Source organism: Bufo bufo, chromosome 1 (assembly GCF_905171765.1).
Source record: "Bufo bufo chromosome 1, aBufBuf1.1, whole genome shotgun sequence".
NCBI lineage: Eukaryota > Metazoa > Chordata > Amphibia > Anura > Bufonidae > Bufo > Bufo bufo.
In genome coordinates this window covers 58,589,725-58,878,082 of record NC_053389.1, presented here as the reverse complement: position 1 = coordinate 58,878,082, position 288,358 = coordinate 58,589,725, and the positions used below count along the sequence as shown (strand labels likewise).

At 44.4% G+C, this 288,358-nt stretch overlaps 2 protein-coding genes across 5 annotated transcripts; both read left to right on the top strand.

Annotated features, from left to right (window-relative positions):
- Positions 1-30,407: 30,407 nt before the first annotated feature.
- THY1 (Thy-1 cell surface antigen) lies at positions 30,408-60,650 on the top strand. 2 transcript variants are annotated; one of them, XM_040425072.1, is made up of 4 exons: positions 30,408-30,462; positions 51,533-51,588; positions 53,140-53,487; positions 59,232-60,650. In XM_040425072.1, exons 2-4 carry the CDS (start codon positions 51,552-51,554, stop codon positions 59,336-59,338), a joined length of 492 nt encoding a protein of 163 aa, XP_040281006.1. In that variant the 5' UTR covers positions 30,408-30,462; positions 51,533-51,551; the 3' UTR covers positions 59,339-60,650. The 2 variants fall into 2 exon arrangements, with proteins under 2 accessions (XP_040281006.1, XP_040281014.1); XM_040425080.1 differs by having other exon boundaries at positions 30,435-30,561.
- A 51,941-nt stretch (positions 60,651-112,591) lies between these two features.
- Positions 112,592-240,748, top strand: USP2 (ubiquitin specific peptidase 2). Of its 3 annotated transcripts, none has more exons than XM_040425048.1 (13): positions 112,592-112,743; positions 181,332-182,010; positions 204,977-205,027; positions 206,946-207,066; positions 208,954-209,065; positions 214,927-215,037; positions 223,834-223,898; positions 229,208-229,311; positions 232,273-232,353; positions 235,186-235,264; positions 236,809-236,916; positions 238,903-239,023; positions 239,865-240,748. In XM_040425048.1, exons 2-13 carry the CDS (start codon positions 181,375-181,377, stop codon positions 239,950-239,952), a joined length of 1,677 nt encoding a protein of 558 aa, XP_040280982.1. In that variant the 5' UTR covers positions 112,592-112,743; positions 181,332-181,374; the 3' UTR covers positions 239,953-240,748. The 3 variants fall into 3 exon arrangements, with proteins under 3 accessions (XP_040280982.1, XP_040280988.1, XP_040280995.1); XM_040425054.1 differs by lacking the exon at positions 112,592-112,743 and adding an exon at positions 146,334-146,512; XM_040425061.1 differs by lacking the exons at positions 112,592-112,743; positions 181,332-182,010 and adding an exon at positions 194,053-194,287.
- Positions 240,749-288,358: the final 47,610 nt, after the last annotated feature.

The window sequence follows — 288,358 nt, the reverse complement described above, 5'->3', positions numbered from 1 at the left end:
TTTTTTTGTTATGACATTGTGTGTTGTCCCAGGTGGAGTGGAGTACTGTCGGGGTTAGACAGAGAGGTTTTGTAGGTTTTTACAAATCATGCTATGACCGCCACCATTGCTGACCTGGAAAATGACCCCTCAGTGGTTATTAAACCTTCTGATAAGGGTGGGAACACGGTCGTCATGGACAATGACCAATATAGAATCATGTGCGAGTCTCTACTCAGGGATCATGAGACGTATGAAGTACTCACTCAGGACCCTACTAATAGATTCAGGGGGAACTCAAGAGTATCCTTGACGAGGCCAAACAGTCACAGGTTATCACACAGGAGGAATATGATTTTCTATTGCCCACACATCCACGCATGTCAACATTTTACTGTCTCCCTAAATTATATAAGGGAATTTCACCCCTTAAGGGCAGACCGATTGTCTCGGGTGTGGGGAATCTCTGTCAGAATTTGGGTATCTACATTGATCAGGTACTGGCCCTGTTTGTGACCGTGTTACCATCATACACACGGGATACAACAGATTTGCTTAGACGCCTTGAGGGGGCAGTTGGCTTTGTAGAATTGAAGTGGAGGCGCTATATTCTAGCAGAATCCCAGAAGAGGGATTCTGAAGGGACAGTACCTTCGTAGGAATTGTTCCACGAAACGGGAGTTTATCTGTCATGCTTCCGATTTACGAGCAAGATTTTTACAGCGTGGCTATGCGGATAAAGTTCTTAGATTTGCATTTAGGTCAGCCCTACAGGAGGAAAGATTTAACCTCTTCTCCCCTAAACCAGCGGGGAATCAAGATTCAAATTTAATTCGCCTTATCACGACATATGATAAGGCGGCGCAACAGATACGGGAAGTAGTGAATCAACACTGGGAAATTCTTACCATGGACCCTGATCTGAGAACGGTTATTGGCGACTAGGATTGCACAATATGGGAATTTTGTGCGATTGCGATTAGGGCCCTAAAAATTGCGATAACGATACGCGATGCAATATTTTAAGGGAATTGTGCTAGAGGTCTATTTGCTTGGATTTTCCCGTATGAGCCGCTGACGCCGCCACACGAGCCCCTGCCATGACCCATCACCCAGGTACCGTATTTTTTGCTTTAAAAAGACGCACCTGATTATAAGATGCACCTACATTTTTGAGGAGGAAAATAAGAAAAAAAAGATTTTGAACCAGAAGGTTTGCTTTTGGTGGATTTTTAACTAATGGTGGTCTGGGTATGACATTGTTATGGGGGATCTGTGGATGGCACTGTTATGGGGGATCTGTGGATGGCACTGTTATGGGGGATCTGTGGATGGCACTGTTATGGGGGATCTGTGGATGGCACTGTTATGGGGGATCTGTGGATGGCATTGTTATGGGGGATCTGTGGATGAAACTGTTATGGGGGATCTGTGGATGGCACTGTTATGGAGGATCTGTGGATGACACTGTTATGAGGGATTCTTTGGATGGCACTGTTATGGGGGATCTGCGTATGACACTGTTATGGGGGATCTGCGTATGACACTGTTATGGGGATCTGCGGATGGCACTGTTATGAAGGATCTGTGGATGGCACTGTTATGAAGGATCTGTGGATGGCACTGTTATGGGAATCTGTGGATGGCACTGTTATGGGGATCTGTGGATGGCACTGTTATGGGGATCTGTGGATGGCACTGTTATGGGGATCTGTGGATGGCACTGTTATGGGGATCTGTGGTTGGCACTGTTATGGGGATCTGTGGTTGGCACTGTTATGAGGGATTCTTTGGATAACACTGTTATGGGGATCTGTAGATGGCACTGTTATGGGAATCTGTGGTTGGCACTGTTATGGGGATCTGTGGTTGGCACTGTTATGGGGATTTGTGGATGGCACTGTTATGGGGATCTGTGGATGGCACTATTATGGGGGACCTATGGATGACGCACTGTTATGGGGGGGATCTGTGGATGATGCACTGTTATAGGGGGATCTGTGGATGGCACTGTTATGGGGGATCTGTGGATGGCACTGTTATGGGGATCTGTGGTTGACACTGTTATGAGGGATTCTTTGGATGGCACTGTTATGGGGATCTGTGGATGACACTGTTATGGGGATCTGTGGATGGCACTGTTATGGGGATCTGTGGTTGGCACTGTTATGGGGATCTGTGGTTGGCACTGTTATGGGGATCTGTGGATGGCACTGTTATGAGGAATTCTTTGGATGGCACTGTTATGGGGATCTCTGGATGACACTGTTATGGGGATCTGTGGTTGGCACTGTTATGGGGATCTGTGGTTGGCACTGTTATGGGGGATCTGTGGATGACACTGTTATGGGGGATCTGTGGATGACACTGTTATGGGGGATCTGTGGATGACACTGTTATGGGGGATCTGTGGATGGCACTGTTATGAGGGATTCTTTGGATGGCACTGTTATGGGGATCTGCGTATGACACTGTTATGGGGGATCTGCGTATGACACTGTTATGGGGATCTGCGGATGGCACTGTTATGAAGGATCTGTGGATGGCACTGTTATGGGGATCTGTGGATGGCACTGTTATGGGGATCTGTGGATGGCACTGTTATGGGGATCTGTGGATGGCACTGTTATGGGGATCTGTGGATGGCACTGTTATGGGGATCTGTGGTTGCACTGTTATGGGGATCTGTGGTTGGCACTGTTATGAGGGATTCTTTGGATAACACTGTTATGGGGATCTGTGGATGGCACTGTTATGGGGATCTGTGGTTGGCACTGTTATGGGGATCTGTGGTTGGCACTGTTATGGGGATCTGTGGATGGCACTGTTATGGGGATCTGTGGATGGCACTATTATGGGGGACCTATGGATGACGCACTGTTATGGGGGGATCTGTGGATGATGCACTGTTATAGGGGGGATCTGTGGATGGCACTGTTATGGGGATCTGTGGCTGGCACTGTTATGAGGGATTCTTTGGATGGCACTGTTATGGGGATCTGTGGATGACACTGATATGGGGATCTGTGGATGGCACTGTTATGGGGATCTGTGGATGGCACTGTTATGGGGATCTGTGGTTGGCACTGTTATGTGGATCTGTGGTTGGCACTGTTATGTGGATCTGTGGTTGGCACTGTTATGGGGATCTGTGGTTGGCACTGTTATGGGAATCTGTGGTTGACAGTGTTATGAGCAATTCTTTGGATGGCACTGTTATGGGGATCTGTGGATGACACTGTTATGGGGATCTGTGGTTGGCACTGTTATGGGGATCTGTGGATGACACTGTTATGGGGATCTGTGGTTGGCACTGTTATGGGGATCTGTGGTTGGCACTGTTATGGGGATCTGTGGTTGGCACTGTTATGGGGATCTGTGGTTGGCACTCTTATGGGGGACCTATGGATGATGCACTGTTATGGAAGGGGAATCTGTGGAAGATGCACTGTTATGGGGGATGTGTGCTATGACACAAATAGGGCCATGAGGGGCTAGCATAAGATGCTATATGTGTGAATAACACACATATAGCATATTATTCTTGTCCCCCTCATGGCCCTATGTGTCACAGCATTACTTTATTAATGTCCCCTCATGTGTCCTAAACTACGCACTATGCTGAAACAATTGCTCTCCTATTGATATACCCTTATTGATAAAATCACCAGCCTCTGTACTCACTATGAATGCACTGCAGTGAGCGAGCTGGCCGGCTCAATAGCAGAGCGATTGTTTCAGCAGTAAAGAAAGACTTTGCATACAAAGACAGTTATGTGTGCGGGGTCCGCCGTGACTTTCCTCCAGCCCCTTCCCCCTCCCCGCACTGTAACTGATGTATCGCCGGCCGCGCTGTGCAGCATAGCGGCCGGTGATACATCAGTGTCAGCCACATAAAAAGTCAACCATCACTTTATGAGACGCACAGTGTGTCTTATAAAGCGAAAAATAATCGCAGCATTTTTGGGTCGGCCAAATCGCCATATCGCAATCGGCGATTATCGCGATCCGATTGCTTTGGCGATATATCGTGCAGGCCTATTGGCGACTATCCACACATCACGTATAGTCGTGGTCGGAGCCTACAGGACAGATTAGTTGACAGCGAATTTGTACCACCAACCCATTCGAGTTGTTTGTGGTTACACGAACAAACACCCACAAAGGGCTGCTTCAGATGCAGTGGCTGTGCAGCTCGTCAACACATCCAGACTGGTAAAACGTTTATGAGTAACGTCACAGGGAGAGAATACCATTCAGCACTAAATCAACTGTAGAACCAGAGGGGTCATTTATCGCTTCTCCTGTGAATGTGGCAAAGAATACATTAGAAAAACCACCCGTGAACTACGTAGAAGAGTAGGTGAACACTTGAAGGACATTGACAACATGAGGGACACACCGATAGCCCAACATGCTCATTTCCATCATAATGGTAGAGCTCGTGTGTCCTTCATGGGCATTGACAAGGTTTTACCACCTAGAAGGGGTGGCAATTGGGACCGCCTAATTCTCCAGAGAGAGGCTCGTTGGATTTACTATCTTCAAACTATGACCCCAACGGGTTTAAACGAACAGCTGAATTTTAGTTGTTTTATTTGACCTATATCTCCCCTGCTGTTAATATCCCTCATTAATCATCTATGAGTATTAACAATTTTTAATCAACTGGATGCAGGTCCCCTATATTTGTAATTCCCGTTTATCCTTCCCCGCTTATCAGTAAGTTATACACTCATTTTATATTTATTTTTTGTATTTTGTTTTGGTTGATGTTTATTCAGTTATTGGCCTCATCTAGCCCTATGGACAATTGATTGGGGTCAGATTCCTGCCTGAAATGCTCTCTTTTCTATTGTTCTATCATTTATGTAGAATACCAGCAGGCACTATTTATCTGTGCCTTTTCCGCAATGACCAGGCACCTGCTCCGCCTCCTCAATGAACTGGTTCCGCCCCACGTGACCGCCATTGCGCTCCACGGGACGCAGCGCTTCCTTTGGCTGTGTTCCGTTGGATTTCCCTACCTCGTGAGATTTCCCTACCCTCGTCACTTCCGGCCGCACCGGACATGACGTGAGGAGGTGTGCCGCGCCGCGCAGGCGCACAACGACGGGGTAGGGAATTTTCACAGCAGAGTTAGCTGGACACCGTCCGACACTGCACATGCGCCAGAAGCCTCACCAGCGGTTAGGGTAGGGAAAAATTACGGGGCAGGTCGCAGGCGCGGTGATCAGATGGATGTTCTCAGCTGGACACCGGCCGACACTGCACATGCGCCGGGAGCCTCACCAGCGGTTAGGGTAGGGAAAAATTACAGGACAGTGCTTTTTCCTTAACCTAACCGCTGGTGAGGCTCCCGGCGCCTGCGAAGTGTCGGCCGGTGTCCAGCTAACTCTGCTGTGAAATTTCCCTACCCCGTTGTTGTGCACCTGCGCAGCGCGGCACACCTCCAGCACACCTCCTAACGTCATGTCCGATGCGGCCGGAAGTGACGAGAGTAGGGAAATCTCATGAGGTAGGGAAATCTAACGGAACACCTGCACCCCTCAGTGCGAGATGTGATCATCAGATCATATGGGCGGTCCTTAGGTAACGGCGCGCGGCAGGCGACCTTTAAATTTACTGCACCGGACGCCATACCTGGCGCTTAGATTTGCAGCCCCTACCCATTATATATATTTTTTTATCATTCTCCTTAACCTAATCCATCGTCAGATGTCCACCACACCCCATGCACTCAGAAGCACTACAGATATCAGCTGTTGGCTGTCTCATGCAGACTTAGATCTACTCCCCTATTGTGTTTTAAGATGGCTGAACCATTGCACAAATCAAGCACTTGTTTCCATTTGTCTCACCCCTATCTCCTCATAGATTGCAAGCTCTTCAGAGCAGGGCCCTCATTCCTCTTGTTTTAATTGTTGACTTGTTTGTTGCTATGTTATTTATAACTGTACTTGAACCCGCTGATTGTAAAGCGCTGTGGAATATGTTGGCGCTATATAAATAAAGATTAGTAGTAATAGTAGTAAATCATGTCTGAGTGTGTTTAAAAACAGACTGTACCATTGCATGTGTTATACTTTTTCAAATTCCAAAGCTTCCAAAATGTTCCTTATCGGGTGCAGATTTTAACCCCTTAAGGACCTGCACCATACATGTACGGTGCATATGTCTGTGACTTAAGGACCAGCGCCGTACATGTACGGCGCTGTGATCGGGCGGGTGCAGGAGATGCGCCCTCCCGATCCACGGCAGGGGTCGGCAGTCACTGACAGCCGGTCACCTGCTGCATGCGCCGGCATTTGTGCCGGCGCATTTACCCTTGATGTGCCGCGGTCAGCGCTGACCGCGGCACGTGCGATGTCCTTGCGGGGATCGGAGCTTCCATCGGGTCCCCGTGTTGCTGTGACGGGGACCTGATGGCAGGGAAGGCAACCCGGTGCCATCCTTAGGCATCGAGGCTGCCTTCCGTGACAGCCTGTGAGATCCAGCCCACTGGATCTCACAGGCAAACAGGCTGTAGGTGTATTACAGTCTGTAATACACTTATAGCCAATGTATCACAATAAAGCGGATCAGACCCCCAAAATAACTAAAAAACACTAAAACATGATTTTTTTTTTGTTTAAAAAATGATATTATTGTGTAAAACTTATAAATAAATTAAAAAGTATACATATAAGTTATTGTCACGTCCGTAACGACCGGCTCTATAAAAATATCACATGACCTAACCCCTCAGGTGAACACCGTAAAAAAAAAAAAAATTAAAAACTGTGTCGAAAGCCATTTTTGGCACCTTACATCACAAAAAGTGTAATAGCACCTCATATGCACCTCAAAATAGTGCCAATCAAACCGTCATCTCATCCCGCAAAAATAATCAACAATCTTAGAAACAATCTCAGAATGGCCTGGATAAGTAAAAGCGTTTTAAAGTTATCACCACATGAAGTGACACATGTCAGATTGGCAAAAAATGGCCTGGTCCTTAAGGTGAAATATGGTAGGGGCACGGTGTTATGGGGGGGGGAAAACTGTGGCTTGTTGACACCAAGAGTCCAAAAATTATGCCGCAAAAGGAGAATATCCCTGTCCCTGTTTACACATATACACATGTTGATGTCAGAAGGAAGATTGGCTCGTTCTGCTGGAAAGAGGTGACTAAAATTTGGGTGAAACTACAAGAAAATTCCGACTAGCAGATCAGAAGTCACAGATGCACATCCATAAAGCTAGCATGCAGACAGCAAACAAAAAATGCAGCACACCATTACACATGTAAACAACAGAACTAAGCATTAGGGATTATTCTGGATTACAGTGGTACTATACCTACTATACATGAAAAATGGAAGCTCTTTGCGTATATTTTTGATCAAACGTGTTTCGGGCTCATCTACCGGCGTCAGGGTGGCTTCTGCAGATGGGTATCTAACACTAACAAAACTGCCTCTCCTGGGCCTAACCTGTTCAGGGCGCTGTAGGAACCAGCTATATTTATACTCTGCTCAGAAGCCCTGGGAAGATGGGCGGGGAGTGCTAAATCTAAAAGAGGGAGCTACCCTCCAAACATAGAAAAGAACATTTTGACTAGCACATCAGAAGTCACAGGTACACATCCATAAAGCTAGCATGCAAACAGCAAACAAAAAGCTTATGGCTGCACACCATTACACATGCAAACAGAACTAAGGATTAGGGATTATTCTGGATTAAAGTGGTACTATAAAGTGGTATAGCGGAATTTCCACAACTAAGTAATACAGCAGTAACTACAACTTCAGCAACTTGGCCAGATAAGAGTTCAAGCTGGTTGGTAATAGTTTTCTCTGCACGTTCCGCTATGGATGTCTCACGATGGAGAGGAGGACAAGGAGGAGGAGTCTGAGCAGGAGAATAAGCAGCTGAAGACCAGAAGACCACAAAGAAGACCAGAAGGAGAACATACATGTTGTGATTCAGAATGCTGGCCAGCTCATGCCTGCAATAGAGCTTTGGTACCTATCTTTGTGTTTAAATGCCCATGACTTATTTTAATCCTGCAGATCTTGCATGCAGCTATGGTTTTGTGTGCAGGTCTTGTGGAGAAAAAAAACGCCATTCGGCAGTTGCTTGGCAGCTGCGTTTGACATGTTTTGAGTCTGCAGACACAGTATCAGTGGCATCACTAGTTCCAAAGTTGACCACAACAGAAGCAGATCTGACCCTGACAGTTTTTTGGGAAGGTTTTGGCAGTACATTGCCCCTGCTCTTTATTGCCACCTCAGCCACTGCCCTCCTCCTCTGATGTCCCCTCCTTCTAAGCACCCCGATCTGACTTGCAGGTCCTGTCCAACACACAATAATCATCATAGTCCTCACCCTCCTTGCTGTTTTTTGTCAGACTGTAATATGTCACCATGGGCTCCTTGACCCTCCTTCCAATTCCCTGCTCTGTATTTGCCCCAACTGCCACTGTCGCTACCACTGCCCCTACCACCAGCCCAGTGGTAACAAGTGCCACTACTACTACTGGCTGGATGGCTGGTGCCACTACTAACCACATTCTGACTCTCGGATAACGAGGCCTGGGTCTTTTGTTTTACACTCTTCCATTTTCCAGACATTTTATTACGAAGCCTATAAATAAATCGTCACCAGTTTGCTATCAATGAAAAGTCAATTGCTTGGTATACATGAACGGTACTAGCAAAATTGGAGGTGTTTTTTCTGTAATTTAATGACAGAGGTGCAATTAAATGTCCAAATCTCTCCTCTTTCATAAACACACTGCTCTCTGGTATTGAGAATTTACACTCACCTAAAGAATTATTAGGAACACCTGTTCTATTTCTCATTAATGCAATTATCTAGTCAACCAATCACATGGCAGTTGCCTCAATGCATTTAGGGGGGTGGTCCTGGTCAAGACAATCTCCTGAACTCCAAACTGAATGTCAGAATGGGAAAGAAAGGTGATTTAAGCAATTTTGAGCGTGGCATGGTTGTTGGTGCCAGACGGGCCGGTCTGAGTATTTCACAATCTGCTCAGTTACTGGGATTTTCACGCACAACCATTTCTAGGGTTTACAAAGAATGGTGTGAAAAGGGAAAAACATCCAGTATGCGGCAGTCCTGTGGGCAAAAATGCCTTGTGGATGCTAGAGGTCAGAGGAGAATGGGCCGACTGATTTAAGCTGATAGAAGAGCAACGTTGACTGAAATAACCACTCGTTACAACCGAGGTATGCAGCAAAGCATTTGTGAAGCCACAACACGCACAACCTTGAGGCGGATGGGCTACAACAGCAGAAGACCCCACCGGGTACCACTCATCTCCACTACAAATAGGAAAAAGAGGCTACAATTTGCACAAGCTCACCAAAATTGGACTGTTGAAGACTGGAAAAATGTTGGCTGGTCTGATGAGTCTTGATTTCTGTTGAGACATTCAAATGGTAGAGTCCGAATTTGGCATAAACAGAATGAGAACATGTATCCATCCTCTGATGGCTACTTTCAGCAGGATAATGCACCATGTCACAAAGCTCGAATCATTTCAAATTGGTTTCTTGAACATGACAATGAGTTCACTGTACTAAAATGGCCCCCACAGTCACCAGATCTCAACCCAATAGAGCATCTTTGGGATGTGGTGGAACGGGAGCTTCGTGCCCTGGATGTGCATCCCTCAAATCTCCATCAACTGCAAGATGCTATCCTATCAATATGGGCCAACATTTCTAAAGAATGCTATCAGCACCTTGCTGAATCAATGCCACGTAGAATTAAGGCAGTTCTGAAGGCAAAAGGGGGTCCAACACCGTATTAGTATGGTGTTCCTAATAATTCTTTAGGTGAGTGTATAATGGTAATAGTGTAATTTTTGCAGTGAAACATGTTTGAACTAGACTCTTTGATGCAGTAATACTAGCCCTTCACTAAAACTCGGGTGTGACAATGCAATATTTTTGCAGTGAAGATATATGTCTTTTCAACTAGATGCTGTGATGCAGTATGCCTTCATTAACACAGTTATAGTTTGCATTACGGATGTGAAACACCCCACCCGTTATCTGCTGTATACACCCCATCCGTTATCTTGTGGCACTGTGCAACATGTTCAGTAACATGGGTATGATAATAGAGTTGTGACTGCCGTATTATAAAATATTTTTAAAATATTAAATGGTTTTTAATGTTTTTTAAAAAATTTGGTGATTTCTTTTAAATTTTCCATGTCACTTATAAAAAAAAGGGAAAATTCCACAGTTTTCGCACTGACCACTAGGCCTAAAATATGTTAAAACTTCCTGTCTTTCAAGAGTAGCTACATGGTATTTCCTGCCAATTCTCTTGACACTATTTCACGCAAAAAACTTTGGATTCATTTTGCAGATCAATTTTGGCAACGATTTTAACAAGTCCAGTTAATTTAAAACCGATTCGTTCATCCTTAGTATACACAGATCATTAAATGGTGCTAGCAAAATTCCAAGTTTGTTTCCTGTAATTTAATTAAATGTCCCTCCCCTCCTACAAACACACTGCACACTGGTATTGACAATTTACTTTGGGAATAGAATAATGCTGTGTTTGAACTATTGGGGTCATTTATCAAACTCGTGTAAAGTAGAACTGGCTTAGTTGCCCATAGCAACCATATTCCACCTTTCATTTTTCACAGCTCCTTTGGAAAATGAAAGGTGGAATCTGATTGGTTGCGATTTTGGCGGCTCGGATGCAGACCCATACACTTCAATGGGGCCACAAAAAAGATGCGAACAGCACTCCGTGTGCTGTCTGCATCCGTGGCTCCGTTCCGCGGCCCCGTTAAAAAAATATGACATGTCCTATTCTTGTCCGCGCTTTGCGGACAAGAATAGGCATTTATATTGGCGGCGCCCGTTCCGTTCCGGCAACAAGGGTGGCTTCCGTTCTTTGCGGATCCGCGGATTGCGGACCGCAAAAAACGGAACGGTCGTGTGCATGAGGCCTAAAACACATTGTCTTATGCTTCTAATATCAGAAGTTCCACAATTACATTTTTGTAGTAAAATTTCCTTTACCACAGCGTTTTAGACGCCGGCCTCTACATAACTTCGCCGCATCCCCCGCTGGTCTAAATCAGGAAACTGGCGTAGATTTAAGACATTTTCTCGCCTTAAACAGGCATAGAAAATGATAAATAAGACAGGCCTGGCGGTCCGCCCTCTTCCCCGCCCACACCACGCTCCCTTTTTTAGACCTGGTTTGAGCGGGAAAAAGTCATATAACTTTTGTGCCACAATCTGCAATAAATATATGCCAGAAAAATGGCGTACATCGGGTCGTAAATGACCGCCATAGTTCACACAGTTGAGCGCTTCTTCTTAGTTAGCATAATGTTCTCCCTGCCTACTGCTGATGAGGATGATTAGCTGATGAGGCTAGCTAAAGCTTTATCAAGCTAAAGACCGTCTGGTCGAAACGTCGCTGCTTAAGGTGTAATAAAGGAATTTAAAATTTATCCATTGGAGTGCCGTGGCTTCTCTATTTATCGCTGGCAACTACGGGAACCTCTGGACCGGGATCCAACGCTGCAGGCACCACCACAAACTGGAAATACTGAACCAACAGTGAGTAGTGCTGGCCTATTGTTATATCGTGTAGCTGATGAGGCTGTCATTTAGCCTATGAGCCAGCACAAGCTCTTCCCCCCCTACTTCATCCCAGTGTCATGTGATCCTCCATCATCTACGGCTGATGGTTTTCCTTGCCAATATTAACAGAAAAATGGCTCTTGGCAAAAGCTTCATACTCATTTGGCAAACAAACTTTGGTGAAATTCGTAAAAAATTGGATTACCGTATTTTTCGTCCCATGATACGCACTTCATCCGCCTCCACTGAGAATGCATTAGGGCCAGACGGATGCGTTCAGGGCCGCTCGTGAGCCCCTTCAAACGGTGCGCATGAGCGGACACCCGAACGCTAGTGTGAAAGTAGCCTGAGGCTGGGGGCTGATCTGAGGCATGGGGGGCTGATCTGAGGTCTGATTGAGGGTCTTATTAACATTGGGGTCTGATTGGGGCTGTCAGCTGAGGTCTGAATGGTGGTCTGATCTGAGGTCTAATGAAAAACATTTTTTTCCTATTGTCCTCCTTTAAAACCTAGGTGCAGGGGGCGTGGCCAGCGCTTGGAAGAAATGTCCGCTTGAGCTCACAGCTTTCTCCAGCCAAGCGACTAAACCCCAGTAAACGGTGCCTTAATTCACCAATCTGGAAGCTAATCAACTAGCTAAGATGCCTAAGAGAAGGAAGAACATCACAGGTCCAAAGAAAATATCAGACTTTTACCTCTCTCAGCCTCAGGAGTTAGCGCGGACAGGCGCGACCTCACCCGCCTCCTCTCTCTCGTCTGAACCTGCTCCATACACAGAAGAAGATGAGACTCAGATCCCTACCAGAAGACGCAGTGGATCGGAACCCCGAGCCTTTCCTACACAATCGAGTACGCAGAGAAGTCCTCCATCAAACACAGAGGGTGAGTGTGCAGCCCATGGCGGCAGCCATTTTGACGGCGCTAGCAAGCCGCGATCCTCTACCCTGCATACTACCTCATGCCAGAGAGAGTCATCAGAAGAGGACCCCTCTGCTCTCCTAGGAACAAAAGCTGGCTGCATATTTGAAGACCTGCCTGCTTCGGAACAGGCTGTCACAGAAATATCACTCAAAAACATGCTGCAAGCTTTTAAACACTCTCTGCACTCATCGATGAGAGAAGTTGTACAGCCGCTTAAAGCAGCAATATCTGAAGTGGAGAACAGAGTTGAACACATGGAGACTAAAATGGGGGAACTGGTCTCCTCACATAATGAACTTATTGATGCACATTATAATCTAGAGGCGGAGGTCAAAATGATGCAATCAAAAATGGCCGACATGGAGGACAGATCGCGCCGCAATAATGTTAAACTCAGAGGAGTCCCTGAATCAATTTTACCAGCAGATCTACCAACTTATCTGCAAGCCCTTATCAAACTTCTTCTGCCTCAATCACTGCCAGCAGATCTTGTCATAGACAGGATACACAGAATAGATAAACCTGCATTCCTAGCTGAGTCAGTGCCAAGAGACGTGGTTGAACGTGTGCATTTTTTTCATGTAAAAGAACGCTTACTCCAAGCAGCCAGAAAGCAAGTCCCGCTACCTGAGCCATACAGTAAAGTCACACTCTACTCAGAACTTTCGGCAGCAATCCTGCGCCAGCTCAGAGAATTTCTACCGATCACTACTGCTTTGAAAGACAATAATATTCTCTATAGATGGGGCTTCCCCACACGCAAAATTATCAAATACAATAAGGATCTGCATGTGATCAAAAATCTTACAGAGGGTACTAAGCTCCTCCAGGATCTCCGGATCAAAGCATCTACTGAAATAAAGAGAAGACCCTCTCCTCAACACGCCGTACAAGATTGGCGTCGTGCACCGGATTGATGGAGTACATACCATAGTGCTCCCAAGCTCTTCGAGTATTGGTTGGAGGGAACCTGTTTCGAGTTCAATTTGAACTTTCCCCTTACTTTCTTGGATGGAAACTGAGGACTTGGACTCAACCCATCCTTACTACCAGATAAGTTTTACTGAATTACCGTTTCTGCACTACAAGCTCTTATTCCAACTACAACGTCAGAATAGCAGAAACCTTCCTTTTTATGTTTATTCTGTTTGCTTTATTTTTCTTTTTGTTATAACAGTTGATATGAGATCAGTGATAACTAACATGAGATTAAGAGACCTATGGAAATACATTGTTGTGGCTTTGGAACCTCTGGAAATCCTCTGGTATCAACTTACCCTTCTGCATTAAAATGGTTCTGCACATAGCTCTCAATGTGAATGGGCTGAATAGCCCACACAAGCGGAAACAAATGTGGGCTGAAGCAATGACCCAAAAAAGTGATGTCTTTTGTGCAGTAGAAACCCATATTCTTCTTAAAGATGCACATCGCATTAGGAACCGGAGATTCCCAGAGGTGTTCCAGTCTCACTATTCTACTAAATCCAGAGGTGTTTTAATTGCAGTCAGAAATAGTGGCATTTAAGTTGATAGACCAATACAAGGATGATCAGGGTAGATTAATCTTACTATGTTCCCTCAATAACATTGTATACACCATAGCTGCGATATATGCACCAAACAAACATCAGATACGCTTTTATACAAAAGTTATGACCCTTATAAATAAGATGAAACAAGGTAAACTCCTTATACTAGGAGATTTTAATTGTATAATAAACCCACAGCTCGATACGACAACACCCTCTAGATATACATCCACTAACTCACTAAGGACACTGATATGGAAAGAAGGTCTATACGATGCATGGAGAACGTTACATGATTCGGAGAGGGATTACTCTTTTCATTCAGCATCGCATAATAGCTACTCCAGAATTGATATCATACTAGCAGACAAAGACGTGCTTCTCCAAACTACCAAGGCATCTATAGGCACAATATTATGGTCAGATCATGCTCCAATTAACATTATACTGGAGGAAAGCTACAGAAACGCGCCAGCTTCAGTATGGAGGTGCAATTCATATCTCTTAATTAAATCCTATAAAAAGATTATTGAGCAAGATGTTAAAATATATTTTGAGCTCAACCAGAATTCAGTTAACGATCCGTTCTGCCTTTGGAATGCGCACAAGGCGGTTATCAGAGGCTCCATTCTAAAATTAAACTACTCAGTGAAGAAACTAAGAACCCAAAAACTGAAATCTTTAACCCAGGAAATACAAAAACTCGAATCCCAAAACAAAGCCCTCCAAACCAAAACTATTCAGTTACAACTACACACCTTACGGTTAAAACTAAGAGACCACTTACTAGCAGAATATAACAAACAACTATTTTACACCAAAGCACGCTATTACTCACAAAACAACAAAGCTGGAAAACTACTAGCTACTAGACTTAAACAACAAACTCAGAAGTCCCGAATTCCATATCTCAGAGACCAACATACTATGACAAAAATTTCACATCCCACTAAAATTGCAGAGCAATTCAGATGTTATTATGAAGCCCTATATAACTTAAAATCGGATCCACTTACTACTCAACCCTCCTCATCTGACATCCAAACTTTTTTGCAAAATGTAAATCTCCCATCCCTCACAGATAAACAACTGGATACTTAAATGAAGCCATTTCACTAACGGAGATAACCTCAGCTATACACAATCTACCATCAGGTAAATCACCAGGACTAGATGGTCTAACAGGAGAATATTACAAAACGTTTACTCACCTCTTGGCAAAACACCTCCAAGTGATTTACCAACAAGCTATGGTTAATGGCTCATTTTCACAAGAAAATCAAGAAGCTTTAATGGTCACATTACCCAAACAAGGCAAAGATCCTGATAAACCTCAAAATTTCAGGCCAATATCTTTACTTAATGTAGACTTGAAAATCTATGCTAAGATATTATCTATGAGAATAGCCCCCCTACTACTAAACCTCATACATGAAGACCAAGTAGGTTTTGTTAAGACTAGACAAGCATTTGACAACACCAGAAGAGTGCTGAATATACTGCACTATGTTAAGTCTTCTACAATTCCATCCCTATTGGTATCCTTAGACGCAGAGAAGGCGTTTGACCGCATTGGCTGGTCGTACGTCTTCTCGGTATTATCTTGCTTTGGATTTAAAGATGGAATACTGCAAGCTATTAGAGCCCTATATTCAGCACCCTGGCTGAGGGTAACTAATGGAAACCCTGTCAAATAGATTTGATATCACAAACGGTACACACGCCAAGGTTGTCTGTTTTCGCCACTAATATTTGTTCTATGTATGGAACCGTTAGCTACCCTTCTGAGGACTGATCCAGATGTGAAAGGGATATATATACGTGATCGCGAACACACTATCTCCCTCTACGCTGATGACGTTATACTGACCTTAGCAGACTCTGAAATCTCACTGGCCAAATCCTTGAAATGGATCCAACAATTCAGGCGAATATCGTTATACAAACTTAACACCTCGAAATCACAAGCCATGCCAATAGGCCTCGCATCCCCTCTAGTGGAACATTTAAAAACTCAGTTCCCTTTGGACTGGCAAACTGAAAAAATTGGATACCTCCACATTCAGTCAACTATATAAGCACAATTATTTACCCATGTGTCACGAGGGTATCAAGAGCCACGTCTGACTCCGTTATACCCGGGGTCAGGAAGTCGCAGCGGGTGGCTGCGCGCTCTATATCTAAAGATCACGTTGTTTCTTAGTGATTGTTTTCTGTGTTTGCCTTGCTATCCTTTTTGTCTCACTCAGGGATCCGTAGCTTCTCCTCCTCAGCTGTTTCTTGTCTGCCACTCCCAACCTCCTTATATTCTCCCCTCACACTTCTCTAGTTGCCAGTTATAGAGCTTCCTGCCTGGACATCTATACTGACCCACTGGAGTTGTGAATCCTGGTTGTCGTTCCAGAGTGCTACCCTCCGGATCCCTGTTGGGCTTATTGTTGTCTCCTGTTGTCGCCCACCTGGGATTATATGTTGAGTCTGTGTTGTCTGTCCTCCCCTTGGTGTTTTCCCTTAGAGCTAGTGGTGCGGACTAGTGTTCCCACCGCCCTGTTCACTATCTAGGGCTCAGCTCAGGGAAAGCCAGGGCTTTAGGCACGTGATCGGCGTACGGGTGAGGAACCCGTCTAGGGACGTCAGGGCAGCCAGGTGCCAGCCGTCAGGTGAGTCAGGGGTCACCACCTTCCCTCTCACTTGGGCAGGGCCTTCCTCGTTCCCTCCCTCTGTGTCACGTATGTGATAGCCACGCCGACCGTGATACCATGCTGTCCAATTTTAAAGAAGAGATAGCCCGACTATATAAATGTGAAATCTCCTGGACCGGAAGAATAGCGGCTTTAAGATGCTATTGCTACCAAAATTATTGTACTTATTTCGAACAGTACCCATAAAAACACCGATCAAATTTTTCACAGATCTCCAAAAATGCATATCTAGGTTTATATGAGCTGATCGAAAACCTAGAGTTAAATACTCTTTATTAACCAAACACAAACTATATGGAGGGCTAGGAGTTCCCAACATAAAAGCATATTATATCGCAACACAAGTGGAAATGATTGCAAAATGGAAAAGAGAGGAGATCACAAATTGGATACATATAGAAAATAGCCTAATCTTCCCAATAACACTCCATGCCCTTACTTTTGAAAATAAAGACATAACACCCGAATTAACACAAATTTCTCCTCTGACACAAACCACACTGCAGTGCTGGAGAGAATTCCACCGAAGAGTAATTGGAGAAGGTAATATTTCTTGGGACACAGTACCACTACAATACTTAAATATACACATCAGAGACTTAGATCTCTCGAATTGGATAGAGAAGAGTATCTCATGTGTATCTCAGTTATATGACACAGGACTCCTACAAACCTTTGAACAATTGGCAGAGAAATACCTTATCCCTAACACCGACTTTTTTAAATACTTGCGTATAAGACACTTCCTCAACACACATCAAAATTAACATTGGTAGTACACAAGCAATATCTATTCACAAGTTTAAATCTTGGTCAAATTCGTAGCCGCAGTGGAAAAGGAGAGAGGAGGAGAGTAAACGGGCGGGCAGAGGCACGCGGAGGGCGGGGTTATGAGCCGTTGAGAAGGTGCTGCCTGGGGCTCGGATGATTGAGACGCCGCCCTGGGCACTTGAGAGGGCGCATTTACAGAATCTTAAAAGTTCATTTTTGGCTGAAAGAAAACTCCATTAGATACAACAAAGGTACCGTTTATAAGTTCTGGGTGGAACATATAACGCTATTTGATATGCTCAAATGTGGTGACAGACTCCCTTTAATTATTACATTAAGGTGTTATATACATCAGGGATACCATACAAGTCTAATCAATCGAGAAAATGTCAAGCTTTCTATATTGTATAATAAGGTGTTCAACTACTAATAGAGTGTTAACCAGGTCACACCTCAGTGGCCATAAACACTAACATGTCAGAATACCAGGTTGGCTACATCCAAGTGGATGTCCTGGAATTCATCTATAAAGTAAAACGATGTACACCTTTGCTTCATTATCTGTGATTGTGTAACTGGTGTCTTTATTGTTATTCCAGCGGCTGTGTCCGCTTCCTTTGCTTAATATGTGTCTTAAAAAATTTATAAAAAACTATTGGATCTAAAACCTAGGTGCGTCTTATAGGGCGAAAAATACGGTAGTTTAGATTCTCTCTAGGCCATATAATAATCTGTCATTAAAGAGAATGTGTCACCATAAAATAATCTATTGTTTCAATGTTTTTTATGTTAAACATATTTTTATTTATTTTTTTGTGTGAAAAATACAGTATGCTAAGATATTCTGTCTTTTGAGAGCAGCTTCATGGGCCATAGACACAATGGACAGGAGGGGACGACATTAACCACTGCAGAGGTCAGTAGGGAGCTGATAAGCTGTGATATCACCTGTTGGAAGTGTTTTTTTTTTATATAGCTAGTAATGTGGAAAAATTTTAAAATTGCAAAAATTCTAAAAATCTAAAAATAATAAAGTTTAATATAAAATAGTGATTTAAACAATAGATCATTTTCTGATGACACATTTCCTTTAACTAAGGGAATCTGCTGATAACACTCAACGCTAGTACTGTCTGTAAACTGCAGTGATTCTTAAAAGGCATGTCCGGCAGTGGTGGATCCAGAGCCTGGTCTTGGGAGGGTCACTTCCAGTCTGTGCTGCTGCAGAGCATCTTGCCTGGTTGAGGTTCTGCAGCAGCTGAAGCCCTGGAGTGCACTGATAATGCTGCTGCAGAACATCTTGTCAGGCTGAGCTGTCCATCACACTGGCAGATGTTATTTGCAGGTTTAATGGAAGCAAGCAGTCTGCACAGGGAGCTGCTGCAGAACATCTTGTCCTGGCTGAGGTTCTGCAGCAGCACACTCAGTGAGCGGCTGCCGCAGAACCTCTTCCGCCCGTGCAGCACCCTCAGCTCTTCTACATGCGGCAGCGGACATGAGCGGCTGCTCGGAGCACACACGTAGCGCGGGTGTTTATTTTTCGCCTGCGCCTGGTGGGAGTGTGAATCCGGCTGAGCGCTGCCGCTAATGGCAGAGAGAGGGCCGAGCATGTGGCGAGCTTGTTTACAACTAACCCGGCCGGCAGCAGGAGGAGGAGGAAGGGCCGGCTGTAAGTGGAGGAGGCCCACCAGCGGGAGGAGGGGCGCGCGCTGACAGCCAGAAAAACCGGCGCGGCCACAGCACAGGAGGCGCAAAGCCGGCCGACCAGGCGTACACATCCCGCACCACCGGCGCACCATGCACACCACAGCGCAGAGCGGACAAGCCACACGACAGCAGCAGCTGCGCCAAAGCGCAGCGCCAGCCTGCAGCCAAGCCTGAAATCGAGCACGGTTTAAGCGCTTTCCATATTGTAGCTGGAATAGAGAGGAGGAGGGAGAGCGGCGGTGGAGAGAGAGAGCGAGCGAGAGGATGCACAGGGAACGTAGGAAGCCCAGAACCGCACCAGCCCGGTTTCTCCCGGTTTAGACCCGTTTCCTCCCCCCCGATCCGCCAGTGCCATAAGGTAAAAAATATTGGGAAAGGCTGAAGAAGCATTTCTGTTCCCGTCTCAGCTTACAAAATGCCTGCAGATGGTTGCTCAGCCAATCACTGGCCACTGTGGTTGGCTGAGCAAGAATCTCTAGGCATTTCCTGTGTGTTGAAACTGAACTAGGGGGCATTCCAATATGAGATGAGGCAACGCTCCCTCTTAGAGTAGACCATCAAAATACAGCAGCACATCAAATTTTTATCACAAAAACATCACCAGCTTCATATTTACTACACAGTGTGTTTTTTTATTTTATTTTTGCGATATGGATCGATAAAAAAGGGAACTTGATGTCTTTCACCTAAACTTTGGTGTGCTGAACCAGTTCTTGCTATCTTTTAAGGACCAGGAGGCAGAGTAACCATCGAAAAGGAGCAGTGGGGAATCAATGAGGGTGACTTACAATGGGTTCCCATGCACTCCACCAAGGTGACCATCATTCTGATAGGGGGGAAAAAGTACTGCATGCAAAACTCATTTTCAGTTAAAGGGGGTATTCCATGATGGATGTAAAAATGAAAATCAGACATCATACAGTACATGACAATCTCTTTCTAACAAAGCTAGAACCAGCCTCACATGGATCTCCACATTCATTGCTCCATTTGCTCAGCTCAAGTGGAGTGTCCGTTCTCCTGCAGATCTCTTCCTATAACAAGAAGCAGTTGAAGTATGAAACTGAGCATGTGCTATCTCATTGATGTCACGGTGTGGTTCATCGTGATGTGGTTTGCCGTGCAGGCTGGCTGCATGCTGTCACGATCAGTGTGGGGGGTAAACACACTGAACACAGGAGGGAAGGGGAACAGTAAATGGGCCCGGAAACGAGGGAAGAAACAGGTCACCTCCTAGACAACACTAGTCTGGGCCCTGACTACCTATCAATATGAATAGACCTTGAAGGTAGGAATATTCATAAGCAGGATACCTAGGCCCTGATTTCCCTATAAGGCCCTGGAATAAGTATAGGACCAGAGACAACCCATTCCTCCCCAGATGGATGAATGGAAGTCTCTGTCTCAGGCCCAGATACAACAACAGGAAATATAACAAATACAAACAAATGCGACACTTAACTTCTGTAGAGATGGAAGAACAGGAACACCAGAGAGGATCTCACACCAGCTCAGCCAAACCCAAATGAAGCTATATACCGCATAGTCAGAAGGGTGGGGTCAGACTATAAAGGGTAGAAGTTATGACCACTGAGCAACAGCTGAGAAAAGGGAAGAGGTCAGTAACCCTATCAACACTGAATCAAGAGAAATCAAGGAGGCTATTAGATTCCTCCACACTCAGCCATTCTCCTTGATTTCCTGACATCAGTCACCTGAGGGACCGTGACAGTACCCCCCTTCTACAGGTGCCCTCTGGGCAGCCAGGACCGACCTTATCTGGATGGGCTCTATGAAAAGGCTTCACCAGACAATTTGCACTAACATCGGCCACTGGAACCCACATCCTCTCCTCTGGTCAGTAACTCTTCCAGTGGACGAGATACTGGAGGGATCTATGGAGAACTCAGGAGTCCACAATCCTACCGATTTGAAATTCTAAATTACCGTCCACCATGACAGGAGCGGGAGGCAAGGAGGACGGCTCAACAGGTTCGACACATTTCTTCAACAACGACTTATGAAATACATTATGAATTTTCAAAGCCTGAGGAAGTTCAAGACAGAAGGCTACAGGGTTAACAATGGCAGTGATCTTATATGGACCAATAAATCCTGGGCCCAACTTCCAAGAAGGTACCTTAAGCTTAATGTTTCTTGTGGACAGTCACACAGAATCACCCACTCTCAGGTCCGGACCATTCATACGACTCCTGTCAGCCACACGCTTATACCTGTTGCCCATCTTTTTCAGGTTATTTAGAATTTTCCGCCAAATCGAAGACAAAGAAGAGAAAAATCGTTCCTCTTCAGGAATACCGGAAGTTTGAGAACCAGAAAATGTGCCAAACTATGGATGGAATCTATATGCCCCAAAAAACTGCGACTTATCAGTGGACTCCTGTCTAAGGTTATTAAAGGCAAACTCAGCTAACGACAACAATAAAGACCACTCTTCCTGGTTCTCCGAAACAAAACATCTCAAGTAAGTCTCCAGATTCTGATTGGTGTGCTCCGTCTGTCCGTTCGACTGAGGATAAAAGCCGAAGAAAAGGACAATTGTACCCCCAGTCGAGTACAGAACGCTTTCCAGAATCTGGAAACACCACATCAGAGGAAATGCCATGTAGTTTCACATTGTTATCGACAAAGACCTGTGCAAGAGTCTTGGCATTAGGTAGAGCAGGCAATGCTATAAAATGTGCCATTTTGCTAAACCGATCAACTACCACCAGGATCACGTTTTTTCCCGAGGAATTCGGTAAATCCGTGATAAAGTCCATGGATAAATGCGTCCAAGGTCTGGATGGTATGGGTAACAGAAGAAGAGATCCAGAAGGCCGAGTATGTGTCACGTTAGCATGAGCACAGGTACAACAGGCTGACACATAGTCCTCAACACACTTACGCAGCCCCGGCCACCAAAATGGATCTACTCCCAGGGTCTATCCAAGACAGTACAGTGATGTTCCTCAAATACCTTATGACGTAAGACTGAAGGAACAAACAATTTCACTGGAGGACAAGAGTCCGGAGCATCCTCTTGGGTCTTGGGCCTCCAACACCTTAGCCTCAAGATCAGGATATAGGGCAGATATGACTACCCCTTCAGACAAAATAGGACTAGGATCTTTAGAATCACCCCCCAGGAAAGCTGCGTGACAAAGCATCCGCCTTGACATTCTTAACCCCTGGGCGGTAGGTGACAATGAAGTTAAAGCTGGTGAAAAACAGCAACCATCTGGCCTGCCTTGGGTTCAGTCGTTTAGCCGACTCAAGGTAAGACAGATTTTTGTCATCAGTAATTACCGTTATAGGATGAATTGCTCCTTCCAACCAATGGCGCCATTCTTCAAAAGCCAACTTAATGGCCAGCAATTCCCTATTACCCACGTTATAATTTCTTTCAGCAGTCGAAAGTCTTTTAGAGAAAAAAGCACATGGGCGTAATTTACTAGGTGAAGGACCTTGCGACAAAACTGCTCCCACCCCTACCTCGGATGCGTCGACCTCTACAATGAATGACTGAGACACATCCGGTTGCACAAGAATAGGGGCTGAAGCAAAACATTCCTTCACAGCAGAAAAGGCTTTTAATGCCTCCTCAGACCAAACAGAGAAATCGACCCCCTTCCTACTCATGTCTGTTAAAGGTTTAACCACAGTTGAATAGTTCAAGATTAATTTACGGTAGTAGTTGGTGACTCCCAAAAACCGCATAAGCGCTTTCAGATTTTCGGGTCGATCCCAGTCCAACACTGCACAGACTTTCTCAGGATCCATACGAAAACCTGAGGGTTAGAGCAGGTAACCCAGGAATTGCACTTCCTGAACAGCAATAACACATTTTTCCATCTGTAACACCTGTCTCACATGATTCTTATGAGTCTCCATGTCTGGGGAATAAATTAATATGTCATCTAGATATACAACAACAAATCTCCCCACCAAATGATGAAAGATGTCATTGATAAAGTCTTGAAAAACTGCTAGAGCGTTGTTTAACCCAAAGGGCATGACTAGGTTTCAAAATGACCCTCAGGGGTATTAAATGCGGTTCTCCACTCATCCCCCTCCCTGATCCTTACCAGATTATATGCCCCCCCCTCAGATCTAATTTAGAGAACACCTTGGCACCGACAATCTGACTAAACAAATCCAGAATCAAAGGAAGGGGGTAAGGACCACGGACGGAAATACGGTTGAGCTCACGGAAGTCCAGACATGGTCTAAGGGTACCATCTTTTTTTTTTACAAAGAACAACCCAGCAGCCACTGGGGATTTGGATGGTCCGATATGACCCTTCGCAAAGCTCTCAGTGATATACTCTCACATAGCCTTTCTTTCGGGCTCCAAAAGATCATACAACCGAGATTTGGGCAGTTTAGCTCCAGGAATAAGATTGACGGGACAATCATACTCCCGATCAGTGGCGGATTACAATAGGGACGTTCAGGTCGGCAGCCCCGGGCCCAGCGCCGCTGGGGGGCCCAACGCTGACCCGAACGCCCACATACTGCGGCGGTGCACGGGAGCGCATAGCTCCCTGTCCCCTCGCCGATCAGCGCCATAGGCTTCAGGCCTTGTAGGCCTGAGGCCTATGCGGTAGTGAAATCCCGGCGCAGGCGTGCGTGATGACGTCATCGCGTGCCTGTGACGGGACGCAGCACTGTGACGCGCCTGACTCATCCCGCCTTCCTCTGCGAGCAAGCGCCTGGCCCTGGACATAGGTGAGTATTTATCTTTTCATTTTTTGTTCATTTTTTATTTTTTTATTTCATGTGCCTACTTTTGGGGGGGGGGGCAAATGGGGGCAGTGGTGGGGGCAAATTGCTGTGTGGAGGCAAATTATTATGAGAGGGACTACACTATGTGGGGGCAAATTGCTGTGTGGGGGCAAATTATTATTAGAGGGACTACACTATGTGGGGGCAAATTGCTATGTGGGGGCAGTGTGGGGGCAAATTATTATGAGAAGGACTACACTATGTGGGGGCAAATTGCTGTGTGGGGGCAAATTATTATGAGAGGGACTACACTATGTGGGGGAAAATTGCTGTGTGGGGGCAAATTATTATGAGAGGGACTACACTATGTGGGGGAAAATTGCTATGTGGGGGCAGTGTGGGGGCAAATTATTATGAGAGGGACTACACTATGTGGGGGCAAATTGCTGTGTGGGGGCACATTATTATGAGAGGGACTACACTATGTGGGGGCAAATTGCTATGTGGGGGCAGTGTGGGGGCAAATTATTATGAGAGGGACTACACTATGTGGGGGCAAATTGCTGTGTGGGGGCAAATTATTATGAGAGGGACTACACTATGTGGGGGCAAATTGCTGTGTGGGGGCAAATTGCTGTGTGGGGGCAAATTATTATGAGAGGGACTACACTATGTGGGGGCAAATTGCTATGTGGGGGCAGTGTGGGGGCAAATTATTATGAGAGGGACTACACTATGTGGGGGCAAATTGCTGTGTGGGGGCAAATTATTATGAGAGGGACTACACTATGTGGGGGCAAATTGCTATGTGGGGGCAAATTATTATGAGAGGGACTACACTATGTGGGGGCAAATTGCTGTGTGGGGGCAAATTATTATGAGAGGGACTACTATGTGGGGGCAAATTTCTATATGGGGGCAGTGTGGGGGAAACTATTGTGTGGGGGTAATTGCTATGTGGGGACAGTGTGGGGTAATTTCTATGTGAGGACAGTGTGGGGAAATTGCTATGTGGGGACAAATTACTATATGGGGCAGTGTGGGGGCAAATTACTATGTGGGGGCAGTGTGGGGGAAACTATTGTGTGGGGGAAATTGCCATGTGGGGACAGTGAGGGGGCAAATTATTATGAGAAGGACTACACTATGTGGGGGCAAATTGCTGTGTGGGGGCAAATTATTATGAGAGGGACTACACTATGTGGGGGCAAATTGCTGTGTGGGGGCACATTATTATGAGAGGGACTACACTATGTGGGGGCAAATTGCTATGTGGGGGCAGTGTGGGGGCAAATTATTATGAGAGGGACTACACTATGTGGGGGCAAATTGCTGTGTGGGGGCAAATTATTATGAGAGGGACTACACTATGTGGGGGCAAATTGCTGTGTGGGGGCAAATTGCTGTGTGGGGGCAAATTATTATGAGAGGGACTACACTATGTGGGGGCAAATTGCTATGTGGGGGCAGTGTGGGGGCAAATTATTATGAGAGGGACTACACTATGTGGGGGCAAATTGCTGTGTGGGGGCAAATTATTATGAGAGGGACTACACTATGTGGGGGCAAATTGCTATGTGGGGGCAAATTATTATGAGAGGGACTACACTATGTGGGGGCAAATTGCTGTGTGGGGGCAAATTATTATGAGAGGGACTACTATGTGGGGGCAAATTTCTATATGGGGGCAGTGTGGGGGAAACTATTGTGTGGGGGTAATTGCTATGTGGGGACAGTGTGGGGTAATTTCTATGTGAGGACAGTGTGGGGAAATTGCTATGTGGGGACAAATTACTATATGGGGCAGTGTGGGGGCAAATTACTATGTGGGGGCAGTGTGGGGGAAACTATTGTGTGGGGGAAATTGCCATGTGGGGACAGTGAGGGGGCAAATTATTATGAGAAGGACTACACTATGTGGGGGCAAATTGCTGTGTGGGGGCAAATTATTATGAGAGGGACTACACTATGTGGGGGAAAATTGCTGTGTGGGGGCAAATTATTATGAGAGGGACTACACTATGTGGGGGAAAATTGCTATGTGGGGGCAGTGTGGGGGCAAATTATTATGAGAGGGACTACACTATGTGGGGGCAAATTGCTGTGTGGGGGCACATTATTATGAGAGGGACTACACTATGTGGGGGCAAATTGCTATGTGGGGGCAGTGTGGGGGCAAATTATTATGAGAGGGACTACACTATGTGGGGGCAAATTGCTGTGTGGGGGCAAATTATTATGAGAGGGACTACACTATGTGGGGGCAAATTGCTGTGTGGGGGCAAATTGCTGTGTGGGGGCAAATTATTATGAGAGGGACTACACTATGTGGGGGCAAATTGCTATGTGGGGGCAGTGTGGGGGCAAATTATTATGAGAGGGACTACACTATGTGGGGGCAAATTGCTGTGTGGGGGCAAATTATTATGAGAGGGACTACACTATGTGGGGGCAAATTGCTATGTGGGGGCAAATTATTATGAGAGGGACTACACTATGTGGGGGCAAATTGCTGTGTGGGGGCAAATTATTATGAGAGGGACTACTATGTGGGGGCAAATTTCTATATGGGGGCAGTGTGGGGGAAACTATTGTGTGGGGGTAATTGCTATGTGGGGACAGTGTGGGGTAATTTCTATGTGAGGACAGTGTGGGGAAATTGCTATGTGGGGACAAATTACTATATGGGGCAGTGTGGGGGCAAATTACTATGTGGGGGCAGTGTGGGGGAAACTATTGTGTGGGGGAAATTGCCATGTGGGGACAGTGAGGGGTAATTTCTATGTGAGGACAGTGCGGGGAAATTGCTATGTGGGGACAAATTACTATATGGGGCAGTGTGGGGGCAAATTACTATGTGGGGGCAGTGTGGGGGAAACTATTGTGTGGGGGAAATTGCCATGTGGGGACAGTGTGGGGTAATTTCTATGTGAGGACAGTGTGGGGAAATTGCTATGTGGGGACAAATTACTATATGGGGCAGTGTGGGGGCAAATTACTATGTGGGGGCAGTGTGGGGGAAACTATTGTGTGGGGGAAATTGCCATGTGGGGACAGTGTGGGGTAATTTCTGTGTGGGGAAATTACTACGGTATGTGGGGACAGTGTGGGGAAATTGCTATGTGGGAAAATTGCTATGTGGGGGCAAATTACTATGTGGGGGCAGTGTGGGGAAAACTATTTTGTGGGGGAACAGTGTGGGGAAATTGCTATGTGGGGGCAAATTACTATGTGGGGGCAGTGTGGTGGAAATTGCAGTGTGGGGGAAATTACTGTGTGGGGGCAAACTACTATATGGGGGCAGTTTGGGGGAAATTACTGTGTGGGGGCAAATTACTATGGGTGGATTACTATGTGGGGGCAGTGTGGTGGAAATTACTATATGGGGGTGTTGCTATTGGGGAGGCACTGTAGGAGCACTGTAGGGGCAATTCTATTATTTCTGGGGACACTATACAGGGATTATTACCTGGAGCACAATACAGGGTGTTATTATTACTGGGGGCACTCTAGGGGACATTATAGCTGCTGTGGACACTATAGGAACATTTGGGGTAATTTATCAAACTGGTGTAACGCAGAACTGGCTTAGTTGCCCATAGCAGCCAATCAGATCTCACATTTCATATTTGACAGCTCTTTTGGAAATCCAGTTCTACTTTACACCAGTTTGATAAATGACCCCAATTATGTCTATTAGGGTCACTATTTTTTCAGCAGTATAGTTCCTGGGGCATTGGGAAGCACAACGGGCACAGTATTGGGGGTGCAGCAGGATGACACTGTGGGGACACCAGGATGAGGAGGTTGATGGAAAAATTGAGAAATCTAATGTGTCTGTGTTACAAACTGTAGAGACGAGATGCGGCTGAAAGAATTTGCCATGGTGGTCTGGGTCAAATGGAGGAGAAGAGGAAAGAGAAGGTCTACATGACAGGAGATGTCACTGGATGTAAGAGGTATGTGGTGCTGTATTCTCCTCCATGTCTTTTTTTATTACAATTATATGTATTTTAAATTTGGCGACCAAATTTTTCAGTTTAGGACCCAATTTGGGGTATTCTTTTTTAGTCTAAAGATGTCATATGGCCTAAGAAGAGACTGTGGCGCCCATGAAGCACCGCAGCCTCTTCATACAAAAAAAAACTAAACTAAAATGGAGAAGGGGGGGCCCAAGTTGGGTAGACAGCCCCGGGCCTATCATGCACTTAATCTGCCCCTGCTCCCAATGAGGGGGTAACTCCTGGTTACCACTCGGAAAACACATCAGAAAATTCGGAAATGAACGAGGGTACAGTTTTAGTGGTGACCACAGAGAAAGACGCATTAAGTTGTCCATGCAAAAATCACTCCAATCAAGAATCTGTCTCACTTGCCAGTCGATGGTAGGGTTATGTTTGCTTAACTATGGTAAGCCCAAAACCATCAGAGCAGGCAGACCCTCCAACACATAACACGAGACAGATTCCTGATGGAAATCACCCACTCTTAAATGGATGTCATTTACCACCTGCGACAGGCATTTTTGGGTAAGAGGTGCAGAATCAATTGCAAAGACAGAAATGCTTCTCTCTAGTGCACTAGTAGTCAACCCATGAATATGAACAAACTGTCCATCAATCAGGTTAACCCCAGCCCCACTGTCGATAAATACCTCGATTTCCACAGTTTTGGACTCTAGCGCCACCTCGGCAGACAGGAGAAATCGGGTACTACCAGTAAATGACAAAAGTAAGATTTCTTGCTCCCCACCCACACCACCAATAGTAATTTGGGGATTAAGCGTTTCCTTGTTTGTTTACACCTTGACGCTGAATGTACGGACAAATATTCACGAAATGTCCCTTCTTTCCACAACAAAAACAGACTTCCTGTTATTGTCTGTCTGGAAGTCCTTACTGCTTCTGGTATTCCGTTCATGTCTGCCTCTGTTCTTGTCAGTCCATGTCTGCCTTCGGAAGAGGGTTCCTGTGTTCCCCGGAGTGGGAATGCCCATTCTCTGCCTTGCTATGCCTTGTCTGTCTCTATGTCTTGTCCCTGTTCTGTACTTTGCCATGCCTTGCTCATCTACTGTCGGTACCTTGTCTGGTATCTCCTTGCTGCCGGCTCCTGCTGCCACTGACTTGGTTTACGCTCTGGAGTAGCCCCATGGCAACTACCGTGGCTCAAGTCTATCCTCACCACCAGAGGCGCTAGTGAAGGTGTTGCTTAGTTACGCCCCCTCCAGAGTATTGCTAGTCAGTGGCGCAGTGGGTTCTCACCCACAGATCTGGTTCAGTACATTGAGGTCTTTTATTATTCTCATTGTGCGTTTCTTGGTTCCTTTGTATGGTTATGTGTTTTGCCTTGTCCAGCTCGTATGATGTCTCGGAGGTCCCGGCACTTGACAATTTAGTTGGACAAAAAAATAAAAAATAAAAAAACAGCAGGTGGCGCAATACAGATACATTTTATTGAATATCTCAGCGGTTACACAAAATATTTAGTTACATGCAATTGCAAAACTATTCAGATCAAGGTGCTGGTTTGAAAACTGTAGAATATTTTTCATGGGACAACCCCTTTAAATATGATGGAATCTGCAAAAATTAAATAAAAAGGTGGGTGTGGTTGGGGGTTCTGATAAACAGCAGCATTATTCCTCACCAGTACACTCAGCTAATGAATTGCCCGTGATAAATGAGTTGACATGTAATTGTGCTGGAGCGGTAGATGTCCCGTTTCCCACGTGGTGCCTTATGCAATTGTATAACAGTTGTAAGCAATAAATAAGCTGTAATGGGACAGAGGTGTCAATAGGGGGGAGTTAACCCTGTCATATACACACTTCTCCACTGTGTGCTCCCGTGGAGGATATCATGGCAGCCCCCAGTTACGTCAGGCTGGTAGCATTTATATAAAATACCTAAAATTACTTTTTGTGTCACCCCTTTGCCCTCATAGATTGTAAGCTCTTGCGAGCAGGGCCCTCATTCCTCTTGTTCTAATTATTGACTTGTCTGTTGCTATGTTATTTATAACTGCGGAATATGTTGGCGCTATTTAAATATTATATTATTATTATTAAAAGCAAAAAAATTATTTTATGCCATGCTCTAAAGTCATATCAGCCCCGTATGTGTAAGTTTTCCTTTTAAAGGTCAATGGGGAATTCTCCGTAATATTATTCGCAACCCTAACGATAAAATGTCGCACGAAATGTAATCCTCACTTTATTTTAGAATTCCCTGTTATAAAACACATGTTCAATCCACAGGCATTACCTTCCATTATCTCTTAAGATAAATTAGATTTTGCCCGATACCGCTGAGCATAATTCCTAAAACATCCTTTTTGGAAAGTTCCAGTGCACTCATGGCACCCACCTCCTCCCCTGCTGTCTGGATGTGGTCCAACTAACCCTCCCCTTACTGCAGTAAGAAGCTGAACACTGCGGCAGAGGGAGGCAGCTGTCTGACTGCAGCAGAGAACCTGCGAACAGACTCAGGGAAGAAGGTAAAGCATCCTTATAGCCAACCCCAGCACATATGCATGCACTGCATTGTATGGAGTAGGACACACAGAAGGACTATGCACAGACGTTCACATCACAGTGTAAGTTTAGTAGCAGTTCATTTGTGTCTTTATATTTTTATGAGAACTCACATAGAGGGCATCAGACGGGAGGATACATGTTAGAACACTAGGTATAAGTAAATGGGGTAATAGTAGGAGCCAAAAAAGTCCTATACACACCAATGGATTGTCATTGTATCACCATGTCTTATACCTTCAGACGGGACTGCAGGTAAATTTATTGCTACTCAGAAAGCTAGAAGAATTTACAAAGGGTTAAATGACAAAATTCTGTACTCCTATATCCATAGGCACCTATAAGTAACTAGGGAATAACCTATATAATGTATAAGAGGCAGAGCCGTGTATAATGTGACCTTCGGAAATGCTCCTCTCTTGCCTTTAAGGACACTGGATACTTGCAGCCTACGCCCTGCAGACAGTCGAAAAATCATCATCATAATGATTTTCCGATTCTGTGAGATATGCAAAAAAAAATCTATTAAAAAGGTTAATTTAAAAAAAGCATAAAGTTCACAAAGCAAAAATATTATAAATATAATATAATATAATGAAAAGGGAACAATCAAGGGACAAGGCTGGACAAGACTTGTGGACTTTCGGTTCTATTCTACGCAGCATAAGGTACATAGATTACAAACGTAGGCTTTCATATTAGACACATATAAAATGTAGAAAAAGATTACAAAGCTCTGTAAACAGGTGATAAAACAGCAATAAAGCAGGTCATCAGATATAAAAAGTAGAAAAGATTGTTTTTTGTTGTATTAGCTTTTATTGAAGGGAATTCTCTATTTGAACATCAGGTAATTTATATGTACAGGTTAATAGAGTAAAATACATTATATATATATATACATTTTTAATTATCTAAAAAATCTGAATTTCATATAAAACAATGCTATTCCCTACAAACTTACATGGGACGCTCATCAGATAAAATATTACGGTAATTGCTTCACTGCCCTCTAATGGCCACCAGCTTCATTGACCCAAGGACAAATATTATTGATATATGTTTTATTATATTCCAATTAAACACAAAATATATTCAAATAAATTAATTTAATCAAAACCCCCTAAACCTCCTCTGACAATCAGGGGTGTGTCCTGCATGTCTTACACTGGGTGACTTAAACCAGTCATACACATTAACCCCTTTCAGGACCCTGCGATTTTTTTGTTTTTGCATTTTCATTTTTTGCTCCCTACTATCACAGAGCCATAACTTTTTTATTTTTCCGTTCAAATAGCCGTAGGAGGGCTTGTTTTTTTTTACTTTCTAATAGCACCATTTAGTATTGCATATGTTGTAGTGGAAAGCTGGGAAAAATTCCAAATGGGGTGGAATTGGGAAAATACACGATTCTGCCACCGTTTTATGGTTTGTTTGTTTTTACCGCATTCATTATGTAGTAAAACTGACCTGTGTCCTTCATTCTCTGGGTCAGTACGATTACAATGATACCACATTTATATATTTTTTTTCTTGTGTTTTAATACTGAAAAAAACAAGGGCTCATTTGTTGAACAGCAGTTTTATTTAATTTATTTATACCATTTTGGGATGTGTATGACTTTTTGATCACGTTTTATTCAATTATTTTCAGAAAGTTGAAGCAATAAAAAAAATGGCAATTTGGCCATATTGATTTTGTTCTGTAAGGCCTCCTGCACACAAACTTGTTCCCCCCTATGGTCGTGCTGCGGGCCGCAATGCATGAACACCATCTGTGGGGCAGCCGCAGCGTATCCCGGACCCATTCACTTTAATGGGTCTGCGATCCGGCCGTTCCGCAAAAAGATAGGACATGTTCTATCTTTTTGCGGAACGGAAGTACGGGACGAAACCCACGGATGCACTGCGTAGTGCTCCCATAGGGTTTCGTTCCGTGCTTCCGTTTCGCACCATTCCGCATCTCCGGATTTTCAGACCGATTGAAGTGAATGCGTCCACATCCGTGATGTGCAATGCACACAGAACGGTGCCCGTGTATTGAAGATCCGCAAATGCGGTCCGCAATACGGCAACGGGAAGCACACGAGCCCTTAGGCCTCTTTTTACACGGGCGTTGCGGGAAAATGTGCGGGTGCGTTGCGGGAACACCCGCGATTTTTCCGCGCGAGTGCAAAACATTGTAATGCGTTTTGCACTCGCGTGAGAAAAATCGCGCGTGTTTTATAAGGGAAAATAATAGCATTCTGAATACAGAATGCATAGTAAAACATCGCTGGAGGGGTTAAAAAAAAACAAAAACATTTTTAACTCACCTTAGTCAACTTGTTCGCGGCCCGGCATCTCCTTCTGGCTTCATCTGATCTCTGTGCAGCAACAGGACCTGTGGTGACGTCATTCCGGTCATCACATGGTACGTCACATGATCTTTTACCATGGTGATTCACCATGGTAAAAGATCATGTGACGTACCATGTGATGACCGGAGTGACGTCATCAAAGGTCCTTGATCCTATAATTAATGCTCACCACAGGTCCTATTCAGTAAAGGGGACAGAAGGAGATGCCGACATCGCGATCAAGTGGACTAAGGTGAGTTAAATGATTTTTTATTTTTTTAACCCCTCCAGCGCTAGTTTACTATGCATTCTGTATTCAGAATGCTATTATTTTCCCTTATAACCATGTTATAAGGGAAAATAATAATGATCGGGTCTCCATACCGATCGTCTCCTAGCAACCATGCGTGAAAATCGCACCGCATCCGCACTTGCTTGCGGATGCTTGCGATTTTCACGCAACCCCATTCACCCCTATGGGGCTTGCGTTACGTGAAAAACGCACAAAGAGGAGCATGCTGCGATTTTCACGCAACGCACAAGTGATGCGTGAAAATCACCGCTCGTGTGCACAGTCCCATAGAAATGAATGGGTCAGGATTCCGTGCGGATGCAATGCGTTCAACTCACGCAACGCATCCGCGCGGAAAACTCGCTCGTGTGAAAGGGGCCTTAGTGTTCTCCAGGAGTCCACCACACCCAGACTTGGAAACCGAATTTAAGACCGTTCGTGTGCAGGAGGCCTTATGCTGTACACCGTATGGGATATATTTTACGAGTACAAACGTTTTCAGACACGGCAATGCCTTTGATGTTTATGTTTTTTATTGTTCATTTACTTTTATTTTAATTTTGGGGAAAGGGGTGGTGATTTGATCTTTTATATATATATATATATATATATATATATATATATATACAGTTGCAAGAAAAAGTATGTGAACTCTTTGGAATGATATGGATTTCTGCACAAATTGGTCATAAAATGTGATCTGATCTTCATCTAAGTTACAACAATAGACAATCGCAGTCTGCTTAAACTAATAACACACAAAGAATTAAATGTTACCATGTTTTTATTGAACACACCATGTAAACCTTCACAGTGCAGGTGGAAAAGGTATGTGAACCCTTGGATTTAAAGGGAGTCTGTCATTAGCATTTCACTTTTTTAACCCTTCCCATAGCTCCCTAGCATGCTTACATTTAATAAAAACGTTACCTCTGGCATCAATCCTGGACTTATAGAACCATCAAAAACAATCTTTATAACTTATGCAAATGAGGGCTCGCAAGTGCCCAGGGGCGGCGTTACACTCGTAGGTGCCCTGCTTGCTCAGCCTTTTCATTGCGTCCCCCCGCCCCTTCCTACCCTCCGCCCGCCCATGCTTTCCCTCTGACCGCCTTTCTACTAACTTGTTATTCCGCCGAGATCCCGCACCTGCGCAGTCAGTCCGTCGGCCGGCGCATGCGCACTGCGATGCCCATTCCTTGTACGGCATCACAGTAACTATTGCACATGCGCCGGCTAACGGCGCGAAGCCGGCGCGTGCGCATTGATTAATGTGATGCCATACAAGGAATGGGCATCGCAGTGCGCATGCGATGGCCGACGGACTGAGTGCGCAGGCCGCGGGATCTCGGCGGAATAACAAGTTAGTAGAAAGGTGGTCAGAGGGAAAGGATGGGCGGAGGGTAGGAAGGGGCGGGGGGACGCAATGAAAAGGCTGAGCAAGCAGGGCACCTACAAGTGTAACACCGCCCCTGGGCACTTGCGAGCCCTCATTTGCATAAGTTATAAAGATTGTTTTTGATGGTTCTATAAGTACAGGATTGATGCCAGAGGTAACGTTTTTATTAAAAGTAAGCATGCTAGGGAGCTATGGGAAGGGTTAAAAAAGTGAAATGCTGATGACAGACTCCCTTTAATAACTGGTTGAACCTCCTTTGGCAGCAATAACTTCAACCAAACGTTTCCTGTAGTTGCAGATCAGACGTGCACAACAGTCAGGAGTAATTCTTGACCATTCCTCTTTACAGAACTGTTTCAGTTCAGCAATATTCTTGGGATGTCCGGTGTGAATCGCTTTCTTGAGGTCATGCCACAGCATCTCAATTGGGTTGAGGTCAGGACTCTGACTGGGCCACTCCAGAAGGCGTATTTTCTTCTGTTTAAGCCATTCTGTTGTTGATTTACTTCTATGCTTTGGGTAGTTGTCCTGTTGCAACACCCATCTTCTGTTGAGCTTCAGCTGGTGGACAGATGGCCTTAAGTTCTCCTGCAAAATTACTTCATAAACTTGGGAATTAATTTTTCCTTCGATGATAGCAATCCGTCTAGGCCCTGACGCAGCAAAGAAGCCCCAAACCATGATGCCCCCACCACCATACTTCACAGTTGGGATGAGGTTTTGATGTTGGTGTGCTGTCCCTCTTTTTCTCCACACATAGTGTTGTGTGTTTCTTCCAAACAACTCAACTTTGGTTTCATCTGTCCACAGAATATTTTGCCAGTATTGCTGTGGAACATCCAGGTGCTCTTGTGCAAACTGTAAACATGCAGCAATATTTTTTTTGGACAGCAGTGGCTTCCTCTGTGGTATCCTCCCATGAAATCCATTCTTGTTTAGTGTTTTACATATCGTAGATTCGCTAACAGGGATGTTAGCATATGCCAGAGACTTTTGTAAGTCTTTAGCTGACACGCTAGGATTCTTCTTCACCTCATTGAGCAGTCTGCGCTGTGCTCTTGCAGTCATCTTTACAGGACGGCCACTCCTAGGGAGAGTAGCAGCAGTGCTGAACTTTCTCCATTTATAGACAATTTGTCTTACCGTGGACTGATGAACAGCAAGGCTTTTGGAGATACTTTTAGACCCCTTTCCAGCTTTATGCAAGTCAACAATTCTTAATCATAGGTCTTCTGAGAGCTCTTTTGTGTGAGGCATCATTCACATCAGGCAATGCTTCTTGTGAAAAGCAAACCCAGAACTGGTGTGTTTTTTTTATAGGACAGGGCAGCTGTAACCAACACCTCCAATCTCATCTCATTGATTGGACTCCAGTTGGCTGACACCTCACTCCAATTAGCTCTTGGAGATGTCATTAGTCTAGGGGTTCACATACTTTTTCCACCTACACTGTGAATGTTTACATGGTGTGTTCAAAAAAAACATGGTAACATTTAATTCTTTGTGTGTTATTAGTTTAAGCAGACTGTGATTGTCTATTGTTGTGACTTAGATGAAGATCAGATCACATTTTATGACCAATTTGTGCAGAAATCCATATCATTCCAAAGGGTTCACATACTTTTTCTTGCAACTGTACATATATATTTTATATATTTAAAAAATATATATATTTTTTTAGGCCCCCAAATGGTCCCCACCATGCAACCATTACGTTGCCTTTTATATAAAGTAATGCATTTGTATCCATAAGGCCTCATTCATACATACGTGAAAGCCCATCCTGCCATCCAGCTGAGTGCACGAGCGCACGGCGTCATTGGTTGCTATGACGCTGTGCGCTTTGTGCCACCACTTCTGTATAGTAATACGCTCGTATAGATCATATGAGTGTATTACTGTACAGTGGTGGCGGCACGAAGCGCATGGCGTCATAGCAACCAATGACGCCGTGCGCTCGTGCACACAGCAGGACGGGTTTTCACGGACCGTATGTGTAAATGAGGCCTTATAGAATAGAAAAGCTCAGTATATTCCAATGTAGTGTTGCCACCTGCAGGCCTGAATTGAAATATATCAGTAATAGGCCTAAAAGCCTAGTACAGGCTCTGGCTTATTACTTCTATGGAATACCTTCCTCAATCCAAGCCAGGGTAAAGCATTCTTGCCCAGGAAGCATGTGGTTCGGGGATAATTGCTTTTCAGACCATTGCATGTGAGGAGTTAAATGTCCTCGATCAGCATCATCACTGATCGCAGACACAGCAGGAACCTGGCAGCTATGTCCCTCGCTCTGTACATGTACGGCAGATGTCAGGAAGTGGAACCCATCGACTTCAGCAGAACTAGCTGACTATCTAATACTGTATGTACGAGGGCCTCTTTCCCGGCTGCAGATGTTAAATAGAGGCATCAAGCTGATGGATTTCAACATTTCTGATCTTTTTGATCTTGAGGACATAAGCTGCTGTGTTTCTGAGCAGATTCTCATGTGGAAAAACTGCAGCATAATGCAGTACCAGCAAAGTGTATGAGATTGTATGAGATTAAGTTCAATTAAGAAGTAAATTCTTTGCGCAGTTCTTTTGTACAGATTTCACTCTTTTTTAAAGTAAGGGCTTGTTCACACGACCGTATGGCTTTTTCAGTGTTTTGCAGGCCATTTTTAACAGATCCGTTTTTCAGTTTTTTGTTTCAGTAGTGTTTCTGGTTCTGTTCCGTTTTTTCCGTATGGCATATACAGTAATTACATAGAAAAAATTGGGCTGGGCATAAAATTTTCAATAGATGGTTCCGCAAAAACGGAACGGATACGGAAGACATACGGGGTACATTCCGTATGTGTTCTGTTTTTTTTTTCCGGACCCATTGACTTGAATGGAGCCACGGAATGTGATTTGCGGGCAATAATAGGACATATTCTATCTTTGAACGGAACAGAAAAACGGAAATACGGATACGGAATGCATACGGAGTACATTCCGTTTTTTTTGCAGAACCATTGAAATGAATGGTTCCGTATACTGACCTTATACGGAACACAAAAAACGGCCCGTATGAAGAACACAAAAAACGAGCCCTAACACATGTGTTTTTCGGTGGGAAGCACACAGCCGTTGCCCGGCCGTGTCCGTATTGGGGCCCACAAACGACGGGTCTGCAATAGGCAGGCACCGGCTGTGTGCACCCCGCATCATGGATGCGGACCCATTCAGAGGTACGGAACCCCACGGAAGCACTACAGTTTCTCTCCGTGCCTCCGCACTGCAAAAAAAATACATGTTCTATTTTTTTTTTGCAGTGCGGAAGGATCACGGACCCATTCAAGATATTGCCCGTGCATTGGGGACGGCAAATTACGGTCCCCAATGCATGGAACGGCTGACCAATGGCCATGTGCATGAGCCCAAGTCCACATGGAAAATAATGTGGAATTTCTGCAAGACAGCCCGCACCTGAGGGTGAATGTCCACAAAAAGGCTTCGTAAGGGCTCATGCACACAAAGGTTTTTTGCGTTCTGTATACGTGCCGTATTTTGATTTCGTATACGGTCCGTATATGGAACCATTCATTCCAGTGGGTCTGCAAAAGATGCGGACAGCACTATGTGTGCTGTCGGCATCCGTTGCTCTGTTCCATGGCCCCACAAAAATTAGGAGGCATGTCCTATTCTTGTCCGTTTTGCGGACAAGAATAGGGATTTCTATAATGGGCCTCCTGTTCCTTTCCGCAAATTGCGGAAGGCACACAGGCAGCATCCGTTTATTGCGGATCCGCAATTTGCGGACCGCAAAAAAACAGCACGGTCGTGTGCATGAGCCCTAAGGTAGAGTTCACATCTCTGTTTCATTTTCTGTTCTTCTAATCCAGGGATGCCCAACTACAATTCCCAGCATGCCCTAATAGCTGTAGGCTGTCCAGGCATACTGGGAGTTGTAGTTGAAAGCAAGATCAAAAAGATGCATGGCACTCACCATCCATGTTCATGTTCACGCTTCTTTATTAGTGATTGCAGAGTTACATGCAGGGGCAGACTCACATGGAGTATAAGTTAACAGCGACGGCCGTTTCGCGATGTGACCGCTTCCTCCGGCTGTTTGATTCACTCTGTGGATCGTGTGCGCGCTGGCCTATAGCCTCATAAGGGGGAGGGTTCAACCGACCCATCACTCAAAAACCCCTGACGTCACACCAGCAGCGCACACCTGAAACACAGGTGCATCAATCCATTAGTGCAATTTTAAAAACAAAAGTAACAAAAGGTGAAATACAAGTTACAACAATTGCAGAGTATTTTAAGACTTAGAAGTATCAATAGCCAGGATGTAAGTTTCCTGAGACAGGCGAATGAACTGAGGGATAGATTGGTTCAACGCGGATACCCGCCAGAGCAATTGGATGTAGCTTTGGAAAGGGCAAGTGCCCAAATGCAGCGATCATTGATGAAGCGCAGAAAAAGTGGGGTAAAAAATGATGCAGAGAAAAAGGACAGGGTTGTGTTTGTATTTAAGCATAGTTCCATGGCTAATTGTATAAAAAGAACTATGTGCCGGCATACATACATAATTCCTCTGGGTAGCCATTTTGTATGCTTCTGGCCTATGTAAAAGAACAGTGAACTCTCATCTTCCTGAAGCCTGGGTCAAGTATGATATAGATGGACACTTTTATTACCACTACTCTGTGAGGCCGGCTATAAAAGGTCATAAAGGCTATACCAGGCCCAGCTCATCCTGTCCTATAAGATAAAGATCAGCTCGCTGTCAAGCCTGGCTGGAGCGTGACGTCATTAATTTCCAGGTCTGGTTTGAGGAGAGCTAATAGCCCTTAATTAGCTCTGGGCATAAAACCAGTCCACTTTCATATTTCATTTATGAATCAACTTATGCCCTTTCTGACACCAGATCCAGGCTCTAACAGAGTATTGTGATTAATTGGGTATCAAATATGACCAGGGGATGTGATTCTGTAGCTCACCTATGGGTGGTAGAAGAACTACAGGTCCCAGCATTACCGTGTGTGGTCTCATTCTGTATGTAAATAAATAAGGATCGCAAATATGTATTCTGTATAAAAAATATGCCGATGTATCAGGGAGATACGGGCTTAAGTATAATCCTCATTGTAGGAACTGAACTTTGATGGGGGTCATAAAACACTTGGAGGCCAATCCCTAGGCTTCACAGTCACTCTGCTGCCATTGGCTGACAGGAGTAAGTCTCCTGCCCATGGCAGAGTTCATAAAGATCCGTGCACAAGGACAGAGGAGGGAGACCCATGGAACATCACCAGACACTTAATTGGACATTGACGGCTTATCCCTGTATCAGAAGAACTTTGAGGGTCTCCCCTGATACATACTGAACGGGGTTTGCAAGGATTCAAAAAGGACATATGAACGACCATCTGAAACCCTCCAGAGAAACTAAGTATTCTTTCATCTTTTTCCCTTTCATTTGAACTGTCGTGATTATTTATATTGTTATTATTATTCTGTAGATTTATAGTCATTTTCATTAGATTTGTATGCACTGCTTTTTACCTCTTATTAAAGATTATAAAATCTAAGTGGCCAAGTCTTCCATATTCTAAGCTGCTGAACAACGTACCTTGCCTTTGAAGAGACGTTACCAGGTAGTTAGTTAAATTGCACTTAGGAATTGTAGCTGGGGGTGATTGACTGCGGTTGGTCAGTAAGTGATATCCGGTTCATCCACTGATCTGTGTGATAGTGAATGACCCGGATAGTCGGCTCGTGGACCGGGAACCCACGTGGTGGCAGTTACCAAAGTGTAGTGGGGGGTGTTAGCCGGATGGTAATACCCCGGTCACGTGAGGTCTCTGTGTGTGCGCAGACTCCGTCACAGACCACTACGTCAGAGCTGTGGGATCCGGACCGATCGGATCCATAGTTTGTGACATTTTCTGGTGGCAGCTTACGGGATTCTGTATGCTTAGAATATTAGTGCATGAAGTTATGTCCATAACTCTGTACTAAAGGATTGAAAAATTCTGGAAAACGAAGCACAGTGCATTAGTTTTGATAGAATAATAATTCACGACAGTACCCTCCCCTCTCTCTTGTTTTCTGTCCTATCTTTTATTTGGCAATAATGTCCGAATCCGTGAATTATGACGTCCTGAGCGTGTCTGATATCACAGCTCTGTGTGAGCACAAAGGCATCCAAGTATATGGGAAAAATAAGACTGTCCTTATCCAGGAGTTATGTGCACGGAGGAGTCAAGAGTCATCCCTGCAGGATTCAGAGAATGGAGGACACTCAGGGGCCCTTGAGCCAGGTGACCCCTTCCAGAATGAGGATGCTGAACTGGGAGGAGGACAGCCTGCTGGGGCTTGCAGTCCTCTAGCTGGACATAACTCTGTCTCTATGCCATCCCAAAATGGTCTGGACCAACTAATGCTCAGTAACCCGGACTTATATTTTCGGCTGCTGGAGGCACGTCGGGCAGAGCGCCAGGCTGAGCGCGAGGCTGCAGAACGGGAAGCTGTCCGCAGGCATGAACTGGACATGGCCCGAATACAGCTTCAGGGGTCCGACCGGCATGCTACATCCACACGCCCATCCCTGATGGTCAAGCCAAAACTGCCTGTGATGGAGTCTGAAAACTGTGACATTGATCTTTTCCTGCATGCTTTTGAAACCTCATGCCAGCAGTACCAGGTACCAGAGCCACAGTGGGCGGGACATCTAATGTCCGCACTGAAGGGCAAAGCTATGGAGGCCCTGGTCGGACTACCATTAGCAGAGCGTACCAGTTACGCGGTCATCAAAAAGGCTATTCTGGTCAAGTACCAGCTGACTCCAGAGACTTACCGTTTACGGTTCCGGTCCTTGCGGAGAGGGCCCGGAGATACTTTTATGGACCATCTGGGCAAGTTGCAGACCACCTTCCAACAGTGGTCTGATCCCCTCACAGAGGACACCAAGCAGTCCCTGGCGGATCTGATGGTCCGAGAACAGTTTGTCTCCAATTGCCCCACGGATGTGCAAAAATATGTATGTGAGCACAAGCCGAAGAGTGCGCGAGAGGCGGCCGAGCTAGCCAATGAATACGTCGCCATGCCCAGCACTCGGGCATTCAAAGACACTCTGTCCCGCCTGGGAGGAACCTCTTCATCTGCTTCTTCCTCCCGGCCAGCTTTGTCGGTTCCGGTCCAGCGACCCTTTCACAGGCCTGCACAAAGACCCGAAGGAGTCAAGCCAGCACCGACAGACGTACGCAAGTGCTATGCGTGCGGCAAGCCAGGACACCTCAGCCACTCGTGCCCGGAGAAGAAGACAGCACCCCCTGGCAAGCTTGCCCGCAACCCATCATCTGTGCTGTTGGTGAATGGAGCTGCAAGACACACCGCAGACAACCTACAGTCGGTTACTGTGGGCAACCGGTGCACCACAGGCTTCCGCGATACAGGAGCCGAAGTCACACTAGTTCGGCCTGAACTAGTGGATGACGCAGACCTTATTCCCGGCAAAAGCCTCACCATCACGGGAGTTGGGGGGGTGAGCCCTAATGTTCCCCTAGCTCGTGTTTTCCTTGATTGGGGGGCTGGGAGTGGAGTAAGGGAGGTGGGAGTCTCTGCGGAGATCCCCACAAATGTTTTATTAGGCACTGACCTAGGACGATTGGTCTCGTGCTACGTGCCCCCTGGAAGCACACAGGACTCACCCGTCCCTATGGAGGTCCCTGGACATACCGAGGTACTGTGCAAGGATGTTTGCGTAACATCAGAAAACCTTGGGGATGGACCGTGGGAGGTGGGAGGTGGGGTGTGTGGGAGCAGTTCTCCTACGACAGGAGATGTAGAGGGGATGGCGGGTGTATGTACACAGGTAGCGGACATGTGTTTAACTGATTCAAGTTGTGAAAATGTTAAATGTGATGACATTATTGTGCCTGTGTTTCCCGTCACTCGCAGGGCTGCAAAAGCCACAGCGGAACGCTCCATTGGGGAAGAGCAAGTGGAAGTTTCCCCTTCCCTCGGTTCGGACCCCGTGGACTTAACCGCGTCAAAGCCTCAGCCACTGTCCCTGTTCGCCACAGGACAGCTGGCTGGGACTTGTAGTGCCGCCTTTGAGCAGGCCCTGCGAGATGACCCTACCTTGGAGCAGCTAAGAGGGTTAGCTGCCAGCCCTCCCACTGAGGGAGACAAATACCGAGTGTGTTGGGACAATGGGAAACTGTATAAGGAGGACATCTCCCACAGTGACAGTAGGGTGGGGCCACTCAAGAGGCAGCTCATTGTACCTGTGCAGTTCAGGGAACAATTACTGCAAGTGGCTCATGAGATCCCCTTAGCTGGTCACCTGGGAATAACCAAAACAAAGTCCCGGGTGATGCAGAATTTTTCCTGGCCTGGCCTCGGGGCAGAGTCTGGCGACCCCTGTCAGCGAGTTGGCAAAGCAGGAGACCGTCACCGAGCTCCATTGAATCCCTTACCGATAATTGATGAACCCTTCAGGAGGGTGGCCGTGGACATCATTGGTCCGCTGGCCATCCCCAGCAGTTCGGGTAAACGGTTCATATTAACCCTGGTGGATTACGCGACGCGCTACCCAGAAGCAGTGGCGTTATCCTCCATTAGGGCGGACAAGGTTGCGGACGCCATGCTGGGGATCTTCACGAGATTGGGATTCCCAGCTGAGCTTCACAGCGACCAAGGACCTCAGTTTATGTCTGAACTAATGCAGGGGCTCTGTAGGAAAATACAGGTGAACCATATCGTAGCCAGCCCTTACCACCCACAAACAAACGGCCTCTGTGAGCGCTTCAACGGGACGTTGAAGCAGATGCTGAAGACGTTCGTGGAGGCGCAAGGGACGGACTGGGAACGATATCTACCTCACCTGCTATTTGCCTACAGAGAGGTTCCCCAGGAGTCAACCGGGTTTTCGCCCTTTGAACTCCTGTATGGGCGACGAGTAAGAGGTCCCCTAGACCTAATCAGAGAGTCTTGGGAAGGCAAGGTTGCCGGAACGGAAGTCTCTGTTGTAGACTATGTCCTCAGGTTCCGAGACAAAATGGAGTCGCTTGTAGGTCTGGTACAGGAGAACATGGTGCAGGCCCAAAGCAAACAGAAGCAGTGGTATAACCGCACTGCCCGAGAGAGAATCTACCAGGAGGGGCAGAAGGTTTATGTCCTGCTGCAAATGCGGCAAAACAAACTGCAAGCTGCATGGGAAGGGCCGTACCCCATTGTCAAACGTCTGAGTAAGGTAATTTATGTGGTGGGCCTTGGAGAGGGAGGTAGGAGACAGAAGACGTTTCACGTCAACATGCTCAAGGAGCATCACGAGAGAACGCCACATGTTATGCCGGTTTGCAGCCTGCCCGAAAGGGAGGAGGCCGACCCCCTACTAGATCTGCTAGCTGACACTCGAGAGTTGGAGGTGGACTTAACCCTCAACCCTCAACTCTCGTCCCAGCAGAGATCTCAGCTCTTAGAAGTGTTGACGGCTCACCGTGACACTTTTACAGGGAAACCCGGGAGAACACACCTTGCAGTCCATCATGTGGACACAGGTACACATGCTCCCACAAAGCAGTCCGCCTACCGTGTCTCAATGGAGGTCCAGGCAGACCTCAGGAGGGAGATCGAGGAGATGAAGCAGCTCGGGGTCATTCAGAAATCCCACAGCGCTTGGGCCTCACCGGTGGTTCTGGTCCCGAAGAAAGATCAGACAACCAGCTTCTGTGTGGATTATCGGAAACTGAATGCCATCACAACCTCGGATGCTTACCCCATGCCCAGGATTGATGAACTGTTAGATAAGTTGGCAGGAGCCAGCTACCTGACAATCATGGACCTGAGCAGGGGGTATTGGCAGATTCCCCTGACCTCTGAGGCTCAGGAGAAGTCGGCCTTCATCACCCCTTTTGGCTTATACGAATTTACTGTAATGCCGTTTGGGATGAAGAATGCGCCAGCCACCTTTCAAAGGCTTGTGAATGACTTGCTGGAAGGACTAGAAGAATGTGCTGTCGCCTATTTAGACGACATTGCCGTGTATAGCCCCACGTGGAAGGAGCACCTGGTGCACCTGTCGCAAGTACTGGACAAACTTGCTGCGGCTGGACTAACTGTTAAGCCTAGCAAGTGCCAGCTGGGCATGAATGAGGTCACTTACTTAGGCCACAGAGTAGGAGGAGGCACACTGAGGCCTGAAATAGAGACGGTGGAAGCCATTACGAGATGGCCAACACCCCTCACCAAGAAACAGGTCATGTCTTTCTTGGGAACGGTCGGGTACTATAGGAAGTTCATCCCGAACTATAGCACCCTGGCCAAGCCTCTGACAGACTTGACCAAGAAGAAGCTGTCCAGGATGGTGTCATGGACGCCGGAATGCGAGCAAGGCTTCCAGGCCCTGAAGGATGCACTAGCCAGTTCTCCTGTGCTTCAGGCCCCAGATTTCACTCGGAAGTTTGTGGTCCACACGGATGCTTCCGCCTTTGGTCTGGGTGCAGTCCTGAGTCAGGTGAACCAGGCCGGGGAGGAGCATCCTGTACTATACCTGAGCCGTAAGTTACTGGCCAGGGAGACCAGCTACTCCACAATAGAGAAGGAGTGTTTAGCTATTGTGTGGTCCCTGCAAAAGCTACAACACTACCTGTATGGACGCAATTTCACAGTGATCACCGATCACAATCCCCTCAGCTGGTTGGCACGTCTCGCAGGAGACAATGCGAAACTGCTGAGATGGAGCCTGATTTTGCAGCAGTACAACTGCACCGTGCAGCACATAAAAGGTAGTTTACATGGAAATGCCGACGGGTTGTCGCGGCAGGGAGAATCGGCCGGAGACGGCTGGGTTGCTGTAGAATAGGCTTGTGGCCATTTCCCCAGGCAACCTTTTAAAAGAGGGAGGTGTGCCGGCATACATACATAATTCCTCTGGGTAGCCATTTTGTATGCTTCTGGCCTATGTAAAAGAACAGTGAACTCTCATCTTCCTGAAGCCTGGGTCAAGTATGATATAGATGGACACTTTTATTACCACTACTCTGTGAGGCCGGCTATAAAAGGTCATAAAGGCTATACCAGGCCCAGCTCATCCTGTCCTATAAGATAAAGATCAGCTCGCTGTCAAGCCTGGCTGGAGCGTGACGTCATTAATTTCCAGGTCTGGTTTGAGGAGAGCTAATAGCCCTTAATTAGCTCTGGGCATAAAACCAGTCCACTTTCATATTTCATTTATGAATCAACTTATGCCCTTTCTGACACCAGATCCAGGCTCTACAGAGTATTGTGATTAATTGGGTATCAAATATGACCAGGGGATGTGATTCTGTAGCTCACCTATGGGTGGTAGAAGAACTACAGGTCCCAGCATTACCGTGTGTGGTCTCATTCTGTATGTAAATAAATAAGGATCGCAAATATGTATTCTGTATAAAAAATATGCCGATGTATCAGGGAGATACGGGCTTAAGTATAATCCTCATTGTAGGAACTGAACTTTGATGGGGGTCATAAAACACTTGGAGGCCAATCCCTAGGCTTCACAGTCACTCTGCTGCCATTGGCTGACAGGAGTAAGTCTCCTGCCCATGGCAGAGTTCATAAAGATCCGTGCACAAGGACAGAGGAGGGAGACCCATGGAACATCACCAGACACTTAATTGGACATTGACGGCATATCCCTGTATCAGAAGAACTTTGAGGGTCTCCCCTGATACATACTGAACGGGGTTTGCAAGGATTCAAAAAGGACATATGAACGACCATCTGAAACCCTCCAGAGAAACTAAGTATTCTTTCATCTTTTTCCCTTTCATTTGAACTGTCGTGATTATTTATATTGTTATTATTATTCTGTAGATTTATAGTCATTTTCATTAGATTTGTATGCACTGCTTTTTACCTCTTATTAAAGATTATAAAATCTAAGTGGCCAAGTCTTCCATATTCTAAGCTGCTGAACAACGTACCTTGCCTTTGAAGAGACGTTACCAGGTAGTTAGTTAAATTGCATTTAGGAATTGTAGCTGGGGGTGATTGACTGCGGTTGGTCAGTAAGTGATATCCGGTTCATCCACTGATCTGTGTGATAGTGAATGACCCGGATAGTCGGCTCGTGGACCGGGAACCCACGTGGTGGCAGTTACCAAAGTGTAGTGGGGGGGTGTTAGCCGGATGGTAATACCCCGGTCACGTGAGGTCTCTGTGTGTGCGCAGACTCCGTCACAGACCACTACGTCAGAGCTGTGGGATCCGGACCGATCGGATCCATAGTTTGTGACAAACTATATTAAAAAATTGGGAGATTTTGAAGGCAGAAGGAGACTTAGGCCTCCTGCACACGACCGTTGTGTGCACCCGTGGCCGTTGTGCCGTTTTCCCATTTTTTTCACGGACCCATTGACTTTCAATGGGTCCGTGGAAAAATCTGAAAATGCACCGTTTTGCAGCCGCATCCGTGATCCGTGTTTCCTGTCCGTCAAAAAAATAAGACCTGTCCTATTTTTTTGACGGACAATGGTTCACGGACCCATTCAAGTCAATGGGTCCGTGAAAGAACACGGATGCACACAAGATTGGCATCCGCGTCCGTGATCCGTGGCCGTAGGTTACTTTCATACAGACGGATCCGAAGATCCGTCTGCATAAAAGCTTTTTCAGAGATGAGTTTTCACTTCGTGAAAACTCATATCCGACAGTATATTCTAACACAGAGGCGGTCCTATAGTGATGGGGACGCTTCTAGTTAGAATATACTACGAACTGTGTACATGACTGCACCCTGCTGCCTGGCAGCACCCGATCTCTTACAGGGGGCTGTGATCCGCACATTTAACCCCTCAGGTGCTGCACCTGAGGGGTTAATTGTGCATATCATAGCCCCCTATAAGAGATCAGTGGCTGCCAGGCAGCAGGGGGCAGACCCCCCTCCCTCCCCAGTTTTAATTTCATTGGTGGCCAGTGCGGCCCCCCCTCCCTCTATTGTAATATCATTGGTGGCCAGTGCACGGCCTCCCCCGGCCCCCCCTCCCTCCCTTTATTGTATTATCATTGGTGGACAGTGTGCGGAATCCCCCGGCCCAGGTCTGTGCGGCGCATTGCTTAATGATCTGTCACTTACCAGTAGGAGGAGCTCCCGGCCGGTCACAGACAGCACAGCAGGTAAGTATGATGCTTCTAATATTGTAATATTGCTAAGTAACCATGGCAACCAGGCCTGCAGTAGCGTCCTGGTTGCCATGGTTACCGATCGGAGCCCCAGAGCGATTAAACTGGGACTCTGATCGGAATCTCCGCTGCCACCAATGATCGAGGGGAGGGGAGTCCGCACACTGGCCACCAATGATATTAATACAATAGAGGGGGGGGCGGAGGGGGGCCGCACACTGGCCACCAATGATAATACAATAGAGGGAGGGGGGCCGCACACTGGCCACCAATGATAATACAATAAAGGGAGGGAGGGGGGGGTCGGGAGAGGCCGCACACTGGCCACCAATGATATTACAATAGAGGGAGGGGGGGCCGGGGGGGGCCGCACTAGCCACCAATGATATTACAATAGAGTGAGGGGGGCCGGGGGGGGCGCACTGGCCACCAATGAAATTAAAACTGGGGAGGGAGGGGGGTCTGCCCCCTGCTGCCTGGCAGCCCCTGATCTCTTATAGGGGGCTATGATATCCACAATTAACCCCTCAGGTGCAGCACCTGAGGGGTTAATTGTGCGGATCCCAGCCCCCTGTAAGAGATCGGGTGCTGCCAGGCAGCAGGGGGCAGTCATGTACACAGTTCGTAGTATATTCTAACTAGAAGCGTCCCCATCACTATGGGAACGCCTCTGTGTTAGAATATACTGTCGGATATGAGTTTCACGATCTAACTCATATCCGACAGTATATTCTAACATAGAGGCGTTCCCATGGTGATGGGGACGCTTCAAGTTAAAATATACCTTCGGATTGGAGAAACTCCGATCCGATGGTATAATAGGGACTCCTGACTTTACATTGAAAGTCAATGGGGGACGGATCCGTTTGAAATTGCACCATATTGTGTCAACGTCAAACAGATCCGTTCCCATTGACTTGCATTGTAATTCAGGACGGATCCGTTTGGCTCATGTCCGTGGATCTTCCAAAAATCAAGGAAGACCCACGGACGAAAAAACGGTCACGGATCACGGACCAACGGAACCCCGTTTTGGGGACCGTGAAAAAATACTGTTGTGTGCCTTAGGTGAATTTTTAGACCAGAAACCTATACTAGCTTTTAAAAGATGTCGCACATTTAGGGACATTTTGGTGCGAAGCCGCTACAGCGAGCGGAAACAGCGCGATTGGTTGTCACTCGGTAAGCCTGTGCTCCCTGTGCGGCTTTATGTTTCAGGGCCGCCATTTCTTTCTTGGAGGTTTTGAGCATTGTGTGCACCAATTTATCAATTGTAGAACTACGTATGTAGTTTATGCATTAATCTGCGTGTGCGGATCCTTTTACATAGGAAAAACCAAAAGATCCTTAATGGAGCGGATACGAGAACACCGTAACTCAATAAAAACAGGCAAGGGACGTACTCGCCTTATTGAGCATATACGGTGCCAACATGGAGCAAATGCAAGTGCCCTGCGATTTGCGGGTTTGGAGCATGTTCCCCCATTGCCTCAGGGAGGCGACAGACACCGTATTCTGCTCCAGAAGGAAGCCCGGTTTATTATAAAAACGGATGCGACTTGGTGTTTGGGGCTTAATGAACGCAATGATTTGTCAGTGTTCATTGAATAGGATGCGTTAAACATGCGTCTTTGTTCATTTGTATCACTGACTATAGGGTTATAGCAACCATATACATATGTATATATATATATATACAGTACAGACCAAAAGTTTGGACACACCTTCTCATTCAAAGAGTTTTCTTTATTTCATGACTATGAAGGAATCAAAACTATGAATTAACACATGTGGAATTATATACATAACAAACAAGTGTGAAACAAGTGAAAATATGTCATATTCTAGGTTCTTCAAAGTAGCCACATTTTGCTTTGATTACTGCTTTGCACACTCTTGGCATTCTCTTGATGAGCTTCAAGAGGTAGTCCCCTGAAATGGTCTTCCAACAGTTTTGAAGGAGTTCCCAGAGATGCTTAGCACTTGTTGGCCCTTTTGCCTTCACTCTGCGGTCCAGCTCACCCCAAACCATCTTGATTGGGTTCAGGTCCGGTGACTGTGGAGGCCAGGTCATCTGGCGCAGCACCCCCTCACTCTCCTTCATGTTCAAATAGCCCTTACTTTCAAAGTTTTCCCAATTTTTCGGCTGACTGACTGACCTTCATTTCTTAAAGTAATGATGGCCACTCGTTTTTCTTTACTTAGCTGCTTTTTTCTTGCCATAATACAAATTCTATTCAGTCTATTCAGTAGGACTATCAGCTGTGTATCCACCTGACTTCTCCTCAACGCCACTGATGGTCCAAACCCCATTTATAAGGCAAGAAATCCCACTTATTAAACCTGACAGGGCACACCTGTGAAGTGAAACCATTTCAGGGGACTACCTCTTGAAGCTCATCAAGAGAATGCCAAGAGTGTGCAAAGCAGTAATCAAAGCAAAAGGTGGCTACTTTGAAGAACCTAGAATATGACATATTTTCAGTTGTTTCACACTTGTTTGTTATGTATATAATTCCACATGTGTCAATTCATAGTTTTGATGCCATCAGTGTGAATCTACAATTTTCATAGTCATGAAAATAGAGAAAACTCTTTGAATGAGAAGGTGTGTCCAAACTTTTGGTCTGTACTGTATATATATATATATATATATATATATATACACTTTTTGTATTTTTGTATCTTTTTATATTGGTATTTTCCTATTTAGCTCATCTTCAGAGGATTTAAATGTCATTTCTGCTATTCATATTAACTTTGTGTCACCTTTTGGAAATACTCTGCAATTGTAACTTGTATTTCACCTTTTGTTACTTTTGTTTTTAAAATTGCACTAATGGATTGATGCACCTGTGTTTCAGGTGTGCGCTGCTGGTGTGACGTCAGGGGTTTTTGAGTGATGGGTCGGTTGAACCCTCCCCCTTATGAGGCTATAGGCCAGCGCGCACACGATCCACAGAGTGAATCAAACAGCCGGAGGAAGTGGTCACACCGCGAAACGGCCATCGCTGTTAACTTATACTCCATGTGAGTCTGCCCCTGCATGTAACTCTGCAATCACTAATAAAGAAGCGTGAACATGAACATGGATGGTGAGTGCCATGCATCTTTTTGATCTTGCTTTCAATTATATTCTGCTTAATCTTCGCACCCCGTTTTCCTGGATGGTCAGAGGAGGCCAGGGCTGTGTTCCTTGATATCTCAGGTGCAGGACGGTGCCCTCAATACCTCTCGTTATATATATATATATATTATACTGGGAGTTGTAGTTTTGCAACAGCTGGAGGGAGACAGGTTGGGCATCCCTGCTCTAATCCATCAGAAGAACAGAAGAAGAAAATCTGGATCCTGTAAAAAAAACGGATCCTGTTGCCCATTTAGTGTCCGTTTGAGCCTTTTCCGTCTCAGATTCGCTATTTATTTAGACAGGAAAAAAGTACTGCAAAAAAAACGGATCCCAGACGGAAATGACTCAAGCAGATGCCAAATGTGCAACAGAATCCGTTTTTTTTACTGGATCCATTTTTTTCTGTTCTTCTGATGGATCAGAAAATGAAACGGAGATGAGAACTCTTCCTTAAGCCTCATGCACACGACCATGTGCCGTCCATGCGCAGACCTTGACTTGCGCTCTTGGCGGACACTTGGCAGCCTAGGTGGAAGGTGGAGTGCGATTTGGCTCTTCCTCAGGTTCTGCAAAGGTTGACCACCTTTCCCTGACCCTTGCAGGGCCTTCTGGCTCAGACGTGGGACCTCCTCTTTGGTGAGGGCTTACGATGGACAACATCTCTGTGCAGATAAAAAGCAGATAAACCTACATGTGTTTTATGTTTATATTTTTTTGGACAGGTGCCAATAAAGAAGAGACATGAATTATCTACTGCTAATGGTGACAACAGTTGCTAGTAAGTATTCCTGAATTGTCTTTATGAGTAATAGATGTCTACACGCTTGCACAGCTTAAGATTTACATCCCTTCAGGATCCTTGGAAGTGGATAATGTGCACGTTTTTTATTGAATTTCAATGATCAGGTTGGCCTCGGCAGTCTGGAGGCAGTTATCTGGCAAAATATAGCTCTCACTCAGGCTACAGTTGGAAGAGGACGGGCATGGCAGGCAGTTCATACATATTGCTCCACTACAGGTGACGTTTGGTAATACTGTAATGAGAGCAAAATGAAAGTTTTTTTTTTTCTGAGAGTTTATTTTACTGACAATCTGTCTTCTGGATAGGTCATCAGCATCTGATTGTGGGGGTCTGACACTCGGGACCCCTGCCGATCATCTGTTTGAGAAAGCACCGATGCTCGCAGTAGTGTCGCAACCTTCTCCAGCTTTTCCAAGATTATATGACATCATCTGTCACATGACCTAGGTGCAGCTCAGCCCCACTAAAGTGAATGGGGCTGAGTTGCAATACCAAGCACAACCACTATATAATATACGGCACTGTGCTTGGCGAGCTGAGAGAAGGCTATGGTGCTACTGTGAGAGTCAGTGCCTTCTCAAACAGCTAATCGGCGTCGGACCCTTACTGATCGGACACTGATAACCTATCTATAGAATAGGTCATCACAAAAAAAAAACTCTCAGAAAACCCCTTTAGGCCTCTTTCACACTACCGTATGGCTATTTCAGTGTTTTGCAGTCCGTTTTTCACGGAACCGTTGTTCCGTTTTTTGGTTTCCGTTGTGTTTCCGTTTCTTTTTTTCCGTATGGCATATACAGTATACAGTAATTACAAAGTTAAAATTGGGCTGGGCATAACATTTTCAATAAATGGTTCCGCAAAAACGGAAACGGATACGGAAGACATACGGATGCATTTCCGTATGTGTTCCGTTTTTTTTTTGCGGACCCATTGACTTGAATGGAGCCACGGAACGTGATTTGAGGGAAATAATAGGACATGTTTTATCTTTCAACGGAACGGAAAAACGGAAATACGGAAATGGAATGCATACAGAGTACATTCTGTTTTTTTTTTGCGGAACCATTGAAATGAATGGTTCCGTATACGGAACGCAAAAAACGGCCCGCAAAACGAAAAAAAAACCCGGTAGTGTGAAAGAGGCCTAAATTTCACTGTCTACTATAGAAAGTGGATCCATTGTGTATTTTGATAATACTTTTGATATAAGCAACATCATGAAGAAACTTATATTGCATCTTTTTATGTCTATTACGATGCATTCACAAGACGACATTTTTGGCCTGTGTCCGTTCTGCCTATTCATTTTCTACGGGGCCGCAATTATGTGTCTGTATTGTGGACAAGAAAAGGGATTTTTTTCAATGAGGCCTGCTAAAAAAAGTGTGGGATGCACACGGAACCGCAATTTGTGGACAGAGTCATGTGCATGTCCCCTAAAATTCAGAAATCCTTTGTTGCATTTTATTTTTTATTTTTTCAATCTAATCTACATCCATTTCTTCTTCACTTTTATTTTTGCAGTACTGCAGACATGCAGTGCACAGAAAATCACAAGGTTCACAGCCTGCTTGATGGGTCGTGGTCCAACGCTACGGTTAGACTGCCGATATGTGAACATTACCAACAATCCTATGCGCTATGAATTCAGGGTGACACGTAGAAAAGATCCTGAGATCATCCTCAGCACCATCAATCTTAACCATTTCAACGAAAAATATCACAACCGTGCTAGTGTGTATACAGAACGAGGCCTGGTTCAGCTGCACATTCAGCGGTACAACTCCTCCGACTTAGGCCAGTATACATGCACTCTAAACATTCCTGAAGACCTCACCATCAACCAAACAGTGTCCATCAATGTCAGCAAAGGTGAGATGAGAGGAGGGGTACATGCAACCAGCTGAATACACATTTGCTATGCTCTCAAATGTATAAAATCACAGGACAAGTATCAGATAGGTGCATCCAAACAGATGCTTCCATTCTGCTCTATATTTGACTGTACAATCAACTACTGCGATTAAACACTACAGAACATAATTCTATTCAGGTTGTTTTAGGAGAATTTGGGAAAACCAGGAAAGAATATGAGTTATCGAGTTCTCCTATGGAGATCCAGCTGGTTTACAAAGTTTTACAGGCAATGATCCCTTGGGAGAAAATTTGCAAAAAAAAATGGTTCTCTGGTGACACCTATAGGTGGCTACACTGTAAGTCCATGTCAACCCATTTAAAGAGGACCTGTCACCACAAAATGTAAAGTAATGAGCAGGCAGCGTGTTATAGAGCAGGAGTTGCTAAGCAGATATACTGTAGTTATATGGGAAAAGATTTAGTAAATCTTGTAATTTATACATTTATATCCCTGCTATTTCGGATCTCAATTGTACACAGGGCTGTCTTATCAGTGACGAAAGCTGTAAATGGGAAGGTACCTCTGTGTATACAGAGATAGCTGTCAGTCACTGATAGCTGTATACGAGGAGGTGTTATCAGTGATTGATAGCATTCTCTGTGTAAGTGTGTATACAGAGATAGATGTCAGTCACTGATAGCTGTACACAGAGGAGGTGTTATCAGTGATTGATAGCATTCTCTGTGTAAGTGTGTATACATGGATAGCTGTCAGTCACTGATAGCTGCACACAAGGAGGTGTTATCAGTGATTGATAGCATTCTCTGTGCAAGTGTGTATACAGAGATAGATGTCAGTCACTGATAGCTGTACACAGAGGAGGTGTTATCAGTGATTGATAGCATTCTCTGTGCAAGTGTGTATACAGAGATAGCTGTCAGTCGCTAATAGCTGTACACAGGGAGGTGTTATCAGGGATTGATAGCATTCTCTGTGTAAGTGTGTAAACAGAGATAGCTGTCAGTCACTGATAGCTGTACACAAGGGAGGTGTTATCAGGGATTGATAGCATTCTCTGTGTAAGAGCTCATTCAGACGGCCGTATGCTGTCCGCAAAAATGCGGATCCGTTTTGCTGAACTGTCCGCAAAAAAACGGATTGCGTTCCGTTTTTTTGCTGATCCATAGACTTCAATAGGGCCATGTCCTGATTTTCACTGACAAGTATAGGACATGTTTAATTTTTTTGCTGAGCCGTGCAATGGAAGAAAAGGGCCCCATTGAAATGAATAGGACAGCATCTAATCCGCAAAAAAACAGATCTGCATTTTTGCGGACAGCATACGGCCGTCTGAATTAGTGTGTATACAGAGATAGCTGCCAGTCACTGATAGCTATACAACGGGGAGGTGTTATCAGTAATTGATAGCAATCTCTGTGTATGTGTGTATACACAGATATATAAGGGTAGCACATCACAAAATATATTTCATATTTGTGTAAGGGGTTATCTGTGGTTAATTGTGAGTTTTATGTCTATTTATATCAAACTCTAATGTGAATGCAGCTCAGGTCTTTATTATATACAGAGCAGGAGGATCACAAGGTTTGTATCCATTTACAAATAGCCAGCCCACGTTTTTTACTGTAACATTCCCACTATATATAGAGCTGCAAGACCATTAAAGAAGTCTGGCCACTGAGGGGGGAGCTTAGGAAGTTCCAAAAGGGGTCTAGCAGAAGAGCAGTACTGCAGTTGCATAAAGTCCTTGCATATCTAGTTAATACTTAAAGGGGTTCTACAGTTTGTTTTAACTGATGATCTATCCTCTGGATAGATCATCAGCATCTGACCGGCTGGGGTCCGACACCCGGGACCCCCGCCGATCAGCTGTTTGAGAAGGCAGCGGCGCTCCAGCAGCGCCGCGGCCTTCTCACAGTTTACCGCTGGCCCTGTGACGTCACGACTAGTATCAACTAGCGTGGGCGGGGCTAAACTCCATTCAAGCTCTATTACATTTGCAGCTTAGCACTCAACATAATATTCAAAAGAGGCTGCGCACAACCCGCCACTACCAGGTCGAACCATGCATGCGCACTTCCAATACAGAGAGATGCTGGCAGACTGAAAGGAAGGATGCCGTAGTCATCGAGTATAGTCTCGTCGCTAATACGATCTACGGAGTGGTGAGAAGCGCAGCAGCGCTGTCAGTTGAATTAATAAGTGTATGTTCGATGACTAGACTGGAACTTTTTGACAACAAAGATCAATTGAAATAAGAAAGCACGGCCGCGCTATAAACTTGTCAACAATTCTAAGTCAGTCTATCTATAATACACTAGGCAGTTCACCCCCACAAAGACACTCCTTATATTTAAAGGGCATCTGTCAGCGGATTTGTACCTATGAAACTGACTGACCTGTTACATGTGCGCTTGGCAGCTGTAGGCATTTGTTCATATGTGCCCGAATTGCTTAGATGAGCCTCTAGGATAAACGGGGGCGCTACCTTTACACCTAGAAGCTCTGCTCTCTCTGCAAGTGCAGCCCCCTCTGCACTTTGACAGGGACAAGCAAGCCAGGTCTAATATTGTAAGCGTGCGTGGGCGGGGAAGGGGACGAGCCGGCAGGCCCATCTCATTCATCATTTTCTACACCTGTTTTAGGCGTAGAAAATGGTCTAAAAGTAAGACAGCGAGGAAGCTGTCTTACATTTAGAACTGGCGGTGGATGCGCTGAAGTTATGAGAGGCCTGCGTCTCTTCCTAACTTCTGCGATCCGCTGCCAGCTATGGGACTTTATTAAGTCCAGCGTCTAAAACGCTGGTCTTAAGAAATGTGCCCCATCATTTTTCTCAGTTATGCGGACACATATGAACATGGGACCAACACAGATGCCTTCAGCTGCCAAGCGCACATGTAATCTATTGTTGTATGTTAATCTATTGTTGTATGTTGCCAAGAAATATGGAAGTACAGCGATATAACTAATGGTTTCAGAGGAGTGTCTCTGGGATGTGACTGAGAGTTGAAGAATTCAAAAATATATCTAACAAGCACACTGTTGTGTACCTACTGAACTTATTGACTCTTTGTGTTATTGAAACTGGTCATTATACCAGTGACCGGTCTTCTATGTACACTATTATTGCACTGATACACTATTAGGATGGGTTATACAGTACAGACCAAAAGTTTGGACACACCTTCTCATTCAAAGAGTTTTCTTTATTTTCATGACTATGAAAATTGTAGATTCACACGGAAGGCATCAAAACTATGAATTAACACATGTGGAATTATATACATAACAAACAAGCGTGAAACAACTAAAAAAATATGTCATATTCTAGGTTCTTCAAAGTAGCCACCTTTTGCTTTGCACACTCTTGGCATTCTCTTGATGAGCATCAAGAGGTAGTCCCCTGAAATGGTTTTCACTTCAAAGGTGTGCCCTGTCAGGTTTAATAAGTGGGATTTCTTGCCTTATAAATGGGGTAGGGACCATCAGTTGCGTTGAGGAGAAGTCAGGTGGATACACAGCTGATAGTCCTACTGAATAGACTGTTAGAATTTGTATTATGGCAAGAAAAAAGCAGCTAAATAAAGAAAAACAAGTGGCCATCATTACTTTAAGAAATTAAGGTCAGTCAGTCAGCCGAAAAATTGGGAAAACTTTGAAAGTAAGGGCTATTTGACCATGAAGGAGAGTGATGGGGTGCTGCGCCAGATGACCTGGCCTCTACAGTCACCGGACCTGAACCCAATCAAGATGTTTAGGGTGAGCTGGACCGCAGAGTGAAGGCAAAAGGGCCAACAAGTGCTAAGCATCTCTGGGAACTCCTTCAAGACTGTTGGAAGACCATTTCAGGGGACTACCTCTTGAAGCTCATGAAGAGAATGCCAAGAGTGTGCAAAGCAGTAATCAAAGCAAAAGGTGGCTACTTTGAAGAACCTAGAATATGACATATTTTCAGTTGTTTCACACTTGTTTGTTATGTATATAATTCCACATGTGTTAATTCATAGTTTTGATGCCTTCATAGTCATGAAAATAAAGAAAACTCTTTGAATGAGAAGGTGTGTCCAAACTTTTGGTCTGTACTGTATACTGATACATATTATATACTATTAGAATTGGCTATATACTATACACTATTAGGATTGGTTATCTATTACTGTTTCTAAACGTGAATTCAAAAGATTTGAGAATGAATAAGCTTACGCAGGCTAAGTGAATAAATATATTTACTACGTTTGATTAAATATAAGATAACATAGACAAATCACATACAGAATAATAAAAAATAAATAATCATCACTGGCCTGGGGGGGGACAGGACTCCGAGTCGGCCATGTTAGCAAAAAAGATGGCCAACACCCCAGGGTGTACAAGACATATGACAAATCAATACTTACATCCTACTTATAATGAAGTCTTTAAGGAAGTGCCCCCTAATATATGTGTGTAACAGAGTTTATACCTTTTAGCCCCTCCTGCAGTTTGCAGCACGGATGTCTCTGAGATAACAACTTTTCAGGAATGTGGCCTCAGCACAATAGGGGATGGGTAGGATCTAACTATTCCTAACCCACTACATGATAAGGAAGACTTTATTACACAGAATATTAAAGATAATAAAAATGTGACAGAACTGAAGAGGACAGAACCAATCAGTTTTTCAAAATCCCCTTACAATACAACTATACACTATTAGGATTGTATATATATTATACACTATTAGGATTGTATATATATTATACACTATTAGGATTGATTATATAGTATCAATTAACTACATATATTGATATTTCATCAGGTGTAAATATGTATACTTTTTTCCTTGTGTTTAAATAAATTAACTTTTAATTATACAACATTTATATGTATGATTACTAGAGATCCAGTAATTTATCAATTTATACAGAGATAGCTGTCAGTCACTAATAGCTGTACTTGGGGGAGGTGTTATCAGTGATTGATAGCATTCTCTGTGTAAGTGTGTTAACAGAGATAGCTGTCAGTCACTGATAGCTGTACACAGTGGAGGTGTTATCAGTGATTGATAGCATTCTCTGTGTAAGTGTGTATACATAGATAGCTGTCAGTCACTGATAGCTGTAATGGAGAGGTGTTATCAGTGATTGATAGCATTCTCTGTGTAAGTGTGTATACAGAGATAGCTGTCAGTCACTGATAAATGTACACAGGGAGGTGTTATCAATGATTGATAGCATTCTCTGTGTAAGTGTGTATACAAAGATAGCTGTCAGTCACTGATGTATACGGGGGGTGGGGGGGGGGAGTTATTCCTTCTAGGAACTTATTAATAAGTTCCTAGAAGGAATAACAATGGAATGGCACAACACAGAGTTATAAGAAAAGAATTATCAGAATTATTTTATTGGAAGTATGAATATTTACTAAAACAGACACGCTGGGAGAGGAGACAGGTCCTCTTTAAAGAGCCTTGAAACACGACTAGTGATTTCAGGTCAATCAAATACAACCATTTGTAGCTATTGTTGGGTCATTGACCCATCTCAGTACAGAAAAAGAATGTAAATCAGCTCTCCTTGAGAAGGAAGAAGTCTATGTCTCTAGTGCCACCTATAGGTTGATACCTTGTAAGTCAACGTCCTACTATTTAAAGTAGCTACGTATCAATTATTAGGACCTCATACAGTGATTCAGGGTATGCTTTCAGCTAGACGTTAGCAGAGGATTAACCCATTTCCTTCTTTTTGTCCTCATACAGAGAGGCTGTTGAGATGTGGTGCAGTCAGTATCCTCGCCCTGAATACATCATGGTCTCTCGTCTTGTTTCTCTTCCTGCCTTTACTTCAAGCTGGTAGCTTCTTCTAAATACTGGCCAATATTTAAAGAAATCATCATCATTAAGCCTCACTATAATCTTGGACAAGATAAGAACTGGTCCAGTGTCCTTGTTGCATTTCGTTTGTGTTTTCTGTCTTAAGATCAATGCATAGTTAAAAAATGAGGTAAACGTCCACTTCTAAGTAATATTTCACGTGAACATCTGTAAGTTACAGAACTGGTCTCATGTATCAACAAAAATTAAAGGGGTCGCCAGTTTTAAAACAATTTTCACCAGCACATCCCACTACCCACTGGACCAGTGGAGTACAGGATACTTACCTGCTCCCCACCGTGACCCACCAGACCTTTCCTTCACCAGTCCGGTGGGGAAGTGGGTGCTGGCAAGTGGGTGCTTTAAGCCTGGAAAACCCCTTGAAGCCTTGTTTCCCAAAGTAACCAGAGATTAATATTTCAGTGCAATTTGGAAGAAGAAGGCTGAATTCAGATAGGTTACTATGGTCTCTGAGGTACTTTAATACATGAGGCTCAACAGGTCTTATGCAGTCTTATTGCTATGGACAATACTGATGCTTTTTCATACACTAGTTTGTTAAAGGGGTTTTCCAGGACCCAGTTGACCCAGTAATGCACCTTAATTAATCATACCTTTCCTGCAAAAGAAAATTGACAACATACTTACTTTCTCGAAGTCGTGTGGATCAGCTGTTCTGGAACCTAGTTTTTGGAAAATCTTACATTCACTGACATCACATTCTTCTCCAGGTTTCTGGTCTGGTCTATGGACGGGGTAATGGGGACGGGGGCTGCTGTGGACAGGGCCATTTGTCTTGGAGAGGTGTAGTTGTGGCTCCATCCACAGCTCCTTCCCTGTCCTGGGCAGCGGAAATGTTGGTGGATGTAGGATTTTCCAAAGAGGACCATCACATGACTAAGTTCCAGAGTAGTGAATGAAGGGGTGGCCGTGCATGCTTTGCGTCCTCTCCATTCAGTACTATGGAATTCCTGAAAATAGCCAAGCAAGTGTGCTCAGTTATTTTCTTAAGTCCCCATAGCAGTGAACAGAGAGGATGCCGGAGTGCTACACATTCACATCAGGGCCCATTCTTGACACAGAAGAGGGTCCCAGAGGTGGAAACTGCACCTATTGGACATTTGTGGCATATACTATTATAAATGTCCAGATGGGAGTACCCCTTTACATTTTTGTCTTCAGACTTTACAATCCCTTTACCATCTTGAAAATTGACCGGTCCCGGGAGCTATATTGACTTGTTAATGACGAGGAATACTTCTGCTTTTTGTACATAAGGATTTGAAAACTATCACCGTTTTCTCGTTAGATTAAAGCTGTTTTTCAGGATTTTACCCAGGATCCCCGCTGATCAGCTGTTTGAGAAGGCATTGCAGTGCTGCAGCCGTCTCTGTGCTTACCACCTACATTGTATAGCAGCTGTGCTTGATATCGCGCTCAACCCCATAGATGTGAATGGGTCTGAGCGCGAGAGCGAGCTGCATAGCACAGCTGCTATGTAAGGTACGGCTCTGTGCTTAGTAAGCACAAAGAAGGCAGTGGCGCTCACAGGAGCACTGCTGCCTTCTCAATCAATTGATCAGCAAGGGTCTCAAATGTCGGACCCCCACCGATCAGATACTGATGACCTATCCTGAGGTTAGGTCATCAGTAGTAAAATCCCTGAAAACCCCTTTAATCAATTTTATTTTTTTCATGGTACATGGGGCTTTATTTGTAAGTCATTTTTATGATATTTTTTATTTTCTGAAATAATAAAAAAAAAAAACGTGAAAAGCAAATAAGTGATTTTCACATATGTTCTAGTTTTTTTTTTTTTTTTTACTTATGTACGTCACAGTTTCTGTTAGTATAATATAATTTAGTGTCCTCAGGGGTGGTGCTATAGCTGTAGTTTCTAATAGTGGTGGCACTCTTTGTTTTTTCTTTGTATTTACTTATTTTATATTTGTATAGTTATTTGTTATATACATTGTGCCCCTGTAAGATCATGAAACATTTTGACATGAAATTTTTCTCCTATAACTTGAGCTAACACATTAGGCCGGGTTACAGGGGGACACAGCCTCTTAACCTGCACTTTTGGAGCTAATCTCGGTCTGCTACAACCCAGCAGCTCCTACAGCTACCCGTTGATCACATGATTGTTAAGACAGTAACAGTAAGAGGCTTTGCCTCTACATTAAGCGCTGTGTATGCAGCAGTCAGGAAGGCAGAGATGGTAATAAACCATCCTTGCCTTCTCTATGGGTAGTCCAACTATTTCCAGCATGTGCACAGACTCTGCTGAGTTAAATGCAGAACAGACAGATGTCTTAAGATGTTCTGCAGTTCACAAGTGGTTATTAAATTGTAAAAGGTAATTTCTCTTTTGGTGATCAGATTTTCGCTACAATGTGCTGTAGTTTTTTTTTTACAACTGGAAAAAATCTGCACAAATCGAAGGTGTGCTGCATATTTTTTCCATATCTTTCTATTGGATTTTACCCTGAAATCTGCAACGAATCTGCTGCAAAATCCACTGCAGAAACAATGCAGAGTCACAGGCATCTGAAAAAATGAACATAAAAAAGATAAGAAACTTTACAATAAATATAAGAAAATATGCAAGTTTTCGTTCAACAGATTCTTAAAAAGACCATCAGTTTCTGTCAAAATATGTTTTTATGGTCTTTACATGAGTTACATACAATACTGAGGACCATTTAAGATTTTATGCCCTAATGATACAACCATAAACCCGCTATTTCACCTTTCTGTTAATCTACAATGCAAGTCTTTTGAATGGCATGATTTCTTTGATTATTTAGGGTGCAGCCACACAGTTCAGGTTTCCTGATCCAGTTTTGGAAGCCAAAACCAGGAGTGAATTCAAAAAACAGGGAAAAGTCATATCTGTCCTTTATAGTTTCTCACCTTTTATGATCCACTCCTGATTTTGGCTTCCAAAACTGCATCAGAAAACCTGACCGAGTGGCCTTACCCATACTATAAATACACAGTATAGTAACCAAAATTTGAAGAACTGAGTATATGCAACTTTCACACAAGATCACTCACAAATGAATTTGTCTGTTTTTCATACAAGTGACCTTTGTATGAGTTTTCTATTATTAAAACCTACAATATGTGTACAGGGAGTGCAGAATTATTAGGCAAGTTGTATTTTTGAGGATTAATTTTATTATTGAACAACAACCATGTTCTCAATGAACCCAAAAAACTCATTAATATCAAAGCTGAATATTTTTGGAAGTAGTTTTTAGTTTGTTTTTAGTTTTAGCTATTTTAGGGGGATATCTGTGTGTGCAGGTGACTATTACTGTGCATAATTATTAGGCAACTTAACAAAAAACAAATATATACCCATTTCAATTATTTATTTTTACCAGTGAAACCAATATAACATCTCAACATTCACAAATATACATTTCTGACATTCAAAAACAAAACAAAAACAAATCAGTGACCAATATAGCCACCTTTCTTTGCAAGGACACTCAAAAGCCTGCCATCCATGGATTCTGTCAGTGTTTTGATCTGTTCACCATCAACATTGCGTGCAGCAGCAACCACAGCCTCCCAGACACTGTTCAGAGAGGTGTACTGTTTTCCCTCCTTGTAAATCTCACATTTGATGATGGACCACAGGTTCTCAATGGGGTTCAGATCAGGTGAACAAGGAAGCCATGTCATTAGATTTTCTTCTTTTATACCCTTTCTTGCCAGCCACGCTGTGGAGTACTTGGACGCGTGTGATGGAGCATTGTCCTGCATGAAAATCATGTTTTTCTTGAAGGATGCAGACTTCTTCCTGTACCACTGCTTGAAGAAGGTGTCTTCCAGAAACTGGCAGTAGGACTGGGAGTTGAGCTTGACTCCATCCTCAACCCGAAAAGGCCCCACAAGCTCATCTTTGATGATACCAGCCCAAACCAGTACTCCACCTCCACCTTGCTGGCGTCTGAGTCGGACTGGAGCTCTCTGCCCTTTACCAATCCAGCCACGGGCCCATCCATCTGGCCCATCAAGACTCACTCTCATTTCATCAGTCCATAAAACCTTAGAAAAATCAGTCTTGAGATATTTCTTGGCCCAGTCTTGACGTTTCAGCTTGTGTGTCTTGTTCAGTGGTGGTCGTCTTTCAGCCTTTCTTACCTTGGCCATGTCTCTGAGTATTGCACACCTTGTGCTTTTGGGCACTCCAGTGATGTTGCAGCTCTGAAATATGGCCAAACTGGTGGCAAGTGGCATCTTGGCAGCTGCACGCTTGACTTTTCTCAGTTCATGGGCAGTTATTTTGCGCCTTGGTTTTTCCACACGCTTCTTGCGACCCTGTTGACTATTTTGAATGAAACGCTTGATTGTTCGATGATCACGCTTCAGAAGCTTTGCAATTTTAAGAGTGCTGCATCCCTCTGCAAGATATCTCACTATTTTTGACTTTTCTGAGCCTGTCAAGTCCTTCTTTTGACCCATTTTGCCAAAGGAAAGGAAGTTGCCTAATAATTATGCACACCTAATATAGGGTGTTGATGTCATTAGACCACACCCCTTCTCATTACAGAGATGCACATCACCTAATATGCTTAATTGGTAGTATGCTTTCGAGCCTATACAGCTTGGAGTAAGACAACATGCATAAAGAGGATGATGTGGTCAAAATACTCATTTGCCTAATAATTCTGCATGCAGTGTATATATAGTCAGTGCTTTAATCCTTTTTTGTACAACATTAACATGTGGGAGATATGTTAAAAATGATTCTTTAGTTTTTATATAAAAATAAACCACTTGTACTCTGGTCTGAAATCCAGAGATTGGGGAGATGTATATGTCCACTTGTGTGGTTTTCTGTCATTTTGTACATAGAAATGCAATAAAGCTCTTAATATTCCACCTGTGAACACACCCTAAGGGAGCATGCGTGATCATGGCATGCTCTGTCATATGCCATCTTATGGAGGTATTTTTCCTGGAAGCCTATGGCAGTATATGGCAGCATACCTTTAATTACAAAGAGGACACAAAGTATAAAGACTGGAGCTGGTAAATTATAGAGAAAAGGAATAAAAATAATTAAGTATATGCAAACAAGTTTTAAAAAAAAGTGGGACATAGTCTAGTATAAAGAATATGTTTAAAAGCTGTGTACACCTTTGGGGGCATTTTTTATTATTATTATTATTATTATTATTATTATTATTATTATTACTATATTGTACTCACTGAGCTAAAAATAATTTTTTCAATTGGTCTTTATTAAAAAAAAATATGGCATCCTCTTTTCTGTACATAGCTAAGTTGCTCTAGTAGCACCCTTTGGATTTTCTGTCTTTTCTGTCAGACCAAATGCAGAAGGACTCCTTAGCTCTGCTCTCTGACGGCCTAAACTTTCATTATAATTCAGTTCTTATCTGACGGATAAGAATGTGGCTTAAATAAGTGTTTGTGACCTCTCAGTAGTCTAGAGATAAGGTTTAATAGATGACTGCCACAAAGTGAAAGTTAAAGTAGCAGTCACACAATTAGAAAAACAGTTAACCCTTTGTGACAGAACAGCTCAAAATTTTTAATAAAGGCAAATTGAAAAAAAGATTTTAGCCAAAAATGAGTAAGATGCAATCATAAAAAATTATCGCCTCTGAAAGGCTACATGGCCTTTAATTGTTCTATTTTGCTTGGATAGTCAAAAGCAAGAGCATGGAAACAACCTGAACACCACAGTATTGTATTATGTACACAGTATATACTGTCTTTCAAATGTGCTTTGCAAATTTAGCATGTAGTCTATGTTTACATGTCCCAGACAGTAAGAGTGTCCATGTCTATCTCTACCTCTCCATGAATATGGCCCTGAACTATATTTAGATGGTTATATACACATACATTCCACTGGACCGTCCCTTTGACATAAAGGCTATAGATGCCTTTGCATCATTTTTTTTAAATATTCAATTGCATATATTATGTGATAAAAATCGTTTTTGTACTTGGTTTCAACCCCTTAAGGAATCGGGCCAAATTTTGGTGTTTGTGTTTTTTCCTTTCTACCTTTCAAAAGCAGCAGCTTTTTAATGTTTTTCATTCACACAGCCATATGAGGGCTTATTATTTGTGGGCTAAGTTGTATTTTGTAATGACACCATTTAATTTACCATATCTTGTAAAATATTTGTGGGGGAAATTGACATTACAACTTTATTCTACGTGACAGTACGATTACAGAAATACCAAATTTGTATAGTTTTTATTAGGTTTTACTACTTTAAATAGAAAAAATCTGAAAAAAAATATTTAATCACTATTTTACAGTAGTTTTAAGGTTAGTTAGTTGGTTAGTTAGTTAGTTGTACCATAAGACTGCAATAGAATACTATTGCGGTCTATGGGATTCTGACAGGCTGCCTGCTGGGCTGTGCCACAGGCACAGCTTCACAGACAGCTCACGACAACAGCACTGGGAACCTTCACAAAGCCCTAAGCTGTCATAGTAACCAATTGGATACAATCAAAGGCAGAGCCCCCTCTCTCTGCCCAACTCCGTAAATGCTGTGATCGCTATTGACAGCGGCATCTGAGGGGTTAAACTACCAGCATAGGTGTCATTATTGATCCTACTCACTGTTGGCAGGTGTCAGTTCCATTATACAGCCCTCTCCATACAACCCCTTAATACTTATGGCGTACATGTATGCAGGGGTGCAACACCAATGAGGCCAGGTGAGGCGATCGCCTCAGGCAGCACCAGGTAGGGGCATAAGGGGGGGCAGCCGAAGGGCCATGAGCTGAAGAGAAGGGGTTAGGTTAAGAAATAGGCATTAGGAAGGGGGGGACCGTATTAGTTTTCGCCTCAGGCAGCAGAAAGTCTAGCACTCCTGCATGTATGTGATATAGCGTTAAGGGTTTATTGAAACATTTCTGCAGCCTGCATATTTTCTCATACATTGCAGGCTGCCCAGTCCCATTCAGAGTGAAATTCATCAGATGAGCACCCCGACGGCTCTTTCTATAGCCCTTGTCTATATCTCCTTAACATTTTTAAAATATGAAAAACAAGTAAAATAAACTTAAATAAAAACATGTTAACTCAAAGAGGACCTGCCACCTCTCCTGATATATCTATTTTAGTAACTACTTGCATTCACCATGTAATAACAATTCTGGAGTACCCTTTCATGCAACTCTATGTTGTGCCATTCTTTTTTTATTCCTACTAGACGTTTATAAATAAACATACAACTGGGTGTTACCAGTTGGGAATGTTTCCCTGCTCAGTCGGACACTCACAGCACTGATTGTATAGTGTCAGACTGTGCAGGGACAAACCCCCATCTGGTAACACCCAGTTGTATATTTATGCATAATCTTCTAGTAGTAATTGTAGGTGAATGGCTCAACATAGATTCATAAGAATAAATTATCCAAAATTATCCTTTCATGTGGAATACAATTATTTACTAAAAACAGACATGTCAGGAGAGCAATGGGTTCTGTCTAAAAGATGGCTCAGTAGACCAGAGATAGAGTGCTACTGGGTGCACCATCCGATAGCTGGTAGATTTATGTTTGAGAAAACATGCAGGCCGTGAGAATTTTAAATTAATACCAATTACAAAAATGATAATTTTTTTTATCACATACTAGATGCAATACAATAAAACACAGGCAAAGGTGCCCATAACCTTTAAAAAGGAGAGGTGTACATCATTATAGGTTTAAATGGTGTTGGAAAACACCTGCATGCTTTCAGTAAATTGTCATTTGTTTTCTAGTGCAATTTGTGACAAATAAACATGTTACCTGAAGCGCGTGTGTCATTGATGTGTCGTGTGTGAAGGATAACATGAATGCCGACTTCTTGGATCATCTGCAATATTTTAAAGGCACTTTTTGGTACATAGATATTGATTTCCTCTTATTAGGATAGGTCGTCAATATCAGATCATGGTGGTCAGACCCAAGAGAATTGGTTGTTAAGCTGCAGTACCCCAGCCCGGCCACTACATTGTGGACGGAACCTTGTTCTTCCGTCTCCATCCATTTCATAGTTTCCACCACAGTTGGTTACCTGAGACTGCTGTTTGATGGGGTGCCAGGTGTTAGATCCTCACCGATCTGATATTGATGACCTATCCTGAGTCCCAGTCCCAGAAAACCCGAAAAACACAAGTAACACAGTCAATAGCACAACTTAAAGAAGTTGTACAGGATTAGAAAAATATGGCTGATCTCCTTCAAAAACAGCAGCATGTATGTCCATGGGTTGTGTCTGGTATTGCATTTCACCTCCACTGAAGCTGTGCTGCAATACTGCACATGATCTGTGGACATAAGTGGTGCTGCTGCTGGAAAAAAACAGCCATCGTTTTCGAATCCTGTAAAGCATCTTTGAAGCCTGAAAATTCACACGTGACATCAATAAAAGCGGTGTCGCCACAATACTCTTTTAAGGCCTCTTGCACACGAACATTTTTTCTTTCCGTTTCGTTGTTTGCGTTCCGTATACGGAACCATTCATTTCAATGGATCTGCAAAAAAAAATGGAATGTACTCCGTATGCCTTCCGTTTCCGTATTTCCGTTCCATTCAAAGATAGAACATGTCCTATTAAGGATAGGACTGTTCTATCAAGGGCCAGATGTTCTGTTCCGCAAAAAAAACCAGAATGCACACGGACGTCATCTGTATTTTTTGCGGATCCGTTTTTTGCGGACCTCAAAATACTGAAAAAGCCATACAGTCGTGTGCAAGAGGACAAGTCACAGGATTTCATACCCACGTGGCTGTGCTGATTTCAAGTGTACAATTTATTCAAGTCTAAATTAAAGGGACACTAAACCGGGAAAATTTGTTCTGGATGAAATTATTTATGTTGGCTAGGGTAATAATCGCTAGGAACTGGGGCTCAAATAATCCCCTGGTGGTATCAGAATGGTACCAACTTGCTGATAAAGTGAGGAAATATGAAAAACTTGCTATATGTAATGAGGCTCAGAAAACTAGATGGGATAGAACATGGTCATAAGGTCCTGCTCGCCGCGGATGTGCCCCCAGACAACGACAATGAGGGTGGGGGGTAACAAGGGAGAAACGGGGTTAGAGAGGTTTTTGCTTTTTGTTTTTTTATACGAGTCTGGCATTCATGAAAGAAAAGTTTACCAAATTTATGTGTATTTATTATACTTGTGTAATATCATGTATGTCAAATCTTTTATGCCATAGATATAAAATAAAAATGAATTAATTTAAAAAAGGGATACTAAACCCAGAATCCAAACAAAAAAACATCCAACAAAATTTAACATAATCTCCTTATTTGTCTTTGTTATTCGCTTTTGTTTCATCAGATATCACAATTGCAGACCATGATAAATACACTAGAAAAGCAGTGCATTGTTCTCTCAGGCTGTAGCCAGGTCTTCTCCCTCTGCTGCTCTGATGATAGTGCACATGAGCCAGGATGTGAAGGCTGCATTCACACGTCCGTGGTGTGTTGCGGACCCGCAACACACCAGCCCGGCACCCCCATAGAAATGCCTATTCTTGTCCGCAAGCTGCGGACAGAACACTGTGTGCTGTCTGCATCCATTCCGTCCCCATAGAGAATGAATGAGTCCGCACCCGTTCCGCAAAATTGCGGAACGGATGCTGACCCATTTTGCGGACGTGTGAATGGAGCCTTAGGCTGCATAATTTTTGTCAAAACGGTAAGGGTGCTTTCACATGTGGCAGATTTTGTTGCAGAAAATTTCAATTTAAATTTCTCAAACACCGTGTTTGTGACTATTTCACAAGTGGAATTTCTGCAGGACCAATAGGAAGACACATATTTCTTCATTTGCTCCTGTTTCTGGTCCATGGCCTGAGAAGAATAAGGGCTTAAGTGATGGAGGGACAAACTGCATGTATGACAAAAACTGCTGTACATTTTTAACAAATACCAATTGAAAAAATTATTTTTAGTCCAAAATGGGTAAAATGTAATCATACAAAAAATGCCCCAAAGGTGTACATAGCCTTTAATCCTGAGTTGTATTTCTACAAAAATTAAAATGAACTTGTAGGAGCCACAATGCAGTATTCAGAGTTCAGACAGAATGAACGAAATGTAATGGCACAGATAATGGAATTCATGTTGTGTAGTTCCCCTTGTGCCACCAAAGGATCAAGGCATGGACTGCACAAGACCACTGATGATGTACTGTGGTATCTGACGTTAGCAGTGAGATCCTTTAAAGAGGTTGGACACTTTATATTTACTTTTACAAATGAGCTGGAAACAGCACTGTAATCAACTTAGGGCTCTTTCACACTTGCGTTGTTGTGTTCCGGCATAGAGTTCCGTCGCCGGGGCTCTATGCCGGAAGAATCCTGATCAGGATTATCCCTATGCATTCTGAATGGAGAGAAATCCGTTCAGGATGCATCAGGATGTCTTCAGTTCCGGAACGGAACGTTTTTTGGCCGGCGAAAATACTGCAGCATGCTGCGCTTTTTGCTCCGGCCAAAAATCCTGAACACTTGCCGCAAGGCCGGATCCGGAATTAATGCCAATTGAAAGACATTAATCCGGATCCGGCCTTAAGCTAAACGTCGTTTCGGCGCATTACCGGATCCGACGTTTAGCTTTTTCTGAATGGTTACCATGGCTGCCAGGACACTAAAGTCCTGTTTGCCATGGTAAAGTGTAGTGGGGAGCGGGGAAGCAGTATACTTACAGTCCGTGCGGCTCCCGAGGCGCTTCAGAGTGACGTCAGGGCGCTCCACGCGCATGGATGACGTGATCGCATGGATCATGTCATCCATGCGCATGGGGCGCTCTGACGTCATTCTGGAGCACCCCGGGAGCCACACAGACTGTAAGTATACTGCTCCCCCGCTCCCCACTACTACTATGGCAGCCAGGACTTTAATAGCGTCCTGGCTGCCATAGTAACACTGAACGCATTTTGAAGACGGATCCGTCTTCAAATGCTTTCAGTTCACTTGCGGTATTACGGATCCGGCGGGCACTTCCGGCAAATAGAGTGCACAACGGATCCGGACAACGCAAGTGTGAAAGAGGCCTTAATAAAGTGCTTGTGAAGTACACCTGTCTCCTGTTTAGACATAGTTATCCTGTCTCAACATGGATGCTTATGGAAGGGCATGTGGCTAGTCCCATCCAGCAGAAGGCTACATTGAGTAACACCACACATGGCATCGATAACCAGGTCATATGCATAACAGTATTCATCCATGGACAGGGATGAATCACCACCTTCATCTTATTACTGACTTACATGAGTTATTAACACAGTTATGGGTTATTCCTAAACATTTTAACAAACTGGCCAACCCCTTTTATATAAAGTCCTTTAAATTGTGAAGTGCGGCCTCCATGGATCAAATTTGTTCTTCCAGCGCATCCCACAGATGATCAATAGGACTGCGATTGGAGAAATTTGGAGATCAAGTCATCACTTTCAAATCTTTTAAATTAGGATATACTGCTGCCATGAAGGGAGGGGGGTACGTGGTCTGTAGAATGATTAGGTAGGTAGTACATGTTACAGTAACATTCATATGAATGCCAAGACCCAAGGTTTCCCAGCAGATCATTGCCCAGGGCATTACTCTGCCTCCACCACCTTGTCTTCTTCCCATCGTGCATCCTGGTGCCATTTCTTCTCCAGGTAAGTGATGTCGTCTATATGATGTAAACGTGATTCCTCACACCAGGATGTCTTCTTCCAGAGCTCAAAAGATCCAGTTCTGATGTTCATGTGCCCACTGCTTTCAGCAGCAGACAGGAGTTAACATGGGCACTCTGCCCGGTCTTTATCTACACATCAAGCTGTGATGTCCTGTGTGTCCTGACACCTCTCTGTCATAATTACAAAAAAGAAGATGGCTGCACACCATTATACATACAAACAATAGAGCTAAGAAATGGGGGTGATTCTAGATAAAAGTGGTACAATACCGACTATAAATGAGTTAATGGAAGCTCTTAGCGCACATACTTGCTCAAACATGTGTCGGGCCCATCTACTAGGCGTCAAGGTGGCTTCCTCTCTGTCATAGCCAGCATTCACATTCTCAGCAACTTGTGCTACATTAGCTCTTCTATGGGATCGGATCAGACCAGACGGACTAGATTTCACTCCCTTTGTGCGTCAATGAGCCTAGGGCACCCATGATCCTGTTATCAGTTTACCGTTTGCCTTTTTTTTTCAACCAGTTTGGGTAGGTACTAACCACTGCGTACTGGGAACACCTGACAAGACCTGTCATTCTGGAGAGATGTCAGAGTCATTCAGACTTCCACATGCCTCTTGAAACTACATTATCAATGTTCATTTCCCCTGTCAGGCTAGGTTTCCATGAATCAGTCAGGATGTGGTACAGTAGCTGCATGCAATCAAATCCTTGCCCCCCGTGGCAGCCTATGGCTACATGATTTTGAGGGCTACACCTTCTTTAACCCAAAAATTCACCCACCTGTTTACTGCCACCTCGTGCCAGCATGCGACGTCCAAACTAAATGTTATGTACATGATGTATAAAGGTGATCTATAAAGATGACTCGTGATGATGAAAAATGAACATTTTCTCTTTCAATTTATTAGATAAGTGGACCATGACAAGATGGATATTCCCTGTACCTATAGGAGATGGGTACTAGCCCTAACTAACAATTAGAGCTAGTTTGACTTTTTCATCCAATTGATTCCAGTAGATAGTGTCAAAAAGACCTCTTATTAGTGACTTCCCACCATGACACAGCATCCATCATTACGCCATTTTTAAAAGGGTTCTTTAGGATTTTTGTATTGATAGCTTATCTCCAGGATCGGTCATCAATATGAGATCGGCGGGGATCTGACCAGCTGTTTGAGGAAGCCTCGGAGCTCACCAGAGCTCTGGTGAACACCACAGGCTCCTCACAGCTTACCAAGCACAGCATCGTCCATTGGATAGCAGCTGTGATTAGTACTGAAGCTCAGTCCAATTCACTTGATGCCGCGTGGCCTAGGAAGAGGCCTAAGCATTCATGGAGCACCACAGCCTCTTCATACAGCTGATCAGCAGGGGTTCCAGGAGTTGAACACCCGCCGATCTGTAATCAATGACCTATCCGGAGGACAGGGCATGAATATCCAAATCTTGGAGAACCTTTTTAACAACCAGAGCACAGGAGACTGTCGGCCCCTCGTAAAGCCAACTTATGCATTTGCAACAATAGAAAACAAGCATTTGACAAATATGGGAGCAGACGTCCATGGATGTAGAAAACCCCAATACACTGGTTATTTTTTTTTCTACATAAGCATTCATTCAGTATCCAGTAAGTGCAGTAACATTTTGTCTTCTCTGTGTGGTGCTAGTAAGGAAAAAAAGCAGAAACCAAGAAAGGTTTGAAGATGACCCACTAGCCCAAGCTACTTGAGAAACCTTGGCGCGGTGCTCGGGCTCAGACATGTCCTCCAAGCAGGATATGTTGGCTAATTCTCAATTTTACACCAGTACGAGGGTTAGTAAGACCGCAGAGTGCACCTGTATTTGTTTTTGTTATGTTAGGCTACTTTCACACTAGCGTTCGGGTGTCCGCTCGTGCGCTCCGTTTGAAGGGGCTCACGAGCGGCCCCGAACGCATCCGTCTGGCCCCAATGCATTCTCAGTGGAGGCGGATCCGCTGAGAATGCATCCGCCTGCCAGCGCTCAGCCTCCGCTCCGCTCAGTGAGCGGACACCTGAACGCTGCTTGCAGCGTTCGGGTGTCCGCCTGGCCGTGCGGAGGCGAGCGGATCCGTCCAGACTTACAATGTAAGTCAATGGGGACGGATCCGCTTGAAGATGACACCATATGGCTCAATCTTCAAGCGGATCCGTTCCCCATTGACTTTCAATGTAAAGTCTGAACGGATCCGCTCAGGCTACTTTCATACTTAGAAAATTTTCTAAGTTTTAATGCAGACGGATCCGTTCTGAACGCTAGTGTGAAAGTAGCCTTATTTTGACTGTTTATCACATCCACACAATTGCTATCCTGTGTAGGATTTCCATTGTGGTACTTGTGGTCCGCTGCAGGCATCCTCCATTGTATGCATTTTTGCTGGGGATTGCCATTAGCAACAGGCCACAAGTGCAGGATCTGCCCCCCCGGTATAGATGCACCACTGCATATGGGGTTGAGCACTTCCTGCTTTTTAATACCACGCCAATTTGTAGTTTGTATTTTGAATTTTTGGAGGTGTAAAATCTCCTAGTCTGAATGTGCCTTCATTTCCATCCACAGGCAGCATTCTGGTGCACATGTGAGGCCCGGGCTATATCAGCCAGTCTTGGGTGGGGCTCAGAGCTCTCTGCCTCCTCCCATTGTATGCATGGTCACATGCTGGAGGTTACTGGGAGATTGCTTTGAGTCGGACCTTGCACACCTGTAATTCGCCCACTGGCTCCTGGTATTGCCCATACGGCCCAGGTAGGTTTAGCGTTAGGTCCCGAGCTACTTGAGAAACCTTGGCACGGTGCTCGGGCTCAGACATGTCTTCCACAGTAGGATATGTTGGCTAATTCTCAATTTTACACCAGTACGAGGGTTAGTAAGACCGCAGAGTGCACCTGTATTTGTTTTTGTTATAGTTATCCTCAGAGGCGTAACTAGAACTGACTGGGCCCCACAGCAAATTTTTGTACGGGGCCCCCCACACACACTTACACACTTCTTCACAAACCGCCTCCTCCTGTGCAAACCCCTCTTATATGGCTATTTTGTGACTTTTTATTTACTGTATTTACTGTCATTTTTAGCACGACTTTGTTTTTTCACATTTCCAGTTGCTGACGGAGTTTATATTCAACTCAACCCCTTTAAAACCTGCGCTGCAATTGTAATAGACCCGTCTGATTAACCTCTACATATCCACAAGTATTTTAGTCTCTGTACCTTTCATACTGCAGCCATGGACGCCGTCATACACACACTCTCCACATACATGGACGCAGTCATACACGCACTCTCCACATACATGGACACACTCATACACGCACTCTCCACATACATGGACGCAGTCATACACGCACTCTCCACATACATGGACGCAGTCATACACGCACTCTCCACATACATGGACGCAGTCATACACGCACTCTCCACATACATGGACGCAGTCATACACGCACTCGCCACATACATGGACGCAGTCATACACGCACTCGCCACATACATGGACGCAGTCATACACGCACTCTCCACATACATGGACGCAGTCATACACGCACTCTCCACATACATGGACGCAGTCATACACGCACTCTCCACATACATGGACGCAGTCATACACGCACTCTCCACATACATGGACGCAGTCATACACGCACTCTCCACATACATGGACGCAGTCATACACACATTCTCCACATACATGGACGCAGTCATACACGCACTCTCCACATACATGGACGCAGTCATACACACACTCTCCACATACATGGACACAGTCATACACGCACTCTCCACATACATGGACACAGTCATACACACACTCTCCACATACATGGACACAGTCATACACACACTCTCCACATACATGGACGCAGTCATACACGCACTCTCCACATACATGGACGCAGTCATACACGCACTCTCCACATACATGGACGCAATCATACACGCACTCTCCACATACATGGACGCAGTCATACACGCACTCTCCACATACATGGACGCAGTCATACACGCACTCTCCACATACATGGACGCAGTCATACACGCACTCTCCACATACATGGACGCAGTCATACACGTACTCTCCACATACATGGACGCAGTCATACACGCACTCTCCACATACATGGACGCAGTCATACACGCACTCTCCACATACATGGACGCAATCATACACGCACTCTCCACATACATGGACGCAGTCATACACGCACTCTCCACATACATGGACGCAATCATACACGCACTCTCCACATACATGGACGCAGTCATACACGCACTCTCCACATACATGGACGCAGTCATACACGCACTCTCCACATACATGGACACAATCATACACACACTATCCACATACATGGACGCAGTCATACACGCACTCTCCACATACATGGACACAATCATACACGCACTCTCCACATACATGGATGCAGTCGTACACGCAACGCACTCTCCACATACATGGACGCAGTCATACACGCACTCTCCACATACATGGACGCAGTCATACACGCACTCTCCACATACATGGACGCATTGATAGACACACTCTCCACATACATGGACGCAGTCATACACACACTCTCCACATACATGGACGCAGTCATACACACACTCTCCACATACATGGATGCACTCTCCACATACATGGATGCAGTCATACACGCACTCTCCACATACATGGACGCAGTCATACACTCACTCTCCACATACATGGACGCAGTCATACACGCACTCTCCACATACATGGACGCAGTCATACACTCACTCTCCACATACATGGATGCAGTCATACACGCACTCTCCACATACATGGATGCACTCTCCACATACATCGATGCAGTTATACACGCACTCTCCACATACATGGACGCACTCTCCACATACATGGACGCAGTCATACACGCACTCTCCACATACATGGACGCAGTGATAGACACACTCTCCACATACATGAACGCAGTCATACACACACTCTCCACATACATGGATGCACTCTCTACATACATGGACGCAGTCATACACACACTCTCCACATACATGGACGCAGTCATACACGCATTCTCCACATATATGGACGCACTCTCCACATACATAGATGCACTCATACACACACTCAACATATACATAGATGCATTCATACACACACTCTCAACATACATGGACACACTCATACACACACTCAACATATACATGGACATACTCATACACGCACTCAACATATACATAGAGGCATTCATACATGCGCTCACCATATACATAGATGCATTCATACACACACTCTCCACATACAGGGGCGCACTCATACACACACTCTCCACATACATGGACGCACTCATACACACACTCTCCACATACATGGACGCACACATATACAATACACATATATAGACACCCAGCTTTCCTGCTGTGCCTCTCCCCCATACTCTAATGCCTCTGCACTTGTGCCATGCAGGATAGCAGGGAAGCTGGATGACATTTTATGATATAATTCACCCAGCTTTACTACTGTACTGCAGGTCACATGTGCACAGTCTGGGAAAGCTGAATATAACCCCAGTTCCCCTGCCACTCACATCACTGGTGCAGTTGTGGCAATGCAACTGATGTTCAGCATGGTGGGCATGGAAGGTTCAAGCTGCAGGAATCGCAGGTAGAAAAGGGGGCGGGGCTATTATAGCTCCGCCTGTCTTAACATGGATGCTTATGGAAGTCCCATCCAGCAGAAGCCTACATTGAGTAACACCACACATGGCATCGATAACCAGGTCATATGCATAACAGTATTCATCCATGGACAGGGATGAATCACCACCTTCATCTTATTATTGACTTACATGAGTTATTAACACAGTTATGGGTTATTCCTAAACATTTTAACAAACTGGCCAACCCCTTTTATATAAAGTCCTTTAAATTGTGAAGTGCGGCCTCCATGGATCAAATTTGTTCTTCCAGCGCATCCCACAGATGACCAATAGGACTGCGATTGGAGAAATTTGGAGATCATGTCATCACTTTCAAATCTTTTAAATTAGGATATACCGCTGCCATGAAGGGAGGGGGGTACGTGGTCTGTAGAATGATTAGGTAGGTAGTACATGTTACAGTAACATTCATATGAATGCCAAGACCCAAGGTTTCCCAGCAGAACATTGCCCAGGGCATCACTCTGCCTCCACCAGCTTGTCTTCTACCCATCGTGCATCCTGGTGCCATTTCTTCTCCAGGTAAGTGATGTCGTCTATATGATGTAAACGTGATTCCTCACTCCAGGATGTCTTCTTCCAGAGCTCAAAAGATCCAGTTCTGATGTTCATGTGCGACGTCCAAACTAAATGTTATGTACATGATGTATAAAGGTGATCTATAAAGATGACTCGTGATGATGAAAAATGACTCAGTGGTAAATGTATTTATGATGCAATCGATATCTGTCATATAAAAAAAGAAATTCTTATGGTAATGTTTCAAAGGAACATTTTCTCTTTCAATTTATTAGATAAATGGACCATGACAAGATGGATATTCCCTGTACCTATAGGAGATGGGTACTAGCCCTAACTAACAATTAGAGCTAGTTTGACTTTTTCATCCAATTGATTCCAGTAGATAGTGTCAAAAAGACCTCTTATTAGTGACTTCCCACCATGACACAGCATCTATCATTACGTCATTTTTAAAAGGGTTCTTCAGGATTTTTATATTGACAGCTTATCTCCAGGATCGGTCATCAATATGAGATCGGCGGGGATCTGACCAGCTGTTTGAGGAAGCCTCGGAGCTCACCAGAGCTCTGGTGAACACCACAGGCTCCTCACAGCTTACCAAGCACAGCATCGTCCATTGGATAGCAGCTGTGATTAGTACTGAAGCTCAGTCCAATTCACTTGATGCCGCGTGGCCTAGGAAGAGGTCTAAGCATTCATGGAGCACCACAGCCTCTTCATACAGCTGATCAGCAGGGGTTCCAGGAGTTGAACACCCGCCGATCTGTAATCAATGACCTATCCGGAGGACAGGGCATGAATATCCAAATCTTGGAGAACCTTTTTAACAACCAGAGCACAGGAGACTGTCGGCACCTCGTAAAGCCAACTTATGCATTTGCAACAATAGAAAACAAGCATTTGACAAATATGGGAGCAGACGTCCATGGATGTAGAAAACCCCAATACACTGGTTATTTTTTTTTCTACATAAGCATTCATTCAGTATCCAGTAAGTGCAGTAACATTTTGTCTTCTCTGTGTGGTGCTAGTAAGGAAAAAAAGCAGAAACCAAGAAAGGTTTGAAGATGACCCACTAGCCCCGGCGGCAGATTTTGTTAACTCCAGCCATCTGAATGAGACTGTTTTGACGACATGCACATGGATCTCTGAAAGCCCCATTCAAATAAACGGAACTGATTTTCAGTCGCAGAAAAGTTTCTTCAACAAAATCCGCAGCATGTGAAGGCACCCTGACAAGTTAGACAAGTTTACAATGCTTTACAATGGCACATGTGCATTAGAAATTATGCAATATCACTGACACGGATGATGGCAGATTGGAAATCATTATACAATGCATTTAGAAATTCCTCAGACACTTTCATTTTTTTTCACATTTTGTTATGTTGTGGTGGCCTTGTGCAAAAATACACTGCTCAAAAAAATAAAGGGAACACAAAAATAACACATCCTAGATCTGAATTAATTAAATATTCTTCTGAAATACTTTGTTCTTTACATAGTTAAATGTGCTGACAACAAAATCACACAAAAAAAAAAAATGGAAATCAAATTTTTTAACCCATGGAGGTCTGGATTTGGAGTCACCCTCAAAATTGAAGTGGAAAAACAGACTACAGGCTGATCCAACTTTGATGTAATGTCCTTAAAACAAGTCAAAATGAGGCTCAGTAGTGTGCGTGGCCTCCACGTGCCTGTATGACCTCCCTACAATGCCTGTGCATGCTCCTGATGAAGTGGCGGACGGTCTCCTGAGGGATCTCCTCCCAGACCTGGACTAAAGCATCTGCCAACTCCTGGACAGTCTGTGGTGCAACGTGACGTTGGTGGATAGAGCGAGACATGATGTCCCAGATGTGCTCAATTGGATTCAGGTCTGGGGAACGGGCGGGCCAGTCCATAGCATCAATGCCTTCGTCTTGCAGGAACTGATGACACACTCCAGCCACATGAGGTCTAGCATTGTCTTGCATTAGGAGGAACCCAGGGCCAACCGCACCAGCATATGGTCTCACAAGGGGTCTGAGGATCTCATCTCGGTACCTAATGGCAGTCAGGCTATCTCTGGCGAGCACATGGAGGGCTGTGCGGCCCTCCAAAGAAATGCCACCCCACACCATTACTGACCCAATGCAAAATCGGTCATGCTGGAGGATGTTGCAGGCAGCAGAACATTCTCCACGGCGTCTCCAGACTCTGTCACGTCTGTCACATGTGCTCAGTGTGAACCTGCTTTCATCTGTGAAGAGCACAGGGCGCCAGTGGCGAATTTGCCAATCTTGGTGTTTTCTGGCAAATGCCAAACGTCCTGCACGGTGTTGGGCTGTAAGCCCAACCCCCACCTGTGGACGTCGGGCCCTCATATCACCCTCATGGAGTCTGTTTCTGACCGTTTGAGCAGACACATGCACATTTGTGGCCTGCTGGAGGTCATTTTGCAGGGCTCTGGCAGTGCTCCTCCTGTTCCTCCTTGCACAAAGGCGGAGGTAGCGGTCCTGCTGCTGGGTTGTTGCCCTCCTACGGCCTCCTCCACATCTCCTAATGTACTGGCCTGTCTCCTGGTAGCGCCTCCATGCTCTGGACACTACGCTGACAGACATAGCAAACCTTCTTGCCACAGCTCACATTGATGTGCTATCCTGGATAAGCTGCACTACCTGAGCCACTTGTGTGGGTTGTAGACTCCGTCTCATGCTACCACTAGAGTGAAAGCACCGGCAGCATTCAAAAGTGACCAAAACATCAGCCAGGAAGCATAGGAACTGAGAAGTGGTCAGGTCACCACCTGCAGAACCACTCTTTTATTGGGGGTGTCTTGCTAATTGCCTATAATTTCCACCTGTTGTCTATCCCATTTGCACAACAGAATGTGAAATTGATTGTCACTCAGTGTTGCTTCCTAAGTGGACAGTTTGATTTCACAGAAGTGTGATTGACTTGGAGTTACATTGTGTTGTTTAAGTGTTCCCTTTATTTTTTTGAGCAGTGTAGTTTTCTCCCATCATGGCAAAGTGAAAACAGATCTTTTGAAGTTTTTGCAAATTTAGTAAATAGGAAAAACCCTTTGCTATGACACTTGAAATTTAGATCTGGGGGCCTCTCATTTCTCTTGATCATCTTTTAGATGTTTCTACACCTTGATTGAGGTCCACCTGTGGTAAGTTCAGTGGATTAGACATGATTTACAAAGACACAGCCCTATCTACAGTCGTGGCCAAAAGTTTTGAGAATGACACAAATATTAGTAGTAGCGTGCAGATGCGCTCACACCTGCCTGCTGCCATTCCTGAGCAAGCTCTGCACTGGTGGCACTCCGATCCCGCAGCTGACTCCTCTTTAGGAGACGATCCTGGCGCTTGCTGGACTTTCTTAGACGCCCTAAGACCTTCTTAACAAGAATTGAACCTCTTTCCTTGAAGTTCTTGATGATCCTATAAATTGTTGATTGAGGTGCAATCTTAGTAGCCACAATATCCTTGCCTGTGAAGCCATTTTTATGCAACGCAATGATGGCTGCACGCGTTTCTTTGCAGGTCACCATGGTTAACAATGGAAGAACAATTATTTCAAGCATCACCCTCCTTTTAACATGTCAAGTCTGCCATTTTAACCCAATCAGCCTGACATAATGATCTCCAGCCTTGTGCTCGTCAACATTCTCACCTGAGTTAACAAGACGATTACTGAAATGATCTCAGCAGGTCCTTTAACCACCTCCGGACCGCTGTACGCAGATTCGCGTTCCGGAGGTGGCAGCGCTGCGCACAATCACGCATATACGCGTCATCTCGCGAGACGAGAGATTTCGCTCCAAGCCGGCCCGCGCATGCGCATCGCGGGCCGGCAAAATTCAAAGAAGTTCGTCACCAGCCTGCCAGCAACGATCATTGGCTGGCAGGCTGGCGATTTTAAAAAAATACAATCACAAGCCATATAACAGATCATATTAGTAAATATGATCTGTTATATGGCTTCTCTGCTCCTCTGCTGGTCCTTTTCGTCGGTTGGATCCAGCAGAGAAGCAGACTGAACTGTAAGTACACCAAACACTTCACTGTAGCCCCTGATCACCCCCCTGCACCCCAATTAACCCTTTGATCACCCCTTTGATCGCCCCTGTCAATCACCAGTGAAAGGAAAAAAAAAGTGATCAACTGTCACTTTTTTTTTTCCACTAGTATTGGCTGTTTTTAGGGATAGTTTAGGCCCCTTGGTTAGGTAGTTAGCGTCAGTTAGCGCCCACCCCACCGCACCGCAGTCACTTTTATTCGCTGAATAGCGTATCGCTAATCAGCATTTGTACTTTTATAGTATCTGTAAGTGATCAAAACTGATCACGGTCAGATCTATAATAGTATTAGTGTCACTTTAGTTCGCCCTCCACCCAAAACGCAGTGTTTGCCCGATCAGGCCTGATCGGTCGCCCACACGTGCGTTCACCCACGCCCGCCCCACCGCAGTGACAAAAAATATATATTTTTTGATCACTGCACATTCATTTTACACACACTGCGGCGATAAAAAAATCAGTTTTGATATTTTTTATCAACCGCAGCGGCCTCCGGTACTTCGCTAGCCTCCCCTTTGTAAGACAGGCTTGCTTTTTTTCTTGGGTAGTCTCAGGGAATACCCCTAAATTTAGTAGTCCAAAATGTCAAACAGGGGGTATTCTTCTGAAGAGGCCTACAGGATTCTGACCCAGTCGGATGAGGAGTGGGAACCCTCATCTGATGAATCTAGCGGGTCAGAATATGAACCTGTGGAAAGCAGTGGCTCTCTGACCCAAAGTTCGGACGAGGAGGTGGAGGTCCCTGGCAGCACCAGGCGTACCCGGCCCCGTGTCGCTAGACCACAGGTTATGCAGGATCCGCTTCAAGAGCAGCAGAGTGGGGCTGTCGCTGCCGGATCACGTGGTGAGGCATACACCAGCAGCGCAGCCCTCCCTGGACCTAGTACCAGCACTGCCGTACAACATGGTGACGTGGCAAGCACCAGAAGGGCAGTTGAAGCTGGTACGGTGGCACGTGCACTAGTTACCCCGTCGCAGCCACCGCACAGACAGGCCCGTAGAGCCCCTAGAATCCCTGAGGTGCTGGCAAACCCTGATTGGCAGTCACCAACTTCAGCCGCACCTGTAGTTCCCCCTTTCACCGCCCAGTCTGGAGTTCGGGTTGAGACGGCTCAAATCGGTTCGGCCCTGGGATTTTTTGAGCTGTTCTTGACTGCGGAGCTCTTGGACTTAGTCGTGGCAGAGACCAACCAGTATGCCACACAATTTATATCCGCCAACCCGGGAAGCTTTTATGCCTAGCCTTTCCGGTGGAAACCAGTCCAAGTTTCCGAGCTTAAATTTTTTTTGGGCCTTCTCCTCAACATGGGCCTGACAAAAAAGCATGAATTGCGGTCATATTGGTCAACGCACCCGATTCATCACATGCCCATGTTCTCTGCTGCTATGTCCAGGGCACGATTTGAGGCCATCCTCCGTTTCCTGCATTTTAGCGACAACACCACCTCCCGTCCCAGAGGCCACCCAGCTTTTGACCGGCTCCACAAAATTCGGCCCCTCATAGACCATTTCAACCAGAAATTTGCAGATTTGTATACCCCTGAGCAAAACATCTGCGTAGACGAGTCCCTAATACATTTTACCGGGCGCCTTGGCTTCAAACAGTACATCCCAAGCAAGCGTGCCCGGTATGGGGTCAAATTGTATAAGCTCTGTGAAAGGGCCACAGGCTATACCCACAAATTTCGGATCTATGAGGGAAAAGATCAGACCCTGGAGCCGGTCGGTTGCCCTGACTACCTGGGGAGCAGTGGGAAGACAGTCTGGGACTTGGTGTCACCCTTATTCGGCAAGGGGTACCATCTTTATGTGGACAATTTTTACACAAGTGTGGCCCTCTTTAGGCATTTGTTTCTAGAACGGATTTGCGCCTGTGGCACCGCGCGAACTAGTCGCGTGGGCTTCCCCCAACGGCTTGTAACCACCCGTCTTGCAAGGGGGGAGAGGGCTGCCTTGTGTAACGAAGAACTGCTCGCGGTGAAATGGAGAGACAAGCGTGACGTTTACATGCTCTCCTCCATTCACGCAGACACGACAATCCAAATTGAGCGAGCAACCCGTGTCATTGAAAAGCCCCTCTGTGTCCACGACTATAATGCGCTCATGGGAGGGGTGGACTTCAATGACCAGATGTTGTCTCCGTATTTAGTTTCCCGCAGAACCAGACGCTGGTATAAGAAGGTGTCTGTATATTTAATTCAATTGGCGCTGTACAATAGTTTTGTTCTCTACAGTAAGGCTGGGAGAACACGATCTTTCCTCAAATTCCAGGAAGAGATCATCGAGAACCTCCTTTACCCAGGAGGTTCCGTGGCCCCATCCACCAGTGTAGTTAGCCGTCTACACGAGCGACATTTCCCCAGTGTCGTTCCTGGTACCTCAACCCAACCGTCACCCCGAAAAAGATGTCGTGTCTGTAGCAGGAGTGGAATAAGGCGTGATACCCGCTATTTCTGTCCTGACTGTCCTGACCACCCTGCCCTATGCTTTGGTGAGTGTTTCCGGAAGTACCACACACAGGTACACCTAGCATAGGGATTGCATCTCACAGGACAGGCACACAGGGCTATTAGGGCCCTTTTACTCTCAGCTGCTGCAAACCTCTACTTTCACCTGGGATAAAGTGCATAACGTACTTCGCCACATCTTTGGGCGATTTGCGCTTTGCACATTGTCCCATGGGGAAGGAGAGGTTTGTTCTATAAAGGTAAAAAAAAAAAAAAAAATTACCGGTAAGTAAAAAAGTTAAAAAAGTTAAAAAAAGTTAATATGTTCTGTTCTAAAGTTAATAAAGTTATTGCTTTGCGGCCTGGTTTTTTCTTTTTTGTTTTGTTTTTTTTACCTTCCAGGTGGACCAACCGATCGACCAGCTGCAGCACTGATGTGCATTCGGACAGAAGCATTGCGCTGCTGTCAGATTACACGCAAGTCGGTGTATGCGGCGCTGCAAGACGAGATTTCTCCTCTGCAGTAAAAGATATGTTTGCCGAGGCATATGAGCTGAGGAGGTGGCGGTGTTCATATACTTTGGCAAACACTTTGTATATATAAAAAAAAAATCCCGGCAATGATTTATTCATCCACATCGATTGATGTGAATGGAGAAATCTGGTTTGCCAGGGCATACGAGCTGAAGTGGGTATGGATGTTGGGCGGAGCTCCTATGTCCTGGCAGACGCCTTTCCCCTCCTTTTTCTTTTTTTGGCAGAGATTTTTTCATCCACATTGATCGATGCGAATGAAGAAATCTGTGCCGTTCATTTTTTTCTTTCAGCCCAGAGGCTGAACGGAAAAAAAAAATCTCATTACCCGTATGCTCAATATAAGGAGAATAGCAGAAACTCCTAATGCTGGGCATACATGTAATGATTGCGGAGACCCTCAAATGCCAGGGCAGTACAAACACCCCACAAATAACACCATTTTGGAAAGAAGACACCCCAAGGTATTCGCTGAGGGGAATATTGAGTCCATGAAAGATTGAAATTTTTGTCCCAAGTTAGCGGAAAGGGAGACTTTGTGAGAAAAAAATCAAAAAAATCAATTTCCGCTAACTTGTGCCAAAAAATTTTTTTTTCAATGAACTCGCCATGCCCCTCATTGAATACCTTGGGGTGTCTTCTTTCCAAAATGGGGTCACATGTGGGGTAGTTATACTGCCCTGGCATTTTAGGGGCCCCAAAGCGTGAGAAGAAGTCTGGTATCCAAATGTCTAAAAATGCCCTCCTAAAAGGAATTTGGGCCCCTTTGCCCACCTAGGCTGCAAAAAAGTGTCACACATCTGGTATCTCTGTATTCAGGAGAAGTTGAGGAATGTGTTTTGGGGTGTCTTTTTACATATACCCATGCTGGGTGAGATAAATATCTTGGTCAAATGCCAACTTTGTATAAAAAAATGGGAAAAGTTGTCTTTTGCCAAGATATTTCTCTCACCCAGCATGGGTATATGTAAAATGACACCACAAAACACATTCCCCACCTTCTCCTGAGTACGGAGATACCAGATGTGTGACACTTTTTTGCAGCCTAGGTGGGCAAAGGGGCCCACATTCCAAAGAGCACCTTTCGGATTTCACAGGTCATTTACCTACTTACCACACATTAGGGCCCCTGGAAAATGCCAGGGCAGTATAACTACCCCACAAGTGACCCCATTTTGGAAAGAAGACACCCCAAGGTATTCCGTGAGGGGCATGGCAAGTTCCTGGAATTTTTTATTTTTTGTCACAAGTTAGTGGAACATGATGATTTATTTTATTTTTTTTTTTTCCATACAAAGTCTCATATTCCACTAACTTGTGACAAAAAATAAAAACTTCCATGAACTCACTATGCCCATCAGCGAATACCTTGGGGTCTCTTCTTTCCAAAATGGGGTCACTTGTGGGGTAGTTATACTGCCCTGGCATTCTAGGGGCCCAAATGTGTGGTAAGGAGTTTGAAATCAAATTCTGTAAAAAATGACCTGTGAAATCCGAAAGGTGCTCTTTGGAATATGGGCCCCTTTGCCCACCTAGGCTGCAAAAAAGTGTCACACATCTGGTATCTCCGTACTCAGGAGAAGTTGAGGAATGTGTTTTGGGGTGTCTTTTTACATATACCCATGCTGGGTGAGATAAATATCTTGGTCAAATGCCAACTTTGTATAAAAAAATGGGAAAAGTTGTCTTTTGCCAAGATATTTCTCTCACCCAGCATGGGTATATGTAAAATGACACCCCAAAACACATTCCCCACCTTCTCCTGAGTACGGAGATACCAGATGTGTGACACTTTTTTGCAGCCTAGGTGGGCAAAGGGGCCTATATTTCAAAGAGCTCCTTTCAGATTTCACAGGTCATTTTTTACAGAATTTGATTTCAAACTCCTTACCACACATTTGGGCCCCTAGAATGCCAGGGCAGTATAACTACCCCACAAGTGACCCCATTTTGGAAAGAAGACACCCCAAGGTATTCCGTGAGGGGCATGGCGAGTTCCTAGAATTTTTTATTTTTTGTCACAAGTTAGTGGAAAATGATGATTTTTTTAATTTATTTTTTTCCCATACAAAGTCTCATATTCCACTAACTTGTGACAAAAAATAAAAACTTCCATGAACTCGCCATGCCCATCAGCGAATACCTTGGGGTCTCTTCTTTCCAAAATGGGGTCACTTGTGGGGTAGTTATACTGCCCTGGCATTCTAGGGGCCCAAATGTGTGGTAAGGAGTTTGAAATCAAATTCTGTAAAAAATGACCTGTGAAATCCGAAAGGTGCTCTTTGGAATATGGGCCCCTTTCCTTTGCCCACCTAGGCTGCAAAAAAGGGTCACACATCTGGTATCTCCGTACTCAGGAGAAGGTGGGGAATGTGTTTTGGGGTGTCATTTTACATATACCCATGCTGGGTGAGAGAAATATCTTGGCAAAAGACAACTTTTCCCATTTTTTTTATACAAAGTTGGCATTTGACCAAGATATTTATCTCACCCAGCATGGGTATATGTAAAAAGACACCCCAAAACACATTCCTCAACTTCTCCTGAGTACGGAGATACCAGATGTGTGACACTTTTTTGCAGCCTAGATGGGCAAAGGGGCCCACATTCCAAAGAGCACCTTTCGGATTTCACAGGTCATTTTTTACAGAATTTGATTTCAAACTCCTTACCACACATTTGGGCCCCTAGAATGCCAGGGCAGTATAACTACCCCACAAGTGACCCCATTTTGGAAAGAAGAGACCCCAAGGTATTCGCTGATGGGCATAGTGAGTTCATGGAAGTTTTTATTTTTTGTCACAAGTTAGTGGAATATGAGACTTTGTATGGGAAAAAAAAATAAAAAAAAAATCATCATTTTCCACTAACTTGTGACAAAAAATAAAAAATTCTAGGAACTCGCCATGCCCCTCACGGAATACCTTGGGGTGTCTTCTTTCCAAAATGGGGTCACTTGTGGGGTAGTTATACTGCCCTGGCATTCTAGGGGCCCAAATGTGTGGTAAGGAGTTTGAAATCAAATTCTGTAAAAAATGACCTGTGAAATCCGAAAGGTGCTCTTTGGAATGTGGGCCCCTTTGCCCACCTAGGCTGCAAAAAAGTGTCACACATCTGGTATCTCTGTATTCAGGAGAAGTTGAGGAATGTGTTTTGGGGTGTCTTTTTACATATACCCATGCTGGGTGAGATAAATATCTTGGTCAAATGCCAACTTTGTATAAAAAAATGGGAAAAGTTGTCTTTTGCCAAGATATTTCTCTCACCCAGCATGGGTATATATAAAATGACACCCCAAAACACATTCCCCACCTTCTCCTGAGTACGGAGATACCAGATGTGTGACACTTTTTTGCAGCCTAGGTGGGCAAAGGGGCCCATATTCCAAAGAGCACCTTTCGGATTTCACAGGTCATTTTTTACAGAATTTGATTTCAAACTCCTTACCACACATTTGGGCCCCTAGAATGCCAGGGCAGTATAACTACCCCACAAGTGACCCCACTTTGGAAAGAAGAGACCCCAAGGTATTCGCTGATGGGCATAGTGAGTTCATAGAACTTTTTATTTTTTGTCACAAGTTAGTGGAATATGAGACTTTGTAAGAAAAAATAAAATAAAATAAAAAATCATCATTTTCCGCTAACTTGTGACAAAAAATAAAAAGTTCTATGAACTCACTATGCCCATCAGCGAATACCTTAGGGTGTGTACTTTCCGAAATGGGGTCATTTGTGGGGTGTTTGTACTGTCTGGGCATTGTAGAACCTCAGGAAACATGACAGGTGCTCAGAAAGTCAGAGCTGCTTTAAAAAGCGGAAATTCACATTTTTGTACCATAGTTTGTAAACGCTATAACTTTTACCCAAACCATTTTTTTTTTACCCAAACATTTTTTTTTTATCAAAGACATGTAGAACAATAAATTTAGAGCAAAATTTATATATGGATCTCGTTTTTTTTGCAAAATTTTACAACTGAAAGTGAAAAATGTCATTTTTTTGCAAAAAAATCGTTAAATTTCGATTAATAACAAAAAAAGTAAAAATGTCAGCAGCAATGAAATACCACCAAATGAAAGCTCTATTAGTGAGAAGAAAAGGAGGTAAAATTCATTTGGGTGGTAAGTTGCATGACCGAGCAATAAACGGTGAAAGTAGTGTAGGTCAGAAGTGTAAAAAGTGGCCTGGTCTTTCAGGGTGTTTAAGCACTGGGGGCTGAGGTGGTTAATGACAGCAATGAAATGCAGTGGAAAGGTTTTTTTGTGATTAAGTTAATTTTCATGGCAAAGAAGGACTATGCAATTCATCTGATCACTCTTCATAACATTCTGGAGTATATGTAATTTGCTATTATAAAAACTTAAGCAGCAACTTTTCCAATTTCCAATATTTATGTAATTCTCAAAACTTTTGGCCACGACTGTATATGAGGTCTCACTGCTAACAACGCCTATCAGAGCAAAAGCCAAGCCATGAGGGGAAAAGAACTGCCTGTAGAGCCCAGAGACAAGATTGTGTGGAGCAGTGGCGTAACTACAACTGACTGGGCCCCACAGCAAGTTTTTGAATGGCAACCCCCACTCCTGTGGATAGTCAAGATTGAGCTCTCAGACAAGGTCCGGCAGCCGCCCCATCCGTTTCCTACAGTGTCACTGTATATAATGTCATTGTATAATACTGTTGAGGGGGCCCTGACAATAAAATCTTTTAGTCTTCCTCCTGAGGGGACCAGTTATAGATCTGGGCCCCAAAACAGCCGCTTCCCCGATAGCTACGGCCCTGGTATGGAAGCACAGAGCTGGAGAATGGACGCAAAAATATTTCTTCTGCACTGAAACTTTCCAAGAGCACAGTGACCTCCACAATTCTTAAATGGAAGAGGATTGGAATAAGGACTCTTCCGAGAGCTGGTGCCCAACAAAACTACAGTAAGTAATCAGGGGAGAAAAGCCTTGGTAAGAGAGGTGACCGAGGACCCAATGGTCACTCTGGCTGAGCTCCAAAGAACCTGAGTGCTGATGGGAGAAACGCCCAGAAGGTCAACCATCAGTGCAGCACTCCACCAATCTGGGCTTTATGGCAGAGTGGCCAGAAAGAATCCTCTGCTCAGTAAAAGAGACATGAAAGCCATCTGGAGTTTGTAAAAAAAAAAGCACCTGAAGGACTCTCAGTGAGTGAGAAACAATATTCTCGGATCTGAACTTTTTGGCCTCAATTCTAAGCATCATGTCTGGAGGAAACCAGGCACAGCTCATCACCTGCCGAATATCATCCCTACAGTGAAGCACGGTGGTGGCAGCATTATGCCACCACCGTGTTTTTCAGTGGCTGTGGCAGGGAGACTGAGGGTGCAGAGGAAGATGAATGAAGCAAAGTACAAAGATATTTTTGAAGGGGTTCTCTCACTTCAGTAAATGGCGTTTGTCATGTAGATAAAGTTACTACAAGGCACTAACTAATGTATTGTGATTGTCCATATTCCCTCCCTTGTTGGCTTGATTCATTTTTCCATCAGATTATACACTGCTCGTTTCCAGCGGTTATTTTAGCACAAGACGGCAACTTAACAAAATGTGAAGGGTATTGTCTGGGAAAACAGGTATTTTCCTCCCAGTGTGTGCTGCTGGACTGATTGGCGGCCAGGTGGGGTCAAACACCGGACTGGATCTCAGGTGCCGGTCCGGGGTTTTGGCAACACCTAGCTGCCTTTAAAAGACAGCTGGGATCAGCAGAGGGGATCTCTGTATTGGGATCTGAGGCTTGTGACGGGGTGGAGGGCTGAGATCCATGTGAGAGGAAACAGGCCGACTAAAGCCTGCTGATGGACTTGACGAGGCAGAACTGCCAGCAGGGTGTGAACTGACATCCAGGAGATAAGGTGGCTTTCTTGCTTTATGAACTTTTCGTGTGTGTGAACAAACACCAAGACTGCAAAGTGACTTGCGTTTTGTGCTATACCTTATGTGTGAATAAACACTGAAGTTTTGCTTAAGGCCTCATGCACACGACCGTTAAGTTTGTTTGCGGTCCGCATACTGCGGATCCGCAAAAAACGAAACCCGCCTGTGTGCCTTCCGCAGATAACGGAACGGGCGGCCCATTGTAGAAATGCCTATTCTTGTTCGCAAAACGGACAAGAATAGGACATGCAATATTTTTTTTTTGCGGGGCTATGGAATGGAGCAACGGATGCGGACAGCACACGGAGTGCTGTCCGCATATTTTGCGGCCCCATTGAAGTGAATGGGTCCGCACCCGAGCCTCAAAAAATGCGGCTCGGATGCGGACCACGACAACGGTCGTGTGCATGAGGCCTTACAAACTGGTTTTTGCCTCTGTACTGCGTCCGCTTACCCTGCCTACCAGAGCAAATCCCCACAACTGTAAATATTTTGCCCTATGACATAAGTGTAGCAGCAGCGAAGGTGAGCAGGGCTCCTGCATTACTCGGCTGCACTGTACTACGTGTTCTTCCAGTTTAGTATTTTGGATCATTTATTGTCTGACTCAGAGCTGAAGTTCAGCCTTACATAATGATTTGTTACACAGGTGTTATATAGCGATTACTGTACAAACATTTTGCGTTGACATTAATGCTTATAACATATGAACATTTTGTCTTATACATGCTGTTCCTTAGTGCTAGTTCATGAGTTTTATTTATTTCTTAAAGTTACAATCGAAAGAAATGCGGTGACTGTTGTCCAAAGTAGTAAAATTGCTAATATTTCAAGAGAATGGGTTTACACGTTGAGCTCATGGTCACGTCTGCAGTGCATTTTAAACACGGTTTGCCATAATCGTACCAAAATGCTGTGGGAGCAACATATAATGCCTGTCTGACACTGCTTGCAGACTCCTTAATCTTCATGACGCCCTCTACTTTGAAACAGGATGCCTCTTAATTAGCTCCGGGACACTTTATTGGTCTGATGTATAAGGGCACGACCAAATGGTGCAGCCATGCTGTGGTTGGCACTGCCAATTAGGCGATGTGAGGCGATCACCTCAGGCATCGCGGTCCTGGAGAAGAGTGGGGGGCAGCGGGGCCGAGGGGAAATGAGCACTTCCATTGTGGAAGCGTTCATCTCTCTATGTTCAACTGTATCATTGTCCTCAGGACAGCGATGCAGTTGGATGCTGCAGCGGGTCACAGGAGCTTAACCTCTCCCTGCCCCGCTGTTCACTCTGACAGGCTACAGGCAGTAGGTCTGAAGCCCATCAGAGGCCGGCACAGGTAGCGTGATGATGTCATCATCATAGCGGGACCGCATCACTGACAACCGCATGGAGGTAAGTATATGTTTTTTTGTTTTCATGTGACACCATGCTGTTGGCCAATATGAGGAAGGGTGGAGAGGAGCACTATAGAGGCATCTACTGGGGGCATTATATACTGGCACACATTATGGGGGGCACTATGGGGGAGAGAAGCACTATGGGAGCTTCTACTGGAGGCACTATATAGGGGTATTATAAACTGGCACACATTATGGGGGGGGCACTATGGGGACCTTCATCTAACATCCAGAGCTGTCATTTTTACTGCAAAAAATGCTGCAAAGAACACAGGGGCAAGAATAGTGCAAAAGTGCACGAAAAATGCCACTAAAAAACTATGTATGAAACCAGCCTAAGGGTACAATGAAATGGAGTGGTCTTGTGGTGCTTGTGATGCAGCTGTGCTGCAATCGAGTACCACGTGGCCATATGGGCCACAGTGGGCTCAAATTAAATTAATGAGACTGCACTGTTTAGTCGGTCAGTATTGTGAACGGCTAGGCACCTTCTATACTCACGAGTTTTACACTTGCGAACAATGGTTTGCAATTACCTGCTGTAAGACTTTCGTCAAAACTGTATGTCCATGGCAAGATCAGCCGAAATTGGCCAATCATTTACCATTGTGCTGAAGGACTAGGGAGTCAATAAAAAAAAAAAAAAAACTGATTCCTTGGTCGTCCAATTTAGGCTACTTTCACATGTTGTAGTTTTATTCCGGCCGCCTCTCAGCATGTTTGCCGTGCTGCCTCCAGCCCCGATTTATAGTCAATGGGGCCGGAGCGGACCCATTGACCTCTGGCGGCACGCGTGCAATAGCGGCAGCACGGACCCGGCAGGTGAACAGCCTGCCGGAGAAGGCTGGCACTAATGTGAAAGTAGCCTTTCTGCCCCTTTCACACGGGCGAGCATTCCGCGCGGATGCGATGCGTGAGTTGAACGCATTGCACCCGCACTGAATCCCGACCCATTCATTTCTATGGGGCTGTTCACATGATCGGTGATTTTCACGCATCACTTGTGCGTTGCGTGAAAATCGCAGCATGCTCCTCTTTGTGCGTTTTTCACGTAACGCAGGCCCCATAGAAGGGAATGGGGTTGCGTAAAAATCGCAAGTGCGGATGCGGTGCGATTTTAACGCACGGTTGCTAGGAGACGATCGGGATGGAGACCCGATCATTATTATTTTCCCTTATAACATGGTTATAAGGGAAAATAATAGCATTCTGAATACAGAATGCATAGTACAATAGGGCTGGAGGGGTTAAAAAATAAATAAATTTAACTCACCTTAATCCACTTGCTGGCGCTGCCGGCATCTCGTCTGTCTCCTTCTTTGCTGAACAGGACCTGTGGTGACGTCACTCCGGTCATCACATGATCCATCACATGATCTTTTACCATGGTGATGGGTCATGTGATGGATCATGTGATGACCGGAGTGACGTCACCACAGGTCCTGTTCAGCAAAGAAGGAGACAGACGAGATGCCGGCAGCGCCAGCAAGTGGATTAAGGTGAGTTAAATTTTTTTTTTTTTTTTTTTTTAACCCCTCCAGCGCTATTTTACTATGCATTCTGTATTCAGAATGCTATTATTTTCCCTTATAACCATGTTATAAGGGAAAATAATACAATCTACAGAACACCGATCCCAAGCCCGAACTTCTGTGAAGAAGTTCGGGTTTGGGTACCAAACATGTGCGATTTTTCTCACGCCAGTGCAAAACGCATTACAATGTTTTGCACTCGCGTGGAAAAATCGCAGGTGTTCCCGTAACGCACCCACACATTTTCCTGCAACGCCCGTGTGAAAGAGGCCTTACTCTAGCATGTTGATATGCTGCTGATCGTTGAGCTAGTTCAAACCAGAAGTACCCCATCCCATCCCTTCACAGGACACAATTTGGTACTGTACCTTCAGAACCATTGTAACTAATTATGTAAAGTTCTACTTTTGTGTCATTGCGACAGTAGGCATTTACATAATTTGTATGTGTGTGCATGTGAAGTTTTTTTTTTTTTTGTTTTTAGAGAAGCATAATAGGGTTTCAATAGTGGGGTGGTGGAATAGATTCTCTGCTTAGGTAGGGATATACCAGATTGGTACAATAGAATGCATTGTGGATCTATTTTTTTTATGTTTTGTGTTTTAATTTTTGTTACCCTTTCTGTTCGCTCACATCCTTTCCCATACTTTGGTTAAAGAAGCAAAAAAACAATACCAATGAACAATAACATAATTGAAGACAGACCCAGCTCTAAGTAATGGCTCTAGAAATAGGAGAAAAAACACAATAGGAAATGGATGGAATAGGGGACCATCTCTTTTTGTCGAAAAAAATATATATTTGCATGAGCCTCACAGCCGGGCCAGTATCGGAGCCAACACAGATATACTGTATAGTGCACAGAGTTGTGACAAGGATAGCTAGCTGTGGATACAGTGAAAGTATGTGTGACCAGGTCCAGTTGTGTATAGGCCATATACTATGGGAATGTGACATGGGCCTCCTCGAATAAATTTGTTTTCATAGTAGACTTTGTACTGGAACTGATAAGAGCAAGTGGTCTGAGGTGGGCTGTAAATGGAGAGGCGTGAGGAGGGGATGATAGGAGTGGTGGCTTTCGCAATGAGGGTAGTTGTATTCCTCAGTGACTAACCATGCTCCAGCGCTCCCCAAGGCTGGGCCTGCAATGAGTGAAAGGTATGCAGCCCTTCTTCCCCTCAGGGCACACCCTGGACTCTCAGGGCCTACTGCCTGGTAGCAGCTGGGGTGCCCTTGATGTCAAATGAGCTATGGGGTGCAAAGCTGGAGAACAGGAAGCAGATGATTATCAGATTGGGTAAAGAGACCAATAAATAAGGGGTGCAAGGCTGGAGAACAGGAGGTGGATGATGATCAGATTGGGTATAAAGACCAATAACTCAGTCAAAGCATAGCCTCCATGGTCCTCAACCTTCTGCAGTAATTCAATGCATCTGTCCCTCAGAAGTTAATTGTTAGCAACATTGCTTTTTTTGGCAGCTGTCACTTTCAGGAAGTGATAAGCAGGATTCTGTTAGCTTACCTGAAATGAAGGCTAGAGGGGTCAACTTACCTAACCTAATGTCACCCCACATCATAATCCCTGGAGTAGGACCAGTGTGATGTTCTCTTCATAGTGTTGCCCATGTGGTCTCCAGACCAATCTCAGGCTACTTTTGCATCCAAGACAAAAGCAACCCTCATCGCTGAAGAGGATAGACCTCCATTCCAGCTTCCATTGCCCTCTTACGGTGCACCATGATAGCCTTTGAAGGTGGTGGTATGAGGTCAATGGAACACCTGTAGATGGACGTCTGGCTCGTAGTCCAATGTTGTACAAACACTTTCTGATGGTTTGTGTAGCGCAGGGACGCGCAACCTATTGTTGTCCAAGGGCTGCATTGTCAGATCACTCTATTTCATGGGCCGCAAAAAAAGTCGATTGGCACTTGACTGCATCTACCTATTAAAGGGGTAATCCCATCTGAGACAACGGAGGCATATTGCTGCCCCATTGTCTGATAGGTATGGGTCTCACCTTTGAAACCCGCACCTACACCGAGAACTGAGCAGGAAAGGTGGTGGCCAGAGGACCCCAAGTTCCCCAAGTCCGGCCAACCTCAAGCGGTCTCCCCGAAAGTTGTGGCGGGCACACTGAGCATGCGCGGCCACCGCTGCCATTCATTTCTATGGGGCCGACAAAAATAGTCAAGCCAGCACTCGGCTATTTTCAGTGGCCCCATAGAAATTAATAGAGGGTGGCTGCGCATGCGCAGTGCACCCTCCACAACTTTCAGGGCTCCGTTCTCAGTGTAGGTGCGGGTCCCATTGTCTGAGATGGAAAAACCCTTTAAACAGGCCAATGCAAAGTGAATGGGGAGGAATGATCACTACCACAGTCATTCCATCCTCATTCAGTTCAACTGATTATCGGTCGCACATCCCTGATTACACAGATATGCTGCTGAGACATCCTAAAAAGACATCCTAAAAAAGTATGCAAATCAGCCGACAAACGAGTGATTGCTCCTTTATCGGATGATCAGCAGAACGATTATACAGGCCAGTTATCAGGAATGAGCGTACTGCTCCAAGCAGTGATGTGGCGACAAGCAGGTTTTATCATTAAAGCCAGTCATTGTCTGGACCAGTGTATGTGACCATGGCCAGAGCCAGTCAGATGTAAACAGCACGGGTACCAGAAGACAGAGTCAGCAGGGGCGGCATGGAGCAAGCAAGTGTGAATCTTCTGCTTCAGGGGCCATGCTGCAGGAACTTGCTAAATTTTTTTACCAGAAAACCCCTTTAAGTGGCAACATTTTCTTCCCTGCCTCCTAGTTATAAATGAGGGCTTTCCTTCACTGTGGAGGACAGCACCTACTGTACTTGCAGTACAGAATGGATCACTGTCCATCATTCTTCTAATCAGACGAACCATCCCTGCAGCGGTTCTCCTCTGTGCACCTCTTGCTGTCATTCCAGTTCGTAGTTTTTCTCTCAACCACCGGGAGACACAACTTTGAAAAGTGTTGACATCTTGGCCTAGGCGTAGTGATCGGCTGGAGTGATAAGCCAAGATCTCTCAGTTCAAGGATTCTCTCCCTCTCAGTATGTGACATGTGGTGATTACTGGCATATTAATGAACAGGAGGCATCACACAATCATCCCACACCACTTAATCCAATGTTTGAGGTTTTATGTGCCTAAAAAACTTTGCTTTCAATCTGGCTTTTATGCCCCTCCCTCATGCCATAGATTGGAGCTAGGTGCTTGAAAATTTGATCACCTGCAGATCTTAGCGAAATCTGCTAATTCCTCAATTTGCATAACCTTACAGCTCATCCTTCTTGGTGTTGCAGTTTCAATGTTGAGGTGTGTATTTTTTAATTATTGTATGATAAAATTTGTCTGCTCCTGCCTATGTTTACTGGCTATAGCTCATCATTAGTTATATGTAACTGAGGAAGTTAATGAACTGGAAATGTGTGCCAAAAGGATGAATACAAATAAGTCAAATACGTCATAATCAGTGAAATAAAACCAATATTTGGAGACAATATTGCTTATTGTGGAGAGTATAATGGTTAATAAAAATAGATTTAGCAGGTCTTATGGAATGCAGAGAATTATTTAAAATGTTGCAAAACTCATGACTAGGGATGAGCGAAGCAAGCTTCAGATCCTAGATCCAAAGTCGTTTCGCTCCAAACTTTGATTTAATGCTGTACGGACATCCATCTCTGTACAGAAATAAAATGTATGGCCTTCGACGAAGTGAAGCCAGTTATTCCCGAAGTCTCACCAGGCTTCTATGAATAACTTTGGTGTCCAAGTAGTACCTCAGAACCAAAGTTGAGTTCGGATCAAAGTTTTAAAATGGTTTTTCAGTTTAAAAATCAAATACCGAAGTTATTGACTGAAGTCTTGCAAGACTTCGGGAATAACCGACTTCACCTCGTCGGAGGCCGTACATTTTAATGCTGTACGGAGAAGGATCTCCATACAGCATTTAACTTCGAATCTAGGATCCAAAACTCACTTCGCTCATCACTACTCTTGACATATGTTTATACCACGTGATGTTATAAAGTTCTCCTCCAACCTGTCCTTCATGTTTTTTCTACACTTTTTGTTCCTTGCTCGACAAGGGGCACGGCTTCTCTAGAAAGAGGCGCTAAAGGGAGTGTGTCACCAGGAAATTCACTGATAAATCCGGCTCAATGCCTTGTCGGGCTAGCTCAGCTGAATGTAATGATACCTTTTACTTAGCAATCCATTACTACCTTCTGGAGAAAAGAAATTTTAAGCAGTTAAGTGCACTGAGGGTCGATCCAAAGCCATTCTGTCCACCCTTGCTCCTCCTGCTTTATCTGCCAGCCCCTCCCTTACCTTTCTGAATGACAGGACCAGGTTTCTGAATAGTCAATTCTCCATGGTCTTATCAATCAAAATGAGAGGAAGGAGCTGTTGGAGGAAGCAGGAGGTGCGAGGGTGCACAGAGTAGCTTGGGCCTGCGCTAAGTGCACTTAAATGCTCATTTGCATGTGGATTAAAAGGTACTTTTTTTCCAGAATGAAGCAACAGATTGCTAACTGAAAGCCCTGCAAGGCATTGTGCAGAGTTTAACAGTGGATTTCCTGGTGACAGATTCCTTTTAAGATACACCAGTATGTGTCAAAATTGCAACAATACTTTGGATAAAAATAATCCAACCAACATGAGCATGAGGTACAGTACTTTGAAAAATTTGGCGCATCTTTAGACTATCTAGTCTAGCTTTAAATATTAGACAGGATTTTGCCCCACAAATCTTCCCCACTGATGCCAGTCCTGCAACAGCAACATCCAAGCTAACTCCATGCCATGCTTCTCTAGCAGTCCGATTCCCACTCCAAAGACCCCCTCAAAATTGCTGGCAGAGTTTTACATGACCAGGAAATCCATTTTTTTTGTCCCCCTGAAGCCATGGTCACTAGTGCCATGAAGGCAGTCCCTTCCTGTTCAGTGTCCTGGGCTCTCTGCACTAAACACTCCACCAGCCCCTGAGTGATGCCTCTAAAAGTATCCTGATTGGATGCAGTTCCAATCACTCATATCAGAGAGGAGGGGCAGGGAGAATAGAATTTGGATTTCTTGATCATGCAACCTGCATGACCATCACCCAAGGTATGCTTTCACTGATGCCCCATCCCTCCATAGACCTCTCTCCCACGTCCATGCCCATGATGACATCCGTGGCAAGATGACCAGTGGTTGATCCATGAAGGATCCGTTTTTGCTCCGTATGTCCTTTTTTGCATTTCCGTGTATCATCCATATTCCCCAGACACTGCTAGGCTGATTAGTTTCCAGAGCATCTCGTACCAATACTCCATTAAAACCAAGGACCAGAAATAGATGTCATCTGTGATGTGTCCACTGTTTACACGGACGGATAGACTATAATGCACATGAGGGATCCCTAATCACAGACAAAGTAGGGCATGCTTCTATGGTTTCACCATGGACCCATGTTCCATAGAAAACCCCTGATGTGGATACACACATTAAAATCAGTGGATGCATGAGCGATCCATGGAGACCATGAGCAGCAGACATCTGTGCTTCTCTAAGGTGTAAAATCAAAGAATAAAAAAAAACTTATTGTCCATGGTCTTTTGGGGCTGCAGGATCTATAGAAGTAGGCCACCTTCACTGCAAACAAGCTTCTCTAAGGTGTTGGCGCTGCAGGATCTATAGAAGAAGGCCACCTTCACTGCAAACAAGCTTCTCTAAGGTGTAAAATCAAAGAATAAAAAAAAACCTATTATCCATATTCTTTTGGCGCTGCAGGATCTATAGAAGTAGGCCACCTTCACTGCAAACAAGCTTCTCTAAGGTGTGAAAGAGGCCTTATAGGGCTATCAGTAGTTTTTTAAGTAATCAAAACTGCTATCAAACTCCAATTGTACATTTAGTTTTACACATCGGTTAGAGTACATTAGACATTTAACCTCCTCAGGACCGCCGTACGCAGGATTGCGTCTTTGCGGCGGCCCTGCTCTTCTGGGTGGACGCGCCGGTGCTTCCTCTCGCGAGACGCGAGATTTCCTGTGAACGCGGGCACACAGGCGCGCGCGTTCACAGGATCGGAAGGTAAGCGAGTGGATCTCCAGCCTGCCAGCGGCGATCGTTCGCTGGCAGGCTGGAGATGTGATTTTTTTTAACCCCTAACAGGTATATTAGACGCTGTTTTGATAACAGCATCTAATATACCTGCTACCTGGTCCTCTGGTGGTCCCCTTTGTTTGGATCGACCACCAGAGGACACAGGTAGCTCAGTAATATGTTGCACCAAGCACCACACTACACTACACCCCCCCCCCCTGTCACTTATTAACCCCTTATTCACCCTTGATCACCCCTGATCACCCCATATAGACTCCCTGATCACCCCCCTGTCATTGATTACCCCCCTGTCATTGATCACCCCCCTGTAAAGCTCCATTCATATGTCCGCATGATTTTTACGGATCCACTGATAGATGGATCGGATCCGCAAAACGCCTACGGACGTCTGAATGGAGCCTTACAGGGGCGTGATCAATGACTGTGGTTATCACCCCATATAGACTCCCTGATCACCCCCCTGTCATTGATTACACCCCTGTCATTGATCAACCCCCTGTAAAGCTCCATTCAGATGTCCGCATGATTTTTACGGATCCACTGATAGATGGATCGGATCCGCAAAACGCATACGGACGTCTGAATGGAGCCTTACAGGGGCGTGATCAATGACTGTGGTGATCACCCCATATAGACTCCCTCATCACCCCCCTGTCATTGATTACCCCCCTGTCATTGATCACCCCCCTGTAAAGGTCCATTCAGACGTCCGCATGATTTTTACGGATCAACTGATAGATGGATCGGATCCGCAAAACGCATACGGACAACTGAATGGAGCCTTACAGGGGCGTGATCAATGACTGTGGTGATCACACCATATAGACTCCCTGATTACCCCCCTGTCATTGATTACCCCCCTGTCATTGATTACCCCCCTGTCATTGATAACCCCCTGTAAGGCGGCATTCAGATGTCTGCATGATTTTTACGGATCCACTGATAGATGGATCGGATCCGCAAAACGCATACGGACGTCTGAATGGAGCCTTACAGGGGCGTGATCAATGACTGTGGTGATCACCCCATATAGACTCCCTGATCACCCCCCTGTCATTGATCACCCCCCTGTCATTGATCACCCCCCTGTCAGGCTTCATTCAGACATTTTTTTGGCCCAAGTTAGCGAAAATTATTTTTTTTTTTCTTACAAAGTCTCATATTCCACTAACTTGTGTCAAAAAATAAAATCTCACATGAACTCACCATACCCCTCACGGAATCCAAATGCGTAAAATTTTTAGACATTTATATTCCAGACTTCTTCTCACGCTTTAGGGCCCCTAGAATGCCATGGCAGTATAAATACCCCACATGTGACCCCATTTCGGAAAGAAGACACCCCAAGGTATTCCGTGAGGGGCATATTGAGTCCATGAAAGATTGAAATTTTTGTCCCAAGTTAGCGGAAAGGGAGACTTCGTGAGAAAAAAAAATATATATCAATTTCTGCTAACTTGTGCCAAAAAAAAAAATACCAGATGTGTGTCTTCTTTCCAAAATGGCTTCACATGTGGAGTATTTATACTGCCCTGGCATTCTAGGGGTCCTAAAGTCTGGGATCCAAATATCTAAAAATGCCCTCATAAAATGAATGTGGGCCCCTTTGCGCATCTAGGCTGCAAAAAAGTGTCACACATGTGGTATCGCCGTACTCAGGAGAAGTTGGGGAATGTGTTTTGTGGTGTCATTTTACATATACCCATGCTGGGTGAGATAAATATCTTGGTCAAATGCCAACTTTGTATAAAAAAAAATGGGAAAAGTTGTCTTTTGCTGAGATATTTCTCTCACCCAGCATGAGTATATGTAAAAAGACACCCCAAAACACATTCCCCAACTTCTCCTGAATACGGAGATACCAGATGTGTGACACTTTTTTGCAGCCTAGGTGGGCAAAGGGGCCCACATTCCAAAGAGCACCTTTAGGATTTCACAGGTCATTTACCTACTTGCCACACATTAGGGCCCCTGGAAAATGCCAGGGCAGTATAACTACCCCACAAGTGACCCCATTTTGGAAAGAAGACACCCCAAGGTATTCCGTGAGGGGCATGGCGAGTTCCTAGAATTTTATATTTTTTTGTCACAAGTTAGCGGAAAATGATGATTTTTTTATTTTTATTTTTTCCCTTACAAAGTCTCACATTCCACTAACTTGTGACAAAAAATAAAAACTTCCATGAACTCACTATGCCCATCACGAAATACCTTGGGGTGTCTTCTTTCCAAAATGGGGTCACTTGTGGGGTAGTTATACTGCCCTGGCATTTTAGGGGCCCAAATGTGTGGTAAGGAGTTTGAAATCAAATTCTGTAAAAAAATGACCAGTGAAATCCAAAAGGTGCTCTTTGGAATATGGGCCCCTTTGCCCACCTAGGCTGCAAAAAAGTGTCACACATGTGGTATTTCCGTATTCAGGAGAAGTTGGGGAATGTGTTTTGGGGTGTCATTTTACATATACCCATGCTGGGTGAGAGAAATATCTTGGCAAAAGACAACTTTTCCCATTTTTTTTTTATACACAGTTGGCATTTGACCAAGATATTTATCTCACCCAGCATGGGTATATGTAAAATGACACCCCAAAACACATTCCCCAACTTCTCCTGAATACGGAGATACCACATGTGTGACACTTTTTTGCAGCCTAGGTGGGCAAAGGGGCCCACATTCCAAAGAGCACCTTTCGGATTTCACTGGCCATTTTTTACACATTTTGATTTCAAACTCCTTACCACACATTTGGGCCCCTAGAATGCCAGGGCAGTATAACTACCCCACAAGTGACCCCATTTTGGAAAGAAGACACCCCAAGGTATTCGCTGATGGGCATAGTGAGTTCATGGAAGTTTTTATTTTTTGTCACAAGTTAGTGGAATATGAGACTTTGTAAGAAAAAAATAAAATAAAAATCATAATTTTCCGCTAACTTGTGACAAAAAATAAAAAGTTCTAAGAACTCACTATGCCCATCAGCGAATACCTTAGGGTGTCTACTTTCCGAAATGGGGTCATTTGTGGGGTGTTTGTACTGTCTGGGCATTGTAGGACCTCAGGAAACATGACAGGTGCTCAGAAAGTCAGAGCTGCTTCAAAAAGCGGAAATTCACATTTTTGTACCATAGTTTGTAAACGCTATAACTTTTACCCAAACCATTTTTTTTTACCCAAACATTTTTTTTATCAAAGACATGTAGAACAATAAAATTAGAGCAAAATTTATATATGGATCTCGTTTTTTTTGCAAAATTTTACAACTGAAAGTGAAAAATGTCATTTTTTTGCAAAAAATCTTTAAATTTCGATTAATAACAAAAAAAAGTAAAAATGTCAGCCGCAATGAAATACCACCAAATGAGAGCTCTATTAGTGAGAAGAAAAGGAGGTAAAATTCATTTGGGTGGTAAGTTGCATGACCGAGCAATAAACGGTGAAAGTAGTGTAGGTCAGAAGTGTAAAAAGTGGCCTGGTCTTTAAGGGTGTTTAAGCTAGGGGGGCTGAAGTGGTTAAATTATGCATATGTTAGTCTTTCTTATGCAAAATATTTTTTTTATGTTGCTCTGACTTTTGAGAGGTTCCTTAGAAAAGTTTCAGAAAAATTCAAGGTTACCGCTCAATGAGGGTTCCCCTTCACTGATATGTGCCACAAGCACTCCCCATCCTCCTGCTGTGTGATCTCATCACAGAAAGCTCTGGCACATACTACACACCCGTCACTGCCCTTTTGCTGTGTGAGATCATTCTTCCCTACATTGAGGTTGCCGCTTCTTCCTATACTTCTTACAACTAGGCTACAATGTCTCCTTAGTCCTCATTATATCTCTGATGCAGCTGAGATAGTCCTGAGTCACCGCAGCCTTCTGTGCAACATCTGAGAGCAGATGCAGATCCCAGGTCAATCACTAGAGAGAAAGGTCTATGTGCTGACGCATCCGGACTACAGGGGAGACCATTTGTTGTCATCCAAACTAAAGTTCTTCTCCATGACTGGGACTACACTGGGAAGTAAGCTTCCCAAATAACTTCAATGACAAAGCACAATACGCCACCCAGCAATGTGCGTGGCCTAAAGGGCTTCTCCAATTTCATGATCCTGATCCTCAGGGTAGGCCATTAATGCCAGAGTCGTGGGGGTCAGATAGGGACAACGTTTTAATATCCTGCGCCGCATATGTCCCAGGACATCCGGAAAATGTATACGGCACTGGAGCAGTATAGAAGTCCGCGGCCGGCAAGCATCATTCCTTTGCTTCGCACACTAAACGGCATGGCACAGGCATGAGATTTTCACCAAAGTCAGGGCGAGGGCATAAAATAAGAGTTACTTTTTTCTCTAACACAGAGGCACCTAGGAAAAGGAGACTAAAGGTGGCATCACATCAGGGTTTTTTTTGCCATCCATTTAACGTATACGTTGTAAAAAAATATGATAAAGTGCAGCACACCACGCTTTTTCATCCAGCAGAGCTGGGTAAAAATACGTATACACTAACGTGTACCTTTTTTTACTATCGAATTCTATAGTAAATGGATGCCATTGTATGACAAAAAATGTATACGTTAAATGGATGGCAAAAACGTGATGTGAACCTGGCCTAACACTGTTAGATGCAGCTGACATTAGCACATATCTAATGTCAGCCAGTTTACTAAGCATGATAATATAGGGTTTGGGCCCCGAGAATAATTCCTCTGTTGGAACCCAAGGGATCCCAGTCCGACACTTCAAATATTATATTAATAGCCCAGCCTACCCTGAGGCCATCTATATCCTGAACCCAGAAAACCCTTTTTTTAAAATTATATTTATTTCTGGAAAAGATGGGTAGCAATAAATGCGGCTGTCTGGTAGGGTTGAGCATGCTGCCTAAAACTATACCTTTGTTATGTCTGTAGGCAGAACTGTTGCCGAGATAGCTACATTATGATTAATATGCAAATGAGCTGCTTCAAGGGGCCGGTCGGAGCCCTTGGAGCACTGCTTTTGTAACTCCCCTCTGCTGTGGGTACTCGCCCTTACCCTTGCTTGATTTTCTAGCCCTGGCAATTAAGGGAGAGGGGTGAGTACCCAGAGCAGAGAGAAGCTACAAAAGCAGTGATCAAAGGGCTCTCGCTGGCCCCTTGGTGCTCAAAACAACTCATTTGCATATTAATAAAGACACATATCTCGGCAATGGTTGCAGCTACAGACATAACCAAGGTATAGTTTTGATAGAAGAATTATTTAAACATAGTTAAATCTTTGCTATACCTGGGTTGCAATATTTGGTATAAAACCTAGATGGCTACAGGGGAGATGTCATGAATGTAGACAAAGGTAAATTCCTTTAACTTGGTTTTCCCGCCTGGAGTATCCTGCTTGCGTCCAGATGCATACTATGAGAATATATAATTAACTCTTTGTTAAAACACATGTCATAATCCTATTTTAGGTTGTAAGGGTGACACCTAGGGCTTTGCCAATAAAGAGGGTCTTCTGCCTTTTTGAGAGATGGAGGAAGACTCAAAAATTACCGTGAGTTGGCCATACACCTTACAGGCTGAGCCAATGCCCAGAGGGCCGCCTAGGCCCTCCTCACGGACGGCCAGTGAAGTCTTTGGGGATGTATTTTGTGCTGCTGCCAGTATTTTGTAATGGACTGTGGTATTTGGCTCTGTGGTATAATGTGCCAGAATATGGTAATGCTGGCCCTTCCATCAATTTGGACCAAACGGGGCCACTTTTAGTGTTTTTTTTTTTTTTCTAGGGCCACTTTAAGTTCCCAGTCCGTCCCTGGTCATGTCTTTTCATTCTTTTACCCCTAGACTAAATTTTTTGAGTTGGACCATTGCAGATAATATGGTTAGATCCCTTGTTTAGGGATCATACAAAAATTCTACCATGACAGTTTCAGGTAGCATGGTGTACAGCCACCTTTAAACCTGATTTAAAGGGACACTTGCATCAAAAATGTATGTGGAAATTCCATGTATTTGTAGATGGTTTTCTGAATATAATTTTTGAAGTCACTCCATGTATTCTACATCCTGTCTCGGCTCATTAACCCCTTCAACCCCAGGCCTGTTTTCACCTTCCTGCCCAGGCCATTTTTTGCAAATCTGACGTGTCACTTTGTGGTAATAACTTTAAAACGCTTTTACTTATACAGGCCATTCTGAGATTGCTTTCTCGTCACATATCGTACTTTGACAGTGGTAAAAAACATTAATTGATAAAAAAAATACCAAATTTACCAAAAATTTAGAAAAATTAGCAAATTTCAATTTCTCTACTTTTATAATAGATAGTAATACCTTTTAAAAATAGTAATTACTTTACATTCCCCATATGGCTACTTCATGTTTGGATCATTTTGAAAATGACTTTTTTTGGGGGGGTGACGGGGGGGACATTAGAAGGCTTAGAAGTTTGGAAGCAAATCTTGAAATTTTTTGGGAAAATTTCCAAAACCCACTTTTCAAGGACCAGTTCCGGTCTGAAGTCACTTTGTGAGGCTTACATAATAGAAACCACCCAAGAATGACCCCATTTTAGAAACTACATCCCTCAAGGTATACAAATCTGATTTTACAAACTTTGTTAACCCTTTAGGTGTTCAGCAAGAATTAATAGAAAATGGAGATGAAATTTCAGAATTTCACTTTTTTGGGCAGATTTTACGTTTTAATTCATTTTTCCAGTAGCAAAGCAAGGGTTAACAGCCAAATAAAACTCAATATTTATTACCCTGATTCTGCGTATTACAGAAACACCCTACATGTGATCGTAAACTGCTGTACGGGCACACGGCAGGGCGCAGTAGGAAAGGAACGCTATATGGTTTTTGGAAGGCAGATTTAGCTGAACTGTTTTTTAGCTGCAATGTCCCATTTGAAGAAATTCAAAAAAGTGACCACATTTTGGAAACTACGGGATAAGGTGCCAGTTTTATTGGTACTATTTTGGGGTACATATGATTTTTAATTGCTCTAATTACGTTTTTTGTGAGGCAAGGTAACCAAAAAATGAATGTTTTGGCACCGTTTTTATTTTTTATTTTGACAGCGTTTTTTCTGAGGGATTAGGTCATGGGACTTTTTTGTAGAGCAGATCGTTACGGACGTGGTAATACCTAATATGTCTACTTTTTCTTATTTCTTTAAGTTTTACACAATAATAGCATTTTTGAAACCGAAATAATGATATTTTAGTGTATCCATAGTCTGAGAGCCATAGCTTTTTTATTTTTTGACCAATTCTCTTAGGTAGGGTATCATTTTTTGCGAGATGAGGTGACTGTATGATTGGTTCTATATTGGGGAGCATATGCCTTATTGATCACTTGCTGTTGCAATTTTTGTGATATAATGTGACAAAAATGGCATTTTAAAAAAAAAAATGTTTTACGGTGTTCACCTGAGGGGTTAGGTCATGTGATATTTTTATAAAGCTGGTTGTTACGGAAGTGGCGATACCTAATATGTATACTTCTTTATTTTATTTTTTTCACTTTAGCACAATAATAGCAGTTTTGAAACAAAAATAAATGATGTTTTAGTGTCCATTTTCTGAGAGTATTTTATTTTTTGGTCGATTGTCTTAGGTAGGGGCTCATTTTTTGCCGTATGAGGTGACTGTTTTATTGATACCATTTTGTGGGACATACGCCTTTTTGATCGCTTGGTGTTGCACTTTTTGTGATGTAAGGTGACAAAAATGGCTTTTTTTTTACACCATTTAAATTTTTTTATGGTGTTTATCGGACAGGGTGGATCATGTGATATATTTGTAGAGCCGGTCATTACGGACACGGTTATAACTAATATGTGTGGGTTTTGTTTTTTATTATAAAATAAGGGCAAAGGGGTGTTTTTTTTTTTTACTTTTTTTCCCCTTTACTTTATTTCTGATCATTTTTGGGGGTCTGATCCTCTCTGCAATACATTACAATACATCTTGTATTGTAATGCATTGCCTGTTAGTGTAAGACACGGAGTCATACACTAAGGCTGGGTTCACACGGGCGTTGCGGGAAAATGTGCAGGTGCGTTGCGGGAACACCCGCGATTTTTCCGCGCAAGTGCAAAACATTGTAATGCGTTTTGCACTCGCGTGAGAAAAATCGCGCATGTTTGGTACCCAAACTTCTTCACAGAAGTTCGGGCTTGGGATCGGTGTTCTGTAGATTGTATTATTTCCCCTTATAACATAGTTATAAGGGAAAATAATAGCATTCTGAATACAGAATGCATAGTAAACTAGCGCTCGAGGGGTTAAAAAAATAATAATAATTTAACTCACCTTAGTCCACTTGATCGCGTAGCCGGCATCTCCTTCTGTCTCCTTTGCTGAACAGGACCTGTGGTGAGCATTAATTACAGGTAAAGGACCTTTGGTGACGTCACTCCGGTCATCACATGATCCATCACCATGGTAAAAGATCATGTGATGGATCGGAGTGACGTCACCAAAGGTCCTTTACCTGTAATGAATGCTCACCACAGGTCCTGTTCAGCAAAGGAGACAGAAGGAGATGCCGGGCTACGCGATCAAGTGGATTAAGGTGAGTTAATTTTTTTTTTTTTTTTTTTTTTTTTTTACCCCTCCAGCGCTAGTTTACTATGCATTCTGTATTCAGAATGCTATTATTTTCCCTTATAACCATGTTATAAGGGAAAATAATAATGATCGGGTCTCCACCCCGATCGTCTCCTAGCAACCGTGCGTGAAAATCGCACTGCATCCGCACTTGCTTGCGGATGCTTGCGATTTTCACGCAACCCCATTCACTTCTATGGGGCCTGCGTTGCAAAAAACGCAGAATATAGAGCATGCTGCGATTTTCACGCAACGCACAAGTGATGCGTGAAAATCACCGCTCATCTGAACAGCCCCATTGAAATGAATGGGTCGGGATTCAGTGCGGGTGCAATACGTTCACCTACCGCATTGCACCCGCGCAGAAATCTCGCCCGTGTGATCGCAGCCTAACAGGTTGCCTAGGAGACGCAGCCTGAGGCTGGAACTCCTCGGCACCCGTAGAAGGCAGGTCCCGATGCCGTGCAAGGCATTGGGCAGCCTCTGCACGGCATCGGGCTGCCTTGTCACGCATCGGGTCCCCACCACAGCAGTGCAGGGACTCTATGCCATCACTCACCCGACACAAACCCCTTCTATGTTGCGGTCAGCGCGGACCGCGTCATAGAAGGGTTTAATTCACCGACATCGGCTTTTACAGCAATGCCGGCGGATACAGCAGGGGCCTGGCTACCACGGACTGCTGGGCCCCTGCAGGGATCGCGCGCGCACTGCTCCGGTGCCCGCGCCATCACCATGACGTACTATTACGTCAAAATGCGGGAACGCAGTGGTTCCCATGATGTAGTAGTACTTCATAGGTCGGGATGGGGTTAAGGCTACTTTCACACTAGTGTTTTTGCTGGATCCGGCAGGATTCAGCAAAAACGCTTCCGTTGCTGATAAATACAACCATCTGCATCCGTTATGAACAGATCCGGTTGTATTATAATTAACATAGCAATGAACGTCATGAGCAGCATTATAAGTCAATGGAGGATGGATCAGTTTTCTATTGTGTCCGAGAAAACTGATCCGTCCCCTTGCACTGTGGGTCATGCCATTTTGCTCCGCATCCAATGACAGAAAGAAAACCGCAGCATGCTGTGGTTTGCTCTCCGGTATGAGAACGCAACCAAATGGAACGGAATGCATTTTGGAGCATTCCGTTCTGTTCAGTTACATTTTCTTCCCATTGACAATGAATGGGGGGGAAAAAAGGAAACTTCTTCCTATGACTGATCTCAATACCGGAAAATAGAAACACTAGTGTGAAAGTATCCTAACTTCCTCCTTTGTTTAGACTTTTAGCACAGCATAATAAATAGCCTCACCTAACTCGTAAGGCTGGGTTCACACTTGAGCGTTTTACAGCGCGTTCAAACGCGCTGTAAAACGCTCAACACATGAAAACCAATGCTTCCCTATGGCCCTGGTTCTCACTTGAGCGTTTTACAGCGCTGAAAAACGCGTTGTAAAACGCCCTACGCTCAAACAAGTACTTGAGCTTCTTTGGGGCGTTTTGACGCGCGTTTGTGGCCATAGGACATTGCAGTCAATCACACAAACGCGCGTCAAACGCGCGTTTACTATTGCAAAAAACGCGCGTCAAAAACGCGCGTTAAACGCGCATATCAAAGACGCTCAGGTCTGAACCCAGCCTAAGACCATCACTTTGACTACAGAAGGGATGGGTTGAGTGGCACAGTGTAGTATTTTTATCTAGGCCTAGGAAGGGTGCAAGAGAGCTGTCTTAATACTATCCCAGTACAAGTAAACACCATGCGACACTCTACAAGCATAGAATGTATCAAACGAGATATGAACTAATGCTATATTCACTATATAAAATAAATAAGAGGTACTTGGCAAATACATTTTGCTCAAAATCACTTGTCATCCACCACAGTAAGATGACCTTTTTTGGATGGGAAACACTATATGATACCTCTTCTTGTGCCAACTGGTCTGAAATGAATTCAGGGAGCGCAGGCTCCACGTATATACTGAGCTTACTCCATATGATACCTTTCCATGTGCCAAATGACCTCAAATGAATTCAGGGGGGGCACACTACACCTATAAATTGCACTAATTAAAATCAGCCTGTGGGAAAGATGGGTCTGTTAGGCCTCTTGCACATGAACGATACGGATTAGGTCCGTATGCGTTCAGGAAAACTCGCACTATTTCGCACGCAAGTTCAGTCAGTTTTCTCTGAGATCGCGTTCAGTTTTTAACGTGCGGGTGCAATGCGATTTAATCTGTTTTGCAAGCGCATGATAAAAAAACTGAATGCTTACAAACCTCTCTTGGCAACCATCAGTGAAAAAGGCATCGCATCCGCACTTGCTTGCGGATGCAATGCATTTTTCACACAGCCCCATTCACTTCTATGGGGCCAGCGTTGCAAAAAAACGCAGAATATAGAACATGCTGTGATTTTCACGCAACGCACAAGCGATGCGTGAAAAACAACGCTCATGTACACAGACCCATTGAAATGAATGGGTCCGGATTCAGTGCGGGCGCAATGCGTTCGCATCACGCATTGCACCCACGCGGAATACTCGCTCGTGTGAAAGGGGCCTTAGGACTGTGCAACCAAAATGGAGACAGTCACACCTCCAGAAGCATACTGCAAAAACAAAAGACAAAGAGGAGATTTATCATCTCCCTGCACCTGATGTCTGGTGTAAAAAAAAGTCACAAACCTCAAAAGTGGACATGGCAAGGAGCGTGGCCAGTGACAGCGACAAATTTATCTTCATTTTCGCCTGTTTTCTGGCACCAATGAATACAGAAGTCTACGGCAGCTGAGCTGTTGTAGATTTCTGTTTAGGCTACATGCACACGATCGTATGTGTTTTGCGGTCCGCAAATTGCGGATCCGCAAAAAAAAACGTATGACGTTCCGTATGGCATCTGGTTCTTTCGCGGATCCGTTTTTTTTGCAGATCCATTGTAGTAATGCCTATCCTTGTCCGCAAACTAGAAAAAAATAGGACATGCACTATTTTTTTTGCGGAGCAACGGAACGGACATACTGATGCGGACAGCACACGGTGTGCTGTCCGCGTTTTTTGCGGACCCATTTAAATCAATGGGTCAGCATCCTATCCGCAAAAAAAAAAACGGAACGGAAACAAAATACGGTCGTGTGCATGAGGCCTTAGGCACACGTAATGCCTGGTGGATGCGCCTCATCATAAATCAGGTGCATCCTCTGGCTGCTCAGAGGATATCAAGACCAGTATAAAAAGGGGCGTCTCCCCAAAAAGTTAGTCAGCACATCCTGTAACATGAAGTGAAAGCACAAGCGTCACCATGGCTGGAAATACAAAACCAAAAACAATGAAACAGCACTCTGCAAACAAAGAAAATATAAACTAATGCTCTATTCCCTATACAAATGAATATGAGGTACGTAGCATTTATCTTTTGATCAAAATCATTTGTGCCCATCCACCACGGCAAGATGACCTGTTCCGATAAAATCTTCCCTCACAGCAGCAGTAAACTGACAATTTTAGCTCTGTGCTGACTGCTACAGAATGGAAATGTTTATTAATTACTTAAAGGGGTTACCTGGATTCAGAGCTTAACCCGGACATATCCCCTTCTTAACCCAGGCAGCCGCTCCGAGATGAGCATCAGAGCATTTTGTGCTCTGATGCTCTTCCTTGCCCTGCACTGAATCCCACCGGGCTAGGGCTTTTTCTGCAGATCTGGTGATGTACCGGGTCTCTGCTAGGCCGAGGCTTCCGCCTAGCAGTGTTCCTGATGTCACCGGCACTAATGAGCGGGCGTTAGCCGCTCATCTCGGAGGGGCTGCCTGGGTGAAGAAAGATATATGTCTGGGTTTAGAGCCGAACCCCTTAAATTTTCTGTGGCACGATACCGCAAAATGAAAAAGAAAACGGCCACAATTTTTTTTTTTCCTATATTGAGTTTTCAAAAATACCACTTTCTGACCCAACTACCCCTTTAATGGAAGTACCAGTAAAATAGATGGAACGTATCCATCAGCAGCCATTACATTTCAGGGCTCACGCGCACGGACATAGTTTCTGTCCGCATCTGCGGAACGGATGTGGACCCATTAATTTCAATGAGGCGGCAAAAGATGTGGACAGCAAACAGTGTGCTGTCCGCATCCACACTCCCGTTCCGTGGCCCCGCAAAAAATAAAATAAAACGTGTCCTATTCTTGTCCGTTTTACGGACAAGGATAGGACATTTCTACAGAGGTTAAAAAATAAATCGTGGCATGCATCCGTGGCATCCGTGTTTTGCAGATCCACGATTTATGGGCCACAAAACACTTACAGCCGTAATGACATGTAAACATAGTGACACTTCGAGACCAAACCTCTCCTCCTGGGAGAGCAATAACTCCTAAGTGACTGCACTGTCAGCGTGGTTTGTAGAAGCTTTTTACAGGATCAGGAACTGCAACTCACATTAGGAATAACCAATTGCCCTCGCAGTGTATCTGCTATAAAGTTGGGAAAAACTAAGTAAACAGAACTGACTCCGATTTTCTTAAAACCATGGAAGTAATTTTTTGACAATTGAGGGCCTCTGTCTGGAAGATGAGTGGTTAATTACCGTGAAAGGCTGGAATTTGAGATAGTGTGCAGAGAGTCAGAGGCTATATATATCCTCACTGTAACCTGACTCAAGGATTCCAGGGGGAAGAGCAGATCTTAGTTGCCAAGACAGACCCTAACTGGACAGATCTGGGGTTACGTATCTGCTGGAGATCCTTCACTTTGCTATAGATTTCTTCTAGAGAAGAAGTGAATGGCGTTAAAGGAGTTTGAGATCTAACCACAAACTGCTGCTCCAACAAAGAAGGTGAGATCAGACATGACCAAACAGCATCTAACCTCCTGGACTCACCGCTCGTCTTTTTTTTTTCTTGGGGTCAAATTTAGTAATATAAATGTTAAAATAGTACCATGGAACTGGGCAGCCAAACAATATCATTGGCTTCAAAAAATATGTAAGGAATAAGGGTGCTTTCACGCATAGTTTTTTGCTGGTGTTCTTCTGTACTTTTGCATTTTTAGTGGCTTTTTTTGCAAACTTCTGGGCAGAAAAGATGTCATCTCTAGATGCCACCTTAAAAAGTCTAAGGAATATAGGAAACGCGGGACAATAAGTGTTTTTCGCTACTGGGGTGTTTGTTAGGGCAGGTTCACATGAGCGTTATAACAGGACCATGTATTAGGATGGAGCAAAACGGAATGCCCTCCTAAAAGCTTCCGTTTGGCATTCTGTCCTAGAATTCCATTATGTTACAAGTTATAACGGAACCCACCCTTAAATTTTTAATTTTTTTTGCTGTTTCACAAATGCAGCAGGCTGTAGATTTTTGTCTTGTTTTTCAAGCATTTTCATATCACCTTCTCTATAGTTGAAACGCTAGTGGTACAACACAATGTTTGCAGAAAACCACCAAAAATTCATGTCTGTCGGGAAAAATTTTCAGTTACTGACATTTTAATGGAGATATACTGTGTGTATGTATATATATGTGTGTGTATATATATATATCTATATATCTAAGAGAGTAGAAACCTAACAGATGAGCATATTTTCAAAAATTCGATTGGGGTCTGAATCGGCCAAACTGACCATTCGGTTTGGTCGTAATAAATTCGACCATAATCGAAAGTGCTCTGACTGCCTGGAAAAGTCTCTCTTCCCTACCCAAAATTTGGATTCGGTAGAATCAGATCCTTTTTAGAAAAAATTGCATCAAATTTTTGAATTTTAGAATCTATTCTCTGGTATACATCTCATTTCCATCCATTTATTCTAGGTTCCACTAAATATGTAATGTCCCTTTACTATATTTTGGGAGCACTGTGTTAGGTCTAATAGATGCCCGTTGCCAAGTATAATAATCTAATGAGGCAGCCGGAGACCTCAACGTCAGAGGGGGCATGAAAGTATTTATGTTACAGGTACATTTATAAATTAAACAACCATACAATACCATTTAGATTGGGATCTCGCAGAAATTTTCTAAAAAACAAAATTCAACTGTTTGCATTGTAGTGATTACATAATAGGAACGTTTCTTTGGATTGTAGCTAGGAATCTACATGTGGATCTGAAAAGGTAAAGAAATAAATGACTATTTTAGGTGACTTTTTTTATATTTATGATGATGATGAACACTATATATCTGAATGGAGTCTTGTTGTGCTATTAATGGTAGCTGTCAGAGCCGCTGAATTGTTATGCAGGGTTACATTCCTGCTGCTACTCTTCTGGGTAGAGCTGGCTAACATGCAAACAGAGCTGAATGGTTATTTGGCTGACAGCTATTTCTTCTGACCTCCTAGGCACATGCATGCTCAGGTAATTGCCCATGTTTCCTCAATGGGTAATAAAGCTTGTATTAAGCCTCATGCAGACGTCCGTGGAACACGGACCGTGGGATACCAGACTAGCATTGCAGGAGCGCACGGCGTCATTGGTTGCTATGACGCTGTGCGATTTGTGCCGCCGCAGCAGTACAGTAATACACTCGTATAGCTCATACAAGTGTATTACTGTACTGCTGCGGTGGCACAAAGCACACAGCGTCATAGCAACCAATGACGCCGTGCACTCCTGCAATGCCTGTCTGGTATCCCACGGTCCGTGTTCCACGGACTTCTGCATGAGGCTTTAAACCAGGCGATTGTTGGGCCAATCATCTCTAACAAGTATTCGTATGAACGCTCGTTAGCGATGATCCGGAAGTTTAATACTGCCGCCGATTTCCTGATTAATGAGCAAGCTCCTTCATCGAGCAATCCAAATCTTTTGACAGGTTTAAAAATCCTCGTTTTCTGGCAGCAGATCGTAGTTGGCCGGCGTGATGATGTAATCTCGCGCCGCAAGGGATTTTGGCGGCCTGGTCACAGCTTCTGACAGTACATATGGCTGGTGACAGTTTAAGATTTATGCTGAGCATGTGTGACCAGCTCAGTGATCTGGACAAAAAATAAGGAAAAGAACAAACAGCAGGTGGTGCTATACAGATACATTTTATTGAATAACTCGGCGGCTATGCTACATTTTTAATAACAAGCAATTTAAAAAGTTTGCAGATCCAGGTATGGGTTTTGAAAATGTAGAAAATTTTCCTTGGCACAAACCCATTAACAGGATTTTCTCATCGTAACCTCATTCCAGTCTGAAGCCGATTCAGCATCAGAATGTATCGGAAGAAGGGTCAGCCAGCTATTCATTTCTCCTGGCTGTCCATATAATATATGGTTGGATCGGGTCAACTGGAGCAATAGCTGTTCTTTGTTACATGAGACAACGCTGCACGAGACATTCAGTTTCCGCTTTAATCCTAAGGTTTAATAGGATGCTCCAATAATCAACTGCTTATGATGCAAATTGACACCAGATAACGTAATATCTATATTTGACTCTGCTGCTGTAAGGTCAGCGTCACACACTACAATCAGTCACTGGCTGCAGTGGTGACCCGCCTCGGTCAGTGATTGGCTGAGCAGGTGGTCCTAGCCATTTCCGACATGTCGACCTTGAGACAAGTAAGTAGGGAGGAGCGGGGAAGAGCAGCAGAACAGCAATGGTGCAGGATCGGTGAGCTGAATACTAATGGCTTTCAAAACACCTTTTCTTAATTAAAACTACTCCCCCCCCCCCCCCCCCCCCCCCCCCATGCTTTAAATCTCTCTCTGCAGAATGGCATTCATTAATACGTCCTCTGGGGGGGTCGGGACATATAAATATGTTCTAGCCATGTGAAGGCGTTTCATTCGAAGACATAGCTCTGATAACTGTACTTTAATAGGTTTACATAGGGCGAGGAACAGCCGATTATCGGGAAGGAAACGCTCCTTCCTGACAACTGGCTGCTCATTCAATGGGGGTGAAGCTCTACATTTACATGCAGTGATCACCTCCACAGTATGAGGAAGAGGGATGGTGTCACGCCCATGTGCATGGTCGTGACTCCTTGGGAGCCGCATGCAGTTGCCCGCGGTCTGGGTGTTTTGTCAACCGCAGCTGGGGGCTGTTAGTAGTTTGCCTCAAGTGCGGTTGCCGCGGACAACAGGTGTTTGTTGGCAGTGTAGCAGCCTGAGCTGGTTGCTAGGCGTCTCACTGTTGATGCGTGCGGTTGCCTTTGGCTATGTGTGTGTGTATGTATGCACTTTCTCTATGTGTGCACTGTGACACTTCCCTTCACTTGTGGCTGCCTGTGGCAATGTGTGGTGTTGTGTACATGTGGTGGCAGTGTCTCGGCCTTCTGGCTATTTCCCAGGACATGGTTGCCACGCATGTCGTTGCCTGCGGTAACAGCTGCAGTGTGATAGTTGATTGTACACTTCCCCTTTAAGTGGCTTTCTTCCCTTTCCAGTGTGTGGGTGTGGCCATTTGGGCTATTTAGCCTCTGCTGAGACCTGTAGCTGAGGGGTACTCCAGCCTTGTTGTAGCTGGAGTCATCCTCCTGGTTTCTTATACCATCTGCCAGTGAGGGCCACCCTTGTGGTCATAAAACGTTATTCGTGAGGTTATTTTATGTTTATGTGGTGTCTATCCTCATTGCAGCTATGGATCTGGGTTCCTGTGTGTTTGTGTGTGTGCTGTGTCCTTTTATGTTTGGTGTGGACATCAGCAGTTGAGCACGGGATCCAGTCAGTATGTCTGTGGCAGGTAGGTGTGGAAGTCGTTTCACTCACCTGCCATATCCATAGGCTGTTTATGTTTCTCTTCCCTTGCAGCTTGGCCAGTTTAGACTCCTGTTCGTCCGTGTCCAGGAGGAACAGGTTGTCTTACTCAGCTCCTAGTTCAGGGATCCCTTGAGGGCTAGTAGGGACCCGAGGTTCCTGAGTATGAGCCCTCCTACCATCTGGGTTGGCTCATACAGCTAGGAGTCAGCGTCAGAGTTAGGGACGCATAGGAGGTGACCTGCTCCCTAATTCTGTTGTCCTGGTCAAGCAGCTTCCCTTTACATTTAACATCACACGGATGAGGGTTTCCCCCACTCTCATCCGTGACAGATGGCTATTGCAATCGCTCGTCCTCATACATCTGCATTGTTTCTTGGCAGCAGATCGCTGCTTAGACATCATGATCTGCTGCCCAGGAGCGATAATTCACTTGCTTGTAGGAACGACAGGATCACCAAATGAACAAGTGTTTCGCTTGTTCGTCAGGTGATCGGCTGCACTTTTAGATAGGCAGATTGTCTGGAACTAGCGTTCGTAGGGGATTGTGTAAACCTGCCATAAGTCTACTCAGTCCAGCGTGTCCATCAAACGACCAAGCCAGAATGTTATCCAATGAAAGTTGCTATTGAATGACTGCAAGCAGAGGTTTTGAAAGCTGAGAGGAGTTGCTAAAGAGAGAATATCAGAAAATGGTGGGAGTTTTCATTATACAGTACAAAGAAAATCCTTAAGGCTGCATTCCCACGAACATGTCACTGCCGTGTCCGTTTTGCAGACTGCAAACTGCGGATCTGCAAAACAAGGGCACTAGCCACGTGCACTCTGCATCGCGTTGCAGACCCAGTGACTTCAAGAGCTCTGCAATCTGCAACTTGCGGCCAAAGATAGGAAAGGTTCTATCTTTTGCAGCGTGAAGGCACAGATCCGGAAGCACACAGAAGGCTTTTTCTTCCGCGCCTGCAAATCAAAGTGCAGAGGACGCGGCAGTTGCAGAGAGAGCAGAACTTCCAGGTGTAACGGTAACGCCCCCGTTGCTCCTAGAGGCTCACTTGCATATATTAAAACCTCATTTTTCTCAGCGGACACATATAAACATGGGACCAACACAGATGCCTTCAGCTGCCAAGTGCACATGTAACAGGTCAGCCGGTGTCATAGGGACAAAACTGCTGACAGATGCCTCGTAAGCAAGGCAGCTTTGAAAAATATGTATGCCACAGGTAATATTCTTGCTGTATGAGTCATCCAAACTACAGTATGTATGTTAATTACTGGTGTGCCAAACATGTTGTAGAGGGCCCCAATGCCTGCGGTAGTACTGGCCAACCTGGCTGGCACATACATACATTAGCAACATAAGGCTGGCTTCACACATCTTTGGCATTATTGCCAATGTTTTACATTTTTTGTTTAGCAGCGTTTTTTCCTGCCTATTTTTCATTTAATTTTTTCATGCTGGCAAGTAAAGGGCATAGCTATAGTGGGAGCAGAGGAAGCGGCTGCCACAGGGCAGGGTTGCCAACCATCCAGAAATTTCTGGACAGTCAGTATAAATGGGCAACTTTTTTTTCCTGTGGCCATGAAAAAAAAAAATACAAGTGTCCATGATTTTTCCCCTTCATAAATTTGCTCTGGGGCCCAGTCAGTTCTAGCTATGCTACTGAGCCAAGTCTATAGTGTTTTTTGAATGCCATTTTTGTAAAAACGCAGCAGCAAGCATAGCATTTCTTTAGGCTTTTTCCTATCAGGTATCTCTACGAGAGTTGAAAAATGCCTGTTGTAAGTATACACTTGGAAAGAAAAAAGCACAAAGAGTGAATAAAACACATTGCCACCTTAAAGAAAAGTCTAAATAATTGTAAATCATTTTTTAAATGTCATTTTACAGCATTTGTTAGTAATATACAGCATGGTATATGTCATCATTGTGATAACGCACCTTGTAAAGTCACACGGTAGTTTCTGCACACAAGCGTATGGTACATGTGGCGTCACAACCAGTCTCATTTATCACTGATTATTATTACGGTGGATGTTGATGGCTTACTGCACCTTGGACTTTTGCCTGGCGGCTATAAATCTCAGTGTTCCCATTCTCTGGGCATGCAGGCTGCTACGTATAATTTCTTACTATAAGTACAGGATGCTGTTGCTGTATTGCAGTACCAGGCACGTTGCTATTATCACGTTCCCTGCTTGACTGATCACTTTGTGCGTCATTCTGTTTAGTTTTTTACTGACGCCAAAGCTGACTGAGATGCATTTGTGATTTCATGGTTTGTGGTTGGTCTGTGAACATTGTTGCTGTGGACCACAAGGCCATAAGTGAAAACGACAATTTAGGTAAAACGACCGAATGACCTTTGCCGTAATCTGTGACCTAGTCTGGTCTTCTGTTGGCAGGATGCAGGTTGTTTGTCACAATCTACTTTTCAGCCACAGCTCCTGACGACTGAACATTTTTCAGTCCACTACCTGTCCCTGGTAACAGAGTCAGAAGACGACTCCCAGGAAGCGAGGGGAAGGGGGGGGGGGGTGTCAGAGCTAGCTGGGATCCTGAGCCTGATAACAGAACTGCTTCTACATTGCTTTTGAATTCACAGGAGTGTTCTGCCTTGCTTTAAGTTGATATCCTTCTCCTCCTCATCTGCTCTTTGAGCTCCGGAGCTGAAAACAAACATAGTGGGAAAGGATGTCACGACAGTATACCGTAATGCTGGCAGATTCCACAGAAGGAAGACTCCCCCCTGCTTGTGGGAGAAATGCATCTAGCTGTGCAGCTGAAGAGGGGAATAATTAAGCTGATAAAAACATTAGGGGAAGCCCAAAAAAGACCTATAGAAGCACAGCCATTTATGCAAACTCTTTTTGAAAACTCGGGTACACTTTAAAGAGTATTCCAGTTATATCAAGCTATTCACAGGATAGGCCTTAGCTATTAGATCAGTAGTTGTCCCACCATTGGAATCTCCATAGATCTCTATAGATGGTACTGGTGTAAATAGCCCCAGAGCTGTGGAACGTCAGTAGTCCTGCAGAACTATGTGAACACTGCACCAGAAGATGAATGTTTGGCATTCAGTTTTGAATGTGACTATGGTGTTTTAAAGAGAAAAAAGTTCTATGACAGGTTTCTAGAATATATATATATATATATATATTATAAAACTTAAACTAAGTTCATGATGGCAATATGTGCTCAATACCACTAAAATATCCTGCTATTGTCAACATTGGATGTTGGCACTGATATCAATGAATGCAGAAGGTAACTAGTAAGGATTCGGGGCTTTCCCATATTATTATTATTATTATTATTATTATTATTATTATTATTATTATTTTATTTTTTCCTTTCCTTTAATTTGGCTGAAGTGAAGAAAAACGCTAGAATCAGTGGCATCCAGAAGCATCTGCTTGTATAATATCAGAATTAGCAGTAAATGGCATGCGTAGCCCACCGGGCAGTGCTGTAGAGGTATACTCACACTGCATTTTGCACTTCCATTTGCTGTTCCATATAATTCTGTGCACAATAGGAGTAATCACATTTGTGCTCAAAGCGCTGCTGCAAATTTCATCTGTCAAAAATATGGACCCCAGGAGAGATCCCTGATAGACCCCGGTGTAAGTCAATAAGGTCTGCGGACACTGGTGGTATCTGTCATGCAACCATCTGGAACTGCATTGTCCCTTCCGATAATGGAATTCATAATGCAAAGATTAGAGATGAGCGAAGTTGGCAAAAAATTCGACTCTGCTGCTTTGCTGACGTTCACAAAGAAATTAGATTAGTGATCAATGACTTGGTCAGGAATCAGATTCCATTGTATATAGCGGGCGAAATGACTGGGAACGGCGATTGCGCCACCCACCAAAATTGAACCCCTCAGTTGCCACGTTCAACCCTGATCACTGCATCTGACAGTCGCACTAAGGCCTCATGCACACAACTGGATCATAGTCAATTTCTTAAAAATCCGTTCCGTAGCTACTGTACCGTCAGCATAACAGGTGTAATTTATCGCCGTCTACATCACTGGCAGTGCACCAAGATCCATAGCTAATCCATTCTGTTAAACAAAAAGAAAAGCATACAGCACCCTTCAGTAAAGCCAAAAACCCGTGCACACCCCTGCAGGAGCTGTGTCCAAATGGCTCCTTAGTGGAACAAAATAAAGAAATGGAGGCAGCGCCAATAAAGTAGTGGAGAAAACAAAGTTTATATAATGCATGTTGTGGCAGTCCAAACACATGCTTTTTAATCCCTTCTGTTAGCTGTAGATGTAGGCCTCCTGCACACGAACGTGGGCTGCCCGTTGCCTTATTACGTACCGCATTTTCGGATCTGCAATACATGGGTGTCGTTCCGTGGGCATTCCGCATCACTGATGCGGAGCCATTCACTTCAATGAGTCCACATTTCCAGAGATGCGGAATGGAAGAACGGAAGCACTACGGAATGCTTCCATGGGGTTTCGTCCTGTACTTCCGTTCCGCAAAAAGATAGAACATGTCCTATCTTTTTGTGGATCGCGGACCCATTAAAGTAAATGGGTCCCCGATCCGCTGCGGCTGCCCTACAGTCGGTGTTCGTGCATTGCGGCCCGCAAGTTTGTGTGCAGGAGGCCTTACTGTGCGTCAGTATTACAGGTCAATGTTATTGTCAGCTCTAATTTAACACTGTGGACTTAACCGTGCAGTGCCCCGAGAGATTCAAGTAGTGGCCCCATGACAGAATGTGGAGTGGCAGTACGAGAGACATTAGTGGCCTCATGACAGAGTGGGGATGGGGGCCAACAGCAGTGGCAGTAAGGCCTATTGCACACGACCATATGGCTTTTTCAGTGTTTTGCGATCCGTTTTTCACGGATCCGTTGTTCCGTTTTTTTGTTTCCGTTGTGTTTCCGTTTCTGTTCCGTTTTTCCGTATGGCATATACAGTATACAGTAATTACATAGATAAAATTGGGCTGGGCATAACATTTTCAATAGATGGTTCAGCAAAAAACGGAACGGAAACGGAAGACATACGGATGCATTTCCGTATGTGTTCCGTTTTTTTGCGGACCCATTGACTTGAATGGAGCCACGGACTGTGATTTGCGGGCAATAATAGGACATGTTCTATGTTGGAACGAAAAAACGGAAATACGGAAACGGAATGCATACGGAGTACATTCCGTTTTTTTGCGGACCCATTGAAATGAATGGTTCCATATACGGACCGTATACGGAACGCAAAAAACGTCCAGTAAACGGGAAAAAAAACATCCGTGTGCAATAGGCCTAACACAGACAATAGTGGCCCCATGACATGTATGTATTCACATCACTGTTTGTTTTTTTCAGAAGAACAGAAAACAAAAAAAAATTCATCCTGTGTTTTGAGCATCCATAAAGCCTCTTTCAGGCGGTCAGTAATTGTAAGCCAAAACCAGGAGTAGGTCCAAAACGGATGATTAAAATTTGGAGGAGGGGGGGGGTGATTTGAATTATCATTTTTTTTTCATTTTTATTTTTTAGAATTTTTATTTTAAACTATTTTCTCCATCTATTTTTAGTCTCCCACAGGCAAATCTTAATAGCAACTTTACTATGGCAGGCCTTGGAGCCTTCTGAAGGCCCTAGACTGCCATAGCAACTGAACGGCTCCCGCGATGCCCACTCAGATGTGGTGATCGCAGTTGACCGTGGCATCTGAGGGGTCAAAAGTCAGTGATTGGAGTGGTCTCTGATCACGGACTCAACCACCAATTGCTGTCTGTGTAAAAGATTAGGCACCCTGCAGCTATGGAGCCCACCCAGCTCTTGAGCGGGCACCATCTTTAAAGACCTGACATATCCTGCTCTATAACGTGTTGCCTGTGGATAGCACTACATGTTCCCTTCAACAGTTCATATTCCAGATTCATATTAAGATGCACCAGATGTGTCCACCCTTTACCTTTGCTCATGAAACAGATTTTATACAATATCACAACATGCTAAAAACCCTTTGACAGGCTGCAACACGCATCACAACCACTGGGTGGCCACACAAAGACAAATATAGCATGGACATCTTGTGACACAATATTGTGAAATCATGTTTTTTTTTTTATTTACCTGTGGTTCTGCTGACCCAAACTATCAGGATCATAATGATCAATTGCACAGTTCAGCTCATTAGAACCAGAGGGTGTAAAGGAAAATATGAACTGAAGCCGAGGTACAGGCACAGGTTTATCAATCTGGGAACATGTCTGTATGCCTAGCTTTACATTGAACAGGGAATCTGTTCCCACTGACGGATGCTCATTGGCCTGGGCCATTCCCTTAAATTAAACTATTAAATTCACTGCTAGTTCTGTCCATATCCTTTATAATCTGTCGTCTGCCAGGGTGTTTACTCCACAATCTTGACAACAGAACATAGTGTACTAAACATCATCTTATGCAAAAATCCTCAGGCAAAATATCCTAGCAGTATGACAGCTGGTTTTCCCCTCATCGAATTCTCCCTCCAGACGCCCACCCTAAACATTTCAATAACTTACACCTCCAGTCATATAACTGCTCCCACAGAAACCACCCACTGCAAAACACTCAAGTCAAATATGCTTATCATACGTTATTTTCCATGAGTTCACTACATTTAATTTATTAATTACTTTCCATTGATTGCATACTGTTGTATACTATATGGATAAGTATTGGGACACCTACACACTACACCCACAGGAGCTTTTAGGACATCCCATTCTAAATCCATAGGCATTAATATGAAGTTGATCCTCCATTTTGCAGCCAAACACACCCAACCATGCCTTAAAGGGAACCCGTCACCATGAAAATGCGAAGTAATCTGCAAGCAGTATGTTGTAGAGCAGGAGGAGCTGAGCAGACTGATATACAGTTTTATGGGGAAAGATTCAGTATAACCTGTATTTCATTCATTTAAGTTTCTATTCATTCTGGGGTTTGAAGTCCAGGAGGCGGTCCTATCAGTGATTGACAGCTATCTCTGTATACACAATCAGAGGGCAGGCTGTCAATCAATGACTTGACTTCAAAGACCAGAATGAGCATGGATATCAATGAGTAAATTGTCTTACTGAATATTTACCAATAAAACTATATATCAATATGCTCTGCTCCTCCTGCTCTATAACCTGCTGCGTTCCCTTTAATAGACCATGCTTTAATACTGGAACAGAAAAGGGCCTTCCCCCAAAATGTTTCCACAAAGTTTGAAGCATACAAGGTCTCTCCTCTAGGGCTCGTAGGGTATATGCGCTCTCCCTCCAGCTCCTAAAGAGCCAAGAGTGCATGCACCCCAAATATTCACCAGCCAATGGCTGGCAACCTGTGAATACTTAAAGGGGTTCTGCACTTTGGCTAATCAATAGTAGAATAGAGAGTAGAACACGGCGGCACTACCAGACAAGCAAAAGATACCCCAACGGATGGTGTGACATCGGCCAAACAGCCTCTTATATGGAATGCAAAATTTTGCGGTGGTGCACAGCGTACGAGTCCAAAGGATGCGAATAATAAGAAAATGAAGATGCGGCACTCACCAGATTGCGAACATAATATTCAGGCTTTATTCCTTACTGCATAGACAACAGACAGGCAGGGGTACGGAGCAAGCCATTCACAGAGGATCGGCGGCGACTGCCGTTTCGCGCTAGACTAGCACTTCGTCAGACCGCCATTCAAGTGAACAGAGCTTAGCCCCGCCCACGCTAGTTGATACAAGTCGTGACGTCACTCGGCCAGCGGTAAACAGTGAGAAGGCCGCGGCGCTGCTGGAGTGCCGCTTCCTTCTCAAACAGCTGATCGGCGGGGGTCCCGGGTGTCGGACCCCCGCCGATCAGATGCTGATCTATCCAGAGGATGGATCAGTTAAAACAAAGTGCAGAACCCCTTTAAGGCACCTTCCCCAGTGGGAGGGTGCCTAACCAATAGGTGTATAGCTTGCTAAGCTTCAGCTAGGTGTGCTGCTTCTTGTTTGCCTGTATTTGACTCTCTGCTGTCTGACCTGTTCCTGTTAACGGTACTGATCCAACACTGCTTGCCCTGACCTTGGACCATTAACTGTATTGCATGTGCTGTCTTTGAGATTGATTACCCCTGACCCCTCAGTGACTGGCACTGGCGTCTCTAACCACTTTGGGTCAGCAGTTACCCATACAGAGCCTACTCCAAGAGGCAGAGGCCTGGTGGCTTCCCTGCAGGAAAGTCCAGATCCCTGTATTGAGGTTAAAGGGTGAATACTAGCGGGCTGCCAGCACAAAACCCTTAAGTTTACCATAAAGACAAGTCTGTTGGTTAACAAAGTGGTCCCACATCCCCTGCCATAACATCCAAACTGCATTTTTATATTGAAGCGTAGAGATTTCCTTTCACTGGAACTCAGGGGCCTAGGCCAAGAACTGAAAAACAACCTATAGAATTACACCTCCTGACCAAACTTTACAGGTGGCACAATGCAGTCAGGCAGGTAAAGTTCTCCTGGCATTTGCCAAACCTAGATTTGTCCATCAGACCGCCAGTTAGAGAAGCATGATTCCTCCCTCCACAGAACACGTTTCCACTGCTCCAGAATCTAGTAGCAGAGTGCTTTACCCCACTCCATCCGACGATTGGCATTGTGCTTGGTGATGCAAGGCTGCCATGCAGCTGCTCAGCCATGGAAACCCATGCCATGAAGCTCCCAGAACAGCACAGTTTTTGTGCTGATATTATTGCCAGAGGAGGTTTGTAACTCTGCAGTTATGGAGTCAGCAGAGCATTGGTAATTTGTATGTACTCTGCGTCTCAGCCCTCGGCGACCTCGCTCTGTAACTGTACGTGGTCTGCACTGAGCCGCCGGGGTTCCGAAAAGCTTCCACTTTACAATAATACCACTCACAGTCGACAGTGGAATATTTAGAATAAATTGAATGAGCTGACTTGTGGCATTCCATTACAGAACCACGCTGGAATTCACTGAGCTCTTTAGGGTCCATTCACACGTCCGCATTCGTTCCGCAATTTTGCGGAACGGGTGCGGACCCATTCATTTTCTATGGGGACTGAATGGATGCGGACAGCACAGTGTGCTGTCAGCATCCGCATTTGCGGAGCGCAGCCCCGATCTTCAGCTTCGCAAAAGATAGAACATGTCCTTATTCTTGTCCGCAAGCGGAGGACAAGAATAGGCATTTCTATAGGGGTGCCGGGCGGGTGTGTTGCGGATTCGCAACACACCACGGACGTGTGAATGGAGCCTTAGAACGAGCCAGGGGCAGGATTTTATACACCTGTGGCAATGGGACTGAATGAAACGCCTGAATCTAATGATTAATAGCAGTGTCCAATACTTTCTTTGAGGGCAAAACTATTCTTTGTAGACATTTGCTGCTGTCACGTAAGAAGACTATGTAGCAAGGAGACAACTTGCCACAGTTATTTACTGTCATGTGTTTCCAACATTTCTGTGTACTTGAAGATGTAAAGTGTTTCATGAATAACATGTCTTAATATGGTTTAGGAGGTCGTATTTAGACACCCAGATAAAATGTCTTGATTTCTCATGTGATGCAAGTGTTGCAATGTTTTTAAAAAATTTATTCCAATGGATGATTTGTAACCCCCTTCCTGACAGCTTTGTTTTATCATTATTCACTCCCTGCCTTCCCAGAGCCATAACTTTTTTTTTAACTTTTCCATTCAGATAGCTGTATAAAGGCTTGTATTTTGTGGGGCTTGTACTTTCTAATCGCACCATTTGAAAAGTTTTTTTTTTTTTTTCTGACTTTCTAACGACCTACCCTTTGGATAGGTCATCGGCATCTGATCAGTGGGGTTCCGATATCCAGGACTCCTGTTGATCGGCTGTTTGAGAAGGCACTGGTGCTCCTGTGAGCACCACGGCCTTCTCGCAGCTTATGCACTTGGTATTGCAGCTTAGCCCCATTCACTTCTATAGGGCTGAGCTGCACCTAGGCCATGTGACTGATGAACATGATGACGTCGCTGGCCTAGGGTAAGCTGCGAGAAGACAATGGCTATCACAGGAATGCTCGTGCCTTCTCAAATAGATAATCGGTGGTGTCCCAGGTGCCTGACCCCCATCGATCAGATACTGATGACCTATCCAGACAATAGGTCATCAGTTAAAGTGTCAGAAAACCCCTTTAGGCTATGAGCGTTGCGCTCGGATTGGATGCGCTCACAGCCAGGGAGAAGAGAACCACTCCAGTCCCCGCCTAGTATAACCAAGTCGGCTAATTAGAATATAAGGCGCCGAAATCAACGGGGACAACAGCGGACGAACGGGGGGGGGGGGAGGTTTGGGGGTCTTTGAAAAAAATAAAATAAAGTGCGATGTGATCAGTGGGAGCTGCCCTATAAGGTAAGACCCTAATTAGACTAGGGCTAAACAGATGAAAGGTCCTCTTCAACCTCTTGGGGACACATGACGTACGTCATGATGCCCTTGTACTTAAGGACACATGATGTACCGGTACGTCATGTGTATTTCAGATCACCAGTGGTCGGTGATCGGAACTGGGTGCCTGCTGAAATCAATCAGCAGGCACCCTGGGTCAATCCCGAGGGGGGTCCCACCCCCCCCCCGTATCAGCGATCTCTGCGGATTAACCCCTTCTATGCCGCTGACCGTGGCATAGAAGGGGTTTGTGTCGGGTGAGCGCAAATAAATATATATATATTATATATATATATATATATATATATATATATATATATATATATATATATATAAATTTTTTTAAAAATAAAATTAGCAAAGTAAAGAAAAAAACGCCCCTTTCCCCTGAACAGAAAAAAACACACATTAAGTATCGCCGTGTTCGTAATGACCGACTCTATAAATATATCACATGATCCACCCTGTCCGATAAATACCATAAAAGAAAAGCACTTTTCGTGATGTAAGGTGACAAAAATGGCAATACCAAGTGATCAAAAAGGCGTATGCACCCCAAAAATGGTACCAATCTAACCGTTGTCTCATCCTGCAAAAAATGAGCGCCTACCTAAGACAATCGCCCAAAAAAAAAAATATATGGCTCAGAATATGGAGACACTAAAACAACTTTTTTTGTTTAAAAAATGCTGGTATTGTGTAAAACGTGTATACTTTTTTTAACTTGTTTATTAGGTGTTGCTGCATCCGTAATAACCTGCTGTATAAAAATATCACATGACCTAACCCCTCAGGTGAATACCGTAAAAAAAGTGTAAAAAAAAAAAAGCCATTTCATCACAAAGTGTAATAGCAAGCAATCTCAGTCATACGCACCCCAAAATAGTGACAATTAAACCGTTATCTCATCCCGAAAAAAAATGAGCCCCTACGCAAAACAGTTGCCCAAAAAGTTAATAAAACTATGGCTTTCAGAATGTGGAGACGCTAAAGAATAATTTTTATTTTTTGATTTCTTATGTAAAACTGAAACAAATAAGCCAAAAAAGTTGTCATATTTGGTATTGTCGCGTCCGTGACAACCTGCTCTATAAAAATACCACATGATGTAACCTGTCAGATTAATGTTGTAAATAACAAAAAATCATATGTACCCTAAGATAGTACCAACAAAACTGCCACCCTATCCCGTAGTTTCCAAAATCTGCCTTCCAAAAACCATATGGCATTCCTTTCCTTCTTCGGTATTCCTTTCCGTGTGCCCGTACAGCAGTTTACGACCACATATGGGGTGTTTCTGCAAACTACAGAATCAGGGCCATAAATATTGAGTTTTGTTTGGCTGTTAAACCTTGCTTTGTAACTGGAAAATCTGCCAAAAAAGTGAAACTTTTAAATTGTATCTCCATTTTTCCATTAATTCTTGTGGAACACCTAAAGGGTTAACAAAGTTTGTAAAATCAGTTTTGAATACCTTGAGGGGTGTAGTTTGTAAAATGGGGTCATTTTTGGGTGGTTTCTGTAATGGAACGCCTAGCACACAGGGCTCCAGAGGAACTTTGCTATGGTAGGCCTCGAGTCTTCAGAAAGCCTGAGGTTGCTATAGCAACCAAATGGCTCCCTCAATCTCAGCACAGGGGAGCCGCTTGGGCCCCAGGAACACAGCCCTCTCTGGAAAACGCCTCTCAGATGCCCTGGTCGCAATTGACTAGACTTTGCCTCCAGGTGTCTGCTACATAAAACAGGCTATGGCTCCTACTCGGCTCCATCTTTCAAGACCCTACATCTGCTGTACATGTACGGCTGATGTCGATAAGGGGTTAAGTATCTGTTAGGGTCATGGCAGCATGTGACTATCTACAGGGTTTCTGCAAAAGACAGCCTGTTCATTCATTTATGTTTTACACAGAAACGTTCACACAGTAAACCATTGTAGAATTTTAATAATTTACTTGCGCTCTAAAAATGCACATGGCAGAGCCTTAGGCACTCCATGTGACTCCAGTGAATTCCCGCATGGCAGAAAGAAGCAGAAATTTCTGCAACTGTTCCATTCATCTGAATAGAGCTGGGGGGGAAAAAACGTGCCTGCTGCAGAAACGCCCTCATTCAGATAAATGGAACTGATTTTCAGTAGCGGACATTTTTGCTGCAAATTAACTGTGTGTGAGTTCACTCCAAAAGCGCCACAGTACATCAATGCATCACGGTGACATTTTCTCCTAGAAGCAATACTCTAGATCTCTAGAAGCAATATCTCTATAATACAGCATCTGATGGAGTATGTCAGGATTTTTTTTCTCTCGTTTTCGACATGAAACCAAGGGCATAAAAAGCCATAGATTGCTATTCCTTCCATATTACAGCTCTATACAACTCGGTAGTGTATTATGGTTGCATTTGGGATCTCTATCATAGCTGACGCACTGGAAAGTTAGATCAGAACAGAAAAGATCGCTTGCTATGACCAGTAAGGTTGCTTTTACTCTAGCGGCAGCCTTCTGTTCCCCTGCCAGAACAGCCTGCCGGATCCATTTTGCCGCTAGTGCACTGCATTGGCTATAATGGGGTCGGGACGGAGGTCCAGCCGCAGCACGGAAAACCTGCCAAGAGGCGGCTGGAATAAAACTACGACATGTCCTACCTCCTTAAAATGGGACTTCCCCAGCAGCCCATCCCTTTAACTTTGACCTTCACAGCAGCCTGCCCCTTTAACAGTGAGTTCCACAGCACTCCAACCCTTTGACAGTGACCTCCACAGGGGCCCACCCCCTTAATAGTGACCTCTACAGCACCCTGCCATTTAACAGTGACCTCCATAGGGGACAGTCCCCTTAACTATGACCTCCACCATTCCCTGTCCCCTTAACAGATACCTCCACAAATTTGAATTGCTCTGCTTTAAGACAGCTAGTGATAAATAAAATAACTAACATTCACCACTTGTCTACTTTATGTTGTCGTCATTTTGTATATCATTAGAAGGCTTGTAATTGGGGTGGGTTTAGAGGTACCAGTCGGAACCAAACCTGAGTTCGGTTTCCAGTTTTAAAGTGGTTTTACACTTTAAAAATCAATTTCCGAAGTTATTCAACAGTCATGCGTGACTTCGCGAATAACTAACTTTGGTTTCCGTACAGTATTAGAATGTATGGGCTCCGATGAGCCAATCTCCATAAAGTATTAATCCGAAGTTTTAAACAAAGCGAAGTCGGATGTAACATCTGAAGGTCGTTTTGCTTAACACTACTTATAACTTTAGAAGCAATTATAATTTTCAAGAACAAGTTCAGTTCTAAAGTGACTTTGAGGGGCTTACATAATACAAAACCCTCATAAATGACCCTGTTTTAGAAACTGCACCTCTCAAATTATTCAAAACTGAAAAACAGAATAGAAACTTTGCTAACCCTTTTGGTGCCCCAGAGAAATTGAAATTTTAAAGTATTATTTTTTTTTTTTTGCAGATTTTCCATTTTTTAAATCTTGTTTTTACTGTAACATAGCAAGGGTTAACAACAATACCTCAATAATTATTACACTGATTCTGCAGTTTATAGACGTATCCCATGTGTGGCTCTAGTGTGCCAACTGACTCAAACACAGTACTCAGAAATGCAGGTGCACCTTATGGATTTTATTAGGATATTTCTCATAATAAACACCACAAATACTTTTATATTGGAATTCTCCTAAAGGAATTTATTGAGGGGTGTAGAGTTTTTAATTCTACAGGTATTTCATAGAATTGGGTCATGAAAAAATTACATTTTTTTTTTTTTCTCTTAAATACGTCAACACCTCATATTTGGTTGTAAACTGCTTTATGGGCACACTGCAGGGCTCAGAAGGGAAGCAGGGCAGATTTTGCTGATATGGTTTTCGAGTGCCATGTTGCATTTGCAGAGCCCCTGTGGTACCTATATAGTGTAAAACCCTAAAATGTGGAAACTAAACCTCTCAAGGGCATACAATCTTTTGCCTGGACATACAACAGGGCTCAAGAATAAAAGAGCAGTTTGTGCATTTGAGGCCCAATATGGTGACCACTGAAATAATAAAGGGAACCCCCAAGAAGTGACCCCATTTCAGAGACTACACCCCTAAAAAATTTTTTTTTTTAGGGGGTGGAATGAGCATTTTGACACCAGGAATTTAGCAAAAAAATACTGAGCATGGGACCATGCAAAAATTAAAATTACAGGTCCCCAATAAGCTGTGCTCAGCTTGTCATCTGAGACACGCCACGTCCCTTAACCTCTTCAGGACACAGGGCGTACGGGTATGTCCTGTGTATTTCCGATCACCGGCGGGCGGTGTTCGGAACCCGATGCCTGCTCAAATCATTGGCACCTTGGCTAAATGCGCGGTTTGCGGCGGCGATCGGTGCCATCGGGTCCCCATGCGGCTGTAGGGGGGACCCGATTGCATGGAGGGCAGCGCGATGCCTAAGGAAGGCATCGCGCTGCCTTCAGCTGACAAGCCTTTGAGATCCAGCCCCCTGGATCTCACAGGCCGGAAGCTGTATGAGTAATACACACAGTATTACTCATACAGCCAATGCATTCCAATACAGAAGTATTGGAATGCATTGTAAAGGATTAGACCCCCAAAATTTCAAGTCCCAAAGTGGGACAAAAAATAAAGTGAAAAAATAGTTTTCCCCCCAAAAATTAAGTTTCAAGTAAAAATAAATAAAAAACGTCATATTCCCCAAATAAAGTTAAAAAAAATTGGTAAAAAGTATACATATTAGGTATCGCTGCGTCCGTATCGACCGGCTCTATAAACATATCACATGACCTAACCCCTCAGATGAACACCGTAAAAAATGTGAAATAAAAACTGTGCTAAATAAACCCTTTTTTTTTGTCACCTTACATCACAAAGTACAACAGCAAGCGATCAAAAAGCAGTTTGCCCACCAACATAGTACCAATCTAACCGTCACCTCATCCCGCAAAAAATGAGCCCCTACCTGAGACAATCGCCCAAAAAATATAAAAACTATGGCTCAGAATATGGAGACACTAAAACATAATTTATTTTTTATTTTTTTTAGCTGTTGTGTAAAACTTGCATAAATAAAAAAAAAGAATGCATATTGGGTATCGCATCGACCGGCTCTATAAAAATATCACATGACCTAACCCCTCAGATGAACGCCATAAAAACTGTGCTAAATAAACCATTTTTGTCACTTTACATCACAAAAAGTGTAATAGCAAGCGATCAAAAAGTCACACGCACCCCAAAATAGTGCCAATAAAACCGTCATCTCATCCCGCAAAAATCATACCCTACCCAAGGTAATCGCCCAAAAACTGAAAATTATGGCTCTCAGACTATGGAAACACTAAAACATGATTTTTTTAAAATTTTTTTGGGTTTCACTATTTTGGGGTGCGTGTGACTTTTTGATCGCTTGCTATTACACTTTTTTGTGATGTAAAGTGACAAAAAATGGTTTATTTAGCACCGTTTTTATTTTTATGGCGTTCATCTGAGGGGTTAGGTCATGTGATATTTTTATAGACCAGGTTGTCACGGATGCGGCGATACCCAATATGTATACTTTTTTTATTTATGTATCGCCGCATCCGTGACAACCTGGTCTATAAAAATATCACATGATCTAACCTGTCAGATGAATGTTGTAAATAACAAAAAATAACTGTGCCAAAACAGCTATTTCTTGTTATCTTGCCTCACAGTGTAATATAGAGCAACCAAAAATCATATGTACCCTAAACTAGTACCAACAATACTGCCACCCTATCCCGTAGTTTCTAAAATGGGGTAACTTTTTTGGAGTTTCTACTCTAGGGGTTTATCAGGGGGGCTTCAAATGGGACATGGTGTCAAAAAAAACAGTCCAGCAAAATCTGCCTTCCAAAAACTGTATGGCATTCCTTTCCTTCTGCGCCCTACCGTGTGCCCGTACAGTGGTTTACGACCACATATGGGGCGTTTCTGTAAACTACAGAATCGGGGCCATAAATATTGAGTTTTGTTTGGCTGTTAACCCTTGCTTTGTAAAAGTAAATAAAAATATTAAAATGGAAAAATCTGCCAAAAAAGTGAAATTTTGAAATTGTATCTCTATTTTCCATTAATTCTTGTGGAACACCTAAAGGGTTAAAGTCTGTAAAAATCAGTTTTGAATACCTTGAGGGGTGTAGTTTATAGAATGGGGTAATTTTTGGGTGGTTTCTATTATGTAAGCCTCACAAAGTGACTTCAGACCTGAACTGGTCCCTAAAAATTGGGTTTTTGAAAACTCAAGATTTGCTTCTAAGCCTTGTAACATCCCCAAAAAATAAAATAATTTCCAAAATAATCCAAACATGAAGTATACATATGGGGAATGTCAAGTAATAACTATTTTTGGAGTTATTAATATGTATTATAGAAGTAGAGAAATTGACACTTGGAAATTTGCAATTTTTTTTATAAATAAAAATGAATTTTTGTGACTTCATTTTACCAGTGTCATGAAGTACAATATGTGACGAAAAAACACTCTCAGAATGGCCTGGATAAGTCAAAGCGTTTTAAAGTTATCACCACTTAAAGTGACACTGGTCAGATTTGCAAAGAATGGCCTGGTCCTTAAAGGGTTTCTACCACCACATTTTGACCTAATTAGCGGTCAGACACTAGCGATCTGCTAGTGTCTGCTCTACCTAACCATGCTATTGTAATTCCTTTCTCTGCAGCGGTTACCCTAAAAAACTTAGTTTTATTGGTATGCAAATGAGCCTCTAGGTGCTATGGGGGCATCTTTTCAGCACCTAGAGGCTCCGTCCACTCACCATTTCTGCCGCCCAGCGTGCTCCAGCCCGCCCCTCTCCTCTAGATTGACAGCCTACTCGCGCCTGCGCCGTGTGATTCTGTATTCGGCGCAGTGACTGTTGGACTGCTCCCTGCACCGTAATCGGCGCAGGCGCAGTGAAGATGCAGGTGCAGGGAGACAGTCACTGCGCCTGCGCTGAATACAGAAGCACACGGCGCAGGCGCGAGTAGGCTGTCAATCTAGAGGAGAGGGGCAGGCTGGAGCACGCTGGGCGGCAGAAATGGTGAGTGGACGGAGCCTCTAGGTGCTGAAAAGACGCCCCCATAGCACCTAGAGGCTCATTTGCAAACCAATAAAACTACGTTTTTAGGGTAACCGCTGCAGAGAAAGGTGTTACAATAGCATGGTTAGGTACAGCAGACACTAGCAGATCGCCAGTATCTGACAGCTAATTAGGTCAAAATGTGGTGGTAGAAACCCTTTAAGGTGAAATATGGCCGTGTCCTTAAAAGGTTAAATTGTCCCTTAACCGCCTCTGGACTGCCTAACGCAGAATCGCGTTCCGGAGGCGGCAGCCCTGCGCAGAGTCACGCATATATGCGTCATCTCGCGAGACGCAAGATTTCCTGTGAACGCGCGCGCACACAGGATCGGAAGGTAAGCGAGTGGATCTCCAGCCTGCCAGCGGCGATCGTTCGCTGGCAGGCTGGAGATGTGATTTTTTTAACCCCTAACAGGTATATTAGACGCTGTTTTGATAACAGCGTCTAATATACCTGCTACCTGGTCCTCTGGTGGTCCCTTTTGTTTGGATCGACCACCAGAGGACACAGGTAGCTCAGTAAAGTCGCACCAAACACCACTGCACTACACCCCCCCCTGTCACTTATTAACCCCTTATGAACCCCTGATCACCCCATATAGACTCCCTGATCACCCCCCTGTCATTGATCACCCCCCTGTAAGGCTCTATTCAGATGTCCGTATGATTTTTACGGATCCACTGATAGATGGATCGGATCCGCAAAACTTATACGGACGTCTGAATGGAGCCTTACAGGGGGGTGATCACCCCATATAGACTCCCTGATCACCCCCCCTGTCATTGATCACCCCCCTGTCAGGCTCCATTCAGACATTTTTTTGGCCCAAGTTAGCGGAAATTATTATTTTTTTTCTTACAAAGTCTCATATTCCACTAACTTGTGTCAAAAAATAAAATCTCACATGAACTCCCCATACCCCTCACGGAATCCAAATGCGTAAAATTTTTTAGACATTTATATTGCAGACTACTTCTCACGCTTTAGGGCCCCTAGAATGCCAGGGCAGTATAAATACCCCACATGTGACCCCATTTCGGAAAGACATCCCAAGGTATTCCGTGAGGGGCATATTGAGTCCATGAAAGATTGAAATTTTTGTCCCAAGTTAGCGGAAAGGGAGACTTTGTGAGAAAAATAAATAAATATCAATTTCCGCTAACTTGTGCCAAAAAAAATAATTCTATGAACTCGCCATGCCCCTCATTGAATACCTTGGGGTGTCTTCTTTCCAAAATGGGGTTACATGTGAGGTATTTATACTGCCCTGGCATTCTAGGGGCCCTAAAGCGTGAGAAGAAGTCTGTGATCCAAATGTCTAAAAATGCCCTCATAAAATGAATGTGGGCCCCTTTGCGCATCTAGGCTGCAAAAAAGTGTCACACATGTGGTATCGCCGTACTCAGGAGAAGTTGGGCAATGTGTTTTGGGGTGTCATTTTACATATACTCATGCTGGGTGAGAGAAATATCTTGGTCAAATGCCAACTTTGTATAAAAAATGGGAAAAGTTGTCTTTTGCCAAGATATTTCTCTCACCCAGCATGAGTATATGTAAAAAGACACCCCAAAACACATTGCCCAACTTCTCCTGAATACGGCGATACCACATGTGTGACACTTTTTTGCAGCCTAGGTGGGCAAAGGGGCCCACATTCCAAAGAGCACCTTTAGGATTTCACAGGTCATTTACCTACTTACCACACATAGGGCCCCTGGAAAATGCCAGGGCAGTATAACTACCCCACAAGTGACCCCATTTTGGAAAGAAGACACCCCAAGGTATTCCGTGAGGGGCATGGCGAGTTCCTAGAATTTTATATTTTTTGTCACACGTTAGCGGAAAATGATGATTTTTTATTTATTTTTTTCCTTACAAAGTCTCATATTCCACTAACTTGTGACAAAAAATAAAAACTTCCATGAACTCACTATGCCCATCACGAAATACCTTGGGGTGTCTTCTTTCCAAAATAGGGTCACTTGTGGGGTAGTTATACTGCCCTGGCATTTTAGGGGCCGAATGCGTGAAAAGTGGTTTGAAATCAAAATCTGTAAAAAAAAAATGGCCGGTGAAATCCGAAAGGTGCTCTTTGGAATGTGGGCCCCTTTGCCCACCTAGGCTGCAAAAAAGTGTCACACATGTGGTATCGCTGTACTCAGGAGAAGTTGGGCAATGTGTTTTGGGGTGTCATTTTACATATACCCATGCTGGGTGAGATAAAAGGGAGATAGGAGGCAGCGCCTCATGTGTGGTGTAGTCTAATAATAGGTAAAAAAGGTAAAGTGGAAACTCTTACCAGAAGATGTTGTGAGGAGTCACAACATCTATATGAAGCTTGTGCTGGTTTTCCCGATCAGCGTGCGGGGTACCTGCTCTGCTGCCTAGGTTCCAGCCCCGTGCCTTAGAAGCATTCGTCGGGGAGAAGTAAGTTGCAGAAGAAGAAAGAAGATGAACCTTTGGATGGCGCTGTCAGCAGGAGTCAGAAGCCGGTAGGTATTGATAACACAATACTTTTTTATTTTTAGTCAACGCGTTTCAGGGGCGGAGAGCCCCCTTCATCAGGACAGTATACAATATAAAACAGCATTCACATGTGGCGGTTATTTAAACACAAAAGGCGCGTGAGGCCAAACAGAGGTGGAGCAAGGGGAGGGGGAGGGGGAGGGGGCGGGGAGTAAGTATGTATCAATAACTATAGAGAGCTGTCATTGGGCGTTACGCTGCTTGCTGATCTTTTAGAAAAAATTGAACCCGATTTGTTTTTTGGAAAAAGAACATGAATATATTTTCTTTTTGGTTGCTATGGGATATGGCAATACTGTAATGGTTAAAATTTGCCCATATTTTCATTGCTTGTGGATGGATAGGTCTATTAGTGATTTTTTTTTTGGGAAAAAAGGGGGACTTTGCATGGAGTAGTATAAAGCATGGTGGTTATATTGAAAGTAAAAAATATATATATATATAATAGGATACCCATAACCAAAAGTATGTGTGTGTGTGTGTATATGTATGTGTGTGTATATATATATATATATATATATATATATATATATAAAAATACATATACATGATCATATACATCCTATATCAAAATGAATGGATAAAATGTTATGAATGATACAGGGGGTGGTGTAAAGCATGGTGGTTATATTGATTAGAGATAAAAGAATTTTTATAAAAGATATGTATATCTTAATAAATAAATAGTATTATATTTATATATACCCCTATATACACGAGCTTATACACATATATACATCAGCATATACATAAAATTGTACCGTGATTTATATAGATATATATAAAAATCCTACTGTAAATAAAATTCCATATATTGGTAGATAAAAGTGGAGGAGGGGGAAGGGAGTTGTTGGCTGATTTTTTAGAAAGTTAGTGGGGGGGGGGGGGGGGGGAGTAATATCAGGAGTTTAACCTGATTAGAATCCAAGGGAAATGGCTACTGATACAATGTTGTATTTCATGAGGCTGTATCGATTGTCCGTCATAGACAGTTTCACAAATGTAGCTAGCAGAGATTTTTTGGGCAGTGATATAGGACTGCAGATGTTTGTTTCATAGGGATCGTATTCGGGATATAAAACTGGGGCCACATAAAAATAGTATTTGGGATATAAAACTGAGGCCGCCCTTTGCCCCGGTCGACTCCAACATTCAGAGAGATATATAAATATAATAAACTAAAATATTGTAGGGTATTCTGTTGTATGGGCCCCTTGCATAAAAAAATCTTTTAATATTCATGGTGGAATACCAAACGACGGGATGTTAGAAGTTTTTTTATGGATGTCCTTTGAGAAAGTTTATACTAGAGGATAGTCTCATTTATTTCATTCAGCCCTTGGGGCGCAAGGGTATCCAATTGGTACATCCAATAGACTTCTCGTCGCTGTAATGTACTGAACCGATTGTATGGGTTTTCTGGTATGTAATCAATTGGTGTGATTTTGATGGGATGTTTTTCTTTCTCTGATGTGGAGGCACAATGTCTGGAGAGGCTATGTTTTTGATAATGTTTCTGGATGTTGTGCCTATGTTGGTTAAGCCTGCAATGTAACTCCTGGGTGGTGCGGCCTACATATTGAAGGCCGCAGCTGCACTCAATTAAATAAATTACATAGCTAGACTGGCATGTCAGATGGTTTATCATGAAGGTGGTCCCATTTTTATTAGATGAAAAATGTGTACATTTGTTTGTTATAGTTTTACAGCATAGGCACCGACTCTTTCCACATTTGTAGCTGCCTAGTTTTTTGGGGGGTAACTGTGGTCTAGCCGAACTAGCTTTTTTGTGTTTCGGCTTGCTAGGGGCAAGTAGGTTCTTGACCGTCGGGGCTCTCCTGTAAATCATTCTAGGCCTAGGGGGCAGGTGTTTTGCAAGGTATGGATCCTGTAGTAGGATATACCAGTATTTTGAGAAAATTGTGCGTATATTATTGTTTGATGTATTGAACTGTGTGACGAAGTTTATATTCATTTCTGTGTTTGTCCCTTGTCTGTTTGTGGGCTGTAGGCAGGTTTCTTGTGTGTCAGTGATGGTTCTGCTGTAGGCGTTTTTTCTAAGTTTCCTTGGGTAGCCTTTCTCGATAAAGCGTTTTTTAAGGATTTTTGCCTGATTTTTAAAAACACTATCAAGGGTACAGTTTCGCCGGATTTGTTTGTATTGGCTATATGGGATGTTTTCTAACCATTTTTTATTGTGAAAACTTGAAAAATTGATATAACTGTTCGTATCAATGGATTTGAAGTATGTTTGGGTGGCCAGTTGATTGTTTTTGGTGGAGATAATGATATCTAGAAATTCGATCTCACTCTTGCTGTATTTCGGGGTGAATTTGATTCCCCAACCTGTATTGCTTATTTTGTTACAGAACTGTAGAGCGGTATTTTCATCACCGTCCCATATGATAAAGATATCATCAATAAACCTTTTGTAATACACGAGTTGTTGGATCCGGGGTGTGATGTTTTGGATGTGTAGCCTTTCAAATTCCCCCATAAAAAGATTTGCGAAAGATGGCGCCACTTTCGTCCCCATAGCGGTACCCCTGCGTTGATGGTATGTTACGCTATTATAGATGAAAAAATTGTTCTCCAAGATGAAGCGGAGACTGTCTATAAGAAAGGTTACTTGGGGTGGTTTCAGGGTGGGATCTCCCTCTAAAACGGTTTTTATACACTGTATGCCCAGGTTATGTTGAATATTGGAATAGAGGGCTGTGACGTCCATGGTGAATAATGCGTATGAATCTTTCCAGGTGATGTCTTTTAATTCCCGAATTAACTGACTAGAATCGTGAAGATAACTGGGTAATGTGCGTACATATGGTTGCAAAAAGAGATCTAGATAGTGTGAGAGATTGCTCGTGGCGCATTTTGTGTTTGACACGATTGGTCTGCCAGGCGGGTGTGTTCCATTCTTATGTATCTTAGGGAGGTGATAAAAATAAGGGGTGCAGGGGGCTCTTTGCATTAGGAAGTTTTTCTCTTTTTTGTTTATATAATTTCCATCATGGGCATCCTTTATTATTTTTATGAGATCTTTATACCTGGAAAGGGATTTTCTGACACTTTTTCATAGTAAACCGTATCATTGAGGATATTTAGTGCCTCCTTCTCATAGTCCGCAAAATCCTGGATAACTATCCCACCCCCTTTATCTGCTGCGATGATTATATTTTCATTTACACTGAGTTTTTTCAAAGCATTTTTTTCTGGTTTACTAAGATTTTCTTTTCTATTTGGCATGATTGGTATAGCAGTCATTGTTTTGATATCGGAAGATATAAGGTCAAAAAAAGTGGGGATGTGGTGTCCCTGACTTTGGAGGGGAAAGAAATTGGACTTTGGTCTAACATCTTGGTGTGTAAATTAGGATAATTCCGTCTCTAATGGTTGGTTTATTTTTTCCTTGGGGGGAAATTTAATATGTTCAACCTCAAAATGTCTTTTGATTGTAAGGTTTCGCCTAAATTTTTGGATATCTAAAAACAACTCAAAGGGATTGACAGTATTAAAAGGGCAGAAAGATAATCCCTTCTCCAGCACTTTAGTTTCTATTGCAGTCAGTATAGGGGAGGAAAGATTAAAGATTTTTATGGTGGAGGTGGTAGCATGTTTAGTTTTTTCTAATGCCTGGACGATTTTCCTTTTTTGGATACCTCCCCTACAGCCTCGTGTTCTAGTTTTCTTTTTCCAGGGATTGGTCTGAAATATTGTGTGATCTGGTGAACAGCTTTTTGAGAGTGTGGGGGGTGTGCAGGAGGCCGGGTCAGACTGACAGGAGGTGGGGTGGTTTTGACATGCCCTAAAAAAGGTACTAGCGCAGAGGGACCAGAATGTGAGTTGTCTATGGTAATAACCTGATTTTTGACTGTAGTTGCCAATGGTGGTGTATCATGTGTGGTGAGGTTACACAGTAAAGAGATGTCCGTGGGGGGACTATCTATGGACGATGTGGGTATACAAGGGGTGGGGGAGAGCTGATTGAAGCGGTTATTAGCAAGAGAGTGGGAAGCCGGCAAAGGCACCAGGGGCTCAAGCGTGAGACTGTGATTGGAAGCCTCTAGGAGATTTGTTGGTTCTTGGAACGGGGGTTCTATTAATGGAAGTCGTGGTTGGTTTTTATGTTCAAAATATTTGGTTTTTAGAGCCCTAAATTTCTCTAAAGTCTTCATTTGCGTTGGTTTCTGTCTGGAGGGACTGCGTGGGCTGTAAGGCTGCTGGGGTGGGTAGGAGTGCCGGTAAAGAACTGGGTGACATGTGTTTGCTGGACTGTTGTAGCTGACCGATGGCTGGGATGGTCATGAGGGTCGGCAGGACGTTGGGCAGTATAACTACCCCACAAGTGACCCCATTTTGGAAAGAAGACACCCCAAGGTATTCGCTGATGGGCATAGTGAGTTTATAGAAGTTTTTATTTTTTGTCACAAGTTAGTGGAATATGAGACTTTGTAAGAAAAAAAAGCAAAAAAAATTAATCATTTTCCACTAACTTGTGACTAAAAATAAAAAGTTCTATGAACTCACTATGCCCATCAGCGAATACCTTAGGGTGTCTACTTTCCGAAATGGGGTCATTTGTGGGGTGTTTGTACTGTCTGGCCATTGTAGAACCTCAGGAAACATGACAGGTGCTCAGAAAGTCAGAGCTGCTTCAAAAAGCGGAAATTCACATTTTTGTACCATAGTTTGTAAACGCTATAACTTTTACCCAAACCATTTTTTTTTTTTTATCAAAGACATGTAGAACAATATATTTAGAGAAAAATTTATATATGGATGTAGTTTTTTTTGCAAAATTTTACAACTGAAAGTGAAAAATGTCATTTTTTTGCAAAAAATCTTTAAATTTCGATTTAATAACAAAAAAAGTAAATGTCAGCAGCAATGAAATACCACCAAATGAAAGCTCTATTAGTGAGAAGAAAAGGAGGTAAAATTCATTTGGGTGGTAAGTTGTATGACCGAGCAATAAATGGTGAAAGTAGTGTAGGTCAGAAGTGTAAAAAGTGGCCTGGTCTTTAAGGGTGTTTAAGCTATAGGGGCTGAAGTGGTTAAAATGGGATAACTGTGAATGTAAACTGTTATTCGGGTATACTGTAGGGTTCAGAAGGAAAGACCAACTTTTGGCTTTATCAGAGTGGATTTTGATGGCTTGGTTTACGGGTGCCATGTTTTATCAGCCTCTGTGGGACCAGTACAGCTAACTTCTGAGAACCATGTTTTTTTTATTTTTCCCTAACATAGCTGTATGAGGGCTTATTTTTTGCTGGATGAGTTATCATTCTCATTGGTTATATATTGGAGTACATTTGACTTTTTGATCACATTTTATTCTGGAAGCAGGACAAAGAAAAGGAAGCAATTCTACCACTACTTTTTGGGGACTGTATTTACAATGAACACCGTAAGGGAAAAATGACGTTATCTTTATTCTGCTGATCAGTACGATTAAAGAGATAACAATAAGGCTACATTCACATGAACGTATTTTTTTTTTTCCATGCCTGTTCCCTTTTTTTTTTTTTTTTGCGGATTGGATGAGGACACATTCATTTCAATGGGTCCACAAAAAAAATGCAGACAGCACACCATGTGTTGTCCACATCCGTATGTCTGTTCCGCAGCCCCGCAAAAAATATAGAGCATGTCCTATTTTTGTCCATTTTGTGTTACAATGGATCCGCAAAAAAAACGGATGCAACACAGATGTCATCCGTATTTTGTGCAGATCTGCAATTTGAGGACTGAAAAATACATACGGTTGTGTGAATGTAGCTTTATATACTGTAGTTAAAGTTTTGCTACTTTCACACAATAAAGCTAATTTTGAAGGAAGAAAGTCATGTTTTTGTGTCTATGTTTTTATTTATTCTGGTGATTTTGTGTAAGACCTCGAGTTGATGATTTCATTGGTACCATTTTGGGGTATATACGGCTTCTTGATAGCGTGATAAATTTTTTTGGTGACCTTGCCTCTAAAAAAAAACCATATGTTCTGGCATTTATTTATTTATTTATTTATTTAACCTGAGATCAGATTACGGTGAGCCGATGGTATGAGAGAGGAAGCCCCCTCCCTCTATAAAGCACTTACAGTTGCAAGAAAGTATGTGACCCCTTTGGAATGATATGGATTTCTGCACAAATTGGTCATAAAATGTGATCTGATCTTCATCTAAGTCACAACAATAGACAATCAGTCTGCTTAAACTCATAACACACAAAGAATTAAATGTTACTATGTTTTTATTGAACACACCATGTAAACATTCACAGTGCAGGTGGAAAAAGTATGTGAACCCCTAGACCAGGGATGGCCAACCTGAGGCTCTCCAGCTGTTACTAAACTACAGCTCCCATCATGCCCGGACAGTCTACAGCTATCAGCCTACAGCAGGGCATGGTGGGAGTTGTAGTTTTACAACAGCTGGAGAGCCGCAGGTTGGCCATGCCTGCCCTAGACTAATGACATCTCCAAGAGCTAATTGGAGTGAGGTGTCAGCCAACTGGAGTCCAATCAATGAGATGAGATTGGATGTGTTGGTTACAGCTGCCCTGCCCTATAAAAAACACACACCAGTTCTGGGTTTGCTTTTCACAAGAAGCATTGCCTGATGTGAATGATGCCTCGCACAAAAGAGCTCTCAGAAGACCTACAATTAAGAATTGTTGACTTGCATAAAGCTGGAAAGGGTTATAAAAGTATCTCCAAAAGCCTTGCTGTTCATCAGTCCACGGTAAGACAAATTGTCTATAAATGGAGAAAGTTCAGCACTGCTGCTACTCTCCCTAGGAGTGGCCGTCCTGTAAAGATGACCAAGAGCACAGCGCAGATTGCTCAATGAGGTGAAGAAGAATCCTAGAGTGTCAGCTAAAGACGTACAAAAGTCTCTGGCATATGCTAGCATCCCTGTTAGCGAATCTACAATACGTAAAACACTAAACAAGAATGGATTTCATGGGCGGATACCACAGAGGAAGCCACTGGTTTAAAAAAAAACATTGCTGCACGTTTACAGTTTGCACAAGAGCACCTGGATGTTCCACAGCAGTACTGGCAAAATATTCTGTGGACAGATGAAACCAAAGTTGAGTTGTTTGGAAGAAACACACAACACTATGTGTGGAGAAAGAGGCACAGCACACCAACATCAAAACCTCATCCCAACTGTGAAGTATGGTGGTGGGGGATCATGGTATGGGGCTGCTTTGCTGCGTCAGGGCCTGGACGGATTGCTATCATCGAAGGAAAAATGAATTCCCAAGTTTATGAAGACATTTCGCAGGAGAACTTAAGGCCATCTGTCCACCAGCTGAAGCTCAACAGAAGATGGGTGTTGCAACAGGACAACTACCCAAAGCATAGAAGTAAATCAACAGAATGGCTTAAACAGAAGAAAATACACCTTCTGGAGTGGCCCAGTCAGAGTCCTGACCTCAACCCGATTGAGATGCTGTGGCATGACCTCAAGAAAGCGATTCACACCAGACATCCCAAGAATATTGCTGAACTGAATCAGTTCTGTAAAGAGGAATGGTCAAGAATTACTCCTGACCGTTGTGCACGTCTGATCTGCAACTACAGGAAACGTTTGGTTGAAGTTATTGCTGCCAAAGGAGGTTCAACCAGTTATTAAATCCAAGGGTTCACAAACTTTTTCCACCTGCACTGTGAATGTTTACATGGTGTGTTCAATAAAAACATGGTAACATTTAATTCTTTATGTGTTATTAGTTTAAGCAGACTGTGATTGTCTATTGTTGTGACTTAGATGATCAGATCACATTTTATGACCAATTTGTGCAGAAATCCATATCATTCCAAAGGGTTCACATACTTTTTCTTGCAATTGTACATGTGGTGGTCAGGCTTGACCAGCAAATCGAAGGGGTTAAACAGCTGGCATCGGAGTTACCTCCAATCCCGACAGTTACAGAAGGAGCCTATCAGCCGCAGTTTTCATGCCCAGAGATGTGGGAAAAAGGCACAATATAGAACATGCTGAGATTTTTCCTGAATGCAGAGATGATGCGTGAAAAACGATGCTCATGGAAATGGATGGGTCGGGATTAAGCCTGAATGCTATGCGTTCACTGCCTAAATCACATCCAGACGGAAAATGTGCTCATGTCAAAGAGACCTAAAGCTAATGTCACACAAGCAAGTTTTCTGTCCGAATGCGATGCATGTAGCAAACGCATAGCATTCGTACTGAACCCTGACCCATTTATTCCAATGGTTCTGTGCACATGAGCAGAGTTTTTCACGCTTCATCTCTGCATTCAGGAAAAAACGCAGTATGTTCTATATTGTGCCTTTTTCACGCAGCCCTGGCCCAATAGAAATGAATGGGGCTTGTGTGAAAAATGGGGATATCTGGATGTAATGAGTTTTTCACTGAGCTAGGAGAAATTGTTGTTCTTCGCATGTGAAAAACTGATTGCATCCGAGCGGAAAAAAACCCTGAAACACTGAATGGAATCATAGATGAAACTGATTGAATTTGCATTCAAAACCATCATATTTTCCCTGAACAAATCCTGATACAATCCATATCGCTTATGTGAAAAAGGCCTAAGAGCAACTTTCTCCCCTCTCCCTCTTCTGGATGGAGCTAAGAGGGCCTAAACATGGGGAAGTCGGGAATACAGCTGTCGAGGCAACAGATATTTAAAGCCCATCTGTCAGCAGATTTGTACCTATGAATCTGGCTGACCTGTTGCATGTGTGCTTGGCAGCTGAAGGCATCTGTGTTGGCCGCATGTTCATATGCGTCTGCATTATATTAAAACATAATTTTTCTTTGTATTCAAATAATCTAGGTGCAACTGGGGCGTTGCCGTTACACCTAGAGGCTCTGCTCTCTCTGCAACTGCCGCGCCCTCTGCACTTTGATAGGACCAAGTGTGATGATGTTTTCACTGCCTGGCCCTGTCAAAGAGCAGAAGGCACGGCAGTTGCAGAGAGAGCAGAACCTCTAGGTGTAAAGGCAACGCCCCCATTGCTCCTAGATGCTCATTTGCATATATTAAAACCTTTTTCTCAGCAATGCGGACACATATGAACATGGGACCAGCACAGATGTCTTCAGCTGCCAAGCGCACATGTAACAGGTCAGCCAGTGTCACGGGTACAAAACTGCTGACCGATGCCCTTTAAAGCGTATGGCAAGCCTTATCATAATCGTTCGAGCTACATTTACCATTATAAGAAAACTACGTATGTGTGTCACGAGATCATGTACAGTGCGCGCCTACACGTCAGTCATACCTCGAATTGTTCCCGCAGTCTGGAAAGATCTGCAAATGAGGCCATGACGCCAAGTATCAGGAACTCTATACTCTGATGGTATTTGGAACTTGAAAAAATACCATCAATGTGTACGTAGCTTGGTTGTAAAGATATAATATGCTATGTCCTTAAGGATACTTTAAGCACCCTGAATCCCCCTGTTTATTTGTAGGACAGGTCTCTACTTGTTTGACTTGGTAAACAGTAGGTAGACTATGGTAAGTCACTTGTGTGCTTTCAGCTCTTTCAATGAGCAGCATGAAAAGTGTTTGTAATCAGGGTCATTCCCAAGGTAACAGGGACTCGGCAGCCATGTGAGACACAGCGGCTCCTCTTACAGGAGTGAGGAGGAAAACAGGCAGAGGAGAACCACAGAGAGACAGGCAGACTAACACGCACATAATACAGGGCATCTTAAGACGAGAAGATTCTACGAGAATCCATGGGGAAAAGGAGCTCCTCGGAAATCTGAAGGATGGTAGAAGACTTTAAGATCCAGAAGAGAAACTCAAAGAACTTCTGCATTCACGACACAGCCTAAGAAGACATCAGTCTAGAGGTAAAAATTTTGGATGTACATGAGCAGCTAATATCTTAGTGTCATGAGTCGGGGCTTTAACAAAAAATGTACAGGACATGGATATAATCTAATAGCGGTTGAAGATACAGAACTAGAATTTTAAGATTTAGGGTCTGAACAAAAGAAAAGTTCATCCGACGCTCTGTGAAGAAAGTGAGAGGCGTCCATGTGCAGGACAAAGAGTTGAGCTATAGCACTGGAAAAAGGGCCTACAAGAGGGGGTGAGTGTTGTTGTGGATGAAGCCTTCTTCTGTATTTGCAGGCCAGGAGAACTAGCACCAGGGGTAGGTCAGCTTATTCTTATCGTAACATGATGCCACAAAACTTTCTCATATGCAAAGTTGTGTTCAGCAAGTATCCCGGTCAATCCTCACTCTTTTTTTTTTTTACAGAATGTTTTTAGGAGACCTTGTGTATGATAGAACGTGCAATCATCTCACGTGGACTTGCTATTTGTAGCTTTGCGAGATTATTTTTTTCTGAACGTGGGGGTTACACAAGCCTCAGGTTCACGACAGGGAGGGCTGCTTGAAAGCTGTAATTTAGAGCTACTAGATCCATTTTGCTGCTCACTCACTTGCAGACTTGAACACTTTGTGACGATGTCAGACTTATACTACTGCGTAAAAAGATTCAATTTTTTTGTCATATGGAAAGATTCACAGATGAGAGAGTGGGGACTATCAGGGAACTTTGGACAATTTTTTTTTCCAGTCTGACAGTTTTATAACAGACTCATCATATAAATAAGGCTACTTTCACACTAGTGTTAATATTTTCCGGTATTGAGATCCATCATAGGGTCTCGATACCGGAAAAGCTTCAGTTTTGTCCCCATTCATTGTCAACGGGGACAAAACTTAACAGAACGGAATGCTCCAAAATGCATTCCGTTCTCATACCGGAGAGCTAACAGCAGCATGCTGCGGTTCTCTTTCCGTCCTCTGATGTGGAGCAAGATGGATCCGTCCTAATTCACAATGCAAGTCAATTGTCACGAACATTCCTGTGACAGGTGCCTGGAGATCAGTGAGACAGGTTCCTTGTGGATCAATTCGTGTCTGTTTCTGGTAATGGCCACACCCCTTGCCTCAGGTGTTGCTTGCGTGGTCATTTAACCTTCCCTATTTATTGTGGCTTCTCCCACCATGCTGTGCGGTTTATAGCTTCAGCCTTGTTGTGGATTGCTGGAGTTTGGATCTCGGCGGAGTTCCTGTGCTTCCATAGCCATTTGAAGTTCAGTGTCTTCCTCTTGTTTATTGTTCTACCTTTTTGGAGGAACAGGTTGTCTCTTGTCCTGACATAAGTATCAGGGTCCTAGAGGGTGAGTTAGGACTTTAGGTTCCTGTGTATGAACTCGCCTACCTCTGGAGTCAGTTCATACGTGCAGTCAGGACTTTGATTAGAGTTTCTCTAGGAGGTGACCTGCTCCTTTCCCTTGTTTCCAGGCCTTTTCCCCTTTCCCTCCTACATTTGGTGTGGGTTTCCCTCCCACACCTAAGCGTGACATCAATGGGGACGGATCCGTTATCTCTGACACGATCAAAAGCGGATCCATCCCCCATTGACTTTCAATTGAGTTCATGACGGCCGGTCTCTTCTAAAACATCTGATCGGCAGGAGTCCCGGGTGTTGGATACCCACTGATCAGATACTGATGACCTAAAAAATCTTGTAAAACCTCTTTAAATCAGAAAAAATTATTTTAATGATGTCTCCTGACAATCTGCCACCACTGTGTTCTATATCTCTGTAAACGACTAGTCACTGATCAGATTGCCTAATGTGTATCTTACAATTACAATAATAAAAATTTCATAGTATGTCAAATAGCTTGAAAGAGGCTGCATGTGGCTCTTAAAGGGGTTATCCAGAATTACAAAAACATGGCTGCTTTCTTCTAAAAACAGCACCACACCTCTCCATGGGAATAGGGCTGAGCTGCAATACCACACACAACCTGGAGTGGTGCTGTTTCTGGGGGAAAAAAACAGCTATGTTTTTCTAATCCTGGATAACCCATTTAAGCAACACCATGGCCAATCTTGGCATATAGATAAGGTTGGGATGACAAATTCTGGTGGTTAAAAATTGCACAAAATGTACTTCAACATAGCTATGTGCACCTGGTATGTTCTGAGGACATCTTTGCTGGTTTCTCAGGCGTGGTGTTTCAGAGATGCCAATATGGGAGAGCTCTTCACATGGTAATACTCTGGTGTTGGGAACCTACAACAGGTGTAGTACATCAGGACAAAGTAGTAGTATCCAATCTATGCTCAAAGGGTCAAACTATTTAAACGTTTTAAATGTCTCATATTGATTTAGCGGATACTTTACAGATATTTTTCCAAGCATGAAATATTAAAAAAAAGTTTTTAATACAGAAATCAAAAGTAGACATCAGTTTTGAAATTCTACTTGTACAACTTTTCAAAACTATTTATACAGACCAATTAAAAAGTACGGTAAACACTTAAATCCACTTTAGTACCTATTTAATATTTTTCACTTAATCTACATCTCTTGAAATTTTGTAAGAGCTTTACTTTACCTTGGTATTGTTTGCCACATGCGGCCCACCCCGACTCAGACCCCCTCCAACACTTGCCGTCCCTAGCTGTTTCCCTGTGCTGTCCTGAATGTTGGCACCTTTGGCATTCGTTTCTTTCAGTTGTGCATTCAGGCACCTATACTGAAGACACTACCACTGTGCTCCCTTTGCCTACCAGTCTGTCAGTTTGACCCACCATCATGTCCCTCAAAACTCTTGCTGCGCTTATTATTGTCGCTTATTAAATTCACTGTCTCTTCTTAATAGGGTATTCTAGTTAGATTAAGGTATCCCCATAACCACAGGATAGGGGATAACTAGATTAGATTGGGGGGGGTCGAATTGCAGGAGCACACAACAATCTCGAACAAGTGCCTCACACTTTCAAAATTAATGGAGTGGCAGGTCGAGTATGTGCACTGCTGCTCCATTCATTCTCTATGGGGCTACTACAGTACAAGTGTTTTGGCTATTTCATACAGTCCCATAGAAATGGAGTCCAAAGGATATTTGATCCCCACACACTGTGTAGAGCTGGCTGGGGTGCCCATGGAGGTCATGCCAAAGTCAGTTATGAAGATAATCCACAGCACTCCCTTGATGTGATGAAAAATGATATGAGCTTTATTGATCCAGACTCAATAGACATACTGTAGTAGAAATTGCATCGTATAAACTATCAAGGGCCCAATGTTCTAGACATTTCGGTCTATTAGACCTTCCTCAAAAATATAAAACGGAACAATATATTTGATATACAGACAAACATAAAAAGAACATTAAAGAAGATGGTAGAATGGTAGAACCTATACAATGTCCATGTAATATATATTATAAATATAAACTGTTTAGAATGTATGCAGATCACAATACCATCAATTGGTACAATGGATAGGGGATAACTTTCACCCCTCCAGCTCCTCTGACATGAGCATTGGAACATTTCGTGCTCCGATGCTCTCCCTTGCCCTGCGCTGGTTCGCGCAAGGCAAGGGCTCTTTGCTTATATTTTTTACATTGCTAGGCAGAAGCTTCCGCCTAGCAGTGTTCCCAGTGACGTCACAGGCACTGATGGGAGGGCTTTAGCGATGCCCTAGCAGTTTTACAATTAGTGCCAGTGACTTCACCAGGCTCACTGCTAGGCAGAAGCCTCCGCCTAGCTTTACGCATGGTGAGACCGTTACATCACCGGATCTAAAAAAAAAAGCCTTTGCCCTGGGCGATTCAGCACAGGTCAAAGGAGAGCATGAAAGAGGGACTGCCTCAGTGAAAATGGGGATATGTCTGGGTTCAGTGCTGAACCCGGACAACCCTTTAACTGAATCACCCCTTTTTTTTGATGACACACCCCAGCACAGTCTAATCATGATGTCGTACAAAAGTGACTCCACAGAGGCAAGTGAATTGATGGGTTCAGAGATACTCCATCTTTCTTTATTTTAAAGCCAGTTGAGCCTCGGAAAAGTGTGTCATAATACCGGTCAGGGGTGTCGTTAGGTCAAAACATTCGGGGCTTCAGCCCCGGATGTTTAGTCCAGTGCCCCGAATGTTATGCTGGCCCGGTAGCATTTTTTTTATTTTTTATTTGGCTATTCCAGGACCCTTTAATATTGATTGGACCTGGGCAACCCACCACAGATAATCTCCCGACCCCCCCCCCCCCCCCCCTTGTACTTGTTCCGCTGATCCGCTACTTGCGGGAGGCGCGGGCATGAGTTCAGTCACTTCGGGTGTGCAAACCCGGGATCATGCGCCACAGGACGGGATTGCGCACCGAAGTGACTGAACTTATGCCCACGCATTCCGCAAGTAGCAGAACAAGTACAAGGGGGGTGGGGGGGGATGATCTGTGGGGTTGTCCAGGGTCCACTCACATCAATATTAAAGGGCCCAAGCAAAGATTTTTGCAGTGGTGAGGAAATGAAACATAACCGATATTGGAAAGTTACCGAATGTTGTATTTTATATAATGTCTGCAGTCTGCAGTACTGCACTTCATTTGCATAAACCAGAACACCCCTTTTAAGCATGCCTTTAATGTGCAATGTCAACACGGTGGGCTTGTGCCCCGTATGTTTTCAGACCCTAGCACCGCCCCTGATATCGATTATGGTTACTAGATTCTGGAGATGCATTTACAATCCAGGGAGTTCTGACTGAGTAAAAATTGGATTCTACCTAACAACAAGGTTTTTTTTTTTTTTTTGCCTTCTGGATCAACAGGCTAAACTGGATGGACACGTCTTTTATGTCCATAGAAACTATGTTACTTTATGATAAACTCTGATAATGAAAATATCCCGGCTTTCTCAATCTGATTTTGGTGTACAATGTACGGCTGTGATTTGGCTCCTCTTAGTTTACCACCTCTGTACATGGCAATCACAGACTGCAACTCCAACATGACTGATGACGGGTGAAAGCACTGTGCGCCTCACTGTCATTCAACCTGATGAGTATATAGGTACAAGAAGCGGAGATATAAGATATACAGGAGAGTTGTTTGTGACCACAGATTTTGGGTGAGATTTATTAAAGTTTGGCATTTTATGATGGTCTTTGATATTACTTGTGCTGCCGGAGGATGTGCCTAAATTATGAGGCCCAGCCTCCAGCAGTCTGTGCCAGAATGAAATCTATGTAGCTCCAAGCTGCTGTAGATTTGTCTTCATTTATGCCAGAAAACTGGTGTAAATCAACATAAATGCGCAGGCCTGCTGGCTGCACCGCCTCCTTTTTCAGAAAAGTGGGGAGGGTGATGTTTAATAAGTCGCAAACACATGATTTGTGACTTTTTTACTCCAGAAATCTGTAGGGCAAAGAACACAAGGGGAGATCTCCTTGTGCCAGAACACATTATGTTGATGTAAGAAAATCTCCACTGAAAAGCAGCTCATCCATGCAGGGATCCTAGCAAACAACTGATTGCTATGACTGCGTGAGGGTGATATTGGGAGGAGGTAGATATTGAGCTTTACTCTACTTTAGGGTATTTTTCTGGGGGGGTTTGCATAAAAAGGCACAGTAAGTGCTTAACTGTACCATACAGTAGATCACTCATAGCTGATCACTCATAGCTGCACTCGCATGGGTTGACCGTCGGATATCCCTCTCAATAGGGCTAATCTGCGTGTGGACACCGGAGAATCGATATGCTCATCCTCTTTTGTCCGCATCCACATTGTTTGCTGGTCGGATGCCGACCGATTCACTTCAATGGAGCCGCAGAAGATGCGGGCAGCACCCCGTGTACTGTCCTCATCTGTTTGTCCGTTCCGTGGCACCCGCAAAAATATAGAACATGTCCTATTCTTGTCCGCATTACAGACCAGGATAGGACTGTTCTATTATGGGCCGGACATTCCGTTCCACAAAATGCGGAACGCACACGGCCGGTAACGTGTTTTGCCGATCCACAATTTGCAGATTGTGCATAAGCCCTAAATCAGTGGACAGTTAATGTAAGGAGCTGCTTTTTTTTGCTGTGGATTTAAGCCCAGAAAACACATCTAAATCTGCTTCTAAAAATGTAGCGTGAACATGCCCCTATATCTGCTGATCAAGGTGGCCTCTTGTCCATACCTTGAATAGTTCAGTGCAAAAGAAAGCTAAAAATACGATGCAGTTTCAAAGTCTACAAATAACAACAAGAGATTAATTTTATAGTCCAAACTCAAGGTAAGGCCTTATAAAACTTCACCGTTACCTTCCCATCCCTCACTTGTTACTTACAAAAAAAAATAGAGATCTGCAGCTAAAAATATTTCTGTTTAGCATCTGTAGAGCTTTAGTAGTTATATGGTAATTGCTTTACTTTGTGAGGTTGTTGTCTTTCGTGACGTTAGTGAGGATAAAGTTGGATGTAAGAAAAGTCACGATGTCAGATGGTGAGAATTCACATTTTACAGGTTGTGCTGCAACACTTCTACCCCACATAGCAGAAAGACAATGGGGGTCATTTATTATTCTGAAATACACCTACAGCAGGTCTAAAAAAGTGGTGTGGCATGGGCAGGGAAAGGGATGGGCCGGGAGGCCAGTCTGATTTATCATTCATATTTTCTACACCTTTTTTAGGTGTAGAAATAGGTCTAAATGTAAGACTGCAATGAAGCTGGCTTGTATTTAGGCTAGATCTACACAACGACCTTTACATAGTAACATAGTATATAAGGCCGAAAAAAGACATCTGTCCATCCAGTTCAGCCTGTTATCCTGCACGGCGCAGGTGCGGGATTTAGACAGATGCAGGCGAATCGGACGTCAATCAAGAGTTGCGGGGCGGGCTAGAAGAACTAAATGGGCGGCAAAAATGGTCAGTAGACGGAGCCTCTAGGTGCTGAATCGACGCCCACATAGCACCTAGAGGCTCATTAGCATATGGATAAAAGTAAGTTTTTTAGGTGAACGGCTGCAGACAAAAGTGAACAAAGACTTATGTACTGCTGACACTAGCACATCGCTAGTCAGTCAGCTACATATGGCAAAATCTGATGGTAGAAATCCTTTAAGTAGGCTAAGTTTTAGATGACTAACTCTGCCCTAGAATTTTGTGGCAAATATCAGCAACAATAAAGTTGTATCTTGGGCTACTCCACTTTCCCGCTAAACCATAACCTGTTCCTGGTAAGTTGAAGAGCTAGGTGCAGTGGATGTTTCTAAAACTAGTTGTGCCAAACTGTGGCACATTTTACAAGAAGGCCTAGGTGCTATCACGTAAGTAAATGTGGGCCATTGTATAGGGGTTACAGAAATCAGGGCAGAGCTTGAGGAATGTTCTGGATCGCTAGGATTAAGATCTTCTACCCATCTCTGAGTGCCTTGCTTTTTTTCCATTATTTCCCTCATTTGCCATTTTTCTCTTTAGAATGATTAATTCTAAGTAGACTTTACCAGATATGTGACCACTTGTGATTTGCTCATCCATAAAATACCTTTGTGGAAGAAAAAAATGGTGTGGAGCAGAGAGCATGGGAGTGGTCGTTGTGGTCCTGAGAGGGGCAGTAGTCCTCACTGTGGTAGTCCTCACTTCGGTGCTTCCCAGGGCCATGCACAGTGAATGAAGGGCACCCTTTTTCTTTCTTCTGGTCACTTCCTGACTTTTTGGGGCTCCTGCCTGATGGTAATTGGGGTGCCCTTGAAGTTAGGTGGTTGGCAGGGTGCAAGGCAGGAGCATGGATGCAAGGTCAGCAGATGTATAATGCAATAATTTTCTTAACTAAATTGATGATGGGAGTAGTTGTACATATAGCAGTAAAAGGCACAGTCCCAAAGTATATTACAGTATACTCCCCTCCCAATAGCTGTATACGGGCAGCAACAATGATGGCAGTAGTAGTCTCCAAACAACCACATGCATGCTATTCCGTTCTTTCTTAAACTCCAGGGCTAAGGGGTGCAGAGTTTAGATTTGTATGGCCAGTCTGTCTCAAAGTGGGTAGTTGCCGGAGGCGGTACCTTAATGACGTTATCTTTCAAAGCCTTGAAGGTTATGAACCTTCTAAGATCACTGATCACTTTCCTTCAGGGGTACTCTGATAAAATATCATCTTCAGCAGCTGTAGTCTCATATATAAAGGTTCTCTGGCCTAGTTTGCAGGCGCTTTCACATGTAAGTCTTGTCTGTAACTCTTCCCTGCTAGTTGGGTGTAGTTAGACATCCCAGACGCTAGAGGGAGATAGGGAGCCCCTAGTATAAATGTTCAGGCCCAGACAGGGAGGAGAGAGTTCAGAGTCAGGAGTCTGTGGAGAAGTAAGAAGGCACCAGCCAGAGATATGCTGAGGGCCTCCTCCTGACATGCAGCTTGATAGCCCCGGCTGCTAGCTATGACCAGGAGGCTAGTGAGGAACCCTAGCCTGCCTGAAGATCAAGAGAACCTTAGTTAGCTCAGAAGTCACCCCAGTAGTAGGACAGAACCTGCAGTCATTCTCAAGCCAAGTAAGGATATTTCCAGCCAAGATAAGTAAACTAATAGGCAGAGGAACTATAAAGCAAAGCAAGGATTAATACGAGAGGAAGATATATATTTACCAAGGATTTAAGCCAGCATTTAGGCATCCAGGCCTTGGGATAGAAACCAGACAGGAGTTCTAAAAGAACAGTGTACACTATTTCTGAGGAAAGGTACAACCTGATTCTGAGTGTGTTCTGGATTTACCCTCTGAGTATCTTGCATGATTAATACCTGCCATCTTGTGAAATAAGCCTGCTTGTAAAGCTTGTGATCTAAAGGACTGTATTACCATCTTGATGTACAAAGTTGGACTGTTTAAGTAAAGCAACGTTTGGTTCACTATACCGCCTGTGTACCTCACTTATTCCAACTATAAATCGGTGTGCCACCGTTACAGGCACTGGCGTCACGAATCCAAAAGGGACCTTGCCCCAGGCACTCAAAATACCTGTAACATCCAGGGCACCTCATCCACCATCAGGCCTGGTCCCTACATACAGAGTGTGCCCCAGAGGAACTGTGTCTACCTCTCCTTCACTGCCGCATGCCTGCCCAGGGTTCTCCAATACAGTGAGCAACCCTCGATTGCCCATAACCGTGACCTCACTTCGCTATACCCTTCAGGTCTGGCGTGCTGCATATATATTGCCCATAAATTGTTGTTGGGTATACACAGTGGATAAAGAAATATATGCTTTAACAACAAACCACAACATTTAACTCATCAATATTAAATGAACCCTTTTAGCAGCGCCTAACCAGAGAGAGCACCAGATGTAAAATGGCTATCCTATAAGTCAATGTTCGACCCTTTAAATGGGCCTTGAGATGTGACTTGGATTACCTTTTTCCTAGAATTCCGGAGGAGCATGTATGACCTATTAAGGAACTCTCTATAAGGAGAGATAGTACCCCCACCCACCCAAAGCACGACCTAGGCCTCTCACCCAGTTAAGCCAGTACTCTTTGCTCTGCACTGATGAGGGGCAGTCACCCCAAAACAGCTGTCTGCAGATGAGGTGCTGGCTTAGTTATTATCCAAGTCATGTCTTCATGTTTATTTAAAGGGTCAAACATTGATTTATAGGATAGCTGCCTTGCATTAGAGCTTGCTAAGAGCTCATTTGCATATCTCCCAGAAGAGCGTGTATGGTCTAAGCCTCCTCCCACTGAATAACGAGCTTAACTAAGAAGACTTTAAAACTGAAATTACCATTTTAAATTAGGTGAACGAGGTCAGTGGATCTTCAAAGGTTCTCAGGGTTTACTTTATACTATGCACTACTGTACTTTGTGCTATGCTATCTATTAGTCTCTAAACCAATTACAATTAGACAGGGATGGACTGGGACAATAAAGTGGCCCTGGACTTCAGCCAGACCGGCCCACTTTATTTTTCCCAAACACACTCAAAAAAGGGGTTATGTCTCTTCAGCAAGTGGCATTTATCTTGTAGAGAAAGTTAATACAAGGCACTTACTAATGTATTGTGATTGTCCATATTGCTTCCTTTGCTGGCGGGAGTCATTTTTCCATCACATTATGCACTGCTCGTTTCCATGGTTTTGACCACCCTGTAATCCAGCAGCGGTGGTCATGCTTGCACACTATAGGAGTAGCCGGGATTGTGGGAGTGCACATAGTTTGGTGCTTTTTTCGACCACCAATGCTGGATTACAGGGAGGTCGTAACCATGATGACGAGCCATGTATAATGTGCTGGGAGACATTTTGTCTCTATGGCACTATCTGCCCTAATAGTGATACAGTGCCCACATAGAGCACGATAGTGCCCTCCTATTCACAGAAAAATAGCGCATTTGTACCCATATAGTACCTACCTAGGTGCATAGAAAGTGCCATACTTTGGCTCTATGTCGGCACTGTATGACTGTGGCCAAAGTACTGTAGGTTTTCACTTTAGGTAGGTACTGTATGGCACCATAAGCAAGAAATACACCATTTATCTGTGCATAACATGGCGCTATCTGAGCACTGTATGACCGTGGGAAGACCTGGGCATACTATGCTCAGATAAGTTGTGTATTTAGTGTCTACAGTGCCCACAAAGTGCCATATCATACCTACCTAGAGCTAAAACGTGGGCAGAAAGTGCCATACTTTGCCTATAATTATACTCTGTCTACACAAGTATGGCGCTTTCCGAGTATGGGTTCTATATGGCACTATGTGGGCACGACAGGCACTAAATGCGCCATTTATCTGTGGATAGTATGGCACTATCTGCCCACAATCATACAGTGCCCACATAGAACCAAATATCGCCGTACCGTACCCACACTATTATATGGCAGTGCCCAGAGCGCCATATGTTGACTATGTGGGCAGATAGTGCCCTACTATGCCCAGATAAATAGTGCCCTTAGTGACTGCAGTGCCACACTGTACCCACCTAGAGCCAATCTGTGCACAGAAAGTGCCATACTTTGTCCACAGTGACAAAGTGCCCTTTCTGTGCACAGTCTGGCACTGGCTCCAGGTAGGTATTCTACTACACGTGGGGGCACAGCGCTCATCTCTAAGAGTCTTTAGTAAAGAGTCTTTACTACCTTACATATTCAGCTCCCGCCTCCAGCCTCCAGTAACAAGTGCGGGCGGCAGCGCTCACTCACTGACGTCACGCGCCTGCGCCGCCTAGTGGGAGGAGCAGGCGTGTGACGTCAGTGAGTGAGCGCCGCCCCCACACTGCCTGCTGTTACTGGAGCTTTACCCCCCTGATGCCTGGCGGCCCTGGCCGGCCCATAATTCGATCGGCCCACCGGGATTCTCCCGGTACTCCCGATGGCCAGTCCATCGCTGCAATTAGATATATACCATAAATAACTTATTGTCCAGTACCACGGCTGCATCAGTAAGTAGGCAAGAAATACTAGGTCTTGGTAGAACCAAGCCATGTCCTGTGTTCTGGTAATAGAGGTAGAGAGTCCCTTTAAATGAAAGCTGTTCATCCAGAACGAGTATTCCAGGACATTGCATGTCATTACCACATTCCTCTGCGTCATCCTGTTCAGAGTCAGGGAGGTACTTTTATATAATACATAATTTAGGGATTTAGACTTTTCACCTAATCACTGGTTCATGTCACCTCTAACTATTGTCAGACTGAGGTACCTAGGGCACACCAGTGTAACTGATTCTGGGGGCCAACCTCAGGGCTCCTGCACACAAACTTATTTTTTATTTTTTTTAGTGTCCGTATTTTTTTTATTTTTTTTGTGTGTGGCCTGTAGGTGAAACCATTCACTCCAATGGGGCCGAAAACCCCCCCGGAAATGACTCCATGTGCATTCTGTGTTTGTATGGCCGTTATGCTAAATTATAGAACATGTCCTATTGTCGGCATTACAGACGAGGATAGGACTGTTCTATTAGAGGCCGGCTGTTCTGTTCCGCATAATGTGGAATGCACACACCCGGTATCCATGTTTTGCAGATCCGCAATTTGCGGACTGCAAAACATCCAACAATCGTGTTCATGAGCCGTTATAGTGATAACAGAAATATTAAAGATGAAGTATGATGGCAGACACTCACAGCAAAATGCACACACATACATGTGGCAGAATTTAGGCTACTTTCACACTTGCAGTAGCAGGGTCCGGAAAAGCCTGCCGCATCTGTGCTAACTCTAGCCCACTGTGCCGCCGGAAGCCCGCTGTAGTTTGTCTGGCCACCTCTCGGCATGTTTGCCGTGCTGCGTCCGGACCTCCGGCCCACCCCCATCATAGGGAATGGGGCCGGAGCGGACCTCCGGCGGCACGGTGGGCTAGCGTAGGCACGGATTTTGGCAGGCTGTTCCCCCCCCCCCCTCCCCACTGGAATAGCCTGCCGGACCCTGCTACCGCAGGTGTGAAAGTAGCCTTACACATATATGGATATCCTGCTCTTAAGTCAGTCAGAAACAAGACGCATGCAGTTTCTATCGCACATAGGATGCACGCACCAAGACATTGTTTTGCCTAACCCTATTAAGTGTAGCACACCTAAAGGGGCGGCCTCACTTCAACAAATGGCATTTATTATGTAGAGGAAGTTAATACAAGGCACTTACTAATGTATTATGATTCTCCATATTGGCTCTTTTCCATCACATTATACACTGCTCGTATCCATGGTTTTGACCACTCTGCAATCCAGCAGCGGTGGCCGCGCTTGCACACTATAGGTAAAGGTGTTGGCCTATGCCCACTTCCAGCCTTTCCCTATAGTGTGTAAGCACGGCCACCGCTGCTGGATTGCAGGGTGGTCGTAACCACGGATACGTGCTGTGTATAATGTGATGGAAAGGAGGCAATATGAATAACAATATATTAAGTGCAGTGGCCTACATAGAGAAGTAAGGGCCCCATAGCAAACCAGGCCCACCACACAGCACAGAAGGGTTTCTGCCTAAACCGTTTTCAATGACCCTTGGGGCATTTTTCCACTGCTTCATTTACCCTCTAAAGGAACAACTTTTAGCAGAGTCCTGACCATGTTTTCACCTCCAGTAGAAGAGGAGATAATCCCAACTAAGACTGGGCCCCCTCTTGCCATGGTCACCATAGCAGTCGCATGGTCTGCCGCTACGGGGGTTACGCCCCTGAGTAAGTGCCTTGTATTAACTTTCTCTACATGATAAATGCCATTTACTGAAGTGGAACAACCTCTTTAACCTCTAAGCATAAATGTCTGGCATGAAATTTATCAAATCTTAACCTCCTCAGATTGCACATAATCTACAGTATATTTAAAAGTGTTGTCCTACCGCCTATCTACAGGATAGGTGATTAATATCAGATTGCTGGGGTCTGACTGCTGTAACACCCACTGATCATGAAAAAAGGACATTCAATGACATTATCGCCAATCTATGTACACAAGGGTCTTAAAGGGGTTGTCTCACTTCAGTAAGTGGCATTTATCATGTAGAGAAAGTTAATACGAGCAACTTACTAATATACTGTTATTATCCATATTGCTTCCTTTACTGGCTGGATTCATTTTTCCATCATTATACACTGCTCGTTTCCATGGTTACAGACGAGACTGTAATCCAGCAGTGGTGGTCATGCTTGCACACTATAGGAAAAAGCGTCCGCCTCTCTGGTGGCCTGGACCATGGGAGCACACAGGCTAGTTCTTTATCCTATAGTGTGCAAGCACGACCACCACTGATGGATTGCAAGGTAGTCATAACCATGGAAAAGAGCAGTGCATAATGTGATGGAAAAATGAATCCAGCAAGCAAAGGAAGCAATATGCATAATAATATATTAAGTGGCTTGCATTAACTTTCTCTACATGATAGATACGACTTACTAAAGTGAGACAACCCCTTTAAGGCTGGGTTCACACTTGAGCGTTTTACAGCGCGTTCAAACGCGCTGTAAAACGCTCAACACATGAAAACCAATGCTTCCCTATGGCCCTGGTTCTCACTTGAGCGTTTTACAGCGCGTTTGAACGCGCTGAAAAACGCCCTACGCTCAAACAAGTTATTGAGCTTCTTTGGGGCGTTTTGACGCGCGTTTGTGGCCATAGGACACTGCAGTCAATCACACAAACGAGCGTCAAACGCGCATTTACTATTGCAAAAAACGCGCATAAAAACGCGCGTCAAAAAAGCGCGTTAAACGCGCATATCAAATACGCTCAGGTCTGAACCCAGCCTTAGACCACGTTCCCTTAACCCCTTTGGGACACAGCCTTATTTCACCTTAAGGACCAGGGCATTTTTTGCAAATCTGACCAGTGTCACTTTAAGTGGTGATAACTTTAAAACGCTTTGACTTATCCAGGCCATTCTGAGACTGTTTTTTCGTCACATATTGTACTTCATGACACTGGTAAAATGAAGTAAAAGAAAAATTTTAAAAAAAAATACCAAATTTATCAAATATTTGTAAAAAATTGCAAATTTCCAAGTTTCTATTTCTCTACTTCTATAATACATAGTAATACCTCCAAAAATAGTCATTACTTTACATTCCCCATATGTCTATTTCATGTTTGGATCATTTTGGGAATGATATTTTATTTTTTGGGATGTTACAAGGCTTAGAAGTTTAGAAGCAAATCTTGAAATTTTTCAGAAATTTTCAAAAACCCAATTTTTAGGGACCAGTACAGGTCTGAAGTCACTTTGCGTGGCTTGCATAATAGAAACCACCCAAAAATGACCCCATTCTAGAAACTATACCCCTCAAGGTATTCAAAACTGATTTTACAAACGGGCACACGGCAGGGCGCAGAAGGAAAGGAATGCCATACGGTTTTTGGAAGGCAGATTTTGCTGGACTGGTTTTTTTTTTTTTTTTTTTACACCATGTCCCATTTGAAGCCCCCCTGATGCACCCCTAGAGTAGAAACTCCAAAAAAGTGACCCCATTTTAGAAACTACGGATAGGGTGGAAGTTTTGTTGGTACTAGTTTAGGGTACATATGATTTTTGGTTGCTCTATATTACACTTTTTGTGAGGCAAGGGAACAAGAAATGGCTGTTTTGGCAGTTTTTTTTTATTTACAACATTCATCTGACAGGTTAGATCATGTGGTATTTTTATAGAGCAGGTTGTCACGGATGCAGCAATACCTAATATGTATACAATTTTTTTATTTTATTTATGTAAGTTTTACACTGATTTCATTTTTGAAACAAAAAAAAATCATGTTTTAGTGTCTCCATAGTCTGAGAGCCATAGTTTTTTCAGTTTTTGGGCGATTATCTTAGGTAGGGTCTCCTTTTTTGCAGGATGAGATGATGGTTTGGCACCATTTTGAGGTCCATATGACTTTTTGATCGCTTGCTATTACACTTATTGTGATGTAAGATGACAAAAATGGCTTTTTTTACACCATTTTTATTTTTTTACAGTGTTCACCTGAGGGGTTAGGTCATGTGATATTTTTATAGAGCCGGTCGATACGGACGCGGCGATGCCTAATATGTATACTTTTTATTAATTTTATTTTTTATTTATGTAAGTTTTACACAACAGCTTTTGTGCAAAAAGATGTTTTAGTGTCTCCATATTCTGAGCCATATACAGTACAGACCAAAAGTTTGGACACACCTTCTCATTCAAAGAGTTTTCTTTATTTTCATGACTATGAAAATTGTAGATTCACACTGAAGGCATCAAAACTATGAATTAACACATGTGGAATTATATACATAACAAACAAGTGTGAAACAACTGAAAATATGTCATATTCTAGGTTCTTCAAAGTAGCCACCTTTTGCTTTGATTACTGCTTTGCACACTCTTGGCATTCTCTTGATGAGCTTCAAGAGGTAGTCCCCTGACATGGTTTTCACTTCACAGGTGTGCCCTGTCAGGTTTAATAAGTGGGATTTCTTGCTTTATAAATGGGGTTGGGACCATCAGTTGCGTTGAGGAGAAGTCAGGTGGATACACAGCTGATAGTCCTACTGAATAGACTGTTAGAATTTGTATTATGGCAAGAAAAAAGCAGCTAAGTAAAGAAAAACGAGTGGCCATCATTACTTTAAGAAATGAAGGTCAGTCAGCCGAAAAATTGGGAAAACTTTGAAAGTAAGGGCTATTTGACAATGAAGGAGAGTGATGGGGTGCTGCGCCAGATGACCTGGCCTCCACAGTCACCGGACCTGAACCCAATCGAGATGGTTTGGGGTGAGCTGGACCGCAGAGTGAAGGCAAAAGGGCCAACAAGTGCTAAGCATCTCTGGGAACTCCTTCAAGACTGTTGGAAGACCATTTCTGGGGACTACCTCTTGAAGCTCATCAAGAGAATGCCAAGAGTGTGCAAAGCAGTAATCAAAGCAAAAGGTGGCTACTTTGAAGAACCTAGAATATGACATATTTTCAGTTGTTTCACACTTGTTTGTTATGTATATAATTCAACATGTGTTAATTCATAGTTTTGATGCCTTCATAGTCATGAAAATCAAGAAAACTCTTTGAATGAGAAGGTGTGTCCAAACTTTTGGTCTGTAATATATATATATATATATATATATATATATATAATGCTCAAAAAAATAAAGGGAACATTTAAACAACACAATGTAACTCCAAGTCAATCACACTTCTGTGAAATCAAACTGTCCACTTAGGAAGCAACACTTAGTGACAATCAATTTCACATGCTGTTGTGCAAATGGGATAGACAACAGGTGGAAATTATAGGCAATTAGCAAGACACCCCCAATAAAGGAGTGGTTCTGCAGGTGGTGACCACAGATCACTTCTCAGTTCCTATGCTTCCTGGCTGATGTTTTGGTCACTTTTGAATGCTGGCGGTGCTTTCACTCTAGTGGTAGCATGAGACTGAGTCTACAACCCACACAAGTGGCTCAGGTAGTGCTGCTTATCCAGGATGGCACATCAATGCGAGCTGTGGCAAGAAGGTTTGCTGTGTCTGTCAGCGTAGTGTCCAGAGCATGGAGGCGCTACCAGGAGACAGGCCAGTACATCAGGAGACGTGGAGGAGGCCGTAGGAGGGCAACAACGCAGCAGCAGGACCGCTACCTCCGCCTTTGTGCAAGGAGGAACAGGAGGAGCACTGCCAGAGCCCTGCAAAATGACCTCCAGCAGGCCACAAATGTGCATGTGTCTGCTCAAACGGTCAGAAACAGACTCCATGAGGGTGATATGAGGGCCCGACGTCCACAGGTGGGGGTTGTGCTTACAGCCCAACACCGTGCAGGACGTTTGGCATTTTCCAGAGAACACCAATATTGGCAAATTTTCCCACTGGCGCCCTGTGCTCTTCACAGATGAAAGCAGGTTCACACTGAGCACATGTGACAGACGTGACAGAGTCTTGAGATGCCGTGGAGAACGTTCTGCTGCCTGCAACATCCTCCAGCATGACCGGTTTGGCATTGGGTCAGTAATGGTGTGGGGTGGCATTTCTTTGGAGGGCCGCACAGCCCTCCATGTGCTCGCCAGAGGTAGCCTGACTGCCATTGGGTACCGAGATGAGATCCTCAGACCCCTTGTGAGACCATATGCTGGTGCGGTTGGCCCTGGGTTCCTCCTAATGCAAGACAATGCTAGACCTCATGTGGCTGAAGTGTGTCAGCAGTTACTGCAAGACTAAGGCATTGATGCTATGGACTGGCCCGCCCGTTCCCCAGACCTGAATCCAATTGAGCACATCTGGGACATCATGTCTCGCTCTATCCACCAACGTTGCACCACTCTATCCACCTACGTTGCACCACAGACTGTCCAGGAGTTGGCAGATGCTTTAGTCCAGGTCTGGGAAGAGATCCCTTAGGAGACCGTCCGCCACCTCATCAGGAGCATGCACAGGCGTTGTAGGGAGGTCATACAGGCACGTGGAGGCCACACACACTACTGAGACTCATTTTGACTTGTTTTAAGGACATTACATCAAAGTTGGATCAGCCTGTAGTGTGTTTTTCCACTTTAATTTTGAGGGTGACTCCAAATCCAGACCTCCATGGGTTGAAAAATTTGATTTCCATTTTTTATTTTTGTGTGATTTTGTTGTCAGCACATTCAACTATGTAAAGAACAAAGTATTTCAGAAGAATATTTAATTAATTCAGATCTAGGATGTGTTATTTTTGTGTTCCCTTTATTTTTTTGAGCAGTGTGTGTGTGTGTGTGTGTGTGTGTGTGTGTATATATCTTTTTTTTTTTTGGGCGATTGTCTAAGTTAGGGGCAAATTTTTTGCGGGATGAGGTGATTGTTAAATTGGTACTATTTTGGTGGGCGTACGCCTTTTTGATCGCTTGCTGTTGTACTTTTTGTGATGTAAGTTGACAATTTTTTTTTTTTAATTTAGCACAGTTTTTATTTTTTACGGTGTTCATCTGAGGGGTTAGGTCATGTGATAGGTTTATAGCGCCTGTCGATACGCACGTGGCGATACCTAATATGTCTATTCCTCCCTCCCCCCCCCCCCCCTATTTTTTACCAATTTTTTACCAATTTATTTAAACTTTTATTTTATTTTTTGTTTTTACTTTATTTTTTCAACTTTTTTTTTTTCACTTTATTTTTTGTCCCACTTTGGGACTTCAACTTTTAGGGGTCTAATCCTTTACAATGCATTCCAATAATTCTGTATTGGAATGCACTGGCTGTATGAGTAATACTGTGTGTATTACTCATACAGCTTCCGGCCTGTGAGATCCAGGGGGCTGGATCTCACAGGCACGTCAAAGGAAGGCAGCGGCGATGCCTCAGGAAGGCATCGCGCTGCCTTCAATGCCATTGGGTCCCCCCCTACAGCCCCATGGGGACCTGATGGCACCGCCCGCACAATAAAAAGCTGCAAACCACAGGTTTGAATTGACCTGCAGTTTGCGGCGATCACGGACATGGGGAGGGGGGTCATGGGAGCCCCCCGGGCATTTAGCCGAGGTGCGGCGGTGATCGGAAATACACAGGGCGTACAGGTACGCCCTGTGTCCTTAAGTACCAGGACATCAGGGAGTACCTGTACGCCCTGTGTCCTGAAGAGGTTAATCATGGGGGTCCCAGCAGTCAGACCCCCACCAATCAGACACTTATCACCTGTCGTGTCATAGCTGTTTCACCTTTCACATTTCCTATCCTTAAAGGTTTTCTTTTGGTGTAAAAAATAAAAATTAAAAATCTGGCCCAAAATCTGTCAAACTAAAATAGAAATGCTAGCCTGTTTAAAGGGCCTGTGTCCACTTTTCTAGTTATCTCCCATTCTGTGAATACAGGATAACTAAGTGATCTGTGGGGGTCTGAACGCTGGAGCCTCCACTGATTCCCCCCCCTTCTTGATTGAGTGGCAGGTGGAGCATATGCCCTACCTCTCCATCCATTCTCTATGGCAGTGATGGCGAACCTTTTAGAGACAGAGTGCCCAAACTGCAACCCAAAACACACTTAATCACAAGGTGCCAACACAGCAATTTACCCTGAATACTACAGTCCAATATAGTATATCTTCCATGTACTTTATCACTTGGCTATAATAGCTACATTCAGTGCGCTGCCTGTGCTGTTCATAGTGCGCTGATGAATGGCAGGAAAAGTCTAAGGCATATTAGACTTTTTCCAGGGCGTGGGTGCCCACAGGGAGGGCTCTGAGTGCCACCTCTGGCACCCGTGCCATAGGTTCGCCACCACTGCTCTATGGGGTCGCCAGAGATGGCAGAGTGCAGCGCTGGCTATTTCCAGTGGTCCCAAAGAGAATAAATGGAGCAGCAGGGTGTATGTGTGGCCTTCCACACCATGAAAAAGGGACAGGACCAGTTCCTGGGATCAGTGGGGGGTCGCAGAATCAGACCCCACTAATCATATACACTGCCTGTCCAAAAATTAGTCGTTAACAAAAAAAGGTCTCACACTCTAATATTTCGTTGGATCGCCTTTAGCTTTGATTACGGCGTGCATTCGCTGTGGCATTGTTTCGATAAGCTTCTGCAATGTCAAGATTTATTTCCATCCAGTGTTGCATTAATTTTTCACCAAGATCTTGCATTGATGATGGTAGAGTCTGACTGCTGCGCAAAGCCTTCTCCAGCACATCCCAAAGATTCTCAATGGGGTTAAGGTCTGGACACTGTGGTGGCCAATCCATGTGTGAAAATGATGTCTCGTGCTCCCTGAACCTAATCTTTCACAATTTGAGCCCGATGAATCCTGGCATTGTCCTCTTGGAATATGCCCGTGCCATCAGGGAAGAAAAAAAATTCATTGATGGAATAACCTGGTCATTCAGGATGTTCAGGTAGTCGCTGACCTCATTCTTGGAGCACATACTGTTGCTGAACCTAGACCTCACCAACCCCAGATCATAGCACTGCGCCCACAGGCTTGTACAGTAGGCACTAGGCATGATGGGTGCATCACTTCATCTGCCTCTCTTCCTACCCTGATGCGCCCATCACTCTGGACTCATCAGACCACATCACCTTCTTCCATTGCTCCAGAGTCCAATCTTTATGCTCCCTAGCAAATTGAAGCCTTTTTTTCTGGTTTGCCTCACTGATTAGTGGTTTTCTTACGGCTACACAGCTGTTCAGTCCCAATCCCTTGAGTTCCCTTTGCATTGTGCGTGTGGAAATGCTCTTACTTTCGCTATTAAACATAGCCCTGAGTTCTACTGTTTTTTTCTTCGATTTGATTTCACCAAATGTTTGTGATCACCGATCACTATCATTCAGGATTTTTTTTTTTTTTCCAGCCACATTTCTTCGTCGAATACGATTCATAGATCTGTGTCTACTATAAACAAATCCCCTATTTCCCACTTACAGCCTCCTACAGCTCACTATTGTCACACACCTGAGAAATCAGCCCAGCACCGCAGAGGAGTCCTTCTCTCCAGCAGCCACAGTTTCCTGACAGCAGGGAGGGCAGGAGGACGCAGACATGTTCTCTCCTCCTTCACTGCCAGCAGCCCGTGAAGTTTAGAAGATACTGCGGGGCCTCCTGTACAATGTACACCAGTAGGAGGCTGCATCACTGTGCGATACTGCCACCTAGTGGTTACAATAATTATATCTCCTGAAAAAGGAGAAATTATTGCTCCTCCAATCTCATCTCCGGCGCAGAAGACTGGGGGCCCACCGAGGAATTCCCCGGTGGGCCAGTCCGAGCCTGCCTCTAACACACTTTGACCTTATTTTTCAATCATTAATTTCTTTTGCCAACCAGGTCTTTTAACTTGTTGTGATTACAAAGCACATTAACGTAACTTCAGAGAAATAATGTGAAATATAGTTTTAACATATGTGCAATGAAGAAATATTCAGCATTATGCACAATGGAAAATTAATCAGAAGGTCTTTCAACTGGCAGGTGTCACTAAACACAGTAGAAGACTGTCCTTTGTCATGTCTGAGAAGGTATACAATAACCACAGAGGACTGGTAATTAATATTATAGCTTTTGATAATGAGGTAACTCTTTTTATAACGCTATATTAAGTCAATAAAGTAAAACCTGACGTTCCAATATTTACTTTGTGGGGATTCGCTCTGGTAAACAGGATAAGCGGCACCAAAAAGTTCAGTGTTTATTCACACGTTAGAAAGTTCACAGAACAAAAAAACACTTTCAAGCAAAAGTCACCTTGCAGTACTGGTGTCAGTTCACACCATGCGGCCTGTTCTGCCAACAAGAGTCCATCAGCAGGCTTTAGTCGGCCTGTTTCTCCTCACATGGGTCTCAGCCCTCCACCCCGTCACAAGCATCAGATCCCAATACAGAGATCCCCTCTGCATGAACCCAGCTGTCTTTTAAAGGCAGCTAGGTGCTAACAAAAACCCGGACCGGCACCTGCGATCCAGTCCGGTGTTTGACCTTACCTGACTGCCAATTAGTCCAGCAGCACACACTGGGAGGAAAATACCTGCCTCCACATACAATTCCCTTTACTGTGTCACAATATCTACAAGAAGACCCTTATTTGTGGCAAATCTACAGTATCTTTACACTTTGGAATTTGTGATGCTACGGTATGGAAGTATTCAGACAGTGCGGTTAAAATACACCTCTGGGCTCTGGAGCAGTAGTAACATGTTTTCTGGACAGACTTTGTAGAAAAAACCGCAGCACTCGTCTTCAATATCCAAAATATTTATTCACCAATACAATGCGACGTTTCGACCGGTATGGTCTTTCTCAAGCCTCAGCTGGCTTGAGAGACCATACCGGTCGAAACGTCGCATTGTATTGGTGAATAAAGATTTTGGATATTGAAGACAAGAGAGTGCTGCGGTTTTCCTACAAAGTCTGTATATGTCTGGGGGAGTTTCGGACTGGCTGCCAACACGGCTGGCACCATCACATTAAGGAACGGTATATACACTCGCCTAAAGAATTATTAGGAACACTTGTTCTATTTCTCATTAATGCAATTATCTAGTCAACCAATCACATGGCAGTTGCTTCAATGCATTTAGGGGGGTGGTCCTGGTCAAGACAATCTCCTAAACTCCAAACTGAATGTGAGAATGGGAAAGAAAGGTGATTTAAGCAATTTTGAGCGTGGCATGGTTGTTGGTGCCAGACGGGCCGGTCTGAGTATTTCACAATCTGCTCAGTTACTGGGATTTTCACACACAACCATTTCTAGGGTTTACAAAGAATGGTGTGAAAATGGAAAAACATCCAGTATGCAGCAGTCCTGTAGGCAAAAATGCCTTGTGGATGCTAGAGGTCAGAGGAGAATGGGCCGACTGATTCAAGCTGATAGAAGAGCAACGTTGACTGAAATAACCAGTCAACCGAGGTATGCAGCAAAGCATTTGTGAAGCCACAACACGCACAACCTTGAGGTGGATGGGCTACAACAGCAGAAGACCCCACCGGGTACCACTCATCTCCACTACAAATAGGAAAAAGGCTACAATTTGCACAAGCTCACCAAAATTGGACTGTTGAAGACTGGGAAAATGTTGCCTGGTCTGAGTCTCGCTTTCTGTTGAGACATTCAAATGGTAGAGTCCGAATTTGGTGTAAACAGAATGAGAACATGTATCCATCCTCTGATGGCTACTTCCAGCAGGATAATGCACCATGTCAAAAAGCTTGAATTATTTCAAATTGGTTTCTTGAACATGACAATGAGTTCACTTTACTAAAATGGCCCCCACAGTCATCAAATCTCAACCCAATAGAGCATCTTTGGGATGTGGTGGAACGGGAGCTTCGTGCCCTGGATGTGCATCCCTCAAATCTCCAACTGCAAGATGCTATCCGATCAATATGGGCCAACATTTCTAAAGAATGCTATCAGCACCTTGTTGAATCAATGCCACGTAGAATTAAGGCAGTTCTGAAGGCAAAAGGGGTCCAACACCGTATTAGTATAGTGTTCCTAATAATTCTTTAAGTGAGTGTATGTCTAAGTCGTTGTGCTGCTACATTTTGTTTTTAACATGTTTTCTGGAGTGATGAATTGTGTTTCATTATTTGGTGGTCTTATATTCAGTTTCCAAGTCTGGGTGTAGTGGACTTCTGGAGAACACTAACAGAATGGATAGTGCATAATGTCAAATTTGGTGGAGAAGAAAATTTTGTCATTGGGCTGTTTCTAAGGGCTGTTCCCACAGACACACTCCAAATGGTTATCAAAACTATTCTCGGACTAGGGGAGGTTGTTATAGCTGCAAATGGGAGCCCAGCCCCAAGGGGTTCTACAGAAATTGGGAAAATGAAAATACTTAAATATTACTTTATTATAAATATATTTCCAAATACCATTCATTTAGTTCTAATGGCTCATTTTGTCTGGGGAGCAATCAGGAGAAATAAAATGGCCACTGTCCTATTAGTACACGCAAAACCTGTCCTACTCACACAGCAGGACAAGTTCCTTCACAACACTGAGGTAAAGAGCTGCCTCATCCTCCTCGCTGCTCTGCTTGTCAGGGGATATAATGAATACAGCTGATAAGATCTTCAGCTCAGTCTCTGTAGGAACAAGGTTCATGAGGAGACATGAAGTACAGAGGATGGACAGGACAGACGGTGGTAATGTGGGGCTTTGTTAATGGGGACTTCATACAAGTGCTCATTACCACATCCCCACCTCTGTATTTCATGTCTCCTCATGAACTCCATTCCTACAGAGATTCAGCTGAAGATCTTCTCAGCTGTATTCAGGATCATAATCCCTAGATTAGTGCAGAGAGGAGGATGAGGCAGCTCTGCAGCTCACTGTTCTGAAGTATTAGGACAGGTTTTGTGGTACTTATAGGACGGCAGCCATTTTATTTCTCCTGATTGCTCCCCAGACAAAATGAGCCATTATAACTAATGAAAGGTATTTGGGAATATATTTAGAATAAAGTAATATTTAAGTATTCATTTTCTTAACATAGTATATACTGTATGCTAGAGTGTAAGACCCTCTTTTAACAACCATAGCAGAGAAGATCTATGACATAATACATAGTAAAACTATATTTCATTGATGACCTTATTCCCTCAGCTGTTGGCTTAGTCCTGACGGCTAAATGAAAGGGCAACTACTCCGATTAATTCTTATGGCTCTCTACAATGTTTGATACTAAAAGCATACTTCAATCTACCGGCCTCAAAGGGGTTGTGTCATCTCAGACACTAATAGCATATCACTAGGATATGCCATCAAAGTCTGATAGGTGAGGGTCTCCGCACCTATCTCTAGAAAGGGCCCCGAAAGCATGTACTGCATGCTCGCCATTTATTTCTATGGGAGTTCCAAAAATGGCTAAGCGTGCAGACGTTCCATGGAAATGGAGAACGCACTAGGCAAGCGTGATCACCACTCCATTTATTTCTATGGGACTGCTGGCCACAGCAGAGCAAGCACTCGGCTATTTTCGGCAGTCCCATAAAAATGAATGTAGGGCAGCCGTGCATGCTTTCCACTCTCTTCGGAGGTCCGGTTCTGGAGATAGATACGGGTCCCACCTCTGAGATATGCCACCAATGTATATGATGAGACAACCCCTTTAGGCACAATACGCTTGCTTGTTTTTCTTCCTACTTTGACTGCTCATTCAGTGTTTGCAGGGTATACCTTTCCTCTTCCCCTTGCTATTGAGGATCCTCAGGGTTCAGTCCTAGGTCTTCTCCACTTGTCTCTCTTCACTGCTCCTTTTGGACAAACTATCAGCAGATCTGGCTTCATTTTCTTGCTTTGGAAATGGCAAGAACTCTTAAGGTGCCCATCCATATTAGCTGGAAGCAACTGCAGCACCATTCAGCTCCATTCACTACAATAGGGACCGGTGGAGATCCGGCCGCAACCCAGCAAATATGGTCGGAATTGGCCAGACAAAAAAATGCTGCGCACAGTGGCTGTTGTCCAGCCAATTCTCGCCATGTTTCCCGGGTTACAGCCAGATCTCCAGTGTTCCCCATCATAGTGAATGGGGCCGGAAGGTGTCAGGTAGCATCCAGCAATGCCGGATGCAGACATCTTACGGCAAGCTGCTCCCTGTCTAACGTTGGTGTGAGACTAGCCTAAAATCAAAACAGAGAATTTCAATCAAAATGATTGTTGGGTGAAATTTATGAACAATTGCTTTAGAATAGTATCTTCTGAAAAGAAGTTGTCTGTATTTAAAACATTCACACAATAAGCAGACAAAAGATCTTTAGCTCAGAACGATTATTTTGGAGGAAAGATCTTTATTGCAAAGAATGTTCTCAAAGATTGTTCATCCTTCAACCTGTGTCAATGAAAACACAAGGGAAATTTTTACAACTGTCTGCAACATGATCATTCGTTAGATGATCATTCATTCCATCATCAATTTTCTTCTACCTGATGTGTATGGGCACCTTTATTGTGCTCTGATTCATTCTTGTCTTGATTGCTGTAACATTACTAGTCGGTCTTCCCTTCACTAAACTCAACCCTCAGAGCTTTATGCTGAATGCAGCAGCCAGGCTCCTCTTTCCATCCAAGCACTGTGACGGTCACCCAGCCACTACAGAATGCAATTTATTCTAATCACTCTTGCCCACAAAGCTCTCCACCCATAGTGCTGAACTGTCTCACCCTACACATGGTCTACTTTCTGTCAATTATGTAAGACCAACATCCTCCATAAGGCTTCTTTCACACTTGTGCTAGCAGGGTCCAGCAGGTTGTTCTGAAGTCCACTCCGGACCAATTAACAATAATGGGGACGGGCAGGAGGTCTGGCCGCAGCACAGCAAACCTGACAAAAGGCGGCCGGACAAAAACTACAGCATGCTGCAGTTCTTGTCAGGCCACCTCTCGGCATGCTTGCCGCGCTGTGGCCGGACCTCCGTCCTGTCCCCATTATAGTTCTAGTTTTTGTCCGGCCGCCTCTCAGCAAGTTCGCCGTGCTGCAGCCGGTCCTTCCCCATTATAATGAATGGGGCTGGAGCGGTCTTCCGGTGGCACATGTGGGCTAGCGTTAGTACAGATTCGGCAGGGGAACAGCCTGCCGGACACTGCTAGTGCAAGTGTGAAAGTAGCCTATTCGAAACCTCCCATTTGTCTCAAAGACTTTTCTTGTTCTGTACCAGTTTTCTGCAACGCGCTACAATCAGGTTATTCTCAGCATGCCCTAAAACCAAATCTTTTTAGGCAGGCCTAACATTCCCTAATCTAACTCTTTTACATTTTCCCTCTCTAAAATCTAAGGGCCAATTTCCATGGACCAATCTTTCAGCCAGTTGAGAACCAACTAAAAGTTCGTCATAATTGCTTTATTATCATCAGAAATGAGAGCTGCATTTATATGCAGCAATCACTTCTGTATGGGGACAGGCAATTTATACCGCGCTTGCTTGTCCCCATAGCAATTCATTGTTCCTATGCAGCAGATTGTTCTTTAGACAGTGCGGTCTGCTGCACAGTGTAAAGGGGGAATATTAATCACCAATATTTATGCAAATATCAATAATTAATATTCATAAATAGGAGCCGTCTATTGATGACTCCGCCTATTTATACCTTTTATATTAATAACACTACTTTCACTTTGCCTTACGCTAATCACTAAGCTAGCTGCATGCGCCTTACTGAACTATCGCTAATAACCACACGTTACACAGTTACAAATAAAACAAGATATTTATTAATACCTACAGTACACTACGCACGCAATACAGTACCATAAATTCAACACTAAACTACACGGTTCCCAAATTCCACCCACAGCTATCTAATACAGTACACACACACATATATATTAGCAGCCCACCCCACCTGGTTCTAATCCTATCCCTAAGGGAACAACGAGGGTTAACGGTGGTGCTGCAGGGGTGAATGCAGGCCACAGACACATAAATACAGTCAGAGGTACAGAATAGGGAGCAGGGATGCTCCTGCAGGGTTTAGGGTAGGGGATTGGTGGTAATGCTGGGGTACAGGGGAATTGGGGTATATGAGGGTAATGGGAATATGGGCAGGTATGGGTATGAGGGTAAAATATGGGTGGTGGTCGTTGGTGGGATAGTGGTAGGGGTTAATCGGAGGGATCCGTTGGTGGGATAGGGTAGGTGTATTCGTTGGTGGGACAGGGTATGTACGGATTAATATCGTTGGTGGTATAGGGGTTAAGGATACTCAACGCTCGTTGTCCAGAGGGTGCTCGTCCGTCTAGGGGTGATCCTCTTCAGGCGGGGTGGCGGCTGGGCTCTTCTCCCTTAGTGCAGGGGCCGCAAGATATTTATATCCGGCGGCCCGCGGGTGCGCGCCACCATCAGGAACACGTGGGTCAGCGCAGTGAGATGACGTCACTGCGCCAGCCCGCACATCCCCGGACAAGCGCGACGGGGCCGCGCCACCTGACAGGCGGGAGAAACCTTTGATCTCCCGCCTGCAACAATTCGCATTCCGGACAGCGCGATAGTAATCGCGCTGCCGAAATGCACATAATAGGAGGGGAGGTTTCTCCCCTCTTCCTATTATGCATAATTATCTCCAGCGGCGCTGGAGATAATTAATACAAAGGACTCTGATTCTATTGAATCAGAGTTCTTTGAAGCATACAGGATGACCGGACTCTTGTCCGGTCATTCTGATGCAATTAGCCATATGGCATCAGTGTGAATGCTTGGGGCACATTTACACTGATACCTCTGGTTTTGGTGGCATTTTTATATATGAGACTATGAGGGGGCACATATTTCCCACAGGGGCCACAATGAGCCCCTGTGGACCACTAAGGGCAGATGTGTGCAGATGCTGGGCACATCTGCGCACATCATCCTATGTATGTATGTATATGTGTGTGTGTGTGTGTATGTGTGTGTATATATGTATATGTGTATATATATATATATATATATATATATATATATTACGCACACGCACGCGAAAGTTTGGGCAACATTGTTAATCGTCATGATTTTCCTGCATAAATCGTTGGTTGTTACGATAAAAAATGTCAGTTAAATATATCATATAGGAGACACACACAGTGATATTTGAGAAGTGAAATGAAGTTTATTGGATTTACAGAAAGTGTGCTATAATTGTTTAAACAAAATTAGGCAGGTGCATAAATTTGGGCACTGTTGTCATTTTATTGATTCCAAAACCTTTAGAACTAATTATTGGAACTCAAATTGGCTTGGTAAGCTCAGCAACCCCTGACCTACATACACAGGTGAATCCAATTATGAGAGAGTATTTAAGGGGGTCAATTGTAAGTTCCCCTCCCCTTTTCATTTTCTCTGAAGAGTAGCAACATGGGGGTCTCAAAACAACTCTCAAATGACCTGAAGACAAAGACTGTTCACCATTATGGTTTAGGGGAAGCATACAGAAAGCTGTCTCAGAGATTTCAGCTGTCTGTTTCCACAGTTAGGAACATATTGAGGAAATGGAAGACCACAGGCTCAGTTCAAGTTAAGGCTCGAAGTGGCAGACCAAGAAAAATCTCGGATAGACAGAAGCGACAAATGGTGAGAACAGTCAGAGTCAACCCACAGACCAGCACCAAAGACCTACAACATCATCTTGCTGCAGATGGAGTCACTGTGCATCGTTCAACCATTCGGCGCACTTTACACAAGGAGATGCTGTATGCGAGAGTGATGCAGAGGAAGCCTTTTCTCCGCTTGAGGTGGGCTAAAGCACATTTGGACAAGCCAGCTTCATTTTGGAATAAGGTGCTGTGGACTGATGAAACAAAAATCGAGTTATTTGGCCATAACAAGGGGCGTTATGCATGGAGGAAAAAGAACCCAGCATTCCAAGAAAAACACCTGCTACCTACAGTAAAATATGGTGGTGGTTCCATCATGCTGTGGGGCTGTGTGGCCAGTGCAGGGACTGGGAATCTTGTCATAGTTTAGGGACGCATGGATTCCACTCAGTATCAGCAGATTCTGGAGACCAATGTCCAGGAATCGGTGACAAAGCTGAAGCTGCGCCGGGGCTGGATCTTTCAACAAGACAACGACCCTAAACACTGCTCAAAATCCACTAAGGCATTTATGCAGAGGAACAAGTACAACGTTCTGGAATGGCCATCTCAGTCCCCAGACCTGAATATAATTGAAAATCTGTGGTGTGACTTAAAGAGAGCTGTCCATGCTCGGAAGCCATCAAACCTGAATGAACTAAAGATGTTTTGTAAAGAGGAATGGTCCAAAATACCTTCAACCAGAATCCAGACTCTCATTGGAACCTACAGGAAGCGTTTAGAGGCTGTAATTTCTGCAAAAGGAGGATCTACTAAATATTGATTTCATTTCTTTTTTGTGGTGCCCAAATTTATGCACCTGCCTAATTCTGTTTAAACAATTATAGCACACTTTCTGTAAATCCAATAAACTTCATTTCACTTCTCAAATATCACTGTGTGTCTCCTATATGATATATTTAACTGACATTTTTTATCGTAACAACCAACGATTTATACAGATAAATCATGACCAGAGATGAGCGAACTTCTGTTTTAAGTTTGGCGTCTAAAGTTCGGCTTCCGGTTAGCGGAGGATCCCGATATGGATTCCGAATTCCGTTGTGGTCCGTGGTAGCGGAATCAATAATGACCATTATTGATTCCGCTACCACGGACCACAACGGAATTCGGGATCCTCCGCTAACCGGAAGCCGAACTTTAGACGCCGAACTTAAAACAGAAGTTCGCTCATCTCTAATCATGACGATTAACAAGGTTGCCCAAACTTTCGCATCCCACTGTGTGTGTATGTGTGTGTGTGTATGTGTGTGTGTGTATGTAATATATATATATGTATGTATGTGTACGTCTCAACCCTTCCTCAACACACAGCAACGATTATTTTTGGTGCTGGCAGAATGACATGATCACCCCATGAACGAGCGCTTGCTCATTCATCGGGTGATTGTTTGGAACCCTTTACATAGGCAGATTATCGGGAACAAGCAATTACTGTATACAAAGACTAGTGATGAGAGAAGAGAGCTTCATCTGAAATAGCTTGGTTTATAACTTCGGATTAATACTGTACGGAGATCCATCTCTGTACAGCATTAGAATGTATGGGCTCTGATGAGCCGAAGATAGTTATTCGCGAAGTCTTGCGTGACTTCATTGAATAACTTCGGTAATTGATTTAAAACTTGGAACCGAACTCGGGTTCCATTCTGACTGGTACCTCGAAGCAGAGTTTGGTTTCAAGTTTTAAAGTGGTTTTTCACTTTAAAAATCAATTACTGAAGTTATTCAATGAAGTCACGCGCGACTTCGCTCATCGGAGCCCATACTACTCCCATCTCTGTACAGTATTAATCAGAAGTTATGAACAAAGCGACTTTGGATATAACAAAGGCTCATCCCCCATAATTTGCCAGATCATGGGTCCATGTAAAAGAACCCTAACTCTTTATTTACCCCCTGATCCCTTCACTAGATAGCGGTGAATATAGAGACACACTGGCTGGATGACTGCAGCTGTATACAGTTGCAAGAAAAAGTATGTGAACCCTTTGGAATGATATGGGTTTCTGCACAAATTGGTCATAAAATGTGATCTGATCTTCATCTAAGTCACAACAATAGACAAACAAAATCTGCTTAAACTAATAACACACAAAGAATAAAAATGTTACCATGTTTTTATTGAACACACCATGTAAACCTTCACAGTGCAGGTGGAAAAAGTATGTGAACCCTTGGATTTAATAACTGGTTGAACCTCATTTGGCAGCAATAACTTCAACTAAATGTTTCCTGTTGTTGCAGATCAGACGTGCACAACGGTCAGGAGTAATTCTTGACCATTCCTCTTTACAGAAGTTTCAGTTCAGCAATATTCTTGGGATGTCTGGTGTTAATCGCTTTCTTGAGGTCATGCCACAGCATCTCAATTGGGTTGAGGTCAGGACTCTGACTGGGCCTCTCCAGAAGGCGTATTTTCTTCTGTTTAAGCCATTCTGTTATTGATTTACTTCTATGCTTTGGGTCGCTGTCCTGTTGCAACACCCATCTTCTGTTGAGCTTCAGCTGGTGGACAGATGACCTTAAGTTCTCCTGTGAAATGTCTTGATAAACTTGGGAATTCATTTTTCCTTTGATAGCAATCCGTCCAGGCCCTGACGCAGCAAAGCAGCCCCAAACCATGATGCCCCCACCACCATACTTCACAGTTGGGATGAGGTTTTGATGTTGGTGTGCTGTGCCTCTTTTTCTCCACACATAACGTGTGTTTCTTCCCAACACAACTTTGGTTTCATCTGTCCACAGAATATTTTGCCAGTACTGCTGTGGAACATCCAGGTGCTCTTGTGCAAACTGTAAACATGCAGCAATGTTTTTTTTGGACAGCAGTGGCTTCCTCTGTGGTATCCTCCCATTAAATCCATTCTTGTTTAGTGTGTTACGTACTTTTATAACCCTTTCCAGCTTTATGCAAGTCAACAATTCTAAATCGTAGGTCTTCTGAGAGCTCTTTTGTGTGAGACCTCATTCACATCAGGCAATGCTTCTTGTGAAAAGCAAACCCAGAACTGGTGTGTGTTTTTTATAGGGCAGCTGTAACCAACACCTTCAATCTCCTCTCATTGATTGGACTCCAGTTGGCTGACACCTCACTCCAATTAGCTCTTGGAGATGTCATTAGTCTAGGGGTTCACATACTTTTTCCACCTGCACTGTGAAGGTTTACATGGTGTGTTCAATAAAAACATGGTAACATATAATTCTTTGTGTTTTATTAGTTTAAGCAGACTGTGATTGTCTATTGTTGTGACTTGGATGAAGATCAGATCACATTTTATGACCAAGTTGTGCAGAAATCCATATCATTCCAAAGGGTTCACATACTTTGTTTTGGTTCATAACCTTGTTTAATAACAGGTAGCTAGATCATTGTACAAAACGAGCACTTTTACCTTTTGTGTTAGGCTACTTTCAAATCTGCGCTTTCCCTTTCCGCTTTTGAGATTCGTCATAGGATCTCGATAGCGAGGGAAAACGCTTCTGTTTTGTCCCCATTCATTGTCAATGGGGACAAAACTGAACTGAACGAAATGGAATGCACCAGAATAACGCTGCAAGCATGTGGTGCGGAGCAAAACGGATCATGACTCAGTGTAAGTCCATGGGGACGGATCCATTTTCTGACACAATAGAAAACTGATGCGTCCCCCAATGACTTTCAATGGTGTTCATGACGGATCCGTCATTGCTATAGAAGACCTAATACAACCGGATCCGTTCATGACGGATGCATGCGGTTGTATTATTGTAATGGAAGCGTTTTTGCAAGATGGATCCGCAAAAAACGCTAATGTGAAAGTAGCTTTAGCCTGATGCCAGCAAATTGTATAAAACTGAAAATAATTCTATACTCATCTTTTTGTTTCTATGCAGTTCCCAACGCCGTTCTTTACAAGACCTGAGGTGGCATGACCACTGTTGCCTATCACGGGTCTCAGCGGTGTTGTGCCTTATTTATTATTAAAGCGCCATTCATCCCATGGCACTGTAAATATGATAAGCGGTGTAGATACATAATATTGCAATAAGCATAAACAAGACGAGTTACAAACTGGTACAGAAGGAGAGAAGACCCTGCCCGCAAGGGCTTACATATACTGATCAGGCTAGTGGCCTTGACATAGACCTTGAGGTTGCTGTGGTCCTGTATACAAAGAACAGGGGGAGGGCCAGTGGTGGGACACTGAGAATGGTGCAAAAGAAACAGGTGAGTATAGGATTTTCTGCCATCAGGCTACATTTCAGAATTTCTCCTGCCATCAGGTTAATAAAAATAAGCTAGCTGGCTAAGTATAAGGGCCAGTTCACACAGTTTTTTGGAACTGATTTTGGCATGCTTCTGCCCAGTGTTGGACTGGGGCGCCTAGGGCCCACCAGTTAAATGTATTCTAGGGGCCTGCTGTACAGCTGCATGCAAGTATCACCGGCCCCTCTTAAACTTCACCACCACATGTTTTTAAGTAGTAATCCACTCTCTAGATCAGGGATGTTCAACCTGTGGCCTTCCAGGTGTTGCAAAACTACAACACCCACCATGCCCTAATAGCTGTAGGCTCTCCAGGCATGCTGGGAGTTTAAGTTTTGCAATAGCTGGAGGGCCACAGGTTGGGCATCCCTGCTCTCTAGATGGTGCCTCAGAAGTACATTTCCAGGAAACCTAGTCAGTTTCCTGCTGATTGGCTCCTGCCTAGCTATTCGTGCCAGGAACACACTAGCTGTGATACTGTACGCTGTATGTAGTGCAGTTGGTTTACTGTGCCATATGTCAGTTGTGCGGGGGGTGGGGGACTAGGGGCCCACCTTGGCTCAGGGCACACCAGGGGATTCACCTGGTTCCCTGTGGGCCAGTACGAGCCTGCTTCAGATTCAAAAACATCTCAAACCGATTCATTTCAATGGGAAGCAGCAATTGATTTTTTTTCAAAAGGGCATGCTGCTTCTTTTTTTTTTCCATATCTTGGGGAGGAATCGGTTTATTCTGAATACTACAGTCCAATATAGTATATCTTCCATGTACTTTACGATTTAGTTATAATAGCCTGCCTACATTCAGTGCGTTGCCTGTGCCGTTCATGGCGTGCCCTAAGCTGATGAATGGCATGAAAAGTCTAAGGCATATTGGTACACCATAGACTTTTTTTCCAGGGTGCGGGTGTCCACAGAGAGGGCTCGAAGTGCCGCCCAGGGCACCCGTGCCATAGGTTCGCCACCACTGACCTAGACCAATTGGAGCAATGAATATGGAGCTCTCTGGACCCATGTGAGGTACGGGGCTGGTTCTAGCTTTGTTGGAAAGGTATTGTCATGTCCAATATGATGTCTACTTATCATTTTTTTTTACATCAATCACTGCTTAACCCTTTAAATGTTGCCGCTTTATTTTACATCCTGAGTCATAGGCCTTGATATATCATACCTTCACTCAAGAATTCTGGTGTCAAAGTCACAGAAATAGGGCTTTTGCGACTTTTTACTCGCTTGCACAAAATTGTGCAACTTTTTACCACTCACTCCAGTTTTATAATGTAGGTGAAAAAGTGGGTGTGGTTAGCTATGTTAATGAGTTTCACTCCAGATTTATCATAGAGACTTTGACTTTTTGTGACTTAAAAAAAAATAATAAATCTCACTCCAGGAGGAGGGTGGAGTAGGAAAACTGGAGGAGCTTCTCTAGACAAGTGTTTGGTCTAAGAATAAGCCAAATTTATGAAGTAACATGAGATATTTGATAAACGTGGCATAAAGTACTCCAACACAGAAATCTCAGGAAATATATCCTAATCTGTTACTGTCAAAGAAATGCAAATTAAAGAAATGATACATGTCAATCCGTTAATGTTACATCTTCATATAATCTTCCAAATTCTCTTCCTATAGGCCAAGCTGGGACTTCCACTTGCAGCGCCCGTTCGCTTCCAGTATGTCTCACATATCGTCTACCATCAAGAGATATACGGACACAGACTACTCAAAAAGTTACGTTGGATATGGTTCCTATGCTTCCAACCACAGCTCTTCATTCAGTGATCGAAATAAACTGTCTTACAAGTCCACTATGAACAGCCCATATTACAGCGGCGCTCCTCTTCGTTCTTACGGAGATCTTGACCGAAGCCTTCCACCCTTGGACTTACCCATAAAAAGGACAGACATCTTGGCGCGTTCTCCATCCAAATATACACCAAATGCCTACTCCTTCGGCTACAACAGCAGTTATTCTATCTTTCAACCGTCCCCCATTTCCTCACTGACTCGTAAAAAGTCATCCAGTCATACAGACCTGTCTCTTGGGTTCTCTGAACTACGTACCTCTGATGCTTATTGCCCTCGTAGCCCAGGACTGACACGATCACGCCATGATTTGGATAGTACTTCTCGGACTACCCGTGCATCCAACTATGCTGAGTATGGTGATGTCTATGGTAAAAAAAGAAGCTCCACTAATGGATTTGGACTGTCTTGTGCAGCAGCACCAGAACCTGTCGCTTCACTCGCAAAGTCCCGATTCACATACTCATACGAGAAGAATGAGGGATCCAGTGGTAAAGAGGCGCCGGTATGTGTAATTTCCTTATAGCTTGAATGTGTGTAAAAAAAACACTAAAAATTACTATAACGCACTCGACTACTTGTACTAATGAATATATACAAATGTGGCTTTATTTTTTCAATGCATTTAGCAATGATCAAAACTGGTGTAAAGTAGAAATGGCTTAGGCTACTTTCACACTCGCGTTTTGTGCGGATTCGTCATGGACGGATCCGTTCAGATAATACAACTGTCTGCATCGGTTCAGAACGGATCCATTTTCTATTGTCAGTGAAAACGGATCTGTCCCCATTGACTTACATTGTGTGTCAGGATGGATCCGTTTGGTTCAGTTTCATCAGATGCAGGCAGCGTTTTGGTGTCCGCCTCCAAAGCAGAATGGAGACTGAACTGATACATTCTGAGTGGATCCTTTTCCATTTAGAATGCAAACTGATGCGTTTTGGACCGCTGGTGAGAGCCCTGAATGGATCTCACAAACGGAAAGCCGAAACGAGAGTGTGAAAGTAGACTTAGTTGCTGTATCAATCAGATTCCACCTTTTATTTTCCAAAAGAATTGGAGGAGGAGGAGATGACAAAACGTCCCCTGACTGAGCAGAATTTTCAGGGCTAGAGATCAGCGCCGCCGCAAAGAATGGAAAGTGAGCTAATCGCTTTAACGTAACTCTATTTGGGGTCATTTATTAAGGAATTTGCGACTATTTTAGTACAAAAATAACAATATTAACCACCTCAGCCCCCATAGCTTAAACACCCTTAATGACCAGGCCACTTTTTACACTTCTGCACTACACTACTTTCACCATTTATTGCTCGGTCATGCAACTTACCACCCAAATGAATTTTACCTCCTTTTCTTCTCACTAATAGAGCTTTCATTTGGTGGTATTTCATTGCTGCTGACATTTTTTATTATTAATCGAAATTTAACGATTTTTTTGCAAAAAAATGACTTTTCACTTTCAGTTGTAAAATTTTGCAAAAAAATGACTTTTCACTTTCAGTTGTAAAATTTTGCAAAAAAAAGACATCCATACATAAATTTTTCTCAAAATTTATTGTTCTACATGTCTTTGATAAAAAAAAAAAAGTTTGGGTAAAAAAAAAAAAATGGTTTGGGTAAAAGTTATGGCGTTTACAAACTATGGTACAAAAATGTGAATTTCCACTTTTTGAAGCAGCTCTGACTTTCTGAGCACCTGTCATGTTTCCTGAGGTTCTACAATGCCCAGACAGTAGAAACACCCCACAAATGACCCCATTTCAGAAAGTAGACACCCTAAGGTATTTCGTGATGGGCATAGTGAGTTCATCAAACTTTTTATTTTTTGTCACAAGTTAGCGGAAAATGATTTATTTTTTTTCTTACAAAGTCTCATATTCCACTAACTTGTGACAAAAAATAAAAACTTCCATGAACTCACTATGCCCATCACGAAATACCTTGGGGTGTTTTCTTTCCAAAATGGGGTCACTTGTGGGGTAGTTATACTGCCCTGGCATTTTAGGGGCCCAAATGCGTGCGAAGTAGTTTGAAATCAAAATGTGTAAAAAATGCCCTGTGAAATCTTAAAGGTGCTCTTTGGAATGTGGGCCCCTTTGCCCATCTAGGCTGCAAAAAAGTGTCACATGTGGTATCGCCGTACTCAGGAGAAGTTGGGCAATGTGCTTTGGGGTGTCATTTTACATATACCCATGCTGGGTGAGATAAATATTTCTCTCACCCAGCATGGGTATATGTAAAATGACACCACATACCACATGTGTGACACTTTTTTGCAGCCTAGATGCGCAAAGGGGCCCACATTCCTTTTAGGAGGGTATTTTTAGACATTTGGATCCCAGACTTCTTCTCACGCTTTAGGGCCCCTAAAATGCCAGGGCAGTATAAATACCCCACATGTGACCCCATTTTGGAAAGAAGACACCCCAAGGTATTCAATGAGGGGCATGGCGAGTTCATAGAAATTTTATTTATTTTTTCCACAAGTTAGCGGAAATTTTTTATTTTATTTTTTCTCAGTCTCCCTTTCCGCTAATTTGGGACAAAAATTTCAATCTTTCATGGACTCAATATGCCCCTCAGCGAATACCTTGGGGTGTCTTCTTTCCGAAATGGGGTCACATGTGGGGTATTTATACTGCCCTGGCATTTTAGGGGCCCTAAAGCGTGAGAAGAAGTCTGGAATATAAATGTCTAAAAAAATTTACGCATTTGGATTCCGTGAGGGGTATGGTGAGTTCATGTGAGATTTTATTTTTTGACACAAGTTAGTGGAATATAAGACTTTGTAAGAAAAAAAAATATATAATAATTTCCGCTAACTTGGGCCAAAAAAATGTCTGAATGGAGCCTTACAGGGGGGTGATCAATGACAGGGGGGTGATCAGGGAGTCTATATGGGGTGATCACCCCCCTTTAAGGCTCCATTCAGATGTCCGTACGTGTTTTGCGGATTCGATCCATGTATCCGTAAAAAACATACGGACGTCTGAATGGAGCCTTACAGGGGGGGTGATCAATGACAGGGGGGTGATCAGGAAGTCTATATGGGGTGATCAGGGGTTAATAAGTGACAGGGGGGGGGGTGTAGTGTAGTGGTGTTTGGTGCTACTTATTACTGAGCTGCCTGTGTCCTCTGGTGGTCGATCCAAGCAAAGGGGACCACCAGAGGACCAGGTAGCAGGTATATTAGACGCTGTTATCAAAACAGCGTCTAATATACCTGTTAGGGGTTAAAAAAAAATCGCATCTCCAGCCTGCCAGCGAACGATCGCCGCTGGCAGGCTGGAGATCCACTCGCTTACCTTCCGATCCTGTGAACGCGCGCGCCTGTGTGCGCGCGTTCACAGGAAATCTCGCGTCTCGCGAGAGGACGCGTATATGCATCCAGGAGGAATGAATCGACTGCCTCCAGGACGCGTCGCTGCGTTCGGCGGTCCGGAGGCGGTTAAATACCAAATAACAATATTTTGTTGCAAGGCTGGTTTCACGCCGTGTTTGGCAGTTGAGCAGGACTGGGGCGTGTCCTTGCCCCGGAAAATATACGAATATTTAGGCGTCGTCCACATTTCCATTTTCCATGGTTGTGTGCTGTCTGCATTTTCTGCGGCCAGCACACGTACCCATTGATTTAAATGTATGTTCACACATGAGTATTTTTTTACTGACCATGGGTCAGTAAAAAGATTACAGAAACATGCACTACTTTGGTCCGTGATGCGGACCAAGCATGCCTATTGAAGTCTATGGGTCTGTGAAAATCAGACACAACACAGATGGCATCTGTGGTGCATCCGTTTTTCACGGAAGACAGAAAGGAAATGCTCTTGAAATTAATTGTCATCTGAGCAACGTCCATAGATTACGGATGACACATGGAGGGTAAAAACAGACACACGGACCAACCACGGATCCTTCAAACATGGAGCTGCCATAGATTCCCTGAATTTCTGATGAGGTGTGCGCTAAATTAGCCAAATCTTACAGCAGGGGAAGTAAAAAGCCAGTCTTGGTAAATTATCCTATTCAGTTTTGCTGTGTTCTCCATTTGAAAAAAACCCATAAACGCAGGTATGTTGTAAAAAACATATTCGTTTTTCAATGCATCTTTCTGCGGCGCCGTGACCTAATGGTTTCCATGTAGACAGGCATGTAGTAGCTTTCTAGTGTGGCTCTGCAGCAGGTACAGTCCGTCCTGTTATGGATATAGGACATCCTGTCACCACATCTGGATCTTTTACATAATACATAGCAGAATGAGCAGAGCACGTTTTACGAGGCTTTTTATTGCGCATATTAAACTGACAATTCATGCGCTTGTCCTTGATTCTGAATAATATATATGTTTGAAAATCTAGATATGCCCATTACTCCGGATGCCTACTATCCAGAAAGAGAATAAAAGGGTGCACCTAGATTTTTATTTTTTTTAGAGGAGGAAAGTAAGAAAAAAATGCCCCAATCAAACCCCTAATATTAATCAGAACTCATGTTAATAATACCCCCAGTCAGACCTCAGATCAGATCCCCAATGTGAATATGACCCCCATGTTAATCAAACCGCAGTGCAGAGAAAACAAACAAATCAACTTACAGTACCTCTCCTGCTCTGACGCTGCTGTCGCACCTTATATCCAGCACTATTCCTATCGAGCTACGACGCCACAGATCACGCCGGCATCCTCACACTATGCACAGGATACAGCACCGTGTGTAGCCGAGGAAGACCGTGAAGCGCTGCCTTCACACCTCCCCAGTCCTCCTGTACGAATGAGCGCTTCCATAAGTGCTCATTAGTATTGGCCCCATAAGATGCACTGTCATTTTCCCCCACTTTGGGGGATGGAGCAAAGTGCGTCTTATAGGATGAAAAATATTTTGTATATGTGTATATATATATACTGACATGGAGAATTAAAAATAACCACCAAAAATTCATAAAAAATGTGTTTATCATAACATGATTTAAACAATAGGTAATTTTCTGATGACACATTCTCTGTTGCAAAATAAAATAAAAAAAATGCCATCAAAGAAACTTGGTCTGGTGTTTTTTTTTTTTTTTCTTTTACAAGAGTTTTAAAATGCTGCCAAAATAGTGTGGCGACCTCAGGGTACATGCACACGTTCAGGATTCATGTGCGGAGAATCGTCACTGAAATCCGCAGGTGTTCGCAGGCAAATCTGTGCGGTCAATTCAAATCAATTGGTGCGGATTTTACTAAGTGAATGAAGAAAATTCGGTCAGGAAAAATGAAATTAAATTGACATGCTGCGGATTTAAAAATCCGCAGCGCAGGTCAAAATCCGCGCAGAAAAAAATCTGTATCGTGTGCATTGAGAATTTCAAATTCTCATAGAATACAATGTACATGACCTACGGTGCAGATTTTCCACACACAATCCTGATAGTGTGCATGTAGCCTTAGGCTTGTGATGTACCTTTTTTTTTTTTTAACAGCCATCACAAGTCTGTTTTAAGACCAATGGTAGTCTGAGGGGTTATTCACAAAGCAGTTTTTTTGACTGCCAAAAAATAGAACATGTTTTATCTCGTCCGTTTTTCACCGACAGGCTGCCAGCATACAATTGAATGGGTCTATTTTTAACGTCCGTTTCTCAGAGTGCATGTCGCCTTACAGTGATCAAGTCCCCTCTTCAGCTGCGTTTAGATGCCATTCTGCGCTTGGCAACAGGGAGTGAACTGCACATTGGCAGACGGTCGGCGCCCGCTCACATGCCCCTTCTTCCTACAGATCAGTCCTATGGTAACTGTCAGGCCGCTGACCCAAACGTGCCACTGACGCAGCGTATAAATGGCTATTAGTGAAGTAAAATTTTGAGTGAAAATTTTATTCCTTTATTTTATATTCTGCCTCGTTAAAATTTTTTATAAACGAGCTCACACGCAATTCTGATTTCCAAATCCGCTGTGTGCAGCTCAGGCCATTTTTATGAAACATAAGTCGCGCGATCGCTACTGAGTGCATACTCTGAGGCACATGGAAAACCTCTTGTTGTTCGTGCCCCTGCACCGCAAAAGATTGGCCTATCTTTTGCCACATCTTACTGATCGTGGACCCGTTGAAGTCAATAGGTCCAGAGTTTGCAGTCCACCACAAGGGCACAGCAGCCCCGCGGTCCTATGAATGGACGCTTCTAAGTAATGTCTATAGCTCAGTATAGTGATAAGATCTCGTTACCAGCATTTACTGCCAGCTGTAAAAGGATAATTACCTCAGAAATAATCTCAAGTACCGTCAGCCTCAAAAAAATCTGACATATCTATTTTTATTTTCTTTTTTAACCACCTCAGCTCCCCTAGCTTAAACACCCTTAATGACCAGACCACTTTTTACACTTCTGACCTACAATACTTTCACCGTTTATTGCTCGGTCATGCAACTTACCACCCAAATGAATTTTACCTCCTTTTCTTCTCACTAATAGAGCTTTCATTTGGTGGTATTTCATTGCTGCTGACATTTACTTTTTTTTGTTATTAATCAAAATTTAACGATTTTTTTGCAAAAAAATGACATTTTTCACTTTCAGTTGTAAAATTTTGCAAAAAAAACTACATCCATATATATTTTCTCTAAATGTATTGTTCTACATGTCTTTGATTAAAAAAAAATGTTTGGGTAAAAAAAAAATTGTTTGGGTAAAAGTTATAGCGTTTTAACTATGGTACAAAAATGTGAATTTCCACTTTTTGAAGCAGCTCTGACTTTCTGAGCACCTGTCATGTTTCCTGAGGTTCTACAATGGCCAGACAGTACAAACACCCCACAAATGACCCCATTTCGGAAAGTAGACACCCTAAGGTATTCGCTGATGGGCATAGTGAGTTCATAGAATATCTTGGTCAAATGCCAACTTTGTATAAAAAAATGGGAAAAGTTGTCTTTTGCCAAGATATTTCTCTCACCCAGCATGGGTATATGTAAAATGACACCCCAAAACATATTGCCCAACTTCTCCTGAGTACGGAGATACCACATGTGTGACACTTTTTTTTGCAGCCTAGGTGGGCAAAGGGGCCCACATTCCAAAGAGCACCTTTCTGATTTCACCGGCCATTTTTTACACATTTTGATTTCAAACTACTTACCACACATTAGGGCCCCTAAAATGCCAGGGCAGTATAACTACCCCACAAGTGACCCCATTTTGGAAAGAAGACACCCCAAGGTATTCGCTGATGGGCATAGTGAGTTCATAGAAGTTTTTATTTTTTGTCAGAGGTTAGTGGAATATGAGACTTTGTAAGAAAAAGAAAAATCATCATTTTCCGCTAACTTGCGACAAAAAATAAAAAATTTGAGGAACTCGCCATGCCCCTCACAGAATACCTTGGGGTGTCTTCTTTCCAAAATGGGGTCACTTGTGGGGTAGTTATACTGCCCTGGCATTCTAGGGGCCCTAATGTGTGGTAAATAGGTAAATGACCTGTGAAATCCTAAAGGTGCTCTTTGGAATGTGGGCCCCTTTGCCCACCTAGGCTGCAAAAAAGTGTCACACATGTGGTATCTCCGTACTCAGGAGAAGTTGGGCAATGTGTTTTGGGGTGTTATTTTACATATACCCATGCTGGGTGAGAGAAATATCTTGGCAAAAGACAACTTTCCCATTTTTTTTTATTCTACAAAGTTGGCATTTGACCAAGATATTTATCTCACCCAGCATGGGTATATGTAAAATGACACCCCAAAACACATTGCCCAACTTCTCCTGAGTACGGTGATACCACATGTGTGACACTTTTTTGCAGCCTAGATGCGCAAAGGGGCCCACATTCCTTTTAGGAGGGCATTTTTAGACATTTGAATACCAGACTTCTTTTCACGCTTTGGGGCCCCTAAAATGCCAGGGCAGTATAAATACCCCACATGTGACCCCATTTTGGAAAGAAGACACCCCAAGGTATTCAATGAGGGGCATGGCGAGTTCCTAGAATTTTTTATTTTTTTTTGGCACAAGTTAGCGGAAATTTTTTATTTTTTTTTCTCAGTCTCCCTTTCCGCTAACTTGGGACAAAAATTTCAATCTTTCATGGACTCAATATGCCCCTCAGTGAATACCTTGGGTTGTCTTCTTTCCAAAATGGGGTCATTTGTGGGGTGTTTGTACTGCCCTGGCATTTGAGGGTCTCCGCAATCATTACATGTATGCCCAGCATTAGGAGATTCTGCTATTCTCCTTATATTGAGCATACGGGTAATGAGATTTTTTTTTTTTCGTTCAGCCTCTGGGCTGAAAGAAAAAATGAACGGCACAGATTTCTTCATTCGCATCGATCAATGTGGATGAAAAAATCTCTGCCAAAAAAGAGGGGACAGGCGTCTGCCAGGACATAGGAGCTCCGCCCAACATCCATACCCACTTAGCCCGTATGCCCTGGCAAACCAGATTTCTCCATTCACATCAATCGATGTGAATGAATAAATCATTGCCGGGATTATTATTATATATTTTTTTATATATACAAAGTGTTTGCCAAAGCATATGAACACCGCTGCCTCCTCAGCTCATATGCCTCGGCAAACTTATCTTTTACTGCAGAGGAGAAATCTCGTCTTGCAGCGCCGCATACACCGACTTTTGTGTAATCTGACAGCAGCGCAATGCTTCTGTCAGAATGCACATCAGTGCTGCAGCTAGTCGATCGGTTGGTCCACCTGGAAGGTAAAAAAAAAAGAGAAAAGCAGGCCGCAACGCAATAAATTTACTAACTTTATAATAACTTTTGAACGTAACATATAAACTTTATTGAACTGAACGTTAACTTTTTTTGCTTACGTGTGTGTGTGTTTTTTTTTTTTTTTTTTTTTTACCTTTTTTTAGGACAAACCTCTCCTTCCCCATGGGACAATGTGCAAAGCGCAAATCCCCAAAGATGTGGCGAAGTACATTATGCACTTTATCCCAGGTGAAAGGAGAGGTTTGCAGTAGCTGTGAGAGAAAGGGCCTTAATAGCCCTGTGTGCCTGTCCTGGTGAGATGTGATCCCTATGCTAGGTGTACCTGTGTGTGGTACTTCCGGAAACACTCCCCTAAGCATAGGGCAGGGTGGTCAGGGCAGTCAGGACAGAAATAGCGGGTGTCACGCCTTATTCCACTCCTGCTACAGACACGTAGGTGACGGTTGGGTTGAGGTACCAGCAACGACATTGGGAAAATGTCGCTCGTGTAGACAGCTCAATACACTGGTGGTTGGGGCCATGGAACCTCCTGGATACAGGAGGTTCTTGATGATCTCTTCCTGAAATTTGAGGAAGGATCCCGTTCTCCCAGCCTTACTGTAGAGAACAAAACTATTATACAGAGCCAATTGAATTAAATATACAGACATCTTCTTATACCAGCGTCTGGTGCGTCGGGAAACTAAATAGGGAGCCAACATCTGGTCATTGAAGTCCACCCCTCCCATGAGCGCATTATAGTCGTGGACTGAGAGGGGCTTTTCAATGACACGGGTTGCCCATTCAATTTGTATTGTCGTGTCTGCGTGAATGGAGGAGAGCATCAAAACGGCACGCTTGTCTCTCCATTTCACCGCGAGCAGTTCTTCGTTACACAAGGCAGCCCTCTCCCCCCTTGCAAGACGGGTGGTAGTGAGCCGTTGGGGGAAGCCCCGGCGACTAGGTCGCACGGTGCCACAGCAGCCAATCTGTTCTAGGAACAAATGCCTGAAGAGGGGCACACTTGTGTAAAAATTGTCCACATAAAGATGGTACCCCTTGCCAAATAAGGGTGACACCAAGTCCCAGACTGTCTTCCCACTGCTCCCCAGGTAGTCAGGGCAACCGACCGGCTCCAGGGTCTGATCTTTTCCCTCATAGATCCGAAATTTGTGGGTATAGCCTGTGGCCCTTTCACAGAGCTTATACAATTTGACCCCATACCGGGCACGCTTGCTTGGGATGTATTGTTTGAAGCCAAGGCGCCCGGTAAAATGTATTAGGGACTCGTCTACGCAGATGTTTTGCTCTGGGGTATAGAAATCTGCAAATTTCTGGTTGAAGTGGTCTATGAGGGGCCGAATTTTGTGGAGCCGGTCAAAAGCTGGGTGGCCTCTGGGACGAGAGGTGCTGTTGTCGCTAAAGTGCAGGAAACGCAGGATGGTCTCAAAACGTGTTCTGGACATTGCAGCAGAGAACATGGGCATGTGATGAATTGGGTTTGTGGACCAATATGACCGCAATTCATGCTTTTTGGTTAGACCCATGTTCAGGAGAAGGCCCAGAAAAATTTTAATTTCAGAAACTTGGACTGATTTCCACCAAAAAGGCTGGGCATAAAAGCTTCCCGGGTTGGCGGATATAAATTGAGTGGCATACCGATTTGTTTCTGCCACGACTAAGTCCAAGAGCTCCGCAGTCAAGAACAGCTCAAAAAATCCCAGGGCCGAACCGATCTGAGCTGTCTCAACCCAAACTCCAGACTGGGCGGTGAAAGGGGGAACTAATGGTGTGGCTGAAGTTGGTGACTGCCAATCAGGATTTGCCAGCACCTCAGGGACTCTACGGGCCTGTCTGCGTGGTGGCTGCGACGGGGTAACTATTGCACGTGCAACCGTACCAGCTTCAACTGCCCTTCTGGTGCTCGCCACTTCACCATGTTGTACGGCAGTGCTGGTACTAGGTCCAGGGAGGGCTGCGCTGCTGGTGTATGCCTCACCACGTAATCCGACAGCGCCACTCTGCTGCCCTTGAAACGGATCCTGCACAACCTGTGGTCTAGCAACACGGGGCCGGGTACGCCTGGTGCTATCAGGGACCTCCACCTCCTCGTCCGAACTTTGGGTCAGACTGCCACTGCTTTCTACAGGTTCATATTCTGACCCGCTAGATTCGTCAGATGAGGGTTCCCATTCCTCATCCGACTGGGTCAGAATCCTGTAGGCCTCTTCAGAAGAATACCCCTTGTTTGACATTTGGACTACTAAATTTAGGGGTATTCCCTGAGACTACCCAAGAAAAAAAGCAAGCCTGTCTTACAAAGGGGAGGCTAGCGAAGTACCGGAGGCCGCTGTGATTGATAAAAAATATCAAAACAGATTTTTTTTTATCGCCGCAGTGCTTGTAAAGTGATTGTGCAGTGATAAAAAAAAAAAATTGTCACTGCGGTGGGGCGGGCGTGGGTGAACGCACGTGTGGGCGACCAATCAGGCCTGATCGGGCAAACACTGCGTTTTGGGTGGAGGGCGAGCTAAGGTGACACTAATACAATAATAGATCTGACTGTGATCAGTTTTGATCACTTACAGATACTATAAAAGTACAAATGCTGATTAGCGATACGCTAAGCAGCGAATCAGTGACTGCGGTGCGGTGGGCGCTAACTGACGCTAAACTACCTAACCAAGGGGCCTAAACTATCCTAAAACTATCAGTCAATACCAGTGGAAAAAAAAGTGACAGTTTACACTGATCACTTTTTTCCCTTTCACTAGGTGATTGACAGGGGGGGGATCAAGGGGTTAATTGGGGTGATCTGGGGCTAAGTGTAGTGTTTGGTGGGTACTCACTGTGATGTCTGCTCCTCTGCTGGGACCAACCGACGAAAAGGACCAGCAGAGGAGCAGAGAAGCCATTTAACACCTTATATTTATAAATATGTGTTAGATGGCTTCTCATTAGATTTTTTTAAAAATCAGCAGCCTGCCAGCGACCATCATTGGCTGGCAGGTTGCTGACGAAATACTTCTGGAACTTTTGCCGGCCCGCGATGCGCATGCGCGGGCGGGCTCTGACTGAAATCTCGCGTCTCGCGAGAGGACGCGTATATGCGTCCAGGAGGAATCAATCAACCACCTCCAGGACGTGTTGCTGCGTTCGGCGGTCCGGAGGTGGTTAAGCCGCCTATTTTTACGGACTGTCCATAAGTTTCATGACTGTTGGCCACCCTACCTGTGGACCAAGCGGTTTCATGCATATGGGCACCTTAAGGGCCCAGGTAGAACTGTGGGTTCACAGTCGTAACTACCATAGCGGCAAACCAGGCGACTGCTATGGGGCCCAGTCTTAGTTGGGATTATCTCCTCTTCTACTGGAGGTGAAAACTTGGTCGGGACTCTACCTTCTAAAGGAACAACTTTTAGCAAACGAGGAAAAAAGGTCATTGAAAGGGGTTTAGGCAGAAACCCTTCTGTCCTGTGTGGGGGGCCTGGTTTGATCCTTGCTATGGGGCCCTTACTGCTCAAGTGTATGTGGAGCCCCCGACTTTCCTCTGAGAGATGACTATCGGCTAAAAAGGGTGCTCCATTCTTTCACCCAAAGCTGTTTGGTGGTAAAATAGTCCGTTGTGACCGAGGTTACGGCCACCTAGGAGGTGAATGTGGGTGCACTGGTCCCCTGTGGACACCCTGTGTCCGCTCACAGGTATCAGTATGTGCGCCACGCGTGCGGCGGGACATTTCTCTGCGCCTCGTCTCCCTCAGGCGCCTCTCTGGGAACATCGGAGGATTTCCCGCCCTCTGACGTCACGTGACACTTGTCACACTCGCCGCCGGCCGCTGATGTGGGAGGGGCGGGCCGAGGGGACTCAAGTACCGCCGCCAGTGCTGCACCGCTCACTGACACTAGCACTGCCCGAGCTCTGCAGCACCGGGGACCTTACCGGCATCAACGCCTCTCCTAATGCCTTCCGTCTACACTATCGCCATGACCGGACTGGGCTCCCGCAGCCGCCACCAGCAGCACAAGCCGCAGCCGCCGCTTCCTGGCGCAGTGGTGATATCCAGCCTGGTGGACTTCATGCTGCACAGGACCAAGGTGAGTGCCTGGCAGAGGACACCTACCGCTCCTAGGCAGTGCCAACTACAACTGCCAACAGGTGCAGCATTCAGCCGGGGTGCCCCAGGTAGCAGAGCCCTGACCTGTACCTGGGGAGGATGGCTCAGAATGATTATTACCTGTGTATTATCTATATATAGAGTATTACCTGTGTATTATATCATATATAGAGTATTACCTGTGTATTATATCATATATAGAGTATTACCTGTGTATTATATCATATATGCAGTATTACACAGGTAATACTGCATATATGATATAATACACATGTAATACTGCATATATGATATAATACACAGGTAATACTCTATATATAGATAATACTCTATATATGATATAATACATGTGTATTATATCATATATAGAGTATTACATCATATATGCAGTATTACATGTGTATTATATCAGAGTATTACCTGTGTAATACTGCATATATGATATAATACACAGGTAATACTAATATAATACACAGGTAATACTAATTATATATATCATATGCAGTATTTCATGTGTATTACCTATATATAGAGTATTACATATCATATATGCAGTATTATCTATATATAGAGTATTACATATCATATATGCAGTATTATATAGAGTATATAGATGTACGCTGCGTGCTGAAAGTATACAGGGGTAATGCTTTCACTCGGCTTTAAAGGTAACCAGTCACCTGGATTTTGGGTATAGAGCTGAGGACACTGGTTGCTAGATGGCCGCTAGCACATCTGCAATACCCAGTCCCCATAGCTCTGTGTGCTTCTATAGTGTAAAAGAACTGATTTGATACATATGGAAATTAACCTAAGATGAGTCCTGTCCCTGACTCATTTCACATACAGGACTCATCTCAGGTTAATTTGCATATGGATCAAATCGGGGTTTTTTTACACAATAAAAGCACACAGAGCTATGGGGACTGGGTATTGCGGATGTGCTAGCGGCCATCTAGCAACTCATGTCCTCAGCTCTATACACTTTTTAAAATCCCAGTGACAGGTTCCCTTTAAGGGGTTGTCTATAATATAAACTAACTAGGGATCGACAGATATTGATTTTTTTTTTAGGACCGATACCGATAATTTGTGAACTTTCAGGCTGATAACCGATAATTTATACCGATATTCTGGGAATTTTCATTTTTGAGAAAAAAAAATTCCTACACAAATCTGCTGAAAATTAATATGTTTATTGTTAATGTGTATTTTATTTTTTTTTATAAATCTTTTTCATTTCTACTTAATATTTTTGTGTGTGTGGTGTTTTTTTTTTTTTTTTTTTTTTTTTTTACTAACTTTTAGCCCCCTTAGGGACTAGAACCCTTGTCCTATTCCCCCTGATAGATCTCTATCAGGGTGAATAGGACCTCACACTGTCCCTGCTGCTCTGTGCTTTGTGCACACAGCAGCATGGAGCTTACCATGGCAGCCAGGGCTTCAGTAGCGTCCTGGCTGCCATGGTAACCGATCGGAGCCCCAGGATTACACTGCTGGGGCTCCGATCGGAGGAGGAGGGGAGAGGGGACCCTGTGGCCACTGCCACCAATGATTAATACTGGGTGGGGGGGGCGCACTGCGCCACCAATGTTTTTACTATTGGCCGGCATTGGGATGGGGGGCGCACTGCGCCACCAATGAAGATAAGTCTCTCAATCATTCATATACAGGAGGCGGGAGCTGGCTGCAGAATCACATAGCCGGCTCCCGACCTCTATGAGCGGTAGCTGCGATCCGCGGCACCTGAGGAGTTAACTACCGCAGATTGCAGCTACCGCTCATAGAGGTCGGGAGCCGGCTATGTGATTCTACAGCCAGCTCCCGCCTCCTGTATATGAATGAATGAATGAATGAAAGACTCATCTTCATTGGTGGAGCGGCGGCCACAGCCCCTCCCCTCCTCTTATCTTCTCTCCTCTCATTGGCGGCAGCGGCATCACAGGGGGAGGGAGACACTGCTTCCTTCTCCCCTGTGCTGCGGAGGGAACACGGAGAGCGCTGAGAGCAGCACGTTCTGTGTTCCCCATACGTTATCGGTATATCGGCAAAATAGATGCCGATACCGATAACGTTCAAAATCCTGAATATCGGCCGATAATATCGGCCAAACCGATAATCTGTCGATCCCTAAAACTAACATTGGGCAAACCTGCCAATTTCAGCAGCAGCGGCCAACCATCTAATGTGTAAGGTGGCACGTGTCGAGCAGAGAAGGATTGGGCTGTCCGATGTCGGCATGCCCAGTCACTTTGTTCTCAGGGTGGGCACACCAGGTTAGGATACTTTCACACTGGCGTTAAAAGAATCTGTCAGGCCGTTCTGTTGCCTGGAACTGCCAGCCGAATCCGGAAATCCGTATGCAAACAGATATAATTTTTACTTATTTTTTTCCCAGATACGGATCCATTAGACTTTTGCATTGAAATACCGGATCCGACTTTCTGGAATAACTGATCTGGTACTTATCTTTTTCACCTCTAGAAAGCACTGCGCATGCACAGATCGGAAAACAGTGGTCATTTCTGGAACACTTAGTACCGGATCCGGCATTAATACATTTCAATGGATCCGGCAAGTGCAGTAGTGTCGGGATTTTGGTTGGGGAAAAAAAAAAGCAGCAAGCAGCAGTATTTTCTCCAGTCAAATACCGTAAAAGGGATGGAACGGAAGACATCCTGGTTCATACTGAACGGATTGCTTTCCATTCAGAATGCATTGGGACAAAACTGATGCGTTCTTTTCCGGTATTGAGACCCTTTACCAGATTTCAATACCGGAGAAGAATAACGCTAGTGTGAGAGAAGCCTTACCCCCCTCTCACTATGTTGAACCCATTCATATTCCGCTGTGTTGAGGCGGCAGATACGGGCTCGGCGGTGGCTGCTGTGTGGAGATGGTCGTCTTCTGCCCCCAACCTCCGTGTTGCTCAATCACCATGTTACAGTGTGTGCACAGATTGTGATCTGGAGAGTGACTTGGGTGTAATTTAGGGCACACACGTGGCGACTCTAAGTGACTGTAGACTATGGCACAGGATTATTCTTTGGCCTTGATCCAGCGACCGGCATGAACTGCGCTCTGAGACCTGTTCACACTAGCAGGCCGGCGCAGCATTATCAGCTCCCGTGAACTTTTATCACCTCCTTAGTGTTTGAACTGTGTGACTCCTCTGTTCTTGCTAAGACCAGTGCATTCCAGCTCCAGTGTCATGAATTGGTCTGGGATACTGGGAAGTGGAGGAGGAGGAGAAGTGGATCAGCTGACTGAATTAACCCCCGGAGCTCTAAAAAGTTTCTCCATTCAGATTATGGCAGGGACATTGGGGGTTAGATATCTAAGAAATAAAGAGGGACTAGTGCATACTGTAACCTAGCTTTAAAGGGGTTCTCCGGGTTCAGGCTTTTTATATTGACCTCCTAACACGTGGGAATTTGGTACGTTTATTTTTTTAGGGCACCTGTTTTTTCCCTTTGTGGATCTTCTTTTTTTTTTTTTGCAAAGAGAAGGTGATGTGAAATAATTCCTCCTGCAACAGCATGCTGCATTTTGGGAAAAGAAGCCAAAAATAAATAATAAAAATAAATTCCACGAAGGCTACATGCACACGAACGTTAGGGCTCCGCGCCTGTGCTGTGGCCGCAATGCACGGGCACAGACCGTGGAGCAGCCGCATGAGGATAGCGGACCCATTCACTTGAATGGGGTCCGTGATCCGCATCGCATCCGACGGTCTGCACCGCAAAATAAGTAGTGCATGCGCTTCTTTTTTTTGCAGTGCGGGGGCACAGCCAGAAACACCACGGAAGCACTCCGTAGTGCTTCTGTGGGGTTCTGATCCGTGATTGCGGACCCATTCAAGTGACTAGGTCCGTGATGCGGCATGCACATGGCCGGTGCCTGTGTATTGCGGACCCGCTGTATGCGGGCCGTAATAACTGCCACAGAGGGGACCCGGTCGTGTGCATGTAGCCTTAATGAACAAACGCCTGTAGCAAAAAATAAAATAAAAAAACACCCTCATTTGTCCAGCAATTCATATTTCCCACAGACTCCAGCGAGTATCTGGAGCTGGCATTTTGACTGCAAAAAAATAATAATGCAAAAGTGCATAAAAACGCCAACAAAAACCTGTGTGAACGCACCCGTGTAAGTGGTTTTAGTGCCATTTTTAAAGGGCCTATCCAAAACCTATAATGCCCCCCATATGTCCCTGCCCCTCACACAGATAGTACCTCGCTCCCCAACACCTGCGTCGCTTCTGATGCCGACACAACCACCGCAGCATCTTCCCGTCGCGTGGACGAAAGCATTAGCGGGCCTTAACGGGAACGAGCCTCCCTAGCATCGCGGGTGAAGCTAGGGAGGCTCATTCCCATCGAGGCCTGCTATTGGCTGCACCATGACCCTCACCATACATCAGTCACATGGCCTAGGTGCAGCTCAACCCCATTGAAGTGAATGGACTGAGCTGCAATACTAAGCACGGCCACTATACAGTGTACGGCGCTGTGCTTGGAAATCCTCCGGGAGCTGTTTGCGATCACCAGAGCTCCAGTGAGTGTGGCGGCTCCCTGAAACAGCTGAAAGGTGGGGGTCCAATTCCCAGCACCCCCGCCAATGTAATAATGATCATTTCCTGGATGATCCCTTTAAAGTCTATGACCAGCCTCAGGGCTGTATGCAGATGAATGATTGCTCTTATGATCGTTCATCCCCATATATTATTGCTGCTGGCGAACAATTTTAAGGGCCCTTTACACAGGTTGAGAATCCGCCAGATAATCGCCGACAAGCCTTCAAAGGAACGCTCATTAGCAATTATCTAGTGGTGTTAAAGTGCTGCCAATAACCCAATGAACGAGCAAAACGGCAAACACCGAGTCAGTATGGGGATTAGCGATCACTCCTCCTCATATTGTGGAGGAGATCGCTGCATGTAAATGCAGCGCTCTCCTCCACTGACTAGCAGGAGATTGTGGGGAAGGAACGCTTCCCTCCCAACAATTGCCTGCTGAATTGTCCCATCTAAAGGGACCTTTAGTCCCAGACTGTCCCTAATCACGATGAAAAATATTTTTCGGATTGACCGTAACTGTACAAATTACCCCTAGAAATAGGGCTACCTGCTGTTGTGTTACGATACGTTAGTTTCTGTGGCACGACATCCAGCAAGTTGGTGTTTCTCCGACTGTCACGGTTGCAGCAACTTGCGGGTGACAACGCGATCCCGTCTTAGCCCTAGCCTCGGTCTACACGACATGTGTCGCGCGACAGATAGGGCACAACTACACTGCAACATTTTGTCGCACCAGTGTTGCGTGACAATTTTTATAATGGCAGTCTATGGTGTCTCAATGCCACATGCGACTGCAACGCGACAGTGTGACACCATAGACTATTATTATAATTGTCGCACGACAAATGTCATCGTGTAGACCTAGCCTTATGAAGACAATGTCAAAATAATGCCGCCATATCACCAGATGATGAACATTCGGTTTCTAATAAAACCATAAACACCTGCCACGATGCAGTTGTTGTTCTTAGAACAGTATAAAGTACAGTACGTTCAGTAGCGTAGTCTCATAAAGCCTGTGACAGTCGCTTTGTGGAATGAGACGCTGCATATCTCATCCTGCAGGCGACAAGCCTATTCCAGAAACAATACTCAGAAAACAAAACAATTCATATCTGAAAAGCACATTTTTAACGTAAAAATATAAGCAACCATATATTAAAATATCGGGTCACCACCGATGGCAACCCACACTTCGAGGAGGACTGTCTGAACTCTTCTGCTGGCATCTGGAGCAGTGTCCGAGCAGGGAAGCCTAGAATATAAAACACTGAAATATAGGTGCTGGAGAGGATACGTTTGGTGTCCTTAAACACTAGAAAACAGTAAACATCAGTAATGATGGCATACTCAATCCAATAGATCTGACCCAAAAGATATAACCGATAAGGCAGACTTTACTATGGGTACTGGATACATCACTTGTTCCTCGTGGCTAATAGGGGTGGATGCAACAGGTGATGTGCCCCACACGTCGCCAGACTACCTCGGGCCGGGGGCCTTATCAAGCCTATAATATACAGGTGGGTAGACTGAAATTGCCCATTATAGTGGTACCGTATGCAATGGGCTGTCCTGAAAAGAGCCGCTCAGATACCAGACCAGATCCTCACCCTGAAGATTCCCAGAAATGAAGCTCACATTTTGTCCCTGATGAGAAGGTTGGTTTCATGGGAGATGAGCTTGCTTCCACGGTAGGGTCTTGAATGGCAGCACAATGCACTGTCACCACAAAGGGGTTAATAAAATGGCCGGGAGATGGTAAATTCTTCAGATGTTTGCCTTACAGGACATGCCATTCAGAGGTTACCTCCGCTCCTCCTTTCCTTGTACCCAGCACACATACTGAACTTTGTTCGAGAAGTTCCTAGAATTCGCCGGCTATTTTAGTGCATTTCCAGCAAAATTATCTGAAATTCTTCTCCTTACAACCTAGGCCATTATAAGCTGGACCCAGACTGAGGCGCAAGGTTTCGCCTGCAGCCTATATATGCTACATATAGATATAGGAAGCTTTTTTTTGGGGTCTCTAAGGGCCCCTGAAAAATGACGGCAGGTACCCGGCCTCTATTAGTGGCAATAGACACATTTTCATTATTAAATCGTCCTGGATTTTGCCATCTCTTCGTGATTTCCGCATCATTGCGTTTGTTCATTGCGTTACTTGGTAATAAATATACTGCTGCCAGACATGTCTCCGGGAGGCTGGCACTCCGGCTCTGGGGCGGACCAGTATTTGAGTTTCCTTATTCTCTGACATGGTATTTTTAGTGTAGTCTGATTTATTATTTTGGCGCATGGCATTTTTTGACTTTGGCTCAGTGGGTCGTGCGCCCATTTTGTACGTTTAGAAACCACAGAATTGGGCATGTCAGGAAACTAGGTTCTTTTTGGCATCAACATATATGTTGGGGGGGGGGGGGGGGAAAATGCCATAAGAGGTTTATTTCACGCCAAAAAACAGACCTACATAGTAATAAATCCTCCATTGTATGGGAAGCCATGTTTGAAATTCCTCCTGTTGGCTACTTTTACACGTGCGCTACAGCCTTCCGGCAGAACGGGCTGGGCAAGAAGGGCTGCGCGCAGTGATTTCTGTCCGGCCATTTCTCAGCATTTTTGCCGGGTTGCAGCCGGACCTTTTATCATGGTTAATGGGGTCGGCAGGCATCTCATTAGCATCCGGCAGTGCCAGATCCGGAGTACTTGTGCTGCAGATGTGAAACTAGCCTAAAGCTGGATTTACACAGGCCGACTGAGCGGCCGATGGTCGGTAAGGAAGCGTTCCTTCCCAACAGTTGGCTACTCGCTCAGTTTTGCTGTCCGCTTGATGAAACTGCGCCAAACGGATCCGTCCTGACACACAATGTAAGTCAATGGGGACGGATCCGTTTTCTCAGACACCAATAGAAAACTGATCTGTCTCCCATTGACTTTCAATGGCGTTCATGACGGATCTGTCTTGGCTATGTTACAGATAATACTGACTGATGCATGCGGTTGTATTATTGTAACTGATCCATGACGGATCCGCCCAAAACGCGAGTGAAAGTAGCCTAAATTGTATGGAGAGCTCCCTAGTCCCTACTGTCCCCCGACAGGTGATGCTACTTTTGCTCTCCTGCCACTAGAGGCTTTTTCATCCTTCCACATCAAAATCACTTAACACACTTGACCAAACACCAGTGCATGAGTATGGGGGGCCAGGAGGGAGAGTTTGGCTGACGGCTATGGCAGGTTTATGGGTACCTTAGGACTTAATTATATCATTAGCTGACTTCACTGAAATTGATGGGATCTTCCAGAAAATGTCTGAAGTCTTTTTGCTGCATGTGTTTTGCCTGGGAATCATGAAAACAATGAAACTGGGCTTTGTAGAAGAATGCGGCAGTAAATGAGATGACGGATAATACTGCGGTGAGAACAGTAGGGATCAATGGCACCAGGTTCAGTGCACTAGAAGGTGATTGTTCTGCAGACAGCAGAAACCTCCATGAGGAAGGAGAGTTCACATGAGGCCTCATGCACACGACCGTATATATTTTCTGGTCCGCAAAAAATATGGATCTGTGTGCATTCCATATTTTGCAAAATGGATCAACCGGCCCCTATCCTAACGGATATACGGACATACAGAAATGGAATGTACACAAGTAACTACTGTTATTTTTATTTTATTTTTGTTTTTGTTATTTGCGGACCCATTGAAATGAATGGTTCCGTATACTGTCCGCAAAAAGAACGGAGCTGACACAGAAAGAAAATAGGCCTCATGCACTCGAGCGTATCTGAGATCCCCTTTCTTTTTTTTTAAATTTTTTTATGCATGCAGTACTTTTTATTTTTATTTTTTTTCTAACAGGATGTTTTTAGTTTTCTTTCTGTTCTTCTGACGCATCAGAAGAACGGAAAATAAAACTGAGCTGTGAACTTGGCTCGTTAAGGGCACTTTCACATTAGCGTGGTTTATTTTCCATTCTCCCGCTCTGTTAGGCTACCTGTCGCGCAAAAATAAGTCGCACGACACATAGGGCACAACTACACTGCAACATGTCGCGCGCCAATTTTTATAATGGTAGTCTATGGTGTCGCACTGCGACATGCAACATACTGCGACGCGACAGTCGCAGAAAAATCCATCTTGAATGGGGTTTTTGTGACTGTCGTTTCGCAGTGCGACACTATAGACTACCATTATAAAAAATTGTTGCGCTACATTGGTGCGACAAATGTCGTCGTGTAGACCTAGCCTTATAGGAGCAGAGCAACGAAAATAATGGGAGTGTTGGATTTGGCCCATGACTGACGGGAATGGAGCCAAACACATCCTATTGACTGTAATGGGGTCTGTTAAGTTTCCAATGGGGAGAATGTGTTTTTTTTTTTTTTGTTTTTTTTTTTCTCCACTGTTTTTGACAAACTCTCTGTGACGGAGGCCCAAACGGAGCTTCCATCGCAGATGGGAACGTAGCCTTAGCCGTGTGTGCAGAGGCTTTGGTAAACTCATGCCGGATAGGCTCCATGTATCCACAAGATGTACACCAGGCTCCTGCCAGGCTCCGGAATAGACATGGATTCCTGATCATATGCCATCAGTATTGCTTCAGTATTTCATCCCTCCTTCCTGCATTTTTTTTTTTTTTATGCTCTCCCATAGACTATAATGGGTGAAATTTGAAGCAAATACGCATAAAACTAGGACAAGCTGAGGGTTTCAAAAACCGATGGAAAATATACGTGATTAGCCCTACTCATTCCTATTAGCAGCGATTCTGATACACAAAATACATGTCCTATACGGATAACAAATACGCTTGTGTGAGAGAGGCCTTACAATAGGGTTTCTAGGTACAGGTTTTATGCTCCCCGAGATGTCCTTGAATAAATGACACCATTACCTTTCTGTCTTTTCCTTTTGTTCTTGATCATACACCTCATGTTGACCCCGTACATTTTATTGCTGTAAGCGGAGCCCATTGTTCTCCTACTTGTCTATTTGCAGTAAAGACTAAAGGTGGATTTGCCCGGGGCGAGGAGCTGCAGATTATCGGGAAGGAAGCCTTCCTTCCCGACAGTGGGCTGCTCGCTCACTGGAGGTGAAGCTCTACATTTACATGCAGCGATCACCTCCACAGTATGAGGACGAGCAGTCGCTATCGTGATCGCTCCTCCACATACAGCTGCCTTGTTTCCGGGCAGCAGATCGCTGTTTAGACAGCACGATCTGCGGCCCAGGTGCGATGATTTATTAGCCTGCACTAATGAAAGTTTCACTCAATAAACAAGCATTTTGCTCATTCATCGGGCAGATTGTCGGGAATGAGCATTCGCAGAAAAATTCGTTCCTGATAATCTGCCTGACTATCAGGACGTGTAAGTTCACCATAAGGTTTCTATTAGACGGAAACATTATTATATTTTTTTAACGAGCAGCGAGGGACGATTTAGCGAGTCATTTGCTTTCAAAGGACGTTCAATTACACGAACTTATAATCACTAAATTATTTTTCGCTATTTGCTTATTATTGTGATTGTTCGCTGCTCGTACACCGCTAATGACTGGCAGGTTTTCCATTAGACGAGGGCATGTGGTGGTGACTAATGCTAATCCTCCAGTCAGGCAGATATGTCCCATACAAAGGATTAAGGGCCTTTCATGTGGACCGATGTTTCAGGCAATTATCAGGAATGAACCAAACATTTCTGATTATTGCCTGATCGTCGGCAGAGATGAAGCTGTATTTACCTGCAGAAATCGGCTCCGCTGTGGGGGGACAAGTGATCGTCACAATGAACAAGAAGGGGAAAATGATCTTTATTAAAATCCCCATTAAATTTGCATATTGTCGGCAAGACTTCCTCTCTTCACACTGGGCAATATACTGTAGACATACGGTGAATTTAGGTAGCACAGGAAAGATGCCATCGCCTGACAAGTGGGTAAAATGTCCGCACCTTTACACAAATGTTCGTTCCTGATCACCTAATCCTCGGTGTTAAAGGGCCGTTACATGTGACGTTTCCTGCCGGTTCTAATTGCATGGACTAGTTTATAACTAATTTAATGTGCATATGTCTTATGTCTTGCAGCCTGCCAAAGTGGTCCAAGGTTTGGTTGGTTTAAGAAACCTGGGTAACACGGTGAGTTTTCTTTTTACTTTTTTCAATTGGGGCACAATCTGCAGTTGTGAACTAGACATTTGCACGGATGTGCCGTACAGGCTGCTAATGAAGGTAGCTCCATATAGGCCTCACACAGCTCCTTCAGTCCACACGCAGCATTTTTCAGTAAAACGCTGAGGTCAATGTGGCAGTTTTTCATGCATTTTTTATTTGGGCCGTGGATTCAAAAGGAACTGGATATATGAAGGAAGGAGATATGTAATGGAGAAACTTCTACTTCTCCCTTCTGCTAGATCGACCATTTCAAAATATATTGTGTAACATTGGTGTGACATGTCGCCGTGTAGCCCTAGCCTGAGGATGCATTTCAGTGGTGTAGTTAAAAAGGGAGTGCAGTCTGTATTGACCACCTATCCTCAGGATAGATCATGAGTATTTGATAGTCAGGGGTCCGATACCTGGCACTCCCGCCCATCGGCCATTGGAAGAGGAGGTGCTGCTGATTCTTCTTCATTACACTGTGCGTTGTAGTGTAATTACAAGTACTCACTTGTGAATGGATCAAGTACTTGTAATTACACTGCACGTCCAAGACGACAGGCAGTGTAATGAAGAGGAAGTAACGCTCGCATGAAGCACCACCTCCTCTTCAAACAGCTGATCGGCGGTGGTGCCGGATGTGGGACCCCTGAGAATTGGTTATCAATGTATGCAGCCTGAACAAGCCCTGAGGATAGGTCCTCAGTATGTACAGCCTGCACAGGCCCCGGGGATAGGTCCTCAGTATGTACAGCCTGCACAGGCCCCGGGGATAGGTCCTCAGTGTGTACAGCCTGCACAGGCCCTGGGGATAGGTCCTCAGTATGTACAGCCTGCACAGGCCCTGGGGATAGGTCCTCAGTATGTACAGCCTGCACAGGCCCTGGGGATAGCTCCTCAGTATGTACAGCCTGCACAGGCCCTGGGGATAGCTCCTCAGTATGTACAGCCTGCACAGGCCCCGGGGATAGCTCCTCAGTGTGTACAGCCTGCACAGGCCCTGGGGCTAGGTCCTCAGTGTGTACAGCCTGCACAGGCCCTGAGGATAGCTCCTCAGTATGTACAGCCTGCACAGGCCCTGGGGATAGGTCCTCAGTATGTACAGCCTGCACAGGCCCTGGGGATAGCTCCTCAGTATGTACAGCCTGCACAGGCCCTGGGGATAGCTCCTCAGTATGTACAGCCTGCACAGGCCCCGGGGATAGGTCCTCAGTGTGTACAGCCTGCACAGGCCCTGGGGATAGGTCCTCAGTGTGTACAGCCTGCACAGGCCCTGGGGATAGGTCCTCAGTGTGTACAGCCTGCACAGGCCCTGGGGATAGGTCCTCAGTATGTACAGCCTGCACAGGCCCTGGGGATAGCTCCTCAGTATGTACAGCCTGCACAGGCCCTGGGGATAGCTCCTCAGTATGTACAGCCTGCACAGGCCCTGGGGATAGGTCCTCAGTATGTACAGCCTGCACAGGCCCCGGGGATAGGTCCTCAGTGTGTACAGCCTGCACAGGCCCTGGGGATAGGTCCTCAGTGTGTACAGCCTGCACAGGCCCTGAGGATAGCTCCTCAGTGTGTACAGCCTGCACAGGCCCTGAGGATAGCTCCTCAGTATGTACAGCCTGCACAGGCCCTGAGGATAGGTCCTCAGTATGTACAGCCTGCACAGGCCCTGGGGATAGGTCCTCAGTGTGTACAGCCTGCACAGGCCCTGAGGATAGCTCCTCAGTATGTACAGCCTGCACAGGCCCTGAGGATAGCTCCTCAGTATGTACAGCCTGCACAGGCCCTGAGGATAGCTCCTCAGTATGTACAGCCTGCACAACTCTTTACTTCTGATCACAAGCCACTTGTGGTGTTAACGGCCTGGGTTTGAGGAATCTGACTTGTGTATCCTTGTTTTCAGTGCTTCATGAACTCCATTCTTCAATGTCTGAGTAACACTAAGGAACTAAGGGACTATTGTTTGCATAACTCACATAAACGCGACCTGAACTTGAAGACCTGCAGCACAGCAATTATGGAAGGTGGGTGACAGATGCATAAAGCCTCCGTGCGCAGCAAAGTGTGATTCCTATCAAATCAGTCATTTCAACATGATCTGTGTATCCTGGACAGAAAGCTTATTTGTTGTTCGGATTTCTGCTGTAAATATCTTTGTATGATTTCATAGTCTATTGATCAGATTGCTTTTTAGGCTAGCCATACACCGTAGATGGCTGTTGGACAGCTGTTCATGTCGACCCCCTCCTACACATGCACACTTGACTTGGCTGAATATGAATGTGTTCTGAATAGGGAGAGGGGAGTAGGCTGCTGCCGGACACCTCTGCAAGGGGTTTACCAAACAAAAGGATTGGGCATGTTTACCAACAACAGCCCAATCCTTCTCTCCCTCTGACATTTCCCATCGTATTAATGTCAGGGAAACCCACATACCCATTAGGTGGTTACCCAGTCCAGCCAAAATCCACACTTTTAGGAGACCTTCCTCTAATATACAGGACCAGCTTATACTGTGGTAAATGCAATTTCCTGTAATATGAGCGTACGACACATTTTACAATAGTACTGCAGGTAATGCTTCATGTAATGCTATCTCCACAGGATGGGGGATAATTAACAGAATGCTGGGGGTCCGACCACTGGGACCCTCACTGATCCTGAGAAGAGGGGTCTTGTTTCCCCAATCTGATGGCAGGTCGGACAGGTGCCCTGCCGCTCTATTCACTCTTTATGGGACTAGCGGAAATGGGCAAGGGCTGTACTCTATCCCATAGAGAATAAATGGAGTGTCAGAGCGCATGGTTGACCTGCCACTCCATCATACTGGGCGAACGGGACCCTCGTTCTTGGGATCAGTGTCCCCCAGCGATCTGTTAGTTATCTCTATCCTGTGGATCGGTAACATAGTAGTACCTTCTAAACTTGGCACAACCACCGTAATGTAAACTGATATACACCAGTGCGGACAGGATCTGGAAACTGGTATCCAGAATCCTTGCGTCTCACAAAGAGCAAAAATGTAGTTAAACTACAGGGATCGTAACACAAGGGTGTACCCCACAGTAAGATTCTAGCAACTTTGCTTTAGCTTATCTGGAAATCCCATCAATCTGACACGAGACAAAGATTGTCCCATGGCAGATGAATAGAACAGTTATTTCATCGTCTGGCAGCAACTAAGGGGTCATTCACGATATACATGTACTGTGCTTACCTATTTGGGCCTTGTAGGTCACTATATAGCTAGCATCAAATAGTTATGACCCCCTTATTGCTGGGGGCTGCTAGCAATAAGGGGGTCATAACTAGTTGGTGCTAGATACAGTATATAGTGACCTACAAGGCCCTCTGAATTTGGTGCCTGCTAAACCGCCCAGTAAGTATACATATCTACACGCGTGTACTGTATATCAGCGTTGGAAGAAGCCGTGGCCAGCCAAACATTTTCCAGACATAGCCATTCATACCTGATATTACATGCTGTCCATGTATCGTAGACACATGCAGTCATAAAACAGACATGTTTGTGTTCAGCAGGCAATGACGTAGTGATGAGGGAACACACGCCGTGTAGAAGTCTGTGGACAAGTTTTACACGGCACATTTCTGTCTGCTGAACTCAACAAGCAGCATTGCTCCTGTTTTTAATATGAGTCAGGAGCAGAAATAGACACGGACACCAACCTGCTAAGAGCTGAATCTAAAAAACTGTAATTAGGACAACACCGGTGAGTCACAGGCACACCTAGCAATAGGCTCCAAACACTGACGAGCAGGATCTGGAGATACAGTGACACGCCGACGATTAGCGATATATGTGCGGACATATACAGAGTGTGTGTACATTCATAGATGTCATCAAGATATTGACTGCGTGTCAGCTCATCTTTTTATATTCTGTCCTCTAGAGTTTGCTTGCCTGCTGCAGGCCATATGGACCAGCTCAGTCAATGAGGTCGTGAGCCCCTCTGAATTCAAAACCCAGATACAGAGATATGCGCCGCGCTTCATGGGATACAAGTAAGAGGCTGTCGAACTCGTTTGTGCACGCTGAAGCTCCATTATCTCCCTCCACCAACTATATTTTTGTAAAGATTTTTATTCCCCATGAAAGTTCTGAAGCACCTTTTGCTCTAGCTGTTTGGTGCTATTCCTCCTAAAAAAAATGGCAAATACAGTAACAACACCCAGTTGTCAATCTACTTGCTAAAGACAGACTGACAGCACTCATTGGACAGTCTTAGGAGTACTTTCACACTAGCGTTATTCTTTTCCGGCACTGAGTTCAGTCCTAGGAACTCAATACCGGAAAAGAACTGATCAGTTTTATCCTAGTGCATTCTGAATGGAGAGCAATCCGTTCAGGATGTCTTCCGTTCAGGACGGAGATAATACCGCAGCATGCTGCGGTTTTATCTCGTCCAAATTTCCGGAACACTTACCGGAATGCCGGATCCAGCATTTTTTTCCCATTGACATGCATTAATACCGGATCCGGCCCCGAGTGTTCCGGCAAAACTGATCCAGCATTGCGGTCTGCGCATGCTCAGACCACAAAAAATGTGAAAAAAATAAATGCCAAATCCGTTTTTCCGGATGACACTGGAGAGACGGATCCGGCACTTCAATGCATTTGTCATACGGATCAGGATCCTGATCTGTTTGACAAATGCCATCAGTTTGCATAAGTTTTGACGGATCCGGCAGGCAATTTCAGCGACGGAACTGCCTGCCGGAATCCTCTGCCGCAAGTGTGAAAGTACCCTGAGGCTGTAAGGACACAGCCCCAGCTGGTAACACCCAGTGGTCAGTTTATTCTTAGGCTCCCTTTATATAGTTCCTGCAGATTCCCTTCAGCATGGTACAGAAACTGTAGCTAGAACGGATTCCATTGTTTTCTAGGGGATCGTTCAGCATCACAACTGATGTGCCGGATGAAATATGGATGTAAAATGGCACCGGACAGAAACTGTGCGTGCTGTTTGTCTGGCATTGTCAGTCTATAGAGGCCGTAACATGTGCACTATAGTGCAGTACACATACATCAGTGGTGTCTAGCTCTGCAATAAAACTAGCCAGACACAATTGATGTATGTGCACCCAGCTTAAAGGGGTCATCCTGGAGAAGATAATGATGACTTCGGGATAGGTCATTATTATCACATCAGCGGGCGTCCAAGTCCCGGCACCCCTAATGATCAGCTGTTTCAGGGAGCTCTGGTGAGAGATGCAGACTCCTGCAAATCTCTTGGTATTGCAGCTCAGTCCCATTGACTTGAATGGGGCTGAGCTGCAACTATGCCACGTGACCAATGTACAGTGGGGGTCCCTGGTGTTGGTCCCCTGCAGAACTGAAAGTGATGACCTATACTGAGGAGAAGTCATAAATATATTTTCCTGGATAACCCCTAAAAAAAATTCAAGGAGTAATAAGAGGAAAAGCACAACACAAACTCTGCTCTGGAATTGTTATTTTATGGGGGTATACAATTTACTGAAATAGACAAGTCAGGAGTGGTCGCGGGCCCTCTTTAAAGGGGTTCTCTGGGCTTTTAATATTGATGACCTATCCTCGGGATGGGGCATCCATATCAGATCGGCGAGGACCTGGCATCCCGGCCGATCAGCTGTATGAGGAAATGGCGCAAGCGGTGTGCACGTGCCATCTCCTTTCCTGCTTGCTGCTGCTTTGCCATAGACATAGCAGCAGCAGGAAGATAGACGGGAGACGGCACGTGCACACTGCTCGCACCATCTCCTCATACAGCTGATCAGCCGGGTGTCGCACCCCCACTGATCTGATCGTGATGATCTATCCTGAGGATAGGTCATTATATTAAAAGCCCGGAGAACCCCTTTAAGCCATATGTGCATCCTATTTTATTGTAATCTTATGCTTGTATTATAGAATAAGACTTTTTATATTTTGCCAAATATATTGTTTCCTTTCTTACTGTTTTTAAGTTGCTGACTAGGAGACTGGATGGTCACCCCGGTACATAGTGTAGGCTATAGCCATGTACATCATTTTCTATACACATTAGTGTAAGGACATGTTTTATCTCCTTAGGCTAGGCTCACATGTGTTGGAGCCTCTGTCACAGGTGCTAGTAAAATCCCAGTAGACCCTGATCTAGTCAAAGGGGTCCGTCGGGTGCTGTTGGGATCCATCGGGTGCTGTCGATGTCCCTCAGGGATCCATCGGGTGCTGTCAATGTCCCTCAGGTGACAGATCCAGCACTACTACGATTTTCATTCTTCCTATAACTGAGCAGAACCACACAATGTGAAAAACACTGATGTGAACTTGGCCTTATCCCGTTCTATATTCAGCTAATTTTGTCACAATTTCGCTGAAACTAGTTAAACCCAAAATAATATAATAAATACAGCAAATACAATGGAAGCGGTGACTAATCTAGTGCCTACTAGTAACTCACTGCCATTACTATTGTGATTGCACGGTAAGAGTGTTTTACATCATAATCCCGTATTACTCAAGTGTCCTCCAGAATGATTGCCCCATTGTTGTTAATGTTATATCATAATGTGGGAGAAGTACATTCCACTTCAAAGGGATGCACACAAGCCTGTTCTTGTAACTCCCATAGACTTGAATGGAGGGAACGCCCACCTGTATTCTCTCCCCGCATGATATGGTTCCCCCCCCCCCCCCCGCTATAAGTCTGTATATGCCATAAGTGTCTAAGATGGGAATATGCCTTTTATTACATACGTTGTGCACTATAGAGCAGCATTATATTTCTGTGTAAAGTGAAGCACATTGTATGTGACTAATGGGAGTGATCACAGCAGTGACTGGAACCACCATCTGGTCACGAAACTGACGGCATGTAAACATTTACTAACACATGAGAATTATGTGTCCATGTTTTCCCGACATACACACGACTGGAGCTGTGATAATAATATTAAGGTGGGCCCATCTGACATGTCGTCTGTTTCTTTATTAGGAATTCAGGTATTTACTAACACAGATGTTTCAAGACAGACGGGTCCTTTATGGTTTGTCTCAGGGCATATCGACATAGGCTGTATGCATATCAGGGTGTCCTAGAGGGGAGGCGGAGAGCAGCTTTCTACAGACCCGAGCTGTCCTTGCTTTCTACAGACCCGAGCTGTCTACAGACTTTGGCAGACCCGAGCTGTCCTTGTATTGGCAGACGGGGACGAGCCTCCCTACTGTCACCCGCGATCCTAGGGAGGCTCCTCCTTGTCCCCACCTGCCATTGGCTGCTTTCCCTGTGACACCAGATGTTTTCATTGATGCACGGGGAGAAGCCGCAGCGGCGGTGGTGTCGGTATCAGGAGCGTCACGGGGGAACCAGGTAATTTTTATTCACTGTGAGGGGCCCGGCGTATGGGGGGTAGTTTATAGTATTGGATAACCCCTTTAATACTGTAGAAGTCCCTACATCTTCAGCAGGCACATTCAGTCTGCTCCAGTCACTTAGACAGTGGTCTCTTGTGCGATTAATGTTTGTAAGCGCTACTACTAACAATTGCAGCCTGTAAAGACTCATGAGCATGGCCATATTATGGCTCCGTATTGTATGGATCAACGAAACTGCATCTAGGACCCATACTGTACGCCATTATTATAAGGAGGTGCATACTTTTTTTTTTTTTTTTTTCCCCCCCCTAAGTAATTCTGGAGAAAAATAAATCATGACCTGCCCCATATGACTACTCCACCACCTGCTCCATAAGGGTACTTTCACACTAGCGTTTTTCTTTTCCGGCGCTGAGTTCCGTCCTAGGGGCTCAAATCCGGAAAAGAACTGATCAGTTTTATCCCCATACATTCTGAATGGAGAGTCAGTCCTTCAGGATGCATCAGGATGTCTTCAGTTCAGTCTTTTTGACTGATCAGGCTTTTCAGAAAAACGTAGCATGCAGTATTTTTACCTCCGGCCAAAAAGCCTGAACACTTTGACTGAACGCCGGATCAGGCCTTTTTCCCATTGACTTGCATTAACGCCGGATCTGGCACTGTGTGTTCAGTCAAAACGGATCCGGCTTTTGCATGTTAAACCTGAAAAATGTGAAAAAAAAGTTAAAGTCCATAAATGGCGGATCCGTTTTTTCCAATGCATTTTTTCATTGTGATCAAAATCCTGATCAGGATTCAAATGTAATCCGTTTTCACACGTTTTTCCGGATCCGGCGGGCAGTTCCGGTGTCGGAATTGAACGCCGGATTAAAACAACGCTAGTGTGAAAGTAGCCTTACATGGAGCCATGAGGACTTTGTATGTTGGTGTATAAGCTCCAAAATTAGGATTTTGGATCCTGCTTGTGGTCACAGGGTATGGAGAAAAGTACGTAGTGAGGAAACATCTGTTGTCCTTCAGGTATCTACACACGTAATGACACAGGCCTAAGACTAGAAAGGTATTAGGGTTGTTTCGGGTATCGAACTTTTGATATCCAATCGATACTTTTATGCCAGCATCGATTCAGTATCGGGATGTTCATTTTTTCGATACTAGACTCTCCTCTTATGGCGTGCAGACAATGGAGAAGGAGGGAGGGAGTCCCTCCCTCCTATGACCCGGCCGCGCTGAGCCCATCGAAGTGAGCGGGCTCTGAAGCTGCCCACACCACTGCCACCAATGAATGTGCCACTATTAACTAAAGCAGGAGGCGGGATGGGGGAGGGAATACACTGCTGCGCCGTCTGAGCTAGTGAGCTCGGCGAACTGCAGCAGCCTCCTCCTCCTGAGTGTCCTCCCCCAGAGTCAAGCAGCCAGCTTAGCGGGTGCCTGGCCACTGTGCCACCAATGATAATTAACCTTTAATACAAAACAGGAGGCGGTATTAAAATCATTGGTTGCAGTGGCCACAGGGCCCCCTCTCCCCTCCTCATTGTTGGCAGTTCTGATCGGAGCCCCAGCAGTGTAATCCTGGGGCCCTGATCGGTTACCATGGCAGCCAGGATGCTACTGAAGTCCTGGCTGCCATGGTAAGCTCCCTGCTGCTGTGTGTACTATGCACAGGGCAGCAGGGACAGTGAGATCCTATTCACCCTAAGGCTTCATTCACATGTCCGCAATTCTGTTCCACATTTTGCGGAACAGAATTGCGGATCTATGCACTTCCGGGTCCGCAATTCCGATCCCGAAAAAAATAGAACATGTCCTATTCTTGTCCGCAATTGCGGACAAGAATGGGCATTTTCTATTAAGTGCTGGTGACGTGAGGTCCGCAAAATGCGGAACGCACATCACAGGTGTCCGTGTTTTGTGGATCCGCAAAACACACACTGACGTGTGAATGGAGCCTAATAGAGCTCTAGTGGGGTGAATAGGACAAGGGATTAAAAGATCCCAGGTTCTAGCCCCTAAGGGCAATAGTCGTTAAATAGAAAATGTTAAAAAAAAAAAAACACCAAAATATTAAGTATAAATTGCCCCTTTCCCAATTTTACATATAAAATATATAAACAATAAATAAACATAATACATATCGCTACATCTAAAAAGTCCAAACTATTAAAATTAAAAAAAAACTCCTATGCTGTGAACGCCAGAACTAAATAAATAAAAACCGCACGATTTTGAATTTTTTTTTTTTTTTTTTGTCACCTTGCTCCCCCCCCCCCCCCCCCCCCCCCCCCCCCAAAAAAAAAAATAGGATAGGACTCTTCAATTATGGGCCGGACGCTACATAAAATGCGGAAGCACACAGCTTTTTTTGGTGTTTATTTTTTTCGCATGGTATAGAGTATCGTAATATTTTTTTTTATGGTATCAAAACCAAATAAAAATTTTGGTATCGAAACAACTCTAGAAGGTATAATTGTAATATCTTATACAGAAAGATTACAGGTATCGCTATTAAAGCCTTTTCCTTCCACAGCCAGCAAGATGCACAAGAGTTCCTGAGATTTCTTCTGGATGGGCTGCACAATGAAGTCAACAGGATAACCGTCAGACCAAGACCCTGTGCTCAGGAGTTGGACCATTTGCCGTAAGTTGCAAGAAAAACAGAACATTACAGTAAATTCATGCAGACATCTGTTGATCAGATCAGCCTGGTAGCATTGGGTTAAAAAAAAGCTCCATGGACAAAGATCAACCTGGGTCTTCCATGATGGCGTAAAGGTGTCACATCATGGGCCAGAAGTGGCTGGTGCTAACAATACAGTTCCTCTGGAGAGAGAAGTCAGCCATAGGTATTTGTCATCTGATATCAAAGCACAGGGTTGACCCTTCTTTCTCCAAAGGCTATTAGGCAGCCACATGGTACCTACACCATTGGCCGTATAAATATTCTCTGCGTCTCAAACACTTTCATTGGTGATCTATTTGGTCACTTAATACACAAACCTGTTCTTGGATTATTATATAATTATCTTTTGGGAATGTGTCATCAGAAAATGACCTAAGTTTATATGAACTTTTGTTCAATCATTTTTGTGGACTTTTTTTTTTTTTCGCGGACATATCTATAGATTAGAGGAAATCCTAAAACTACCGTTTCCACTCTGAACACTAGCCCCCTATTCTGTAGAGATTACTTCTTAGCAGCCATCTCATATCATCACAGGATTACAATAGCAGATAACATGTAAACGTGTGTGTGTGTATATATATATATATATATATATATACTCGCCTAAAGAATTATTAGGAACACCATACTAATGCGTTGTTGGACCCCCTTTTGCCTTCAGAACTGCCTTAATTCTACGTGGCATTGATTCCACAAGGTGCTGATAGCATTCTTTAGAAATGTTGGCCCATATTGATAGGATAGCATCTTGCAGTTGATGGAGATTTGAGGGATGCACATCCAGGGCACGAAGCTCCCGTTCCACCACATCCCAAAGATGCTCTATTGGGTTGAGATCTGGTGACTGTGGGGGCCATTTTAGTACAGTGAACTCATTGTCATATTCAAGAAACCAATTTGAAATGATTCGAGCTTTGTGACATGGTGCATTATCCTGCTGGAAGTAGCCATCAGAGGATGGATACATGTTCTCATTCTGTTTACGCCAAATTCGGACTCTACCATTTGAATGTCTCAACAGAAATCGAGACTCATCAGACCAGGCAACATTTTTCCAGTCTTCAACAGTCCAATTTTGGTGAGCTCGTGCAAATTGTAGCTTCTTTTTCCTATTTGTAGTGGAGATGAGTGGTACCCGGTGGGGTCTTCTGCTGTTGTAGCCCATCCGCCTCAAGGTTGTGCGTGTTGTGGCTTCACAAATGCTTTGCTGCATACCTCGGTTGTAACGAGTGGTTATTTCAGTCAACGTTGCTCTTCTATCAGCTTGAATCAGTCGGCCCATTCTCCTCTGACCTCTAGCATCCACAAGGCATTTTTGCCCACAGGACTGCCGCATACTGGATGTTTTTCCCTTTTTCACACTATTCTTTGTAAACCCTAGAAATGGTTGTGCGTGAAAATCCCAGTAACTGAGCAGATTGTGAAATACTCAGACCGGCCCGTCTGGCACCAACAACCATGCCACGCTCAAAATTGCTTAAATAACCTTTCTTTCCCATTCTGACATTCAGTTTGGAGTTCAGGAGATTGTCTTGACCAGGACCACCCCCCTAAATGCATTGAAGCAACTGCCATGTGATTGGTTGACTAGATAATTGCATTAATGAGAAATAGAACAGGTGTTCCTAATAATTCTTTAGGTGAGTGTATATATATAATTTTAGTGCTGCCCATAATTATTCATACCCCTGGCAAATTTTGACTTAGTTACTTTTATTCAACCAGCAAGTAATTTTTTGACGGGAAATGACATAGGTGTCTCCAAAAAGATAATAAGACTATGTACAGTCGTGGCCAAAAGTTTTGAGAATGACACAAATATTAGTTTTCACAAAGTTTGCTGCTAAACTGCTTTTAGATCTTTCTTTCCGTTGTTTCTGTGATGTAGTGAAATATAATTACACGCACTTCATACGTTTCAAAGGCTTTTATCGACAATTACATGACATTTATGCAAAGAGTCAGTATTTGCAGTGTTGGCCCTTTTTCAGGACCTCTGCAATTCGACTGGGCATGCTCTCAATCAACTTCTGGGCCAATTCCTGACTGATAGCAACCCATTCTTTCATAATCACTTCTTGGAGTTTGTCAGAATTAGTGGGTTTTTGTTTGTCCACCCACCTCTTGAGGATTGACCACAAGTTCTCAATGAGATTAAGATCTGGGGCGTTTCCAGGCCATGGACCCAAAATGTCAACGTTTTGGTCCCCGAGCCACTTAGTTATCACTTTTGCCTTATGGCACGGAGCTCCATCGTGCTGGAAAATGCATTGTTCTTCACCAAACTGTTGTTGGATTGTTGGAAGAAGTTGCTGTTGGAGGGTGTTTTGGTACCATTCTTTATTCATGGCTGTGTTTTTGGGCAAAATTGTGAGTGAGCCCACTCCCTTGGATGAGAAGCAACCCCACACATGAATGGTCTCAGGATGCTTTACTGTTGTCATGACACAGGACTGATGGTAGCGCTCACCTTTTCTTCTCCTGACAAGCCTTTTTCCAGATGCCCCAAATAATCGGAAAGAGGCTTCATCGGAGAATGACTTTGCCCCAGTCCTCAGCAGTCCATTCACCATACTTTCTGCAGAAGATCAATCTGTCCCTGATGTTTTTTTTGAGAGAAGTGGCTTCTTTGCTGCCCTTCTTGACACCAGGCCATCTTCCAAAAGTCTTCGCCTCACTGTGTGTGCAGATGCGCTCACACCTGCCTGCTGCCATTCCCGAGCAAGCTCTGCACTGGTGGCACTCCGATCCCGCAGCTGAATCCTCTTTAGGAGACGATCCTGGCGCTTGCTGGACTTTCTTGGACGCCCTGAAGCCTTCTTAACAAGAATTGAACCTCCTTTCCTTGAAATTCTTGATGATCTTATAAATTGTTGATTGCACCTCAATCTTAGTAGCCACAATATCCTTGCCTGTGAAGCCATGTTTATGCAATGCAATGATGGCTGCACGTGTTTCTTTGCAGGTCACCATGGTTAACAATGGAAGAACAATGATTTCAAGCATCACCCTCCTTTTAACATGTCAAGTCTGCCATTTTAACCCAATCAGCCTGACAATGATCTCCAGCCTTGTGCTCATCAACATTCTCACCTGAGTTAACAAGACGATTACTGAAATGATCTCAGCAGGTCCTTTTAATGACAGCAATGAAATGCAGTGGAAAGGTTTTTTTGAGATTAAGTTAATTTTCATGGCAAAGAAGGACTATGCAATTCATCTGATCACTCTTCATAACATTCTGGGGTATATGCAAATTGCTATAATAAAAACTTAAGCAGCAACTTTTCCAATTTCCAATATTTATGTAATTCTCAAAACTTTTGGCCACGACTGTACAAGAGGAAAAAAACATTTCTCACCTTTTTATTTTCATTTGAGCAAAAAATACAAGATGTTCCGCACTGTGGAAAATCTCAGAGGACGTGGTCGGAAGCTAAAAGTGACACCTGTGCTGGCCAGGAGGATAGTTAGAGAGGTGAAAAAGAATCCAAGGATCACCACCAAGGCCATCCTGGTGAATCTGGGCTCTCTGATGCAGACAAAGTCAAAATTTGCCAGGGGTATAAATAATTATGGGCAGCACTGTGTATGTGTGTGTGTGTGTGTGTGTGTGTGTGTGTGTATATACACTGCTCAAAAAAATAAAGGGAACACTTAAACAACACAATGTAACTCCAAGTCAATCACACTTCTGTGAAATCAAACTGTCCACTTAGGAAGCAACACTGAGTGACAATCAATTTCACATGCTGTTGTGCAAATGGGATAGACAACAGGTGGAAATTATAGGCAATTAGCAAGACACCCCCAATAAAGGAGCTGTTCTGCAGGTGGTGACCTGACCACTTCTCAGTTCCTATGCTTCCTGGCTGATGTTTTGGTCACTTTTGAATGCTGGCGGTGCTTTCACTCTAGTGGTAGCATGAGACTGAGTCTACAACCCACACAAGTGGCTCAGGTAGTGCAGCTTATCCAGGATGGCACATCAATGCGAGCTGTGGCAAGAAGGTTTGCGGTGTCTGTCAGCGTAGGTTTCCAGAGCATGGAGGCGCTACCAGGAGACAGGCCAGTACATCAGGAGACGTGGAGGAGGCCGTAGGAGGGCAACAACCCAGCAGCAGGACCGCTACCTCCGCCTTTGTGCAAGGAGGAACAGGAGGAGCACTGCCCGAGCCCTGCAAAATGACCTCCAGCAGGCCACAAATGTGCATGTGTCTGCTCAAACGGTCAGAAACAGAGTGATATGAGGGCCCGACGTCCACAGGTGGGGGTTGTGCTTACAGCCCAACACCGTGCAAGACGTTTGGCATTTGCCAGAGAACACCAAGATTGGCAAATTCGCCACTGGCGCCCTGTGCTCTTCACAGATGAAAGCAGGTTCACACTGAGCACATGTGACAGACGTGACAGAGTCTTGAGACGCTGTGGAGAATGTTCTGCTGCCTGCAGCATCCTCCAGCATGACCGGTTTGGCATTGGGTCAGTAATGGTGTGGGGTGGCATTTCTTTGGAGGGCCGCACAGCCCTCCATGTGCTCGCCAGAGGTAGCCTGACTGCCATTAGGTACCGAGATGAGATCCTCAGACCCCTTGTGAGACCATATGCTGGTGCGGTTGGCCCTGGGTTCCTCCTAATGCAAGACAATGCTAGACCTCATGTGGCTGGAGTGTGTCAGCAGTTCCTGCAAGACAAAGGCATTGATGCTATGGACTGGCCCGCCCGTTCCCCAGACCTGAATCCAATTGAGCACATCTGGGACATCATGTCTCGCTCTATCTACCAACGTCACGTTTCACCACAGACTGTCCAGGAGTTGGCAGATGCTTTAGTCCAGGTCTGGGAGGAGATTCCTCAGGAGACCGTCCACCACCTCATCAGGAGCATGCACAGGCGTTGTAGGGAGGTCATACAGGCACGTGGAGGCCACACACACTACTGAGCCTCATTTTGACTTGTTTTAAGGACATTACATCAAAGTTGGATCAACCTGTAGTGTGTTTTTCCACTTAAATTTTGAGTGTGACTCCAAATCCAGACCTCCATGGGTTGAAAATTTTTATTTCCATTGTTTTATTTTTGTGTGATTTTGTTGTCAGCACATTCAACTATGTAAAGAACAAAGTATTTCAGAAGAATATTTAATTTAGATCTAGGATGTTATTTTTGTGTTCCCTTTATTTTTTTGAGCAGTTAATATCGTGCAAAAGTCCATTTATTTCAGTAATGCAAATTAAAAGTAATTGCTTTAATGCAGCTTAAAATTAGAATTTTGTGAAAAGGTTCAATATTCTAGGCTTAAAGTGTCACACTCTCGTCAGCTAATTAATCCATACCCCCTGAGCAAAGGGTACCTTAAAATTGTGACTTTGGGGTTTCATAATCTGTAAGCCATAATCATCCAAATTCTAACAAAGGCTTAAAATAGACTCATTACATGCAAAGCGAGATATCTCATATATTAGTTTCATCTTTTAAGTTGCATTACTGAAAATAATGAACTTTGCACGTTATTTTAATTTTTGGAGTTTCACCTATTATATTACAGGCTTTAAAGCATAACTATAAATACTGTTAACAGCATTGTAGGGAAGAAACGCTCACCCCCTTAATCATGTACAGAAATTAGAATGAAAAAACCTAGAATCAACAAATAAAAGGATATGATAAAATAAGGCTAGTTTCACACTAGCGGTAGGAGATCTGGCAGCGGGCCGGAGCTCTATGGATCCAGCATTGCCGGACAGTACCTGAGTGCCCACCAGCCCCGTTAACTACAGCCTGTCGGATTTCTTACCACTCGTGTAAAACTAGCCTTATATGTATCTAAGTAAAAAATAGTATAGGTGATACATTCCCTTTAAATACACGTCCTCAGGGCTCATGCCCTTAGAAAGAAGTAGTGCAGTCCGCGTATACTTTTGTGCCACTTTGTGTGTATGTAATCTGGCCGGGTGCGTGAGTCCTTAGGCTACTTTCACACAAACTTTTTGGCTTTCCGTTAGGGAGATCCGTCCAGGGCTCTCACAAGCGGTCCAAAACGGATCGGTTTTGCCCGAATGCGTTCTGAATGGATAAGGATCCGTTCAGAATTGGAGGCTGACACCAAAACGTTTTGGTGTCCGTCTGACGAAACTGAGCCAAACGGATCCGTCCTCGCACACAATGTAAGTCAATGGGGACGGATCTGTTTTCTCTGACACAATAGAAAACTGATGTGTCCACCATTGACTTTCAATGGAGTTCATGACGGATCCGTCTTGGCTATGTTACCGATAATACAACCGGATCCGTTCATGACGGATGCATGCGGTTGTATTATTGTAATGGAAGCATCTTTGAAGATCCATGACTGATCCGCAAAAAACGCGAGTGTGAAAGTAGCCTTACGTTGTATCCACACTTGCTTTGGTCACATTTTGCAAGACCTCACTATTTCTTGTCGAGATTATGACGGAGTCTGCAAACGTGAATACACCTCAGGCGTTGGCCCAGTTTCCTGAATACATTTTGCAGAAATAAATCCTAAGTATCAAGTTCTGATGTGACGGAGATGATCCCCGACACGTCTGATATTTCTGGCACGCTGCTGCAGTAATAATAAACCATATGAAAAGGAGACTGAAATCTGCATTAGTGCATTGCGCAGGCAGGGAGCTTATTCCCAGGCTTCGTATTTTTCCACTCCCGTTTGTGATTCTCTTATGCGATACCCCTGCCAAGGGCAAGCTGGCCTCATAGAAATTGTGGTGTATGCAAAGCGTAACCAGAAATTCAGCTTTCACAACACCACAAATACCTGGAGTCCTGCCAGGCTCGTCATTTCCCTGCCTACTAGCATCCATACTGATTTTGTTTTCATTATGTAACTGTAATCGCTCGTTCTTATATAATTGCATATGTCAGCTCTCCGCCGTTTCATTCTACTGAGCAAATGCACAAGAAGTCAGTTTCATCATACGGCAGAGACTACGAGCCTTCTCTTCCACGCTCAGAGCCTTCATATTCTCTTTGGTATCTCAGTGCATTTACATATAGATTACTGGGCAGTTCCCCAAACTGGAAGCCTCTTGTGACTTGTTCTTACATAACACATTTGTAGGGCTGAGGTTTCCCAAAAATTTCCCTGTGTAAAAGTACCGCTGAGCACTCGACGAACAGGCAAATGCAAATTTCATTGGGTGATTTGCATCTTTCATTGCGGCATCTTAACAGGGATGTGCTGCTGACAAGAGATCAATCACAATAGCGATCATTCATTCCCATACGGAGGGGATTATTCCTTAGTATGTTTACTGCAGTAGAACTGTATTTAATCATTCATCGCCCAGTGCATCGGCCCATGGAAATGGGCCCTTGAGCTGATCATATAGGTTGAAGGAATCTTACATGAGCGTATTACGGGTATGCTTGTCCACCCACAATAAGACGATCAGCCTGACCGCGAGTTTCCTGACCCGAACTCGGCATCATAGAAATATAGGAGTTCTGTTAGTAAAAAGTAATGAATTGAGGCTGCTTTTTTGAGTCGTTGCCCCCAATATTGTGTGTTGTGGTCTGCCGTGAGGGTACGGCCATCGTTCGTTTTAATGTTATGTCAGTGTGACGGTGGAGCTATTTCTGTTGCAGTTAAAGGGGTTGTGCAGTTGGTTAAAAAAAAAAAATAAGACGCTATTTTTGTTCTCCTAATAGAAGTGGACCGCATTTGCGGATCCGCAATACACGGGCGCCGTTCCGTGTGCATTCCACATCACAGATGCGGACCAATTCACTTCAGTGGGTCCGGAGATGCGGAATGGAGCGGAAGCACTACAGAGTGCTTCTGTGGGGTTTCGTCCCATACTTCCGTTCCGCAAAAAGATAGAACATGTCCTATCTTTTTGCGGAACGTCCGAATCGCGGACACATTAAAGTGAATGGGTCCGCGATCCGCTGCGGCTGCCGCAGCACGGCCACGGGGAGCACACGTTCCTGTGCAAGAGGCCTTACGGTGAGATTTATCAAAACCAGCGCTTTCTGCTTTTCTTGATATCCCCTGTGCTGCTGTAGGAGGCACCTACATAATTTGAGGCGCACGCCTCGTTATGTTAGGCGCATGCTCTGGGAGTCCCTGAGCCTAGATATATATATATATATCCGCTCAGAGATGCCGTAAATTTCTGGCTTCACTTCCACCAAAAAACTGGCATATATGAAGATAAATTTGTCACTATGGCTGACAGAAAAGTAGCGAGGGCGGCATAAAAAAACGCCACTTTTTTTCAAAAGTTTAATTTAAAAAGTTGCAGACACACAGTTTGCAGCTTTTTAACAACATGTTTGTGGCGCAAACTAAATGATTACCCCTTTAGTTTGGGCTGCGGCTCCCACTTCTGCCCTGCGGTCACCTGACCGGAAGATCGCATTGTCTTGTCTAGCGGTGCAGCATTTTGTGGGGGCAGGGCAACATGGAGGAGAGATCACATGATTGGCAGACAGGAGGTCTCGCTGCAGCATTGAATGTCGGAATCTTATAGTCCTGTCACCGCGGGGCAGAGCGGGCAGCCACAGCTCACCGTGAAAGCTGAGTGTCATTAATACGGTATGGGGACACCAGCAGTGCTCTTATTTTTTAACTTGCTGCATCACCCCTTTAAGAGTTAGGCCATGTTCACATTTGTGTTTTTTTATTTATTTATTTTTTATTTTTTTTTCTTCTTGATTTTGTTTCTATGTCATTTTTATATATATATTTTAATTTTTTCTCCCAAGTGATTCAGAGAAAGGCAAGCAAATGTGGAAGAGGTACCTGGAGCGGGAAGACAGCAGAATTGTGGGTAAGTTGAAATAATGGACATCTTGCCTTATTCACATGAACATAATTTACATCTGTGTGTTTAGTGGACAGCACACGCATCCATAGGAGAAGGTGCTGCCACTTCACACCACTGACGGGCATGCACTATTCTGGTCTGTCTCAAGGACCTGGAGACAGGTGCCTCAGTGGTTGCCAGATCTGTATCCTAAGTGGACATACAGACATAATAAAAATTGTCTGTGTTCTCCGTCTGCAACGGGTTATTTATTTATTTTTTTATTTTTTTTTAAATACTTCTGAGTGAATAATGTAGTTTAGTTCTTAAAGAGGACCTTTCACTAGATTAAAAAAATCTAAACTAACTATACAGACATGTAGAGCGGCGCCCAGGGATCTCCCTGCACTTACTGTTATCCCTGGGCGCCGCTCCGTTCTCCCGCTATAGCCTCTGGTATCTTCACGTGTTAGGCTCCACCCAGTGGAACCTGCTGGCGTCTTTCTCCCATGCTGTAGCGCTGGCCAATCGCAGCGCTCAGCTCATAGCCTGAGAGCAAAAAAAAACCTCTCAGGCTATGAGCTGAGCGCTGCGATTGGCGAGCGCTACAGCCTGGGAGAATGAGACGCCGTCAGGTTCCACTGGGTGGAGCCTAACATGTGAAGATACCGGAGGCTATAGCGGGAGAACGGAGCGGCGCCCAGGGATAATAGTAAGTGCAGGGAGATCCCTGGGCGCCGCTGTATGTCTGTATAGTTAGTTTAGATTTTTTAATCTAGTGAAAGGTCCTCTTTAATTGTTCGTGCTAAGGATATTTGCATTGTGCTTTTATTTGCCTTTTCTTCAAAACTTGTAAATCCTTTTTTTTCTTGCCGCTCACACAGAATGTGTTTTTTTTTTTTTTTTTTTTTTTGTCATATTCCAAACCAAAATCAGCGACAAAGCTGCTTACAATACACTTCCCTTTGCTTTCAATAGGAAAATGCAACATTTGTGCATATGGTGTATTTTGTCTCATATCAGGGATTTAATTCAGTTTAACCCCTTCACGACTGCCATATGGCTATATACGTGCTAATTGCACATGCCCCGTGCAGCTAGCACGTATATAAACGTTATGGCACCTCTTTAATCCAAGCGCTGTAAAGCGCTTGAATTAAAGCTTCTGCCCCTGCACTGCTGCTGTCACGGACAGCATACAGTCCAATAATGCCGGCAAGGGACCAATCAGTGGTCCCTTGCTGATGAATGCTCCGATTTTGGTTAGTGTGTGTGTGCAGACTAACCAATCAGATCGCGGCAGTGTTAAAATGCTGGTGTCAGGCTCTGATCTGCAGATCAGAGCCTGAAATCAGGTACCATATCCTCAAAGCCCCTGATATGTGTGCGCCCTGCCTTCAGCTTTGCCAGCTATGCACTGTGTAGGTGCCAGCCGGCCTGCCTGCCCCTATCCATGGCCTCTGCCCCTATCCATGTCTCCTGCCCATCTGTGTCCCCTCGTCTGTGCCCCCTTATGCGGTCCCCCTTCTGTATCTGATGGCGGCGGCTCTGTTCCTGTGCCGCCACCATCGGCAGCGAGTGTCAGCTGTATGCTGACACTCTGCTGTAACCCCTTAAATGCTGCTATCAGCGGCATCCAAGGGTTTAACAGAGGGAGGGGGCTTCCTCTCTCAACCATCGGGCTGCCGCGCTGAGATGGCAGCGGCCCGATAGTTGCCATGGCAACCGGACGCCTTGCAAAAGGCATCTATCAGTGTAAAACCTGATAGTATTATACTTTGCAATGCAAAGTATAGTACAGCCATCAGCCCCACTGGATCTTCAAGATCCAAGTGGGACTTGATAAAGTGTGAAAATAAAAAAAATAGATAAAAATGTAAATTAAAAATAAAATTGCCTTTTCCTATATCCATTCATTTATAAGAGATTAAAAAATGAAAATAATAAACTACACATATTAGGTATCACTGTGTCCGTAACGACCGACTCTATAAATATATCACATGATCCACCCAGTCCGATGAACACAAAAAGTGCAACACCAAGCGATCAAAAAGGCGTATGTACCAATAAAACCGTCACCTCATCCCGCAAAAAATGAGCCCCTACATAAGAAAATTGATTAAAAAAATTAAACTATAGCTCCTAGAACGTGGAGACACTAATCCTTCATTTTTATTTTTTTTTATTTTTTTTTGTTTCAAATATGCTATTGTGTTACAGTGAAATAAATTTAAAAAAGTAAACATATTGGGTATTGCCGCGTCCGTAACAACCAGCTCTATATAAAAATATCACATGACCTAACCCCTCAGCTGAACACCATAAAATTTTTTTAATAAAAACCGTGGCAAAATAAAAAATTTTGGTCACCTTACTTCACAAAAATTGCAACACCAAGCGATCAAAAAGGCATATGCCCCCCCCCAAAATAGTACCAATCTAACAGTCACCTCATCCCACAAAAAATTAGACCCTACCTAATTAAAAAGCTATGGCTCTCAGACTATGGAGACACTAAAACATCATTTTGTTTGGTTTCAAAAATGCTATTGTGTAAAACCTAAATAAGAAAAAGTATACATATTGGGTATTACCACGTCCGTAACAATCTGCTCTATAAAAATGTTGAACTTTCTAATGCCACCATTAATTATGGCATAAAATGTAGTGAGAAGCGGGAGCAAAACTGACCCATGCCCTTCATTCTCCGGGTCAGTACGATTACAACTATGCCCCATACGTATAGGTTTTTTATGTCTAAATAGTGTAAAAAATTTATTTTAACTTTGAGAATTATTATTTTTATTTTTTTTACATCCCCATATTCTGACCCCCATAACCTTTTTATACTTATGTCTATTGAGCTGTTTAGATGCTCATTTTTTGCGGAACAATCTGTACTTTCTATTGATACCATTTTTGGAGTGTGTGACTTTTTGATTGCTTCTTACCCAAAAAAAAAGTAATGAAAAAATGGCAAATCGGCCATTTTGACCCTTTTTCCGCTACGCTATTCGCTGTATTGGAATTTATTTTTTTTCTATTTTAAAAGTATGGGCGTTTTGTGAGAGAGAGAGATTAAAAAAATAATAATTTGTGATCATTTTGTGCCTCATATGAGTGTATTAATTATATATTTTTTTTTATTTTGGTTTATCAGGGATTTTATATTTGCCATTTACAGTCAACTCTGCTCATTTCTTATCCTGGCCTTCCATCTGGTGGCCAAAAAAGAATTGCAGCATAAACACTTTCAGCCTTAAGGGACACTGACAGGCCCAATAAGCATATTTAGGTATATATATGACAGTACAGGTCTTCTAAAGTGTATTAAAAGCATATAAGTATACCCCCTGTCCACCTTATAAATACAGTAAACTGAAGTTTTATAACCTGGTTGAATCGTCTTGATTCTGCCCCAGGGGCGGTGTTTCATCTCCACTTCTGCCCAGCCAGCCGCCCCCAACTGCCGTTTTGAAGCGCCGCCCAGCTTATCAATATTCACTTCTCTGGGCGGCTACTACTGTCCTAACTTCACAAGATCCGGCGCATGCCCAATACAATCCTATGGGCATCGGCCTCCGTCTCATCTTCAGCGCATGCTCCCGGCACCTTCACTGGCCGGGATCACATCGCGCCTGCGTTCAGTCTGCATCTTAGAGGCCGCTACAGCCTCTGCGTTATACGCATGCGCCGGGCACTGTTCAGACCAGCGCTTCAGAGCGCTGCTCTCTTACACCTCAGAAGGGGTTAATACTAGTGCTGAAGATGAGACGGAGGCCGATGCCCATAGGATTGTATTGGGCATGTGCCGGATCTTGTAAAGTAGTAGGGAGGAATCGGGCAACTATAGGCCAGTAAGACTGACATCAATAGTGGGGAAATAATGGAAACCATACTTAAGGAGAGGATTGTGGAACATCTAAAATCCCATGAATTGAAAGATGAAAAACAGCATGGGTTTACTTCAGGGAGATCATGTCAAACTAATCTTATAGATTTTTTTTTTTTAATTGGGTGACTAAAATAATAGATGGCGGAGGTGCAGTAGACATAGTTGTAGTCAATGGAGTATATTCAGACCAAGGTCTTGTTACCAGTGGGGTACCTCAGGGATCTGTTCTGGGACCCATATTGTTTAATATCTTTATCAGCGAAATTGCAGAAGGCTTCAATGGTAAGGTGTGTCTTTTTGCTGATGACACAAAGATTTGTAACAGGGTTGATGTTCCTGGAGGGATACACCGAATGGAAAAGGATTTAGGAAAACTAGAGGAATGGTCAAAAATCTGGCAACTAAAATTTAATGTTAAGTGCAAGATAATGCACCTGGGACGTAAAAACCCAAGAGCTGAATATAAAATCAGTGATACAGTCCTAACCTCAGTATCTGAGGAAAGGGATTTAGGGATCATTATTTCAGAAGACTTAAAGGTAGGCAGACAATGTCATAGAGCAGCAGGAAATGCTAGCAGAATGCTTGGGTGTATAGGGAGAGGCATTACCAGTAGAAAGAGGGAGGTGCTCATGCCGCTCTACAGAGCACTAGTGAGACCTCATTTGGAGTATTGTGCTCAGTACTGGAGACCATATCTCCAGAAGGATATTGATACTTTGGAGAGAGTTCAGAGAAGAGCTACTAAACTGGTACATGGATTGCAGGATAAAACTTACCAGGAAAGATTAAAGGACCTTAACATGTATAGCTTGGAAGAAAGACGAGACAGAGGGGATATGATAGAAACTTTTAAATACATAAAGGGAATCCACAAGGTAAAAGAGGAAAGAATATTTAAAAGAAGAAAAACTCCTACAAGAGGACATCGTTTTAAATTAGAGGGGCAAAGGTTTAAAAGTAATATCAGGAAGTATTACTTTACTGAGAGAGTAGTGGATGCATGGAATAGCCTTCCTGCAGAAGTGGTAGCTGCAAATACAGTGAAGGGGTTTGAGCATCCATGGGAAAGGCATAAGGCCATCCTTCATATAAGATAGGGCCAGGGGCTATTAATAGGATTCAGATATATTGGGCCGACTAGATGGGCCAAATGGTTCTTATCTGCCGACACTTTCTATGCGTCGAAGTGTTTGACACGAGTCCTGATGGTGAAATCAGCAGCAGCACACCTCTTTAATGTGAAGGAGGTTTATGGATGGGAGGAATAGCGTGTAGCCTGTACGGGCAAATTAGTTCTGCGGTCAGGTCTTGGTATACAGTAGCTGTTTTGCTGGGTTTTTACCTATGTCCTTTGACATTTGTGCTGTTTGCCAATGTTTTCTTATTTCATGTGATTACTCCCTGATTGCCGCATGTTTCCATCTTCTTACAGAGCTGTTTGTGGGGCAGTTGAAGAGCTCCCTGACATGTACTGAATGCGGATATTGTTCAACTGTATTTGACCCCTTCTGGGACCTGTCTCTGCCCATTGCTAAGGTAGTATTAAAATACATTGTGTTAAAGGGGTGATCTGATCTATGGGGTTTGGCAGTGCCATTGATCAGATGTTTGAAGAGGTGCTGCGGCCTCCGCACAGCTCATATAGTGGTTGTGCTTAGTGTTGCAGCCCAGGTCCTTTCACTTGAATGCGTCATAAAAATGACGAATTGTGACGTCACTGGCCTAGGAGGAGGCCGCAGCATTGCTACCCTTTCAACCAGGTGAATAGCAGGGGTGCTAGGTGTCAGACCAGATGTTAAAAACCTATCCTAAGGATTCCTAGAAAACTCCACCAAACATGTCCTTTACTATTAGGGCACCGAATAGATACCCTCACAAAGGCACACTGAAGCTGAGTCATTCTTGCCATATGGCAGATCTGATTGGATCTTCAATGGAAGCCCAGACCAGGCCACAGGTCATTGATCTCTGCAGCAATCGATCAGTAAATAGTGGATTTAACTTGTGACATTGTTCAAGACAGCCACCTTCATAGACCAACCAAACTTTAGCACAATACAGTTTTTTGATATTTCCCTTTTTAATCTCCTAGCAATTATCAAAATATATAACCATATAAAAATCTAATTCTCCTACGGAAATTGCACCGGCATACCTGGAAAATCCGGCCACAATGTGAACCACCCAACTGTGACATCAGCTTAATCATACCCATTACATAATAACTGGTTAGTTGGAGAGTTCATTCCTGAGCTTTTTCAACCACACCGAGATATGACTGTCCACGAGAGACTGCTCGGTGGTTTAATAGAGTATCCCAAGGAAACATTTTTCCCCCTTTCCACAGTATAGTCGATAACTATACGACCACCATGTTCACTGGAACGGGGGTCTAGGTGCCCCTTTTCTGTTTAAATGGAGTGATGGTCACACACGTGTCCTGCTGAACGATTCAATGTCTCAACTCTAACATTAAACAAATTGCAGCCAATAATGTGTGATAATGCAACAACAAACACCAGTTCGAGAGCACACTTATTCAAAATATCAAATTTGACTATATACCATAATTACATTATAGAAACAATAAAACCCATAAGGGACAGATTATGCAGGAGAGAATATGGAATCAATGTGTGTCCCCTGATTACACTGAACTGGGAAGGACACAAAGGCAATAACATCAAATTATAACCATCATGGTGAAGTAACAAACACTGCCCGAATCCTACACCCAGCATCCATCAATAACCCTCCATCTCAGAGGGCACAATGCCGAGCTGTGTAATAGAGACAAGTGCCTGCACCCCCGACCGGGAATGCTAACAACAAGTCCCAACACAATATTACTCTTGAGCAGCCTAATAGCATACACATTCATAGACACAGCTGTGGGGACACCAACCATCAGCAGACACACCGCCCCTACCACCCACCACGATTCAATGTCTGTGGGACTGATGGAGCTTGTTTCCTTTTAGTCCTATAGACTTTCAGTGGATCAGCAAGTATGATCTCCACTCCATGTAAACTTCTCCACGTTATCATGTGCCTAGAGGAGGAATGGGCGGCTCAGATCCCATCCTCTAGTGATCGGTGGGGGTCTCTGTTGCCTCTCTGAGCCCACGCACAGCACACAGCTCTCGCTGAGAGCCAGTCAAAGGCAAAGAGGCATGCCATGTAGCTGGGAACTCGTGTCCCTTGGTTTTAACAAATGACAGAGGTCTCAGAACCTGGACTGAAATGTCTGACATGTCACTGACGTGTCCAAATTTTTTTTTTACATTTTTTTATATTTTTTTTTCTTAAATGTAGTCGGTTCAGAAGAGCCTTGGGAATTAAAATTGTGAATGCATTTAACTTTTATGTCATTAGAGCAGAGATCAAACCTGTCCCCTTACATAGGGCATCATCAGGTGTGTGTGTGTGTGTGTGTAATTGACTTTCAAAGTAATTAAAGGGCGTCTGTCAACAGATTTGTACCTTTTTGAACCTGGCTGACCTGTTGCATGAACGCTGCTCTGTCTGCATCTGCCGCACCCTTTCCACTTTGGCAGAACTCGGTGTGATGACGTCTACACTGCCCGATCTTGTCAATCAAAGTGCAGAGGCCGCGGCAGTTGCAGAGAGAGCAGAGCCTTTAAGTGTTAGGGCAGCACCCTCGTTGCTCCTAGAGGCTCAATTCCATATAGTAAAACATCATGTTTCTCAGCAATGCGGACACATATGGGACATGGGACCAACACAGATGTCTTCAGCTACCAAGTGCACATGTAACATGTCAGCCAGTGTCAGAGCAAGCACTAGATTTTGCTTTCTGAAAGCTACACGGAAAACTGCAAAATATTCTGCTTATAAAAGTCAGACTGTTTGCTAGGACGGCTCATACAGTACCTATGTAGTATAGATGGACAGAAAAACATAGATTCCAGTGATGTCATTATTATCTCTGAACTCGCTCAAATGGGCTCATGTGTAGGCTAACAAGGCATCTGAAAGCTGTATTTACATAAGCCAATAACCGTCCAGATCATCGGAAACGACCGAAACGCAAGCAAAACAGTCGTTCATCAGGTGATCCTGTAGGCACCACCCATCATAGTTTCTGGGCAGCAGATTGTGTGGTCTAAACAGCGATCTGCTGCCCAGAAACCATGAGTCTGTATGAGGACGAGGGACCGCATGTAAATGTGCGGTCTCCTTCACTGAGTGAGCAGCTGGCTGTCGGGATGGAACGCTTCCTTCCTGACAATCTGCTGCAGAACCGTCCCGTGTAAATCCAGCTTCAGAGTCCAGGGGATACATTACAATACGATGGCTTTCTGCGGGGGAGTGAAGGGGATAATTACATCCTTGGACTATCCGTACATTATAATAGTTCAAGGCTGTTTATTCATGGTGACCTATTCTCTTTAATCACATTTTACCCTATTGTCTCTGTACATTCAATCAATCACGCTCCTCTGAATGTCTTTTCTATGCATCTTTCTTATACAGAAAAGTGTTCCTGAGGTTTCCCTCATGGACTGCATTCGTCTCTTCACCAAGGAAGATGTTTTAGATGGGGAGGAGAAGCCAGTAAGTGTCTCTTGTAATGGTCCTCTGAACGGTTGCATTTAGATGTAGTGCCTGATGGATGTCAAGTGTAAAAAGATGTTCGTACAAAGAAGCATATGCTTCATGGAAACGCAACAAATCCACATGACATGGCTGAAAGGATCCTCAGCATAAAGCGAATGTCAGCCTTGTGTGCAGGCGTTCTGGAGGACACAGTAGGTATTACTGCCCTGACTGTGATGGCCTCTACAGTCTTAAAGGGGTTGTCCAGCCGTTAATATTGATGGCCTATCCTCAGGATACGTCATCAATATCTGATTGGTAGAGGTCCCAATCAGCTGCTTGAACAGAAGGCTGCACTCAATGCGAGCGCCACTTTCTGTCTATTACATTGCACTTTGTCTCAGAAGTGCAGTCTAATACCAGTACCCGCTGCATTCAAGTGAGTGGAACGAGTACTTGTAATTACACTATGCCGTCTCCTTGTCAAACAGCTGATTACGGGGGTGCCGTGTGTCGGGCCCCGCTGGTCAGATATTGATGACCTATCCAGAGGATAAGTCATCAATATATATGGCCGGACAACCCCTTAGGTTGTCCATACACATTAGATGAATGTTGCCAAACATGCTACCAATAATTTTAGAGGAACCAATCGACCATCTAATGTGTATATGGCTTCCCAGCTGTCCCCCCCCCCCCCCCCAGATGTCGGGGAAGAGAAGGCAGCAACTTATTTTCCTGAGCATGCATGTGTATGGGAGAGGCGATAGAAATTGAACCTAACAGGCGTTATATTGAAATTGACTGATACAGTACATGCCTCAACAGGAATTCATTGCCACCATATTTGGGTCCATATTACACATATCAGCCATGTGCCGAGCCCTCAGTATAGTAATTACTTTTGCTACTCAGTCTATTTATGTAAGGCTACCTTCACACTAACGTTTTTTGAGGATCCGTCATGGATCTGCAAAAAAAAAAAAAGTTTCAGTTAAAATACAACCTCATTCATCCGTCATGAACGGATCTGGTTGTATGATGTCTTATATAGCCATGACGGATCCGACATAAACACCATTGAAAGTCAATGGGAGACGGATCAGTTTTCTGTTGTGTCCGTGATGAGGATGCAACCAAACGGAATGGAATGCATTTTGGTGAGTTTCGTTCAGTTCAGTTTTGTCCCCATTGACAATGAATGGGGACAAAACTGAAGCGTTTTCATCCGTTATTGAGATCCTATGGCAGATCTCAATAGCGGAATTGAAAATGCTAGTGTGAAAGTAGCCTTATACGTATCTGCCGTCATTTACAGACCACTTGTAAGTGTCTGAACATCACTACAGAGTCGTTTTAAAGGGGTTGTCCAGCCTTGGAGGTGAACAACCCAATCCTTGGAACCTGCAGCCAGAAAAAAAACTGTCTGCAGTCCCACCCTTCCCGCACTGTGGCTTCATCCCCCAGCCTCTTTCAGGTCCCCACCTGGGCAGAAGTTGCTTGGGCCTGTGACCACTGCCGCCAGTCACTGGCCTCAGTAAACACTTGTCCTAGAACAGCACGTCAATGGCAGTGACCGTGGAGACTAGTGATTGGCCTCAGTGGTTACAATACCAAGCCACTGATGGCCAGTAACAGGGGAGTGTTTTTTTTTTTTTTTTGTTTTTTTTTATTGGTCACAGGTTCCAACAATTAGGTTGGTCGGCTCCTAGACCAGACAACCTTAAGACTGCGTTCACACGGGCGAGATTTCCGCGCGGGTGCAATGCGGTAGGTGAACGTATTGCACCCGCACTGAATCCCGACCCATTCATTTCTATGGGGCTGTTCAGATGAGCACTGATTTTCACGCATCACTTGTGCGTTGCGTGAAAATCGCAGCATGCTCTATATTCAACGTTTTTCACGCAACGCAGGCCCCATAGAAGTGAATGGGGTTGCGTGAAAATCGCAAGCATCCACAAGCAAGTGCGGATGCGGTGCGATTTTCACGCACGGTTGCTAGGAGACGATCGGGATGGAGACCCGATCATTATTATTTTCTCTTATAACATGGTTATGAATACAGAATGCATAGTAAACTAGCGCTGGAGGGGTTAAAAAAAATTTAACTCCCCTTAGTCCACTTGATCGCGTAGCCCGGCATTTCCTTCTGTCTCCTTTGCTGAACAGGACCTGTGGTGAGCATTCATTACAGGTAAAGGACCTTTGGTGACGTCACTCCGGTCATCACATGATCCATCACATGATCTTTTACCATGGTGATGGATCATGTGATGACCGGAGTGACGTCACCAAAGGTCCTTTACCTGTAATGAATGCTCACCACAGGTCCTGTTCAGCAAAGGAGACAGAAGGAGATGCTGGGCTACGCGATCAAGTGGACTAAGGGGAGTTAAAAAAAAATGTAACTCCTCCAGCGCTAGTTTACTATGCATTCTGTATTCAGAATGCTATTTTCCCTTATAACCATGTTATAAGGGAAAATAATACAATCTACAGAACACCGATCCCAAGCCCGAACTTCTGTGAAGAAGTTCGGGTTTGGGTACCAAACATGTGTGATTTTTCTCACGTGAGTGCAAAACGCATTACAATGTTTTGCACTCGCGCGGAAAAATCGCGGGTGTTCCCGTAACGCACCCGCACATTTTCCCGCAATGCCCGTGTGAAAGAGGTCTAAGACTGCTTTTTGAATTCAGTCTGACATTTACAACTAAAATGTTATGCACATTAAAATGTGAATATAAGTGACCCTGGATTGTGTAAAGTGAGACCAAGGCAAAGGAATATGTATGCACATCAACATCTTGTACCACCATCTCTAAACTCCTCCATTTCCTTTCTCAGACCTGCTGTAGGTGTAAAGCTCGACGAAGATGTACCAAGAAGTTCACCGTCCAGAAATTCCCCAAGATCCTTGTGCTACGTATCCTTTCCATGGAAAAAATGTGTGAGCTTATTGGCCCTGATTCCTGTCCCTGGCTCTACCCTCTAAATATTCCGAAATCTTTTCAGATTTCCAAGTACACTACAATAGTCCCATCATAGGATTGAGATTGACTGTATCATAAATTACTATGATGCAGTCGGTTCGGATCAGGGGAGTCTTAGTCGGCCTGGGAGATGCAGCTGAAACACAGACTTTGTTTCCCAGGCCAATCATGGTCGTGTGCACGAGCCCTTAGAAACCCCTCATGTTCAGCTGTTATTGTGAGGGGGGGAAGGAGTAGCAATTGACAACCATATAATCCAAGGAAGGGCTGGAGCTATTGGAGCAATAGTCGCTCTTTGTGATCTGACTGTCCAATCAAATATCAGCATAATATAATCTTTACCCCCCATCCCATTCAACCCCTTTACCAGAACTATCAGTCACCACTATTGGCTTCACACTTTCCCCAGTCTCATGTGTTCACTTCCTCAGGATAACATTTAGGGCTCATGCCCACAAGCACTCAGTGCACGGGCACGACCGTGGGGCAGCCGCATGCGGATCACTGAACCATTCACTTGAAAGGGGTCCGCGATCCGCATCCGATGCTCAGCACTGCAAAAAAGTACTGCATTCACTTCTATTTTGCGGAACGGAACCCCATGGAAGCGCTCTGTAGTGCTTCTGTTCTGCACCGCATCTCCGGATTTGCGGACCCATTCAAGTGAATGGGTCCGCATCCGTGATGCGGAATGCACATGGCCAGTGCCCTGTGTTTTGCGAACCCACTGTATGCGGGCCAACGGTCGTGGGCATGAGCCCTTACTCTGTCCTTGTCCTTCAGACCACACATTCGTCCTCCTCCACCTCAATGCATTTCTGCCATCTGCTCTTACTCAACCTGATGTCAACAGTAATGCTTGTACATACCCTCATCTACTGCCTAGACTACCGCCACATCCTCCCCTGTGGCCTTCTATCAACAGTGTTGTGCCCCTCCAAGCCGTCCTGTCAATTTACCTTCCTTCCTTTACCACCTCTCCTCTCTGCCATTACTTCCGCAATTACTAGCACAGAAAGTGGATTTCTGAATACTGACCATGACCTACATGGCCGTACACAACCTGTCCCCTCCATACGCCTCTGCCCCAATCTTCCAATACCGCCCCATGCAAAATTTCTGGTTTCACAAGACCTTCTTTGCTGTCCATTATCTGCTCCTCATATCTTGATCTTCAAGATTTATCCTGTGCATTCCCCATTGTGTTTCCACAAGTCCAAAAACTCTGCAGGAATTCATCAAACTGACCCACATAAGAATCATTTTCGTATGAGCCACACATAGGATTAAAACAGATTGCAGGTCACAAGCTGTAAGTACAGGGGATGATTCAGCATTCAGTCTCAAACACAGCAATTAGACCTATGAACAGATTAACCCATGACCCAGTTTTCTACCGTCTCCCATTTACCTGGAGGCCACTGTCTTGCCCTTTTACCTTTTCACGAGTTCCTTCCTTAACCCTTACACCCGTCAGATCTGAAAAGGTTCTCGGAAGGTCGCATCAGAAGCAGCAAACTTTCCACGTTTGTGAATTTCCCACTGAGAGATTTAGACCTGCGCGAATTCTCCTCAGAACCAAGCAGTAAGTGCCTTTCATGTATTCTTGTCGCAGATGACACTACGTACGTGTTTACTTCAGATGACAATTGGGGATAAGCGAATCGACTTCGGATGAAACATGGTTTTTTACAGTAGAAATAGATTTATGAAGTTATTATGCGAAGTCTCGCGAGACTTCGCGAAGTAATAACTTCGGCTCATAGGAGCCAATACATTCTAATACTGTACGGAGCGCTTGATCCGTACAGTATTAGAACAAAGTTTTATGCGAATCGACTTTGCTTATCCCTAATGAGAATATACAAAGATTATGACAAACGGGGGCGGACTGGAAATTTCCCGGTGTGCCATTGCCCTGGGGGCCACCCATGCCCTCCTTACAGTCGGTTGGATACATGATAGTCTGATACTCTCAGAATGAATTAATGCCAGGAGCATCAGGTGCTTATGCACTTGGCCGGTGGCTGTAGGTGCCCTCCTGAGTTCAACTATATTGCCATCCTCAGGACAGAGATACAGTTGAATACTGTGGCAGGAGTAGCTGTATTTTGTGCTGCCCTGTGGTATTTGCTTCTACTGTGGCAGTATTTTGCCTTCTGTCAATTTGGACCCACCTACAACATAGGGCCACTTAAAAAAAAAAAAAAATACAGAAAGAAAATCTAGCCACTTTGTTCCCAGTCCGCACCTGTTGACGAATACTGTAGTATGCTGGAATCTCTTTTTTACATTATTGGTGGTGGCCATTTGTCCACTGTTGACCTGTCCAGGGTCTATCATGCAGCAGCTGCAGACCCTGATGTCTGCTTTTCTATTCCTGTGCCCTGCCTTTTTCTGGATAGTCTTAAAAGGGTTTTCCGGTAATAGTGATTTTATGTAATGGCTGCAGGCTACCCGCTCCACGCTTGCTCTGGTGCTGTCACGATCTTCCTCCAGTCAATGACTAACTTCAGTGGTGACGTGCTACTTGTGGCCACATCACCGCTGATGCCAGTCATTTGCTGGAGCTGTGCATTTGACCATGCACCACTGGAAGAAAATAGTCCAGAGACAGTGGAGGCCAGGAGCACCGTGGAGCAGGTAAGTATGAATCTTCTTTTTCAGGAGGCATGCTGCAGCCATTACTTAAAATAGAATTATTACTACAAAACTCCTTTAAGTCCCCCATACACATAAGGCCTCTTGCACACGACCGTGTGACATACTGTCTGTGAGCGGGCCATATGTCCCGCAGTGGCATTGATCGTGCGCACAGAAGTTCACAGCATCATAGATTACAATGACTCTGTGCTCGTCGGGCCGCCTGCAGGACTATTGTCCCGCACTCAAGATCATTATAATCCTGCGGGCGGCCCGACGTGCACAGCATCATTGTAATCTATAATGCTGTGTGCTCCCGTGCGCACGTTCAATGCTGCTCCGGGACATATGGCCCGCTCACGGAGCGTATATCACTGAGGGCATATGGTTGTGTGCAAGAGGCCTAACAGAAAAGTTGCCCAAACCCACTGATTTCTGTGGCACAGGCCGACTGTCTTGCGTGTGAGGGCCAACTGTCTTTCCCCTAGCAGATGTCAGGTGAAGGAAGGAGCGAGCATGCTGAAATTTATAATGCCCAATTCTTGGCTCAACCAGGAGAGGTGTCTGGCAGCGGCTTACTCTCCTCTTCTTATTAAAAACGCATGCATGCCCGGACAAACCAAGCATACATGTCTGCGGGGTAATGGTCAAACAGTTTGGAAATTCCTCTGCTGGAATTATTACAGTTTTGCTGCAATTCGCCATGGACTTCACCCTGTGGAAATCGACAGCATAAATTGACATTCCGTAGACTTAAAACCTGCACCGCAGGTCAGTTTCCTCTGCAGATTCCATTTGCTGGTACATTATAACACTGCTGTTTTCCTGCACACGAGTAAAAAGATATGGAGTTTTATATACAATCTGTATAACAAATAGACGGCTGAATTTCTTCATTTTACACATTTCTCGTTCTGTCTCTTCGCAGCTCACACTACCTATAATTTGTATGCTGTATCCAATCACTCGGGTACTACCATGGGAGGACATTATACAGCTTACTGCAAGAACCCAAACAATGGAGAATGGTACACTTTTAACGACTCCAGGTAATTATTAAGCTACAGTACTTGTCTAGAAATATTGCCAGATTTACTTTACATGCCGTATGTAGCACGCTGTGCCACGGTACCGTGGATAGCTTTATTAAGGGGAGTCTGTCACCACAATTTGCCCTTATAGACTACTTGCATAGCACTGTAGCATAACTATAGATCAGTCAAACGGTACCTTTTTGTCTGGATGTTCACCAGCGGCAAAAACAGAGTTTTATTCATATATAAATGAGGGCTCACAAGTGCCCAGGGGCGGCGTTTGGGCTGCAAGTGCCCAGGCTGCTCTTCCTTCTCGCATAACCCTCCCCAGCCTGTTGCTTGGCCCGCCCTGTAAGCCTCTTACGTCATCCAGTGTACTGGCCGATATCCCGCCCGCGCATGCGCACTGCATGGAATGATGCTGCTGCCCACAATGGTCATCACAGTGCACATGCGCCGGCGGGATATCGGCCAGTACACTGGATGACGTAAGAGGCTTACAGGGCGGGCCAAGCAACAGGCTGGGGAGGGGTTATGTGAGAAGAAGGCAGAGCGGCCTGGGCACTTACAGCCCGAACGCCGCCCCTGGGCACTTGCGAGCCCTCATTTACATATGAATAAAACTCTGTTTTTGCCGCTGGTGAACATCCAGACAAAAAGATAAAGGTACCGTTTGACTGATCTATAGTTATGCTACAGTGCTATGTAAGTGGTCTATAAGGGCAAATTGTGGTGACAGACTCCCTTTTAATCCGTGCATTAGTGTCTCTTAGTGGCCAAGTTTTGTCACTTTATTTTTTATTTTTATTATATAATTTCTGTGAAACCACATACCTTTTTGTCTTTGTTTCTTCAGAGTCACAGCAATGTCTTCCAGCCATGTCAGGAGCAGCGACGCTTACGTCCTATTCTATGAGCTATCGGGACCGTCCTCCAGAATGTAGCCTGCCGCCCGGAGAGAAGAGACTCTCGCGATCACCAGTGACGCCTACAAGGAGGCTCCCACATAAACCTACAATTGCATATTGTAGTGAGAAACACCAGCATTACATTCACTCACCAGCTGCCTTACCTGCGCAGCCAAAAAGAACTAGGATTGTTGCCTTAAACCGGGTCCTCGTGACCGTGGACGGATATCAAAGCAAGAAAGATTTCAGAATCAAGACGCGATAAAGTTGCATTGGCTACTCGGTAATCTCTGTGATGTGTTATCGCTGGGTATCCTGTCCAGCCAGCGTCTCTCTGCCTCTTCTGGTTTTGCCCAGTGATGCTGCTCCAGACACCATATTGCTGCTGCTCTATTTGGGTGGTGTTAGGACAGGATTCATCATAGATATCAAGGACCGATCATAATTGTATTATTCTCAGGAAAGCTTCTTTATGTGATGAACATCTCGTTAACGTGAGACATCCTCTGGTTTTTACAAGAAGAGTGTGTGTTAACTCAATGGTGGCGCTTCAGTGAGGAAAAAAAAACTACATTTCAAGAACCACAATGGGGAAGGGGTCTCTATATTGAGAGATATCAGATCCAGAGGTCACCGCTGTAAATATTAATGCTAATTTGAAGTGATGTGTGTTTAATGTATCCACCAGAGTCCTCAGCTCAGGACGTATCGCAGTCATATGAGATGGAACTTGCTACTTGGTTTTCCGTGACCATTCGTAACGTCACTCCATACTGAGGGTTTGATGGTGCCTAGGGTTCCCATCAGACGAAGCTGTGGGGGGGGGGGGGGGGGGGCGGCATACGAACAAAATGATTTATGCACTGCTTGAGAGTTGTCTCCACAACAGTGTTATATAGATGGACTGAAGACAAAACTGGATTATTTTTTATTTTTTGCAACTTTTTTTTTTGTATGTTTATTCATCGACAGGCACAATGAAGTGTGCGGTCATATTTATTCTGAAGCGTGATTCGATGGAAACGAATCACAATTTATTATGTATTTAAGGTCAAATATCTGGAGCTACTGATATGAAGATCACTTTATTGGACAGGAAATCTATTGTTATAAGATACGTTAGTTGTCCTCCAGGCACGTTAAGGCAGATTTACCAGCAGTGTCCTACTTTACACTGTCTAAGAATACAAATCCCAGTCACGCGCCAAAAAACCTCCTATTAGTTGGTGTAGTTTTACTCCAAAAATGCAGTTTTGGCGCATGGAGGTGCATTTAATTAATGCCCCTTTTATCAAAGCCCTACCCCCTTGTCGGACGGGGCAGCAAAAGCTTAAAGTGTGCAAACAGCTTGTAAATGTGATGCAAATCGTGCACACCATTTTAAGTAGTAAATCTGCCCCAGTAAAGTGGTATTCCGGTTATATTTAGTTATGAGGGGGGTCCTATCCCTGGAACCCCCCCCCCCCCCCCCCGTTCACGAGAATGGAGGCTCTGTACTCCGTTGGACGCCCTGAATTGAACAGAGCAGCCCTTTAGGCATGCGCTCAGCTGCTCCATTCATTTCTTTGGGAGTTCCAGAAATAGCAGAGTACAGTGACTATCTCCAGAAATCCCATAGAAATGAATGGAGCGGCTGAACGTATGTCACACTGGCAGCTTTATAGGATATGGGGCATCCGTTCTCCTGATCGGTGAGGGGTCCCAACAATGGTATCCCCACCAATCTAATACTTATGCCTCATCTTGAGGATAGGGGATGGCCTAACATAACAAGAATACCCCTTTCAATTTAATGTCGGCTGAACCCGGCAGATGTTGGTGGAGAGAAGGATCAGTCTGTATTTCAACATGCACTATCCTTTTGTTCTCTGAGGACATAAGCTTCTGTCAGATGTGTCTGGCAGCCCCTTACTCCCTCTTCCCATGTGAAACAAAGCTGAGCATTTATGAGGAGATGGGGGGGGGGGGGGGGGTGTAACTGTCCGCCAAGTAAGTTGAGAGTTGCCCTAGAAATAGGTGATCTCTCTAAGGCTACTTTCACACTAGCGTTAATATTTTCCAGTATGGAGATCCGTCATAGGGTCTCACTACCGGGAAAAAAAACGCTTCCGTTTTGTCCCCATTCATTGTCAATGGGGACAGAACTGAACTGAATGGAACTCTCAAATGCATTCCATTCTCATACCGGAGAGCAGCATGCTGCGGTTTGCTTTCCGTCCTGGAACGCGGAGAAAGACGGATTTGTCATGACCCACAATGCAAGTCAATGGGGACAGCTTTTCTCTGTCACAATAGAAAACTGATCTGTCCACCATTGACTTTCAGTGGAGTTCATGACGGATCCGTCTTGGCCATATTAAAGATAATACAACTGGATCCGTTAATAACGGAGGCAGATGGTTGTATTATCAGTAACGGAAGCGTTTTTGCTGAACCCTGCCGGATCTAGCAAAAAACTCTAGTGTGAAAGTAGCCTAATACCTAGGCTTCTCACCTATCCTGAGCATCTTGGAAGACGTGTTGAAGAGTGCACCGCCCCTTTAACAGACCGCCGTGAGGCATTATTGCTGATTGCACTGATGTAGATTGGATGAAGGATTGTTTGATCTGATAGAAGATCTCCTCCAGACTTTGACCAGGTAAACCAAGCTAATTGCCCAGCCAGTCAGTGGCACCAAGTAAGTGGATACTTGATAATGGACATGTAGAAATGAGATGGAACCACTTGTAAGAGGCATGGACTCCTGTGAAGAAGAATGCACGGGTAGCAGCCGTCGGTCCCTTCCTGGTCACTACAGAAACATCTCCATTTTTCTTTTGCACTGGTTTTGACAAATCTCCCTCCGTGTGTGAAATCGGTTGCTTCTATTCGTCGCTCACATTGAGGCCTCCGCGCTTTCACTTCTCCTGTGGATTCGTCAGCATTTACTCCATACAGCGGATCATTTTGTGTTACATTTGATCTAGCAGTGTTAGCAATAAAACCATTGTATTTGCACTGTAAGAAGTACTGTCTCTGTACTGTAGAGACCTGCATGTTGTGCCGAGCCGTGTAACGTGTAAGCATGAGATACGAGTGTGTGTAATATATTATGTACTGACAACTATGTAGAGAACTGGAGCTATACCTGCTGCGTATCTCCTAGACAGTGAGTATTTTGGGGTCACCCACAACCCCCTCTCAGGCCACACTGAGCTGGTGCTTACCATGTAAGTGTGTAGGATTTGTAAAGAGTTCTGCTGTAACCCTAAGGACCTTATGTGTTCTATGCAATTGTACAGATCTTAATTATACTCTGTTTTGAAGACATGGCCGCCTCTTGTGCTTTGTTGGGTACGTTCATGTGCACACAATATTTTACCTGACGTAAGAGAGAAATTGCAGAAAGCAAAAATTCACGCATTAAAAACCGCCAAACCACGGGACAAATTTTGATTACCAAGCACTTTATTTCCTCTGTTTCGTCGCTCAGTGGTACTACGTGACTGCGCTGCGACACTGATCAAGAACGCACTCTACATATAGAATTGTAAAAAATAAGGTACTTTCATTATGATGCACGATTTAAAAAAGAATATAAGGTATTGACACACACCACAGGTGAGGCACCAAATGCGTGGTCATGAATGACACAATAATAGTAAAGCATGACATCCATCCAAATTGCCGCCTCAAAACAACCCCAACACATGTTTCGTGTTGTGCTTCCTCGGGGGGTAGAAAAAGATAAAACACACCTACCAGATATAAATACCTCCCCTAACCAAGCGAACACCTATTGCATAAATATACATAATAGAAAACCAATCTGCGGGATTCAGGATTCACACACATCATCAAGACACGGGCGCACTTGCTGGGGCGCTGGTCACGTGACAAGGCCGAATCACCTGATATCCCAGCCTCCACCCCTTGTACGTAAAAAAAAAAAAGTACGTAAATAAACATAATTTATCACTATTAAGCACTCAAAAAGGCTAAGGCAAACATAAAACCCACAGGAAAAAAGACCTTTTACGGGCCGCAATACGTGAACAGAGAAATTAATTCAAAGTCATGATCATCTCAAAAAGTGATGTCACAAAACTAGAGGTGGCCTAATCCAGTCTTTGTAGAAAAGAGTGTCATGGGAGCAATAGTCATGTAACAGATCAAAATAACAACAAATAAATATTTGATCATTTTATATAAATCTCACAAAATCCTATAACAATGAGTGAAACAAAACATAAGGTGCAACATTATAAGGCTACTTTCACACTGCCCCAAACGGATCAGTTCAGCCCCAATGCATTCTGAATGGATAAGGATCCGTTCAGAATGCATCAGTTTGGCTCCGTTCCGCCTCCATTCCACTCTAGAGGCGGACACCAAAATGCTGCTTGCAGCGTTTTTGTGTCCGCCTGGCGGTGCGGAGCCAAACGGATCCGTCCTGACTTACAATGTAAGTCAATGGGGACGGATCCGTTTACATTGACACAATATTGGTGCAATTGTAAACGGATCCGTCCCCCATTGACTTTCAATGTAAGTCAGGACTGATCTGTTTGACTTGGGCCGAATGCACACGGCCGTATTCCGCGGCCGAGAGCGGTCCGTGGTATGCTGGCCTGGATTCCTGTTCAGAGCAGGAGCGCACGGTGTCATTGGTTGCTATGACGCCGTGCGTTTCATGCTGCCTCACAGCAATACACTATACTAGTAATATGACCATATGTAGACACTGCCCGGAAAGGCAGATGACCAAGATAAGAGAATACTCTCCGTGGAAAAAATAGATCCCAGATTCCGTAGCTATACAACCCATTGCTACCGGTCGAGTAGACCGAAGGGAAAGATGGTCAGCAATCCAGCTAAAGGAAGGACTAGAAAAAAAGGGTGTTCCGTTCCAGGAACTAAACCCCTACCAGTGGTGGCAAGGCGTGACAGCCACCCGCTCAGCCTGGTGTGGGGGGACCCGTAGTCCTCCCCCGGAATGAGCAGTGAAAGGAATGACCACCATCGGCTTGAGGTGACACAGAAGTAATCATATCTGAAGGAAGGTATCATTGTAGTGGTAGACGAGTGCCGCAGGGACTAAGCTACCCAGTAGAGCGCACCCAAAGTAAAGTGCTGATAGCTATGGCATTTACGCCAATGTAAAGCCCGAGTTGACGACACAAGAACAGTTGTCAGAGCAACGGACAATTAACAGTAATGAAGACCATTAAGAGGCCAGGGCAAAAGTCCATTACCATCAGAGACTGGCACTTTACAGAATCTCTTGGTAATGTAATACACCGCCTGAGGAGGAGCCCATACAAGGGGAGCTACCAGAGTAATGCAAACACCATACTCCAGCTGAGGAGAAGCCATACCGTAGAGGATACCAATTCCAGAGTCAGAAGAAACCACCGTCTGACGAAGGAACTGTGCAGTAGGAACCCTAGCATGTAGTGGAGGCGCAAATACCCCTTGTACAGTAAGAGCTACAGCATGCTCCCCCCAGTGTAAAACTGAGGGAGAGGCCTAAGGACACCCACTAGTAGCATGGCACCATGCGATCTCAGTCAAGTAGAGCCATCCTGAGTCACTCCGTCTAAAAAGGGGGCAGAACAGGAGCAACCGCTGAAGCAGTGCCAGGGTAGAACCCCCTATCTGAGGGGGGCTGCCCCACTGCCGCGAGTTCGATCTCCGGCCCTAATGTGAAAACTTCCCCTGCTTAGAAGAACACGCCGTAGTAGCCATTGCAGAGTGCCAGCAAAGCACCCTCATCTAAATAAGGAAGAGTGGTGGCCCAGAATACAGAGTCGGTGCAAACTTGGGCTCGCTGGATCGTAATCACAACATTTGTATAATGGCGTGCACACCACACGTTGTAGAGGACAAATTCCTGACCGACCTGAACGGTGAAGGCCCATGGGGATGGGGGGGTCTCTAGGGCACCTGAGTGTTGCTGAGTGACCCCCCTGAGAGAACAAAGGTCAACATATCTGCGCCCCCAACCAGTACCGGAAGAAAAGGGAGGATACAATGAGTAGCCCCAGTATCCATATACCACTAGATGAAGAGTACCAGGCACCAATGGTAACGACTGTTGCGCGGCCCACCTGTGAAGGAAGCCAAGGTATCTAGTGTCATGGCTTAGTTGAATTAAAGCATGCATAGATGCTCAGTGATTTCCTGTTAGTTGTAAAAGGGGGTAATGCCACGACTGTTAAATAGTATTCAGTGGTAGCGCAATCCTCCGTCAAGGAAGGGAGGTAGCGAGATAATCAGAACCGTATCCTATGGAGGGGGTAACACCTACTGTAAGCACTGCACTCAATGAAGTGCAATTACTCCACCTATGAAGGGGAGAAAAATATATAGGAAGTACTGTATCCTGAGTTAGCGCAAGTACCTAACCTATGGCAGGGGGTAATGCGCCCAGCAGGAATTGACCCCAATGGTAGAGAATTACGCCCCTATGGAAGGGGATAATGCATATGATTAGTCCTGTACCTGGTGGGAAGAGAAATTCCTCCACCTATGTAAGGGGGTAATGCTTACGGTAAACACTGCCACCCGCGATAATGCCATAACGCCTCCTATGAGAGAGGCTAATGCATAATGTCAGTACTGTACCCAGTGGAACAGCAAATCCGTAAACTACGGAAAGGGGGGACGCGAATGGCTGGCACTGACCAGTGCTAGTGCAGTCAGTCCACCTGTGGAAGGAGGGAATACAAAAGGTAAGTACTGTATCCAGTAGTAGTGCAAATGCCGCCTAAGGAAGGGGGTAATGCATACAATCAATACTGCTGTTAGTATGGATGCAACCATAGAAGATTAGACTGGATTCATATCAGAGTCCGCAGAACTGATCCCCCGTTCCCTCAGAACCAACCCCTGCCAGAAGGGAGGGTTCTGAATATAACCCTAATGAGGAAGGGTGGAGGTGCGGAGGAGACCGAGGAGGAAAGTGTCCTGCTCTGGCCCGCTCGTGCGCAGCTCTACCTCTCGGCATCTAGCCATGGCAGTTGCAGGGTGTGCCGGTGGTGATATAACAATCAAACCACCCAGGAGGTGGAATCGGCACCTCTACATGACCGCTCACTGGATTGTGTGGACGGTACTTAATCAACCCACGACCCAGGAGGGTGGATTGGGAACTTCCAGAGGTCTTCCGTTGGATTGCGCAGGTGGATTATCAACCAAATGACCCAGGAGGATGGATTGGGAATCCTTCAGCTGTGCTCCCCTGGATTTGTGCAGGTGGAGTCTAATCAACCAAACGGCCTCAGCGGGCTGATTGGGGATCCTTCAGGTGTGCTCCCCTGGATTCGTGCAGGTGGAGTATTATCAACCAAACGGCCTCAGCGGGCGGATTGGGAATCCTTCAGATGTGCTCCCATGGATTTGCGCAGGTGGACCGTAGGGTGGATTGGGAATCCTTCAGGTGTGCTCCCCTGGATTCGTGCAGGTGGAGTATTATCAACCAAACGGCCTCAGCGGGCTGATTGGGGATCCTTCAGGTGTGCTCCCCTGGATTCGTGCAGGTGGAGTATTATCAACCAAACGGCCTCAGCGGGCGGATTGGGAATCCTTCAGATGTGCTCCCATGGATTTGCGCAGGTGGACCGTAGGGTGGATTGGGAATCCTTCAGGTGTGCTCCCCTGGATTCGTGCAGGTGAAGTATAATCAACCAAACGGCCTCAGCGGGCTGATTGGGAATCCTTCAGATGTGCTCCCCTGGCTTTGCGCAGGTGGACCATAGGGCGGATTGGGGAGTTACAGAGGTCCTCCACTGGATTGCACAGGTGGTGGCATATAAACCAGACGACCCAGAAGGGTGGTCTGGGAATTCTTCATGTGTCCTTTACCAACCAAACGGCCCCGGAGGGCAGATTGGGAAACTGTAAGCAATCCTCCACTGTCTGGATAGGACATGGGCCCAGTCCCATACACCACCATCAGGGTGGACCTGCAGTGATGTGGACTGAGGGGGGCAGGACCACCTGTGATGCCCCGCTAAATAGGAAGGGGTTAAATTTCCTAAACTTAAGGTAGTTGGCCTGTCAGAAAGGGGACACTGGATAATCCAGTGCCAGCTGCAAAAATGCAACTTGCCATGAAGGGTTAACCCAGCTCAGAGGACCGGAGGCGGAGCTCAGCGGGCACCTGGGGGAGGGGGAAGCTAGTCGGGGAGAATTCGCGCCTAAAGGACGAACCCGCCCCCTCTATAACCGGAATGAAAGTTTCGACCTAGTAGGCCGCAAAGCCGGGACATAAAGTACGGCGCATGGCCAACCGGGCGGTACTGCCGGCCGGCTACCACAGAGGGACTTGGATCGGTGGGCGGAAGTGTCCACTTGCATCCACCTGCCGCGGGAACCCATCCCGTGGCCGCAAAAAAACAGCACAGGCCGAGTACCGGTAGGCCCGAAGAGAAGCCGGGCCCTAAATTTTCAGCGACCGGCCGAACGAATAGCCGGCCGGGAAGCGGAGTGTCCGGAGCGGCGCTCTCAAGCGCCCTGGTTGCATACCAGGCCGGATAACGTGAGGCTGCAGAATGTTAGAAATGCGCCCTTTAGATAGCGGACGCAGACCCCGCAGGCCGGAATTAAATAACTAGATAGGGGAACCCAGGCCCCCAGATATGGACAGAAGCCCAAAAGCTACATTGGGGGCTGAGGTAATGTGGGGCCCTCACCAGGGAATGACCCACTTTGAAGAAAAATGTCCTCCATTTTATGATGAGGTGACCAGGGGGAGGGGGGGGGGGGGGAGCTGAGGATACTTACCCAATCCGGACTACTCACCCCATCTTCATCCTCTTCTCTTCACCCCTTCTCAGAGTACCAGCAGGGTCACCTCTTCAGCCGCTGGCACCCGAAGTGGCAGGAGACTGGAATGGCGGAGGGTCTCGCCGGATTCAGGTGACCCCTTAGCTGGCGGGAAGCAGGGGAGCTGGGCTGCCCTGGTCCACTTTTGTTTCTTGGGGAGGGCGAGCGGTGAGGGATTCCGACATCGGCCTTGCTCCCAGGGTAGACAGAGTGGCTAGGCGACTCTGTTTCCCCAAACCTAAAAAGGAAAAAGAAAAAAATAATAAAAAAAGTAAGCCGCCCTGCAAAAGCAGTGAGGTCTGCCTCCTACGACACTAAGCTAAAAACAGATATGCTCTCTCCAGGCTGGAGGACGTATAGCCTGCAGGGGAGGAGTTATCACTTTTCAGCCTAGTGTCGCCTCCTAGTGGCAGCAAGCAGCTATACCCACGGTCCTGTGTCCCCCAATGATACGAGCGAGAAATGGAATTGGAGCTGGAACCGAGGTTACTGATGGTGGCCATGGGGCAGCTAAGACAACACCGGTAACAAAAAAACAGCACCGGTAAAGAGAGGTCAAATGACAGGCAAGCAAAGACAGACTCCGACAACTGCAAAAAAAAAAAGAAAAGTGACCAGAAAAAAACAAACAGGTCACCATAGACCATCTGCACTCTATATGAGAAGGCGATATGGCTGGACTCTATATGGAGGGGGGGGCACTGTATCAACACTGCATGACCTGCCCGCAGCTTCATGGCAGCCAGTAAGCTGACCACTAAGTCAGTGCTGGAGAATATTCTTAAGCTTGTCCGTAGTGATTGACGGGTTGCTGACTATTGGTCTAAATAATGTAAAGCACACACTGTAATACTGTCCAAATAGATATATTAGATACCAGTATATACACTATATGGACACACACCTACAGGAGATTTTATGACACCCCATTCTAAATCCAAAGGTATTAATATGGAGTTGGTCCCCCTCACCGCTTTTTGCAGCTCCTGGAAAGGCTTTGTACAAGATTTTGGATGTGTCTGTGGAAATTTTTGCCCGTTCATTCAGAAGAGCATCTTTAAGGTAGACACTGATGTTGGAGAAGAGGGCCTGGTTCATAATCTCAATTCTAGTTCATCCCAAAAGTATTGGATGGGGTTGAGGTGAGGCCTCTGTGCGGCCAGTCAAACTTCCACACCAAACTCACCCCACCATGGCTTTATGAACCTTGCTTTGTGCACTAAAGCACAGTCGTGATGGGAAATCAAAGGTCCCTCAGCAAACTGTTCCCACAAAGTTGGAAGCATACAATTGTTCAAAATGTCATGGAATGCTGGAGCATAAAGATTTCTGTTCCTTGGAATAAAGGGATCAAGGCCGACCCCTTAAAAACATTATCCCTTCTCAACCAAACTTTACAGTTGGCACAATGCAGTGAAGCAAGTCAAGTTCTCCTGGCATTCACCAAACCCAGACTTGTCCACCCTCGCCAAGGTGGTCTCAATCAGGCAGGTCCTATTTTAAACCTACCTATACCGTTGGGCATCTATGTTCAGGAGAGCAGACCCTGCACATATAGTGTGCTGCTCCTAGTCACCTCCTCTCATCAGTTGCTGGATGCACATAGAGGTGACTAGGAGCAGCACACTACATGTTTAGGGTCTGCTCTCCTGAACATAGATGCCCAAGGCATAGGTAGGTTGAGAGTAGGACCTGCCTGATTGATACCACCTTGGCGAGGGTAGGCGGGCACAGATGTGTTTTGATCAAAATATATTGTCTCAGATTTTATTATATCAGAATGAGGGCTTAGTCCATATATAATGCTTGTACAATGGCCGCCTCCCCCTAGGACCCTCTATATATTGCGACCCAGGTGTAGGAATGCTGAGTGGTGTGATGCGGCCTAAATGTCTCTCTATGTGTGTCACGGTGCTCCTACCTGGATACGGCTGGACCCCAGGCTTTGGCTCCAAAGCAATAAATAGGGGGAATAATTGAGGGATTTTGAAAGAAAGATTGAGTCCAGACCTTGTATGTAGTTGAACAGCAGCTTTACTTGAATAAACGTTCATCAGAAACAGTCTTCAAGCTTTGTCTTGGTTCCAGCAGGCTTTAGCATTAAACTGGCAAGTTTCTTCAATAACTCTGCTTGCTTTTTCTCTCTCTGCTGTACTGACAGGCTTGCTTAATACTCTGCTTCTTCTGTATGCTGCACTACACTTTGTAGTCTGACTCTAACTTATACCAGGGAATTTTCCTCCTGGTTCCTGAGGCGTTAAGCTTTGGCCTCCCCTGCACACCCTCCCCTTAGCATTCTATCTAAATGTAGCTCTGCCATATTTGCTGCCGACTGCTGGTGAACCAGGCACATTACATGTGAACGTAACAGTTACATAACAAAATAGGAATGCACATTGTGGAGGATTGTGGAATAAATACACAAGATGACATGAGGTTAGACCAATAAAGACAGTAGCAGGGTGCATAAGTGGTAACACTGCTCTGGGGTGTTACACTTGCATCTATTGTGTTAGTGCATTATTATTTGTTTTCTGTGATTTTTTTTTCCAATTATGTACGGTTTACATGCAGCTGCTCGGCCATGCACTGTGACCCTGTTCTGCAACTTTACATGTTGTCTATTTCGAGGCTCACTTGCTGTGGTGCCTAAGTGCTTCCCCTTTGCAATAATACCACTCACAGTTGATGGTGGAATATCTACGAGGAAAGAAATTTAAGGAACTGACTTGTGGCAGCGGTCACATCTGATTACAGGCAGGCTCGGACTGCCCCACAGGGGTACAGGGGAATCCCCCGGTGGGCCCCTGAGCAAGGTGGGCCCCTATTCTCCCACCCCCTGCACAAGTGGCACATAGCACATTAGATTTACTGCACTTACATACATACACTTACCTAAAGAATTATTAGGAACACCTGTTCTATTTCTCATTAATGCAATTATCTAGTCAACCAATCACATGGCAGTTGCTTCAATGCATTTAGGGGGGTGGTCCTGGTCAAGACAATCTCCTGAACTCCAAACTGAATGTCAGAATGGGAAAGAAAGGTGATTTAAGCAATTTTGAGCGTGGCATGGTTGTTGGTGCCAGACGGCCGGTCTGAGTATTTCACAATCTGCTCAGTTACTGGGATTTTCACGCACAACCATTTCTAGGGTTTACAAAGAATGGTGTGAAAAAGGAAAAACATCCAGTATGCGGCAGTCCTGTGGGCAAAAATGCCTTGTGGATGCTAGAGGTCAGAGGAGAATGGGCCGACTGATTCAAGCTGATAGAAGAGCAACGTTGACTGAAATAACCACTCGTTACAACCGAGGTATGCAGCAAAGCATTTGTGAAGCCACAACACGCACAACCTTGAGGTGGATGGGCTACAACAGCAGAAGACCCCACCGGGTACCACTCATCTCCGCTACAAATAGGAAAAAGAGGCTACAATTTGCACGAGCTCACCAAAATTGGACTGTTGAAGACTGGAAAAATGTTGCCTGGTCTGATGAGTCTCGATTTCTGTTGAGACATTCAAATGGTAGAGTCCGAATTTGGCGTAAACAGAATGAGAACATGTATCCATCCTCTGATGGCTACTTCCACCAGGATAATGCACCATGTCACAAAGCTCGAATCATTTCAAATTGGTTTCTCGAACATGACAATGAGTTCACTGTACTAAAATGGCTCCCACAGTCACCAGATCTCAACCCAATAGAGCATCTTTGGGATGTGGTGGAACGGGAGCTTCGTGCCCTGGATGTGCATCCCTCAAATCTCCATCAACTGCAAGATGCTATCCTATCAATATGGGCCAACATTTCTAAAGAATGCTATCAGCACCTTGTGGAATCAATGCCACGTAGAATTAAGGCAGTTCTGAAGGCAAAAGGGGGTCCAACACCGTATTAGTATGGGGGCACTAATAATTCTTTAGGTGAGTGTATATTCAATCTACAGCACCTCAACCAGCCTATGTTCATATAAAAAAACTTGTTCAATTATTTATTATATTCAAATGTATCCGTACTGTGGAACCCCAAAATAAATTTTACTGGTGGGCCCTAGGTACCCCAGTCCGACACTGATTACAGGAGCACGATCAAGTAAGCCGCTCTTTCACAAATGTCTTTAAAGGCAATAGCATGGCTAGGGGCTGGATTTTATACACCTGTGGCAATGGGACCAAATACAACACCTGAAATACTTTTCTCCATATAATGTAGTGTACAGAACTTACTGTTTCAGACTGCTCAGCAGAGCAGGCATGTCTTCTGCTATGGCCACTAGAAGGCGCTAGCTGCATATGTGCTGTATTAGTATTGTTCTTTTTTACTTCTATGAGAGCTGTAAAAGGGTATGTTCAAACTGAGTTTATTGTGTGCTGAAAAAAAAATGATGCGGAAAACGCTTTAGGATTCCTTCAGGTTTTTAAGATTATTTTTTTATTCTGAAGCGGGTTTTGAAACTTTTTTTATGTGGTCTTTGATTCTGCCTTTTTGAATGTGGATTCAATGCGGGATCAGCACCAAGAATGACCTTGTCACTTTTTTTTTTCCACACCACGCCATGCAGAAAAAAACAGCACCATGTAACTTAATAAGGGGTTAAGCCATGCTTGCACACTATAGGGAAAAGCACCGTCCTCTCTGTTGGCCGGGACCACGGGAGCACACATAGGTTCACATGCGCAGCAGCTCACGTCCCGGCCACCTTGTATCGATCAGATAAATAAAAGAACCAGGGGCCGGTTTGAAAAACTACACTACTTACACTGCATGCTAACATCACCTGGTCAGTTAGAGATCTTCAGGCCTCCTTCCCAAAAATAACACGTATCCCCAATTCAAAGTATAGGGGATAAGTGTCTGATCGTCAGGGCCCCTGTTGCAAATTAAAATGGAGGGTCCCGTGTTTCCTTGTTTGAATGAAGTGGCGGTGTACTTGTTTGAATGGAGTGGAAGAAGAACACGTGACTGCTGCTACATTTAAATGGAGGAACACGTGAGCCCTGTTCTTTTAATTGCCCAAGGACCCAGCGGTTGGACTGGACCCTCACCGATCAGGCAGCTGTCCCCTATCCTGTCCCTAGCCTTCACTCCCCATCAACAAGCCATAGACACTCACAACCTTGTCATCAGTTCACCGTTACTTTTGGCGGATACTAACCACAAAGCAGGCAGTTTTGGATATGCTCTCACCCAGTGGACCCTTGTCCAAGTCACGTCCAGTACATCAACTTTACTTGCTACCTGATGCCACATATCACAAGATAATCACTTCAGCAAATGGCATTTATCATGTAGAGAAAGTTAATACAAAGCACTTACTAATGTGTTGTCATTGTCCATATTGCCTCCTTTGCTGGCTTGATTCATTTCCATCACATTTTACGTTGTTCATATCCAGGGGTTATGACCACCTTGAAATCCAGCAGCGGTGGTCGGGCTTTCACACTATAGGAAAAAGCTCCGGCCTTTCTGTTGGCCGGGACCATAGGAGCACTCATAGGCCACCTCGTATCTGCTCTGCAGGGTGGTCGTAACCTTTAGAAATGAGCAGTGTATAATGTGATGGAAAATTAATCCAGTCAGCAAAGGAAACAATATGGACAATCACAATACATTACTAAGTGCCTAGTCTACATGATAAATACCATTTACTGATTTGAGACAACCCCTCTAAAGGGGTACTATATCCTAGGATATGCCACCAATTTCAGATTGGTGTGGGTCCCACCTCTGAGAACTGCATCTATCTCCAGAACGAGCCCTTGAACGTGAAGGAGAGTGCACCGCACATGCACGGTGTGCCCTCCTTTCATTTCTATGGAGTTCTGAACTTCAGAAGTTCCATAGAATTGAATGGAGAGCACAACGTGCAAGAGCGGCATCACTCCATTCACGTCTATGGGAGTGGCGGAGATAGCCGAAAGAATGAAGGGCGGCCACGCATGCACAGCTGCTCTACGTTGGCTTTGAGATCCTGTTCTGGAAATATGAATTGTAGAGGGAGGGTGGCCACACATGCTGCGCATCTGCTCTCCGTTGACTTTGGGGTCCCATTCTGGAGATAGCTGTGGGTCCCAGAGATGTAACCGACACCTATCTGACATTGATGGCATATAATACAGATATGCCACCAAATATCTGAGATGAGACAACCGCTTTAGGCTACTGTCTATATTCCCTTACATATATATGAATTTGTGGATAAAACCATACAAAAGTCCAATGCAAAGAGTACAGCGAAGTCTCTTTAATCACAGCAAGTCTATGAGGTAGTAGTAAACATTCATGATTGAAAACATTGGAGTTAGTTTCCTCAGCAGTAAAGGGAGGGTTACTCACCTGACTCGGATTAGACTGTCTGGCACATTTTCTTACGGACCCCTGCTCTGTCTTTGGCACTCTGCATAAGACTTAGGAAGTTTCACAACTAGAGCAAAGTTTGCTTGGAATCCAAAACTGGTAAGTACTATTTACTCTGGTATGCCAGCATGTAGAGATTCAGATGTAGGTACGAGCAATGCAAGACTTGGGTTGTTTTTTAGCATTGACCTGTGCCCACTTGCACAGTAGTTTGGTGGTCACATACCCCAGATTCAGGAATGCTCCATGTCCTTGTCAAGGTCATCATGGTCTTCTGGTCTTGTTAAGTCGCATGTAATATGCTATGTGGTTTTTAACTCTATGATAATCGGAGTTCAGGCTAAAACTTGCTTCAGTCACATCATATTCTTAGTACATCCGCTTTCAGGGGGTGATTTTGTGCTATATGTAATATAGTGAAACCTCTCCCAAAGACCACCACTTTGAAAAAAAAAAACACCCAGTTATCCAGACTGGATTTTTTTTGCACCATGTTTTCAGTTCCTTCATATGCTGATCATAATGTTTGAGAAGACCTCCTCCTAGAAGACCATTCTTCAACGCAATTTTTGGTGGTTGTCTCATAGGGATTTCACTGTACTGTATGACAGGTTTAATAAGAGGCTGAGAGGGGAAATAGAACAAGTGAAAGTACAGTGTGTGAATCTCCTTATCAGGGGCATTTCTAGGGTCTCAAAAGACCTGGAACCCAAGCACAAGGTATATTTGCTAAATTCTCGACCCCTCCAGGCCTTGTGCTATATATGGATGGACATTCCATTCAGCCCTCATTTGCATGTAAAATAAGGGTCATCCCTCTCGGGAATGCCGCAACCAATTTTCACAAAACAGGTATCATTTTAGTCAGCAGGATCGACTCTACCAGGCAGTATGTCTAGTTTAAGAGGGTTGATCCTGCTGACATGTATTCTTTCAGATTACAGGGCCAAACAAAATTCAGACCATGTATTCCTACCTCTTGATTTCTTTCATAAATAGCAGACTTGCAGTTGGTTAGATATTATGCTTCTTACTGTTGTTGGTATGTTTTTTGTTTTTTATGGGATAATCTAATGGGTTCTCCACTTTGGACAATCCCTACTGGTTAGATGGACCTCTTGACAATAAGATAATCACAAAGTATCCCCTTGCTGGGCAACCTGGCAGCAAGTGTTCAGTTTTTCTGCAGCACCCCCAAAGGTGAAATTAAGCATTACACAGTGTCCATCCAAATCAGTGCAGCGTCTGTCTAAGGCCTCATGCACATGACCGTAGAAAGTCTGTGGGTCCGCAATATACGGGCACCGGCCGTGTGCACACTGTAAAACGGATGTGGTCCCATTCAATTCAAGGGGACTGAAATCCGGAAGATACAGTGCGGAACGGAGGCACTACGAAGTTTTCTGTCCGTGCCTGCGCACTGCAAAAAAAGTAGTGCATGCACTACTTTATTGCAGTGCGGAACTTCGGATGCAAATCACGGACCCCATTTAAGTGAATGGGTCAGAGTCTGCAGACGGCTAGCACACAGTCTGTACCTGTGCAAATTGTGGTCCGCAACACGGGCACGGCCGTCACGCGGTCGTGTGCATGAGGCCTAATACAGGACAGGACAGGTCCTCCAGAGTGAGAGACAATCTCTGTAACAACTCTGACCAAGAAAAAAGAATCCGCGGTGCTCTGCTCTCTTCCTAGACCAGTGATGTCATACTCCTCAGTCACATGCCCTCTGTTCAGCTCAGTCCCATTTAAGTGAATGAGCCTGGGCTGCAATACCAAGTACATCCACTATACAATACACGGCGCTGTGCTTGGTATGCTGTGAGGAGAGGAAGCTACAGCATTCACCGGAGCACCGTGGCCTCTTCGCTCAGCTGATCAGCGGCAGTTCCGGGAATCGGACCCTCGCTAATCAGATATGGATGACCTAAGGACAGGTCATCCATATTGTACTCTTGGAAAACCCCTTCACAATCACTTATTTTTATGGAGTTTGTTCAGAAATTTACACCACATACAATTAATACTGGCACACTGTACGTAAGGTGCACCAGTCTCTCCCTCCAGTGCACCATGCATCAGGTTCATCAACAGGGTACAAGCCCTACTGGCCCATCTGTCAATAGTGAAAAACAAAAGCAGAGGAAAGAACAGTACATGCCAAAACCAATGCACACCATATACCGTACCAACTGGACAACCATAAAATCAATTAAAAACAAACACATTTCCAATGCGATATACTGTATGTAAGACCATCCCCTCACAGCATAGTACACATAATATTGTGGAGGTCTGAAAAGTAGACCAATAGATCAGATTACTACCCTATAGGGGAAAAAAATTCCATGATAACCAGGGATGGATTGGCTATAGACCGTACAGGAAAATTTCCCGGTGGGCCGATGCCCGGGGGTCGCCCAAGCCCCCATTTCTGCCGTTGGCTGGCTACATAATAACCTATCAGTGGTAATTAACTCTGTGAGAATCAGGTACGCACAGTGTCGGACAGGTGTACCTAGGGCCCACCAGTAAAATTTATTTTGGGGGCCCACCATACGGATACATTCAAAAATAATAAATAATTTAACAAGTTTTTTATATGAACATAGACTGGTTGAGGTGCTGTTCATTGAATATACATATGTAGTGCAGTAAGTCTACTGTGTTATGTGCCACTTGAGTAGGGGGTGGGAGACTAGGGGCCCACCTTGCTCAAGGGCCCACCGGGGGATTCCCCTGTACCCCTGTGGGCCAGTCCGAGCCTGGGTACGCATGTACCTGTCCAGCAACATGCTCTCCTGAATTCAACTATGGCCCACATGTCACCTCCTAAGCCCCCTGCTCCATATCTTAATTAGAGACAACTGGAGGAGGAGGAGAGAAAATGGCCTCTATTGGTGACCAATTCAGAGGGACAGCTTTTGCGGCACTGTGGTATGTGGTATTTTGACCCCCCCCCCCTACTTTTGTTGCCCAGCCTCCTGTTAATTTAGACCCTCCTACAACATGGGAACACTTTTAGGTATTTTTTTCCAGGGCCACTTTAGGTTCCCAATCCGCCCCTTATGATGACAGAACATCTCTATCCAATGCACATAAAGATGTGCCCAAAAAGGGAAAAGAAGAATAATGAAGCAATGTAAAATAAAGTAAAATCAGAATAATTCATTATAGAATATCATATATTGGAAAGATATGTTGGTTTCTTTTGTCCTATTTTATATTATATATTAAATTATAGATCATTATGATATTATTTTATATTATTATTGGCCATGTAAATAGCGGATGTGCTGCCGACAAAAATGGAAACGAACAGCCACACAATCATAACCACTGAATGATCGTTAATGCAGCCATTTGTTCGCATAATTAGCGGTCCATATTTTCTTTTTCAGAGAAAAAGATTATATCTTATATCTTATTTCATCAGAGAAAAATGTATATCCATGATGACACATATTGCTGTTTTATATCCTAGCGGTTAAGCAAAAAAGCCCCACTCCAACAAACCAGACATCACAATTTCCATGTAGGATCCTGGTAAATAGTGTGGTAAGATGTTCAAGAAGCCAATGCGAGATACCCATCCTAGTACTGTGAATAGACAGGACGTTGTTTTTCTTTGAAGGCATCACATGTACATCCACTTGTCTTAACAGAACCATTTTACTCTATTCATGACTATAATGAAGCACATCCAGAGCTGGGTGACTTTACATCCTTCAAACCCAGAACCTGGAGGCTCTGGAGATACAGAACTGATACATCAGGAGCAGGCAATGAGTGAAAACAGCTGCATTGCTATCTACGGGATGCCTGATGATGAGGTAAGACACATATGTTTGTAAAGGGTCAGACATACTTTTTTTGGCTGTGACTGCTAAGTGTGGCTCCCAACTCTAGGATGGAAGAAATAATCAGATGGACACAGTTGTAATTTAAACAAGGAGGTTTTTATTGGTCTCACCTGGGGCACCAAGCTTAATGGTTACAACAGTTGCCTATCAAAGGCAACACGCTTAATGGTTGCAGTCTCTTATTGAGTGCACAGTCTTCTTCAGAGGCAACAGGTTAATCCTCAGAGTCAGTAATAAACACAATTGTACTCGCAGTTATCTCCATGGCTTCCTTTGCATGTCTCGCAGTATGCCCTCCATTGCAATCTACAGTATTGCACAGTCAGTCGCTCACACAGGGTTGATTGTCTGCTCGGTTTAGACTGACCCTTCGCAACTGGTCTTTGCATTACAAATTTCTCTTTAAGCACTGTGGCCATTAATTACCACTTCTTTCTATTGTGACTTCTATGTGCTGGTCTAAAAAGTGACTTTTATTTAATCCTTTTTCTTTTAGAGGATTAAGTAAAAGTTACTTTTTAGACCAACACATAGTAGTGGCAATTGAAAGAAGTGGAAATTAATAGCCAGATCGCTTATAGTGAAATCAACTCCATTTAGGACCTCAGTGCACTTTTATGGCTAGTATCACTCACCTCTACTGATAGCTAGTTACATTCAGGAATCTGCAGCTTTCTCCAGCTCACACTTCTACGTCTCTCTGCTTTGACTTGCCTGCACTTCTATTTATTCTCTCCCAGACATGTTCTCTCGATACATCTAAAAGCAGCTGATTGACATTGCATGCTGTTATTTAGTCTATGATCTACAAGTATACCCAAGTGACCCTTCCAGTGATACTCCCCCTAGGATAGAAAATGCATGTAAATTATTTGTACCCACATGCATTGCCTTACATTTATACACATTAAAGCTCATTTGCCAAGTGGATACCCAAACACTCACGTTGGGGTGCACCACTTGTAACCGGGCACCATTCACATACATATAAACACATACAGACACACTCCAGCTGATTATGACATAAAGACACACTCCTCCTTCTTATAACATACAGACACACTCCTCCTCCTTATAACATACAGACACACTCCTCCTCCTTATAACATACAGACACACTCCTCATTCTTATAACATACAGACACACTCCTCATTCTTATAACATACAGACACACTCCTCCTCCTTATAACATACAGACACACTCCTCCTTATAACATACAGACACACTCCTCCTCCTTATAACATACAGACACACGCCTCCTCCTTATAACATACAGACACACTCCTCCTTCTTATAACATACAGACACACTCCTCCTTCTTATAACATACAGACACACTCCTCCTCCTTATAACATACAGACACACTCCTCCTCCTTATAACATATAAACACACTCCTCATTTTTATAACATACAGACACACTCCTCCTTCTTATAACATACAGACACACTCCTCCTCCTTATAACATACAGACACAATCCTCCTCCTTATAACATACAGACACACTCCGACTTCTTGTAACATACAGACACACTCCTCCTTATAACATACAGACACACTCCTCCTCCTTATAACATACAGACACACTCCTCATTCTTATAACATACAGACACACTCCTCATTCTTATAACATACAGACACACTCCTCCTCCTTATAACATACAGACACACTCCTCCTCCTTATAACATACAGACACACTCCTCCTCCTTATAACATACAGACACACGCCTCCTCCTTATAACATACAGACACACTCCTCCTTCTTATAACATACAGACACACTCCTCCTTCTTATAACATACAGACACACTCCTCCTCCTTATAACATACAGACACACTCCTCCTCCTTATAACATACAAACACACTCCTCATTTTTATAACATACAGACACACTCCTCCTTCTTATAACATACAGACACACTCCTCCTCCTTATAACATACAGACACACTCCTCCTCGTTATAACATACAGACACACTCCTCCTCCTTATAACATACAGACACACTCCTCCTTCTTGTAACATACAGACACACTCCTCCTCCTTATAACATACAGACACACTCCTCCTCCTTATAACATACAGACACACTCCTCCTTATAACATACAGACACACCCCTCCTCCTTATAAAATTCAGACACACTCCGACTCCTTATAACATACAGACACACTCCTCCTTATAACATACAGACACACTCCTCCTCCTTATAACATACAGACACACTCCTCCTTATAACATACAGACACGCGCCTCCTCCTTATAACATACAGACACACTCCTCCTTCTTATAACACAGACACACTCCTCCTTCTTATAACATACAGACACACTCCTCCTCCTTATAACATACAGACACACTCCTCCTCCTTATAACATACAAACACACTCCTCATTTTTATAACATACAGACACACTCCTCCTTCTTATAACATACAGACACACTCCTCCTCCTTATAACATACAGACACACTCCTCCTCCTTATAACATACAGACACACTCCTCCTTATAACATACAGACACACTCCTCCTCCTTATAACATACAGACACACTCCGACTTCTTGTAACATACAGACACACTCCTTCTCCTTATAACATACAGACACACTCCTCCTCCTTATAACATACAGACACACTCCTCATTCTTATAACATACAGACACACTCCTCATTCTTATAACATACAGACACACTCCTCCTCCTTATAACATACAGACACACTCCTCCTTATAACATACAGACACACTCCTCCTCCTTATAACATACAGACACACGCCTCCTCCTTATAACATACAGACACACTCCTCCTTCTTATAACATACAGACACACTCCTCCTTCTTATAACATACTGACACACTCCTCCTCCTTATAACATACAGACACACTCCTCCTCCTTATAACATACAGACACACCCCTCCTCCTTATAAAATTCAGACACACTCCGACTCCTTATAACATACAGACACACTCCTCCTTATAACATACAGACACACTCCTCCTCCTTATAACATAGACACACTCCTCCTTATAACATACAGACACACTCCTCCTCCTTATAACATACAGACACACTCCGACTCCTTATAACATACAGACACACTCCTCCTTCTTATAACATACAGACACACTCCTCCTCCTTATAACATACAGACACACTCCTCCTCCTTATAACATACAGACACACTCCTCCTTATAACATACAGACACACCCTCCTCCTTATAAAATTCAGACACACTCCGACTCCTTATAACATACAGACACACTCCTCCTTATAACATACAGACACACTCCTCCTCCTTATAACATACAGACACACTCCGACTCTTTATAACATACAGACACACTCCTCCTTATAACATACAGACACACTCCTCCTCCTTATAACATACAGACACACGCCTCCTCCTTATAACATACAGACACACTCCTCCTTCTTATAACATACAGACACACTCCTCCTTCTTGTAACATACAGACACACTCCTCCTCCTTATAACATACAGACACACTCCTCCTCCTTATAACATACAGACACACTCCTCCTTATAACATACAGACACACCCCTCCTCCTTATAAAATTCAGACACACTCCGACTCCTTATAACATACAGACACACTCCTCCTTATAACATACAGACACACTCCTCCTCCTTATAACATACAGACACACTCCTCCTTATAACATACAGACACACTCCTCCTCCTTATAACATACAGACACACTCCGACTCCTTATAACATACAGACACACTCCTCCTTCTTATAACATACAGACACACTCCTCCTCCTTATAACATACAGACACACTCCTCCTCCTTATAACATACAGACACACTCCTCCTTATAACATACAGACACACCCTCCTCCTTATAAAATTCAGACACACTCCGACTCCTTATAACATACAGACACACTCCTCCTTATAACATACAGACACACTCCTCCTCCTTATAACATACAGACACACTCCGACTCTTTATAACATACAGACACACTCCTCATCCTTATAACATACAGACACACTCCTCCTTCTTATAACATACAGACACACTCCTCCTCCTTATAACATACAGACACACTCCTCCTCCTTATAACATACAGACACACTTCGACTCCTTATAACATACAGACACACTCTGACTCCTTATAACATACAGACACACTCCTCCTTATACCATACACACTCCTTCTCCTTTTAACATACAGACACACTCCGACTCCTTATAACATACATACACACTCCTCCTTCTTATAGCATACAGACACACTCCTCCTTATACCATACACACTCCTGCTTATAAAATACAGACACACTCCGACTCCTTATTACATACAGACACACTCCTCCTTATAACATACACATTCCTCCTTATAACATACACACACTCCGACTCCTTATAACATACAGACACACTCCTCCTTATACCATACACACTCCTCCTTCTTATAGCATACAGACACACTTATAAGATACAGACACACTCCTGCTCCTTATAACATACAGACACACTCCTCCTTATAACATACAGACACACTCACCCTCCTTATAACATACAGACACTCCTCCCCCTTATAACATACAGACACACTCCTCCTTATAACATACAGACACACTCCTCCTCCTTATAACATACAGACACACTCCCCCTCCTTATAACATACAGACACTCCTCCCCCTTATAACATACAGACACACTCCTCCTTATAACATACATACACACTCCCCCTCCTTATAACATACAGACACTCCTCCCCCTTATAACATACAGACACACTCCTCCTTATAACATACATACACACTCCTCCTTCTTATAGCATACAGACACACTTATAAGATACAGACACACTCCCCCTCCTTATAACATACAGACACACTCCTCCTTATAACATACAGACACACTCCTCCTTATAACATACAGACACTCCTCCCCCTTATAACATACAGACACACTCCCCCTCCTTATAACATACATACACACTCCTCCTTCTTATAGCATACAGACACACTTATAAGATACAGACACACTCCTGCTCCTTATAACATACAGACACTCTTCCCCCTTATAACATACAGACACACTCCCCCTCCTTATAACATACATACACACTCCTCCTTCTTATAGCATACAGACACACTTATAAGATACAGACACACTCCTGCTCCTTATAACATACAGACACACTCTGACTCCTTATAACTAGAGATGAGCGAATCGAAGTTGATGAAGTGGAGCAAAGAACTCTGGGAACAAGGGATCACCCACAATGCCATGCATGCGGCCAATCAGCAGCCAGCCAGCCCTGTGATGTCACAGCCCTAAAAATAGCCTCAGCCATCTTGGATTCAGCCATTTTCCAGTGTACTTAGTGCAGGGAGAGACGTTAGCAAGTGCTAGGGGAAGTGCTAGGAAAGACTTGAAAACTTTTATTTTGCTGAATAGAAGTTCAGGGAAAGAGCATTAGAAGTGTAGGGAAAGGATAGGGAGGAATTATCCCACACTATAAAAGCAGAACAGGGTCCAATAGGGGAGTGTACAGCCTGGGTAATAGGAACAATCCTATTACACCTTGCTGCACTGACTGGGGATCCAAATTGCTATTATACTGCTGCTTTTAGGTTTGCAATAGATGATACCTCTGTAATTCCAGCAAACCGTTCTCTTTATTGGGGTGCAAGTGCTATGTGATACATCCATTAACAGGGTGCATTAGGAAATATTTCTAAGTCTTATTATCCCTTGTGCGGTGCAGTTATATGTTCTAAAGCCTTTTTTGGCGTGTTCCAGTGGGGAAAAAGGGCTTATTAGCCGTTGTGTGGTGAAGTGACAAAATTACTGCCCTTTTTGGCGTGTATTAGTGGTAAAAAAAAAGTATTTGCCGTTCTGCGGTGCAGTTATATGTTCTAAAGCCTTTTTTGGCGTGTATTAGTGGGAAAAAAGGGCTTAATAGCCGTTGTGTGGTGAAGTGACAAAATTACAGACCTTTTTGGTATGTGTTAGTGGCAAAAAAAAAGTATTTTCCGTTCAGCGATGTAGTTATATGTTCTAAAGCCTTTTTTGGCCGTTCAGCGGTGCAGTTATATGTTCTAAAGCCTTTTTTTGCGTGTATTATTGGCAAAAAAGTATTATTTGCCGTTCAGCTGTGCAGTTATATTTCTAAAGCCTTTTTAGGTGTGTATTAGTGGCAAAAAAGGGCTTATTAGCCAATGTGTAGTGAAGTGACACAATTGCAGCCCTTTTTTGCGTGTATTAGTGGCAAAAAAATATGTTATTTGCCGTTCAGCGGTGCAGTTATATATTCTAAAGCCTTTTTTGGCATGTATTAGTGGGAAAAAAGGACTTAATAGCCGTTGTGTGGTGAAGTGACAAAATTACTAACCTTTTTGGTATGTGTTAATGGCAAAAAAAAGTATTTTCCGTTCAGCGATGTAGTTATATGTTCTAAAGCCTTTTTTGGCCGTTCAGCGGTGCAGTTATATGTTCTAAAGCCTTTTTTGGCGTGTATTAATGGCAAAAAAGTATTATTTGCCGTTCAGCTGTGCAGTTATATTTCTAAAGCCTTTTTAGGTGTGTATTAGTGGCAAGAAAGGGCTTATTAGCCGTTGTGTGGTGAAGTGACAAAATTACAGCCCTTTTTGGCGTGTATTAGTGGCAAAAAAAAAGTATTTGCCGTTAAGGGGTACAGTTACACGTTCTAAAGCCTTTTTTGTGTGTATTAATGGAAAAAAAAGTATTATCTGGCGTTTAGCGGTGCAGTTATATGTTCTAAAGCCTTTTTTGGCGTGTATTAGTGTAAAAAAAGGGCTTATTAGCCATTATGGGGTGAAGTGACAAAATTACAGCCCTTTTTGGTGTGTATTAGTGGCAAAAAAAAAAAATGTTATTTGCCGTTCAGGTGCAGTGATATATTCTAAAGCCTTTTTTGGCATGTATAAGTGGGAAAAAGGGCTTACTAGCCATTGTGTGGTGAAGTGACACAATTACAGCCCTTTTTGGCATGTCATAGGTGCCCAAAAAAGTATTATTTGCTGTTCAGTGGTGCAGTTACATGTGCTAAAGCCTTTTTTGGCGTGTGTTAGTGGCAAAAAAAGGTTTATTAGACTTTGTGTGGTGAAGTGACAAAATTACAGCTCTTTTTGGCGTGTATTAGTGGCAAAAAAAAAGTATTTGCCATTCAGTGGTGCAGTTACATGTTCTAAAGCCTTTTTTGCCATGTATTAGTGGCAAAAAAATATGTTATTTGCCGTTCAGCGGTGCAGTTATATATTCTAAAGCCTTTTTTGGCGTGTATTAGTGGCAATAAAAGGGCTTATTAACTGTTGTGTGGTGAAGTGACAAAATTACAGCCCTTTTCAGCGTGTATTAGTGGCAGAAAAAAGTATTTGCCATTAAGGGGTGCAGTTATATGTTCTAAAGCCTTTTTTTGGCCGTTCAACGGTGCAGTTACATGTTCTAAAGCCCTTTTTGGCGTGTGTTAGTGGCAAAAAAAAGTATTTGCCGTTCAGCGGTGCAGTTATATGTTCTAAAGCCTTTTTGCGTGTATTAGTGGCAAAAAAAGGTATTATTTGGCGTTCAGCGGTGCAGTTATATGTTCTAAAGCTTTTTTTGCCGTGTATTACTGGCAAAAAATTTATTTTCCATTCAGCGATGTAGTTATATGTTCTAAAGCCTTTTTTGGCCGTTCAGTGGTGCAGTTATATGTTCTAAAGCCTTTTTTGGCATGTATTAGTGTCACAACCAGACAGCTGAGAAAGTCTTCCAGATCCTCCTCCTTGAGTTTCTTTGTTTTGGTTTCAGTTCCTCATCTCGTTAGTCTATCTCAGCTGTCATGCAGTTGGACTGATTGCTTCCCTTTAAGTTCCTCCCCATAATGCAGTAGTGTGCGGCTTATACAACTTCCTGGAGTGTGTGTGCATGCATGCTGTTCCTATTTCCCAGTCCTCTGCAAGATAAGTGCTGTTCCTTTATTTGTGATTTTCTGTCTGCTGGATTTCAGGAGACCCTGACTCCCTCCGTGTCTAGTGTAGGGAGCCGGTGGTCGTGTCCCCTCACTATTGTAGGGTCTTCAGGTATTAGATAGCCGAGGTACGTGGATATGCGCCCATCCACCTTTGGGGTGTTCGCATAGGCTGAGCAGTCAGGGAGAGTGGCAGGTCTCATGCAGGGGTCTCCCTTTTGTTCCTTAGTTGTGGATCCAGTGAGTCATTGTATATATTGCATTGTCTTGTTTCCTGTACACCATCTGTGACATTATAAGCCGCCAAAACCGTCTCAAGCATGGATCCGGTTTCACTTTTGGCTGAACACTTCCAGGGTCTTTCATTGGAGGTAGCTGATCTCCGTAAGACTTTTTCTCAGTTTCAAGTGACCGGTTCAGCTTGCGTTCATGGAGTTTGTTCTGAGCCTAAGATCTCGCTCCCGGATACGTTCTCCGGGGGTAGTGAGTATTTTGTGCGTTTTAGAGAGGCTTGCAAACTCCATTTTCGCCTTCTTCCCCATTCCTCTGGTGATGAGGAATGGAGGGTGGGGATCATTATATCGCTGCTCAGGGGTAACGCTCAGTCCTGGGCCTTTTCGCTGCCGGAGGGGGCACGGCCCCTCCGTTCAGTGGATGAATTCTTTTTAGCCCTGGGTCAGATATATGATGATCCGGATCGTATTGCTCTGGCTAAGTCTAGACTACATCTGTTATGCCAGGGTAAACAATCCGCAGAGATATACTGCTCAGAATTTCGGAGATGGGCAGCTGATACTGGTTGGAATGATGCTGCACTCCGAAGTCAATTTTGCCATGGTCTTTCAGAGGGATTGAAAGATGCATTTTCCTTTCATGAGAGACCTACCTCCTTGGATTCTGCTATGTCTCAGGCCATTCGTATTGACAGGCGTCTTAGAGAGAGAGGAGAGATCTCTCCTTCCTGTCATACTCAGTCCCGGGACAGTGCAACGGTCTCATTCTGTGCGCAGGGGTCTCAGTCGCTGTCAGCCCCTTCTGAGCAGGAGCCCATGCAGCTGGGGTTGATTGCCTCTGACAATAGAAGATTCAGCCCGCATGGGAGGGTTTGTTTTTGTTGTGGTGGTATAAATCATTTGGCAAATGTTTGTCCCTCTAGGAGATTCAGGCAGTCTTCTGGGAGTAATAAAGAAACAAAAAGGAAAAAATCTTTTAAAAATGTTCCGTCTGTTACTATTGGCAGGGTTGAGGCGGAAATTGAAGGTTTTCCGTTTGCTTGTAGTTCCCGTTTTGTCCTGCCTGCTAGGGTGGCGCTAGAGAGCAAGAGCATTTTTTGTGAGATTTTTGTGGATAGTGGAGCAGCTGTCAATCTCATTGATAATCAATTTGCAATAACTCATGGTTTCCAGGTATGCACTTTGGGAAAGGATATTCCTGTTTTTGCTATTGATTCCTCTCCACTTTCTCAGAAATCATTAAAGGGCATAGTTCACAATATCCGTTTAATTGTGAGTGATGCTCATGTTGAGGATGTGTCATGTTTCGTCCTTAGCGGTTTGCCTACTTCTCTAGTGTTGGGGCTACCCTGGCTCACTAAACATAACCCCACCATTGATTGGCAAGCGAGGCAAATAAATGGTTGGAGTGACTTTTGCAGAGAGAATTGCCTCATGACATCTGTTTCTGAGGTTTCTACTAAGACTGTACCACCTTTCCTCTCTGAATTTTCGGATGTCTTCTCTGAGAGTGGAGTTCAGGATTTGCCTCCGCACAGGGAGTACGATTGCCCTATTAATCTCATCCCAGGCGCCAAGCTGCCTAAATCTCGTTTATACAATCTTTCCCAACCTGAGAGGGTCGCTATGCGTGCTTATATCTCTGAGAGTTTGAGAAAAGGACACATACGACCCTCGAAGTCACCTGTTGCCGCTGTTTTTTTCTTTGTTAAGAAAAAAGATGGTTCTTTAAGACCTTGTCTGGATTTCAGGGAGCTGAACAGTATCACTATTCGTGACCCTTTTCCGCTTCCTCTGATCCCGGACCTGTTTAACCAGGTTGTTGGGGCTAAAGTCTTTTCCAAATTAGACCTAAGAGGGGCATACAACCTGGTCAGGGTCAGAGAAGGAGACGAATGGAAGACGGCTTTCAATACCCCTGAGGGCCATTTTGAGAATTTGGTTATGCCTTTTGGTTTGATGAATGCCCCAGCCGTTTTTCAGCATTTCGCGAACAGCATTTTTTATCATTTAATGGGAAAATTTGTATTAGTGTATTTGGATGACATTTTGATTTTTTCTCCTGATTTCAAGACTCATAAGGAACACTTACGTCAGGTCTTGCTCATCCTGCGGGAGAATAAATTATACGCGAAACTGGAAAAATGTGTGTTTGCGGTTCCAGAAATTCAATTTCTGGGGTTTCTTCTCTCCGCTTCTGGTTTTCGCATGGACCCCGAGAAGGTCCGCGCTGTGCTTGAGTGGGAGCTTCCTGAGAATCAGAAGGCGCTGATGCGTTTTTTGGGCTTTGCCAATTATTACAGGAAATTTATTTTGAATTATTCCTCTGTTGTTAAACCACTCACTGATATGACCAGAAAGGGGGTAGATTTTTCTTCCTGGTCGGTAGAGGCGCGTAAGGCCTTTTCTAATAGCAAGGAGAGTTTTGCTTCCGCTCCCATCCTGGTACAACCTGATATTTAGTTACCCTTCATAGTTGAGGTTGATGCTTCTGAGGTAGGGGTGGGTGCGGTCTTGTCTCAGGGTTCCTCTCCTGCCAAATGGCAACCGTGTGCCTTTTTCTCGAAGAAACTGTCCTCCGCAGAGAGAAATTATGATGTGGGAGATAGGGAATTGTTGGCCATCAAGTTGGCTTTTGAGGAATGGCGCCATTGGCTAGAGGGAGCCAGACACCCTATTACCGTGTTTACTGACCATAAAAATCTGGCCTACTTGGAGTCAGCCAAGCGTCTGAACCCGAGACAGGCCAGATGGTCTTTGTTCTTTTCAAGGTTTAATTTTGTTGTCACGTTCCGCCCTGGGGTTAAGAATGTGAAGGCAGATGCCCTGTCACGTTGTTTTCCGGGAGGTGGGAATTTTGAAGACCCGGGTTCCATTTTGGCTGAAGGTGTGGTGGTCTCTGCTCTTTTTCCTGAATTGGAGGCAGAGGTGCAGGCAGCCCAGTCAGAGGCTCCTGATCTTTGTCCTCCTGGGAGGTTGTTTGTGCCTCTCGCTTTAAAACACAAGATTTTTAAGGAACACCACGATACGGTCCTTGCTGGGCGCCCGGGGGCAAGAGCCACACTGGATCTCATCGCTCGGAGATTCTGATGGCCTGCGCTTCGTAAGTCGGTTGAGGGTTTTGTGGCAGCTTGCGAGACTTGCGCTCGTGCCAAGGTCCCTCATTCACGGCCATCAGGTCCTCTCCTTCCCTTACCCATTCCTTCCCGTCCTTGGACACATCTGTCCATGGACTTCATAACGGACTTGCCTCGTTCCTCGGGGAAGACTGTGATTCTGGTGGTGGTGGACCGTTTTAGCAAAATGGTGCATTTCATCCCTTTTCCTGGTTTGCCCAATGCTAAGACGCTGGCGGAGGCATTTATTGACCACATTGTCAAATTGCATGGTATTCCTTCAGACATAGTCTCTGATAGGGGCACGCAGTTTGTTTCCAGATTCTGGAAGGCTTTCTGTTCTCGCTTGGGGGTTCGGTTGTCATTCTCTTCTGCTTTCCACCCGCAGTCGAATGGCCAGACAGAGCGCGTCAATCAGAATCTGGAGACATATCTGCGCTGTTTTGTGGCGGAGAATCAGGAGGATTGGTGTTCTTTTTTGTCCCTTGCTGAGTTTGCTTTAAATAACCGTCGTCAGGAGTCCTCTGATAAGTCACCATTTTTTGGTGCATATGGGTTTCATCCGCAGTTTGGGACTTTCTCGGGAGAGGGGTCTTCTGGTTTACCTGATGAGGACAGATTCTCCTCGTCTTTGTCATCTATTTGGCAAAAGATTCAGGATAATCTAAAGAGCATGAGTGAGAGATATAAGCGTGTGGCAGATAAGAGACGTGTGCCTGGTCCGGACCTGAATGTTGGTGATCTGGTGTGGTTGTCTACCAAAAATATCAAATTGAAGGTTCCCTCCTGAAAGTTGGGTCCTAGGTTTATTGGGCCTTACAAGATCCTGTCTGTCATCAATCCTGTTGCCTACCGTCTTGATCTTCCTCAGACTTGGAAGATCCATAATGTTTTTCATAAGTCCTTATTGAAACCTTATGTTCAACCTATTGTACCCTCGCCTTTGCCTCCTCCTCCGATTTTGGTTGATGGAAATCTTGAATTTCAGGTCTCTAGGATTGTGGATTCTCGTCTTGTCCGCGGTTCCCTCCAGTACCTCGTTCATTGGGAGGGTTATGGTCCTGAGGAGAGGATGTGGGTCCCAGTGACGGACATTAAGGCCACTCGTCTCATCAGGGCTTTCCATAGGTCCCATCCTGAGAAGGTGGGCTCTGAGTGTCCGGAGTCCACTCGTAGAGGGAGGGGTACTGTCACAACCAGACAGCTGAGAAGCTCTGACAGGAGTCTTCCAGATCCTCCTCCTTGAGTTTCTTTGTTTTGGTTTCAGTTCCTCATCTCGTTAGTCTATCTCAGCTGTCATGCAGTTGGACTGATTGCTTCCCTTTAAGTTCCTCCCCATAATGCAGTAGTGTGCGGCTTATACAACTTCCTGGAGTGTGTGTGCATGCATGCTGTTCCTATTTCCCAGTCCTCTGCAAGATAAGTGCTGTTCCTTTATTTGTGATTTTCTGTCTGCTGGATTTCAGGAGACCCTGACTCCCTCCGTGTCTAGTGTAAGGAGCCGGTGGTCGTGTCCCCTCACTATTGTAGGGTCTTCAGGTATTAGATAGCCGAGGTACGTGGATATGCGCCCATCCACCTTTGGGGTGTTCGCATAGGCTGAGCAGTCAGGGAGAGTGGCAGGTCTCATGCAGGGGTCTCCCTTTTGTTCCTTAGTTGTGGATCCAGTGAGTCATTGTATATATTGCATTGTCTTGTTTCCTGTACACCATCCGTGACAATTAGTGGCAAAAAATTAGCCGTTATGTGGTGAAGTGACAAAATGACAGCCCTTTTTGGCGTGTATTAGTGTAAAAAAAATAAGTATTGTTTGCCGTTCAGCGGTGCAGTTATATGTTCTAAAGTCTTTTTTTGCGTGTATAAGTGGGAAAAAGGGCTTATTAGCCATTGTGTGGTGAAGTGACACAATTACAGCCCTTTTTGGCGTGTATTAGTGCCAAAAAAAAAGTATTATTTGCCGTTTAGAGGTGCAGTTATATGTGCTAAAGCCGTTTTTGGCGTGTGTTAGTGGCAAAAAAGGGTTTATTAGCCTTTGTGTGGTGAAGTGACAAAATTACAGCTCTTTTTGGTGTGTATTAGTGGCAAAAAAAAATGTATTTGCTGATTAGTGGTGCAGTTATATGTTCTAAAGCCTTTTTTGCGTGTATTAGTGGCAAAAAAGTATTATCTGGCGTTCAGCGGTGCAGGTACATGTTCTAAAGCCTATTTTGGTGTGTATTAGTGGCAAAAAAAGGGCTTATTAGCTGTTGTGTGGTGAAGTGACAAAATTACAGGCAGTTATATGTTCTAAAGCCTTTTTTGGCCGTTCAACAGTGCAGTTACATGTTCTAAAGCCCTTTTTTGCGTGTATTAGTGGCAAAAAAAAGTATTTGCCGTTCAGCGGTGCAGTTATATGTTCTAAAGCCTTTTTTGCCATGTATTAGTGGCAAAAAAAGTATTTTCCATTCAGCGATGTAGTTATATGTTCTAAAGCCTTTTTTGGCCGTTCAGTGGTGCAGTTATATGTTCTAAAGCCTTTTTTGGCGTGTGTTAGTGGCAAAAAAAGGGCTTATTAGCCGTTATGTGGTGAAGTGACAAAATGACAGCCCTTTTTGGCGTGTATTAGTGGCAAAAAAAAAGTATTGTTTGCTGTTCAGCGGTGCAGTTATATGTTCTAAAGTCTTTTTTGGCGTGTATTAGTGGGGAAAAGGGCTTATTAGCCATTGTCTCGTGAAGTGACACAATTACAGCCTTTTTTGCCACGTATTAGTGGCAAAAAAAAAGTATTATTTGCCGTTCAGTGGTGCCGTTATATGTGCTAAAGCCTTTTTTGGTGCGTGTTAGTGGCAAAAAAGGGTTTATTAGCCTTTGTGTGGTGAAGTGACAAAATTACAGCTCTTTTTGGTGTGTACTATTAGTGGCAAAGCAAAAATGTATTTGCCGATTAGTGGTGCAGTTATATGTTCTAAAGCCTTTTTTGCGTGTATTAGTGGCAAAAAAGTATTATTTGGCGTTCAGCGGTGCAGGTACATGTTCTAAAGCCTATTTTGGTGTGTATTAGTGCCAAAAAAAGGGCTTATTAGCTGTTGTGTGGTGAAGTGACAAAATTACAGCTCTTTTTGGCATGTATTAGTGGCAAAAAAAAGTATTTGCCGTTAAGGGGTGCAGTTATATGTTCTAAAGGCTTTTTTTTTTTGGACGTTCAACGGTGCAGTTACATGTTCTAAAGCCTTTTTTGCGTGTATTAGTGGGAAAAAAAGTATTATTTGGCGTTCAGCGGTGTAGTTATATGTTCTAAAGCCTTTTTTGGCGTGTATTAGTGGCAAAAAAAGGCTTATTAGCCGTTATGTGTTGAAGTGACAAAATTACAGCCCTTTTTGGCGTGTATTAGTGGCAAAACAAAAATGTATTTGCCAATTAGTGGTGCAGTTATATGTTCTAAAGCCTTTTTTGCGTGTATTAGTGGCAAAAAAGTATTATTTGGCGTTCAGCAGTGCAGGTACATGTTCTAAAGCCTATTTTGGTGTGTATTAGTGGCAAAAAAAGGGCTTATTAGCTGTTGTGTGGTGAAGTGACAAAATTACAGCCCTTTTTGGCATGTATTAGTGGCAAAAAAAAGTATTTGCCGTTAAGGGGTGCAGTTATATGTTCTAAAGGCTTTTTTTTGGACGTTCAACGGTGCAGTTACATGTTCTAAAGCCTTTTTTGCGTGTATTAGTGGAAAAAAAAGTATTATTTGGCGTTCAGCGGTGCAGTTATATGTTCTAAAGCCTTTTTTGCTGTGTATTAGTGGCAAAAAAAGTATTTTCCATTTAGCGATGTAGTTATATGTTCTAAAGCCTTTTTTGGCCGTTCAGTGGTGCAGTTATATGTTCTAAAGCCTTTTTTGGCGTGTGTTAGTGGCAAAAAAAAGGGCTTATTAGCCGTTATGTGGTGAAGCGACAAAATGACAGCCCTTTTTGGCGTGTATTAGTGGCAAAAAAAAAGTATTGTTTGCTGTTCAGCGGTGCCGTTATATGTGCTAAAGCCTTTTTTGGCACGTGTTAGTGGCAAAAAAGGGTTTATTAGCCTTTGTGTGGTGAAGTGACAAAATTACAGCTCTTTTTGGTGTGTATTAGTGTCAAAAAAAAATGTATTTGCCGATTAGTGGTGCAGTTATATGTTCTAAAGCCTTTTTTGCTTGTATTAGTGGCAAAAAAGTATTATTTGGCGTTCAGCGGTGCAGTTACATGTTCTAAAGCCTTTTTTGGTGTGTATTAGTGGCAAAAAAGGGCTTATTAGCTGTTGTGTGGTGAAGTGACAAAATTACAGCCCTTTTTGGCATGTATTAGTGGCAAAAAAAAGTATTTGCCGTTAAGGGGTGCAGTTATACACTGCTCAAAAAAATAAAGGGAACACAAAAATAACACATCCTAGATCTGAATTAATTAAATATTCTTCTGAAATACTTTGTTCTTTACATAGTTGAATCTGCTGACAACAAAATCACACAAAAATAAAAAAATGGAAATCAAATTTTTCAACCCATGGAGGTCTGGATTTGGAGTCACACTCAAAATTAAAGTGGAAAAACACACTACAGGCTGATCCAACTTTGATGTAATGTCCTTAAAACAAGTCAAAATGAGTCTCAGTAGTGTGTGTGGCCTCCACGTGCCTGTATGACCTCCCTCCAACGCCTGTTCATGCTCCTGATGAGGTGGTGGACGGTCTCCCGAGGGATCTCCTCCCAGACCTGGACTAAAGCATCTGCCAACTCCTGGACAGTCTGTGGTGCAACGTGACGTTGGTGGATAGAGCGAGACATGATGTCCCAGATGTGCTCAATTGGATTCAGGTCTGGGGAACGGGCGGGCCAGTCCATAGCATCAATGCCTTCGTCTTGCAGGAACTGCTGACTCACTCCAGCCACATGAGGTCTAGCATTGTCTTGCATTAGGAGGAACCCAGGGCCAACCGCACCAGCATATGGTCTCACAAGGGGTCTGAGGATCTCATCTCGGTACCTAATGGCAGTTAGGCTACCTCTGGCGAGCACATGGAGGGCTGTGTGGCCCTCCAAAGAAATGCCACCCCACACCATTACTGACCCAATGCCAAACCGGTCATGCTGGAGGATGTTGCAGGCAGCAGAACGTTCACCACGGCCTCTCAAGACTTTGTCACGTCTGTCACATGTGCTCAGTGTGAACCTGCTTTCATCTGTGAAGAGCACAGGGTGCCAGTGGCGAATCTGCCAATCTTGGTGTTCTCTGGCAAATGCCAAACGTCCTGCACGGTGTTGGGCTGTAAGCCCAACCCCCACCTGTGGACGTCGGGCCCTCATATCACCCTCATGGAGTCTGTGTCTGACCGTTTGAGCAGACACATGCACATTTGTGGCCTGCTGGAGGTCATTTTGCAGGGCTCTGGCAGTGCTCCTCCTGTTCCTCCTTGCACAAAGGCGGAGGTAGCGGTCCTGCTGCTGGGTTGTTGCCCTCCTACGGCCTCCTCCACGTCTCCTGATGTACTTGCCTGTCTCCTGGTAGCGCCTCCATGCTCTGGACACTACGCTGACAGACACAGCAAACCTTCTTGCCACAGCTCGCATTGATGTGCCATCCTGGATAAGCTGCACTACCTGAGCCACTTGTGTGGGTTGTAGACTCCGTCTCATGCTACCACTAGAGTGAAAGCACCGCCAGCATTCAAAAGTGACCAAAACATCAGCCAGGAAGCAGGAACTGAGAAGTGGTCTGTGGTCACCACCTGCAGAACCACTCCTTTATTGGGGGTGTCTTGCTAATTGCCTATAATTTCCACCTGTTGTCTATCCCATTTGCACAACAGCATGTGAAATTGATTGTCACTCAGTGTTGCTTCCTAAGTGGACAGTTTGATTTCACATAAGTGTGATTGACTTGGAGTTACATTGTGTTGTTTAAGTGTTCCCTTTATTTTTTTGAGCAGTGTATGTTCTAAAGGCTTTTTTGCGTGTATTAGTGAAAAAAAAATTATTATTTGGCGCTCGGCGGTGTAGTTATATATTCTAAAGCCTTTTTTGGCGTGTATTAGTGGCAAAAAAAAGGTATTGTTTGCTGTTCAGCGGTGCCGTTATATGTGCTAAAGCCTTTTTTGGCACGTGTTAGTGGCAAAAAAGGGTTTATTAGCCGTTATCTGGTGAAGTGACAAAATTACAGCCTTTTTGGCGTGTATTAGTGGCAAAGAAAAAGTATTTGCCGTTCAGCGGTGCAGTTATATGTTCTAAAGCCTTTTTTGCGTGTATTAGTGGCAAAAAAAAGTATTATTTGCCGTTCAGCGGTGCAGTTATATGTTCTAAAGCCTTTTTTGCCATGTATTAGTGGCAAAAAAAAGTTTTTTTACATTCAGCGATGTAGTTATATGTTCTAAAGCCTTTTTTGGCCGTTCAGTGGTGCAGTTATATGTTCTAAAGCCTTTTTTGGCGTGTATTAGTGGCAATAAAAGGGCTTATTAGCTGTTGTGTGGTGAAGTGACAAAATTACAGCCCTTTTTGGCATGTATTAGTGGCAAATAAAAAAGTATTTGCCATTAAGGGGTGCAGTTATACAGGGAGTGCAGAATTATTAGGCAAATGAGTATTTTGACCACATCATCCTCTTTATGCATGTTGTCTTACTCCAAGCTGTATAGGCTCGAAAGCCTACTACCAATTAAGCATATTAGGTGATGTGCATCTCTGTAATGAGAAGGGGTGTGGTCTAATGACATCAACACCCTATATTAGGTGTGCATAATTATTAGGCAACTTCCTTTCCTTTGGCAAAATGGGTCAAAAGAAGGACTTGACAGGCTCAGAAAAGTCAAAAATAGTGAGATATCTTGCAGAGGGATGCAGCACTCTTAAAATTGCAAAGCTTCTGAAGCTTGATCATCGAACAATCAAGCGTTTCATTCAAAATAGTCAACAGGGTCGCAAGAAGCGTGTGGAAAAACCAAGGCGCAAAATAACTGCCCATGAACTGAGAAAAGTCAAGCGTGCAGCTGCCAAGATGCCACTTGCCACCAGTTTGGCCATATTTCAGAGCTGCAACATCACTGGAGTGCCCAAAAGCACAAGGTGTGCAATACTCAGAGACATGGCCAAGGTAAGAAAGGCTGAAAGACGACCACCACTGAACAAGACACACAAGCTGAAACGTCAAGACTGGGCCAAGAAATATCTCAAGACTGATTTTTCTAAGGTTTTATGGACTGATGAAATGAGAGTGAGTCTTGATGGGCCAGATGGATGGGCCCGTGGCTGGATTGGTAAAGGGCAGAGAGCTCCAGTCCGACTCAGACGCCAGCAAGGTGGAGGTGGAGTACTGGTTTGGGCTGGTATCATCAAAGATGAGCTTGTGGGGCCTTTTCGGGTTGAGGATGGAGTCAAGCTCAACTCCCAGTCCTACTGCCAGTTTCTGGAAGACACCTTCTTCAAGCAGTGGTACAGGAAGAAGTCTGCATCCTTCAAGAAAAACATGATTTTCATGCAGGACAATGCTCCATCACACGCGTCCAAGTACTCCACAGCGTGGCTGGCAAGAAAGGGTATAAAAGAAGAAAATCTAATGACATGGCCTCCTTGTTCACCTGATCTGAACCCCATTGAGAACCTGTGGTCCATCATCAAATGTGAGATTTACAAGGAGGGAAAACAGTACACCTCTCTGAACAGTGTCTGGGAGGCTGTGGTTGCTGCTGCACGCAATGTTGATGGTGAACAGATCAAAACACTGACAGAATCCATGGATGGCAGGCTTTTGAGTGTCCTTGCAAAGAAAGGTGGCTATATTGGTCACTGATTTGTTTTTGTTTTGTTTTTGAATGTCAGAAATGTATATTTGTGAATGTTGAGATGTTATATTGGTTTCACTGGTAAAAATAAATAATTGAAATGGGTATATATTTGTTTTTTGTTAAGTTGCCTAATAATTATGCACAGTAATAGTCACCTGCACACACAGATATCCCCCTAAAATAGCTAAAACTAAAAAGAAACTAAAAACTACTTCCAAAAATATTCAGCTTTGATATCAATGAGTTTTTTGGGTTCATTGAGAACATGGTTGTTGTTCAATAATAAAATTAATCCTCAAAAATACAACTTGCCTAATAATTCTGCACTCCCTGTATGTTCTAAAGCCTTTTCTTGGCCATTCAACGGGGCAGTTACATGTTCTAAAGCCCTTTTTGGCGTGTATTAGTGGCAAAAAAAAATGATTTGCCGTTCAGCGGTGCAGTTATATGTTCTAAAGCCTTTTTTGCCGTGTATTAGTGGCAAAAAAAGTATTTTCCATTCAATGATGTAGTTATATGTTCTAAAGCCTTTTTTGGCCGTTCAGTGGTGCAGTTATATGTTCTAAAGCCTTTTTTGGCGTGTGTTAGTGGCAAAAAAGGGCTTATTAGCCGTTATGTGGTGAAGTGACAAAATGACAGCCTTTTTTGGCGTGTATTAGTGGCAAAAAAAAAGTATTGTTTGCTGTTCAGCGGTGCAGTTATATGTTCTAAAGTCTTTTTTGGCATGTATAAGTGGGGAAAAGGGCTTATTAGCCATAGTGTGGTGAAGTGACACAATTACAGTCCTTTTTGCAGTGTATTAGTGGCCAAAAAAAAAGTATTATTTGCCGTTCAGTGGTGCCGTTATATGTGCTAAAGCCTTTTTTGGCATGTGTTAGTGGCAAAAAAGGGTTTATTAGCCTTTGTGTGGTGAAGTGACAAAATTGCAGCTCTTTTTGGTGTGTACTATTAGTGGCAAAAAAAATTTATTTGTCGATTAGCGGTGCAGTTATATGTTCTAAAGCCTTTTTTTGCATGTGTTAGTGCCAAAAAAGTATTATTTGGCATTCAGCGGTGCAGTTACATGTTCTAAAGCCTTTTTTGGTGTGTATTAGTGGCAAAAAGGGCTTATTAGCTGTTGTGTGGTGAACTGACAAAATTACAGCCCTTTTTGGCGTGTATTAGTGGCAAAAAAAAGTATTTGCTGTTAAGGGGTGCAGTTATATGTTCTAAAGGCTTTTTTTTGGCCGTTCAACGGTGCAGTTACATGTTCTAAAGCCTTTTTTGCGGGTATTACTGAAAAAAAAAAGTAATATTTGGCCTTCAGCGGTGTAGTTATATGTTCTAAAACCTTTTTTTTGCGTGTATTAGTGGCAAAAAAGGGCTTATTAGCCGTTATGTGGTGAAGTGACAAAATTACAGCCCTTTTAGGTGTGTATTAGGCAAATATATATTATTTGCCGTTCAGCGGTGCAGTTATATATTCTAAAGCCTTTTTTGGCGTGTATTAGTGGCAAAAAAAGTATTATTTGCCGTTCAGCAGGGCAGTTATATGTTCTAAAGCCTTTTTTGGCGTGTATTAGTGGCAAAAAAAGTATTATTTGCCGTTCAGCAGGGCAGTTATATATTCTAAAGCCTTTTTTGGCGTGTATTAGTGGCAAAAAAAGTATTATTTGCCGTTCAGCAGGGCAGTTATATGTTCTAAAGCCTTTTTTGGTATGCATCAGTGGGAAAAAAGGGCTTATTAGCCGTTGTGTGGTGAAGTGAGAAAATTACAGCCCTTTTTGCAGTGTATTAGTGGCAAAAATATATACAGGGAGTGCAGAATTATTAGGCAAGTTGTATTTTTGAGGATTAATTTTATTATTGAACAACAACCATGTTCTCAATGAACCCAAAAAACTCATTAATATCAAAGCTGAATATTTTTGGAAGTAGTTTTTAGTTTGTTTTTAGTTTTAGCTATTTTAGGGTGATATCTGTGTGTGCAGGTGACTATTACTGTGCATAATTATTAGGCAACTTAACAAAAAACTAATATATACCCATTTCAATTATTTATTTTTACCAGTGAAACCAATATAACATCTCAACATTCACAAATATACATTTCTGACATTCAAAAACAAAACAAAAACAAATCAGTGACCAATATAGCCACCTTTCTTTGCAAGGACACTCAAAAGCCTGCCATCCATGGATTCTGTCAGTGTTTTGATCTGTTCACCATCAACATTGCGTGCAGCAGCAACCACAGCCTCCCAGACACTGTTCAGAGAGGTGTACTGTTTTCCCTCCTTGTAAATCTCACATTTGATGATGGACCACAGGTTCTCAATGGGGTTCAGATCAGGTGAACAAGGAGGCCATGTCATTAGACCACACCCCTTCTCATTACAGAGATGCACATCACCTAATATGCTTAATTGGTAGTAGGCTTTCGAGCCTATACAGCTTGGAGTAAGACAACATGCATAAAGAGGATGATGTGGTCAAAATACTCATTTGCCTAATAATTCTGCACTCCCTGTATTATTTTCCGTTCAGCGGTGCAGTTATATATTCTAAAGCCTTTTTTGGCGTGTATTAGTGGCAAAAAAAGTATTATTTGCCGTTTTCTGCTGAAGTGACAAAATTATAGCCTTTTTTGGGGTGTATTAATTTCCTTTTTATTTACTTATTTGATCTAACAGTATGTCAGACATAAAAGTGACAGGCCCTGCACAGGGGAGGGGCAGAGGCCTACATGTTTCTGGCGCAGGCACAGGTCGTAGCAGAGTAAGGGGGCGTGGCAGCAGGGGTGACTTCGAGAGGCCTGAGCTCCCGGTTTCATCTAGTGGTCGTATCTTGACCAGCAACCCAGCGGTTCTTGAATGGTTGACTCAGACATCCACTCTGTCCCAAGTTACATCAGACACCCCAGCCATTAGTCGGTGGGTTCGTCAGACACAACCCTTAGTTGGCATGGCCCGGGAGCAGGCCTTGTGCCCTCATCTGTCCTCCACCTGCCTCTGTCCTTTTCTGTTCCCTCAGCCAGAGAAGTATTATATGCTGTGGGCTCAGCTCCACCATACAGCAAGAATGAGCTACTAGAGGACAGTCAGCAGCTACTGCCCAGCCAAGATCTGGAGGAGACATCTGGAGGTGGGCAAGTAGTGATGAGGTGTGGGAGCTGGTGTTGCGAGCGGTCAGGCTCCTGGCTCAGAGACCATTGAGGAGGACATAAGTGACGTGCAGACAGTACTGGATGATGATGTAGCCGATCGCAATTAGGAGCCGGGTGACGAAGGGGCTTGATCATCATCGGGAGAAGAGGGTGGCAGATTGCGTGTAAGGCAGTGGCGGGCCAGCAAGTCGGTAGTGTGGCCGGGAGTCAGCAGGGTGGTAGCAGTGGATGGTCGGGAGCCAAAGGTGCCTGGGGTAGACCTCCTGCTTCGCAGGAGCCTACCTGCCCAGAAAGTAATGGTGCAGGGGTTAATGGAGGCAGCGGCGGCAGCAGGCAGTCAGTGCGGAGTGTTGGGGGTAAAATCACCTACTCGGCGGTGTGGCAGTTTTTTGTTAAGTCACCGGAGGAGGGGAACATGGCCATTTGCTGAATCTGTGAGCAGAAGGTGAAGCGTGGCCATGGTGACAATTTTTGCACCACGGCCCTGCGTCAACATATCCAGCGTCACCATAAAGTGGCCTGGAAGAACCGTGGCTCTAATGTGGTGGTCCAGCCTGCTGCAGCAACCGCTGCATTACCCAGTGGCATGCTCCGGATTTCAGGCAGTCAAGGCTCCACCACCTCAGCCAAAGGGAGCTGTCTGTCCTTCCCATCATCTACCGGTCCTGATGCTCCTGCTCCTCACCCTCCTACTCCTCATCAGTCATTCCATCAGCAATCAATCAACAAAGCATTGCCAAGAGACAACAGTATGCATGCACTCATCCAGCGGCACAGAAGCTGAACGTGCTCCTGGCCAAGTTGCTGGTGCTGCAGTCCCTCCCTTTCCAAGTGGTGGACTCTGCACCTTTCAGAGTTCTGATGGCTTGTGCCAAGCCGAGGTGGAGAGTCCCAAGCCATAATTTCTTTGCCAAAAAGGCAGTACCAGCCCTGCACAAATATGTAGAACAGAAGGTGGGTCAGTCCTTGAGCCTGTCGGTGTCTGCCAAAGTGCACGGCAGCGCCGACATGTGGAACTATAACTATGGTCAAGGACAATATATGTCCTTTATTGCCCACTGGGTAAATGTGGTTCCTGCCCAGCCAAACCAGCAACTTGGCCAGGTGACGCCGCTCCTGCCTCCATGTTCTCACACCGTTGGTCCTGCGACAATGTCTGCCTCTGCCTCCTCATCCTCCACCGTGTCCTCAGCCTCCACTGCAGGTACAATTCACAGTGCTCCTCCAGCATACCACATGTGCAGGACATGGCGGTGTTATGCTGTTCTACACCTCGTTTGCCTGGGCGATCAGAGTCACACAGGGGAGGAACTGCTCCATGTACTTCATCAAGAAATCGAATCCTGGCTTTCTCCGCGACAACTCAAAATCGGAACATTGGTGACCGACAATCTGGTTGTCAAGCGGTTTCTGAAGTCTTCCACCCATTTGCAAGACATCCTAAATATGTCCAGGAAAATTTTCATGCACTTCAGCCACTCGTACACCTCCAAGCACACCCTCCTTGAGCTGCAGCAGCAGAACGGCGTCCCCCAACATAGGCTGATATGTGACCTTTTTACCCGTTGGAGTTCCACCCTCCATATGTTGGACCGACTATACGAACAGAGAAAGGCCATAAACAATTTCTTGATGATCCAAGCGGACAGGAATACTCCCCTATGTAACTTCAATGTCAGCCAGTTGTAGCTTATGCATGACACCTGCCGTTTGCTGAGGCCCTTTGAGGATGCCACATTATTTGTCAGTCGCCAGGACTACGGGATGAACAACGTCATTCCACTGCTTCATATCCTGGAACAGATTCTGGTAAATCTGGCTGGTCAGGGGACTGGAGACATAGCGCCAACATCTCATGGCCACATGAGCCCTGTGGGGGCTGAACTGGAGGAGGACATTGGAGCATTGTTTAGCGAAATGGGTGGTTTTTCTACACAGGAGAGGAGGAGCAGGAGCAGCCGGAGGAGCAAGAGGGAAATGAGGAAGATGAGGCAAATGACCCAGGCACACCATGGCAGTATTCAGTGGAGATGGAGGCAGGGAGTCCCTCTGAGTCACTTGCGCAAATGGCCCGATGCATGCTCACTTGCTTGGGTAGTGACAGCCGAATTGTCACCATTCGGCAGAGGGATGACTTCTGGCTCTCCACCTTGTTGGACCCTCATTACCGGTCCAAAATGGGGGCCTTTTTTTACACCCGCTGAGAGAGAGAACAAACTGAACTACTATATATCCTATGTAGTCAGTTGGCCGCTGCCTATCTGCGCCATAGTCCATCCTCTCGCAGGTCTGACCGGGGGGGGGGGCCCTCGGTGCTCTCGTTCCACCACTATGGCTGCTGTGGCAGGGTGGGGGTTAGGAGCAGTTCCAGCTCCATCAGCAGCAGCTTGAGTCTAGAGTCGATGATGAGCAGCTTTCTTAACCAGCCTAGTGAAGAAACTACTCACCAGCAGCAGCTAAACCTGAAGCAGAACCTAAACCAGCAGGTGGTGGCATACTTGGACAGCACCCTGCCACCCCACATTGAAGATCCGCTGGACTACTGGGCAGCCAAACTGGATTTGTGGCCGCAACTGGCCAAGTTTGCCCTGGAAAAGCTGTCCTGCCCGGCCAGTAGTGTGGCATCAGAGTGGGTGTTTAGTGCGGCGGGGCCTTTGTCAAGATGAATCAGGCGTGGATCAGCCAGGATTTCCACCCACCAATGCCTGATGCATCAGATTAGATCATCCATGCTTCCTTACCCAAACCTTGACAAAAGAGACCGGTTTCTTCTGGCTACCTGCCTCAGCTACTATTCTAAAGCTGCCACCCGCCTGATGCCACACATCTGATGCCAAGTGCTCCTTCTTACACCCACCATCGTCAGTGGGTACTGTTATTGCCACCCACCTCCCCTTTCTGTCAACGGGTCACTCTGTGTTCTCCTGATGCTGCTGCCACCTCACCACTCAGGTCTCCTCATGCTGCTACTGTCGCCTCCACACTATGTCACCTTGCCAGTCTGTGGCCTCCTCATGCTGCTGATAACTCAACACTATGTCACCTTGCCAGTCTGTGGCCTCCTCTTGCTGGTGCTGCCACCTCCACACTCTGTCATTGTGCTACTCTGTGGTCTCCTCATGATGCTGCTGCTACCACCTCCACACTATGTCACCTTGCCAGTCTGTGGCCTCCTCATGCTGCTGATAACTCAACACTATGTCACCTTGCCAGTCTGTGGCCTCCTCTTGCTGGTGCTGCCACCTCCACACTATGTCACCTTGCCAGTCTGTGGTCTCCTCATGCTTTTGCTGCCACCTCCACACTCTGTCATTGTGCCACTCTGTGGTCTCCTCATGCTTCTGCCACCTCCACACTCTGTCATTGTGCCTCTGTGGTCTCCTCATGCTGCTGCTGCTACCACCTCCACACTATGTCACCTTGCCAGTCTGTGGCCTCCTCTTGCTGGTGTTGCCATCTCCACACTATGTCACCTTGCCAGTCTGTGGCCTCCTCATGCTGCTGCTGTCACCTTGCCGGTCTGTGGCCTCCTATTGCTGCTGCCACCTCCACACTATGTCACTGGGCCACTCTGTGGCTTCCTTATGCTGTTACCACCTCAATACTATGTAAATGGGCCACTCTATGGTCTCCCCATGCTGCTGCTACCTCAACACTATGTCATTGGGCCACTCTGTGGTCTCCTCATGCTGCTGCTACCTCAACACTATGTCATTGGGCAACTCTGTGGACATCTCAAGCTGTTCTCCCACCCTTCCCACTCCATGACTGTGCCACTATTTTGCCTTTTTGGCTTGGTTGACATCATCATTTATTTGACCCTTCTTCTGATCTGTCAGAAGGAAGGAAAAATGAGACACACAACGGATCCTGTCTGTGTAGCGGCTGTAAGGCCTGTATGGTCCCATCAGAATTGGCTTATTATTTGGTAGCCAAAAACAGAAGTGGGTACAAAACACAGAAGACATGCAAATATTCCATTCACGTGTCATCTCTGTTTTGGATCCACTCCTGTTTTTATTTTTGATTTAGCAATACTGATGGTTTACTGACCAAATGCTGACCAAGTGAAGGCGGATGCTCAACAGACAGGATCCGTTTTTTGGGGGGTTATTGTTCTGATGGATCAGAGGGGTTGGTGTTGGGGATGCAACAGCATGTACCATATATACAGGTCCTTCTCAAAAAATTTGCATATTGTGATAAAGTTAATTATTTTCTGTAATGTACTGATAAACATTAGACTTTCATATATTTTAGATTCATTACACACAACTGAAGTAGTTCAAGTAGTTTTCTTGTTTTAATATTGATGATTTTGGCATACAGCTCATGAAAACCCAAAATTCCTATCTCAAAAAATTTGCATATCATGAAAAGGTTCTCTAAACAAGCTATTAACCTAATCATCTGAATCAACTAATTAACTCTAAACACCTGCAAAAGATTCCTGAGGCTTTTAAAAACTCCCAGCCTGGTTCATTACTCAAAACCACAATCATGGGTAAGACTGCCGACCTGACTGCTGTCCAGAAGGCCATCATTGACACCCTCAAGCAAGAGGGTAAGACACAGAAAGAAATTTCTGAACGAATAGGCTGTTCCCAGAGTGCTGTATCAAGGCACCTCAGTGGGAAGTCTGTGGGAAGGAAAAAGTGTGGCAGAAAACGCTGCACAATGAGAAGAGGTGACCGGACCCTGAGGAAGATTGTGGAGAAGGACCGATTCCAGACCTTGGGGGACCTGCGGAAGCAGTGGACTGAGTCTGGAGTAGAAACATCCAGAGCCACCGTGTACAGGCGTGTGCAGGAAATGGGCTACAGGTGCCGCATTCCCCAGGTCAAGCCATTTTTGAACCAGAAACAGCGGCAGAAGCGCCTGACCTGGGCTACAGAGAAGCTTTTTTCGGATGAAAGCAAATTTTGCATGTCATTTGGAAATCAAGGTGCCAGAGTCTGGAGGAAGACTGTGGAGAGGGAAATGCCAAAATGCCTGAAGTCCAGTGTCAAGTACCCACAGTCAGTGATGGTCTGGGGTGCCATGTCAGCTGCTGGTGTTGGTCCACTGTGTTTTATCAAGGGCAGGGTCAATGCAGCTAGCTATCAGGAGATTTTGGAGCACTTCATGCTTCCATCTGCTGAAAAGCTTTATGGAGATGAAGATTTCATTTTTCAGCACGACCTGGCACCTGCTCACAGTGCCAAAACCACTGGTAAATGGTTTACTGACCATGGTATTACTGTGCTCAATTGGCCTGCCAACTCTCCTGACCTGAACCCCATAGAGAATCTGTGGGATATTGGGAAGAGAAAGTTGAGAGACGCAAGACCCAACACTCTGGATGAGCTTAAGTCCGCTATCGAAGCATCCTGGGCCTCCATAACACCTCAGCAGTGCCACAGGCTGATTGCCTCCATGCTACGCCGCATTGAAGCAGTCATTTCTGCAAAATGATTCCCGACCAAGTATTGAGTGCATAACTGAACTTAATTATTTGAAGGTTGACTTTTTTTGTATTAAAAACACTTTTCTTTTATTGGTCGGATGAAATATGCTAATTTTTTGAGATAGGAATTTTGGGTTTTCATGAGCTGTATGCCAAAATCATCAATATTAAAACAAGAAAAGGCTTGAACTACTTCAGTTGTGTGTAATGAATCTAAAATATTTGAAAGTCTAATGTTTATCAGTACATTACAGAAAATAATTAACTTTATCACAATATGCAAATTTTTTGAGAAGGACCTGTAGTATTGTGTATTAATATCACACAAGTAAACCTAGTTCTGCCTCATCACAAGCTACTCGTGTCTTCTCTAACCCACAACCAACAAGAGGAAGGGCAAAATAATTGTTGACGTCAACGCAAACTTACTGCAGACACCCTCCTCGATTCTGTCAGGGGGCTCTACTTGTATAAGCGTTTAATAGAACAGGTTCTGTAGACATCTATGTGAAATCAGCTGACGACGGTGTAAAAGGAGTGTGCTCTTTCACGCTACAGTAGGATCTTGGGCCTCTGCACGGTTTATTATACCTGGCGCTAACATCGACCTGTAAGGCTGAGTTTCACACTTGAGTTATTTGGTCAGTTTTGGCCCCGTGACTGCCAAAATAAGTGATGTGTGCAGTGATTCTAAGAGAGACGCCTGTCATGTGCGTGGCATACTGACTCACAGTATTGTTTCTCTACCACAGCAGACTCCCTATACGTGTTACTGCAAGGCTCAGTGTTCTACACCACTATACAGGCTCAGCCAGGAAATAGCTGTTTTTTAAAGCGATTCGCCGTAAGTAAATTCGAATCAAATCGAATCTTTTAGGAAAATTCAGCGAACCGGCCGAATCAAATTTTTGAGAAATTTGCTCATCTCTACTTATAGCATACAGACACACTCCTCCTTCTTATAGCATACAGACACACTCCTCCTTCTTATAGCATACAGACACACTCCTCCTTCTTATAGCATACAGACACACTTCACCTCCTTATAACATACAGACATACTCCGACTCCTTATAACATACAGACCCACTCCTCCTTATAACATAGGCTACTTTCACTGAGAGGTTTTGTGCGGATCCATCATGGACGGATCCGTTCAGCTAATACAACCATATGCATCTGTTTGTATTATCTTTAACATAGCCAAAACGGATCCGTCTTGAACACCATTAAGAGTCAATGGAGGACGGATCCGTTTTCTATTGTGCCAGATTGTGTCAGTGAAAACTGATCCATCCCCATTGACTTACATTGTGTGCCAGAAATAAAATATATAAAAAAGCCTATAGTACGTTGCCTTTCTTTTTGGTGCGTCGCGAGTTCCAATAGTGACGTGGGTAATATTCACATCTATCAATGCGTTTCTGTAAATGGACCGTGCTGCTCCAGGACAAAGCTGAAAAAATCCTCCCTTCCAGATCTCACAGAGATATCGTGGACATGGGTAAGCGATCAGTTCACTCAGATTCACCTTTCCTTTGGAAACCTTATGAAAAAGCAAGGTGCCACAGATAGTGAAGTACAATCACAAAAGTTCCAACTGCAAGGCTTTTATTGTACTTACAAGATGGATATGGTAACAGGCAGTATGTACAAAACATTCACCCGACCCGGGTTTCGCTTTAGAAAGCTTCGTCAGGGGTATCTGACGAAAAGTGGAAAAAAAA

Excerpts from the sequence above, each read along its gene's own strand:
- THY1 (XM_040425072.1), top strand. The coding sequence starts at position 51,552 with ATGAATTATCTACTGCTAATGGTGACAACAGTTGCTA. Across the intron at positions 51,589-53,139 it reads AATGGTGACAACAGTTGCTA|TACTGCAGACATGCAGTGCA; the intron begins GTAAGTATTCCT and ends TTATTTTTGCAG. Across the intron at positions 53,488-59,231 it reads GTCCATCAATGTCAGCAAAG|AGAGGCTGTTGAGATGTGGT; the intron begins GTGAGATGAGAG and ends GTCCTCATACAG.
- USP2 (XM_040425048.1), top strand. The coding sequence starts at position 181,375 with ATGTCTCACATATCGTCTACCATCAAGAGATATACGGACACAGACTAC. Across the intron at positions 223,899-229,207 it reads GGAAGACAGCAGAATTGTGG|AGCTGTTTGTGGGGCAGTTG; the intron begins GTAAGTTGAAAT and ends ATCTTCTTACAG. Across the intron at positions 239,024-239,864 it reads TACACTTTTAACGACTCCAG|AGTCACAGCAATGTCTTCCA; the intron begins GTAATTATTAAG and ends TTGTTTCTTCAG.